A 288,358-nucleotide genomic window follows, 5' to 3' on the forward strand; every position below is an offset into this window, starting at 1 on the left:
TAAATATAAATATTATTTTTTTTAAAATTTTTTTTTTCCATAGATACAATAGTATTTATATTTATTGTTTATTTATATTATTATTATTATGCTTTATTTGTATCAATGTATAGTATTAATTTGCTATATCGGTATATATATATATATATATATATATATATATATATATATATATATATATATATATATATATATATATATATATATATATATATATATATATATATATATATATATATATATACACATACTATTATTAATTTATATTTAATATCTCCTTTCTTTTTTAACACTTTTAGTTTTCCTTTTTTACGTGTTTTTGCCTCTCGATTGCTTTGTTCTTTACTTTTTAATATCTCTAATTCTTTGCATGGGAGGCTCTTACACTTGCTCTAGTTTAGGGTCTTTTTATTTTGTCTCTTGTTTTTTATTTCCTAGGGGTAATGTCAATTTTTACTCCTTATTTTTAAGGTTCTTCTTCATTTTCTCTCCCATGGGTACCCCCTTTTAGCTTTTTTACTTTTTTATTTTTATTTTTACTGTCTTCTCCTCTATCCACCTCACTTTCTTCCAACTTTTTTCCCTTATTAACCCCTAGACTGGCTTGATCTGCTCACTTTTTCATTCTTGCATTCTCTCATCCTAATGATGGATCACAGAGTGTGATCCAAAACGTTGATGCTAAAAAAATGAACACAATCAAATCCAAAAGAAAAAGATTAAAAGTCTAATGGATTGTGGAAACCTAATCAAATAGCTTATCTACATTATTTTTCATGTGATGTAGCAATTTAAGATTTCCTTGTATGATTTGCACACCTTTTTCTTCAAAAATTTCTTGCCATTTCTGACAAGCCTTCAAAAATGGATCTAGTTATACAATCTCTTTATCCCTCTTATCAAGTGCTGCATTTAGAGTCTCCTCAAGATTTTTAGGATCCAAAAAACCAACTACTTCATTCAAATAACCTTTTAGAATTTCATTCTTCTTCTAGAAGTTTAACAATTCAGAGTCATCCTATTCTAAGTGCCTAAACACTTCTTTGATTCTTGGGGTGACCATCAATTTAGCAGTATCCATAGTGGGTTTCCAAGCAAGACCTCCTTGATTTGATAATATTTTGGAGTCAAATCCTCAATCCTCAATGTCTACATGTAGAGGAGGAATAACAACATGGGAAAACAAGTCCTAATTTTGATCACTCATAACAAAGAGGCCAATGTTTGTGCATCACCTACGAGTGGCTCAAGTTTCTTGAGAGCTATAATTAATTCTATCATTCCCTTTTCCATAGTACAATAGAACTACCTTTTATGTCTAACCATCACCTCTTTTCTCAACCATCTTGGAGTATCTTTAATCTGAGATTTATCCTTAGATGAAGAAGGAGCTTGTACCACTAGGATTTTTCCCTTATCACTCCTCTCTATAGTCTTCTCCTTTTGTGAGAGATTCACATATGGCATCTCTATGTCTGTTGAGTCCATAGTCTTCATGTCTATATCTTAGGAAGTCTATTGAGGTTCCTCATATATTTTTCCCTCCTTTGATACTTCATCAATGGGTCCTTGTTGTGGCTCTTTTATCTATTTAGCTTGCACCTATTCTTCATTACTCGGAGGGGGAGGAGTAACTAAACCTTTATCCAAGCAAGATAAACCTTGACTTGGTGATGGTGGAGCACTTAAAGGTCCTTGTGGCTTAGGCAAAAATTGACTCCAATTCTCTTGTGGAGGTTGATTTATTAGAGTATCCCTTATTTTGTCACCTACCAACTGAGTGCCTATAGGCATGAAATCAAAACTAGACATCTTAAAGACATCACCCCCTTAATCCTCTTGCTCATCAACCCATTGTTGTAACTTATCCTCTAAAGTCATAACCTGAATAGGTTGTGTAGGATGGATGGTGGTGTTATAGTAGAGCTTCTTCTCCATTCTACCTCTATAGCCCTATCAAGATGATTCTTTTGGCTCAAGGGAAGGTTATCCTCTCTGTATTCATCATCATATTCTTCTTCCTCCAGAATAACTTCTAGGACATATGGAAAAAGAATAACCTTTCTTATCACCTTTTTTCTCCTTTTCGTTTTAACTAGAGTTTTCATCTTTCCTTTCTTGGGAGCCAATGGAGAGGCTTCTTGCTCTTGTATGTAATGTCCCCACTTTAACATATAAATTAAATAATTAATAAATATTATATATTAATATTAATACTAAAATAATAATATTTTACAAATAATGTTATATTATAATCATGTAATAATATCATATTATATAATATTCTAATGGTAATATGAAAATACAAATTAAATAATAATCTAACGCAAAAATAACGATATTATCATTATGATATATTCTAATATAATATAGCAACGTACTATATTAATAAAGTATTATAATCTAGTAATATAGTTGATATATCATTAAATTAATATATATTATATTATAAATATTTTGTGATATTATTATAAATAAATAATTTATATTTTGTGATATTAATATAAATATTATTATAATATAATTATTCTATTGAAGTTTCATGTCCCCATATTTATAAGATTGATGATAATATAATAGTGCGAATAAAATAATAATATAATATTTTAATATATGAATAGTCATTCAAAGTATAAAGGAAATATATTAATTATAATAAATTAATTATTAATAGATTATGAAATATGATAGCTCTTAATATGATTAAAGGAAGAATGTAAATTATGATACAACAATTATCTATATTGATACCAATTGATATCATGCAGACGACAATTTTGGAATTGTCAACGGATACAACTAAATCATTATAAAGTTACTAATTAAGAGTTACATGATCAATATAGATCATTGAAATAGAGAGAGAGTTGACTAAGTATTTATTAATCACTACCATTGTTAATGATGACAAATGATATTGAAAGGAGTTGTGTCTCTTTTGACATGACATATCATCTTCAGCATAAGATATAAGATGCCAATCTCATCTTTCATTAGAGGAATCATCCAATAATTGTCTGGTGAGATATCACCCTCAGCATACTCAACAAGTTGAATAATTGCCTGGAGCATTTGCATGGGATTAAGGATATCGTATGAATCTAAGGATTGTTATTGACTTTGTATTCGACAAGGAAAATATTTATCAAGATACTTAGAATCTGAGACAGAAAGGAAAATCATAGATAAATGATGGACCTCCACTTTGGGTTCATTACTAATGGTATTAGAGCAGGTTTTCCTGCCAACTTGTTAGGTTTTTGCTAGCAATTGAGAAGTGCAGCTTGATTGTCTGGAATCAAAGGAATATTTGGTTAATATTTATTTCTGAATTGATCTTGAACGGTCTCTAATATTTCTATATTTATTTTGGGTTTGAGGGTTACAACAAGTTGTGTTGCACACTTAAAAGCATAACAAGATCATACAGATAATGATTAACGGAGGTGAGATTCTGAAGTTGAACTCGAGTATTGACGTCATGGAGAACTGCAGGAATTATATTTATAAGTCAAAGATCATATTGATTTATTATTAAAGTGTTGTCTATATTTGTGGCCACAAGCTTCAAATATTTAAGGAAACTATTATAAGTTTTCTCGATTGGCTTTCGGACTGTGAATGTCTATTGGGCATATTACTAAGGATGTGAAATTTTAAAATTTATGAATGACTATACACTACAGATTAATGAACCAAACTCTCAATTGTCTCTATTTAGAAATTATAGACAAGTAATCCCAGACTTATATATATCTTGGTTCAGTTGGACGGTGTATGTTAAACAAATGAAGCTTTGCATACCTGAACCAATATATGAAGCTCTTGCATGGAGTTATATTCTTTGAAATTGGAGTTGGCATATGCAAAAGAAGATGATCTTCACAAGGCACTCAAAAAATAAAAGAGAATATTGTGGAAGGTTTGTTGGTGATTATGTGTGACAATAGAAGACACCCTTGTTGCTGTAGCGGGCATCTTTCTATATTTGATGTTTTCAATATAGTTATTCGAAATCAATTGCCAACATTGTGTGAGAAATATATTAAAATTTAATTTAAAACTCACAACCCTAACTCAAAAAACTTTACTCAAAAATTGAAAAATGCTCGGCACATGAAGGTGCTCCGTGCCAGTTTCGCTCAACACTTGATGTTGCCGAGTGACAGGTTGCTTGGCACTTGAGGGTGCCAAGTGATAGGCAACAGGTGCCGAGTGAGCTTGAAACACAAAGGAAAATGTAGTAGATGCCAAGTTAGCTCGGCACTCAAAGAAGACAATGGATGTCGAGTAAGGTTGGCTCCAACTAATAAAATTTATAACTTAGAAACAATCTAACGTGAATTCTTTCACGATTAAAACTAGAGAGCCGAGCTTTAACCTTTCAACCAAGTTTCTCAAATGCAATGAATAGAAGAGGAAGATAGATTCAAGTATGCCTGCTTGCTTTCTATTCAATCTTTCATTAAACTATTACAAAATCTGGGAGCATTCGACTTCAACCAAAAAACCCTAAAATAACCCTAAACTAATAATACTTCAAACTTCAATAAGCTTTTAAACCTGCAACTCTAATGGCTGCATACAATGGTGCCTGGAGCAATCACTACTTCAATAGGACAAATCCAAACAAAAACAAACTTACTGAGTGAGCAAGGGAAACATGTGCAACTACAGGTGCAAACTTCTTTGCTTCTTCCTTCTCTACTCAGCTCTGCAACTTCTCTCTGATCTGTTTGATCTGCTTGAACTCTCTAAATGAATGAATAAACATTCTTTTTTTTCATATCTTTCCCTCTCAACATTCAAATTTCAAAACTTACCTACCAAAAATAAATGCCTATCGACCATGATGCCCGCGGGAAGCAAACTGACAGGGTAGATGGGCGTGGGGCTCGAGGACAACCTGTAGGCATTTGACGTTTAAATTTCCAACACTCCCCCTTTGTCCTGAGCCAAACTAATAAAGATCATAGCTGATCCAAATCAACTACACCAAGACATTCTCTTAGGTGTACAAAAGATCCAATGCCTAATGGCTTGGTGAAAATATCTGCTAGCTATTGCTTTGACTTGCAGAATTCCATCTTGATATCCCTATTCTCCACCAACTCTCTGACGAAGTGATATCTGATTTCAATATGCTTGCTTCTCCCATGGAAGACTGGATTCTTAGACAATGCAATAGATGAGATGTTGTCACAATAAATTGTGGTTCCATCCTCTTGTCTTTCATTCAAATTTGTCAAGATCCTCATTAGCCAAATAGCCTGACATGCTGCTGCATTTGCTGCTATGTATTTAGCCTCTACTATAGATTGAGCAACAATAGGTTGCTTCTTGGATGCTCATGAAATTGCACCTGATCCCATATGAAACATATATCTGAAAGTGCTCTTCCTATCATCTAAACTTCTAGCCCAATCACTATCTGTATACCCCACCAACATGAAATCATTTACTGTAGTATACAAAATTCTAAATCCCTTGTTACCTGTCACATACCTTAGGATCCTCTTTCCCGCTTGCCAATGGGAATCCTTTGGTGTTTCCATAAATCTAGAAATCAGACTTACTGCATGTATTAGGTCAGGCCGAGTTGTAGTCAAATACATTAGACTTCCAAGCATACTCTTGTATAATGTTGGATCTACTCTTTTGGCAGAGTCTTTCTTGCTCAACTTTAGACCTACTACTATTGGTGTGGGGGCTACCTTACTATTCTACATTTTAAATCTCTCCAAGATCTATTCTGCATACTTTTCTTGAGAGATGAAGATGCCATCATGCATTTGTTTTACTTCTATGCCTAGAAAGTATTTTAAGAGACCTAGGTCTGTCATTTCAAATTCACTTTTCATGGCCTCTTTAAACTCACCAATTAGAGCCTTGTCATTTCTAGTAAAAATCAAGTCATCTACATACAAGACAACAATCAATACATTACCATATGTTGCCTTGATGTAAAGAGTGGGCTCACCATTGCTTTTGCTAAAGCCATTGCTCATCAAATATGAGTCAATCCTATTGTACCATGCCTGTGGAGCTTGTTTGAGCCCATAAAGAGCTCTCTTCAGTCTATATACTTTATTCTCTTCACTTGCAACTTCATAACCAGGTGGCTGCTCCACATACACTTCTTCTTTCAATACACCATTAAGGAAGGCATACTTCACATCCATTTGAAATACCTTCCACTTGTGCTAGGCTGCAATTGCTGTGATAGCATGCATGGTTTCCATTCTTGCAACAGGGGCATATGTCTCATCATAGTCTCTTCCATACTATTGTTTGTAGCCCTTGACTACTAGCCTTGCCTTATGCCTATCAATCTTGCCTTCAGCATTGCATTTGGTCTTATAGACCCATTTCACTCCAATCACATGCTTCTTTGGAGAAAATTTAGTTAGCTCCCATGTCTCATTTCTTTTTATAGCATCTATTTCCTCATCCATGGCCTTACACCATTTCTTCTCCTTGATTGCTTCTTCAAAATATATTGGATCACTATGAGAAAATAATGCAAAATTAACACTCTCATCATAATCTTCATACCTTTCATCTTGGTATAACTCCCTAAGACTCTTGGTCTTTCTTGGTAACAAGGAGGAGAGTGTGGGATTAGAATCTTCACTGCTGCTGCTTTGTCGACCAGCTCGATCTTCACTGGTACTCGACACTGACACTCGATCATGCCTAGAGGAGCTCGGCAATGTCTGAATCTGCTTGCCTTTTCCTCTATTTTCTCCTTCTTCTTACTGTTCATCAACATCTTCTTCATTCATAATTGGCACTTTACTAGAAGTGCTTAGTGACTCATCAATTGAACCATACCAAGACTGATTTTGAAGAAATTTCACATCTCTTGAAAGAGTCATCTTGTTGTTCAATGGGTCATACAATCTATATGCCTTTGATTCTAGGTTGTACCCTATGAAAATGCATTTCACACCTTTGTCATCAAATTTTTTCCTTTTCTCTTTAGGCACATGTGCATATGCAACACATCCAAACATCCTTAGGTGTTCAACTGTCCATCTTCCTCGTGACCATGCTTTCATTGGAATTCTATCACGGGCTACCTTTGTAGGACACCTATTAATTAGGTAAACTATTGTTGCCACAACCTCTCCCCAAAATTTAGTTGGGAGGATTTTTTCCTTCATCATGCTCCTTGCCATTTCAACAATGGTCTTGTTCTTTCTTTCAGCCACTCCATTCTACTATGGTGTATAGCTGGCTGTGAGCTCTTTCTTTATGCCATGTTTCCTGCAAAAGTTTACAAAAGAATTGGAGGTATACTCCCCTCCTCTATTTGATCTTAGGACCTTGATATAATTTCCACATTCTCTTTCAGCTTGGGCTTTAAATTCTATAAATTTATCAAATGCTTTAGATTTATTCTTTAAGAAATACACCCATGTCCTACGACTGAAATCATCAATGAATGCCATGAAATAAGTACTCCCCCAAATGGAAGTAATTTGCATAGGATCGACTAGGTCAGTATGCACTAACTCTAATAGATATCTAGCCCTCCTAGAATTTCCTCACACTTGTCACAAGAATCTCCTACACGTGGCAAACCATCTGCCATTCTTTTATTTGATAACAAATTTAAACCAGCATAGCCAAGATGACCATACTTGAGATGCCACAACCGTGAAGGGTCTTCAATCACACTCCTTAGAGATGATTGTGTGTGAGGTGCAACACAAACTTGAGATGAGAAACATGTCTCTATCCTCAAGGGAAACATTCTATTCTTTGTCATTTGAACTGCTGCAAGTAAGTTCTTGCTCCCATCCTTTTCTTGAATGACACAGCTGTCATTTTTCATCAACACTTTGTATCCATTTTGAATGAGCTAACCAATGCTCATCAAATTGTGCTTCATACTAGGGGCAAAATACACATTTTGTATTTCCTTCTTCTCACCTTTCTTGGTGTAGACCATAATAGATCCTTTGCCCACAATTGGTAGGGTTCCATTATTACCCATCTTAATTTCTGATTTGAAACTCTTGTCAATGAATGAAAACAAGGTTTCATTTCCATTCATGTGGTTGCTACATCCACTGTTGAGGTACCAAACTTTAGGGCTTCCTTCTTCACCAACATTACACATGATGAAGGTAGTAGCATTGGGTCCACTTCCTATGTTCACATCAGCCACATTTGCTTGTCCTGACTGATCATTTTGCTTCTTCCAACATTCATTTGCATAATGCCCATATTTATGATAGTAGTAGCATTCTACATTACTCTTATTTGAGTTGTAGTTTTTCTTACCTCCTTTTGAGGTATTTTGAGAGCTACTTGCTCCATCTGCTCTTCTTGAGCTTTTTGCTGCAGCATTCCTTTATCCTCCATTACCTCGGCCTTTGCCTCTGGAGTTCTTGCCTAAGCCATTTCTTCCTCTCCCCCTTCCTCTTGGATTTGATTGAGCCTTGAATGATTGCTCTTGAGAAGATAAGGAAGTAGATCTATTGATCCTATGCTCATGGATTTGAATAGAACCCATCAACTCATTCATTGTCAAAACAGTGAGGTCTTTTGCCTCTTCTATGGTCATGACCAAATTGTCATATTTATGAGGTAAACTCCTCAATATTTTTTCCACTATCCTCTACTCTTGATAGTCTTCTCCATTTGACTTCAATTGGTTAATCACATTGGAGGTTCTTGAACTGAAGTTAGCAACTGATTCATTTTCCTTCATTTGAAGGTTCTCAAATTCCCTCATATTTTGTAGCTTTACTGTATGGACTTTATCAGTCCCCTTGAAGTTCATCTCAAGGATATCCCATGCTTCCTTTGCATAATTTTCTGCTGCAACCTTTGGGAATATTGTCTCTGCCATTGCTGCTTCAATAAGACTTAATGCCTTAGCATCCTTCCTCCTTGACTCCTTCAAATGAGTCTTCTGTGCATTTGTGAGGATAACATACTGAGTTGGATCAGTCACATCATTGAATCCATTGACCACAAACTCTCACAAATCATTTACAACCATAATGGTTTTAATCTTCTTTGCCCATGTATCATAATTTTGTCCATTGAAGAGTGGTGGTTGCTGCCATATCTTTCCTGCATCTCCTGCCATGTCAAATATCCCAAGAAAAAAAAATGTCCTAACTCACTATGGATGTGGAGCCTCAAAGCTCTAATACCATGTGAGAAATATATTAAAATTTAATTTAATACTGACAACCCTAACTCAAAAAACTTTACTCGGCACTTGAAAAATGCTAGGCACATGAAGGTGTCGAGTGCCAGTTTTGCTTGGCACTTGATGGTGCTGAGTGACAGGTTGCTCGGCACTTGAGGGTGCTAAGTGACAAGCAATAGGTGCCGAGTGAGCTTGGCACACAAAGAAAAATGTAGCAGATGACAAGTTAGCTCGACACTCAAAGAAGACAATGGATGCCGAGTAAGGTCGGCTCCAACTAATAAAATTTATAACTTAGAAACAATCTAACGTGAATGCTTTCATGATTAAAACCAAAGAGCCAAGCTTTAACCTTTCAACCAAGTTTCTCAAATCCAATGAATAGAAGAGGAAGATAGATTCAAGTATGCCTACTTGCTTTCTATTCAATCTTTCATTAAACTATTACAAAATCTGGGAGCATTCGGCTTCAACCAAAAAACCCTAAAATAACCCTAAACTGATAATACTTCAAAATTCAATAAGTTTTTAAACCTACAACTCTAATGGCTACATACAATGGTGCCTGGAGCAATCACTGCTTCGACAGGACAAATCCAAACAACAACAAACTTACTAAGTGATAAGGGAAACACATGCAACTACAGGCACAAACTTCTTTCCTTCTTCCTTCTCTACTTAGCTCTGCAACTTCTCTCTAATCTGCTTGATCTGCTTGAACTCTCTAAATGAATGAATAAACATTCCTTTTTGTCATATCTTTCCCTCTCAACGTTCAAATTTCAAAACTTACCTACCAAAAATAAATGCCTGTTGACCATGATGGCTGCGGGAAGCAAATTGACAAGGTAGATGGGTGTGGGGATCGAGGACAACCTGTAGGCATTTGACATTTAAATTTCCAACACATTGTTCCAATAAGTCATGGATAGGCTAGGGCACCACTCCTGTGCCTACACGATTCAAAGACAATGCAAATTAATTCAATAAGTGCCAACAAGAAATTCTCAGTGAGCCACTTACCGAAGCAAAAATTAGGGATCTTGTGGAGAGATATAGCCATGGAAACTGTGATTGTCAAATAAACCTTGTTCAAAAGATATCATCGTGCTCCTATCCCTATCAAGTGTTCTTCCAAGTTGTCTCTTGGATTTTTTCAAGTCAGGTGTAATGTTTACGAGGCACGCAAATATTGTAGCAGCATACCCACAAATATGCTAAATAAGGAGAATCACAATTGATAAGGAAGCATGATTTTTAACGTCGATGAGACTAAATCATTTACCATGAATATCAATTAATATGAAAGAAATGGATAAATTGAAAGAAGAAATTTGGAATCTGAATATGTTATTAGTTACAAGGGAGACTATCATAAAGCGTCAACATTTTCAAATGTTTTTGGCATCAAGACTCACACTAAATTCATTGGTTTGCATCAGATCAGAGCCATTGGCCTCACGTGGAGTACAGACCGTAGTATGATGGGGGGTAGAAGCAATAAGCCAAGATTTATTTATATATTTTAATGAGTAAGCAGCTTGTATAGAAGTTCTAGAATTTATAAAGCACAATGTTTCTAAGGTGGCATGAACACCAAAGTTTACATCGACAATTAAGGATGTGGAACGAAGACCAAAGGAGTGTCTTAAATAATATTTGTACCATCTATTACATAAAACCTGGAACAAGATAATGATGAAGTGCTAAGCACTTTTGGAAAAAGAAAAGCAACCCTAAACCTAAATACATTTTGCTAAAGTCGAGGAGATAAGTTAAGATGACATTTAATGATTCAAAATATCGCCACATGGATAAGGAACTATCAATGAACAAAAGTTAAAGCACGAAGAACATCATCCAATCGTTATGATACTCCTAGTGGCATCAAAGATGGAAAAAGGTAAGTGAGGTATGTGATTTTTTTTAAAGGTAATATGTTTCAATAAATAAGGAAGCTAACTTCCTAAGATATTTATTATGTCATTTCCTTACACATTATTGATAACTTTATATTTATAAAAGACATATTAGAAAAGTTATAAGATATTTGTTATGTAAATATTCTAATATAGAATTTTAAATGATATTTTATTATTAAATTGAACATAGATACAAATGATTTTATATTTATTTTGAATATATTTGAGACATTATAAAAATAATAAATTATAAATATGTTGATTTAAAGAAAACATAGTAATTAGAATACATTTCAGAGGGTCTATCTCTTGTCCAAATTACATAATCTTAGATAGGGAGTTGGTGGGGGGAAAGGCGGAGTAATTTTGAGCACTTGTCAGATACGCTTGGAGATTGTTTCATGCACCCTCTGCACCATCATTCTACCATCAAGATGATCGTAACAAGGAGAGAGAAAGTTGTTTGTGTACTATAAGAAGAAATCTTTCCAATGAACTAAGTAAATTTTATACTCATCTTCTCATCCACATTATGATATCGTAAGGTAGGGAGTTGGTGGAGGGAGAGGCGGAGTAATTTTGAGCACTTGTCAGATACGCTTGGAGCTTGTTTCACGTGCCCTCTGCACCGTAAATCTACCATCTTATGATGATCATAATAAGGAAAGGGAGAAAGATTCCTTCCTAAGGATTATGTAAATAGGAAAAGGGAACCCTACCACTTTCCTATGGAGTCTGCAATCAGGAGAAAACACCCTATTGTAGTGCTAGTTAAGGGAAAGATAGTAATGGTTCCTTTTCACAAGAATCTTTCTAGCCAAACAAGCAATCCACTAAGTAGACCACCTCGTGTGGATGCCTAACACCCACCACCGGGGCCAAGGGGGCCAAAGTTTTGCTCTTGGGCTTAGTATGGAATTGTCTTGGATTAACTAATTATTATTCAAATTTCTTTGAAGTTTATATATATTTATATGCATGTACTGATGCTTATTTTGTGGTTGCAGGATTCATAAGCCTAATGATGAAGTATAGTCATTGCGCATTGTTGATTTTAAAATCTAATCAAGGTTATGTCTGATGTGTCTACATCGTGTATGCTTCATGTCTTCAACTGTCTGCATCGTGTCTACTTTGTGTTTTCATTCATTAAAGATGTATGTATTATAAACTTTTTGGGCCTTTCATAAGCAAATATGTTTTGTATCTATGGCAAAGCTTGTGTATAAAAGATTTTGCTTGAGGGCAAGCAAATTCGAGAGGGGAGAACTGTAATGTCCCCACTTTAACATATGAATTAAATAATTAATAAATATTATATATTAATATTAATATTAAAATAATAATATTTTACAAATAATGTTATATTATAACCATGTAATAATATCATATTATATCATATTCTAATGGTAATATGAAAATACAAATTAAATAATAATCTAATGCAAAAATAATGATATTATCATTATGATATATTCTAATATAATATAGCAACGTACTATATTAATAAAGTATTATAATCTAGTAATATAGTTGATATATCATTAAATTAATATATATTATATTATAAATATTTTGTGATATTATTATAAATAAATAATTTATATTTTGTGATATTAATATAAATATTATTATAATATAATTATTCTATTGAAGTTTCATGTCCCCATATTTATAAGATTGATGATAATACAATAGTGCGAATAAAATAATAATATAACATTTTAATATATGAATAGTCATTCAAAGTATAAAAGAAATATATTAATTATAATAAATTTATTATTAATATATTATGAAATATTATAGCTCTTAATATGATTAAAGGAAGAATGTAAATTATGATACAACAACTATCTATATTGATACTAATTGATATCATGCAGACGACAATTCTAGAACTATCAGCGGATACAACTAAATCATTATAAAGTTACTAATTAAGAGTTACATGATCAATATAGATCATCGAAATAGAGAGAGAGTTGACTAAGTATTTATTAATCACTTCCATTATTAATGATGACAAATGATATTGAAAGGAGTTGTGTCTCTTTTGACATGTCATATCATCTTCAGCATAAGATATAAGATGCCAATCTCATCTTTCATTAGAGGAATCAATTTTTAGCATCCAATTATTGTCTGGTGAGATATCACCCTCAGCATACTCAACAAGTTGAATAATTGCCTAGAGCATTTGCATGGGATTAAGGATATTGTATGAATCTAAGGATTGTTATTGACTTTGTATTTGACAAGGAAAATATTTATCAAGATACTTAGAATCTAAGATAGAAAGGAAAATCGTAGATAAATGATGGACCTCCACTTTGGGTTCATTACATTGTATATTTAGAGATAATTCATGTGCTTCTATTTTACCTCCTCGCCCTTGCTTTGGCTTTGGTAGTGGCACTAGTGGATTATCTTGAGTTTGGATGATTTCTACATTTTTTTGTCCCTTCTACATTCTCTCTCCCTTGGCTCCTACTTTAGTTGCCTCTTATTTAGGCTAAACTTGTTAAGGGGAAGTTCTTTTCCTTTTGTTTTTACCCTTCTATACCTTGAAGTATCCAACTTCTCTATCAAGCTGATCAACTACTTTTGACCTTAGTGGAGACTGAGTTGTGAATGTTGGCATTGTCACCTTGGCTCCTCTACCTTTCATTGGACAAGTTGTGGCTTGGAAAACTATAATTTGTGGAATTGGATCTAGCTTGAATGGTCTCTTGATCCATTCCTTAATCAACTAGATGGCATGCCTTTCCCTATGATTGATATCCTCATATTCTTCTCTATCAATCTCTTATTCATGATAGCTTGATTAGATATCTTATCTCTATTATACAAGGGATCTAAAACCTCTTCAGTGTCTTATTGCACAATCTTTAATGAGACCTTCATTTTCAAGGCACTACTTGCCAAATAGAGATTCATCCTAAAACAATCCCTTATTTAAATTTTGTAGTCATCCACTACATTCATCCAATGATCCTCTATGGCATCATTATGTTGGAATTTTTTTCTTACCAAGTATTGAACTCTAGCAATGTTATCAAAATAGGGACAAGGAGAGTTATAATCCTCCAAGGGATACTAAACCCACTCATACTTAAAAGTCACAATATCTTACTTTTTTTTAACACTAAATGGACCTATAGTGATGGGTCATACCCAGGTCTTCTTATGTTACTTCTTTTCCCTCTCATACGTAGATAATATTTGTCATGCAATCTCTAGAAATATGAGTCTATCATACAAATATTGAGGGAGATTCTTTGGATTCATAGTCATGCCTACTACCCTTAAATAGGTGAATGTCTTGAATTGGATGTAATAGGCATCTATTTCTATAATCTTTGCAGCTACCTCTTCTAACAAACTTTTTGCATAATCTCCCTCAATGAATTGGATGATTGCAAAAATGAAGGCATCATTCACTATTATGTATTCCTTTCTATGATCTAAAAGCCTTTTCTTCATCAATTGGGGGTATACCACATATAGCCATGCATTAGCATCTTGCAAGTTGCCCCTTTTGAACAACCCCAAATAACCTATTGCTATTGTAGCTAGTAGGTACACCAAATAAGATGTCATATAGAACCTTTGGTTGTTTTTGACCGGCCTATCATGTCCCCTTTTCAAATAATTAAAAAATAATAATCTTTGCTAAGGCAGGCAGGCCCAAGAAAGTGAAGTTTCGGAAAAAGGGGGTTAATCTTTGGAAACCGTTGGACTAATAAATGAAAATTATTATTAAAATATGTTTCATTAACCTCTCTTGGACATGAGTTACAGTTATGCCCTCTTTTAAGGGGTTTGGAGGCATTTTGGGCTGAGGGGAGAACTTGATTTTTGCTCATTCTTTGTTATTCTTCAGAGGCTACCAAACCTGTGGAGAAGGAGACCCAAGAACGGGAGTTTGCAGGTTTCCAGGGAGACCCAAGAATAGGAGTTTGTAGGTTTCTAGGAAGGCTAAGGATGGGAGTTTGAATCCATTCCATGTGCATGCTCATACAGAGTTTGCCTTTGTGCTGAACAGTGTAGATTTGTGGGTTTTTGGGTGTGTTTTTTGCATGAGTTTGGTGTTTTCAGTTGAGCATTTCATATCAGTTTTGGTTGCTTCTGTATTTCAGACTTTAAGCTGTTAAAATAGAGCTGAATATATGTATTGAGACGTGATTAAACTTTTGAGATAGTTTATTAGTGTTGTGTGGTGTTTCCAGGCATTTTTGTGTTAATTTCGGGAGCCCGATGAGCATAGTTTTTGTCTTACATTTGAGAATTGTTGTGTAAAGGTTATATGGATCTGGAAATGTCATTTTGTAGGATGGTATGCTGCTGAAATTTCTGTAAAAATGTCCACTTTTAGATTTATTAATAATTGGTGAAGCTGTGAAGCTTTTAGCCCAATTTCTGGCATACCTGATTTGGGGTTTCTTGAGAAATTTGGAGGATCTTTGTGATATCAGTTGTTTGATTTTGAAAATTTGATTAAAGGCATGAAATACCATATCAAATCAGAAAAGGGGACATTTCAGTGGTATCAGAGCCATGATCTTGCTAGCCTGAGGGTTTGTAGAAGTTTGCAGGTCAGTTTTGACAACTACCCAGATCTTGCATTTCAGTTTTGAGAACTACCCAAATCTTGCATGTCATAATTTATGATTGCATGTTGCTTCTAATCAGCTGCATGTCAAAATTTATGGTTGAATTCTATTTCTAATCATTTTCATGTTAGTTCTTGGTGAATTTGGTGGTTGTAGAAGCTTGCATTTCAGTTTTGACAAGTACCCAGATCTTGCATGTCAATTTTGACAACTACCCAGATCTTGCATGTCATAATTTGGTGGTTGCATGTTGCTTCTAATCAATTGCATGTCCAAATATATGGTTTCATGCTACTTCTAATCATTTGCATGTTAGTTCTTGGTGAATTTGGTGGTTGTAGAAGTTTGCATGTCAGTTTTGACAACTACCCAGATCTTGCATGTCAGTTTTGACAACTACCCAGATCTTACATGTCAGTTTTGACAACTACCCAGATCTTGCATGTCATAATTTGGTGGTTGCATGTTGCTTCTAATCAGTTGCATGTCCAAATCTATGGTTGCATGCTACTTCTAATCATTTGCATGTTAGTTCTTGGTGTTTGAAGAAGTTATATCCTAGTGGGGTTACACTCTACTTTATCCATAATGGACAGGTATAGTACAGAGTCTCAGAGGGAACGATCTTGGACAATTGATAGCTAGAGTCAAAATAGTAGAAAGGATGGTTATTTAGACATTCGAGATAAACTTATGAAAATAAGCCATGACATGTCTAAATAGTTGGTTGAGCACCACCGTATAATGAATGACATGTTATCTGACCCAGCTAAGGTGGATAAGTTGACTGGATTTCTATTTGGCAGATTTTCTCACAGGACAGATGACACAATTCCCAAGAACTTGCATGAGGAGTTTGAGAAACTAGCTGATAGCCAGGTAGAGGTCTCAGATTCTACTCTGCCACAGGAGGTGGTGGGAAAGGATATTACACAGATTGATAGTAACGGTCAACTTGATACTCAAATTGAGACAATTGTTTACAGGTTGTCAAAGGGTGATGCCACAGGTATTCAGGATGGTATAGTTACAACAGGCAGTGACTATAGTGTAGTGGGTTCAGATGATGATTATGAGGATGTTGTTGTGCAGGATGGTGAGATACTTGGTAGAGATGAGCAAACATTGAGCATTCATGACTTTGCTGAGAAAGAGTACTAGGCACAGTTAGATGCTTCATCACATGAGGTTGAGGCAAGTAGTACTTCACATGATTTATCCCGCCAGCTGAAGGTGAGTGAAGATAGTATTTTGACTTCATTATCTCATCATGATAGGTATGTGGAGTTAGTTGGTATTGGTCATATTACTCAAGTGAGGATTTTGCTTGAGTTACCAGGTGATTCTAGTTTACAGATATGGACTCAAGATTGTTATATTAGCATTTGGGATTCAGTTGACAGGAGATCTTTAACACTTTTTGGTAGCAGTGTTTGTTTGGGTGCTATCATGGATTTGATTAGCAAATTGCACAGCGTTGTCTTTTCTTGTGCTAGCAGCTTGTCTAATGTTGGTATTAGTTTTTATACACCGATGTTGGGCTTTGTTCATATATCTAGTCGACCATACTTGCTAGAATGTGTTGATGATATTTCATATTTGGTAGTGTGTATAGATGAGTCCCAGGATCATATTGGCATTGATGACATCCAAGAGGATGCAGTGGGCAATTTTGAAGACTTAGTTTCCTTGGGTATAGAGGAGTTGGACAACAATGCTAATGTTTTTGATACTCCGTATGTTGATATGAGTTTTAGATTTGATTCACAGGATATGGATGGTAATACTCTAGAGACTAGTAACTTTGAGGATACTCCTTTAGACAGTGCATCAGAGGAGGTTTGTAGGAGATAGTCAAGCTAGTGCCATCATGTGTCTAATCAGTTCAGAGTTAGTGACCAAGACATTGCTATCACTTGCCAGCATTTCGATGATGCTCGTCAGTTGTTAGCAGTTTATGGATGGGGTTCTCCTACTAGTGATGAGCAGGGAGGTAGTTATCTTTCCTTGATAGAGTTCCACTCTTTATGGGAGGCTATCCAAATTTTGAGATAGGATTATATGTAGTTGGTAGCCAACAGAGATTATCTTATGAAGTGGGGCAGTATAGCATATGATGCATTGTTGGCCAAGGAAGATGAGGTGAGTGAGCTTACTGAGCAGCTTGTGGTGACTTCTGAGATTCTTGAGAGTACACAGTTGGCTTTCAAGGAGTCACAATTTCATTTGGCTAAGGTAACCATGGAGTTAGAGTGACTATAGTCTTCACCTGATTCTATACAGTCACAAGCAGTGGTGTTTGGTGATCCGAGGATGTCATTGGCCGAGATTGTTAGAGACAGTGGAGATGGGGATGCATCCATTCTTGATACTTACATTGGAATATCAGGTTCATTCCCACTAGAGTTAGGTTCAGTTGAGTTGGGTGTTGTAGCAAATTGTTGTATGCCTGACATGGTGGTGGCCTCTAGTATTGATGGCACAGAGACTAGAGATTTATCAAAGATCATGTGTGATGTTGGTGAGTCGGCAGTTGGCATGGTTCCTACTAGTAACACTACTCCCTTGGTGATATCTTCAAAGGTAGTAGTTAGTTCCAACATGGTTAATGATCAATTGCAGTTAGTTTCATTTGGATTACAGTCTGAGCCACTGACTGAGATTGGTGCATTCTATCGGCATTACACTGTGAGGTATGCTCATCAATTTACCTTTGATGACCATGTTGATGAGATAATGATACAGAGATGTACTTTGGTTCCTAGTGCTTATCATCAGTTATGGGACAATTTGATGCCTCAAGATGAGAGTTGTGATGGGCATGACATGGCAATAGGTTCTACAGTTGACATCTCGATAATACATGACTTAGAGCAGGAGTTTCAGAGTGATGCTTCAACAGGTGTTGTTATTGATTCTACTCCTTTGGCTATGACATCTCCTGACTTAGCTGGTGATCAGTCACAGTGGGTTGTATCACTTGTTCATGGTGAGTTGTTGACTAAGGTTGGTTTTTTTTATCAATATTATATTGCAAGGTATGTACATCAGTTAGCATTTGATCCTTGTGTTGAGGAGTTGATGGCAGGAAGATTTGGTTTGGGTTCCAATTCTTGCTATTTATCTTGTGATGGCTTTTCACCATCAGGGGTGCATGGTAGTTATGGTTATGAGATAGTGGCCAGTGATTTGCAAAGTTGTGTTGACTGTAGGAGTTGTACAGTGTGTGGATTCTCCATACTTGGTACAGTTTCATTCGAGAGCATTCACCATTGTTGCAGAGTTGGATTGTGCATTCCGTATAGGCCAGTGGGATACGTTGATGGTATTTACTGTGTTGGTAGTTTGATTTGTCCACTTTGCTTGGGTTTTGATGTTCTAAGAGTTTGTGCCTCATGGGTTTTTGATTGTGGTAATGGTGATTTCGGAGTTTGGTTGAGCTATAATTGTCAGTTTGATTATGGATTCCTCTTGGTCATATTGCAGAGGATATTGCAGGAGCCTGTGTTAATTGGTAGTAGTATAGTTCATGACTACATTTGGGATCCAGGTGGATTGATTGGTTTATTGTTCAACCATTTCTTGAGGAAAAGCAATTTTTGGGAGGGGAGGACTTGTCATGTCCCCTTTTCAAATAATTAAAAAATTAATAATCTTTGCTAAGGCAGGCAGGCCCAAGAAAGTGAAGTTTCGAAAAAAGGGGGTTAATCTTTGGAAACCGTTGGACTAATAAATGAAAATTATTATTAAAATATGTTTCATTAACCTCTCTTGGACATGAGTTACAGTTATGCCCTCTTTTAAGGGGTTTGGAGGCATTTTGGGCTGAGGGGAGAACTTGATTTTTGCTCATTCTTTGTTATTCTTCAGAGGCTGCCAAACCTGTGGAGAAGGAGACCCAAGAACGGGAGTTTGCAGGTTTCCAGGGAGACCCAAGAATGGGAGTTTGCAGGTTTCCAGGAAGGCTAAGGATAGGAGTTTGAAGCCATTCCATGTGCATGCTCATACAGAGTTTTCCTTTTTGCTGAACAGTGTAGATTTGTGGGTTTTTGGGTGTGTTTTTTGCATGAGTTTGGTGTTTTCAGTTGAGCATTTCATATCAGTTTTGGTTGCTGCTGTATTTCAGACTTTAAGCTGTTAAAATAGAGCTGAATATATGTATTGGGACGTGATTAAACTTCTGAGATATTTTATTAATGTTGTGTGGTGTTTCCGGGCATTTTTGTGTTAATTTCGGGAGCTCGATGAGCATAATTTTTGTCCTACATTTGAGAACTATTGTGTAAAGGTTATACAGATCTGGAAATGTCATTTTGTAGGCTGTTATGCTGCTGAAATTTCTGTAAAAATGTCCACTTTCAGATTTATTAATAATTGGTGAAGCTGTGAAGCTTTTGGCACAATTTTTGGCATACCCGATTTGGGGTTTCTTGAGAAATTTGGAGGATCTTTGTGATATCAGTTGTTTGATTTTGAAAATCTTATTAGACGCATGAAATACCATATCAAATCAGAAAAGGGGACATTTCACGGCCCTAGTTGTTCATCTAAATTCTCAATTCAAATTAAAGCCCAGTCAATTGGCATCTTCATTGTTTTGATGGTTTTAATGAAGTGTACCTGTTAGAAATATTATGATAGGCTAAGCTACTGAGAGGGGAGGGGTGAATTTATAACTTCTAAAACTTTTATCACTAGGTCTTTGATTAGTAATTAATTCTTTATGTGAATTTTGATCTAATTGCATGCATGAGAAATTGAAAAACAATGAAAGCATACACATTACTTTAACACAAGATTTGGTGATCCAGAAACCTTTCAAATAGAAAGTAAAACTAGGGTGGGGATGATACCCACAAATTTTAGTTCTTCAGTATAAATTTGGCCTATTAAGGCTTACAATGATCACTTCTGATGATCTTCTCTATTAGGAGTAATAAGGACTGCTATGTCCACCTTGTAAAAGGAATTACAAATATATAATGAAGTATGCCCTTGGTAAAGAGATTTACATAAGACTACTAGGTCTACCTTGTTGGGATGAAACATTAGCTAATCTCTAATCTACAACTTGGTTTGCTAAATGAGATTCCTCTTAATGTACAAATCACCTTGTTGTGGTGGATGAATATTTGTTGCTCCTTATATTATTGTAGCCTTTATAATTTGCTCTTATGCTCTTCTTTTTTTATTACATTACTTCCTTTTGATTATTTGAATGTGATACAATAAATTACACACACACACACACACACACACACACACACACACACACACACACACACACACACACACACACACACACACACACACACACACACACACACACACACACACACACATATATCAATCCAACTACATAATTACAAAGTTATCCACAATACAAGTTTACATAAATATTACAAAGTCAGCCAAAGTGTAGAAATTTGAGCTCTAAAGACTGAGTTGGTGAGGTTCTGATATTCAACATCCACTGTCAATGCTTGGCATCCATTGTCAATGCTTAGCATTGTCATGCACTTAGTAAACATAGAAGCTCAGTCCATACTAATCACTTCCAAGTAGTGTTGAACTCGGTCTACACTGGTGACTCAATGAATACTGTGAAACTCAACATATAAACTAAATCACTTGATTCACACTACATAGCTCAATAAACACTATCACCTTGAGCTCAGTATAAAATAAGTCTCTTGGTTAACACTGAGTAGCTCAATCAATACTAGACTCACATCACATCAACTGCAAACTCGATAAGTACTACATAACTTAGTTTGCATTGGTAAATTTGACATACACTAAAATGCTTAGTTTATATTGTTGTTCATCAATTTTGTAGTAACTACTTGGTTCAAATTGAAATCTATCCATAGGACTTGGTGGCAACTAAAATTCTTGGTTAACACTATTAACTATATAATGTGCTCCATATGAACTCACAATCTGAATAAGTGCATGTCACTAATAATAAACATGACTAGAATGTCAACAATCTCCCACTTTGGCATTAGTGACAAAAACACTTATCAGTCAAAACTAAATTATCCATCACCTTATATCTCTGACTTGGTAGAGTATACTATTTTTGAGATTTTTCAAAAAAAAATTTGTAAATAGTACATTTCTATACATGTTAATGCTTCCTCCATAATATAATATATAGTATACTATACATACAATATACATTTTCTTTACAGTTTTCTTACAATCTTCTCCTCCTATTGTTTTATACATCTTTCTTCCCTATTTTCTTTAAAGCTTCTCCTTATAACTTCTATATTTTCTCCCCTTTTATAGCTTCTTATATCTTCTCCCACTTTTTGACATTAATGCCAAAGATTTATATTGTATGTATTTACATAGTAATGCCAAAATGAAACAATAAGTCTGAATGTACCTTTAGTATGAGTGCCAAGGTCTTGTCCCAATTCTCTTGCAAGACTTGCATGTGTGCAATGCTACCTACACTTCTGCTAATAGTTCAATCATACATATGGTCTGCAATAAAGAAATTATTATCATGGATGAGGGTTTTTTAATATGCAATATGCTTCTATAGTGCATTCATGTTAGGGAGAATCATATTCTGGATATCTATCAAAGTTGATCTAATTCTAGCTTCTTCTCTGAGCAATTCTACCTCTATATCTATCAAAAATCTAATCCTATTGAAATGGGTAGAGCTTGAACTCAGGTCAAGCTATAATTGTTGAGCACTCACCTTAAGGTCTTCATCAATCATAGACAATTTGTCTTTTATTTTGTTTATAAAACTTGAAATATCACATAATTTACCAAAAATCAAAGTTACATTAGTACAAGAAGTTTCATTAGAACTCAAAATAGTAGATAACTCTACTTGGTAAATGGCAGCAATAAGTTCTAAAACCTTATTCTTAAACTTTTTCTCTACTCTCTATAATAATTCATCTTGTCCATTTAGATCTTCATTGTATTTGTGGATTGCCTCTTCTAATTGATATAAAACTAGTTGAGAAGAATCAACCTCTACACCTAGAGCCTCTACCAAAATATTCTTGGCATCCTCAATGATTTCAAATTCTTTGTTTCTTTCCACTCTTAGCCTCTACTTCTTGGATTTGTTTTGGAGTAATTCTCCAAAGTTTTGCATTTAATTAGGATTGAGCCTTGAAATATCCCAATTAGGAATCACAATTTCCTCATCAAGATCTACATCCTCCTCCTTTTCTTTACACTTACCCAAAAAAATTGTGCTCATTTGAGGCTTGGTCTCAACTTTTCTTACACTTATTGCTTGTGAACTTGAAATGTAAACAATAGTTGAAATAGTAGGGCTTGCTGCAAAAATTGATACTACAACCATTGTAGAAATACTATTATAAATACCTATTGAATTATCCAAAATTGATGTATTGAAAACTATTGAAGAGGGAAGAGTTTGCAACTAAGTAGATGAAGTACTCGAAACTTCAGTCAATGATGTGCTAAACTAGACTAGTGCAAAGATTGATTGAATGCTTGTGCTTGCAGTGCTAGACACAATCAATCATGTTACTTTATGCTTGATATTGTCAATGTTTTTCTTGGAGAGTGAGGAAGTTAGGCCATAACTATTGTAGCAATCTTGACTAGTTAGGTTTCCTCAAAATCCTATGTACCTTCCTTGGTAGCCTCTTGCTCTTGTTCCTCTTCATCATCAACATTATCAAAATGTGTCACTTCTTCATCATCTTTCTCTTCATCCTTTTCTTGATCATCTTCATCATCTTTGTCACTTATACTAACTAGAAAATCACTAAGTTTGTGAAGAATATAGATATTTTTCCATGTGTTTGTTGCATTCTTCACATCATGCTCTATTTATTTCAACAAAATAAGACAAGTATTGAATCTTAAAGTTAATTTTTTTTTATTTTTCTTTAAAGATTCTTTCAATTTCTTGTCATTTAGATTTGGCATAAGTTGCCTCAAGGTTTTCTCATGAATATCCTTTACAGTTTGCATTGTATATTCCCATCTTGGCTTGATTTTGTTCATTAATGCATCTAGAATTTGTTGAGTGAGCTGGTTAGGTGAGTATTTCCATTTGCCCATTTTAGATATTAGAATATCATCAATCTTCTTTTTCTCATCAAATGTTTTGGTCTTATATTTTAATGCCTTAAAATTTTTTATCACAAAATCTTATTCCAATTCCTTCATCCTCTCTTCAAATGTGGTGGAGACCTCTTTAAAATTATGTCTCCCCCTTCTTTGTTAGCTTTCTTTCTAGAGGATCTCCTAGTGAATATTGCAGTGAATGTCTTGGTAGGATTAGTAATGATTACCTTGCCCTTTTTCTTCAATGGTTCCTCTTCCTCTAAGTCTTCATCTTTTGATTCATCATCTTCACCTTTGCCCTTAGTTAACAAGAGAGTAAAACTTTTTTTTAACTTGGCAATCCTTTTCTTGCCTTTGCTAACTACTTGAGGAAGCTTGATCTCCAATTCTATTCAGGCCTTAGCCTCATCACATGTGACAAAATATGTAGCCTTGGGGTCAACTGGTTCATTTATTAATGCCTCAATTATATCTTTTGTTTCATCATTCTTTACCTCATATCCTAGAGGTTTCACCCATGCAATTCTACACCTAATTGCCTAAATGCACACCTTATCATTATCCACCATACAATATACATCATCCTTATAGTACTCAACTAGTTTCTTAAGGATCTAATATTTGTTATTCATTTTCTCCTTGAATGCATCAAAATAATTGTCCATAATACTATTGTACTTTTCTCCCATCTCAACAATTATTCATTTATCTGATAGAGTAATTGCAAATCTTTCCTCCAAACAATAATACCTTTTGATGAAAAGAATTTCTAAACATAAAAGAATAAACATGTCAAAATTGATCCAAACTTACATGGGTTGTTTTTTGATGTCTTGATGCTCTCCATGTTCTTTTTGAATTGATTCAACAATAGCTTGGCAAGGTCAAGGGACAAGTTATTCTTAACTACCTTATATGCCAGGTCTACGACTTCACACAACACATTATTCAACCTACTCAAACTATAGATCTTGTGTGTAATGACATGAATACTAAACTACAATTCCATATCAGTGACATTGGTAATGTTCATTCCCCTACCATCCCACTCAACTAGGGTTTTCTTTTCTAGTTTGACCCAACCTAGGGTTTTTCTCATTTTAGCTTTAGCCAACATTAGGAGACCAACGATCCTATGGATCATCTTCTTTGTTATGAGAATTGGTTTCTCCAACCACAACTGTCCATTGTGCACATGACTAAGGATACCTAATCCATTTCACTTGGAAATGACAAGGCATGTGAGGAATATGGGTTAAACCTTTAGCCTCGAGGTGTTGATGCTCAAGTTTTAAAATGCCATCAACACATAACTCCTTTAAACATTCATTCATTTCTAGAGTACCAATATCCTAAATTGCACATTTAAAATGAGAAAAGATATCATTAATCAATAGTAGCTTGGAAGGGATTTGTGACTATGCTCCACTTGGATCTAGGGTTTCAACGACTGTAGAAGTGAGCTTAAAATCTAGTGCCTTCCATTCTATACCATGAACCAACATGTCTGATCCTCATTTTTCTTTTTTGCTAGTAGTTACCATCTTCACTCAATAGGGTTTGAGAGAACTTGAAAACTTTGATAACAATTTTCTCAAATCACTTGAATGCTCTTGAAGATCACACTGCACAATTTGCTCTCAAAAATTCATTGTAAAAATGACTTTGATTCATTCCTTTTATCAAATTTTTCCATAAATGCCTAGTATGAAAGTTAGATCAAATTGACAGATTTTCATACACTTTGGTTGCATTGATTACTTGGTAGAGTCTTCCATCATTTGATAGTTATATAAAACTTAGTTACTCTCAACCTTGCTCAGTAGAGTCTTTGGCCCGACCTCACTTGATAAGGAAGGTAACTTGGTAGTAACTGGTACCCTTTTACTCAGTTCCCTTTCACATCTTAAATGTTGATATGGATCTTTTGTCTTGACAATTGGAACTTATTTAGATGTCTTCTTTGGTAGCCTAGTTCTAGTTCTCCTCTAATAAATCAAGTGGAAATAGTGGAGTCACCCAATTCTTGAGTGACTTGGTCATAATTACTTGGACTTGTATTCTTAGTAGACTTTGGAACCCATTGTTGTCTCATTTATTTTTTGATGTTATCAACTTTTGCCTTCTTTTCATCTTCTATTCTTCCAGTATTCATATAGTTCTTGGCAAGATGACCAAGTTCTATATAGATAAAAGATCTTTTGGTAGTATCTCTTTTCCTCATGTGATGTTTTACACAATTCATTCCAATGTGTCCAAATTCTCCATAGTAATGACATTTGCACCAAGTGTTATAGTCCCAACCATTTATAGCTTGCACAATTTGTTCTGTTGGATTCAATATCTTGGTTTTACATTCTAATGACTTGTGCCCAAGCTTCTTACATTTGTGGCATTTACCTTCAAATTTTGGTTTCTCTTTGCATTCATTTTCTCTATGACCATGCTAACTACAATTGTAGAATTTTCCATTGAATTTTTCTTTTCTATTGCTCCAACATTTGTTTGAAGTATGACCTATCTTACCATAGTGACTACAAGTAGGTTTTTGGTCCCTTTGAGCTCCTTGCTTGGATGATTCTCCTTCTTTTGTATATCCAATTCCTACTTTTCCATTTTGTTTGAAGTGACTCTTCATTCAATTGATTCATGTCTATTTGAGATTTCAACATTCTTTCATTGGTTTGCCTTTCAATGTTTTAGATCATTCTATAATCTTTCATTCTCTAATCTTAGGTTCATGATTTCTTAATTTGCATTGGTGAGTTGATCAATGAAGTCTTCTTACTGAAGGGATAGGTGTCAAATCTCATTGTTCTTTCCTTCTATCTCTTCTTTTATCTTGTTTTTCTCTTACATGACTTCACACAATCTCACTAACTAAATTTCTTGTTCTCTTCTTAGTTTTCTTACTTCTTCTTGAAGAGTATTATCTTTTCTAGTAGTTCTTTGATTGCTTCATTAGCTTCATCTGAATTACTTGGATAGATGTCTTCAATTATTTCTTCAATGTAGAGTGAATCATTCATTTGGATTACAAGATCTTTTCTTCTTTTCAGGGATTGAGAGAGTTGCTCTTTTGCTTTCTTGAGTTTTCCAAAGGCCAATTCCAAATCTAGCTTCTCATTATCAATAGCCTTGTCAAGTTTGAATACCTCCATTGTCTTTGATCTTTGCTTAAGCTATTAAATTTTTTACTCATAACCACAATGATTTGATAGCAATTGTTGGAAATATTATGACAAACTAATTTTTTGATATGGGAGGGGTGAATCAATAACTTCTAAAAATTTTAGGACTAGGTCCCTAATTAGCAATTAATTCTTTATGTGAATTCTGATCTAATTGCATGCATGAGAAATTGAAAAACAATGAAAGCATACAAAACACTTTAACACAAGATTTGGTGACCCAGAAACCTTCCAAATAGAAAGTAAAACTAGGGTAGGCATGATACCCACAAACTTTAGTATTGTAGTATAAATTTGACCAGTTAAGGCTTATAATGATCACTTCTGATGATCTACCCTGTTAGGTTTACCTTCTTAAAAGATTTGACTATTCCACCTATTAGGATGAAATGGTAGTTGATCTTTGATCTACAACTTGCTTTACTGAATGAGATTCCTCTGAATGTATAAATCACCTTACTATGATAGATGAATCTTTGTTGCTCCTTATATTACTATAGCCTTTTTAATTCACTCTTCTACTCTTATTTTTTGATTAAATTATTCCCTTTTGATTATTTGAATGTGATACAATACATTACATATATCAATCCAACTACATAATTATAAAGTTGGCCACAATACAAGTTTACACAAATATTACAAAGTCAGCCAAAGTGTAGAAACTCAAGCTTTGAAGACTAACTTGTTGAGGTTCTAATACTCGACATCCACTATCAATGCTTGGCATCATCATGTACTAGGTAGACATAGAAGCTCAATCCATACTAATCACTTCCAAGTAGTCTTGAACTTAGTCTGCACTAGTGACTTAGCAAATGCTGTGAAACTTGGCATATAAACTGAATCACTTGATTCATACTGCATAGCTCGATAAACACTATCACCTCGAGCTTGGTATAAACTGAGTCTCTTGGTTAACACTGAGCAGCTCGATCAATACTAGACTCACATCACATCAACTATGAGCTCGATAATCACTGTACAACTTGGTTTGCATTGGTAAACTTGGCATATACTTAAATGCTTGGTTTACACTGCTATTCATCAATTCTATAGTAATTACTTGGTTTAAACTAAAATATATCCATAGGACTTGGTAGCAATTGTAGGACTCAGTAGCAACTAAAATGCTTGGTTAACATTGTTAATTGTACAATGTGCTTGATATGAAATCACATTCTGAATAAGTGTATGTCACTAATAACAAACATGACTAGAATGTCAATAGTACCATCCATATATTCAAGTGTCCTATTGCTAGTAATCCCATCAATCTATTCAAGAGCACTATAGAATATCTGATATCATCTTTCATATAGCCCCTTGTCATATCTACTTTGCCTAATTTTCATCCAAGATGAGCCTTATCAATGAGATACAAGGATTGAATGATTTCTGGTGCTTTCTCTCCATGCTCTCTATACTACCTTTTTGCTTGATGATATGTCAATCTTATATACTAATCCTCCCTTAGAAGATGGAATACTTTCTCGATGTTCTTAGGCCTTAGATCTAGGAGATCTCTCCAATTATGCTTTTTATAAATCTTTCCTCTAAAACATAGTTTTTCACCAATGCCATAATCAACTTGGAAAACTATACTAAAATTGGGTGTGATGTTACGTTTACTAGTCCTGATCTGATAAGTGTAGGTACCATAGGGGGCCTTTAATTTTAGTACATTTATGTGTTAGTTGAATTAGATGAAGTGATGTAGTGCACATTACCAAGTGTGAAGGTGCAGAATTCATTTAAAAAGAGGGAAGAGAGAATAAGAGAAGGGAGGGGGTCTCAAGCTTTTGTAGGCCCAAGATAGAGTACACCTTTGGAATTATGCACCTATGCATGTGTGCAGGTGCCACATCCAAAGGGAAGTGCTCCTACATTAGCACCCTTAATGCACTAGCATACCTTGAAATGTATGATATGTGTTGTAGGTGCACCAGTGCACAAATTTAGATCAAAAATTCTTTTCTCTCAAAATTTCTAGTTTTTGGCAAATTGGTTTTTCGGCAAAGAGCCAAACTAAGCAAAAACACTAGGTAAAACCCAAAAAAAAGAGTCAGACCCTAAACTAGGGATTTGGAAAGCTAAAAAAATTTACTAGGGGGTCCCTATTTCTAAGAGAAATGAGGCATGCATTGTGACCACAACAAATAGCCCTTAAAAAACTAAAGATATGACAGAGGCATTTCTTCATCAACAAACATTCCTCTAATATGTGTCAAACACCAACTGAATCCTAAATACTCCAAGCATATTTTGAGTCACTTTGTAGTCAAAAGCTTAGAATCTCAAAATCTCCAAGTTCAATGTGTGTTCAATGTATCCATTTTCTTCCACATCTCAAAATACAATCTATCAAAAGCCTCTAACTTGGAAACAATCTTCCACCCTTCTAGTCCATTTATTGTGAATCCTCAAAAAAGCTTCTTATGAATCTCTTGTCTGACTAGATGAGAGAATCAGTCTTGAGGGCTCTTAATGGGTTATCACTTTTTATTTGAAGTACTGGGTAATCTTTTGAATATTTGCTTCATGTAGCTCACATGTTTCCATTTAAGTCTTCAATGAAGCAATTGTGTTGATGTTGAATAACCTATTTGGAGTGCATATCCCTATAGTTAGATTACCTTTCTCAGAATTTGTACAATCTTTCATTCTTAACACCATTTTTCCTTTTTTATTTTCTTTTTTACCCTGACCATGCTTAGATTGTGTGGCCAAGACATTGGTGTCATTTCTCATATTCAATCTTTAATGAATATACCCTGCATTCCTCTTTCAAGAACTTTATAGAAACTCTCACGCCAAACAATGATATTAGAAATTCCTTTGAGAAGACCCTTTTGTTTGAACTGATAGAGTTTGGACTATCCCTTGCTTCCATTGACCTTGGTTTGAAAACATAAGATAATCAATCTTTAAATTTGAAAAGTGTTGAAAACTTGTTGATCTGCAATTTTGAATTCAAGATTGAAAGTCTTCTATTACTACAGGTAACATTCATTCCTTAGTTGGTATAAGAAAAAAAATCATATAAATATTTTGACAAAGAAATACCTACTCCCTAAAAGTCAAAACCAAGAATGGTTTAATGAGATATGTCAAGATAAAATCTTAAGTGCACCTAACCCTCAGACTGATGCAACTTTAAAAGTAAACACACAATTGAAAGCAAACACACATACAAAAATAAACACACTTTTAGAAATAAACACACTTGCAGAAAGGAAATTTTTTTCTTTTTTTTTTGGACCTCAAAGTAATGTTTTAGGAATTTCCCATTGACTGGCAACAAAATAAATTCCCCTTGTAAGGAAATCACCCTAAAAGTATTTTCTCCCAAAATTTCCACAATCTGATAAGGACCAATCCACAAGCATTAAAACTTAGTGTGGTTGCCTAGCTTTTCTTTTTCCTTGTCCCAGAGAAGAACAAGGTCGGATATTTTGAAAGATTTTATCATTACCCTCTTATTGAACCACCTCTTAACTACAACTTGATGTTTTTCCATATGCTCCAAAGTAACTATCCATTTCTCATCCATCTCCAAGAGATTCATCAGTATGGTTTGAGCCCTATCAACATCTTTAGTGTACCCACTCATGAATTTTAAAATAGGAATCATTAGGTTAAGTGGGAATACTAGCTCTTGTCCATAGATGATCAAATATGGAGATGTTCACAAAGAATTATAGACCCTGACTTGGTCTATCCATAGTGCATATTTGAGTTGAGAATGCCAACCTTTAGGATTTTCTTTCAACAAATGTCTTATTACCATGATCAAGTTCTTATTTGTAGATTTGGCCATACCATTTCCTTATGGATAATAATTTGAAGAAAACTTGATTATAACCTAATTTTCTAGTGCCTATTGGTTAAGGAAAATTGTTGCAAAAGCTGATTCATTATTGCACATTAGAAAGAATGGCATCCCAAATCTACTAACAATGTATTCTTCCAAAGAAGTCTATAACCACCTTTGTCGTGCAATGTCTTAAAGTTTTAGCCTCTGTCTAGCATGTACAATAATTGGTAGCTATAAGAACAAAAGTGTGTCTAGTTGATGATGGTGAGTTTATAGGACCAATGAAATCCAATCCCCACTTTGTAAAGGAGCATACCTCGAATACTAGTTGTAATGGCATTGCAGGATGTCTTTCTTTGTTAGCACTAGTCTGACAAATGTGGCAAGTATGCACATGTTCAAAAGTATCCTTAAAGATCATGTGCTAGAAATAACCTAATCTTAAAATCATATGGGTCATAGCCTTTTCCAAACCATGTCGTATACCATATTTATCATAAAATTGTTCCAAAACTTCTTTACTTCTTCGTGCCTCAGACACTTTAAGTAAATTCCTTCACTATTCCTTTTGTATAATTTTCTATCATGTAGCATGTAGGATTTGCACTTCATTTTGAGTCCCCTACATTCTAAACTATTCATCCAATCAAGGTATTGATTTTGAAAAAGATAGTAAAAAATATCCTGGTACGAGACATATGTTATTATACCTTGGTCAATATGAACTTGAGATACTACAATCTTCTTTTGATCTTCCACCTTTTCTTCACCATCAAATCAAAATTTCTTTTCATCCTTGATCTAATTATCCACTATCATTTTTGATAATCCTTGGCCTCTTACCAACTTCATGGGTTGAATCTCTAAATCAAATTCTTGAAGGATTGCCATCCATTTTTCTTGCCTTTTAACTAACTCATTTTGCATTAGTAATGTCTTGACCATAGGATCTGGCACAATCACATATACCTTACTCCTTAATATATAATGGTAGAACTTCTTTACTACTTTGATCAAAGAAAAGGATTATTTATCGAGGTTACAATAATTTAGCTTGGAATTTTTTAGAGGGAAAATCATAAAAGTAATGGGTCTTTCATCTTCCTTTTCCTTCTTCATCATAAGAATCCTAGCACATGAATATTCTGTAGCAAAAGAGCATATTTTGAAAGGTAGCCCATAATCTAGTCTCACTAGTACTGAGACCATGGAAATGGTTACTTTGATATCCTCAAATGATTTCTTACATTTTAGAACCCATTATTTTTGCTTCCTTTTTGAGTAAATCATTAAGGGGGAGAACTATCTCTACAAATCCACTTATGAACTTTCACACAAAATTTATCTTCCCAAAGAAAGACTTAAGTTCCTTTCAACTATGAGGAAATGAAAACTTCAAAATAGATTCAATTTTATCAAGATTAATGGATATTCTAGCTTCAGAGATGATCTGGACAAGGAGCTTTCCTTTAGTAACCCAAATGAACAATTCTTGGAATTGAATGATATGCCATATTTATGACATCTATTAAATACCTATCTTAGATCAGCAATGTGAGTGCTTTGATCCTTTGGAAAGACAATTAAGTCATCCATGCAAATGAATATACACTTATTTATTAACCCCTTAAAATCTTCATCCATGGCACACTAAAATGTAGCCCCTTCATTAATCAGCCCAAAAGACATTCTTTTGTAAGAAAAAGTTCCCCATTCGGTTATGAAGGTCATATTTAGTCTATCCTCTTTATCAACCATTACTTAGTTATATCTTGAATATCCATCCAAGAAAGACCTCATCTTGGAACCATAGAAAATTTGTAAAACTTCATCTAGTGAGGGCAAAGGGTAGTTATCCTTTTGAGATGCAAGGTTTAGGTTACAAAAATCCACACAAAGACAAATTTCTCTAGTCTTTTTCTGCACAAGAACCAAGTTAGCCACCCATGTAGAATGGTGAATGAGAAATATGATCTTGGCATCAAGAAAATTCTTAACTTCCTTCATTATCAATGGTTCAATAATAGGATTAATAGGTCTTTTCCTTTGATGGAAGGGTTCGACATCTAGTTTTAACAAAATGTCATGAGTAATGATTTGAGGATCATATGCTTTGAGCTCTTCATAGCTCCAAGCAATGACATCCTTGTATTTTGTAAGAAATTTGAGCATTTATTCTATTTCCCAAGCATTGCACACCTTTTTGACCCTTACCTTTTAGGATCTTCATTGATACCCAAATTATATGAATTTCATTCCTCAATCCCTTTTTTTTATACCATTCTTTTGTTAAGTGTTGATTCATCACTATCAAAAATGCACTCCAACTCCACCATCTCCTTAGGGATAGTGTTGGTTTTCAAATTGAGAATCTCATCTTCATCTTTAATTTCATCATCCTTAGGTTTTTGATCTGGAGTGTCATCAATCTCTTACCCTTTGAAATGGCCATTGCACATTATAAATTTGAGTATATGTTGATCATCTTAAAAAACTTGGAACTTCATAATATTGTCTAGGATAGATAGGGAAGCAACCAATTCTACTTAAAATAATTTCAATTTTGTTCTCTCAACTAGTTGCAATGCGCTATCTGAAATGGTGAGGGCATCTGCTACCATGTTTTTCCTCCTTGGAATGTGCTTTATGTTCAAAGCTTCAAAATCATCCATTAGATCCCATAATCTTTTTCTATAAGCAAGAAACCTCCTATCATTGTAAGAGTATATTGATTTCACTTGTCTTATAGCCAACTGAGAATCTCCCCTGATTATGAGAGCTATGATTCCTTTCTCTGGTGTGAAAAGAAGTCCTTGGATCAATGCTTTGTACTATGCAACATTATTAGTACATCTAAACTGTAATCCATATGTTGCATAGAAAGACCTACCTTTTGGGTTGATTAACTCAATACATGCACCAGCTCCTAATTTCCATTTGAAACTATTGAATCAAAGTATCCAAATCAGATCTTCTTTGGGCTTCCTAGATTATAGTTGTTTGTCCTTAGCTTTTCCTTTACTTGGGCCTAAAAGGATTGTTTCTTGGAGATCCATTATAGTCTTTTGTAGGATGGGCTTGATGATTTTCCATTGTTACTCCTCAATACAAGAAGTAAATGTTTGTCTTGTTTGTCCTACATTTCCCCAATTAGTTTTGTAATTTCATCCATTTTGGGTTTAGGATGAGTGACTACTGAAGTCTTTCCTTGTTCTTTTATGTAAAATCTCCAAAAGACAAACCTCCACCATTTAGATCTTCAATTCCCTCTTCAACTTTTTCCATAGATTCAGATATGTGCATAGAACTTTGATTTTCTATGGGTTCATCCTTTGGAATTCTACCACTCTTTATTTCCATTATCTGTGTTAATACTTTAGCAACTACTTCTTGGCAATGTGAACATTCAAACTCTAAATGACTAACTTTAATCAATTTGCAAAATTATGGGAGAAGAAAAATACTAGGGTTAGCTTTTTCTCCTAAACATTATAAATTGGTGACCATATTGTCTATAAATTGTGTTATGGTCTCTTGCTTTGGGATTCAAATTATGGATCTTCCATCTTGATCATCTAATATTTTAGTTGAATTTGTATCAAAAGCCATCACTTTGTAAGAGCCCAAATCATATTGTAAGAATGCAACCTAATTTGGTGCATTATATTCTATAATCATTGTTTTTAACTTTGGCTCCACATCTATCTGAGTATGATTATTCAACCCTTTCCATGGTAACCATAATTGAGTAAAATCAATAGAAAACCATCCTCTTAGGCATTTTTTCCATTCTCTACTTAGTAGCAACCTGTATGTCTTAGGAATCTCAACCACATGTATGTCAATGATGTCTTGAATTCAAGGATCAACTGTTAATTGTATTTGAACATCTTTCAACACACCAATGAATTTTACTTCCATTTTATCTAATTGTATCATTATTTGATTAGAAGGTTGAGGAGTGACTCCCAAACTTTGTGCTATCAATAGTGGCATAACATTACAAGAAGCTCCTAAATCAATTAGGCAATGATGAAGATTCTTCCCATATATCTTGATGCTAAGCAAAAATGGGAGCACCTCAACCATGTCTTTAAACATAGTTTGTTGGCATTGACTTATTGAGATATTGTCTTTTGAGGAATAATACTTGTATTATGGGGTGCCTTTGTATGATTCAAAGTTTTCATCGGTGCTTCTCGTTGATGAGGAAAATTTTGTAGCATGTCAAACATGGACATTTTGGCCTTTGATTTTTTCAAATCTTCCACTAAACTATACTTTTTAGTAGACCAGGCAAGATTTGTCAAGATTGTAGGTACATTTCCCTGATTTTGATTTTGTTTTCCTCCATACGGGGGTTTTATTGGTACCAAATTGTTACTTGCTCTTAGATCAGGAGGATTCAATTATAATATTGGAGGAATCCCATCTATCATAGGTCTTTTCAACTTCATAGATTTTAAGTATTCTGATTGTCATTTCAAAAAGCAAGCATCTCTTCTAGTTGTGTATCTAGTTCTTGGCTAAATGGAAAAAGAGATTTCTTCATTGGCTAGTTGTTCCATTTCTATGTTCTATGCAGAATCATAGATTCTAGTAGCATAGCATTAAATTACACAAGAGGCACATTATCATTTGCTTGTGAATTTTAATTCATTTCTCGATTTCCATTGTAATATGAACCATCATTGTTAGGTGCATTTTGACCATCACCATATTGATTGATGTCCATGTACTAAGCATTATTATTATTATTATCTATAGGAATGCTTTCATTGTTTGGAGGAGTGTTCCATTATTGGTTCTATCTTTGGAAACCATTGTTCCAATTAGGAGGATTGAAATTGTTTCCTCCATTATTGTTTCCTGCATTATTGTTCCCACTAAAATTCTCATTGTAGTTCTAACCATAATTTTTGTTTTTGTAAGGACCAACATTATTTCTCTAAAATTTGTTATTCTATCCTTGAGAAAACCTCAAGCAAGTCAACTCATTATTCATTTTAGATATGGTCTCTTCATTTCACCAAACTTAGAGGCAAAATTGTTGTCTACTTCAGTGGAAATTATTGCCTTTTTCTCAAAGAAAGTAGCTTTTGGAGGTTCATATCCTAGATATGTTATAGCTAGGGCTTATGGAGTAGGTGCCTACCATAATAGAACTAGATTCATTAGTATGAATTGGATAGGTATCATGGCCGGTGCTTCAATAGGATATGTTGGCATCAGTCCTCGTCCATTAGGATTCGCCTACTTTGTAAAGGAAATTGCTTCCAAGAAGACTTTTCCCAATGTATCAATATTTATTGTAGGAAGTCTTATTAGGAAAATAGTAGTAAGATGGTCCATAGCATTCAGATAAATTTAAATTGTGGCTTCAATTGGTATAGTGTATGGTGTTTCCAGCTTGCGGTATGCCATATGAAAGTGATGGTTGAAGTGTGAAACCATCTCGGTTGGGTCCCTTTTGATTGATATGAATTGATGATGTATCACAGTTGGGTTGATGAAAGTTCTGAATTTCTCCAAGAACAATTTTTTGAAAGTATCTCAATCTCCAACACATTCAGGTGGAAAATTAACATAACAATTAAAGGCAACTTCTCACAAAGAGTAGGGGAATAAGCAAAGAACCACATTCTCATTAGCAATCTTCTTTTGGCTACAATTTTCCTTGAATATCTTGATGTGATCTTTGTAGTTCTCATCTCTCCATAGATGAAAGTTAGGCAAAACTGGATTCTTAGGAAAGTCATTGAGTACACCTATCAAGTTGATTGGTAAGTCTATAGGATTTGCAAAAAGGGACATTGTAGGATTTGCTAGAATAATGGGTGGTTGTTGTGGAGGTGGAACTGAGGAAGATGATGAAATGTTGAATGGAAGTGGTAAAATTTGAGGGAATCCTTTGTCACTACGAAGCTTGCAAAAGTGGGTAAGTTTGAGGAATTCGTGTGCACTAGGTGAAGATCTTAAAGCTCGCTAAAATGGAGATGATGGATCAAGATCTTCGAGTTTGTGTTAATTCTAGAAAAAGTGCACCTCTATAGAAGCACACTTTCACAAAAAAAAGGCATACCTTGGAACCTTGTGCACCTTGTACACCTTGGAACATTGCACACCTTAGAACAATGACAGTTTAGAAAATTTTCTAAACTTGCAAAAAAATGTAGAATTTTTAAATTGCATGTTGTTTACTTTTATTCTAAATGGTTGAGGCCCTCCTTCTAGCACCACACTTCTGTTGAGCTATCATTTTGCACAATGCTTAATGGAAGGAATCCTTTTGAACTCCTCTCTTGAAAAGTTAATCTAGGATCAACTCTAAGGTTCTGGGTGATCTTGCAACCTACTAGAATCTGCTTAGTAGAAAATAAATGCGACTGTTCACGAGGAGACCTTTGTTGGTTCTGACCAATTTTCAATAAGATGTTGAATCTACTTTCTATCTCAACAAAAGTAACCACACAAAAATAATTATATTTTGCTATTTTTTTGTTTATAATGAATGTAATTTCAACTATGCAATTATATAAATTCCTAAATTAACCAAGTGTTTTGTGAGGCCTCACCTGATCTGTCATAATAGATGACATATTTGAATTATGATACTTCTAATTTGATATTTTGATATACTTTCAAGACTGTAGGGTTATGTTATTTTAATATCTACATTTTGATGTTCTTCACTTATATCTACACATTAAGAATTAAATGATATAATTAATGATTTTGTTCATGTTCTAACCTTTTTCAATCTGCTTGGATAGAAGCTGAATTTGTAAAATACTTGTAATGTAATGTTTAAGTCAGGGTATGTTACTTGCATTTTGATATTCAAAATTTGGATATTTTGACATTATTCAAGACTTAGAAGGATAGTGGCTTATTTTATCTATTGATTTTGATATTTACAGTAGTGTTTTGCATCTATGATATGTACTATGAACCTGATATTGTGAATCGAATGACCGAACACATATGGATGCAACTTTATGATAGGATATAATTAGATTATGTTGTGATGTGAAATGTTAATTTGATTATGATGATTATGATTTAATGCGATATGCAGATAGATATTAATTTGATTATGATGATTTATGATATGTGGATTTTGATATTTTAACATTTTGAATGATTTATTTTAAATGATTAGGAAAGGAAATTTAATTGAAATATGTTAATATTGATTACGTAACATTTGAAATTATATGCATATATATTTTACATGACCTCCTTGGACTACTGATGCTCAAGTTTAATGTGCTAGAAGTGGAACCATGAAAATTTTGGGGGAAACAAGATCCAAACCTTTGTGAATACAATATAACCAAGGTGAATCTTTGGAAGATTCAGAAAAAGCCTTGTTGTGATGTATTTTATTTCGTAAATGTAAGTTTTCTTTTATGTGGAAATTTTTAATCATAAAGATGCATTAGGAACATGTTGTGGTGACATGGAATGAGCTTTTATGTGTCACTCGACACTTGTGGATTTTGTGTGTAATGACATGTCATTTAGGATTTTGGTCATGGTGGAATTTTACCCTAAAACTAATTACCTTCTTAATGAGTAAGTAAACCACCCACTTGACAAGGGGTAGGATGGGTCATAATAAATTCGAATTTAGACTTGACTAGGGTTTTGAGGGGTCATTAGGTGGTCCCAATGTGTTTTTTATGTGAAAATGAGCTACCCATATGATAGTATAACATGTTAGGGACCTAATTTTGACCATGATAGTGACTAGATAGCCCAGGGGACCCCTTTACCCATGCATTCTTCCACCAATTCGAAAATGGAGTTGTCAAATGTGTTCTTTCCCATGTTTCCACTAAGTCAAATATAGAAAACTTAGAGGGAGACAAGTTTGTAAGAAGAAGTGGCTAGGTGTTTTTGCTAAAATAGCTAGAGGGAAGGCCTTATTAGAAAGTCTTGGACAAACTAGTGAGGTGTTCACCCACTCTCTAAGTTTAGAGATAGTTAGGGTTTTGGAGAAAGACTAAGGGAGCTCTATAACAACTATTATTGCCTTTAGCTTGGACCAAGGTTGGTGTTCAAACCATAACCATGTTCTTTCTTTTAGCAGTGCATAATGAATTTGCAAGCATCGAGTAATTGTTATGGGATCATGCATTGTATAGTGAATCTTGGTATTGTAGATTTTGGTATTGTGTTGTGATGGTGTGAATGTGTATTGTGTTCATGTAATTTTCTTGGCTTTCTTTCTTGATCTTTTTGTTTTAATTTGAATTTCAAGTATTGTTATGGGTGTGAGGGCTTCACTCATGTTTTTGGGAAGGGAAGAGATATCTAGGGTGAAGGGCTTAGTTGGACTTGAAATGTGTATGGGCTCCATTGTATGCCATATTCATTCATATCTTTCTTTGGGGGTGATGAGGGGAAGATGGTGTAGAAAGGATGTTAATGGAGTATGGGCTTCAAGGAAGCTACAACTATTGGTAGTATGTTTGGAGGATGCTTGTGGAAGCCTTGAAAGGGTATGGAATTTTCTTGAATTGTGAAAAGCATCGAAAGGGCATGAAAAATTATTTATTTTAGGTATGGTATGATATGGGAAGTCTTCTTTTTGAAAGCACACCTTCACCCTATATTCAAGGTTCCAATGGTGAATCAATGTGCAAGCCATAGGAAGGATTGTTTTGTGTTAAGTGATATGTTTCATGCATTGACAAGTGTTGTGTGTGTGTGTGTGTATATCCCATTTAAACTTATTTCCACTACTTAGTGTGTGGCTTCATAGAAGCCTAGTATGGGAGGTGAGCCACCATGGTTCCAAGTTTTGTGTTGTGCTACAGGTTTTGAAAAGATGATTCCTATGAAGAGATTAGGGTTCATTCTTGGTAATGTTGGAAGCCAAGTGTGTGGAGGTACAAATCTTTCATGTAATCATAAATGTGTTAGGATGTGTCTGCGCATATCAGCATCTATGTCGATTAGCAGCTGCACCAATTGGGTTAGACTTGAAGGAGGCAAGGGAAGATTCCCCACTCTAGGGACATCATAGGCTAGCAAAATTGATGCTCTACGTGTTTATGCTATAGGAGGACATAGTGGTGTTTAGGTTGAGGGAGCACTATCCTCTGACCATGGTGATATAGGAGAGACTAACAGACATGAGCTGGGGACACGTGCAACTATGTAGGCTAGAGCATGTTCATGAGTGGCGAGATCTAAGGGCACACTCAGTGCAGCTATCGACTCTCATAGAGTGATAGCACATGTCGATAGGGAGCTTCCATCTACCGACAGGGGAGGCTACAGTCACACTCTTGGACATGTGGCAGATCCTACGAGTATCGATTAGAGGCACATATCTAGAGTATGTACTAGAGGGCTCAGATCTATTCCTCAGGGAGTGCTTCGGTTGATGGCGATAGCAGTTACCCATCCAATGATCGTGGTTGTCATAGAGCGGTGCACTAGAGCAGAGACTACTGAGGCTGGCAATATACCTAGCTTCACTGATATGGCAGATGCTACTAGATCACGTAGGACATAGGTGGCCGATCGGGTGGGCACGAGTGTTGAGCACTCTGCTACAAGAGGAGGGAGTAGTCTACTACTGGGGATAGACTATCCTAGCTGAGCTATATCACAATCTGCACATGTGTGCATACCGGACCTAGCACATGCTAGGACCAGGACTGGCATTACTAATGGACTGGTCATGGGAGCATATCAGAGTCACACGGCTGATCACTTAGCGAGAGACCAAGCAACCTAGGGAGCCATATGCCTGTAGATATCGACCTCCTATCCAGTATATGTCAATGGAGTCCATGGAATTCTGGCACCGGTGCATTGATGAGATCATCATGTTTGAGTGGACTCCCTATGATGGGGTAGAGCAGTGGGGAAAGACACTGGCAGTAAGGGGTGAGGATGACACGAAGGATCAAATGTACCTCCCATACACTCAAACAGACTGCTAGATCATTGCCCAATCTATGCATGTGATCATGCGCTATATGCCTTCTCGAGTGTGATGATAGTTTGCTAGGGGACAGGATATAGTTCCAGACATATTCTTATATCCTATGGTGTCACAAGAGTATGGTTGGCTATGGGAACACGGGACCACTGTACAATTAGCCTGAGCTTCTTGGATGGGGATGGCAATAGTGCCATGGGTGCATGGTTAGGATAGGGGAGACATAGGTATGACACCAGCGTATGCACAGTGGTGGGCAACCCACCAGTAGGTTAGGCTTACAGTGCTAGGGGCACCTCCACCGACAGAGTAGGCACAAGGAGAAGGGGATGGAGCGGGGGATGGGGGTAGGTAGCTATGATGCCACCACTAGCATAGGAAGCACAAGAGGGACCACACGGGCCTAGAGTTCGAGCGAGGAGAGGGTCAGGGCCAGCACCAGCACAAGGGCCACCACAAATAACACCCCAAGTATAAGCACAGGCACAGGCACAAGCACCATAGCAGGCACCTCCATAGGCACCACCATAGGGATAGGTATAGGGAGAGGGCCCAAACATGGTTAGGGCCGAGAGGTACAACCTGTGGATAGAGGTAGCCCAACTACAGGGGGTAGCACAGGTGCAGCAGGCACAAGCAGACAGCTTAGAGCAGGCCAGGGGGGCCATATAGGCAGAGTTGTAGGTGTAGAGGGCTAGGGGGGACTATGCACAGGAGGCCTTAGCGGCCCTACAAGCATGGGTGGATGCAAGGGAGTTTGCAGGGGTGGGTATCCATATAGGGGCAGGCGATCGAGCAGAGGCAGAGAGGCTTTGAGCAGAGGTAGCCGCCTTATAGGTTGAGTAGGCCATCCATTAGGCGCAGCTGGATGGATACCGTAGGTAGTGCGACATAGCCATACAGATGGTACAGCCTACGAGAGCCATCTCAATGATGCAAGAGGCTCTCATAGCTAGTCGAGCAGAGACATGGGCCATACGAGAGGCAACCTACTATAGGTCACTTTATAGGGAGGCCATGCCTACTAAGCGACGACAGTCAAATTTTGAGAGGGGAGCTAGCTCATGGATCTCAAGTGACAATGCTAGATCAGAGCAGTTCGTAGGATAGCAAAGACCTCTTTGAGGGGGGATATAGGGGGGGTTGGGCCCTCGCAGCCAGTGGCTTGATTGTATATAGTGAGCAATTTTTGACAGATATTTGCAGATGTAGCAATTTTTTGATGATGCATTTGTACTACATGATTCAATATGATGTGTATATGGACTATACAGACACTATTTTTGAGATCTATACATGACATGAGTTGATGATTCTATATGTGTATGAATGTATATGATACATATGATGTGGATATTAACGCTTGTGATGTAGGATATGATGTTATGTGATGTTTCCTATGATGTATACATATGTACATGATGTCTAACATGTGTGTGATGCAGATTAGTGGGTGATTATGAGATGTATGCATTGTTTTATTTTACATGGATGCACTATATATGTGAGATGTGATCATGATGTATATGCCCCTAGATGTGATGACTAAAATGAATGTATGCAACTAATGAAATGAACTAATGAAATCTAATAAAATGAACTAAAAATTCCTAATGACCACTAAATGAGATGAATCAAATGAACACTAATGCAATGGAAAATGAATGAATGCAATAATGGGAAGTTAATGCAACCTAATGGAAATGAACTAATAAATGAATATCTATCAAAATTATCACTCATAGAAACCCAGTACCGTAGCATAGGAGGGGGGAAATAAATAGAACTTTGTCTCAAGCATGACTCGAATGAAACCCTATACTATATGCATCCTAACTACATCATTATCAAAAAATATGTTGTGCGCTCTAATAGTTTTTGAATTAGCGAGCTCGTATTTAGGCGAGAAACTGGTTGGGGAGAACCTGGCAGGAGGTACAGACCTTGGAGGAACTATGGGGGGACCTGGGAAGAATGCTAGATCAAGTTTCATGGCTGTTGGGGATGATGGTAAGTCTGGACATGTTTCAGACACTTTTTGTGGGGTCTGTGACCTACCCTTGGATTTTGCCTTTACTTCTCATGTGTTAGGTCAGGACAAAGAGGAAAAGAAAGTTTATGTGGAATCTAATAAAGTTAATTACTCTGTTGGAGAGAAGCTACTCAGAACAGAAGACCTAGTCTTCACTTTTTGGCAGGAAACCAACTAGCAAATCTTCATTCCCGCCGGTGACTTCTAAGACTAGTTGGGAGAAAGGTGAGTTCCAAGTCTTTATCCCTAACCCCTTAGTGGATTTCTCTATTTCCTCCATGGATTTCACGCTGGTGGGAAAATTTCTAGGGGCAAGACCAGATCTAGATTCTCTAAGGAAAATGGTTAAGAGGAAATGGGCTATTCGCAGGGAGGTGGACATAGCTCCCATGCTGAATGGTTTCTTTCTGTTTATTTTTATCTATAAGGAAGATATGAATCTGGTTCATTGTGGAGGTCCCTGGTCTTTTGAAAAATGTTCTCTTACAATAAAAAAATGGGAACCTAATATGGTTTTATCAGATTCCTTTTTCCTTTCTACCCCGATTTGGGCCAGACTTCCTAGACTCCCTCTTGAATTCTGGCATGAGGACATTTTTAAGCCAGTTCTTTTGGTGAATTGGTGGCTCTAGATAATGCTACTATGACCAGATCCAAACTCCAGAGCGCTAGACTATATGTGAAGGTGGCAGATCTGAATCATCTCCCTGAAAAGGTGGATTTAATCTCTAAGCTTGGTAAGAAAACCCAAGTAATCATTTTTGAAGATCTTCTTAATGCTTGTTATGCTTGTAAGAAACAGGGTCACTTGGTTAAAAACTGCCCCTCCAAGAGTAAAATCCACTTGAGTAGTGAGAAGGAAGTGAAAAAGACTAAGGTTCAGCAAAAGAAGGTTTGGAAACCTAAAGACATTCATCTTAAAGAGAAGAAAGAAAATGAGAACTCAAAAGCTCCACCAACAGTTGTGGATATTGTCTCTAAGCTTCTTCTCAAGGATGGGGCTAGGCTCATCCCTGAGACAAAGAACATAAACTTTGAAAAAGAAGTGAATGGCTTACAATTGGATCCCATCTTGCCTGAACAAGGTATAGATGACCTGCCGAATTTATCAAAGAAAATTGTTCTTTATCAAAAGATGGAGGACAAATGCGGTGATCTTGATGAGATGATAGAGCTTGAGGAAGGAGAATTCTTGGCTGAATATAGAGCTCATAGTGAGGATGATGAAACTCAACCCAGGGACATGCAGGTTTTTGCCCCTTTATTTTCCCAAGACACCCTTATTAAGGACCTTCCTGTCCTAGAAGCTATCAAAGAAGATGGAGTAATCTCAAAGCTTAAACCAAATTCAAGGAAAAGGGCTTAAAAAAGAATAACATAAAGGGGGTCGAGACTCGAAGCAGTAAATTAGAATTGCATACTAAAGTGAATCCCAAAGCTTTGACCCCGGTAAAACCTGGAAAAAAAATTGACCAACAGTCCAAGGTGAAACTAGATGTTGAGTCTTCGAATGGATGTGGAAGGAAATCTTTTAAGAAAACCAAGGAGTTAGAAAGCTTGCAAAATATTGCTGATGGTTGTCAAGCAACTATTCTGGATTATACCCCTAAAATATGGAAATGAAAATTATTACCTGGAATATTAGGGGACTGAATAGTTACCATAAACTAGATGTTGTTAGGAATTTTGTTAGAGAACAAAAACCTGATTTTCTTCTACTATAGGAAACTAATATGAATAAAGAGAAAGTAGAGCAGATAAAAGCTTTTTAAAATTACTCTATAAATGCTAGTAGTTCAGAAGGTGCTTTAGGGGGAACCATAATGCTATGGAAAAAAAATTGCTTTGCTGGGACTATTTTGAGGGCTAGTAAATACTTTATGATTGCTAAAATTACTAGTGTTGATCAAAAAGAGGACTGGTATATTGTGAATATATATGCGCCCAACATGAAAAGCCAAAGGAAGAAGGTTTGGGACTCTATATCCAATTTTAAAAGTATGGATTACTTTGGAAGGTGGATAATCATGGGAGACTTCAATGTCCCTCTTTATGACCATGAAAAAATGGGAGGTAATGCTACCCAACTCGAAGGAAGAATGGACCTTAGGGAGTTTATAAACAAAGAGAGCCTAATGGATATGGATCTTCAAGGCATTCAGTCTAATTGGATTAATAAGAGAGTGGCAATGATTGTATTCAGGCAAGGCTTGACCGTGCTCTTATCTCTCCTGATTGGACAAAAGATTTCATCTACAAGTTGGAAGCCCACCAGAAAATTGATTCTGATCATTTCCCTCTTATTTTCACTACTAATAAGCTTAGTCCTAAGATGAATTTTCCTTTTAGATTTGAGAAATGTGGATGCAACACCCTCAGTTTGAAAGAAAAATGGAAGAATGGTGGAACATCAAAATTGATGGTACTGCTCTCTTCAAAGTGACTTCTAAACTTAAATATGTCAAAAAGAAAGCCAAAATTTGGAACAAAAATTGCTTTGGAAACATTTTTTAGGATAAATTTGTATTGAAAGAAGATATCCAAATAATCTAGGATACAATTTAGAAGGAGGAATATTCCCCAGACCTTCTTTTAGAAGAAAATGAAAAGCTGACTCAATACCATGACATCATTACTAAAGAAGAGATATACTAGAGGCAAAGATCATGATTGATATGGCTGACTAAAGGAGATAAAAATACCCAAAAAAAATTATCTATCCACTCTGAAGCATAGAGCCAAATCTCACATTTCACATCTTATTAAGGGAGATTTGAAGATTGAGGAGGATAAGGACATCATGGATGAAATGGTGACATTTTTCTTTGGTCTTATGATAGTTGACCCCAACATCAATATGGAACACCAGGCTGAATTCCTTAGAGTGATCCCCACTCTGGTTTCAAAGGATTAGAACAAATTGTTAAGCTCAATTCCTAAGAATGATGAAATTTTCAAAGCTGTTTGTTCTCTAGGAGGAGAAAAAGCCCCTGGTCCTGATGGCTTTCCCATGTTTTTCTTTCAAAAACTTTGGAAACTTGTTGGTAAAGATGTTTGTGATGTGGTAAAGAAATTTTTTGGGGCAAAACAATTGCTGAAGGAAGTCAATTCCACCTTCTTGTGCCTAATTCCTAAGAAAATTGGAGCTGATTCGCCTGATCAGTTTAGGCCGATCAACCTTTGTAATTCTTTCCATAAAATTATCTCCAAAGTGCTTACTTATAGATTACTTCTGGTGACCCCTTTGATCATTGTTGACCAACAAAATGGCTTCACTCCAGGTAGACAAATCCTCAATTCTGTTATTTTTGCTCATGAGAATATTCATTCCTTATCTTGTTCTAACAATCAAGGTTTTGTAATGAAAGTGGACGTTGTTAAGGCTTATGATAGAGTTGATTGGTCTTTTCTCTCAAACATTTTGTTTACCTTTGGCTTTGACAACAAGGTTGTTGGACTAATACATCAGTTGATCTCTACTTCTTTTATTGTTGTCCTGGTTAATGGTAGCTCTTCTCATTTTTTTAATCCCTCTTAGGGATTGAGACAAGGGGACCCTTTATCCCCCATCCTCTTTGTTATTATGGCTAATTGTTTGGGGAGGTACATTGGGGATCTGGTGCATAAAGGAGTTATTAAGGGATTGCAACCCTCTTCCCATCTTCTTATATGTTCTAATGGCCAATTTGTTAATGATACCATCTTTATGGAGAAATTTGAAGTCAAGGAAGCCAGAAATTTGAAGCAAGCAATTAATCTTTATTCTTCTGCCTCAGGCCAACTGGTTAACTGGAATAAAAGTGTTGTGTTTTTTCTCAATACCCCTATTCTTAGACAACATAAAATTGCCAAAATCCTTGGTTGTTCTATAGGGTCTTTCCCTTCTTCCTATCTGGGTCTTTCTTTAGGCTTGAAGGCTCCAGATTCTTTTTGGGAAGACCTTATTAATAAATTTAGCAAGAAGTTGGCTGGTTGGAAAGGGAACCTTTTAAGCCGGGCTGGTAAATTAATTCTTCTTAAAACTTCTCTCCAAAGTATACCAACTTATGCTTTAAGTCTTTTTAAAATCCCCACTAAATTTGTCGAGGCTATTGACAAAATTCAAAGGAATTTTTTATGGACTGGTGTAGAGGAAAAAAAGAGAATGCCTTTAATTTCTTGGGACCAAGTTTGTAAACTGGTTAGGAAAGGTGGACTGGGCATCCGAAAAATCAAAAGCATGAATAAAGCTCTTCTAGCTAAACAAGGATGACATGTTTTTCATGAAAACAAAGAGTGGAGTACCATATGGAAACACAAGTACCTTCTTAATTCTGTTTATCTTCCTAATTTATTCTCTTCTTCTGATGTTTCTCATCCTTCCTCCATTTGGGGAGATGTGCAGGGAACAAAAAAAATTCTTGGAGAAGGGTGCTCTTGGAAAATTGGTAATGGGATTAGGGTGAGATTTTAGGAAGATGTATGGCTTAAGGATCACCCCCTGATTGAAGATGTTCAAGATATGATACAAGTTGACTTATGCAAGCAGAGATATGGCACTCTTGTTAGTCATTACTGGCAGAATGACTCTTGGGTGAACTTGAAGGACATTGATCAATGCTTCAATCACATCCAATTATCTCTCAATGCTGTTTCTCTCCATCCTTCTTTTGAGGATGAGATTATTTTGTATGTTGATCCTAGTGGGAAATTCAAAGTTTCTTCATTCTTTGTTTCTAAGGAGAAGGAAAATCTTCCCTTTTGGTCTCAGGCTTGGACTAAGGGTCTCATTCCTAAAATTAACATATTCTTTTGGGTCCTGCTTCAAAATAAAATTCTAACCCTTGATAACTTGCAAAAAAGAGGTATAAATTTGGTGAATAGGTGTATTTTATGCAAGAATGGATTTGAAGATAGATACCACCTATTTTTGAACTACTCTTATACCTAGCAAGTCTGGACTGAGATCCTTATGTATTGGAATTTGACTTGGGTTCATCAAAACAATGTGGAATCTTCTTTTAAAAGCTGGCAATGCCCTTCTAAGAATTCTGATGGTCAATTCCTATGGAAAACTACTTTTCCTCATCTCTGGTGGGGTATTTGGAAAGAAAGAAATAATAGAATTTTTAGAAATAGAGAGGTTCCTGGATGGGTGCTTGGTCAGAATATTATTAGAGCTTTTAAGGAGAATTTCATATCTCTGAAGAACCCTGATAAAACCTTTCTTGTTGATAATCCAATGCATTCCGAAAATCCTAAACTTCAAACTGATAACCCAAGATTGACCATCACTTGGAGTTCCCCGCCTTATGGTTGGATTAAAGGAAACTTTGATGGTGTTGCTAAGGGAAACCCAGGAAGTGCGGGTTGTGGAGGTGTGTTGAGAGATCATAGGGGAAATGTTAAAGATGCTATAGCAATCCCCATAGGCAGGACTAATAGTCACATTGCTGAAGCAACGGCTGCCCTTTATACTATGAAAATTGCCATGGATTTGGGATGTCCGAATTTATGGCTGGAAGGTGACTCTCTAAATATTGTGAATATCCTAAATAATAAAAGTTCTATCTCATGGTTGATAGAGGCCACAATCAAGGAGATCAAATACCTTATTCAAAAATTTGAAAAAGCTGTCATATCACATACCTTTCGGGAGGCCAATGGTGTTGCTGATTGGATTGCCAACTATGCTATCCTAACGGGGCAAAAGGTGAGGTGGACTGATGAATTAACTAACCAAGTTGATCTCAAAGCAATTATTCATTATGAAGCCATCCATGTGCAAGTGGGAAATATTTGTAAAGATTAGAAAGTTAATGATTTCATGGAGTGAGCATATTATTGCCAAATTTTCTTCCCCAAGGAAGTACTCTCAAATGAATGCGATGTGGTTTTCACACGTATCTCTGAAAAAGGGAGTCTCTTTTGATGGGACAAAAAATAGTTTTCATTTTAACCCTTTCACTCTCTGTGTCTGGTTACTCTAGTTTGAGTGCGTTCTCAATTCTCTACAGATTGGGGGCAAACTGCGCAAGCAGGAACCAAAAAACTGTGATGCCTAGAAGGCTCGTGAGGATGCATGGAAAATTCTACAGAAAGGAAATGTGACTTGTTATCTGGAGCAACTCAATGGTTTTAAGCCACACATCACTACAACTTTCTTTAAGAACTGGTCCAATGACAAACTCACTCTCCATGGTGTTATTGTGAAACTTACAGAGGATTTTATTGCAGAGATCATGGGGTTCTCCACGGTGGGCATAAAATTTACCAAGCAAACCAGTATTTCAAATGCAGCCTACAAAAAGTTTTAAAAAATGAAAGACGAGGAGAAGCAACTGGAAAAGAGTGGTGATTTCTTCAATGTGCATCAGATAAAGGAGATCTGGAGGGATGTTCTTTGTTGTATCCATGATTTCATACTTGACAGAAGAAGTAAAAGAGTTCATAAATGTCACTTTGTTTTTTTAAATCACTTCAGACACAAAGATAGAATATCTTTCCCCTTCTTTTTGCGATTTTCTTTAATTCATAGTTTAGAAGCTCATAAGAAGGAGTCTAGACCCATTTTACATGAAGGGCTAATTCTTCTTATTGAGAGGTATTATAAAAATAAACACATTGCCTCTACTCTCTCTAAGGACAAGAAGAAGGACTCCATTAAGAGTAAGAAGGGTGACTCTGTTAAAGGTAAAGATAAAACCCTAAATTTGAAACCCTCGACTTCTCAAAAACATGAGGATGACGAGTCTGAGACCGAGAAATTGAAAAGCCGTGAGAATATTAACCCTGAGGTTGAGGAAGATACTGACGTCAGGGATTTAAGCTCTAATTTGGATGGGTACCCAAAGACTGAAGGTAATAATGAAAAAGGGAAAGAGGAAGCCAATAGTGAAGGTAATTCTTAACAGAGTAAATTTGTTAATGAGGGTAACCAAGCTATATCTAGTGGGGGTGATAAAGAGGAAGATAACACTGTTGAGAATCCTATTGAAAAGAGTAAGGAGGACCATACGGCTAAGACTGCTTCTCCTGTCAAGGGGATAGAGGAAGAAAAAAGGAAGGACTCTGCTCACATAGAGGACTCTGTCGGGGTTCAAAAGGAGGATCAAATGGAAATGGAGGAAAACAATGACAATGTTCGTTCCCCCCCACACGTGACTGCTAAAGATAATAGCGACTCAATGTAGAGGGATACCATACTCACCTTCTTGCATTCTGCAAAGGATAAAGCTAACACCATGCTCAAAGTAGATTTCTAGATCTACAATGAAATGATGGGTTCGAAGAAAAAGGTGGAAATTCTCCAACATAACCTGGATACTATTAGCCTCAAACTTAGCCAACTGGAAGAGCAGATGGGAGACATCCCTGATAAACTTAACAACTATGAGTAGAACCTTAGAATGCTAATCAAGGAGAGTGGCACTAAGATGGAACAGGTCACCTCGAGTATATGTGTGGCCACTGCAAGCTTGGGCAAAAGGGATAATGAAGATATCACTTCAGCTGAGGGTCTGAGCAAAAGAACAAGGTAGAGCTCAAGGAAGAGTGCAATGAAAGTTGTTGCTGCTTCAACTACTGACACCTATTCAAGAGACTGCAGCAATTGGTAAGGAAGTTACTAAAATGATCTTGGAGCTGCAATAGTAGCTTTGGGTTAGGTTCCCTAGTTTAGTTTCTGTCTGGTCTGGTTGTTTGTTGGGGTCTCTGGTCTTGGTTTTTGGTTTTTTTCATTTTGACAATTTGTGGTTCCAGTAAAACCTAGGTTAGTTTTTTCTTAGACTTTTCTAGTGGTTTTAGGTCCCTGTAGAACCTGATTTTGTTACTGTTCTATAGTTTGTTGTAGGTTTTACCTAGTTGGGCTATAATGCTTTATTTTTTTTCTTTTTGTTAAAGGGTTTCAGGGTCCCTTTAAAACCTACTTTTACTGTAATCTAAAACTACATGATATCAAGAGATTCTGTTGTGTTTATATGGAGAGCACACCTTAAGTTAATTTTGCAAATGAGTTTATGCATTGTATGCTATAGAAGCATAGATGATGACTCGTTTGCATGGACTAGACATACAAAACCATAGAGACTTGAGGACGATAGGTGTAGTTCACATATTTATGATGGATCAAATGTCATATATGCAACAGAGAGGTCTAGGCACACCCAAAGTCTTTTAGGGATCTTTGGTGGGATGTGTGCTAACCCGTTGCCCCCATTATGCAATGCATTAACATAACTTGAAACTAACACATATGAAATAAAGCCTCAAAAATAGATCATACCACAAAAATATGTGTAGTCAATGACAATCATTCCAGTACAACCAAAATATGGAAGATCAAGGTGCACCATAAAAGGCTTCCACTAACACACAAAGAATAAAATCAACCAAAAAGAGACCTCATGACCAAGGAGTCATTCAGTCCACAGTTCCTACCAAGAACCTTAGGTCTAGAAGTGAATGTCGCAATGTCGCCTATAAGAAGGATTCATCCTATAAAAGTGTATCAAGTTGAAATGTCAATGATCATAAAATCGTGCATTTTTGGCAACAGCTGTGAAGTGAACAAGTTTCTTGAATCATTAAGTCGCAAATGGTGATTTTGTGTAAGTCCAAGTGTGGTCACTATTGTGAAAAAGCTTAGTATGATGGGAATGACAATCACTCGATGAAAAAATGCCTCATGGACTAGAGGTCTTTCAAAAGATGGAAGTGAAGTGAAGCCTTGTAGACAAGAGGTCTTTTATTGGATGCATGAAATGCAAAAGGCTATATAAGACTTTGCATAAGGGAAATGGAATGGTGGAATGGAGTGGAACGAAATGAGCTTTATAGACAATGATCGAACCATACTTTTTTCAAGAACATTTTTATGCTTTTTTGGGCTTTTTTCAGGAACATTTTATGAATTTTTTTGGATTTTTTGAATTTCTGATTTTTTTGGATTTTTGCAAGACTATAAACACTGTATAGGAACTACAAAGGCTCAAGCATAGAACCGCTTGAGATGCTGAATATTTACAGGCTCAGGGAGCAAATCTCCCTCTGGACTAGCAATCTGATAAGCCCCAGAACCATATTTGGATGTAATAATGAATGGACCTAGCCAATTTGCCTCAAATTTTCCTTTCTTTTGATAGTTCTGGAGGTTCTTCATATTATGCTACAAAACTAAGTCACCCACTTCAAATTCTCGTGGCTTGACTTTCTTATGATACTGAAGCTGAAGGTGATTTTGATACACGCAGAGGTGGTTTAGGGCATTTAGTCATCTCTCATCAAGGAGTGCCAGCTCTTGCAAGTGAGCAACTCGATAATCTTCTTCAAATATCAAATTCTTGAGAGAGATTTTAAGGGAAGGGAGCTCAATTTTGATGGGCAAGATGACTTCAGAACCATAAACAAGGGAAAATGGGGTGGCTCTTGTGGGGGTGCGGATGGAGGTATGATAGGCCCAAAGGGTGGGAGCAATTTGGATGTGCTAATCACAACCAGCTGCATCAACAGTTTTCTTTAGGATTTTCAAGATGGTTTTATTGGTAGCTTCAGCTTGGCCATTGCCTTGGGGGTAGTATCTAGTCGAAAAATGCTGGGTGATTTCAAATTTCCTACACAATGTAGCAACCTCTTGATTTTTGAAACGGGTTCCATTATTAGTCATGAATATCTTTAGGTATACCAAAATGACAAATAATGTAGTTCAAGATGAACTTCAAAATCTGTTTTCCAGTGATGTAGGTTAATGGAATAGCCTTGACCCACTTTGTGAAGTACTCAGTGGTGGCAATAATGTACTTGTGGCCATTTGAAGAATTTGGGTATACTTGACCAACAAGATCGAATCTTAGTGGGAAAAGGGCCATGGGGTGATGGTGGGCTAAAGGTCTTAAGCGGGAGCATGTATCAAATCACCATGATGTTGACATGGAACACATCTTTTCACAAACTGATATGCATCTACTTCCATAGTGGGCCAATAGTAACCTATCCTAAGAAGCTTTTTTGCTAACATAAGGCCGCTAGAGTGGGCACCACAAATCCCTTGGTGAACTTCTTCTAATGTTGTTCGAGCTTCATCTGAACTAAGACATTGGAGGAGGGTTCCATCAAAGTGTTTCCAAAAAAGTGTGTCACCTAGGATGGTATAGTGGGCGGTTCGGCAGACGAAGGTTTTGCTTTGGTTTGGGGTGAGGGCTATGGGAATGGTTTTGTGATGTAAATAGGCAAAGATGTCAGCATACCATGGAGACTCAGGATCAACAATCTCACACACCAACTCTGAATCAGTTTTCTCATAAGCATGAGTAAAAAGATTCTCCACAAGAAACTCACATTTAGGACTATATTCTAGCATGGCAATCATAGAGGCAATAGTAGCCATGGCATCTGTTGCTTTATTATTAGCCCTTGGAATCTACTGAAAAACAATCTCTATAAAATGCTGCTTAAGATCCTCAACTATTCTAAAGTAGGGAAACAATTTATCATCCTTGGTGTGGTATTCATCTATGACTTGTTTAATGACCAATTCTGAGTCTCCAAAGACAAGAAGGTTTTTGATATTCTATCTGATAACTTGACATAGTCCTATGACTAAACCTTCATACTCATCTATATTGTTTATGCAAGGGAATGAGATTTTATAAGACTTTGGAATGAGGTCCCCTTGTGGTGTCACAAACAAAATTCCTACCCCTGATCCCTTTTGTGTAAAGGATCCATCAAAAAATAATTTCCATGGTGTAGTAGGGGCTAAGGTCATAATTGTGTCATTTGAAAAATTAGCTAGAATGGGATGGTCCCCTTGAATAGGAGCTTCAACAAGCTGATCTACAATTACTTGTCCTTTAATGGCCTTGCGATCCTTATAAACAATGCCAAACTCACTTAAAATTAAGACCCATTTTGCTGCTCGACCAGTGAGGGCAACTTTTTATAACAAATATTTGAGTGGATCTATCTTGGCAATGAGATATGTAGTATGATTAAGCATATAATGACGTAGTTTTTGCATACAAAAGACTACAGCCAAACATGCTCTCTCAATAGCAGTGTAGTTTAACTCATAGCCAACTAGTGTTCGACTGAGGTAATATATGGTTTGCTCATTCCCCTTATCATCTAATTGTGCCAAAAGTGCTCCTAAGGCAACTGAAGTAGCTGAAATGTATAGAATCAATGGTCATCCTACAACTAGAGGTACTAAAATTGGAGGATTAGCCAAAAATGTCTTAATTTGTTCAAATGCTTTTTGGCATAGGCAATCCCATTGAAACTTGTTTCCCTTGTGAAGCAAATGCTGAAGTGGATGGACTTTATCTACTAGTTGTGACACAAATCTCCTAATAGATTGTAACTTTCCTTGAAAACTACAGAGTTGTTTCAATGTGGTAGGTGGAGGCATATCCATGATGGCCTTCACTTTTGCTAGATCTACCTCAATACCTCTTCTTGACACAATGTAGCCTAACAGTTTTCCTAATTTGACCCCAAATACACACTTCTTAGGATTAAGGTGCACTTTATATTTCTCCAACCTATCAAAAATAGTGGTGAGGACATCAATGTGGGATTCTCTTGTCTTAGATTTTCCTAGAATATCATCAACATAGTCCTCCATTATGACATGTAGAAGATCATGGAATATGGTAGTCATTGCACGTTGATAAGTGGCGTCAGCATTTTTCAAGCCAAAAGGCATGACTTGATAACAAAAGGTTCCCCATGGGGTGGTGAGTGCCATTTTATGTTGATCCTCTTCTGCAATTCTAATTTGGTTATAACTAGAAAACCCATCCATCAAAGACAACATTTCATGTCCACCAGTCAAATCCACTATGATGTCTATGTTAGGAATTGGAAAATCATCCTTAGTACATGTGAGGTTTAAATCTCAAAAATTTGAACAAACACGGATGCCCCCAGATGCTTTCCCTATAGGAACAATGTTGGAGACCCACCTAGGATAGTCAATAGGACAGATGAAATTTTCCTCTAACATTTTCTACAACTCTGCTTTGACTAGAAGTGCTACCTTAGGGTGCATTTTGTGTAACTTTTTCTTCACTAGTTTAATCTTGAGATCAATTGTCAAATGATGTACAACCAAATCTGTTTCTAAGCCAAGCATGTCTTTGTATGTCCATGCAAAATTGATTTTCCCTTTTTCAAGAATTCAGTCATGGCTTTTTGTTCCTCAAGACTTAAGTTAGCAGCAATGTAGGTGATTCTTGGATTATCCTCTATTCCTAAGTTGACTGGAATTGTGTCCTCATTCAAAATAGGTGACTTTTCTAGTGGCGAAGATCTAAATGGAAAGTCAAGCTCTCCCTCTTTTGGTGCCTCTAAGAGGTTTTCACTAGAAGATGTGTCCTTTATTTTATCTTTTTCTTCATCCAAAAGTGCCCTAGAAGAGTTTTCACTAGAGGATGTTTCTTTTATTTTTCCATTTTTATTTTATTTTTCACTTTTGCGACTAAGAGAGTTGACTTGGCTACCAAAGTAGGATTCCTCATTGTATTGGATCTCATTTTTGTAATCTCAAAGACTCTTAAGGCCAAAGAGTGCCATCACTACTTCATCAGACTTACAGATATTGAGAGCTGGTGGTGTATCTTGAAGGTCCCAATCTATTATGTCAAGATTGGTGAGAGGTAGGTTAATGGACGAAAGGTCATCTATGGTAATGGCATGGACATAGCTATCTAGGTCATCTTCAATGTATTGAAAAGGTAATTCAAAGAATTCCACCTCTTCAGCCTCAAAATTAGGTTCAACCATACAATAGTTGTCAGCAAAGGATACCTTAGGTTTAATGGAGCCTAATCCACATCCTTTAGGATAGCTATTAGCTTCTAAGGGTTGTCTAATTCCATCTTCTTTTGGTCCAAGGTCGGTACCATGATATCCCATATTTTCAATAATGAGAGGTGCCTTAACATATTTATCCTTAGGAAACTCCACACATTCATCTTTTCCATCATAATATAGCCAATCTAGGATATTATCTTCCATGTGCTCATCACTAAGTGAACCCCAATGCTCAAATGTTGTCTTGCTAACTTGCATGGTTTCTTTATTAGTAGAAGGTGATAATTGAGAAGATTTTCCAAAGGAATAAGGGGAGAGTGGTAGTTGTCCAACACACTAGGCATTTTCAAACTTATACTCTCCCATTCCTAAATCAGCAAAAGTAACCTTTGTCCCTGTGGTGTTAATTTTAGTATCTTCAACCTTCTCTTTTCCCTTGCAAGCATTTGAATCCTCATTAGCTAATTCTGGTACTATTGTGGAAGGTGGTTCTACTATAGTGAGAGATTTAGGTACAACTTTGGCAAACTCACTTATTGGACAAAAATTCATTGGTGCATCTTCCAATCTTTTACAAAATTCAAAAGGAGTGGAATCCCCTGGGATTGTGATCTCTCTTCCTTGGTGGGGGAATTTCAAGCATTGATGATAGGTAAATGGGACTGCCTTTAGTGTATGTATCCATGGTCTACCAAGCAAGATGTTATATGGAAAATCCAAGTCTAAGACATGGCATTCAGTATTTATGATGGCTGGTCCAACTTTTAGAGGCAACATGATGACTCCTTTTGATTCTCTTTCCCTTTCATCATATGCTTTTATTATGATCCTCTTATTGACATCTAGGAGGTCTTCTGGAAGTCCCAAGAAATGAATCATTTTCAATGTACAAAGGTTCAAACTAGATCCATTGTCTATAAGGACTCTTTTAATCTTATGTCGTTGTATAAGGACTTCAATGTGGAGCGACAAATTATGGTGGGGATCAGGACCTTGTAAATATTTATCTATGAAGACAAGATATTGTTGAGCGGTAAGGTTTCCAATCATAGTGGTGAATTGGGAAGCATTAATATTTTTAGGAACATGAGACTCTAAAAGAGCCTTCTCTAAGATCTCTTTATGGATGGGTGATGTGGTTAGAAGCTCAAGAATAGATATTTGTGCAGGATTCTTACCTAGCTGGGACAACACATCATAGCAAGAAGTAGGCCTTTGTGAGATGGATGGCACAATAGCTGCATGTGGCATTGGGGGATTAGTGTTATTGGGAGTGGCAGCTTGCAAAGTGAGTCTTCCTTGTCGAGTGGTGGCATCACAATCAGCCACTTGTAAGACAAGGGTATTCACATGAGCATCTAGTTCTTCAATGTGACCACACAAGGAGTCAAACCATGATATGTGGTTAGTAGAATAATCATAAGGTAATGCATTTGATGTGGATGCTTGATTCACATTGTTGGTATTATTATTATCATTTTTGTGATCAGGAAATGGTTTTTGAAATATCTTCAATTTAGCATTTTTAGAGGTTGGACCTCCCTCTACTTTAATTTCCCCATCATCAACAAGATTTTGGATAAAAACTTTGAGCTTGATGCACTTGTTGGTGTCATGTCCTTTGATACGGTGGTATTTACAATATTTGTTTTCCCTATACCACTTTGACTTTGGTTGATTTTCATCAAAAGGACATGTGTTAGGAAATACCATCAAGTTGTGATCCACTAATTTTTGAAAGATGGCCTCCAAAGGCTCACGAAAGTTAGTGAACTTTCTATTTCGGTCATAGTCATGATTGTAGTTGTTGTTGCGTGGAAAGAATTGTGTTTGATTTCTAGATTGTTGATTGCTTTGATTATCATGATTTGAATTGTTGTTGTTTCGATTGCGGTAGTTGTTGTTGTTCCCTCCTTGAAGGTTTTTGACATCAGTAACACCATCATGTGTAACACCCTTATTCTTGGACCAGAATTTGGGTTTTCTATTGTTGTTTGACTCATTGTTGGAGGATGATGAATTATAATGTTTAATGGTACCTTTTTCCAAAAGTCCATTTTCAATATTCTTGCCCTTTTTGACTAAAGTGGAAAAGTCTTCGGGGCTAGCCATTTTCATGTGGAAGGACATTTTGGGTATCAAGTTCTTGATAAATATATCCACAAGATGGGAATCTTCAATTTTATATGGCATACGATTAGCAAGATGTCTCCACCTTTGTAGGAAGTTGGCAAAAGTTTCTCCATTTTGTTGTTTTGTGTTGCATAGGTCACTCAATGAGGCATGATGTTCAATGTTGTAAGAGTATTGTGCTATAAACTTGCTTGTCAAATCATTGAAAGAAGTAAAGGAGCCCTTAGGTAAATTCATTAACCACTCAAGTGCGAGGCCTCCAAGACTTCATGCAAAGAGCATCTTAAGATAGTCATCATTGTAGGCTACTTCTTGGTACAAAATGGAAAATTCCTTAAGATGGGTGACGAGGCATGTCTCTCCCGTATACTTGTCAAATTTAGGTATTTCAAAATCGGTAGGAAAAATGGCACCATATTAATGGATTTATCAAATGGAAAAGGACAAATTTCCTCAAAAGAGACATCCTTCACCCCTTTGTTGTTCATGTTAAGGACCAAATTTTGCATTTATTGGATTTTTTGAGCCAAATCTTGATTAGGTTACACTTGTGATTGTTGGGAGTTCACAAATCCACCTCCTAAATTGTAGGGAGTCCCAAATGTAGTGTGAGGTGGTGGAGGCACTCCACTTTGGCCAATGTATTGATATGCAGTTGTTGAAATTGGCACGGATGTCTTTACCATAGTGGTTGGCACTTGTAAATAAGAGGAGTGCATTAGTTGTGTCAGAATTGCCATTGGTTGAGTAGGAACTTGTCCAATGCCTAAGCATCCCACAATTGAAGTTGTCAAGGTAGATTGCAGAATACTAGCATGTGTGGTAACATTGGGCATGGCACTAATGATTTGTTGAATATGTTCTACACTCAATTGAAATGTAGGTTGTGTTGAAGTGCTATATGTAGGCATAGCACTAGTTATCACCATGGTTTCTTTCCCTTTGCTAGAAGTCAAAGCTGCATTTGAAGTGGGCAACACAGGTGCACCACCTTTTGTAATCTGTCTAAAGAAAGTGTTCTCATCAAAGCTTGGGGGAACATTAACATCATATTTGACCAAATTTACGAAGATCTCAATTTTTTTTGCCCTAATGGATTTTTCCATCATTTCCACATTGTAGGGGTCTGCAAGGAATGTTCTGACATCACTAGGTACATCATTAGGGTCAATAGGATCTTCATCTTGGTATATTTCTTCGTCATTATCCCCCAAAGTTTTGTTATGGAAGGGATCTTTTGGTTCTCATGTGGATGTTGAGTTAGGCATACCAAGGTTCAAACTAGAGAGAATTGTGTTCCCTAATGAAGTTGTGAGTGGAGGAAAAGGATTCTCCATCTCTGATTGCCTCAATGATTCCCACAAACGTGACATGGGATTAAACATGAACCTTCCTGATCGTGTGTGTACCATACAAGAGTGACCAAGTCAACGGGTGGAGGATTATGGATCAAAAAGAAAATGAGGATAAGAGCTATTAACCTTATGTGATTAAAGGGTCAACTACCCAAGTTTGAACAAAAGACCTTAGTTTAGAAAACAAAGATTGATTAGAGGATAGTAGTATCTTTCTCCTACCAAAGATAGCCAAGTGATCTTGTAGGCAAGATAGGACACCAAATTGATTTCTTACTATTTGGAGATAGACTTGTGATCCCAAATAAGTAAGTGTGATTAGGATAAATGTTTGCTTATAGATGAAAGGTCTAGTGTTGTAATGTCAAAAGATGTTTTAAGGTTTAAGCTCTCTAGAAGAAAATTTGAAAGTGGAAGACTAGGATTTTGGAAAGATGGAGGTAGATATGAAAAGATGAGAGTGTTGTGGTCGCTAATGCAGCTAACTCAATCCTCATTCACTAGAAATAAAAACCTTGGGTTCACTCCTGGGAAAATAGACCAGTTTTGAAGTTTTCCATTGTATTCAATTCTATCATAACGGTCTTGTGTAGCTTCTTCTTTTTGAATGTCTTTGATAGCATATCAGAATTGTTTGTCACCGTATGCTAGGTTCTTCCTTTCCTTGTAGACAGGTGATTTGGACAACTTCACTTTCTTATGTTTGACTTGGTTGACTTTATTGGTCATGGTAGGAATAAAACAAGACCCAAATTTCAAGTACCAAAAAACTTTGTAATAAGATGCGACTAGACTCAACCAATTTCAAAATGCAAACTATCAAAAGTAACCATGAATCAAGAAGACCTCACTTAACCTATCTCACTCAATAAACGGTTACCTCACAATTTCACTCATTTTAGAACTTGTTTGATGTTTTGGCTTTGGTTTTGAATGTTTTAACAAGCACGCTGAACACGCCAACAACCCTAATAAGGCTATCTCTAGTATGAACAAGGCTTATCTAAAGGGTGTCCTCAATATACACAAGGTACGTGAGGCCCAACTCTATAGATGAAAGGAAATAATACCACACAATCGGAGGGAGATGGTAACCCAAATCTCCTCCTTCACTTCCCAAAGGTATAAAGTTCTTTGGAGCTTAGCTAAGAGTGACAATATTCCACTTCCAAGAGAGGTGTCTTTTGATTCACCTCCCAATTCTTATACTCTGCCAGAACACTGGAGTTGAGGTCATCCCAAGGGGTGATGAAATCCCCAAGCAGGCCTCCTAAAAAAAGAAAAACAAAACTACTTATTTCTTGTGCACCCAAGATCACCCGAAGGCGCGAGGGGAGAGAATACATAAGTGGTCTTGGGGTTTAAAACACACCTATTCTTTCCCAATGAAGCTTTATTTTTTCTATCTATGTGAAGACACTCGTGATTAAAACATGCAATATTCTTTCCAACTTGAAATAGCGCCAACATAAATAAAAACGTAGATTCGTCAACAAAAAAGTAAAGCAAGTGCGTGAAAGTAAAATGCTAAAAATAAAAATGCAAGAAATAATGTCAATTTACCTTTGGGCATTCAAGAGTGTATGACTTCATTTTAAGCACCAAACCCAAATGTGATCTAGCCTAGGCATACATGTCCATTTTAAGCACCAATTCCAAATATTGTCTAGCTTAAGCATACATGTCCATTATCATTTAAATCATTCAAGATGGTGTGAATTCTTTTTAAGCACCAAGTCCAAATGTGTTTTCTACCCTAAACATTCATGTCCATCTTTAAGCACCAAAGTCCAAATATTTGCTACTCTACACATTCATGTCCATTTTAAGCACCAAGTCCAAATGTTTGCTACTCTACACATTCATGTCCATTTTAAGTACCAAGTCCAAATGTGGGTTAATCTAAACATTCATGCATTCAAATGAAAGTGTTTAATCCATACAAGTTCATTAGCCCTTAAGGTTTAAGTGATAAAAATCACTACAAATCTTCTTTAGTGATAAAAATCACCATTGGTTTTGCTTTTTAGGTTTTTAAGGTTAATTATCTACATCAAAACCTTCAGTAAAAACCTACAAGTGAATTAGTTAGCAAAAATTATTGTTAAAATTTGCACAATTTTGTTAAAATGCGAAGATGCCAAAATACAGGCACAGATCCTAAAATGCACAGACGACAAAAAACACAGATACCAAACTATGCACACGCTAAAACTTGAAGATGACAGAAGACCCTTAGAAGCAAACTAAATAATTTTAGATGTAGACAATAATTTGAAAATTAAAGATGCCAAAACTCGAAGATGAAAAACAAAGTCTTGCACACAATACAAATGACAGAATTATCTTCACGAACGACAAACTAACTTCACAGACAACAAAACTAACCTCAAAGACAACAAAACTAGTCTCGTAGACAACATAACTAAAGTCATAGACGACAGATTAAAATTTGGAGATAGCGGAGGACACTTCAGATATGACAGATCAAAAATGTAGATGACAGAATGGCTTAAGGGGAAATGCAAGTATTGTTTCAAACTACTGTAGAGATGCTAAAGAGCACAAACACTGGTCTGTGAAGACGCTAGTCTACGCAGATGACAAGTGCAGATGACACTACGTCCTAGGGAGATGGCAATGTGATGTTTTACGACTAAACCAAAGTTGTTTGCAAATTTTTGAAATGAAACCAGGGACATGGGTCCCACTGGGTGTCCCAAAATGTATTGCATAAAAATGTAATAAATGAAATAAACACTAAGCAACTAATGCATATTCCTACATGATTATGCAAACCTCAAAATATGAAAGATAAACATGTAACTAAGCAACATGAAATAAAAAAAAGCATAAAAGCATTCAAAATATCACTATACAAACCTCATGAAATCATCAAGTGTAGATGATTTCATTGTTGTGGGATGTGGTTGGTCACAAATCTAGCAGCATAACAATGGGGTAGATAGTGCTTGTTGGAAATGAGGAGAGAGCTCTCCTTTTATAGGAAAAGAGATGCAATGGATGGCTGAGATTGAATGCAAGATGAAGGGTTAGGATCTCTTAGGATTGATGAGGTGTCAATGAGGTGGAGGCCAAGTAGACTCCAAGTGGATTAGGTTTTTGACCATTCAAAAGGGGCAATATGCTCACACATGTGTGAGCAACCTTTGATGTGACATGTCTATGACAGGTGTAAGAGGGTTGGAGGCTCAAGGTTTCTCACACATGTGTGAGACACTTTTGAAAGTGACATGTCTATGATAGGTGTAAGAGGTTTGGAGGCTCAAAGTTTGTCACACATGTGTGAGACACCTTGGTTCGCATGTGAAGGGGGACAAAGTTGTAAGTGTGTAAGAGTCACATGTCACATGTGACTAGGATTTGCTAATCCTTTGATTAGGATTGTGCAAATGATTTGTGATGTGATTAGATGAGGAACTAGGATTAATTAGTGGATAAGTGGATTGACCTAGGTTAGAAAGATGGGTTGGGTTAGGGAAGTGAGGTTAGGTGAGGGTTAAAGTTAGGAGCCATGTGCTCAAATAGGATTAAATTTAATATTTAATTCCAAGTGGGATTAGGAAAGGAATTAATTAAGTAAACGAAGTACTTAATTAAAGTGAATGGGTTAGCATTTGAATAAACCTTGGTTTATTTAAATCAAGGAAGGGCAAATATAATTAAATAAATGTAAATTTATTTAATTAAAGGTAAGCAAATTAAATAAATAATAAATATTTATTTAATTGGTCAAGACATGTGATTTGGACAATTTTAGGTGTCTACGATTGCATCAAAATAATGGCTAGGAATACATATTAAATTCCTAAATTTATAAGAAATCATCTCCTCAATTTGTGTTGAGAGTGAGAGATCTCTTTATGAAAACATATGCTTCTAAACTATTAAAAACAAATCTATTTATGTACAAACTAACTCCCCAATTGGTGCTAAGTAGGACTCCACCATTTTTTATATCATTTAATGGGTGCATGAGCCTTTACATGTCTTATAATAAAGAAAGCATGAGAAAATAAGAAGAAGAAAGCCATTAGATAATGTAGGAGTCTCTAGAAATGCCAAGAATAGAAGCTCAACCTTTTTTGAATGTTTGTTAGAGTTAATTTGTTGTTAGAATGTATTTTTGGTGCATGGAAAGCTCTAAATTTGGAGCTTGTAGTTAATTGTTAGTGCACCTCTAACTTCTTCAAAAAAGTTCAGCGCACCTTTGGAGAAGTGCACCTTGGAAGACAAGTTCAACAAATGCAAAATTTTACCAAGTGTCAAAACTAAAGTTATAACTTCTGAGTTTTTTTCCCCTTCATACGAAAACTATGTCTGGATATTTGTTCTTGAATTTCTCTATAATTTTTTTTACCTAAGTTGCATCTAAAAAATCTAAAGCATCATATTTATCCTTTACTTTTTGTTGATAGTTGTCCACCTCTGTGTGATTCTATGCAAAATCTCCCAATTTCACATCCAATTCTAGGAATGCCTCTTTGGTCTTAAATGTCTATCTGATATCCTCATTAGTGGAAGCTTATTTAAAAGTCTTTCAAAATTGTTCAACAATTTCTTTCACAATCATAAGTTTATCCCTTGAATCATCTTCAAAAATGTCCAAGCAAGCATTGATGTAATGTCTCTTTGCTTCCAAAATTTTGTCTTGGGCTTGATCCTTGAACTTATGAATATCCACATGTAATGTTTCCATTACTTTATTACCATCCACAATCTTCTCTATCTAATCATCTATCTTATGTAACTCATCTATAGTATATACATCCATCAACATCTAATACTTGTAACCCTTTATTGATTGTAATGCTTGTAAGTCTTTACCTTATGTATGTACTTCATCCATTAACCCAAAATTTTGGTTCAATATAGACACTAGCTTATCTACATTATTTTGCATGTGATGTAGCAGTTTAAGATTTCCTTGTATGATTTGCACACATTTTTCTTCAAAACTTTCCTGCCTTTGCTGACAAGCCTTCAAAAATGGATATAATTGTATTGTCTCCTCATCCCTCTTATCAAGTGCCACATTTAGAGTCTCCTTAATATTTTTAGGATCCAACAAACCAACTACTTCATTCAAATAACCTCTTAGGATTTCATTCTGCATCTGAAGGTTTAACAATTCAAACTCATCCTATTCTAAGTGCCTAAACACTTCTTTGATTTTTGTGGTGACCATCAATTTGGCAGCATCCATAGTGGGTTTTCCAAGAAAGACCTCCTTAATTTGATAATCTTTCAGAGTCAAATCCTCAATGTTTACATGTAGAGGAGGAATAGAAAAATGGGTGAAAAAGTCCTAATTTTTATCACCCATAGCAAAGGCCAATGTTTTTGCATCACCTATAGGGGGCTCAAATTTCTTGAGACCTTTAATTAATTCTATCATTCCCTCTTACTCTATACAATACAACTTCCTTTTATGTCTAACCATCACCTCTTTTCTCAACCATCTTGGAGTATCTTCCATCAGAGATCTATCCCTATATGAAGAAGGATCTTGTATCACTAGGCTTTTTGCCTTACCACTCCTCTTGAGAGTCTTCTCCTTTCATGAGAGATCCACATTAGGCATCTCTATGTATGTTAAGTCCATGGTCCTCACCTCTATATCTTGGGAAGTTTATTGAGGTTCTTCATATATTTTTCCTTCCTCTGATACTTCATCAATGGGTCTTTGTTGCGGCTCTTCTATCTATTCAACTTGCACCTATTCTTCATTACCTACACAGAGACGAGTAACTGAACCTTTATCCAAGCAAGATAAATTTGGACTTAGTGATGGTGGAGCACTTAAAAGTTCTTGTGGATGAGGTGGAAATTTACTCCAATCCTCTTGTGGAGGTTATTTTTTAGGGTATCCCTTATTTTTTCACCTACCAACTCAATACTTCTAGGCATGAAATCAAAATTTGACATTTTAAAAACATTACCCCTTGATCCTATTTCTCATAACTCATCCACCGATGTAGTAACCTAAATAGGCTGTGTAGGAATGGATGGTGGTGTCATAAGAGAGGTTCTTCTTCATTCTACATCAGTAGTCCTAGCAAGATGAATCATTTGACTTAAGGGAGGGTTATCCTCTTTATCTTCATCATCCTATTCTTCCTCCTCCAAAATAACTTCTAGGACTAATGGAAAAGGTATTTCTTATCACCTTTTGTCTCCTTGTCCTTTTAATTGGAGTTTTCATCTATCTTTTCTTGGGATCCAATGGATAGGCTTCTTCCTCTTGTATAGGTGGATATACTTCCTATGCTTTTGTTTCAACTCCTTTCCCCTTCTTTGGTAGTGGCACTAGTAGATTATCCTGAGTCTGGATGACTTCTACATTTTTTGCCCTTTCTACATTCTCTCCCCCTTGGCTAGTAGGTGCTTGATTTACCTCTTCTTCAAGCTCATCTTGTTGAGGAGAAGTAATTATCCTTTTGTTTTTACCCTTCTGTGCCCTGAAGTATCCAACTTCTCTATCAAGTTGATTCACTATTTCTGGCCATACTAGAGATTGAGTTTTAAATGTTGACACTGTAACCATAGCTCTTCTACCTTTCATTGGATGAGCTATGGCATAGAAAACTATAGTTTGTTGAATTTGATCCATCTTGAATGGTCTCTTGATCTATTACTTAGTTAACTAGACATGCCTTGTCGTATGATTGATATCTGCATTTTCTTCTCTATCAATCTCTACATTCATGATAGGCTAATTATATATCTTATCTTTGTTGCACAAGGGATGTAAAACCTCTTTAGTTTCTTTTTTGCACAATCTTTAATTGGACCATCGTTTTAAAGGCACTACCTATCAAATAGAGAGTCGTCCTACAATAATCCCTTATTCAGATTTCATAGTCATTTGTTGCATTCATCCAATGATTCTCTATGGCATCTTCATGTTGGAATATTTTTTCTACCAAGTACTAAACTTTTCCAATGTTATCAAAATAGGGATGAGGTGAGTTATAATCCTCTAAGGGATACTGATCCTACTCAAACTCAAAAATCATGATATCCTACTTTTTTTTAACACGAAATGGACCTATAGTGATGGGCCATACCCAAGTCTTATGTTTCTTCATTACCCTCTCATATGCAAATCAAAGTTGTCATGCAATCTCTAGCAATATGAGTCTATCACATGGATATCGAGGGAGCTTCTTTGGATTCACAACCATGCTTGCTACCCTTAAATAGGTGAATGTCTTGAATTGGATGTAATAGGTGCTTATTTATGTTATCTTTACAATTGCCTCTTCTAACATCCTTTTTGCATAATCTCCCTCAATGAACTAGATGATTGCAAAGATGAAGGCATCATTCACTATTTCATATTCCTTTTTGTGATTTGAAATCTTTTTCCTCACCAATCTGGGGCATACCACATAAGGTCATGCATTAGTATCTTGCAAGTTGCCCCTTTTGAACAACCTCAAATAATTTTTTTCTCTTGAAACTAATAGGTGCACTAAATAAGATGTCATATAGAAAATTTGGTTATTTTTCACCGCCACTAGTTGTTCATCTAAATTCTCACTGAGAATTAAGGCCCAGTCATTTAGCATCTTCACTATTTTGATGCTTTCAATGAATTGTATCATCCATGTATTCAAATTTCCTACTATTGGTAATCCCATGACTCTACTCAAGAGCACTATAGAATGTCCAACATCATCTTATATAGCCCCTCATCATATCTACTTTTCTTTCTTTTCATCCAAGAGGAGTCTTATCAATGAGATACGAGGATTGAATGATTTCTGATGCTTCCTCTGCATGATCTCTACACTACCTTTCTATTTGATGATATATGTCAGTCTTATATACTGATCTATCCTTAGAAGATGGAATACTTTCTCAATGTTCTTAGGCCTCAGATCTAGGATGATCTCACTAGTTATGGTTTTTACAACTCTTTCCTGTGAAACATAGTTTCTTGCCAATGTCATAATCAACTCAAAAGATTGTACTAAAATTGGGTGTGATGCTAAATTTACTAGTCCTAATCTAGTAACTACAAATACCATAGGGGGCCTTTCATTTGGCTTGTTACATAGCACCATGAATGTGTTCTAGTCAATATGGCCTAGCTTAGTATTTTGAATCTCTGAATATGCATCCTAGAAGCGTGACTTTGTTGGAGCACCTTGAAATTTGAAGACGACTAGTTTTGGAGCCATCTTTGCAGAAACAAAGGACAAGGAGGAAGCATTTAATCAGCCAAAAATAAGATATAGTAGCCTAGAATGTTGAAAAAATTAATCAAAATAAACCCTAGTTACAACAGAAACAAACTTGAAATGTAAAATCTTATTAAAACACCTAAAAAACCTAATCTACACCTTGAATGAACAAAAATTTTCAAAATTTGGCACACCTTGTGCACCTTGAAGGTGTGCTAGGTGCACCTTATCCATAAACAAGTCTTAAGCACTAAGGGTGCACACATAGTGCACCTTGTAGGTTGTGCTATGTGCACATCCTAACCATGCTTACTTGAAAATTTAGTGTATGAAATGTGGGCATGTCCACACCTTGGATATGTGCACACATGCACACCTTTTCCTTTAGGTGAAGTTTGCTTAGGTTTGAAAGTTTTTATTAAGTTTTGTTAAGTTAATGTAAACAAAAAAGTGCACACCTTTTCAAGGTTATTTTTAATGCATTTATGTGTTGGTTATAGGAGATGAAGCAATGTGGCTCACCTTACCAAGTGCAAAGGTGTACAATTCATTTAAGTGGAAGGAATAATGAATAAGAGAAGGGAGGGGGTCCCAGGCTTTCATAGGCTTAGGATAGAGCACACCTTTCGAGGTGCACACCTATGCATGTGTATAGGTGTGTACTTCCAAAGGCAAGTGCTCCCACATTAGCGCACTAGTGCACCTTGAAAGGTGTGCTATGTGTGCTAGGTGTGCTAGTGCACACCTTTAGATCATAAATTCATTCTCTCAAAATTTCCAATTTTTGGTAATGGGTTTTTTTGCAAAGAGCCAGACTAAGCAAAAACACTAGGTAGAACCATAAAAAGACTCAGAGCCCATACTAGGGATTTGGAAAGCTAAAAAAATATACTAGGGGGTCCGTCCCCATTGGGGTATGCATTGTGAAATCACAAAAAAAGGCTCTAGATACAAGAAAATATTTTCTACTACAGATGGGAAGGAATTTATATTCAAGAAACACCAAGGAAAAAGATTGATTTGGGTCACTATACTACTACATCTAAAAATAATAGGAAATTAGCTGGTAATGTTTCTACTAAAGGATCATCAAATAGTATTCAAAGAGAAAGAAGAAAAGATTTTAGATCTTTACATCCGTAGTATAACCAATCAATAATGTAAAAATCTACTTTTGAAGGATATTATTTTAATTTAAATGGTTATGGCCATGTAGGTTTTTATGTGAAGAAGAGATGAGATGTTTTTATAAATGTCTTTTAATTTTTATAATCATGGTCATAGGATTGATAATTGTAGATTGCCTTGTATAATATCAACAAAGTCAGATAAGGGAAATGTATTTTTAAAAAATCAAAATAAAAGATGCTTTAAATATAATAGTCTTGAACATGTAGCATTTTTTGTAGGAATTTTTTTTTTTTGGAAATGACAAGAATAAGGAATATCTTTTAATTTGGAGAAGAAAGTGTAATCAAACTAGTGACAAAAATGAATCCTTGAAAATGCACTAAGATGTTTAAGTCCTAAAGAGAAGCCTAGCTTTAGGGGAATCTCTTATGGTAACATTTTTCTCCACTAAGAATAAGGAGTATTGGTGTTGCAAGGAAAAGGTATTTGATCACAAGGCTATGTGGTAATTTCTAGTTTTATTATATTTTATTATATACATATTCATCATGTTTGTTACTCTATTAATAAAAGATCAATTGTTAATATTATAAGTAGACTTGTTCTCTTGTAATAAAAAAAAAAAAAGGAATGGGATCTTGGCATATCTCATGTTGATATACCTTTTACAACAATTTATTTTTGGTAAGAAGAGATAAATAATAAGTTTCATGTCATAGTAAAAAAGGAGGTTGTTTATTTTGTGAAAATTTTAGGCTTCATCCTCACTCATCTATAAATGGTTGATATGAGGTTGTTTTGTCTTACTTTTATCTAAGGTATAGTTCTTTGAAATACTTATTTAGAGATATTTGTTAAGAGCCTTGCAAATGAACATTGGTGTATCGAATGACATAGAGGACTTGTAAAAGGCTAATTATTGGTCGTATAGTTGAAAAATTGGTTTGATAACTATCCTAAAAAAGATTTATTGAGATTCATGATGAAATTATTGAAGAAGTAAATATGAGGTAAAACATAGTTCAAATTTTCTAGAATTAGTAGTTAGTAAAAAAATTGTATGGTTGCATAAGAGCTTGTATGATCCTATAAAATGGTGAGTTAATAGATGTTTATGATATATACAAATGTTCAATCTTCCATAAAAATTGGTTTTAAGGTTTAGGGGGTCAAAAACATTAGTTTCTAAAAAAATGTATTGTTTCTATCACTACTGTGAAGGTTGCAAAAATATTTTGATTTCATCACCAAGAATAAGTGTACATTGGGAACATACATATTTTATCAAAGTATTGAACAAAAACTTTGATTATATAATGTTTTTTAGTTCATTGTCTCTCATGAAGGTTCTAACTTGAACATTTCCTCTTATTTATGTTAAAGGAAGTCACAATCATCAAGTGCACAAAATATTCTTCTTAACAAAAATCAATTATTTACTTGATTTGGTTCAAAGATTGGTTGATGCTTAAGTATTAAAGATGATTTCATTTACCAAAGTTTTTATTGAGAGATATTGACATCACTTTCTGATATGAAGATGGTCTAATGGTTTATTGATGTCATGGATTAACATTCCAGAGTATATATCATTATTAAATGTTTGAATTGATTCAATTATGGTGATGTACTCTCTAAGGTTATGGATAGGATATAAACAACATGGAGGAATGCAAGTTGATTGTGATGACACTATTGGATAAAATTGTTCAATTGTGTGTTGTATTTGATGTTACACAAATGTCATATCAGTTATCAAATAGAGTCTACCAAGCTCAGTTGGTCAGCAAAGCGAGTTAAAGAGTTTACCGAGCATTTCTAGAAGCTACATTGTGAAAATAGTTGCTACCGAGCTCACTTAGGCATTGAAGGCTTCTGTGACAAAAATTAATTTCTATCAAGCTTACAAGGTCAGTGAAGGAAAGTTAGTTTCTATTGAGCTCACAAGGTCAGTGAAGGAAAGTTAGTGTCTACCAAATTCACTTGATCTCCAAAGAATTTTGCAAAGTTCACAGTGTTTACTGAGCTTCAATTGGTTCACACTGGAAATCATTTCTAGAGTAGTGTTTACCGAGTAGGGTCGACCAATGAAGGATTTTATTATTTTTGAAAATAAAGTTTAATTGTTTCATGTAATGTTTGTAGCCAACTGATGTAATGATTATTGATAATTGTAACTTGTAAGTGAGCTGACTGGATAATTTGCATGGTATAAATCAAAGATCAAGTTGTGAATTCTAAATGTATGGATGAGTGAATGAGCATGCAAGTGAGTTAATTGTGTGAAGAGGAAAGTGTGAGTGAATTTTGAAGAAGGATCAAATATCCTTGAGGAGCAGCAAATTTGTATTCGATCAGAGAGGATCTGGTGAAGTAGAACAAAGATCTATTTCAACAAAGATCAGTTGCATCTCATTCAAGTCACTCATTGTTAACTTTTTCACAATTGTAGCAGTAATTTCTAAATCTCTCAACAGAGTTGGTTTAACAGCCTTTTTGTAAATCCTCTAACAAGGTGGACAATTCTACTAAATTCTTCTAAAGTCCTCTAGCAAGGCCACTCCTGGCAGGGTGATTAAATCATCTAACAAGGTCACAAGTAATAGTGTGTTTTGTAAAATTTAATAGGTTTGGCTCCTAATAGGGCTCACTTTAGAAGAGTGATAATCAATAGCTAGTTACTTGGTGGTTTTTCCCATATTGGGTTTACACGTTAAATGTGGTGTCTCTTGTGTTGATGTTATTTCTTATGCATGCATGTTAAATCTTGGTGAATGCTTAGAGATCAGTAATAAGTTAATATACATCTACCGATTTATAACATTTTTCTGTGTGGCTACTAAGTGACAAAAGTAACTAGTTTTATAAGACATCTAAGGGATCTATGGATTTATTTTTGCAATAACTAATTCACCCCCCGTCTTAGTTACTCCATCTACATTTCCAACAATTGGTATCAGAAATTTTGGTGCTTACAGGAAGAATTTCAAGGATCTAAGCTGAAGATCAAGATGTCTTACAAGAGGGAAATTCCAAGGCTCAAGAGGGATAACTTTTTAGTATGGCAAGGTCTCATGACAGTCCATCTAGCTTCCATTGGAGACATAGGATTACAATATCTTGATGAAGTATATATAACTCCTTCTAGTACACTGTCAGTCAATGACATTGCTGAGAAGAAAACTCATAACACCATAATGATAAACATTACATCTACCCTAAGCTATGAAGAATTTGATGATGTGAAAGACCGCAAGACTACCTTTGAAATTTGGAACAAGCTAAAAGATATCTATGGAGGTGATGATAATGTGAGAAGAGCCAAAGAAGAAAGTCTAAGAGGACAATTTAATTAGATGAGGATGAGAGTAGATGAAAGCATTGTCAAATATGTTGAAAGAGTCAAAATAGTAGTCAGTGCAATCAAAGCTTCTAGAGGAGACATTGAGGAGGAAATAGTTGTAAGTAAAGTTCTTAGAACATTACTTTTCATTTATGCAATTAAAGTTTTTGCAATTCAAGAAAGAAGATGTGAAGCAAAATCATAAGATAAATTTAGAGGCCATAGTAGGAAGATTGACTGTATTTGAGCTAGATAACTATGACAACTATGTTCCAGCTTCCAAGAACATTAAATCTACATTTGAAGCCAAGCTTTCACTCAAGGAAAAAGGCAAGAAGATAAAGGATTCTTAGTTAAAAAGTGAAGAAGAATCAAAATAGAGTTTTGATAGTGATCTTGAGGTGGTTGAAGCTCTACTTGCAAGGAAATATTCTAGAGACAAAGAGAAATATAAAGATAAGGTTCCTCTAATCTATTTTTCATGTGAAAAAATTGGTCATATCGATGTTAGGTGCCCAAACAAGAAAAACAAGGATGAGAAGAAAGGTCACAAGTGCAATAGGAAGAAAGACTTAAAATTATTCAAGGACAAAGGTAAGAAAACATGTTTCATGGCTAAGAATTTTAATGATTCTAATGATGGTGAAGATGAAATTGTTTACATTGTTGTGAAAGATGAATTTGATAATGATGAGAAAATGGCACTGATGTCTCATGTGAGCAAAAATGATACATGGATCATAGATAGTGGTTGTCCTCATCATATGACTGGTGATAAAACAAAGTTTGAACATTTTGAAGACTATGATGGTGGTAGTGTGAGGTTTGGTAATAATGAAACTTGTTGTATAAAAGGAAGAGGAAGAATCTCACTAACCAAATAGCTTGTATGTGATAATGCATATTGGGTTGAAGGACTAAATCAAAATCTATTGAGTGTGGCATAGCTAATCAATATTGGATTCAAATTGGAATTCACGCATGGAAAAGCAAGACTATTGGATGACAAAGGAAAGTTGATTGGATCTAGCATACAAACCAAAGGTAACTTGTTCTATCTTGAACTTGTGTTCATGCTTTATTGCTCTAGTTGAAAAAAGTTGGTTGTGGCATAGAAGGTTGTGTGATGTAAATTTTGATAACCTGGTGAAAATAAGAAAATTTAGAAAAGTAAGAGGCATTCCTAGCATAAAGAAACTTGATGTTGGCCTATGCAAGAATTGTCAGATTGGTAAGATGGGAAAAACTAGCTTTAAAAGTAAGAACTATCAATTTGAAGAAGTATTGGAAATTGTGCATACTGATTTGTGTGGACCTATTGGAATTGAGAGCTATATTGGAGAAAAGTTCTTCATTCTTTTTGTTGATGATTACTCAATAATGATGACTATCATGTATTTGAGAGAGAAATTAGAAATATTTGAAAAGTTCAAGTGGTATTCGGCCAGAGTAGATAAGGAAACAGGCAAAAGACTGAAAGGCTTGAGGTTAGATAGATGTGGTGAATTCATCTCCCATGAATTCAATAACTTTTGCATTGAAAGAGGGATCAAAAGATAGGTATCAACCCCTAGAACTCCTGAGAAAAATGGAATAGCTAAAATAAGGAATAGATCTATCATGGACTATGCAAGAACCTTAATGATTGAAAAGAACATTGGTATCAAATATTGGAAGGAAGCTATTAGCACTGCAGTTCATACCTTAAACTAAGTACAACTGAAGTAGGACTCATTCAAAACCCCCTATGAGTTATGGTATGGCTATAAACCCAATGTAAGTTACCTAAAAGTATTTGGAAGCAAATGTTATATTTTGAAAGAATCTAAAAAAGGTAACTTTGATGTGAAGGGTGATGAAGGCATATTTTTGGGATATTCTTGCAAGAGTAAGGCATATAGATGTTTGATTTGTCTACTCACAAAGTCATAGAAAATGCACATGTGAAAGTTGATGAGTTTGTAGAAAGGACTGAAGAAGAAAGCAAAAAGGAAGTAGAAGATTACATGAGATTTATTTTCATTAAACTTGATACAGTGCCAAATACATCTATCAATCAAGAAACTTCTACTCCTAAGTCTTCAGTAACTGAGTTGTAGGAAGTTCAAGCTAAGCTGCAAAAACTTGAGTCACATTTTGATGCTACTGAGCCAATGCCTACTGAGTCTAAAGGACCCAAGTCTAAACAACCAAAATCTAAAGTTGAAGTACAAGAGGATGACATTAAAATTCATTCAAAAGGCAAGGAACCTATATTAGCCAAGTATGTTAGGAGACATCATGCACTAGATCAGATCATTGGAGACAAATCTGAAGGTACTATGACAAGAAGTAAGATAAAAGGTACTTGTTTACTTGCTGATTTTGAACCTAGAAATGTCAAATATGCATTAAAAAATGAAAGTTAGATTGAGGCTATGAATGAAGAGATAAAGCAGATAGAGAAGAACAAAACATGGACTCTTGTACCCTAGCTTAAAGATAATAATATGATTGGAACTAAGTTGGCATTCAAAAATAAGTTGAATGAAGATGGTAAGGTATTAAGAAACAAAGCTAGACTGGTATGTAAAGGATACTCTGAAGAAAAAGTCATAGATTATGGAGAGACTTTTGCTCCTGTTGTAAGATTGGAAGGTGTTAGGACCTTACTAGCATATGTTGTATACAAAGGATTTAAGGTTTATCAGATGGATGTCAAGTCAATATTTCTCAATGGTCTACTAGATAAAGAAGTCTACATTGAGTAGCTAGAAGGTTTTGTTGATCAAGATAAGAAGGACATGGTCTGCAAATTACACAAAGCATTATATGGTCTAAAACAAGCCCCTAGAGCATGGTATGAAAGATTGCATTACTATCTTATTCAGATTGGTTTTTAAAGAACTAATGATAATAGTAGCTTGTACATCAAGGAATGACCAGATAAGAAGATTATTTTGGCAAAAATATTTGTGGATGGCACTTTGTTTATAGGAAATGATTATCTATGCAAAAAAATTTCAGAGAAAATGAACAAGGAATTTGAGATGTCAATCTTTAGTGAGATAAAATTCTTTGTTGGTCTTCAAATTCAGTAGAGTAAGAATGGTATCTACATCACTCAGTCTAAATACATCAAGGAAATACTCAAAAAATTTGGAATGGAAGATTGTAAACTAGTTGGGACTCCTATGTGTACTGGATTGAAACTTACCAAGGATGATGAATCAAAGGAGGTAGATCAGACATTATATAGATCAATGATTGGAAAGTTGTAGTATGTAGTTCATACAAGGCCAAATATTGCTCTTGCAATTGGTATTGAAGCAAGATTTTCAACAAAACTAAGAGAAAATCACATGATGGCAATCAAAAGGATCATGAGATACTTGAAAAGCACTAAAAATTATAGATTCTGGTACAAATTTAGAGGTAATCTAAATTTGAAAGTGTTTACTGATGCAGATTGGGTAGGAAACACTGAAGATAGAAAAAGTACAAGTGGAGGAGTATTCTTTCTTGGAAAGAGGTTGGTTTCTTGGACAATAAAAATGCAAAATTGTACATCTCAATCTATAGTTGAAGCAGAGTATGTTGCAACAGCAATAAACTAGATTCTAATATTGTTTGGTTCAAACAGTTATTGGAAGGCATGAAGGAGGAAATCAAAGAACTTGTGGTTATGTTTTGTGACAATAAAAGTGAAATCAACATATCTAAAAACCTAGTGATGCATTCAAAAACCAAGCACATTGCAATAAAGTACCACTTTGTCAGAGAATTGGTGCAGGATAAGGAGATAAGATTGGAATATGTCCATACAAAGGAACAAATTGCTGACATATTCACCAAGCCACTATCTAAGGATGCATTATTGTATCTAAGAGGTAAGTTAAGGGTCATTCACCTTTCCGAATTTCACTAAAATGAAGTTTTAGTGATGCATCAACAGTTACCAAGTTGAAGATCTTTCATTTGATGCAGCATAATCATGAGAACATTGCATATGAATCAGTACATAAGGTACATTGCTATTCATTTGGTTTGTTTTGTCTTTGGCATGTGTTGTCAAAGAGGAAGAGTATACTATCATATCTTTCTAAAATTTGAATTTGATTGTGGAGAGTCTATTGTTTAATAAGAAGCTATGTAATTCCTTCATAAAGGGAGATTACCATATTTGAGAAGTTTGTGGCATAAAATCTAAGAGGGAGAAATGTTCTATCAGAAAAAAGACTTATTTTCAAATTTCATTTGCTATGACATGTTGTGTTTCCATCAATGTCAAATAAAGAGATTGTTGGATATAATTGTTCAATTATGTGTTGTCTTTGATGTTACAAAAATGTCATATCAGTTATTAGATAGAATTTATATAGCTTAGTTGGTCAACAGAGTGATTTACAATGTCTATCGAGTGTTTCTGGAAGTTACACAATGGAAATAGTTACTACCAAGCTCACTCGGGCATTGAAGGCCTCTGAAATAGAAATTAGTTTCTATTGAGCTTACAAGGTCAGTGAAGGAAAATTAGTTCCTACCAAGCTCACAAGGTCAGCAAAGGAAAGTTAGTGTCTACCTAGTTCACTCGATCTCCAAAGAATTTTGCAGAGTTCACAATGTTTACCAAGCTTCAAATGGTTAACACTAGAAATCATTTTAGGAGCAGTGTTTACCAAGTAGGATTGGCCAATGAAGGATTTTATTGTTTTGAAAAATAAAGTTTAATTGTTTCATGTAATGTTTGTAGTCAACTAATGTAATGATTATTGATAATTGTAACTTGTAAATGAGTCGACTAGATAATTTATATGGTATAAATAAAAGGTCAAGTTGTGAATTCTAAATGTATGGATGAATGAATGAGCATGCAAGTGAGTTAATTGTGTGAAGAGGAAAGTGTGAGTGAATTTTGAAGAAGGATCATATATCCTTGAGGAGTAGCAAAGTTGTATTCGATCAGAGAGGATCTAGTGAAGTAGAATAGAGATCTATATTGGCAAAGATTAGTTGCATCTCATTTAGGTCACTCATTGTTACTTTTTCACAATTGTAGCAGTGATTTCTAAATCTCCAAACAGAGTTGGTTTAATAACCTTTTTGTAAATCCTCTAACAAGGTGGACAATTCTATTGAATTGTTCTAAAGTCCTCTAGTAAGGCCACTCCTAGTAGGGTGATTAAATCCTCTAACAAGGTCACACCTAACAGTGTGTTTTGTAACATTTAACAGGGTTGGATCCTAACAAGACTCACTTTAGAAGAGTGAAAATTAGTAGCTAGTTACTTGGTGGTTTTTCCCATATTGGGTTTCTACATTAAATCTGGTGTCTCTTGTGTTGATGTTATTTATTTTATGAATACACGTTAAATCTTGGTGAATGCTTAGAGATTAGTAATAAGTTAACATACATCTACCAAGTTACAACATTTTTCTATGTGGCTACCAAGTGATAGTAGTAGCTAGTTTTATAAGACATCTAAGGGATCTGTGGATTTAATTTTGTGGTAACCGATTCACCCCCCTCTCCCCCTCTCAGCTACTCCATCTATATTTCCAACAAACACAAAAATGAAAATTGGTATATCTATCATACAAAAGGGAAATGTATCATATTGTTTGTTATTTATTCACTTAAAGGTGAGCATTTTTAATTTTTAAGCTTCTAGTTCTTAGATAAGTGAGAATGGTTGGGGGGGGGGAGGGGAACAATTATGTTCCATTATCGTATAGTCCCTTCAAACAATTCATTCACTATTTTCTTATAATTGTATGATAGTAATATAAATTAGTCATTACCAACCATTTACTTAGTTGTTACCAAGTTGCAGCAAAATGAAAATAACATGAAAATTGACTTGCAACATAACAACATTCACACAATTAACACCAAGATTTTTAACATGGAAACCTTGTATAGGGGAAAAATGTCTGGGATTGACAACCCAAAATTTTCACTCTTCTAAAGTGATCTTGACCTTGATCCAACCTTGTTACAGGTTAAAAACACATTATTAATGTGACCTTTGTAAAGGATTTTAACAAAAAGATCATCTAGACTTTATCACTCCTTGATCCTATCTAAGGAGTAACTTTTCCTAAAAGAACTTACAAGCTTTACTAATTGATGTTACCATATAAGATTTCATAGACTTGTTAGGTCCACTCAATCTATGAGATTCTTTTCTATAATGATTAGAAAATAATAGTGTAAAATTACTTGTTTAGGTATAACACTACCTTGCTTATTCAGATCTTATTTCTTCTCTCTTTTTCTAATCTATCATTGGTTGATTCACTCCTTCAATTCTACTTTGATCTTTTCTTCTTCCTCTTTGTTTGATTCACTTGTCTCTTCAATCTTCTTTCAACTTCAATAACTTCTCATTCACATCAATCTTATTACCATTCAATAAGATTCCAACTAGAAACCAAAAATTGTCTTGAACATTTCCTTAAATAGTCATCTATGTGCTTCTACATTCTTCCATTTATTGCTTCTTAATCATAATCAGCAATCCTAGGTTCATTGAAATTAACCACGTATAAAATAGAAGTTTGTGCTCCTCCTTATCCTTCTTCAATGTCCATGATCATATCTTTATTAAATTTTGCAGTCATTTATCTTGTAACACACTTTGACTTGTGCCTTTGAACATCTTGAACATTCCATTTTCCATCAAAAGTTGGCCTCAAATTTTATCTTTACTCTTTTTGTTCTTCTAATTGTTACATGGTAAACATAACATTTCACTCGAGTAATACAACACTCAATCAATACTAGAGTTTCTTGAGCAATACTAAACTTTCAAACCTAACTTTTCCAACTACTAGGTAAAAATTGTAGTCACTTGGTGAATATTGTCTTCCTTCTTTAACCTTGTCACTCAGTTAAGCTTGTGTAGCTCAATATATTACAATATTCCATGATTGTAAAAAAATCAAACCAACATTACATCATCACTACCCAACTCATATAAGTGTCCATTGAATACCATACTTATCAACTCTATCTTCAACATACTTTCTTCAAATTCTCTTCATCAATCTAATGATATGGAACTCTATTGAATTAACATAATGTCTAGCCAAATAAGACTTGACATAAATGAGAACATAAAAATTGATATGACTCTTTTACATATATTCATAGCATTACTAGTCATATTATCATTTGGAGCTAACAATATCCTACTTTGGCATTGATGAAGAAGATAATCAAGAGTATACATTGTCAACAATACAATTTGGAATTTTTGTGCCTTCATTAGTAGTTTCTCTAAAACTCAATTTATATCTTCAACAACATCAATTTTCTTCAACATTTCTCCCCCTTAGGATATGATATTTTTCTATTTAATCCCACTAGTACATTTTGGCAAATATGTGACTATGTGACTAAAAAATTTAGTCACACCACTAAAATTTTAAGTCATATGACTAAAAATGATCACATTCTACCTTTTCTTTGTAATTTATAGCTATAGGTAACTAAATAAGTGACTAACTTGGTCACTAGATAAAATTACAAGATCAACCTAATAAAAGTGACTAAATAAGGTACTAAATAAATGACTAAATAAGTGATTAAAAACTTAGTCACTAATCATTAGTCACCTAAACAAAAATTACTAAATAGAATACTAAATAAATGACTAAATAGTTAGTCACTAATGATTAGTTACCCAAACAAAAATAAATAGATAAAAATTAGACCTTAACATCAGAGGATTCTTGCTCCTCAAAATAATTCTTTCCTTTCGTGGAAGACATGGTCATATTTTGCACTAATTTATCTTCCCTAAAATGATCCCATCCTTCTAGCATTAAACAAACATTCTCAACATCCTATAGTCAAAAAAATGGGGCTATATAATGTAGATTAAAATCCCATGTTTATAAAAATAAGAATTTAATTAAATCATGTTATATTTCTTCACCTCATCAACTTCCATGTAGAATAATATAGTGCATATAATGTAATTGAATCTTTGATTAAACTCTCAATAGATCTATTATGAGTACATATAAAAAGGCCATATCACTTCAAAAGATTATTCATATTTCTCCAAGCTCCAAAAGCCCAATCCATTTTTAGACCCAAAAATTATCTACTAAAAGAGCTATTATTGTTCTTTGTGCTAGTGGGTATGCTAAGTGTTTTCTAATTTGTAATTATTAACACACTCTTACTTGGCTAGAGTTATTTATGGGTTTTATCAACTAAAAGTGTATGTAATATCCCCTTTTATGAAAATATGAGACTACAATTATGTTCCTCTAGATTGTAGGTTCCTAATTTATTTATTTTGAATTTCTATTTCAATCAGTATATTATGAAGTTAAAGACCAATTTACTTACTCTTATGTCTTGTTTTGACCTTTGACTAATTTCTATATTTAATTGGTATGATGTTCCTTTTTCCCTCCTTAATATTTTATGATAATTTAACTTGATAATTCCCCTTAATCTCTTAGTTGTTGTCTTAATATACAATGTATAATATTTTTATTTACTTTGATATATAATATTCTATGAACGTGCACGTATACTTTATCTCCTATTATCTTCAATATAAATTACATATTAATTTCTATTTTTATGAAGATAATCATTTTAATTTTAATATCTTGAATATTATTACTAAAAAATTATTGACCAAATAAGAATGTTATTATTATCTTGAATAAAACACACAACATAAAAATTAGATTGAACAATGAATTATTAGATGGTATTAATATAGTAAATAGATTTTGAACATATATTCATTTATAAAAAATAGGTTATGCTTCTTCTTTTTGAAGTATATTTATTTAAAATTCTTTTAAGCAATACACTATGTATTCTAGTTAAGGACTTTGTGAAAATTTGAATGAATTGTCATTATTATAAAACAATTATTAAGATATAATTATAATTTCCTCTTAAAATCAAAACTATTTTAATTTCATCTTAAAATCAAAATGATTATTACTAATCTTAAATTAAAACTAAAGAAATGCTCCTATTTTCATTTAGCTAGGCAACATTTTTATTTAGGCAGTAATTAAAATTAGAAGAAGGTGGGAGGAAAAATTGTAATGAATAAAAAAAGATATTTCACAACAAACTTTCAGATCCATTCAGTTGGGTTTCACATTGGTATAATTTATTTTGGTCTAGGTTCTACACATCACAAGAAACCTCATGGACTAGCAACAATTTGAATCCATACAACCTACAAAGAAAAATTGATGAATTTTCCCTCCTAAAATCTTGCTATGAGAGATACCAAAAAATGGTGACTATATATACTTTATCCGCTTGGATGGGACACTGAATCAACAACAAAGAGAAAGAGTGATATGGGAGTTTAGTGAAAATCCTCATATTTTGGTAGGTTTGTATTCTTTACTACAATTCATGGTACAAAAAGATTGAATTGGGTGCGTATATAATATATATTGTTTATATTTATTTTTCATGTGATGTTAATTTCCTTGAAGGTGGTGTGGGAATAAATCTTACTACAACTTCTAATGTTTTTCCTTTGGTATGCTCTCTCCCTTAACCAATTAATCAATCTTTGCCTCCCTGGTCGATTGGATTAGAGATTTTAACCCTATCAAAAACTCTTGCCAACTCTCTTTTGTAATACCTAGTTGTTGCATTATTGTTTCTAGTTAAGATATATCATATACAATGTAGGTTGTAGATTTTTGGTTGTCCACCAAATACCCAATTAAATATTAGCCACATGTATGAAGTATCTGAGATCACAATGAATTGTAGAAAATATAATTTCTCATTTATATTCATATTGTTGATTGCATAGGAAAATATTATGTTGATTTTTCTTAGAGGGTAGTCACCAAATAGTTATCTAAGTTTGAGATCAAATATTAGCCAATTCCATGAAGTAACTAAGATTAAAACCTGCCAAAATTTTGAAGTGGGCAATCCCCAAATAGTTCTATAAGTCCAATATAAAATATTAGCAAGCCTATGAAGTAACCAAGTTCAAAATATATTAGAAAGCAATCTTGCTACTGCTAGGAATTTATATCAAAAGTGTTAGTGATCAAAATTGCCCTATTAATATTTATGAGACAACTTGAATGTCTCAAGGTTTGTTTAATAAAATTATGGCCCAACTTCATTATTCAACATGACAATACCTCAATTTTTATAAGCACATAGGAAAACATTATTTTATCAATCAAACATATTGTATTTGCATAGAAATATGGATACAACTTCATCATTATAAAAAACCACTACTGAGTAATCTCAATAATTAACAAGACTTGAAACATGAAAAAATTACTTAAAATCAATAACCTTACTTTAGTTGTCATTTTCTTTTGCTACCATATCCTTTAAGGCTTTATCCTAAATATGGAAAATCCTTTCTTAAAAATGATAAGAGCAATATTCAAAATTTAATACCATTTGTAAGATTTTATACTTAGGTTTCAAGAGAGATTAATGTATTTAACATTCTAGTGCCAAAATTTATAGTCCTTCCACCTAACTCATATTGTCTCTCTGACTCAAATCTTTTATCTCACTTGAGAACCATTGTCATACTAAATATCACTAGATTTTCCATCTTTTACATATGTGCTCAACTGTGATACCTTATACTTGAATGAAAATAACAAAGTAGAAATAAATAGCATTTTCCATTTAGACAAAGGCACCCAAAGACTAGAGTTGTTTGTGCAAAAAATAATAGTAAAATTTTGAGTTGGGGGTTCTATTTCTAGTCACTCCATATTATTGAACTTGCAAATAATTCTTCAATGGTATGACCACTAACATCAGATTACAATGGTGAACTCTCTTATAGAACAAACATACAAGTAAGCCCATCAAGAAAATCACCATTTTTTGCAAAACTTTTATTAGTCATTAAGCCATCTCTATCCAGATGCTTCTTTAGTCAAAATCTTCTCAAATTGGCATCAACACCAAAATTTAGGGGGACCAATAGTGAGCACAACCAATAATCATCAATATTCCCTTTCGCCCATCCAATATCCATAGTGGCCATCATATTGCCTTCCCTTTCATTGGTGGCTACCTACAATGTTGCCCCCTTTGAATCTATACAATCATCCAAAGGCTTCTTATTTTCCTCCCACATGCATCACTACTTGGAATAGCTTTGTGGTAGAGCACCATGCTCTTTCATTGTGTCATCATGCCTTCTCTCTTCTTCCTATGTAATTTCTTCTATCTGGCACTGCACTATGTAGAATGTCTCTATGGTAGAGACACCATACCCTTTTGCTATGTCATCATATGACCTTATCTCTTCTTCCTATAAAATTTCTTCTATCATCTCTAGTCCTTATTCACACTCCTACATTTTTTACCTACCCTTTTAAAGACATGAAAAGGCTCACCATGCTTATTAAATACGTGGCCAACCCTATTATGCTTGCACCTTCCCTCATGAATAAGATTCCTAGTTTTTTTATGCAATCCCCTCTCTCCCCCCTTTGTCCTTTATAGCCTTTTACTTTTAAAATAAAATAAAATTCTACATTCACCACCTACAACCATTTTAAGAGGACCTGATGTAGATTTCATAGTCAAATATACATGTCTATGTATTTTATGAATTTTGTATCAAGCCATATCCATAATAGGAGTATTAAAACATGGTTGGGTCCTTACATATCTCTATCCATACAAGTTTGGTAAAATATGAACAACAACTTGCCTCAAATTCATAATCCAATCAAAATGTAAAAAAACTAGTGTTGAAATGTTAAAAGATAGAAAATCTGTAGTTAGCCAAAATTTTCAAAATAAGAAAAGTAAAAGGAACAGATTGAAATAATAAAAATGAATTGTGTTAAATTTAGTGAGTGTGTTCTAGTGAAGAACAACTACCAAGAGATGTGTACATAAAACTAATAGAAAGCTTACAAATAAAATTATATATTTTTTCTTCAAGTGTTTGTGCCAAAGTCTTTATATTTATTAAGTTTTCCCCCATAAGAAGTTATTTCTTATTAGTATTTCTTATTCCTAAATTGTGAATATTACCAAAGTAATTATTTGATTAATTCCATTTTCTAATGTTTTACTTTTCTCATAATAATACTAAAAAATTACACTGATAATGTTTTGATTTATAGTCAAATGTTTTGTTGATTATAAATCACAAGTATTGCAACATACCATAAATATGGATTTAACTATCTTCCAACATGTAGCCTTATAGTAAATTTGGATAACCAAGATTAACCAGGTAATATTATGCAAACACTACCTGCTCCATTAATATTTCCATGGTAAACTAACATTAAATTAAAATCATTAAAAGTTTCAATGATATCCAACATAGAACTACTCTTTGAACTACCATAGACTATATAAAGTTACACCCTAGTTCAGATAACAACCAAAGCATTGCAAAAATGCCTCCTTGTTAGCCCAAACATCAAAAAACAACCAATACCTAGTAATAAACTAGATGTCAAATGTGAAAAGAGGGAATATTGCAATGAAATTCCCTAATTCTATCCATCCATTCTCTATCATCTATTTCCCACTTATATTTATGTCCAACTGTGGAACCAAAGCATGAACATGATCATCCATAGTAGATTGGTGTATACAGATGACACTTCAAAGTACAAATTATGTTAAGAGTTAATAGCATGAGGGACCTTGTTGTAAATGTCATAAATATATCCAAAAATATGGCCCACCAAGATTATGGTATCATTCAAGTTTCATAAATCCATTAGGCTACCACACTGCAGGAGATTTTTTTCATAGGGCTTTTATCATGGGCTGAAAGTCTGGTGGAAAGAAAATTGATTTGTTCTTGCTGAATCAATATGACCTTCCTCAACTCCTAAGGTCCTTTTACTAATAAAATCCTCTGAATCAATTTTGGGGCCAAGTGTTTAAACTAATTTGTATGCTTGGAATATAGTATTGTCCCTAAAATCCATCCTTAAGAATTGAATATTATTTTAGATGCTTGGAATATGGTATTATCTTTTTAAAATCTGCTCATGGTATACCATCATCATCATTGAGATCACTATATATTGGAGTAACAAAATTTTTGGTAGACTTAGTATACAAAGGTGATAATTTCATTAGCGGACAAACAATGAACATTGGAAATATCAATACACCATCATTGCTAATTTTGCAACAATATCAAAATTATGGAGCAGGGACATCATCTTTGTCAGTCTCATAACCCTCCATGACTCCCAACATGGAGCTTTCATACGTAGATAACACTCCAAATCTATATACAGAGATTAACGACAACATCGAATCTACTCCCTAACTGTATTACATAGATCAATATATTACCATAGATCATTTTTTGTATCAAGGTGCAAGATTTTGTAAGTTCCATCATGATTGTAACAATTAGTTATCAAATCTCAATTTATTGGCTCTGTCATTACATACTTGTCTATTTTTTTCTTTTAGTGTATGCCTTATATATATATATAAAGTATTTAAAGATTATTTTATAAATAAAAACCAAACTAGTGTATATAATAAGTGTTGAGCATGCCAACTATCTAGTAGTGTCATTAACTAATTTAAGGAGAAAGTTTAGTTTCTTCCTATGTACATCACTATTCATACCTACAGATGATATAAAAAATATGGAAAAATTCATGGGTAGATGCAATAGCCAAAGAAGGTATCACAATAATTCATCATCTATGCATATCATCTATATAACCACAATGAGCACATAGAAGATACAATAATTACTAACTCCATATCCATGTTTAGATTTTGCTAATGTCTTCTAATTACATAGATCTAAAACTAGATGTATTCTTTCTTCTGTCACGTTGTTTTTATGAGGTTATCCTTGAATAGTAATCTTTGCAAGGGTATCTATGCTAATTCATGAATATGAGATACATATGCTCATCAATAAACTACCAAGATACATGTGACCAAGTTGTATTTTGCTAGGAAAATTTCTTTATTGAATTGCATCACTAATCTAAATTAGGAATTTAGGTTATGATACCTAGTTTAGAACCTGTGGTATTGTGACTAAACTGAAAGCAATTAAAATGCAACACTAGATATTCTACAAACCAAAAATTGATCCATTCATTTTGAAAAATAGAGTTTATACAAGTTTGATGGATCCCAAGGGTCACCATTATCCATTAGATATGGAAAAAAAAAGTCTACAAGCTAATTAATTACAAAATAAACTCTAATAACTATAAAAACTATAAAAATCTATATTAAAATTTACATCTACTTGTAGAAGTCATAACTTTCTACTCATAGCTTGAAATCATGAACCATCAAAATTTCTAGAAAGATCTTCTAGAGTTCTACATTTATTATTACAATTCTTAAGCCTAGAAATGCCCTGGAGGCCTCTTAAAATGAAAAATACTAAAGCATAGAAAATACTAAAAAAATGGATTCAGCATTTTCCTATTTTTTCTTGTGCCAACACCCTCTACATCTTCATGGACTATGTTTTGATCAATGACCTTAATTTAATCATCATTAAGTGAAACCTTGGAGTAGAGATACTTCCAAGCTGATATATTTATCTTCTCATCTTGAGCTTTATGGGGATACAAAAAGGCACCTATCATATATTTTGAAAAAACAAATTGATTGCAATATCAACATCTCTTATGTATGGCCTTTGGTGAAATGGCGGGGCTTCTTGCCTGTAGGGCTGACAATCAAGCTTCAAGTCCCCACAGGGCCATTCTCTACTGTGGATCTTAATTGAGAATGTTTTTCCATTGACCCTTGGTGAAATAGTGGGGCTTCTTGCCTTTAGTGCTTATAGCCAAGGGTTAATAAATTTTAAGGTGGTTAGCTTCAAAAAGAAGCCCTCTAATAACCCCGCGTTGCATGAGGGGCTCTTGTTGCTTATCTATGAGCATTTTAAGGCTCAAACTATAAGCAAGGATCACCCTTAGACTGAGAATGTGACCTCTGGTAGCTCTAGCTACTCTTCATACTTGGATGACATTTAGAGCTTTAGCTCTGAGGATGGCATGATTTCATCCATTGATAAAAAAGCCACCCATCAGGTCAAGAACTTGCCTTCCTCCATCACCCCCAACAAAAAAAGTCCTAGGGATCATGGGTAGAAAGATGTGAAGGATGAAAGCAATGAGGAGGAGGATGTGGAGATGAAAGAGGAGGAAATGGAGATGTAGGAGAAAATTAAGGAGGATTGAGGAGGGAAGAAATGCAAGAGGGAGGGTCTAGAGGATGAGATTATACAACAAGATCAGGACATGTCTTCATTGCCTCTTTCACCTATCCATATTCATGCACAACCTGAGGAACAAAATTTGGATTCTGAGACTGAGGGTGGGAAGGTGTAGGTAAATAACAGGAGGAAATCTTAGAAAAACTTTAAAGTCAAGACCTCAAAAATGGGCATTTTTAGAGAGGCCATGATCCCATAGGTCCTTGTGGATAACCAAGAAGAGATGAGGCTTGAAGAACTCATTGACCTAGCTATTATGGCTATTTTGGACAAAGCTAGGGAAACCAAGCTAAATCTCTTGAACAATGCCCGCAATAGCATGATTGATAACTTTAGATTAACCAAGTGGTTTTTCCATGAGCTAGAGGAGGTCAAAGAGTAGGTAGGTCATATGGAGAATAACAGGAATGGAGCAGGCTCTAATAAAAGAGATGACAATGGTAAGAGGCTTAGTCTAGCAGAGAGAAGGATCAACACCCTAGAAATCTACAATAATAATCTCTCGAATCGGATGATTTTGATGCTAAGCTCCATTAATAGCAACATCATATCCTTAATAGGTTGGATCAAAGATAGAATAATGAAGGATGATGAGGATGGCAAAGACAAGGAAGAAGCAAAAATGGGGGTCAACATCGCAAAGGACAACATCAACAATGGTTAGGACTAGGAGGATCAAAGGGCACTCTAGCAAGAGGTGGAGGAGAACAAGATGGCCTATGAGGTAGCTCAGGTCATGCAAGACCTAGAGAGAAAGAACAAGGACTAATCCTTTGCCTATTCTTTTGTCTCTTTCTATGAATTTTTTTGGCTTTTTCTAAGGGCTTTTGCACTGGTCATTTCATGTTGTTTATGTTCTTGGCCTTTTCTTTGGTTTTTGTCTGTTGGTTGGGCCTTGTGCTTATTTTCAGCCTTTGAATTGGAACCTTTTTTGGCTAGGCTTTTCATGCTTATTATTATCCTTGTTAATGTTTTAACTATTTCATTTCAGGGTCCCTATAAAACCTATTTATTTAATCAAAAACATCTGTTATGTATGCTACAAATTTTCTAATAAAGGAAAAATTGCATTGCTTGAAATATGACATTTTGATACTTTTCCCACCCTTATCACATTATTTTGAAAAATTAGTTATGATTCACTTAGTCTTTAGCATTTTTATCTTATAAAATAAGGTGAGGTCTTTGTATACCACACAATAGGGATGGATGTGGATCTAATACTCTCTTCAAAACAAGTAAAAACTTTATGGAAAAACATTATTTTGTAGAAATGCAAAATAATTCAATTGAATGGTCTCCCTCTCTTCATAACAATTAATTTTTTTATGAAAAAACATTATTTTGTAGAAATGCAAAATAATTTAGTTGAATGGTCTCCCTTACATATATGTCGATCTCAGATTGGTTTTGACAAGTGAGTGTTAGTACACAAAAGACATTTTCTTAGTTCATGCCAAACTACTGATAATGTCAAGCACAACATATAAATGTTAGACTATATTGAGTTACAATGAGTGTCGAGTCACTCATGTGCCAGGTCACTCAAGTGTTGAGTAGATAGACCGTGTCAAGTGATTCAAGTGCCAAGTAAATAGTAGATGTTAAGTAGTTTAATTGTCAGGTTAGAACAATGTATGTTGAGCATCAGAGACTTCATATGTCAAATGACACAAATTGGACATATTTGTTTGTTATGGCACAAACAACTATGTAAACCATTTTTTCGCTGACCTAAGGATATATTTCAATCTTTTAGAGATAAGGATGAATCTATATGCAGATTCCCTATGCAATTACATGTAGCCAATCAGAAAAAGGGAAGGTTTAACAAGCAAACTGAATGAATCTCAGTTGTAGATTCATACCTAACCCTAAGCCACCTAAGTCTTCTTAAGGAGGATGAAGCCCTAAATTTTTAAGGATGTTGAGAGCATTGCAAGGAGGTGAATGATCAAATTGGAGAATCAAACAAGAATTTTTGTAGAACATTCAAGGTGACTTAGTAGTAAGAGTGAATTGCATAATCAGTTAAGCGAATAACAAAGGATAGAGGATACAAAAGTGATATATCAGATCATGAAGGATCAATCAGAGATTGGATAGAGGTGATCTATTATTAGGAAAGCAAGTACCAACCACAGGACCTATGCTGAGATATTTTGATAGGTTATTTCAATTAAATCTCTTAATAGAGTAGTCTTAACAAGTTGTATGAAATCCTTTAACAGGGTGCTTAATTAATTGTAAGTTGAAGTCCTCTAAAAAGGCACACTTCTAATAGGGTGTTGAAATCCTCTGACAAGGTGGGACTTAATAGTCTTTGTAAGTATTTAATAGGGCATGCCTTTTAGAGGAGAAATCATGATTCATGGTCAAACCATTGTAACCTTAATTGGATACGCTTTATTGTTGTAGTAGTGAAGATTTGTGGGTGTCATTCCCACCCTAGTTTTACCTTCTCACTTGGAGGGTTTTTGGGTAATCATATCTGGTGTTAAGTGTGTGTGTGTTTGGTTACATGTTCATATTATTGATGCATATGCCTTATGTGTTATTTTAGTATATTAATGCATGTGATGTATAAATGATGAAAGTTTTATGGGTCCAAGTTTAAGCTTCTAATTTAGCCCCCTCTCAGAAGTTTACTCCTTTCCCACTTGTAATTCCAACAACTAGTATCAGAGCCTTGTTCTCTAAAAGAAAAGCTTTGCAGCTTAGAGGAAAGATCTTGAAATGGAAGTCTACAAATTGAGAAAGACTATTGAGAACTAGGAGATTGAAATACTACATCAATTGAATGAAGCTAGAGATGCTTTAAAGAATTTGTTGAAGAGAAGGAAAGAGATTTCTATTGTAGAGAATGACACACTATAAAAAGAGTAGACACCACCAAGCTATTTATAAATGGTAACTCTATTGAATTTGATACAAAAATTGTAGATCTAATGGAAAATAATAGAATTCAAGTTGAGGAAATCAGAAATCTCAAGTTGGAGCAAGAATCACAAGCTATACTACTATGTGAGGTGAGTGAACAAAAGAAGAGTGTCATGGAAGACAAAGCCATAATTGAAGAAGACAAAAAAAAAATTGGCAAATAGATTGGAAGAAAAGTCAACAGAGTTAACTAAGATCTCCAACATGCAATTGGATACTCTAAGTCAAATGATAAATGTCAACTATGAATTGAATGTCAAAGACATTGAGATAACCATATTGAAGTTATAGCATGAACAATTGCAAAATGATCTAAAAAGAGAAAAGGAATTTGCTAAAAGTTTCAACAAGCTAAATGAAGCCATCAAATACTTTGAGGAATTGCTAAGATCCCCTAGATGTAACAAAGATACATCAAGATTGGGCTACACAAGCACTAAAGAAGGAGAATCATCCAAAGTTGTTGAAGAAAGGAACAACAGAGGTAAGAAATCCAAACCTACTTGTCATAGTTGTGGAAAGAAAAGAAATACTACTAATGTGTGCAGGAGAAACAATACAAATTAGAATGTCAAGCCTAAGAACATGGTTCATTGTTATAAGTGCAACAAACAAGGTCATCAAGCACATGAATGTAGAACTAGGACCAAGCATAAACAAAGATTTGAAGTATATTGCTACAATTGTCAAAAGTATGGACATAGAGCCTTTGATCACACCTCATCAAATTGAACAATCAAGAGGTATATGGGATTGATATTTAAAGTGTTATATCATACATTAGTTCCAAAAGAAGTTAGTACAGAAAGGACTACATTAGCATGAACGAAGATGCAAGATATTGTTGAAAATTCAAGATTAAATCTCTAAGTTTTTATGTTGTGTCCAAGCATGGAAAGTTTTCAAAGGATGCCAAGTGGAATGCTAGTTGATGCCGAGTTCCTAGGCTAGCTAGTTGATGCCAACTCTATAGAGCTGCCAAGTGATGGTAATATTAATGGATGTTGAATGATTCTAAAATCAAGTTGATGCTGAATTTATAGATGTACAAGCACTACGCATTAGATGCAAGGGTTTTGAAGGTATATAGTCATTTTTCACTCATTTTTCATTATTCTGAATTCTAGCAAGAGCAAATAAAGTAGAAGGTGATTCAAAAACTTGTTCAAAGCATTTGTAAAGATTTTAGCAACAATCTCACTCTAGCATATAGATTTTACAAGGTATTTATCAGAAGCCAAGCTACATAGTTTTTATTTTACACAAACCCTAGTTTGATGCATCTAGTTCAAGGAATGTAGAAGGGAAAGAGGTTTTAAATGTTCAACTTGTAAGTAACAAGGTGAAACAACCTATATTCAAGGCCATCCCTAACATAGCATAGAAACAAGATCCCTCTAGCACACTTTTAATGATGCTACCTAATGTTATTATGGTTTAGGATATAAGGAAATGTTACAATTGTAAAATTGGTAGCATTGGAGACCTAGAAATAAAAGAATTTTATGATAGATTGTGTGATAATGGCATTCTGAAAGAAGAATATAAAATTTTTGAGAGAAAGGGTTTGACCCGAGCCTTAGATTTTCGTACTATTTTCAAGATTGAATGGATTAGAATTATCTTAAGTTGAATACATGATGGATCCTTATGGCTGGAAGGAGGACCAATTAAGATATCAAAGAGGATAATTCATAGGGTTAGTAGCTACCCAACGCTAGATCAGCCCAAGACTATGAGGAGCAATTCCAAGGAAGAGATAGAGAGGAACACATGAGCAAAATGGAACGAAAGAGGGATGACAATTGATACTATCACTAATCCACTAATGGACTTTATTTTTAGGGTAATCTCACACAAATTCTATCAATCTAGTAGATTGTTTAGTGTACCCTATATTACAGTGGATGTTGGCTATAAAATTGTAAACAAAGATCATACTTATGATCTGGCTAAGCTACAATTACAACAATTGATGGAGAACCTAGGAGCTATAAGGAAAACCAAAAGTGCACAATGCAAATTTGATTCAATACTTATCTATATATTCTTCTATGTACAAAATTCATTCCCCTCTTTTGGATTAGTTGGATGGAAGACCAAAAGGTCAATAGGTGCATACTAACAAATTTATTGTACAAATGGGAGAAAATTTTGAGACATTGATGACTAGCTACTTTGAGGACTTTAAGAAGTCAATAAAGCAAAGAATGAGGATACTTGTTTCACTAGTTGAGCTATCTATAATGATAAATGTTTTCTAGTTGATGTTGACTACACTTTTATATAGGCTGTTAGATGGTTAAGGCCACTTGGATATGAGATCAATGTTGATGAAGCATTAGCAGCAATCACAACACTCCTAGCAGAGGAAGTTGATAAGATTGTGAAAATCTTTGAAAATTATGACATGAAATCAAAGATTAAAATGGAGTTAAAAACTACCTCCACACTCAAGAAGAAAGATAAATTGGTAAAGAAGCTAAAGACTAAATTCATTGAAGATGTAGATGAGAAAGAAGAGGAAGAGATGAAGAGGATGAAGAAGAAGACAAAGAACAAACATAAGGACCTCTTGCATTGACCCAAGGCATGGAAGAGGACAGGGAAGAAGAAGAAATAGAAAGTGTTGAGGAAGAAGAAGTTGAGAAGCACCGACACAAGTCGAGCCAAAGACATGGAAGGCTAAGGCACAACCTATGGCTAAGGAGAAGAAATCAAACCTAGCCCAACCAAGCCTACTACTCCTACCACTAGAGTAAGCACACGTGCAAACACACAGAAGGCCAAGGAGAAGACTAAGGCTATAGATCAAGGAGGCCAAGTGTAAAAGAAACAGAGAAGAAAATATGTTGAATAGCCTTATTTAGAAGAAGACAAGACTAAATCAAATGATTTAAGTCAATTCAAAGTGATAATTCACAAACCACTTTCTAATATTTAAAATTTGTGTAAAAATGTCAAAGATAATGTAGATCTGTCTAGATTTAAGCATATTGATTTTGAGAAACTAGAGAAAGAAGAAAAAAAGTTAGTAGAAGAATCCCTATATGTAATAATGTCTAAATTTAAGACTACACCATTAGAATTTGCTAACTCAATACCCAAGAAATTATATGATTTGGTTGAGCAAAAATGGGATTATTGTTTAAATTTGGAAAAACAAATAAGGGAAACTAGTTTGGCCCAATTAATGCCAGAACTAACAAAAGGGTGTATTGCTAAGGTTACTAAGAAATATGGAGTTAGGTTTACACCTAAGTATAGATCCTTCAGCATACTTCAAAACAATATTGAAGATGTAGTCAAGAAATCCACCCAAATATGGAAAATTATATATGGATTGACCACTGTAAAACAAGGAGAAACTGACCCTTTTAAGGGTAAAGATGATGATAAAAATGAAGATGACAAAGAAGATGATGACAAATAGGAAGATGATAAGGAAGATGAGAATAAAGATAATACACTTGAGGAAGAAACACAAAAGCAAGATGATAACACAACTACAGCTAAACAACAGTAAGATGAACAGAATGTGCAGGACACAGAAGTGCTAAGTGTTAGTCCCCCACATGACAAAGTTAAGTCAACTAAAACTATTATTGTCAAGGATGTTCCTAATGCTTCAACTCAATACATCAATCCACTAACTGTAGATGACTTGTAGAAAATATTGGACCAATCTACACTACATGTTAAGTCATGTGATAATCTAGTTTTGGTTAGTATAGATGAGCTCCAAAAGGTAGTAGTTGATATCACAAGGGACAAGGTGAATCCAGAAGAACTACCTTCTACCATCCCTTCAGTTACTTAAGTGCAACCTTTGATTCAAACTATAGTACTGATGCAAGGCACTCCTTGTTAATACCATAAACTCATAACAAAAACAAAACAAACAAAAAACAACAAATGTGAGAACAAAATATGGACTTCTTATTTGTGTCACAAATATAGAATTACAAAATTCATAAGTACAATATGCTAACCCACATGGGCACCTTCAGTCCAATAATTTGCAAGATAGGCTATGAACTATCACCTAGAGTTGTCCTAGACAATGTTTAGGCCTTTCTTAAACAAGTAGTTGTATAACACCTAGGAAGGTTCTAGATGCTCAAACTTAATACCTAGGGCTGGAAAACCCTAACAATACACATATAGTTTGCCAAATACATCTTTGACAAATTATTTTATAAATTTCGATAGCCCAACTTCCAAAGGCCATAAGTCACAAGCTGTTGCTCCAATTGGCTATTATAACCACTTTTGAAAAATACCAGCTCTTGATCTACAAGCTTGGAACAATGCTAGCACCCTTCCATTGAGTTTTCGAGCCTCATCCAGACACTCTAAGGTCTCCAAAGGTGAGCCTGAAGATTTTTTAACAAATTTTTCCACCAAAAATCTGCAATAACTTCTTTGATACTTATACTTGACCAATGAGATTATTTTTATGGTAGGCTTACAACTTTAAATTGAACCTTCCTGTAGAAAATGAGAACATTTTGAGTTCATATGAAAAACTTACTAAAAATAGCAAGTTCCCATAAATAGTAACCACCCTATCTACTAGTCCTTATTAAAATAGAAAAGACTAAAATATAAATATTTTTGGGTGATGCAAGATTGCTCTTACACCCAAGATGGACACCTGAGGTAATTTAAGAAGTGACCCCGTCATGTCTCAGGTTTTTAGAGGAAAACCAAGATGGTTAACATCCTCCTTTGCTAACCATGATGAATCCTCAACTAGTCTCCCTTTCCATTTGACTAGATATTCCTCATAAGTTCTATTTTTGGTACTTTTTCCAACACAACTGTCTAGTATCTCCTCAATCTCCTTTGTAGCCAAACTAGCTACTAGAATGCTCCATTGTGCTTCTGCAACTTCATCTCCATCACCTCCTTCATAATACCCTGTCAAATCTCAAATATTAAATACTAATGAAATATTCAATTTAGTAGAAAACTCCACTTCATACACATTTCTAGAATCATGCCTCTTCACTATCTTACACAGTCCAAACTTCTTCATCTTCAACTTATTATGTATACCCACTAGAAAATGTTCCTTTCTCAAATGAACCATGACTTCATCTCTAACTTAAAATTCCTTATATCTCATTTTCACATTTTCCTTAGCCTTATACTATGTATTCATCATTATGATGTTCTTCCTCACCTTCTCATGGACGTTCTTCAAATGTTCTGATTCAGCACTATTTATTTGTCCTTTATCCAACTACCTCAATTCAGAAGTATTTCTAGGGCTACTCCCATATACAATCTAAAATGGTGATTTACTAGTACTCCTATTGACATAATAATTATTATATGCAAATTCTACCTTTGGTAAAATCATATCCCATCTTTTGGTTTATCTCTAATCAAGCATCTTAGCAAATTTCTCAAACTATGATTCATAGTTTCTGTCTATCCATTAGTCTATGGATGATGTGATGAACTAAACTTCAAATATGTCTTCAACATTTTCCATAATGTACACCAAAAATACCCAAAAAAATTGGTATTTTGATCTAAAACTATACTCCTTAGTAAACCATGGAATCTCACCACTTATCTGAAAAACAACTACGCTACATGAATAACATCAATAATCTTCTTGCAAGGAATAAAATGTGCCATCTTTGAAAACCTGTCAACCACCACAAAAATAGAATCATGTCCACACTATGTCCTTAGTAATCCAAGAACAAAATCAATGCTAATATCCTCCCATGGCTTCTCTGGTATAGGTAATGGCTGATACAACCCTATATTTTGCTTCACTCCTTTCACCATCTAACATACTCTACAACTTTGTATAAATTTTATCACATCTTGCTACAACTATGGCGAGTAATAATTTTTAGCAACCAAAGTTATGCTTTTATCTCTACCAAAATGTTCGGCCAATCCTCCACTATGCTTCTCCTTGATGAGATTCTCTCTTTTTGAAATTTTGGGAATGCACAACTAGCTTCCTTTGAACAACATATTATCCTAGATCATGAAATCCAACCACTTTGTCCTATCAAGTGTAACAGATTCTGTACAAGCCTTCCATGCTTCACCAAAATTAGGATCACCTAGATACAAAGTACTGAGTTCCTTAAACCCAACCACCTCTATCTATATTTCTATTAAAAAATTTGTCTTCTACTAAGAGCATTTGCAACTTTGTTAGACTTACCACTCCTATGTTTCAAAACAAATGTATAACTCTAACAAATTTCAACCACTTTAAATGCCTTCGGTTCAATTTTCCTTGACTATCTAAATATTGCAAAGCTTGATGATCAGTATAAAAGGGAACTCCTTAGGAAGAAGATAGTGTCTCCACTTCTTCAATGCTTGAACTATAGCATAAAATTCTTGATCATAAATTGAATATTTTCTTTTTGCATCATTCAACTTTTCATTGAAATAAGTAATAAGTCTACCTTCTTGGCTCAAAATAGCTCCTATTGTAGTACCACTAGCATCATAGTCTACTTGAAACACCTTGTTCAAATTAGGAATTGCTAAAATAGGTTGCTCAATAACTTTCTATTTCAGTAGATTAAAGCTCTTATCTGCTCTTGTAGTCCACTTAAACTCTTTCCTATCCCCTCTCATTATTTCAGTCAAGGGTCCACAAATACTGCTAAAACTTCTTATGAACTTTCTATAAAATGTAGCTAGTCCATGAAAAGATCTTATCTCTATTGCACTCCTTAAAGTAGGCCATTCAACGATAGCCTTCACTTTCTCTAGGTCTATTTTTAGACCTTCTCCCAAGACTACAAATCCTAGGTACACCAACACTTTCTTTACAAAATTGCACTTCTTCAAGTTTATCAGCAACTTTTCTTCACTCAATTTATCAAACACCTTGTGAATATGAATCAAATGCTCCTCTAATGTCTTACTAAAGATTAATATATCATCTAGGTAAACAATGACAAACTTACTCAGAACTCCTTCAGTACCCCATTCATGATCCTTGTGAAAGTTCTTGATGCATTGGTTAGCCCAAAAGGCATAACTAACCACTCGTATAGTCCTTCCCTTATCTTGAAAGTAGTCTGCCTCTTCTTGTTTATCTCCCCCTTTTTGATGCTTATGTCAAATGGGCCATACACATATAGTGTGTTTGTCCAAAAATGATTTATGGACCTCCATTATAATTTTAAGAGCTACATCCATATTGTCACATGCAATATCTAGTGACTTGAGTTGAATGGCAAGCTCGACAGAAAGGTGTACTAGGCCATCTAGAGTAGAAAGATTGGGGTCTTTCTTTAGCAATTTTTTTGCATAGCCTAGTTCCTTGTGTAGTATCTCCATATGAGGGGTGAGATATGCCTATATACTTGTCAATTTGGCTATTATGCTGGCCTCTTTTGTTGTTAATGCAATTAATTGACTTTGTGTTTGAATCAATGTACGAAAATGCTTCTCACTCTAGGTCGGGTTTTGAGGTAACCTTGTACTTGATATATTGAGATTTCTATCCAGGCTTAGAATATGATGTCTAGTCTCTTGGGTGAAGAGTTTAGGGTCACACAATTTGGTGTACAATGAAAATATGTTCTCAAGTACCTTCGTCACATCCTCAACCTTTTTTGCTAATGCAATTTGAGTTAGTGCTATTTCACCAAATATCTTCTCATTGACCTTGGTCTGGAATTTCTTTTCTAACCACTCTAAAAGTTTAGCACTTGTATCAATGTCTTCATTGTTGACTTTTTCCACTATGTCTAATAGTTTCTCTAGTAGTGCCTTGGTCTCTTCAAGAGTAGGTAGGCTAAATGCATCTAAAAACATGTCTTGAAGCACTTGATTCTGACTGTGTTCTGTCCTAAGAATCTTCTTGATGCTTTTTCTTCTCTAAAGATTGTTGCAAAATGCTTATTTGATCTAATGTCATTGTATCATAATCAAATTTGGGAATAATAATCTCTTCATCAAGAGTGATATCTTCATAGTGAATTACCTTTTTAGCTTTTGAAGAGCTTGATCCTGGCACAAATATTTGCAATGGTATAGCTTCCGTGCTCAGCTTCTAAAATTTTTTTATAGAAGTGCCAGATGTAGAGTTACCAATGCCTAGATGGCTTCCTACTCCTTTACCTTAGGTGTTTGCTCACCTTCTTCAGATTGCCTCTTGTCTAATACAATGACATGAACAATACCTGGTCGATGTGCTTTAGGTACAAAAAAATCTGTCTATCTTGTTTGGTCTTTCTCTTTTGCTTGCTTCTTCTCAAGAGTAACAACTTTCATAAGAATATCAACCTGTGTAGGTCTGTCTACTTGATGTAGAATCATCCTAGGTGTAAGAGAAATCTTGCATCACCCAAAAATATTTGTATTTTAGTCATTTCTATGTTAATAAGGACTAGTAGACAAGGTGGTTACTATTTATGAGAACTTGCTTATTTTAGTAAATTTTTCATATGAGCTCAAAATGTTCTCATTTTCTATGGGAAGATTCATTTTAAATTTATAAGCCTACCATGAAAAATCTCATTGCTCAAGCATAAGTATTGGAGAAGTTATTGCAGATTTTTGGTGGAAAAATTTGCTGAAAAATCTTTAGGCTCACCGTTGGAGGCCGTAGAATTCCTGGATGAGGCCCAAAAACTTGGTGAAAGGGTGTTAGCATGGTTCTAAGCCTATAGATCAGGAGTTTCCATTCTAAAAACTTAAAAGTGGTTATAATAGCCAATCAGAGCAATGGTTTGTGACTTATGGCCTTCAGAAGTTGGGCTATCAAAATTTATAAAATAATTTGTCAAAGATGTATTTGGCCAACTCTATGTGTATTGTTAGGGTCTATCGTCCCTAGGCATTAAGCTTGAGCATCTAAAACCTTCTTGGGCAGCATACAACTGCCTATTTAAGAAAGGCTTGAACATTGTCTAGGATAGCTCTAGGTGATAGTTCACATCCTATCTTGTAAATTATTGTACTGAAGGTGCCCATGTGGGTTAGCATATTGTACTTATAAATTTTGTAATTCTGCATTTGTGACATAAATAAGAAGTCCATATTTTGTTCTCACATTTTTTGTTGTTTCTTTATTTTTGCTATGAGTTTATGGTATTAACGAGGAGTGCCCTACATTAATTAGTATTAGAGAAAGAGTTCTTGAGTGCATGGATAGATCATTGACTGTGAGGTAGTTCACACCAGGATCGTCGTTTGGGCTGAGCATGTAGATAGATCACCAATTGTGAGGCAATTTTCACTAGGGTTTTAGCAAAAGTGTGAAGATGCCTCCATGAAGAGAGTGTGGCAAAGACCTACAGGTGTTACACCCAAGGGTTTTTTAGCCCTCCAAAGATAGATACAAGCTTTGGAAGAACAAATGTGTAGAGGAATGAATCTTCCCATAAGAGATGAAAGCAAGGATGAGGATGAAGTAGAAGAAAATGCTGAAAAAGAGGTAGTTCTAAATCCATAGGGAGAGAGGTTTTTTAGGGCCATCTACAAGATTGGAAAAAAATCTAAGTTTGAGGTTCCCACATTTTTAGAAAATCTTAACCCAGAGGACCTAATCAATTGGATCAATAAACTAGACGAGAACTTTGAGTATGAAGATATTGAAGATCCTGATAGGGTCAAGTTTGCAAAGGCAAAACTAAAGGGACATGTGAAGATCTAGTGGCAGGAGGTTCAGTTGGAGCAAAATAGAAAGGGAAAGGACAAAATCACTAGATGGGATCAGATGAAAGATAAACTGAAGTGACAATTCATTCTTGTGGATTATGAGCTTGATCTATTGAAGAGAATGCAAGGGTTGAAGCAAGCAGAAAAATTTGTTCAAGAGTATAACAAAGACGTCTACTAAGTTCTCATTAGAACTAGCCATGTAGAAGATGATAAGGCAAAAATTTCCCATAATCTTAATGGGTTAAGGCCAAGAATTCAAGATGAGCTAAGTCTGATTCAAATGAGTAGTATTGAGGAGGCATACCAATTTTCCCTAAGAGTTGAAGAGAAACTGAGCAAGAAGTTTGACAATAAGAAGAATGGAAGAGGTCATGGTGGAAGATCTGGTGAACAATCTTATGGTGGTCATAATGACGATCAAAAGAATAAGGATAAGGTTGGAAGTAGTAGTTAGAACTAGAGGGGAAATAATTTCAATTATTTTCATGATTAGAACAATAAAGATCAAAAAGGAAGAGGCACAGGGCAAGGATTTGGAAGAGGAGGCTTTTGTGGAAAATGTTTGCACTATAGAGAAGAAGGGCATAGAGCATTTGAATGTACCCAGTGCCAAGGAAGAAAAAATCAAAGAACAAAAGGTCAGGCAAGAGTTGCACGTGTTGATGAAGATGCTAGATCTTCACATTCTAAAGATGCTAAGAGAGGATAAGTCCTAGTTAACCAAAGAGTCTTATTGAGTGATGAGAATGAACCTAAACAAAGAAGGAGCTTGTTTTGCACAAGGTACAGATGTGAAGATAAGTGTTGTGATGTGATCATTGATGGTGGAAGTACTAACAATATCATGTCAGAAACAATGGTCACCAAGTTGAAGTTGAAGAGAAAGAAAGATCCATGGCCATACCTTATTGCTTGGGTGCAAGATGACCAAAAGGTCATGGTCAATGAGTAGTGCTCAATGAAGTTCAAGATTGGAAGCTACCAAGATGAGGTACCATGTGATATCATACCTATGGACATATGCCATATGTTGTTGGGTAGGTCATGTTAGTTTGGCAGGCATGTTGTACATGATGGGTGAGCAGATACCTACACTCTAACTAAGGATGGAGTAAAGCATAAGCTGAAGCCATTGAAAGATAAAGAAGAAAAGGTATTTAGTGCTACTAGAATATGATTTATTGATGAAAAAAAGTTTCTTAAAGGTATGAAGCATGAGCATATGTGTTTTTCTATAATTCTTAAAGATGGTAAAGAAGAAGTAGAGGAGGTACTTGTAGAGGTTGCAAATATGTTGAGAGTGTTTTCTAATATAGTATTAGATAATGTACCTAAAGGATTTACTCCAGTGAGGAAGATTAGTCACCTGATGGATTTGGTTCCAAGAGCCAATTTTCCAAATAAGGCAATGCACAAAATGACACTAGCAAAAAGTGAAGATTTGAACAAGCAAGTTCATGAGGTTTTACAGAAGGGGTTCATTTGAGTGAGTTTGAGTCCATGTATTGTACTAGTAGTATTAGCAACAAAGATGAATGGAGGATGAAGGATGTACACAAATTCTTGTGCTATCAACAAGATCACAATAAAGTATAGAATTCCATTTCCAAGGATGGATGATGTTATTGACTATTTGAGTAGAGCTCAGTATTTCACAAAGATAGATCTAAAGAGTGGATACCATCAGATTCATATCAGAGAAGGTGATGAGTGGAAGATAGATAAAAAGGGGTAGATAACAATTTTGAGGTATATAGTTGTATAGCCCATTTGACATAAGTGTCAAAAAGGGGGAGATAAATAAGAAGGGGCAGCATATCCTATGGGGGAGACAAATCAAAAGGAAGAGACAACAAAAAGGGAGAGAGAATAAAGAAAGGGAGAGAAATACAATACAAAGATAGAAACATAGCAGAACAAATATCAGCTAAGGGAGAGCATGAAAGAGTATAAGTGCATTGAAGTCAAAGAGTATCAGTTAGTAGAGACAAATCTACTCAAAATGAAGAACAAATTTTGGATATAGAATAGACATATTAACTCAAGGGGAGTTATACAATTTTGAGGTATATAGGTTATTGCAAAATTTTGAAATTTTGAAGTTTTGTATATAAGTTGAGTCATGATATGTTATAGTCAAGAAGATTAGATTGATTATGTATATTTAGGTGTTTTTTACGCTCATGTCAAAGGAGGAGATTGTTGATCTCAGATTGGTTTTGACAAGTGAGTGTCAATACACTTAAGACATATACTTAGTTCATGCCGAACTAGTGATACATGCCAAGCACAACATATAAATGATAGATCATTTCAAATTGCAATGAGTTTTGAGCCACTCATGTGTTGAGTCACTCATGTGCTGAGTCACTCAAGTACTAAGAAAATAGACCATTTCAAGTGATTCAAGTGCCGAGTAAATAGTATATGTCAAACAGTTCAAGGGTCAAGTCAAAATAGTGTATGTTGAGCAGACTTCATATGCCAAGTGATATGGCACAAACAACTATGTAAACCATTTTTTAGCTAACCTAAGGATAAATTTTGATCTTTTAGAGATAAGGAAGAATCTATGTGTGAATTTCCTATGCAATTACATGTAGCCAATCAAAAAATGGGAAGGTTTAAGTGGAAAAATAGATGAAGCTCAACTGTAGATTCATACCTAACCCTAAGCTACCTAAGTCTTCTTAAGGAGGATAAAGCCCTAAATTTTTAACAATGTTGAGAGCATTGCAAAGGGGTGAATGATCAAATTAGAGGAGCAAACAAGATAGTTTGCAGAACATTCAAGGTGACTTAGTAGTAAGAATGAATTGTAGAATTAGTTAAGTGAAGAACAAAGCATAAAGGATATAGCATTGACACATCAGATCATGAAGGATCAATCTAATATTGGATAGAGGTGATCTATTATTAGGCAAGCAAGTACCAACCATGAGATCTATGCTAAAACATTTTGATAGGTGATTTCAGTTAAATCTCTTAATAGAGTAGTCTCAATAGGCTATATAAAATCCTTTAATAAAGTGCTTACTTAATTGTAAGTTGAAGTCCTCTAAAAAGGCACACTTCTAACAAGGTGTTGAAATCCTCTAACAAGGTGGGACTTAACAGTCTTTGTAAGACTTAATAGGGCAGGCCTTTCAAAGGGCGGATCATGATTCATGGTCAAACCATTGTAACCTTAATTTGATACACTTTATTACTATAGTAGTGAAGATTTATTGGTGCCATCCCCACCCTAGTTTTACCTTCTCACTTGGAGGGTTTCTGGGTAATCATATCTAGTGTTAAGTGTCTGTGTTTGATTACATGTTCATATGATTGATGCATATGCTTTATAAGTTATTTTAGAATATTAATGCATGTGATGTATGAATGGTGAAAGTTTTATGGGTCCAAGTTCGAACTCATGATTCACCCTCCTCTTAGAAGTTTACTCATTTTCCACTTGTAATTCCAACACTATCAATATCACTTGAATGAAAAATAAATAATAGTATACCAATATTCCTCTTAAAGAAGGCTTTTGGAAACTTTACAATATTGACATTTGCATGAGCTAGTTTCAATTGGATTCTCTACAATGGAGGATAGTATAATGATGTCAATGGATTCTTTTGCATTTTGAGATATAAAATGGATTACAATATAAACTAGTTGTCCAATGTCTATATAATGGTTAAAAAATCCAAATTTTGTTTAGTGTTGTTGAGATTAATTCACTAGCTAATCAACTCTAATAGATGTTGCTTTGAATTACAATTTGTTCTTTTAACATTATCGATCTTTCAAATCATGACATTTATTGAAATTTTTGTATGCTTTTTCATGTGACCAATTTTGACATATGAATAGGTGATGCATGATTTGAAAGAAGGTGGGTTGATTAGAGGTGTTTGTGGGAGCCAAATTAGTGGAGCTTACAAAGGGTGAGACTAGTATGGTATTCTTCATACACTTGGATTTTAAAATTTGGGTTCCAAATAGTTTTTATTTTTCTTAATCTCAATACATGTTACTAACTAAAAACTACCCTTTTTGTAATTTGAAAATATAAAATTTTGATTATGTGTTTCTATAAATTTTTGAATGTCAGGTTTTCAAGATATATAGGAAAAAATCCAATAGTAAAAATGGAATGTAATTATAAGTTTTTTTTTAAAAAGATAGAAGGTATAAATATTTGACGATATATCACATATAAAATGTTTTGAGAAAAATTAATAATACATATCAAAAATTTCCATCAAAATGTGGAACATCACTGTATACTTGTAGATCCCTCTCCATCCTACAAATCCTACAAATCCCAAGAATATGGAGTTCATGGAAGCAACAAAAGTGCTAACTTGAATTTTAATCACCAATTTTCCCACAATAGCCTAATAAAAGCCTTGAGAACCCTTTTAATTATTTTTCATGGTCTCTTTAAAAGAGTCTAAAGTTTACATTTGTGCAATTGTAATAATTTTTTAAACAATAATAAATTATTGTAGATTGACCTGTATAGATATAAATTCAAACAAAGCTAAATTTTTCTCCATTGTTTCAACTTTGAACTTTGTTCTTCAAGATACTTTACTATTTAAGGTCATACAATGACTTGTTGATTTTTATACAATTGAAAGAATAATCATCGCTTGTTGATTTGATCATCTTTTATTGATAGTTCATATCTTCTACCACTTGAGAAAGTGATTCCTTTTTCATCTAATATTTAACTACATGTAGGTGACATAAAACAAGCCCATATAGGGATTTCACTTTTAATATATTTATAAAAATCGTAATGAATAGGCAAATGCACCCTAGTCCTAGGCATCAAATTAAAACCTCTTTCACCTCCACTTTGGGTCTACCATTGTCAAATAAAGGCTCCTATGTTAATATTAATCTTGATGTAGTTGTGGTAATCCAAATGGATAAGTTATCAACTTTCTGTAGTTTACTTCTAGGTTCAGTAACCCAGGAAATATAAAATTATTGATATAAACAACAATGAATCTGATTAGAAGGCTCCCCTACTTGGTATTAGAAACTTTTGAAGCAATTATCTCAAATTTTCAACTACTCTAAATTACACTAGTGATCCCCTAAATAGATTTAATGAGTGCAATAGATAAAACCCATAAACTAAATATAGAACTTGAGCCATATATAGTTAGATATGGACATTTATGACTTTGATAGTTGTCTCCATCATTGAATCTAATTTGGATCTTATTTTTCAATGAATCTTCTTGGCTTCAAGTCTAATTGACTCCTTTGGTCATTACCAAACCCTATTTTCCATATTTCTTCCAACTTTAAAATTAGGACCTTTTACAAGATCAAAATTGCCTTCTTTTGCGAACATGGTTTCTAAGTCCTAAAATGCTGGAACTTGCTACTTTCTTTTCAAGGTCTCGTAGGGAATTTCCCAAGGATTATAAATCTTAGTTTTGACCTAGAAGGATCCATCAAAACAATTCCAAACTTCCTTTCACTACAAATTCCCAAATTGGTTGTATGCTTCCTAGTAGCCCTTTTGTGTAATTAGCCCTCCTATCATGGTTTTTGACCATTATTTTGCAAATTTTCTTAACAACCTACCAAAAAAATCACCTTTCTTGAGACCCATTTAGAATTAGCAAAGGATTTTGGTGGTTTGGAACTTTAACTTTGTCTGTACAACACACAACCTAATAATGAGGGTTTCTAAGGCTTTTAATGCTTTTCTTGTCTGAATGCACTAAATGGACTTTCAAATTTCTTTAACTAATTGATGGAATTCCTATTTTTTTGTAAAGGCCTCCATTATTTCTCTCTCATATTCAAAATAAATCATATCAAAATCTTCCTTCCTATGCATTTACTAGGCTTATTTTACCATTCATTTCTAGTCAGATTCACTACCAATCCGCCTAGGGCTTGCTAGTAAAATTCACAAAATGAATATTTCCAACTCTAGCCTTTTGCATTATAAAATAAAAGGAGTCTACTTCTATTCCCCAAGGTTTCATTAATTTTCAACTATAGGAACAAGAGATAGACAACATTTTTGTGAAGTTTTCCCAGTATGACAAGAAACTGGCAACACTTAAATAACTGGAAGAAACTATTTACAAAAATCAATGAAATTTAATCAAGACCTATACAAAAAAAAATCTAACAAAAAAACATAACTTTTATTTACAAAGAAATTTCACATTCAATCACAGGTCACATGAATAACAAGTATACCTAGCACGATTGCAGTCAAAAACTCGATTTTGCATTTAAATTTTAATAAAAACCTTGCTTCCAACCTATACAACTACCTTGGAAAAGCCTTATACATGTTTTAATTCTCACTACCAACTTTGGAAGGGTGGATATATCAGTTATTTGAAACCACAACACTTATTTTCTTAAGTTGCAACATTGCAACTTTTCAATTTTAGCAAAGTTGACATTTTCATGACAACTTTTAGTTTCCTTGCCACATATAGATGTAAAATGCATGTTTAAGATGTCTCCAGTCATATTCCACCTATCTCTATGTTTTTTGTCATGTTTTGTCTATTTCAACACCTTTGACCACCAAATGTTGCTAAAAAAGTTGTCAACTTTGAAAATGTTGTAAAAGTTATGATGTTGCAACATTGAGCAATTTCAGGCAAACAATTGCATTTTTGTAAGAGGAGGCCAAAATTAGTTATTCCTGCCCTATCAAGGGTTGTGATGAGTCCTCAAAGAATAATTAAGCTCATTCCAAGGCATGTGCATGGTTGGGAGTTAGTTTTATTTATTGATTGAATGAGTAATTGAGTTTTCTTTATGATTGAGATCGTATGTAATGCCTTTCATTCACATGATTAGGGATTTAAATTGCAATTACATTGTACATAGTAGTTAGAATTTTCTATTCCCTAGGCATATACATAGTTTGATTGAATTTTGTTAAGTTTTGATTTCATTTTCTTTAATTTGTTTAGCCACTACCAATTTTTTGCCATAACTAGATAGTCTCCTACATAATAAGGTCTAACTTACATTGCCACTGTTGAAATTGTCTAAAACTTGAGGTAATAAAAGTAGGCCTCTAGTACTATATGCCAAAAAATATTGGATTTCAAAAGATGTGGTTTGTTATTTTTATTAGTAAGACCTAGGTGGGACAAACATGTATCTGGCCAACTTAAAAAGGTAAAAAATTATTAGATGTGCAGGGGAAATGAGATCAACTCCTAATTCCTTTTGGAGCTAAAATTAGACTGTTTGAAGGTGCTTGCATAATAATTAGAGGTTTTTGCCAATACAGTGAAGGAAGTTTTAAAACCAATACTTGTTGATAGCCACAAAAGTCTATGAAACCCTTATGACATGAATTTACTTCCTTTTGGTTTTGAATCACCCAATTCCATTGAGTACTGGCAGAGGGAGTGGTGTGAAGAGCATGCAATTAGAGATGTGAATGAGATTAGTTTTGAGCCAGATGTTATCAGACTTGATGAAGGACTTAGATCAAATTTTGATAACATCACTTTATTCCAAACTTTGACCTCAATCCTTCATCAAGTTTGACAACATCCTCAAACTTGATCTTACATCTCTGATTGCATGCTCTTCACACCACTCTCTATGACATCATCAAACATTAAACTAACACCTTTTGACCCCAAATAACAATCTAAATCTTTTCCTAGAGACCCTAATGTCTTCTTCAATGACATCTCTCATATTTTATGGCTTTCACAATGCCCAATACCTTCTATTATTGATAATACTTTATCATCATATATGAATGTCTCCCTTTCACAAATACTCCTACAAACCCTTCACTGATTTATCCTCTTTACCATGGGATCCCCACTACTTCAACCCTAAGAGACTCCATATCATATCAAAAAGCTAACCCCTCGATACACCCAGTCAATCCAATATTGACTTCTTTTGAAGTTACATAACATCAAATTACTATTCAACTATGACAATTATACACTTACTCTCTGAGATAGTTGCCCAACTAATATAAACAAATTGTCTACTTGTCTTCCAACTAGTTGGATACCTTGTATAAGTTGTAACTCTAATTGGAGTGGAGAGTCACTATGTATCTATAGTTTGTGGGAAGTAGAACTGCAATAGTGAAATATGTGAATACATTCCTAATTAATGATAGAAGGAACTTGGTGAGAGTTACATGTCAGATTTGGATACCATGAGTAGCCAATAGACATGCAGTCACCCATCCCAAAACTTTGACACCATTTTTGCACCTCTTGGTAACCTCACTTGAGTTACTATCAACAAAAATGTGTATCACCTACTTAATAGTATTCTAAAAAAGGGATTGTGTTACTCTAAAAGAGGAGTAATATAGAAGGATATGATTTCCAAAAGGCATAAGAAAGTATTTTCACTATTTATTGAAAACAAATTGGCATGTGTCAGTTTCTATTTAGTAGTCTTGGACACCATGTTAATAATAGTTATCATGAAATTGTTTCCTTCCTATTCCTAAAGCTTTCTACATGGAAAAAGTGGACAAGAATGTGTGGTATGATGATACCCAAGAGATGATTTATAATCAAAATATGTGATTGGTATTCCTGGAATGCAGGGTCAAAACAATACAGTGTGCAAGTTACAACTCTGACTGAATAGGAGAGTCACTGTGTGATCTATGGTTGGCAGAAGAGTTTATGTAGAACTATAATATTGAAATATATAAATTTTTTCCTAAGAGTAGTAAAATTTTTGGTGAGAGTTACAGTTCAAAGTTGGATTAGTTTTGCATGGGGGAACTAGTGGACTTAGTAACCCATCCCAATACTTTGATGCCATTTTTTACAGCTCTTAAGAGACTTAACTTACTATAAGCAAAATTGTGAATGATCTACTTCATAGTTAGTTTTCTAAATAAAGGATTGTGTTACTCTAAAAAGGGATTCATTCTAATTCATATATATACTCATTCATACAAGTATGAATCCCTTTTTAGAGTGACTCTATATAAATAAGGGATTGTGTTACTCTAAGGGATTGTATATATCCCTACTATACATATAAATAACTTATTCAAAATCATTAACAACACTGGATGATGCAATTTCTTATGCAAGAAATATTGGATATAGTCCATATATGGGCTTGTATAATAGTATATCTATCTATATATGGTGCATGTAACACACCTAGGATTATCATATCCACATCTGGTCTCTAATATGCACATAAGTGTATCTGTGTGGGGGAGGGGATGTATTTGGAAACTCTAGTTAATATTGTTTCAGTCTCTATATCTATTAAAACTATAGTTTTAAAAAAAATATTGACAACCCACTCTAGAATTTATTATAGTGTTATATGCATCATCAATTCATGGTAGTGTGATTGTATTGGGAGATAGTAGAATGGAGCATCCATTTGTCATTTTTCCCAAGCAGAAGAATCATGAACCCAGATTTCCTCCTCGACCACGACCAAGCAAAATTCAGGATCATGGGTCTACTTCAACAGCTGGTCCACATTAGCCTATTAATAATTCATTGGGACATATAGATAAAATCTTTCATGGGCATGTTGCTAATATGGGATCTGACTACCAATCTACAAGGGCAATGGATGAATCATTTGTTTTATTTCCATCTGCATCTGCTTCTATGTATAGATATGAATATTCTCCTGAAGGAGGTGGTGTTCATCCTCCAAGTTCTATTGGAAGTTCTAGCAGTGCACTTCACACAAATAATGCTAGTTTTAATTCATGCATAATAGTTCTCAATCCGATCTTTGAGATCGTATCTTCTATAACATAGGTAAATGTCCATGCTTATTGTCTTAGAGCAAGAATTAACATTCATCATAAAAATAAGGATTAAGTTATTGTTTTGAATTAAGATTAGAATTTTGCGTAAAACAATGGTATTCAATTTCCAATAGCAGATAGAACATAATGCCCTCCATCAGCAATGTGGTCATTCTATAGTAGAAGAATTTTGATTTGTTAGTTTTTATATGATACATGAATCATTTCAAAAGCCAGTAGTTCTCTCTAAAATAATGATTAGAGGTTGAATCAGAATTACAAAGGAAAACATTTAGAGGAGTATTATTAACAAGTCAACTGATCTAGACATGTTGATTTCCTTACAAGTTGATCTTGGCTAGTTCCATTTCCATCCTAACCAATCTTCAGCTTCCCATTAGACTGGTAGTTATAGGAAGCCCCTTCTAATCCATTTCCAATGACATCTGCTAGAGGAATGAAGTAATCCATTGAAATCCTAGGAACATTAAAAGCCACATCATTAATCGTCCATGTTTCTTCCATTCGGGTTTTGGTGTGGTTCATTGCAATCTCTCCAAATTTGAAGAGGACAATGATAGACCGACCTAAGTGAGAAATCATGATACCATCCACTACTTTTGTAGATGAAGAACTTAAAATTATGCTTCTGGATTAAGAAATCTATATTGGAATACCAAGAATAACTTTCACATCTAAATTACAAGGACAAAAAGATTACCATAACTCAACACTATAGAATCATTAGTAGTATGATTGTCTACATAATTGTAATATAATATATTGTAAATAAACCTCTATATGTCTATGCAATGAGAATCTCAAATTGCAGGTTGTGTTGCAAACTGGTTTACAAGAAAGCTAATAGGTTAGAGTTGAATTTACCTTGCTATAAACTAAATTCTAAAGGAGGTGGATAGAGTGGATCAAAGACAAACACGAATGCAACGATAAACATTCAAATCAATAAGAAAAATAGAAAGACATCAAGTTGTGCTATAGTACTTAATACATAAATAAAATCTATTACAAGTCCTTAGAATGCTACAACATTCTATCCACTCATGATTCACAATGAGAAACCCAAAATGGGCTCTACTGATCACAAGTCCAATCCATTATATTTATAAGAAAATGCATATTTAATGCTATAGGAAAGAGTTGGCAATACATTTAATGATGGACCATGAGGCTAGTGTATTGGCCAGTGCTTGGACGGCTGAGGACTACTAATGACAACTGCATGTCTGTTGCTTTTGGCTATTTGTTTGTGGTTTTGGATGGTGGGTAGGTGGGAGAAATTACTCCACCATCACTCCCCTTTAATTTCTTCAACTAATGCTACTACATTTATATTGTTTTTCCTTGTCATAATTACTTCAAGTTTTACGGCTTACACCTAACCAATGCAAATGGTTTATAGTTGACCAAAAAATTTACATTTGAATGGTTTTAGATTACCACTAACTCACATGATGTGGAAAACTATCATTACTTTGGCTTTTCTCCTTCTTGACCTACATCAAATTGATTATTGAGTCCATATAAAAATAAATCCATATATCGAGATACATGGTAACCAATCATTGTACTCACTAGTTCTATAGGAATCCTTTTCAGATACATGGTTCAGCAATACATTTAGTCAAACTCTAGGGTGTTAGATACAATTGATAATGCACCCCTTACAATAGATCATTAACAAGCATTCACTAATTCAATCTTCAACACTTGGCTGGGGAATATCAATGCAACCAATTTCCATTAAATAACCACTATCAATAACATCATATCTTTCACAATTAAATAGACAAATTCTCACTTCCAATCCCAAAATTTTTATCCAATCAACACACATACCTTTGAATCATGACAATCAACTCACCACCAATCCAACCTACTTGCACTTATTGCAACCATAGAAAACTTCAATAATTATTCTATAACATCAAACACATAGTTCAAACACAAAGACATAATAAAAATTTCCATGATCAATATCTTCCATGCCATGTGTATGCATTCTCTAGCACTCCTGCTTGCACAAAGATGTTCCACACGCTTCTAATCTATGAATGACAATGTCACACGACACTAACTCAAACACACTTCAACTTTGACTTCCTTCTTTTCATGACTTCTTTGTTTCTCATAGCAGTCTCTTGATTTGTTCTTCACTTTATTCTTGCAAAAGATAACTTCAAATGCCATTGCCTATTGGGCTACAATGACACAACACTCTTCACCAATTCTAAACTTGTCAACCTCTCCACAATCTCTAGGATCATCTCCCATTAGCTCTGATACCACTCAAAAGGAGGTGGATAGAGTGGATCAAAGACAAACACAAATGCAATGATAAACATTCAAATCAATAAGCAAAACATAAAGACATCAAGTTGTGCCACAACACTTAATACATAAATAAAATATATTACAAGTCCTTAGAATGCTACAACATTATATCCACTCATAATCCACAATGAGAAACCCAAAAGGGGCTCTGCTGATCATAGGCCCAATCCATTATATTGATAAGAAAATGCATATTTAATGTTGTAGGAAAGAGTTGGGAATATATTTAATGCTGGACAGTGAGGCTAGTGTAATGGCCAGTGCTTGGACAACTGGGGACTACTAATGATGGCTACATGTCTACTGCTTTGGGCTGTTTGTTTGTGGTTGTGGACGGTGGGTAGGTGGGAGAAATTACTCCACCAACAAATTTAGATTGACCAAGGACACACAACTTCATTTATTTTCAAAACTTTATTATTAGATTATGATTTTTAAAAGTCTAACAAAATGGATATATGAAGAAAACACTAGGATTTGATGGATTATGTTTTGGGAGAGGATCATCTTTATGCTTTTGGATTACGAAATCTACAATGGAAAACCAAGATTAACTTTAGATCTAAATTCAAGTCCAAATAGATTACCATAACTAGACACTACAAAATCATTAGCAATACATCTATTTATGCAATAGTAATATAATCTACTATTATATAAACCTCTACATGTCTAAGTAGTGGGAATGTCAAATTACAGGCTAGCTTGCAAACTAGTTTACAAGCAAGCTGACAAGCTCAAAATTTTTTTACCTTGCTGAAAAATAAATTAAGATTGACCAAGCACACACAACATCATTCACTTCCAAATGTATGTTATTAGCATATGATCTTTAAAAGCCTAACAAAGAATGGATATATAAAGAAAAAAATTAGGATCTGATTGATTTTGTTTTTGGATAATGGAAGAGCGGTCATGTTTGAGCTAAGTATCATGAAGACTCATACCAGTCAACACTATAATTTTAATTCAATTCTTAGCTAATGTTGGGAATACAACAATGCAAAATTTTATGTTTAAAGGAATACAAATCCTATTGTGAGCCCTAGTTTTTAGAATGTTTAGAAACCATGATTCATATTCTAAGAAAAAAAAAATCAAATCACATACCTCTTTTTGCATGAGATATTAGGAAAAGAACTCCCTTGAATGGATTGTGATTCAAACTTCTATTCAATCTTCCAATTGTGACACATGCATGGTTTATTGGCAAAGATATCAATTACACTCTTTATTATTTTTCCTACACCTACACTATCCTATCTCCTCAAGTATAGTGAATTTCCCCTCCCACAAAAAGATAATTCTTGTGGACAACTGTAAACTTACAGGTTTGATTTTGAAGAATACTCTAGATATGAAGGAGCCTCATAGAAATGCTTTGTTTATACAGGGATGGATTCCTTTAGATAGGCATGTTATAAGCCAAATCAAAGGGTGCTTATTCAAACCATTTTACCTATTTTAGAATTGTGGTCTATATTTGCATAGGCTATTGTAAAAATTGTTGGTATTGAATTGCCACAAGGTTGTTGGCCAGAGCTCATCAAAGCTCTATTTCTTAACATGGGTAGCCCACAAATAGAATTGCCTTTTCATCTCAAGCAGGCTATTTTTTAAACTCTAGGTTATGTTTGTGAGTAGGTTGCTACAAATGTTCTTGTTGAGGATCAAGTGAATTCTATCCTTACAGCTACTCTGTAGGGAATGAATTCATCTGATGTTAATAGTGATGTTAGGTATGTTGTAGTTACTACAAAATTGTCCAATAGTTTGTAATTTTCTTAGAAAAATATTGATAATGAAGTAGATGGGAATTATATAATGGAGGTAATATGTGAAGTAACTTTTTCTCATGAATGGAGCATTTAACAAGTACATTTTAATGCTTAGTGCAAATATCTTAAACAAATTATGATAAGCTATCTTCATATATGCAACATATATTTTCTATTATAGTAAAGGTTGTTAGAACAGATGAAGAACCTATTTCTCTCCAAGCAATTGAGTTTTGGAGTTCCATCTATGATGAGAAAATTGATATCACAAATAATATGGAGGGAATTTAAGTGGAGATTCTAATTGATATCACAAATATGACAAGGATCAAGATAAAGGGGCTTGGAACATGTCCATGGCTGGAGGAACTTGTTTGAGACTTGTTGCAAAAACTTTTGAATATTATATTGCTCCACTTGTTATATCATTTATAGAAGAGATAATATCTAAGCTAGATTGGAGATGATGAGGTAGAGACCTATGCATTTGGGTCAATTTGGGAAGGTTTGTCATCTGATACATTGGCTCCTCTTGTGAATGTTGCTCAACATTATTTTGTCTACCATGAACAATGAAAATAGACATATAAAGGACCCTTGGTAGAATATTTAAATTTCTACATGGTAAATTTCCTTGCACATACTTGAAGTTGCTGAATTTCAAAAATTAAATGAATTTTTTAGGCCCTATTGGTCATGGGTCATTAACCAAATAGCTAATAGGCACTTGGAAACCTACTAAGGCCCTCCTATCATTGATTTTTGGGATAAATACATCTAGACCACTAACATTGGACAACAGTCAACAAATTTAAGTTATAAATATAGTCCATTATTCACAACATTTGAATTAGCTCTTTGAGGGATGTCACTTCTTTTATGAATGTATGACACTCACAAATATTATGTATGGCACAAGAATGGATTTCTAACAATCTTGACGAAGCCTTTAACTTTAGTTGGCAATCATTTATTGTGAGACAAGTATGGTCTTTTTTCCTATCTCCTTGTTCTTGGCATTTAGAGATTTATTTTTCTTTCGATTGTTGATGAATTTTTTCTGGCATCAAGATTAGATTATTTAGTTCAGCACTATCTAGCTTATGGACCTGGCCCATAGTGCTATTTATTCTATTATTTTAAATGTGCACCTGATACTTATGTTTGAATACAGAATTGAAAGAAAAGGTAGTTATAAATAGTTAGTAGGATAGTTTTGGGTGTAGTGGAGATTTTCTTAGCTTGCCATAGCCCATATGAATATGTATGGAAAGGGAAAGTGCAGGGGATTAAGGTAGGAATATGAGTCTCTCCTCAAAGCTATGAATATGGATACTAGTAGAAAGATGTTTGGAGTCTGCTAAAATAATATGTAATTTTTCTAAATTAATGAAATATTATCTATTATTAAGAAACAATATTCAATTATCAATCTATTATTAGGCAAAAGAAAAAGTTAAATTGTCAATAATTTTCAATTTTAGGAGTAAAAGATCTAAGAATTACATTATCAAGAATACTTTGTCATTAATATTCAATTTTAGGAGTAAAAAGTCTGACAGTTAATTGGCCAAGAATACTTTTATGATTTATTTGCATATCATTGGATTGATTACATGGAAAACTTTATCACAACCCTCCACTGCCCTCCACTACTAAATCAAAACTTTCCTCTTTCTTAGGTATCAATCCCCCAAAATCATAGAGAAAAGGGACTTAAAGAAATAAGTGGTTATAGTCAACCACTCCCACAGATGAGACATTTACTTGTTGTTCCCTAATAATAACATAAAAAATTATTACCAAGTCTTTAGTGAACTTGGCCTTGTGGACATCTCTACCATTTGACTATCAGTCCTCAAATAATATTCCTAATACTATAGAGAAAATGGATGTCAATATGATTCAATTGTCACCATTCAAGTGGATTATGAGTGATATCAGTAGGAAGTTGTATATTGTTGAAGAGAATACTCAAAAAATCATGTGGAAGACCTAGTTCTATCAAAAGCTACCTAATATAAGAAATCTATGTATTCTCATTCTCATTAGTGGATGATAGATTTAAGTTCTACCTTTTGTATGACTAGAGAATAGGTATCAAAATAAGGTTCAAATAAAGGGCTTTATATATTTTACCAATGCAAGGAAATAGCACATTCCACAAAAATGGTTCAAAGCAGGTAAAATGTTGCAGACTAATTCTAGAAACTAGGATAGAAAATTGAGTTTATTATTAAGACTAAGATATATTATAGCAGTGGTAAATTATTTTTTTGTTGAAATTGTGTCTAAAAAGAATATGTGAAGTGTACTGTCAATTGATTATATATTGATAGGTGTACTATAGCAGCCTAAATTGGGTTTTGAAATTTCAGAGAAATCTAATGATTTCATCTTGTTTGACAAAGATATGTTACATTAATAAAGGTCTACATAGTGATATGGGTAAATATGAACATTTTTTACTTCAATTACAATAGACGGAGTTAATAAACTATGGTATTTTCTTTGTTTTCCATCCAAAATTTTACCCCTAAGATTAGAGGGAAGTTTCCTAACCTATAGTTACATTAAGGCTCACTTACTAATGAATTTGATGTCAAGAATAAGAATCCTATGTAGTATTTAGCAGTGTAACAAATTTACCAAAATACCTATTAATCAGTATATCAAATCCTTTCCATAGTATCTTGACATAATTATAATTTTCTAGTTGTCTCAATAGAATAGTTTTTTAAAAATATGCCCTACTATAGTTGGATATGCTTACAAAATTGTACTGTTCTAGGGAGAAACATTGTAGGCAGTATATGGGAAGTGTGTGTGAAATATGGTCTTCCTACTATAAGTATTGAAATACTCAAAATCCTAGATGATGAGCAACATAATTTCAATGTTAAAATCCTTGAAGATTATCAATTGATGGTTGTTTAGTTTATAAGAAATTTATTAAGACAATAATTTATATTTAAACTTATATTCAAATGTTCAATCATAATAATGTTGGCACATGTGTTAGTGAATAAAAATGTTGGCTTCATACAATTGTTACTATTTTCTTGATACAATTGTCTATGAATCACATGAACATATGTTGATCCTATTATATATTGCAAATCTTCTATCCTTTTGGAAGTTCAACTTGCAAATTTTCAACACCAAGTTGAACATTTCCATCCTATTTATACAACCTCCTGGAGAAAGATTTCACAAGTCCACAACTCATCTCATATAATTTTAATTATGCAATAGATATTGATCCTATGATAATTATTATAGTAACTCAATGTTGTTCAAGTTCAACTATGGTTATCTTGATGGCTTGTAATAGGATGATGAATAAAACTACTAAGTATCCCTCTAATAATACAGACCAAGCTTACTGTGAACTTTGGAATTACAATCTTAGTGGATCATTCACATTTGATTTTGATAATGATGTAAATACTATCCTAAATTGATTTTTTTTGAATCTTGATACACGATGATCTCTCTTTAGCTATTGATCTTGATTGAAATTTATACCTATAAATTGATCTTATCTTACATATTAACGATGTTCCTTGTTATGTTCATGCTTAGGGAAAAAATCAATAAATTTGATTGCCTTTTCTAAAATTATCCTATAATCTCTCTGATGTAGGAGCAACCTAGGTGTAAGAGCAATCTTGCATCACCCAAAAAATACTTTTATTTTCATCCTTTTTCTATTTTAATAAGGACTAGTAGATAGAGGGGTTACTATTTCTAGGAACTTACTATCTTTAGTAAGTTTTTCATATGAGCTCAAAATGTCCTAATTTCAGAGGTGGATATTCATCTTGGATATATCATCCTACCAGTTGAGGCTTAGTGACATATCATGTGTATTCATGGACTTATTGCAGATTTTTGGTTTGCAATTTTGGTAAATAAACTTTAGGCTCATCGGTGGAGGTCTTAGAGTGCCTGGATGAGGTTGAAAAACACAAAGAATCGATGCTTGCACCAATCCAAGCCTATAGATTAGAAGTTGGGGTTTTCAAAAAATGGTTATAATAGCCAATCAGAGTAACGATTCGAAAGTTATGGTCTTCCAAACCTGGGCTAACCAAAATGTCAAAAATAAATGTTAAAAATGTATTTGGCCAACTTTATTTGTATTTTTAGTGTCTATCATCCCTAGGTATTAAGTTTGAATGTCTAGAACCTTCTCAGGTGGCATAAAATTTCCTATTTAAGAAATGCTTGAACATTATCTAGGACAACTCTGGGTGATAGCTCACAACTTAGTCTTGTAGAATATAATGAAAGCACCCATGTGGGTTGGCATATTGTAATCATGAATTCTATAATTCCACATTTGTGATGATAATAAGAAGTTCATATTTTGTTCTCACATTTGTTATTGTTTCTTTGTTTATGTTATGTGTTTATGGTATTAAGGAGAGCACCCTTCAACAAGTAGTATCAAAGCTAGAGTTCTTGAGTTTGTCAAGAGATCGCCGACTATAAGGTAGCTCACACTAGGACCATGGTTTGGGCTGGGTGTGTAGATAGATTTTTGATTGTGAGGTAGTTTTTATTAGGGTTTTAGTGGAAGTGCAAAAATTTCTCCATGAAGAGAGCATGGTGGAAGAGTCACCTGAGGATTTTAGAACCCTCTAGAGGCAAATGTAAGCAATGCAAGAATAGATGCATAGAGGAATGAATCTTGCCATAGGAGATGATGAAAGCAAGGATGAAAGAGAAGAAAAAGGAAATGTAGACCTAGACACAGTAGAGGAAGTTCTTAACCTAGAAGAGGCAAAGCTTTTTAGAGCCATTTCTAATATCAAAAAAAAATCTAAGTTTGATGTTCCCACATTTTTGAGAAATTTCAACCTAGAGGAATTGGTTGACTAGATCAATAAATTGGAAGAGTACTTTGAATATGAAGATATTGAAGATCTATATAGGGTTAAGTTTGCAAAGGCCAAACTAAAAGGTCATGCAAAGATCTAGTGGCAAGAAGTGTAACTGATCAAAATAAAAGAGGAAAAAGAAAAATTACTAGATGGGGTTAGATGGTAGATAAAATGATGGGATATTTCATTCCTGAAGATTATGAGCTTGATCTATTAAATAAAATGCAAGGGTTGAAGCAAGTAGGAAAATCTATTCAAGAGTATATCGAAGAGTTCTACTGAGATCTCATTAGAACTGACTGTGTAGAAGATGATAAGGAGAAAGTCACCCATTATCTAAGTGGGTTAAGGTGAAGTATTTAGGATGAGATGAGTCTTGTTTGAGTGACCAATATTGAGGAGGCATTCTAGTTTTCCCTTAGAGTTAACAAGAAACTAAGAAAAAATTTTGATAACAAGAATAGTGGAAGAGATTGTAGTTAAAGATCTAGCAAACAATCTTATGGAGTTTGTAATGATGATCTGAAGAATAAGGATGAGGTTTGAAGTAGCAATCAAAACCATAGGGGAACAATTCCAATTGTTTCCATGATCAGAACAATATAGAGATTAGAGAGAAAGAGGTAGAGGACAAGGATCTGGAAGAGGAAGCTTTTGTGGGAAATGTTTTCACTATGGAGAAGAAGTGCATAAACCATTTGAATGTTCCTAGTGCGAAGGAAGGATAGATCAAAGAATAGAAGGCCAAGCTAGAGTTGGACATGTTAATGAAGATGTTAGATCATCACATTCTAAAGATGTAGAAATAGGAGAATTCCTAGTTAACAAAAGAGTCCTACAGGGTGATGAGAATGAACCTGATCAAAGAAGGAGCTTGGTTTGCACAAGGTGTAGATGTGAAGATAAGTATTATAATGTGACCATTGATGATGAAATTACTAACAATATAGTGTTAGAAATGATGGTCACAAATTTCAATCTAAAGAGGTAGAAACACCCACATCCATAGTGTATTGCTTGGGTGCAAAATGACCACAAGGTCATGGTCAATGAATGAACAATGCTTAGTGAAGTTAAAGATTGCAAGCTACCATGTTGAGGTACTTTTTGATATCATACATATGGACATATGTCATATATTATTGGATAGGCCATGGTAGTTTGACAAGCATGTTGTACATGATGGGCGAGCAAATACCTACACTCTGACCAAGGATGAAGTGAAGCATAAGTTGAAGCCATTGACGAAGAAAGAAGAAAAGGTATGTAGTGCTATTAGAATGTGTTTTATTGATGAAAAAGAGTTTATCAAAGGTATGAAGTATAAGCATATGTGTTTTTCTATAATACCAAAAGATAATAAAGAAGAAGTACTAGAGGAGGTACTCATAGAAGTTATAGATATGTTGGGAGAGTTTTTTGATATTGTGTTAGATAATGTACCTAATGGATTTTCCCCAATGAATAAGATCAGTCACCAAATCCATTTGATTCCAGGGGTCAGTTTGCTAAACAAGGCAACACATAGAATGACACCAATAGAAAGTGAAGAGTTGAATAGACAAGTTCATGAGTTATTACAAACATGATTAATTTGAGAGAGTCTTGGTCCATGTGTTGTACCAATAGTATTAGCACCAAATAAGAATGGAGAATGGAGGACATGCACATATTCTCATGCTATTAATAAGATCACAATCAAGTACAAAATTATGTTGCCAAGGATGGATGCTATTATGGACTATTTGAGTGGGGTTGAGTATTTCAAAAAGATAGATCTGAAGAGTGGATACCATCAAATTCACATCAGATAAGGTGATGAGTGGAATATTGCTTTCAAGACAAGGGAAGGACTGTATGAGTGGTTAGTCATGCCCTTTGGGCTAACCAATGCATCAAGTACTTTCATGTGGCTCATGAATAAGGTATTGAAGCAGTTTCTAGGTAAGTTTATCATTATTTACCTAGATGATATTTTGATCTTAAGTAAGACATTGGAGGAGCATTTAATGCATATTTGGAAGGTGTTTGATAAGTTGAAGGGAGAAAAGTTGTTGATAAACTTGAAGAAGTGTAGTTTTGTTAAGAAGGAATTGGTGTACCTAGGGTTTGTAGTCTCAACAGAAGGTCTAAAAATGGGCCCAAAGAAAGTGAAGGCTATTCTTGAATGGCCCACTCCAAGGAGTGCTACGAAGGTAAGATCTTTTCATGGACTTGCTATTTTATACAAAAAGTTCATAAGAGGTTTTAGCAATATTTGTGGTCCCTTAAATGAAATAATGATAGGGGATAGGAAATAATTTAAGTAGATTATAGGAGTAGATAAGAGTTTTAATTTATTGAAACAAAAAGTTACAAAGCATCCTATTTTAGCACTTCTAGATTTTAACAAGGTGTTTCAAGTAGACTGTGATGCTAGTGGTACTGCAATAGGAGTTGTTTTGAACTAAGAAGGTAGAACTATTGCTTACTTTAGTGAGAAAGTGAATGATGCAAAAAGAAAATATTATGTTTATGATTAGGAATTTTATGCTATAGTTTAATAATTGAAGAAGTGGAGACACTATCTGCTTCCTAAGGAGTTTTTTTTGTATATTGATCGTCAAGCTTTTCAATATGTGAATAGTCAAGAAAAATTAAATCAAATTCATTTGAAGTGGGTTGAGTTTTTTCAAAGTTATACATTTATTTTGAAACACATGAATGGGAAATCTAACAGAGTAGATGCTCTTAATAGAAGACAAATTTTGCTAGCAGAAATGTAGATTGAGGTGGTTGGGTTCAAGGAACTAAGTAACTTATATCCAAAGGATCTTGATTTTGGTGAAGCATGGAAGGCTTGTATAGAACTTATCACTCTTGATAGGATAAATAAAGTGGTTGGATTTCATAATCCAAGATGGTATGGTGTTCAAAGGAAGTCAGTTGTGCATTCCAAGATGTTCAATGAGAGAGAATCTTATCAAGGAGAAGCATACTGGAGGATTGGCTAGACACTTTAGTAGAGATATTACCATTGCTTTGATTGCTAAGTTGTAGAAAGATGTGAAGAAGTTTATACAAAGTTGTAGAGTATGTCAGATGGCAAAAGGAGTGAAGAAGAATATAGGGTTGTATCAGCCATTACCTATACTAGAGAAGCCATGGGAGGATCTTAGGATGGATTTTTTTCTTGGATTATTGAGGACTCAATGAGGGCATGATTCTATTTTTGTGGTGATTGATAGGTTTTCAAAGATGACACATTTCATTCCTTGCAAGAAGACTACTAATGTTCTTCATGTGGCAGAGTTATTTTTTCAAGAAGTGACTACATGGTTTGCCAAAGAGTATAGTTTCATATTGAGATACCAAATTTCTTGGGTATTTCAAGTGTACATTATGGAAGAAATTGAAGATAGAGTTGAAATTAAAGTCATCACATCATTGATAAACTGATGGATAGACAAAAGTTGTGAACCATAGTTTGGGAAATTTGTTGAGATGTTCGGTTGGAGACAAGCCTCATGGGATCTGATTTTACCATAGATAGAATTTGCATATGATAATTTTGTCAACAGGAGTACTAGTAAATCACCATTCTAGATTATATATGGGAGTAGTCCCATAAATGCTTCTAAATTGCAAAGTTGATAAAGGAGAGATAAGTAGTGTTGAAGTAGAAGAATTTGTTGAACATTTGAAGAACATCCGTGAGGAGGTTAGAAAGCACATTATAAAGATGAATACATAGTACAAGGCTAAAGAAGATGTGAAAATGAGGTAAGAGGAATTTTAGATTGGTGATGAAGTCATGGTTCATTTGCGAAAAGAGTGATTTCTAGTGGGTACATATAATAAGTTAAAGATGAAGAAGTTTGTACCATGCAAGATAGTGAAAAGGTATGATTCTAGTAATACCTATGAAGTGGAGTTGCCTACTGAATTGAATATTTCATTAGTATTTAACATTTCATATTTGATAGCATATTATGAAGGAGGTGATGGAGATGAAGTTGTAAAAGTACAATGGAGTATTCCAGTAGCTAGTTTGGCTACAAAAGATATTAAGGAGATACTAGACAGTCCTATTAGCAATAGTACAAGGAACAAAACTCATGAAGAATACCTAGTCAAATGGAAAGGGAGGCCAGTAAAGGATTCATCATGGCTAGCAATAGAGGATGTTAACCATATTGGTTTTCCTCTAAATATGTAAGATGTGATGGGGTCACTTCTCAAATTACCCTAAGCGTCTGATGTAGGAACATCTTGGGTGTAAGAGAAATCTTGCATCACCCAAAAAATATAAATATTTTTTGCCTTTTATAATTTAATAAGGAATATTAGACAAGGGGTTACTATTTCTAAGAACTTACTATCTTTAGTAAGTTTTTCATACAAGCTCAAAATGTCCTAAATTCAAAGGTGGATAATCTTAGATATATTAGCCTGTCGATTGAGGCTTAGTGTCATATCAAGCATATTCATGGATTTATTGCATATTTTTGGTTTAAAACTTTGGTAAATAAACTTTAGGCTCATTGTTGGAGGCCTTAGAGTGCCTAGATGAGGTCCAAAAACTCAATGGATGGGCACTTTCACCAATCCAAGCCTATAGATTAGGAGTTAAGGTTTCCAAAAATGGTTATAATAGCTAATCAAAACAATGGTTTGAGAGTTATGGTCGTTAAAAGTTGGGCCAACAAAAACATCCAAAATAAATATCAAAAATATGTTGTTAGGGTCTGTCATCCCTAGGTATTAAGTTTGAATACCTAGAACCTTCTTGGGTGGCATAAAAATTCCTATTTAAGAAATGCTCAAACATTGTCTAGGACAACTCTAGATGATAGTTCATGGCATAGTCTTGCATATTACTATAATGAAGGCGCCCATGTCAGTTGGTATATTGTAATTGTGAATTTCATAATTCTACATTTGTGGCAATAATAAGTCCATTTTTTTTCTCACATTTGTTATTGTTTCTTTGTTTATGTTATGTGTTTATGGCATTAAGGGAAGCACCCTTCATCACTCTATTTAAATTTGAACTAAAAGATATCTTTTAAAATAACTCAATTGCAAATTGAGAGAGTATTTTAGTGGAACACAAAAGTGGCATTATTGTTTTATAAGTTTGCACACAATAAATGGATAGATGTATTTGAAATTCAAACTATTAAAACTTGATTTCATAAAAGAAGTTAAACCCTAAACATTTCAACAATCATATATATTTGACCTCTAAATTGTAACTATAGTATGATCAATTTCTAATGTCTAAAGCAAGTGCTGATTTAGGCAACATGAAAAGGATGCCTATCTTAGAAATGACAATTATGAAATAATGTCCTCTACTTCATAATTCCCATGCCTACAGGATAACAACATGCTATGTATCACATTGACAATGACTTTGTTATGCTTGGTGAGAAGATTCTTGGTTAGTTTAATCAATGGGGTAACTAATTGCCTCATTATTTATTCTACAACCATTCCCACAACACATATGTAGGCTATTACTAATCCTAACATTACTATCCATGCATCAATATTATGATTTCCTTAAATTTAGATATTACCCTTGGACATCACTAACTCAGCAAGATATGGGGAATTCTTCAACCCATGTTGTTGTGTGGATTTAATATTTATAAGTGGAATCTCAACTAGTGCATATAATCAAACTAGTATAGGGGGGCACCTAGGTGGGCTCATGGAATACCTAGGGCTCCTAGGGTGTTTTGTCTTGTAATGGTACTAGCCACACCACTAGATGAATAATAGGGCTAGTCTAGTCCTAAGGTGAAGTTGTTCAAGGTAAGTTGCTCATAGTTGCTCATAGTTTCTCAATGAGGTCAAATGGAGACTATTTTTTGTGCAAAAAGGATAGGATGGCCAAAATGAGGATTTAAGGTCCTTTTTACTTTTATTTCATCCATTTAATTCTTTTGGAAAATTTTAGTAGCCATTGGATCAAATTTGAAGGTCAAACTCTAAAAGATGTAAAAGTTGCTCAAAAGTTGTCGATGTTGTCATTGACAACATTGACAACTTTTTGTTGCTTTCAAGAAAATTTGTACTTAGATTTTTGTAACTATCTAAAATAGTTAGGGAGAGACCTAAGATGTGTTTATAAGGTCATCCTTGACCTTTTTGTAGAGTAGGAAGTTGGGAACAATTTTGGGTGTACGAACTGAACAACAACACTTCATAGTAAAAGTTTTATGCTTTTGAGATTTTTGGCATTTTATTGGATTAGATTTGGATCTTTTGTGATTGGAAATGTTAGAGTAGTTTGATTTGGGATTCTATATAATTTTAGTTTTTGATTTCATAAGGTTTTAGGTACTTGAATGAATTATTTTGTTTCTTTACTATTTGGTGTCCTGAAGCAAGTGTCTGAGTAAAATGGAGACATAACTCCCTTTCATGCCATAGGATCTATAAAACCTCTTAGGATTTTGGATATGACTCATTGCACATGTTTTATAGCAAAGGAGGGCCCTTAGAAAGCAAAGAAAACATTTCTATGGTGATGCCCTAGATGAGTTAGAGATGTATGCCTAAGGATCACAGTCAAGTGCAGAAGTGTTAGAGTGATTGAATGTTCATGATACTTCAATCAAAGCTTGGAAAGTGTTAGGAGGATGTGTAATGAAGCTCCAATCTCAATGGGAGGAATTGGTGGAAGTTCTATTGTGGGAAAAACATATTTTCTTGCAGAAAACCTATTAAACCTTGAAAACCCTTTATTTTAGGCATATTTTGTGGCCATACTGTGTGGACAAGTTAGGAACCCTAGACCACCAAAATATTTAAGTTCTCTAAAAAAAGCATCTAGATCATTGGTTTATTTGACCCCTTGTTAAGGACTTTTGTAAGATTTTTGGGGTTTTCTACATTAGGAGGGCTAATTTCTTGTAGCCCTATTTCAAGCAATTGAATGTGTTCTTGAAGGATTTTTGGGACTCGATTAGGATTTCAAGCAAGGTTGGACTAGTTCATTTCCCCCTAATTTTTTACCTAAATTTTTTACCAATGTAAATATTGGCCTATGAATGCTTTTTTTGGCCCAATTTGGTTGAAATTTTGACCAAATTAGGGTTTCCCCATTTGGTCAAAATTTCTACTAAATCAGGTTTAATAATATAGGAAGCAAAAAACAAAGAAAATTGGGTTTTACTTTTTGCGTGTTCATGTTTGTTCACTGAGCTCTCTAGAACCATTGTCTCTCATCCCAACTAGTGTAGATTGGCTCACTGCTTAATTTCAAATTGAGCATCTTAAAGGTAATGTGTTCAAGACTCCACTTAGTGGTGTCTTCATGACAAACAACTACCATTATTGCACTATTTCCTACAACACTCTTCAAAGAAATTCTGAACTTTCTTGTGTGTTTTATTTGGTGGTAAAAAAGTAAACAAGGTATGCATACCCTAGGGTGTGGCAAGCTACAATTCTTGAAGTGGGTTTTCTTTCAAAGTGAATTGAAGCAATAGAATACTATTGCAATCCTAATGCAATGATCTTGGAAACATTGGATAGAAAAACATTGACATTATTTGTTCCAAGTTTAGAGGTAGTGCAATCAATCATGGACTCTAGTGAGGTTATACTCGAATGAAGGAGCTAAGAAATCTTGTGAGATACACCATTAACCATTAAAAAATTCTAGGTTCTTTTCTTGAAATTTCTCTCTATCAGACTAGTCTAAAAAGACCTAATTTTATTTCCTCTTATGTTGAAACTTATATTGTAATAATAAAATTAGTGGATAGTTCTCCTCTCAAGATGAATGCATATTTTTTTCTTTTGGATAGAGCCACAATCTTTTTGTGTAAAACTCATTACCTTCCTGTGCACCCAATGCCAAATTTAATCTATTGCTTCTCTATCCAACAATATTGAGTTGCACTTTTTAGATACATCTTAGATCTTGTTCTTTGCAATATAGGAATTAAGGGGTTAATATGGCATAATCTAGAGCTTAGCCTTGAGATGATGCCATTAGTAGTTTTTTTAATATTGATCATGTTTTTTTTTTTAAATTCTTTTATAACATCTATGTTGCCTTCAAAAATTCATCTATCAAATCAATATTTTGCATGGATTGGAGCTATCTCTCAAGCTTGAAAAAATCAAACAATACTTCTATAAGCCTACCATCTCTTCTCTTAAACTCTTAGGTAGCAATATCATAGAAAGAAAATCAATATTTCAAAATGGATTCCTTTCATTTTCATTAGTCTCCCCACAACTTGGTTAGAGCTCTTAACCTTGGAATGTTGGGAGTAAACTATTATGTTTTTTCCTTATGATGACATTTTTCTTGTTGATTATGTTTGTTTAAAGAGATGTTGTGTTTTATTCTCTATTGGAAATATATATGACACACTAAGTTACTGAGAAGGGAGGGGTGAATGAGTAACCAATAAATATTAATCCTTAATTACCAAATAATCCTTCATTTGTTATTATGATCTAATTGCATGCATGAATAATTGAAAACATTTAAAACATTCATAACACTTTAACACACAATTTCGTGACCCAAAAACCTTCCAAATAGAATGTAAAACTAGGGTGGGGATGATACCCACAAGCTTTAGTACTGTAGAATAAAGTTGTCCTATTAAGGCTTATAATGATTACTTTTGATTATCTGCCCTGTTAGGAGCAATAAGGATTGCTAGGTCCACCTTGCAAAAGGATTTACAAACATATAATGAAGTATGCACTCATTAAAGAGATTTACAAAAGACTATTAAGTCTACCTTGTGAAAGGATTGAACTGATCCACCTATTAGGATGAAATAGTGGTTGATCTCTAATCTCCAACTTGGATTGTTGAATAAGATTTATTTGAGTGTAACGATCACCTTGCTATGATAGATAAATCTTTGTTGCTCCTTATACTATTGTAGTCTTGTATTTCATACTTCTACTCTTCTCTGCTTGTTATCTTACTTCCATTTTTATATATTGGATTTGATACAATACATTACATGTATACCAATCCAATTCACAAATCAACAAAGTCAGCTACAATACAAGTTTACAAAAAATACACAAAGTTAGCCCAACTATAGGAACTCAAGTTTTGAAGACTAGCTCAATGAGGTTCTGATACTCAACATCCATAGTCAATGCTCGGCATCATCATTCACTTGGTAGATGTAGAAGCTCAATGCATATTGTTCACTTCCAAGTAGTTTGAACTTAACTGGTGACTTAGTGAATATTGTGAAACTCAACATATAAAATGAGTCACTTGAATCATATAGCATAGCTCAGTAAATGCTATCACTACAAACTCAGTATAAACTGAATCACTTGGTTAACACTGAGTAGCTTGGTCAACACTGGATTCATATCACTATAACTATGAACTCAATAAGCACTACACAATTCAGTTTGCATAGAGGAACTCAGTAAAGCTTATGAAGCTTGGTTTACACTATTGATGATCATGATAGAAACTACTCGACACAAATTGAATACTATCCCTTTGACTCAGTAACAATTGTAGAACTCAGTAGAGTTTGAAATGCTTAGTTAACTCTTTTAATTGTACAAGTTAGATGAAAGCTATGAAACAAGTAGCTGGGAAATTAAAATTAGAATTATCTCAACTTGCAGAGTTAGAAGCTTTTGCACAATTCCCTTCTGATCTTGATAAAGCTACGCAAGATCAATTGGCAAGAGGCCAATGATTACGCGAGTTGCTCAAGCAATCTCAATCAGATCCTTTGACAGTGGAAGAACAAATAGCTATGATTTATACCGGAACGAATGGATATCTAGATGTATTAGAGATCGTACAAGTTAAAAAATTTATTCTTATGCTGCGTGAGTATTTAGTAAAAAAGAAACCCCAATTTGGAGAAATTATACGTTCTACTAGGACATTCATGCAACAAGCAGAAGATCTCTTAAAAGAAGCTATTCAAGAAAATCTCCAACTTTTTATTATGCTCGAAATAGTATAAAAGAGCTAAATAATCATTTTCCAACATTTAACAAAGCATAACGACAAATTATTACGTCCAATAGGATTTGAACCTATACCTAAGGTATAGAAGACCTCTGTCCTATGCATTAGACAATGGACGCTTTATTTTCATTATTCCTTTACTTTATCGATTGAGAATAAAAAAGTATGATTTTTTCTCTATTCACAACGAGATTCAAGAACAAAAGAGAAAGAATAGGTAGGTAACATGGGCATGAAAAATGAAATAAGAATAAGAAATATGAATGAGCGGGTAGCGGGAATCGAACCCGCATCGTTAGCTTGGAAGGCTAGGGGTTATAGTCGATGTTGATTAACGCCTCTAATTCAGAACTGAACATGAAAATTTCATTTCATTCGGCTCCTCCATGAGAGAGAGATAGAAAGGGAGGTCTGATAGAAAAAAAACACTTTTTCACATAATACATAAATTATTTATGCTTTGCTCCATAACATCTATGTTAGTTGTATTTGTAGTTCTTTCCTCTTAACTTCAGGTAGAAGTTAACAATCTGAATAAGTGTGTGTCACTAATAAAAAACATGATCAAAATGTCAATAATTTCCCCATTTGGCATTAGTAATAAAAACACTTATCAGTAAAAACTAAATTCAAAGAGTTCAAGAACACCTTTTATTCATCACCTTGTGTCTCCAACTCGATAGAGTACACTATTTTTGAGAATTTTCAAAATTGGTTTTGTAAGAGATGTATCTCTGAGTATCTGTACATATATAATGCTCCCCTATACATATATACAATATTCTTTACATCTTTTCACATCTGATATATACATTTTCTCCCCCTTTATGTATACTTCCTCTTTATAATATACATCTTCTTTACAATATACAATATTCTCCCCCTTTTTGACATTAATGTCAAAGATGTATGCTATGTATTATATAGTAATACCAAAATGTGATGATAAATCTACATATACATTTAAAATTAGCACCATTATCTTGTCCCAATTTTCTTGCAACACCTTGCATGTGTGCAATGCAATTTAAACTTCTACTAAAAGTTCTATCATGTGATCTACAATTGAGAAGTTGTTATCATGGATGACTCATCTATTTTTGCATGTGCAATATATTTTTGCAATGCATCTATATTTGGGAGAATCATACCCTATATGTTAATTAGTGTAGCTCTTATTTTGGGTTCTTCTCTTAGTGATTCTACCTACATATCAGTTAAGAATATGATTTGTGTACTGGGTAGAGCTATAACTCGGGTCAAGTTGTAAATGTTCTGCACTTGCCTATAGATCCTCATCAATATTTGATAGTTTTTTTTAAAATTTCTTTGGGGAGGATTGAAATATCACAAAGTTTACCAAATAGTAAAAATACATTATTGAAAGAGGTCTCCAATGAGCCTAGAATAGTAGATAATTCTACTTGATGAATAGAAATCTGCTAAGCTATTAGTTCCAAAACTTTGTTCTCAAATTTCTTCTCCACTCTTTGCAACAATTTCTCCTATCCATTCAAATCTTCATTGAATTTATGGATTGCCTCTACTAACTGAATCAAAATTGGTTGAGAAGTGTCAACCTCTATGTTTATTGCCTTTGCTAGGTTATTCTTTGCATCTTCTATTATTTGAAATTCTTTATTTCTTTCTTCTCTAAGTCTCTATTACTTAGCTTTCTTCTGAAGAAGTTCTCCAAATATATGCATTTGATTAGGGTTAAGATTTGAGATGTCCCAATTTGGAATAACAATCTCTTCATCAAGATCAATTTCTTCTTCTTTCTTGCCTTTACTCAAAAATTATGTACTCAGTTGAGGCTTGGTTTCAATTGTCCTTGCACTTATTATTTGCATGCTAGGAATGGAAACAATAGTAGAAATAGTAGGACTTTCTGAAAAAGTAGATACTACACTTATTGATGGAATACCTTATGTAATAGAAACTAATGAGGAGGGAAGTACTGACTACTCAATAGATGAAGTGCTTGTCAATTTTGTCAATGAAGTACTAAGTTGAACAGGTGTAAAAATTGATTGAGTACTTGGACTTACAATGTTTGTCACAATCAATTCTGTAGTAGTTTTCTTTGGGTTTGATGTTTTTAGTGCTTCACTTAGAGAATGAGGAAGTGAGGCTATGATCACTACTACAATTCTCATTGGGTCAATCTCCTCAATGTTATGATCTTTGGGTAGATCTTCCTTGGTAGCTTCCTATCCCTATTCCTCTTCCTCATCATCTAGATTGTCATAATGTGTAACTTCTTCACTATCAATTTCCTCATCTTTTTCATGTTCATAATCATCCTTGTCACTAACATTGACAATAAAATCACTTGCCTTGTAAATAACATAAATGTTCTTCCATGTGTTGGTGGTATTCCTTACCACATGTTCAATGGAATTCAACAATATAAGATAAGTGTTGAATCTCAAGTTAAGTTTTTCTTCATTCTTCTTTAGAGATTCTTTTACCTTCTTTTCATTCAAACTCGGCATGAGTTGCCTCAAGGTTTACTGATATATGTCTTTAGTAGTTTTCATGGTATTCTCCCATCTTGGCTTGATCTTCTCCATTACATCACTTAGAATCTGTTGAGCAAGATGGTCTGGGGAATACTTCCACTTACCCATTTTAGACATTATCATGTCTTCTATTTGCTTCTACTCCTCTATAGTCCTATTCTCATAACTTAGTGATTTAAAGTTTGTTATGCCTTCTTCTAACTCTATTTTCTTCAACCTTTCTTCAAAGGTCCTTTTAAAGATTACATCTCCTCCTTCTTTGACAAGTTTCTTCCTGGATGTCCTCCTTGTGAACACCGTAGTAGATGGTTTGGTAGGCTTGGTTATAATAAGCTTACTTTTCTTCTTTAATGGATCTTCTTCCTCTAATTTCTCTTCATCTTTTTCTTCATCATCCTTTATATAATCTCCTTTTCCTTTAGTGAATAGAAGAGTGGTATTGGTTTTTAATTTTGCAATTCTCTTCTTCTCTTTGTTGATTGCCTGAGGGAGTTTAATTTCAAGTTCAATTCTTTCCTTTGCCTCATCATAGGTGCCAAATTATGTAGCTTTTGGTTCAATAGGCTCATTAATTAGTTCTTTAATAATGTCCTTTGTTTCATCTTTGTTTACCTCATAGCCTAGAGGTTTGACCCATACAATTCTCAATCTAACTACTTGTATATACATTGTCACTATCAACCATGAAACAAATATCATCTTTGTAAACATCAGCAAGTTTCTTGGGGATCCTAAATATTTTATTCATTTTATCTTTGAATGCATCAAAGTCATTGCCCATAATACTCATATAGTTTTCTCCTATTTCAGCTATATATTCATTAATTTGATAAAGAATAGGCACATCCTTCCTCCATATGATTGTACCTTTAGATGGGAAGAACTTTTGAACATAGAAAGATAAACAAGTTAAGAGTGAATCAAACTTACAAGGATTGTTCTTTGAATTTTTTATACTCTCCATATTCTTGTTGAATTGGTTTAGCATCAACTCGACAAAGTCAAGTGATAGGTTATTCTTGACCACTTTGTATACAAGATTCACTGCTTCGCATGACACACTGTTGAGTTTGCTTGAGCTATATAGTTTGTGTGCAATGATATGTATCTTTAACTTTAGTTTTATATCTATAACATAGCTTATTTTTATTCCCCTTCCATCCCACTCAACAAGGGTTTTCTTTTCAAGCTCAACCCAACTTAGGGTTTTCGTCATTTTAGCTTTTGCCAACATAGGAAGACTAGTGATCCTATGGATCATCTTCTTGGTTACCAAAATAGGTTGTTCTAACCATAACTAACCATTATGCACATGACTGAGAATGAATCTTATCAATTTGATCTAAAAATCTTGTGGCATATTTGGAATGTGAGTTAAACCATTCACTTCAAGGTGTTGATGCTCAAGTTTTTTAACACACCATCTACATGCAGCTTCTCCAAGGTTTCATCCATTTCCAATTTTCCAATATCTTGAATAGCACAATAAAAATGTGAATGAATGTCATTGATTAACATTACCCTTGGTGGAATTTGCAATTGATCTCTACTTGGATTTAGGGTTTCTACAATGGTAGGACTTAGCTTAAAGTAAAGCCCTCCCATTCAATGCCTTGAACCAACATATTAGATCCTTTCATTGATTTTTTACTGGTGGATTCCATATTGCTTGGTATGGTTTAAGAGAACATAAAAAACTTCAATAGTAATTTTCTCAAATTGCTTGAATGCTCATAAATCACTTTGGACAAATAGCTCTTGAAAATTCAAAGTGAGAAATGAATTCAACTTCATATTTTTATCAAATTTTTTCTTTCGATCGCCATAAATGCCTAGTACAATTGTTTGCTCAAATGACAGATTAGCCTCCACTTTGCTTGCATTGAATGCTTAGAAGAGTCATCCATGACTCAGTCACCATACAAAACTTAGTCACTTCTGGCCTTGCTTAGGAGAGTCTTGTGACCCGATCTCACTTGGTAAGGATTGTAACCTAACCTTACTCGGTAATGAATGACACCTTCTTGATTGCTTGATGATCCCTTTGTATCTTTAATGCTGATATGGATCTTTCATTTTGCTAACTAGAACTAATGCGAGATGTCTTCTTCAGAGTCCTAGTTCCAATACTCCTTATGAGATCAAGTGGAATTGCTGGAGTCACCCAATTCTTGAGTGACATGCTCATTATTGCTTGGATTTGCATTCTTAGAAGATTTTGGAATCTATTTCTATCTCATCTACTTTCTGATGTTATTAGCCTTAGCTTTCTTTCCATCTTCAATTCTTCTAGTATTCATATAGTTCTTGGCAAATGACCTAGTTCCATACAAATAAAACATCTTCTAGTGGTGTCCCTTATCCTCATGTGATGTTTTACACAATTCATTCCAATCTATCCAAATTCTCCATAGTAATGACATCTGCACCAAGTGTTATAGTCCCAACCAAATATAGCTTTTACAATCTATTCTACTAGGTTCTATCTTAGTTTTTCATTTTGAGGATTTGTTCCCATGCTTCTAGCATTTGTGACATTTGCCTTCAAATTTAGGTTTCTCTTTACATTCATTAGTTCTATGACCATGCTGATTGCAATTGTAGTATTTTCCATTGAATTTAGCTTTCTCATTTCTCCAACATTTGTTTGATGTATGTCCAATCTTACCATAGTGACTGCAAGTAGGTCTTTGGCTCTTTTGAGCTCCTTGGTTGGATGATTCACCTTCTTCTGTATATCCAATTCCTGCTTTTCATTTTTCTCTATAATGATTTTTTTCATTCAACTGATTCATGTCTTCTTGAGATTTCATAATCCTTTCATTGGTTTTCTTTTTAGTGTTTAGATCATTCTACAATCTTTCATTCTTTGATCTTAGATTCATGATTTCTTCATTTGCATTGGTGAGCTGATTAATGAAGTCGGCTTGCTGAAGGAGATAGATGTTGAATTTCATAGTTTTTTCCTTCTATCTCTTCTTTTATCTTATTTTTCTCTTCCATGACTTCACATAATCTTACTGATTGAATTTCTTTCTCTTTTATTAGCTTTATTACTTCTTCTTGAAGTGTACCATTCTTTTCCAATAGTTCTTTGATTGCCTCATTAGCTTCACCTAAATTACTTGAATGAATGTCTTCAATTATTTCTTCAATCTAGAGTTGGTCATTCATCTATACTACAAGATCTTTTCTTCTTTTCAACAATTAAGAGAGTTGCTCCTTTGCTTTCTTGAGTTGTCTAATAGCTAGTTCCAAATCTAGCTTCTCATTATTGTCAATATCCTTGTCAAGTTTGAATACCTCCATAGCCTTCGATCTTTGCTCAAGCTGTTAAACTTTTCTCAAAGAACCACAAAGCTCTAATACTAATTGTTGGAAATATATATAATAGGCTAAGTTACTGAGAAGGGAGAGGTGAATTAGTAACCAATAAACTTAATCCTTAATTACCATTTAATCCTTCATGTGTATTTTTATCTAATTACATGCATGAATAACTGTAAGCATTTAAAACATTCATAACACTTTGACACACAATTTGGTGACCTAGAAATCTTCCAAATAGAAAGTAAAACTAGGATGGGGATGATACCCACAAGGTGTAGTATTATAGTATAAATTTGACTTGTTAAGGCTTACAATGATCACTTCTTATGATCTACTCTATTAGGAGAAATAAGGACCACTAGGTCAACCTTGCAAAAGGATTTACAAACATACAATGAAGTATGCACTCAGTAAAGAGATTTACAAAAGACTATTAAGTCTACTTTGTGAAAGGATTTAATTGATCCACCTATTAGGATGAAATAGTGGCTAATCACTAATTTGTAACTTGGTTTGTTGAATGAGATTCCTTTGAGTGTAATGATCACCTTGTTGTGATAGATAAATCTTTTCTACTCCTTATACTATTGTAGCCTTGTATTTCACACTTCTACTCTTCTCTTCTTGTTATCTTACTTCCATTTTTATATGTTGGATTAATACAATATATTAAATATATACCAATCCAATTTAAAAATAAAAAAAGCTAGCTACAATACAAGTTTACACAAAATACACAAAGTTGGCCCAACTGTAAGAACTCAAGTTCTGAAGACTAGCTCAATGAGGTTCTGATACTACACATCCATAGTCAATGTTGGGCATCATCATGCACTCAGTAGACATAGAAGCTCGATCCATACTAATCACTTCCAAGTAGTTTGAACTTAGTTTGCACTAGTGACTCAATGAATATTGTGAAACTTGGCATATAAATTGAGTCACTTGAAGCATACTACATAGCTCAATAAATACTATCACTATGAGCTTAGTATATGAGCTCAGTATAAACTGAGTCACTTATTAAAACTAAGTGGCTCGATCAACACTAGATTTGCATCACTATAACTGCAAACTCAATAAGCACTACACAACTTAGTTTGCACTAAGGAACTCAGTAAACCTTATGAGGCTTGATTTACACTATTAATCATCATCATGGTAGAAAATGCTCGGTGCAAACTGAATACTATCCCTTTGAGTTAGTTGCAACTATAGAACTTGATAGAGTCTAAAATGCTTGGCTAACTCTGTTAACTATATAATATGCTTAGTATATACTTAGAATCTGAATAAGTGTGTGTCACTAATAAAAAATGTGACTAAAATGTTAACATTCTCTTAGTTTTGTACTTCAAAACAACCTACAAAAATTTATCATTAGGAGACATATGGGAAAGTTGATGTTTATTTGTTTCATTTTCTTAATAATTTGAAGCAACAGAAGGGTGTATAGGCATGCAAGTGGCTACATCTAGGTTAGATTCACTTTGATATTTGAAGCCAACAAACTATTATTGGTCTTATGATTGCAAAAGTATCAATACATTTGTGAGGTCGATAACATTTTGATATTGTATTAGTTATAATATGGGATAGTGCTTGGTGCTCCTTGCAGTCATTGGTGTTAAACAAGTTTAGATGAGTTGGTGGTCATTGAATCAATAAAGAAATTGATTTTGGAGGGGTTTCTCTCCCCATAACAAAACCAAGTAAGTTTTCATAATTTTCTACTCACCACAAAAATCATGTTATGTATTTTTATGTCCTTGCTACATTTTAGGTGAATATGCATGCTCTGATACTTTAAATATCTTTATATTTGAAATTTTTTTGGTTAAATTTTTCTAAGGTCTTGGTCTCAAACATTTAAAGTTAATGTTTCTAATCATAATTTATATTGTGAAGAAAAGTGAAATATTACCCTTGGTATGGTCACTCAATTAACTTGTAAAAATCTGCTTTGCATTGTCAAGTAAAAGGACTCCGTCATGTGAATTGTAAAAAGATGTGCAAAGTGTTAGATATTATTTATTCCCTTTGATTAATCCCCTCTCTTAGAGTGAATCCACTCCCAACATTGATTTGTGATGTTGATTTCATGCAAAGACTTCCTCCTTGTGCCAAAGAATAAAAAATTGTAGATAGCTTTTGTTCAACAATCTTGTGCAACTAGCCACTAGTGAGTGGGTGGACATGACACTTAGCTGTAAAAGGAGTCCAATGTGTTGCTATACAAAACACTATTTTTATTGCTTGTCTCAAAATATTTACATGTACCATTTTTATAGAGTACTTAATAATATAGAAATTCATAAAAAAATATAAACATGGAAAATAAAGACAAAATATGAAACAACCTATAGCCGGTGCTAGAAATTGTTATATCTTTCAAAAAAATTATATTCATTATGACATAAAAAGTAAATGTATTCTATATCAAGATAAAATTTTAAGGATATTTAATATAGCCAATGGTCTCCAATATGCATCAATGTGAACTCTTTCAAAAGGTTCCATAGGCTAGTGTTGGCAATCTCATTTAGTCAAAAGAATAAAGATAAAAGATGACTATTGTTGATGAGGGGAGGTCACTCCTTGACATCACACTTAATCTTGTTGATGTATCAGGGAAGCCAAATGACAAAGACCCACCTTTTTTACATATTGGAGTTGCTCTTGTCACTTAACCAACTTATTTTCCTTTATGCTTTCCAATTGTATTCATGGTGATACTGCCTTTTTATTTTAGCTTTACAAACACTACATGTGTAACTAAGAAAAATTGCCATCTATCCACCTACTTATTTTTGAAAATAATTGTATGTGAATTATATTAATAAATTAAGCACACCATTTATCATTTTAAAAAACTCACATTAAAAGGAAATATAATCTATTTTAGAACTTTTGAAATAAAAGACAAATTTGTTTATCAAAATTTAGACTAAAAACAATCTTAAGCACCATAGTTAGTTCATTTTATAACGAGCAATAAGTAGAATGTTATTTCTAATGGAATCCAAATTACTTGAGTATGACTTACAAACTCTAGTGAAATATTTTTATCATCCACCCCTTGTTGATAAGTTAATATTATTTTAAAAATCCATCAATGGTAGACTCTCCATCCTAATCATAAGCTTGATAGAACTCTAACTTGCCACCTTGGATTTCTCAAAAGGCTCTATTTTATTTGGATTACAACACTAAAAATAACAAGAAAATGATCAAATATGGAGGCCAAAAATGAACAATCATCAAGAAATAGACTAATCAAAAGTTGTACAAAAACCATGTCAACAATGTCGATGAAGATAAAAGTGCTAAGTCTAGAATAATAGAAGAGAAACTCCTAATATCCACCAGACTCTCTTCATCCTCTATTACAATTTCCTTCAATTTATTCTTCAATTTAATGCATGCCTCTACTTTTCTCTAAATTGAAACAGGACTGATTCTTCTTCCTTTATCTCACTCTTCTCTTCAACTACATGTCTATTTCTGATATTACTAAAGTTTAGAAAGTTACCAACAATTACTTCTTTCTTTCCCCATCCCCATCTCCCCTTTTTCCTCTAACTTATCCTTTTTCTTCATGTATAATACTCTTCTCAGAAAAACAAATGTTACTCTTATGAAATTTTTGCCTCAAGCTTGCTTCTACCTTGGCCTTCCTACTTGTAATGTCAAGAAAGAAAGAGACAATGATCAAAAATGTAAATGCAAAAAAATATCACACAATTGGTCTCAAAAGATAAAGTTATCAAGAAAGAGAGAGTTTTGGGATGAATGGAATCCCTTGCTAGTCAAGGAACAAAATGCCTTTAGTGGAATCCCATGTATTCTAATCCATAATATGTATGAAGTTGCATTCTATTAGTACTCTATGCTTCAGATTTGGCCAACCCTCCATTGAAATGCTGAGACTATCAGGCACTTTACTCTCTATAGAACTATACTAATTCCAACCTCAACTTGATATAATCCTTGAGATTATTGGGTGCCTTACCTTTTGTAGAACTAAACAAATTCCAACTCCAATTTGATATAATCCCTAACTTGTAGAGTCACTTTCCAAAAGAGCATCTTTGATTATAGGGATTATATGGATTATATGCTTAGGGATTATATGTATATTGGGGACAATCATTAGGATCCTAATGATCCTAATATATATTTATGACTGATTTTTATTTAGTCATTGAGCATGCTTTATATATTAGTAGAATTTTTTTAATATAACTGATTATTGTGAGTTTATTTTAGTGTTTACCACTTTGTTCGGGTAGGAATTTTTAGTAGCTACTATTGTTTTGGATGGGCTCTTACTTAGTGATTCCTTTTTGTTCTTGAAGCTAATAAACAATTGATCATCGCGAGGGATCAACTAGTGAACTAATGTGTGACAAGGAATGATTGCATCAAGCACGAGTAAGAAGTTCCATTTTTCATTGATTTTACTTTCATGCCTTTTTTGTTTATTGTATTTTGAGTTGCCTTAGGTACCTTTTCTATTTATGTTTGCATTTCTCATATCTTTTGTAGGTTGATTGAGTTTCCATTGCAAATGTTTGACAAGTTTTAGTTTCCATTGCAAACATTTGATAGGTTTCAAGTTTCCATTGTAGATAATTGTAAGGTTTTGAGTTGCCATCACTAAGTGGTAGAAATCTCCAACTTTTCTTATCACATAATGAATTTGGCAAGGGTTTCATCAAATCAATAAGTACTTTTTATTTCAAAGTGTGTATTTGGTAAGGGTTTCATCAAAATGATATTATGTCATTTATGATTGGTTGTCTTGTTAATAATTGCACAAAATCCAACTAGGTGTAACGTATGAAGTCTTTGTCATATCACTATCCACTCACTTCAAAGATATTCAAGTTATGCATTGTTGGGTGTTCTTTCATTGGTAGTACTATAGTCATGATTAGTTATATATTCTCTATATAGATAAATACATTTTGGTAGTTATATAATGTTCTTTCATCAGTAGTAATATAAATGCATTCAGTTATATATATATTTTTTGGTGCATATTAGGACATGTGGCATCTGTTGTCCAGGTGTTGTTAAAGACATGCTTTTCTAGTTGCCTAGAATAGAGTATTAACTCTTCCAATTAATATTAAATCCAATATACAATCTACTTTATTATTAATTTTTTTTTTGGTAAGTCTATTACTTTCATTTTGTTGCTGATTGCTAGGAATTACGAATCTTTTTCACAGGGCAACATCGATAGACCACCATGCACAGGCAGGGATGCACCATCTCACACACCTTCTTTAGTGAAGGTAAACCTTGATTATTGTATTTTTTCAAATTATATAGAAGAAAATGTTGTATTATTATTTTCTTTTCTTTATGGCTTTAGAGTTATTTTGATGGAATTTTAGTGATATTGAATTTTGTAGATATACACATTAGTTACACGAATTTTTTCTTTAAAAGAAATATGTGCAAATATAAACATTACGTACTACAACATGTCAAATACTTTCATTTCATTGTTGATTGCTAAGAATTACTAATCTTTTTCATAGGGTGATGCAGATAGACCACCACATCACATAGGCAAGGATGCACCATCTCACACACCTTCTTTAGTGGAGGTAAACCTTAATTATTGTAATTTTTCAAATTATATATAAACAAATATCATATTATTATGTTCTTTTCGTTATGGCTTCGGAGTTATTTTGATGGAATTTTACTGATATTGAATTTTGCAAATATACACATTAGCTACACCAAATTTTTCTTTGAAAACCATATGTGCAAATATAAACATTAACTACAACATGTAAAATACTTTCATTTCACTGTTGATTTCTAAGAATTACTAATATTTTTCATAGGAAAACATGGGTAGACCACCATGCACAGGCGGGGATGCACCATCTCACACACCTTCAGTGGAGGTAAACCCTAATTATTGTAATTGTTCACATTATATAGAAACAAATTTCGTGTTATTATGTTCTTTTCTTTATGGCTTTGGAGTTATTTTGATGGAATTTTACTGATATTGATGTCACAAATGTTAGGAAAAAGCTAGAATGATAGTAGATTAAAAGAAATCCAAAATATGGGCATCATTTCTACATGGCATTTCCCTTAGAGCTGATCCTATATTCATGGCCCAACAACTCAAACAAAGATACAGTGATGAAATTGTTAACATTATCATCGAGTGTGACACAAGCAAGGAGAAAGAGGCATTGAAAAAAATTGGGCCATAGGATCGAATCTTTGAAAGTAAGCAATAATTAATCTTAAAAAATAATAGAACTTCAATATATGTTTATATTTTATAGTATCTTATGGATCATGATCTATGTGACAACTATGACACTATATTGTGAACACGATGAGGGTTGTAGCACACAACCTTCATGTAAGTAACACTTTGTTTGTTTGTTTTCATCAACATTATAACACTTAACTTTTATTTTTGGATGTTCTAGATAGTATCCCTTTGATCTTTATCTATTGAAAATGTATTTTTCTTATAATATTGTACATTCTTTAGCTCATGGTGAAGTGTGGATGCCTCCTTTGGTCGATGGTCTGATATTGTCAAGTGCATTGTCAGCAATAAGGAGCATGCAAACATCCTCATCTATGCCCACTACAACTAGCAAGACCTTGTTTTGCTATATTTGTAATGTGCTAATCATGCATTTTTTTTTGTTGGGTGGATTTTGTACTCATGTACCATGGCATCCTAGTCATGGGATGGGATAGAATTTGTCAAAATTTTGACCAATTTTTGAAATTTTTCTTCCAAGAATTGGTCAACATTTTGACCAATTCTTGAAAGTTTTCTACCAAGAATTGGTCAAAATTTCAACCAATTATTGGTAAATTTCAACAAATCCTTGGTCAAAATTTTGACCAAAAATGACAAATTATGGTCAATAGAAACAAAAAATTTGACAAATGTATTTGTTGAAATTTTGAACAACTTGTAATTTTGTCAAAATTTCAATGAGAAACATTGTGACAAACTACTTGGTCAAAATTTTGAACAAAATTCATCGACAATTGGCTCCAAATTTACTAGTGTTGTGGCTGTGGGCTTTGAAGGGGATCCACATGCCTCCTTAGATGACCATTCATCCATTTAGGGAAACAAATGAATATTTGGGTTTGTTTGTGATGTTGGAGAGTTATTATTCTTATATTTTTGTGCACTATTTGAAAAGCCTAGGACCTTCTTGTTAGGATCCTAAAGAGAATGGGGTAACTAGTAACCCTATTAGGTCTAGAGAAAGACCTAAGGTATCCCTAGAAGTAGCTAGGGTGGGAGCAAGAGTGGTTATCACATCAAAGCAAGTTAAAGACTTGGGAAGAAGGTGTATGTCTACAACTATTGGAGAGCTAGTGGACAAGTCAAGCATGGTCACTAATGCAAAGCTATCTAAGGAAGTTGATGAGTAGAAGGTGAAGAATAGATTCCTTGAAGTACCCTTGGAAGAGATGAAGACAAAGTTGGATAAAGTTGTTTATGCAACTAAAAAGAAGGAAGAAGAAGATAATGAGAAGGGTAAGGAGATAGTAGAAGAAGATGTCTACCCTATCTTGAATGAGAAACCTTTATTGAAAGCTATAAAAACCCTAGGTGGAAAAGCTTTGGAATATGTGTCACTATTCAATTGAAAGATGGATATAAATGCAGTGGTGGATTGGTTGGATGGTATGGAGAACCATTATAAGTGTGAAGGGGTGTCAAAGGTACAAAAGGATCAAAGTGGCTAAGTCAAGACTTAGAGGGTCAGCCTAAACTTGGTGGAAATATGTCCAAGATGAGAGGATTAGCATGGGCAAGAAGCCTATAGCCAACTGGAATGCAATGGTTACCAGGTTAAAAGAGAACTTCCTACCAGAGGACTTGGAAATCTAGCTTCATAAGAGAAGACAAGGATTGAAACAAAGAGACTTGAATGTGACCTCTTATATAGAGGAATTTTAGAGGCTATGCCTTAGATCAAAGAAACAAGAGGAAGAGCCAATAAAGGTGGCTAGGTATTTGGGTGGTTTGAAGTGGAATATTCAAGATGATCTTAGTTTATGGACACCTACTATTGTTCAAAGGTTCCATCAAATAGCCCTAAAGGTGGAGGAAAAGAATAAAAAGAAAGGGGATTCCAACTTCAAGGAAAGAGGCAAGGGTGAAAATTAGAAAGGACAAAGAGGAGGTTACCAAGGTAGAGGAAATGATCAAAGGAAACTATTGATCAATAACTAAGATTGACAAATGAGTGTCAACACACTTAACCATCTTCACTATACATGCTGAGTACACAATGGAAGCTGAGCTAGAATTTCTTTATGTTCCGAGTCACAGATTGTACCAAGAAAACTACAGTTGCTACCGAGCATAACACATTATAGTATATGTCGAGCAAAGTAGGAATTCAACATGTGCTAAGTGACTTAGGATCCAACAAGAGCTAAGCAAACTAGAAGTCAAATAGGTTTCGAGCAATGCAAAAAACTAATAGGTGCTGAGTAACATAGAAACTACAATAAATGTTGAGCAATCCAAAATAGATGGTTTCGAGCATCAGTATTACTTCATGTGTCGAGCAATGCAGGATCAACATAAAAGTTTGTGCAATCTCAAGCCAAGATGAAAAATGGTTATGCATGACTCATTAACAGGATGAAAGGATAAGATCAAATCTTCACAATCACCTATGTGGTCCTCATACAACCAATTAGAAAATTGGAAATTGCATGCAACCAATACATGAATTTCAAGGGTTTGATTAGGAAGATTTTATCCAAGGATGCATAATGAACCACTAATCTTTATAAGGGAGTCTTGATGCCATTGAATGAGGAAGTGAGAAGTACGAAAAGAAGAAGGAAAAGTAGAGCCTATTATTGCAGAACATTGGTGTCAAAGATTTAGTGGAAAGGACAGAATTTGCACATCCAGTTGATCAGAATAGAACAAAGAACACAATCAACAGATCAGATCTAGCAGAGATCAGTTAATAGTAAGAGCAGAACAAGTACCTGAGATCAACATCAGAGATTGCATTAGATCAGGTGTATTATTCTAATACTCTCTCACAATTGTATTAGGAACTTGGAAATCCCATGGACTTGGGTAGGTTTAACAACTTTATGTAAATCCTTTAATAGGGTGGCATTCTAAGTTGAATGTTCTTAAGTCCTCTAACAAGGCACACTCCTAATAGGGTGTAAAAATCCTTTAACTAAGTCACATTTAATAGTGTGTTGTAGCCTTTAATAGGGAAAATCATCAGAAGTGGTTGAAATCAATTGCTGTAGTAATTTTGTGGGAATCATCCCCACCCCAATTTTACCTTCTTATTTCTGGAGGGTTTCTGGGTCACCAAAATCTCAAGTGTTATGTGGTGATGCATGTTTGTTTCTCATGATTGTTTAATGTTTATATGCATGCATGTTAATTTCAGTTATATGCTATTAAGGGTTTAAAAGTGGTTCAAAGGCCAGTACTTCTAATTCACCCCCACACCCCCCCCCCTCCCCCCCCCCCCCACCCTCTAAGAAGCATTCTTTGCATTAAGAAATTCCAACAATTGGTATCAGAGCCAAGTTCTCTCAAGAAGAAGCCTAACATCTTGGAGGAAAATATCTGAAGATGGAAGTTTTCAAACTTGGAAAGATCATTGAGAACCAAGTGATAGATGTGCATCTTGCTTTGCAAAAAGTAGAGGAAGCTAGAGAGGAATTAAGAAAATCCTTTAAAAAGAAGGAAGGAAATAGCTATAGCCAAAAATGATATTTAGTATAAGGAGATTGACACCACACAAGTATTTGCCAAAGGAGATTCCAAAGAATTTGATGTAGCAATAGTAGAACTGATGGAGAAAAATAGAACTCAAGCAGAAGAGATAAGAACTCTTAAGATAGAGCATGAATCACAAGCCATGATGCTATATGAAATCATTGAACAAAAGAAAAGAGCAGTTGAGGATAGAGTCATGATGGAAGATGACAAAAAAAATCTTGCAAACAGACTTGAAGAAAAATATACTGAACTAACAAGGATCTCAAGCATGCAGATGGATACACTTGCCCAACTAATGAATCTTCATCATGAACTCAATGTGAAAGATATTGAGATCTCTACTTTGAGGATACAGAATGAACAACTATAGAATGAAATGAATAGAGAAAAAGAAACAACAGATAATCTCAACAAGTCAAGTGAAGCTATCAAGTACTTTGAACAGTTGCTAAAATCCCCAAGATCATGATACATCAGGACTTAGATACATCAGCATTGAAGTTGGGGAATCATCAAAGAATGCTGAGCAAAGAAGTGAAAAAGGTAAGGATTCTAAACCCACTTTTCATTACTATAATAAAAAGGGGCATACTACTAATGTTTGTAGGAGTAGAAGGATCAATAAGACAAACACACCCAAAAGCAAGGGTTACTATCACAAGTGCAACATGCAAGGACATATGACACAAGATTGCAAGTCTAAAGTCACAAGGACACAAAGATTTGATGGACATTGCCACAATTTCAAAAAGTATGGACATAGAGCCTTTGAATGTATATCAAAGCCTATGTGGGCACCAAATTAGCATGTAAGGAGGGACAACTATATACACCATTACAATTGGGATTATAATACAAGAAAAAGTTGTCACTATTGTCAAGAGTATGGACATATACCTCAGAACTGCATAAGAACACACTTCAAGGGGAACTATAAAAGATGGTTGAACCAAACTACTTGCTTTAGTTGCTTGAAAATTGGACATGTTAGCAGGAATTGTCCAAGGCCAAGGCACCAAAGATTGAAGTAAATAAGGGCAAAGAAAAGGTTGATGTAGAACACATCATAACAGACATGAAGAAGACATGGCAAAAAAAGGATGGACCAAGTACATCCAATGCAAGGGTCACTTCACCCATGAGGTCAAGTGATTATATATCTCATCCAACTAATCACAAGATGAGCCTATGGGACTGATACATATAAGGAGGTATCATACATTAGCCCTAAACCATGATGAAGCACTGCAAAGTATAAATTTGCATGAGATAAGATGCTAAGACAAAACTTGAATGATGATGATGTTGAGTTGTCTTTGGTTGCCAAGTAAAACTGCAATGGTGGCTGAGCTATTAACAAAGTTAGTAGATGTCGAGTGGATTTCGAGTTGAAAAACCTTTGGAAGTTGAGTGACAGGTGAAGGTACAAAAATGCATTAAATGCAAGGTTTTTGAGCCACTTAAAAGTAAAAATTGATTCATTTTGAGTCATTCAAATGAAGAGTAATTACTAGGAGCGCAACTAAGCAATTTTCAAGAAATCAACCAGCAGTTTGCAGCAATTCAGCATTTACCCAAGTGATTTAAGCCTTTAAATAGGTATTTCCTTTAAGTGTTGAGTTGTACAGTTTGAGAAATTTATTTTAAAATTGTAAAACCCTAGTTTAGTTTAAAATGGTGTCTAGTTCAAAATCAACCCAAAGGAAGGAGAGCCATGAAATTCAACTTGTCAGCATCGAGGTTAAGCAACCTGAATTCAGGCCAATCCCAGAAGTTGCTTATAAAAATGATCCCCCTGGTGCCTTATCTACCATCCCTAAAAAAGATTTTGTGGTTCACGATGTGTAAAAGTGTTATAACTGCAAGATAGGAGCCATAGGAGAATTGGAAATCTTTAATTCCTTTGACAAACTCTATGATAATGGTATATTGAAAGATGAGTTTTCTATCATAGAGAAAAAGGGTTTAGCCAAAGCCCTAGTTTTTCCAATCGTATTCAAAACTGAGTGGATATGCATAATACTTAGCAAAATCCATGATGGAGCATTTTGGTTAGAGCAAGGACCAATCAAGATTACCAAGAAAATGGTTCATAGGGTCACAAGTTTTTCAACCCTAGATCAACCAAAACATTGAGAAGTGAAAAAAAGGAAATAATTGAGAAGAACATAGGAGAAAAGTGGAATAATAGAGGCATGACCATTGACAACATAACTAATCCACTTCTAGACTTTGTTGTAAGGATCATATAACATAAGTTTTATCAATCTAGCGGGTTGAATACTGTACCCTGCATAGCAGTGGATGTGGCATGTAAGCTTGTAAAGAAAGACCACACCTATGACCTTGCAGAGCTCATGTTGTAGTAGATTAATGAAAATCTTGGAGCTATTAGAAAGTCCAAGGGAGCACAATGTAAATTTGGGTCAGTGCTAGTTTGTATGTTCTTCTATGTGATGAAGGAATTCCCTTCATTTGGAAAAGTCAATTGGAGTCAGAACAAAACAATTGTTGATCAAATAAATGATTTTATTTCACAAATAGGAGATAGCTTTGATGATCAAATGTCTATCTATTTTGATGATTTCAAGAATGTAATGAAGAAAAGAATGAGGATACTAGTTTCACTGGTAGAAAAGCATGTAAATGATATATGCTTTCTTGTTGATATTGACTATACTTATATTCAAGCAATCCTTCCTAGAGCAAGATGGCTTACACCATTGGGATATGAGCTTGATGTTGATCAAGCTTCTGTAGCCATCACAACATTACTTGTAGAGGAAATGGACAAATCTACCAAGGCATTTGGAATGTATGACACTGTCAAATCAAGAGTTGTTATAGAACTAAAGATAGCCATAGCAGTGAAGAAGAAGGACAAGCTAGTGAAGAAGATAAAGAAGAAATTTGGTGTTGAAGAAACAAGGGTAGCAGGAGAAGCAGAGGAGATTAGTGAAGAGGAGCCAGAACAAGGGCCACTTGAATTGTCACAAGGCCAAGGTGAAGACAAAGATGAGAGTGTCGAGGAAGGAGTCAAGGAAGCACCCATCAAAGGCAAAGCTATCAAAAGGAAGGCAATGAAACCTCCTGCTTCTCAACCTACACCAAAGAAATCTGCCATGTCAACACCTAAGAAGCCAACAACCAGAGCTACAACAAGGGCCTCCACACAAAAAGACAAAGAGGAAGCTACAAAGAAGAAGAAAACAATCAAGAAGGCACAGGAAGAGCCAAGGAAAAGGAAAAGATATGTGGCTCAACCTGATACTAATGAAGAAGATTAGTCTAAAAAAGTCATCCTCATAAGTCTTCAGTTGATACATTATGTGAAAAGATTAGGAATGGAGACTTGAGTGAAATGAAAAAGATTGATTTCAATAAGTTCACCAAAGAGGAACAAAAAAAAAATAGAAGAATCATTCTATGCATTAATGGCACAGTTCAAGTATACACCTCTTGAATTTGATGGGCAATTACCAAAGGAATTGTCTAAAATTGTCGAAGATAGATGGCATTTCTATTTGAAAATGGAGAAGGAGATGAGAGAATCAACCTTAGCAAGCATACTACCTGATTTATATTCATGAAGGACCTATTGATCTAGCAACAGATCTTGCAATCCAACACAAGTCATTGGATATTGCATTGAATAACTAGGATGCAGCTCTCAAAATTCTCCTTGAGGTAAATAAAACATTTTTGGCCAAGCATGGTATTCCCAATTAGGACCCTTTGACATCAGTGTCAAAAAGGGGGAGATAAATAATGAGGGAGATAATACTCTAAGGGGGAGATATATTGAAGGAGGAGAAATGCATATAGCAAGAAAGATAAGGAGATAACAGGATAAAAAGGCAAGAACATGTCAGAAACAGAGAACATCAGGCACAATGGCACAAGATATCAGAATTCATGACATAATAAGGCATAATCAACTCAGGGGGAGTCATAAGGTATATTTTTGTTCACAATATCTTCTTGGAATTTTGTAAGTGAAGAAAGGACACACAAGGATTGGATCATGAATGATCAATAAGTATTTTTGACACTCATGTCAAAGGGGGAGATTGTTGATCGATAAGTAAGATTGACAAATGAGTGTCAACACACTTAACCATCTTAACTATACATGTCGAGTACACAATGGAAGTTGAGCTAGAATTTCTTTATGTGTCAACTCATAGATTATGCCGAGCAAAGTACAGTTGCTGCCGAGCACAACACATTATAGTATGTGCCGAGCAAAGTAGGAATTCAACATGTGCCAAGTGACTTAGGATCCAACAAGAACTGAGAAAAGCATAAGTCAAATAGGTGTCGAGCAATGCAAAAAACTAATAGGTGCCAAGTAACGTAGAAACTACAGTAGATACCAAGCAATCCAAAATAGATGGTGCCAAGCATCAGGATTAGTTAATGTGCCAAGCAATGCAGGATTAGCATAAAATTTTGTGCAATCACAAGCCAAGATGAAAAACGGTTCTGCATGACTCATTGACAGGATGAAAGGATAAGATCAAATCTTCACAATCACCTATGTGGTCCTTATGCAACCAATCAGAAAATTGGAAACTGCATGCAGCCAATACGTGAATTCCAAGGGTTTGAGCGAGAACATTTTATCCAAGGATGCATAATGAACCACTAATCTTTATAAGGGAGTCTTGATGCTATTAAACGAGGAAGTAAGAAGTGCAAAAAGAAGAAGGAAAAGTAGAGCCTGTTATTGCAAAACATTGGTGTCAAAGATTTAGTGGAAAGGATAGCATTTACACATCTAGTTGATCAAAATAGAACAAGGAACACAATCAGCAGATCAGATCTAGTAGAGATCAGTTAATAGTAAGAGTAGAACAAGTACCTGAGATCAGCATCAGAGATTGCATTAGATCAGGTGTATTATTCTAATACTCTCTCACAATTGTATTAGGAACTTGGAAATCCCATGGACTTCGGTAGGTTTAACAACCTTATGTAAATCCTTTAATAGATTTGCATTCTAAGTTGAATGTTATTAAGTCCTCTAACAAGGCACACTCCTAACAAGGTGTAGAAATCCTTTAACGGGATCACATTTAACAGTGTGTTGTAGCTTTTAATAGGGCAGGCCTTTAACAGGGCAAACCATCAGAAGTGGTTGAAATCAATTGCTACAGTAGTTTTGTGGGTATCATCCCCACCCCAGTTTTACCTTCTTATTCTTAGAGGGTTTATGGGTCACCAAAATCTCAAGTTTTATGTGGTGATGCATGTTTGTTTCTCATGTTTGTTTAATGTTTATATGCATGCATGTTAATTTTAGTTAAATTCTATTAAGGGTTTAAAAGTGGTTCAAAGGCCAGTACTTCTGATTCACCCCCCTCCCAAGAAGCATTCTTCCCATTAAGACATTCCAATAGAAACAATTTGACAAAGCAAGCCACTAAAAGAAATCCTAGGGGAGGCTATGGCAGAGGAAGAGGCAACCAATGAGGTACAAATAGTGGTAGAGGATTAGGAAGGAGTAACTCATACTTTGCTAGTATGAAATTTTATAATTATGGTCAACTTGGCCATCCTACATATAGATGCCTTGAAAATCTCTCTTCTTCAAATCATGAAAAGAGAGTGGCATATGCACAAAAAGATAACTCTAGCTAGAAGGAGAATGAGGTGGATCACATAGCGTCTGAGAAAGGTGAGAACCTCATATTTAGGAGAGTACTAATCAAATAGCTTTCTCCTAATGAACCTAAGCATAGGAGAACTCTATTTAGGATTAGATGCAATATCCTTGGAAATTTTTGTAAGGTTGTGGTGGACATAGGTTCTACTATTAACATAATATCAAAGGAGGCATAGGAGAAGCTTAAGCTAGCTAAAGTACCACATATGAATCCATACAAGCTAACTTGGCTCAACAAAGGTCAAAGCATATTGGTGAATGAGAAGAATTTGGTGGAGTTCTCTATAACAGAGGGTACAAGGACAGATTATTGTGTGATATTTTTCCCATGGATGTTTTCCATCTACTGTTAGGTAGACCCTGGTAGTATGACAAAGAGACAATCTATCATGGCAAGGCAAGCTCAATATCCTTCAAGAAAGGAGGCAAAAAATTTAAAATCCAACATTTTTTAGAAGGAGAAGAGCCATAGTATAAGGTTCCTAGTGTGTCATTATGTAGTGGGTAGGAGTTTGTTAAGGATCTTAAAGATGAAGAGAGCCAAGGCTATGCAGTGGTGTTGAATTCCAAGGGAGAAGACAAGATAGTCAAGGATCCTTTACCTAAAGAGATTCAAGCATTGCTTGAGAAGTACAAGGATATTGTGAGTGATGGCACTCCTGAGATTCATTAGCCATAAAATAGACTTTGTTCCTGGTGCATCCTTACAAAAACAAAGAAACATAAAAGCTCACTCCAAACCAAAATATAGAAGTGACAAGACAAGTGCAAGAAATGATGGACCAAGGTCTAATCAACAAGAGCATAAGGCCATGTGCAGTCCTTGTTGTAATAGTATCCAAAAAGGGAGGAAAATAGAGACTATGTATGGACTCAAGGACCATAATTAGGATCACAATTAGGTATGGGCCTCCTGTACCTAGGATTGAGGATCTCATGGACTGTCTTGGAGGAGCAATGTACTTCACAAAATTGGATTTGAGGAATGGATACCACCAAATCAGGATTAAGAAGAGGGAGATGAGTGGAAAATAACATTTAAGATAGCAAATGGGCTTTATGAATTGTGATGCCATTTGGTCTCTCAAATGCTCCTAGTGCATTTGTGAGGCTCATGGAAGAAATGCTCAAAGAGTTCACAGGAAGATTTTTGGTTGTCTATCTAGATGATAAAATCATCTTTAGCAAGACAAAGGAAGAGTACATCAAGCATGTGGAGGCAATATTGCAAAGACTTCATGAGAAGAAGCTTGCTATAAATCTTGAGAAGTTTGACTTTTTCAACTAGGAACTTGTGTATCTAGGTTTTGTGGTGTCTAAGGGATCTTTGAAGATGGATCAAGAGAAGGTTTCTTATATCCTCAACTAGCCACCACCTACTACATCTACTGAGGTAAGAAGTTTTCATGGTCTAGCTCAATTCTATAGGAAATTCATTAGGAATTTTAGTGGTATATGTGCACCTTTTCTAGATAAAGTAAAGGGTGGGGTGAAGTCTAAGTTCAAGTGGACTTTAGAAGTAGAGAAATCATTTGACATGTTGAAAAAATACGTAGCTACCCAACCTATTTTGCAATTCCCTAGTTTTGAGAAACTTTTCACCATAGAATGTGATGCAAGTGGCCTAGCAGTAGGGGGGGTTTTGAGTCAAGAAGGTATGCCAGTAGCTTTCTTTACTAAAAAAATTAATGAGGCCAAAAAGAGATATTCAACCTATGACCTAGAACTCTATGCCTTACTTTCAGTCTCTTAATAACAATAGGGGGAGTGTTGAGTCAAGAAGGTAGGCCAGTGGCTTTCTTTAGTGAAAAATTTAGTGAGGCCAAAAATAGATATTCATCCTATGACCTAGAACTCTATGCCTTAGTTCAGTCTTAGAAAGTGGAGACACCACCTCTTACCCAAAAAAATTGTTGCATTTATAGATAATCAAGTTCTCAACTATATTAACACCCAAGAAAAGTTTAGTAATAAGCATTTGAAGTGGATGGAGTACTTACAAGCTTTCACCTTCAGAATCAAGCATAAGAAAGGGTAGATGAATAAAGTGGCAAATGCATTGACTAGTAGGTTGTTAATAGTTCAAGACATATAGTTGCATAGAATTGGGATAAAGAGATTTAAGAGTCTCTATAAGGAGGATGAAGATTTTTTAAGGCATACAAGGTATTTTTAACTTTGAGAATCACTTTCATAGCAAGTTCTCTATGTTTACATTACAGAATGGATTGCTCTTTGAGGCTAATCATTTATGTGTACCAAGAGGTTCAATAAGGGAGAACCTAATATATGAGAAGCACAATGGAAGTCTAAGTGGGTACTTTGGTGTCATTAAAACCTTAAAACTAGTTGAAATATTCTACTCTTGGCCTAAACTAGTAAGAGATGTGACTAAGTATGAGGAATAATGCATGGTATGTATGAAAGATAAGGGTGGCATGAGTAATGTAGGTCTTTGTCAACCCTTACCAGTCCCAAATAGGCCATGGGAGTGTGTGAGCATGAACTTCATAGTAGGACTGCTCAAGAAAAAGTAGGGTTATGATAGTGTCTATGTAGTTGTTGATAGGCTCAACAAAATGGGGCACTTTATTCCATGTAAGACCACTAATGATACAAACCACAATGCACATTTCTTCTTTAAATAGGTGATGGTTCATGGCTTTCCATTGAGCATAGTTTTAGATAGTGATATAAAATTCATGAGTCACTTTTGGAAGACATTGTGGAGTACACTTGGTACAAACTTATCATTTGGATCAGCCTACCATCCCCAAATAGATGGTCAAACTAAGGTGGTTAACATGGTTCTAGGTAACCTCTTGAGGTGCCTAACTGAGTATAAGAAAACTTGGGATGTCATCATTCTCAAAGTAGAATATGCTTACAATGATAGTAGGAATAGGACCATGGAAGAAAGTCCCTCTAAAATTGTCTATGGCATGCATTCAAGGGGTGTGTGTGAGTTTAGGAATCTTGGAGGAATGGAGCATAGAAGTGGACATGCTAAATATTTTAACCAAACTATGAAAGAAATCCAAGAACAAGTCAAGAAGACTATCCAAGATAAATACACTAAAGGCCAAGGTGGATGAAAGAAGGAAAGACATCCAATTTTTTTATGGTGACTATGTTGTGGTGCATTTAAACAAATCTAGATTAGAAAAGGTATTCCAACCAAAATGCAAATGAAAAGAATGGGACCTTGCAAAATCCTAGACAAATATGGAGCCAATGCCTATAAAATTGATTTTCCATCAGATCGGGCATCTCTCTAATCTTTAATGTGTAGAGTTTGGTTGAATTCAAGGGTACAATACCTCATAGAAATCATGGGGTCAGTACTAATCTAGAGCCTGTAGTAGTGCCTTCTTCACACAAGTGTGAAGCTGAAAAAGTATTGGATTCAAGAGTGAAGAAGGCCACCAAAAATTTAGTGTACATGGAGCACCACATTAAGTGGAAGAGCAAGCTTGATTTAGAGGCAACTTGGGTTGTTGAGGTAGAGTTCAATAGGGTTGGCATCCTCAAAGACCTATTGTCTACCAGAGTGACATAGTTTTCTTTTGTGGGGTAGTAAGGTGCAGGGGCACCTAGGTGGGCTCATGGAAGACCTAGGGATCCTAGGGTATTTTTTCTTATAGTGCTTCTAGCCATATTGCTAGGTGAATAATAGGGTTCACCCAATTCCTGGGCCACATCCACCAAATAGCAAGTCTAATATTATTATGATCTAGTGATTACAACCTTATTACAATCCATAATCCCTTTCAACTCAATACCACCACAAGAACCAATTTTGCATCACAACAATAAAATAATCCCTAACCCTAAGCCCTTTTATACAAGTAATTTTATGTCACTTTAGGGTTACAACATGTTGATCATATGTTGGCCATATGTTAGCCACAACGTCAGCCACGCCCTAAAGAATTTATGAAGTATATATATTACTTCCTTCATCAACCATCAGAAACTAACAATTGGATTGAGTTTAAAGTTTAAACTCCAAAAGATGTAAAAGTTGCTCAAAAGCTGTCAATGTTACCATTGACAACATTGACAACTTTTTGTTGGTTTCAAAAAACTTTATGGTTAGAGTCTTGTAACTATCTAAACAAGTTAGGGAGAGACTTGAGATTTTTTTATAAGTTCATCCTTTACCTTATTTTAGGGTTAGAAGTCGGGAACAATTTTGGGTGTATATACTGAACAACAAGTTCATAGTGAGAGTTTTATGCTATTGAGGTTTTTGGCATTTTAATGGATTATATTTTGATATTTTGTGCTTGGAAGTGTTAGAGTAGTTTTATTTGGATTCTATATAGTTTTATTTTTTGATTTCATAATGTTTTAGGTGCTTGAATAAATTATTTTGTTTCTTCATTGTTTGGTGTCCTGAAGCAAGTGCCTGAGCAAGATGGAGTCATAACTCCCTTTCCCATCGTAGGATCTATATGGCCTCTTAGTATTTGGTAGTTGGATCCTTGTACATATTATATAGAAAAGGAGGGACCTTGGAAAGAAAAGAAAAACTTTTTACGGTGAGCTAGAGATGCATCTCAAGGGATCACAATCAAGTACAAAGGTGTTAGAATGATTGAATGTTCAACCTGTTAAACCTTGAAAACCTTTATTTTTAAGCATATTTTGTGGCCGTACTGTATGATAGGTTGGGAACCCTAGAAAACCAAAAAAATTATGTTCTCTAAAAAGGGTGTCTAGATCATTGGTTTTTTGACCCCTCGTTAAGGACTTTTGCAAGATATTTGGGGTTTTCTACATTAGGAGGGCTAATTGCTTGTAGTCCCATTTCAAGCAATTGAGTGTGTTTTTGCAAGATTTTTGGGACTTTATTATGGTTTCAAGCAAGGTTGTGGTTGTGGACTTTGAAGGGGATCCATATGCTTCCTTAGATGATCATTCATCCATGTGGGGAGGCAAATGAGTATTTGGGATTGGTTGTGATGTTGTAGAGTTATTGTTCTTACATTGGTGTGCACTAGTTGAAAATCCTAGGACCCCCTTGTTAGGATCCTAAAGAGAATAGGGTAACTAGTAACCCTATTAGGTATAGAGAAAGACCTAAGGTATCCCTAGAAGTAGCTAGGGTGGGAGCAAGATTGGTTGTCACATTAAAAACAAATGCCATTTGATTTTTCTCTCCTTCTACACCATGTTTTGGACCTTATTCCATAGTATGAGAGTCTAGAGAAGACAAAGATACAAAGGCCTATTCATATCCTTGTACCCACAACTTGTGGTGGAATTGTATCTCATGTATAGCCTCTCTATAAAGCCTTGAAATTTTGATGATCACTCAATATCAACATTTTTTAACTTTTTTTCTCCCTTGAATACATTATTCTAGCATTATTCACTTGCATAGCCATAATATAATACAACATTAAGTTTAGAATTTTTATATTATCCTATAGTTTTTGAAGAATTTAGGGAGACTACAATAGCTATTTTCTATTATCATTCAACTATACATTAACTTATATCTAATAGTAAAATTGACTCCTCATGGGTGCAAGGTACCCCCCACTCTTAGATTTCATATTGAGAAACCATGAGAATCTCTAACTCCTTTATAGTGGTTAAAATATTGCACACTTTTGGCTGAAATAGACAACATCTTGGTAACTATATTAATGGAACCCAAGTCCACTCCTACAAATTGTTGCATTGATTGAATAATAGATACCTAAGTTGCAGTTACTTTACTTAGGAATAGATTAACTAATCAAAGAGGGTGGCTCAATAATAGGTCATCTTTCACCTTTTAGTTTTGAATATTCTAATATTTTTAAGGATCCCAATTCCAAGAATATAGATGATTATAGATGGTTTTGTATTTTTGTTCTTGTTTAGGACTTGAGATTCTATGATAATATGATTACGTGATATCTATTCATTCACCAATACCATTTTATTTTGACATTCATTGCTAATAGTAACTATAACTTTTCCTCTTTAGTATTTCATGTCATAACTATAGATGTTGTTGTTGTCGTCATGTTATTTTGTTGATCATAATGTTACACATGGATGCTTTTATGTTTTGAAATAAGACTACAATTTATGAATGTATTTTCATGCTAGAACATTAATAGTAACGTTGAGTTTCTTTTCCCTCATGTTCTAATCTAATAATGTAATTGAAATATGCATGAGTGGTAGTCATTTTTAATAGATAGGGTAAAGACCCTTCAATGCTCAGCCCCTTTGATTAACACCATGCATTTCCATTTTTCAAGTCCCTAGAAGATACAAAGACAAGTCTTGATAGGTCAAATACTACACAATCCCTTATTCCACTAGGCAATGATGACTCCTTGCTCTTTCCTTAGATTTTACTTCTTTCATGTGTATTTCAATCACATTGTTTTTCCTTTTTAGTTTTCATCTCAAACACTTGACTAAAAAATGAAAACTATGGTAACTAAGATATACCAAATGAAAGATCCCATGGTGTCTTGATCTGATAGCTAAATCAAATTTTTATCAAACAATTCTTTGCATAAATAAGTAGAACAATCGAGGAATCTTTTTAGTTGAATTTTTTCCCCGATACCCAAATAGATAGCTTTTATGAATTGATGGAGATTCATAGCACCCTGATATAAGAAGGAATTTTTTATCATTTGTGCATTTTTAATCATTTGTTTGATTGACTAGCTATGCATTATTTTGAAATAAAATCAATAGCCTAGATAGATGGATGCTAAAAAAATTGGACATCTTTACGGTCTCATTAACATAAAATCCAACAATTTCACTTTGATTATTTCTAGAATCTATAGAGAAGAAACCTACTTTATATATTGATAGTAAGAACCTACTTTATATATTAATATTGACATCTTGATGCATTAATGAAAATTTGTAGGTGTCTGCCTATTGGGTGCCTAATACAATCTAAGAGTAGTTTTTTTCATAACTTATCTTCCCTAGTTGAGAATAGAATAGAAATTTGAAATATAGAATCATGAACTAAACAAATCATACAATTATGAACTTCCAAATCTTGTTAACATCAAACTTTGAACTTAGTAACCCTTTAGGCCAACAAAAACAATTTGTAAGGTTAGAAACTAGCCTAAATTTTCCATAAAATGTTAGGTAGATGGGAGCTTGCAATTAGTTCTCAATTTGTAATTTCTAAGTTGAGCAAGACCATTCTTCTTGACCCCACTTCTTGTAGTATTCTCTAATGTATCTAATGTAGAAACACATCCCTTCATAATGCCAGTGGTATTCTCCTGACGAGTGATTATAAGTATGAGAAACTTCTATTATGGGCATTTCTTGGCCATCTTCACACCAATGTGGCCTATACCCACCAACCCTATTAATCCATAACTCTTGCCAAACTCTATCATATCAAACTACTTCATTAGACTATAGGTTGTAACTCCAACACATAACAGTGGTGCAACTTGTTCAAGGGGTAGATTTTTAGGGATATGAACCACAAACCTAGACCATCTCAGAAGTTTTTTGTTTTACACAACAATATAACAAACCACTCCTACTAAACTAATAATGATCTAGGTTATATCAAGGTAATAATATATTACGAATTCACTCAAATAGTAGGGGTCTATTTCTTAAGATGACTAAGTAATAATAATAAAAATTAAGAAAAAAAAAGTACATAGTAGAGGATGATTATCCAATCACATACTGATTTTTAGACAATTACCTAATAGTTGCAATATAGATCTCATAGAAAATGAGTCAATCTAAATAATTGTATTATGAAAAATAGATTTTGTAATATAAAAAGAGGTATCAGTTTCAGTTTCAAGTAGGGATAACTTTAAGAAACCCCCTCCCCAAAAAATATATAAATTCATGGCAAATCCAACATTACTTGAATCGGGGAAAAAAATAATTTATGTTGGTGAATTTTTTTTATGTCAAAAAGTTTAATGTTAGATGCAAATTTTCTTTGACCATTACAAATTTCATAAATTGAGGTGATTTTGTCCCTTTTAATACAAAGGGTATATATTACATAGATGGTGATTGTACATGAACAATTTGCATATTCATGAGAGTTTAATGCATAGCATAGATTAAATGACAATGAAGCAAACTAAACCCAATAAATTATTGTCAAAAATGGAAACTCTACGAATGTCTCATGTTTCCCTAACTACAAAGCTAGAAATATCTTAGACCAACATATCAATGATAGTTCTAGAATGGGAGTATGCTTAAAATGAAGATTTGCAAGAATGTATGCAAGATCTATGACTAATTGCTGATTATATGGTGTAACAACTCTAGAGTGCTATTAAATGAGTATGCAATGAGCTAAACATGTGTTAAAATGATACTAAATAACATGAAAAGAAAGCTAAAATGCTATTCAAAATGACATGAACTTGCTCTAATGACAATGCTGAGATGATAAGTCAAAATGTGCCTATAGTGCAAATGCCTAAAACTTGGGTCCTTACCTCTTGAATTTCCCTACTATTTATAGGATTTTGGAAGGGGTTGGGGTAAGAATCAGGATTTTACCTTTGTCTAGTGGATGGAGGTGAAATTGAAAATATCTTATAAGGGACCAAGGGGAAGAGTCCAACAGACTTAGATTTGAGGATAAATGAGGATTTTTCCAATTCTTTTAAATGTAAAAGGGAGATTTTCACTTTTGTGATGATATATGACTTTATTGATTTAATAAATGTTCTATTTATTTTCAAAAGTTTGTCTTTTTCCTTCTTCCTTTTTGAATTTCATTTTATGATTTTGAATTATTTTTCTCATCTTTTTGAAGTTGATTTAGGTCTTATTGATTTAATAGATGATTAATGACCTGACGTGATCCTTGATTTGAAACTTTTTTGTGTTCCTCTAATTTAATCCCTAATTTGCATCCTTTGATCAAAATTGTGTTGTTTATGTCTTTACCAATTTTTGGGTGTCTATAAATACCCCTCTTTGAGCTAATATGTGAAGCATATTAGTTCAAAGACTATCTTGATTCTCTGATTTTAGGTCAAATTCTGATGATTGAATGTCTAATTGATAATGTTTTTGATGTTTTGAAGTTGATATGATGTCTAACCGTCAATACTTGATGTCTACTTATCATTGATTATGTTGATTGATGTTGTGATGTTTTTTGCTTGGATACCCTAGCTTTGTTTGATTTGATGTTTGAAATTTTGGTTGGGGTAGAACATTTTTTATTTTTCAAAAAAATTTGATGCCTCGATTTGATATGGATATAATTGCCCACTTAGAAATTAAATTGGAAAAAATGAATGTGCAAAATATATATAGGTTCCAATTTTATTTCTGAAATGTTGATAGTTAACAAATGAAGATGATCAAGTTCATTTAAAACAATACCCAATTCATGAAAGTGAGCAAAAAGTTCTAATATTGGTTAAATAGAGCAAAAAGGTGATATAAATTCCCCTAAGGAATGTTAAATAGGTCAAAAGACCTTTTTTACCCTCATCAATTTTACACTCCCCATTTGCATTTGGCAATTTGGAACTCTGAGCTAGCGAGGATGGTGGTCCCTTTACAAGAGCACAAATTCAAGAGGGGTCACAGGTATGAGCATCCAATTGACTATAGTGCCCCAGAAAGTCGTTGAGATCCTCCTTTTTGAAGATTTTTGAATTTTTACCTAATTTTTTAAATGTTGAACAAATTTCTATTGTAAATGTGGTAGTTTAGATATTTTATTGAATTTGCCTATTCTTTTAGCACATTTAAAATCTTATAGCACATTTGAACTATAGGTTAATGCATATGCAAGATGAATTAGCCCATATGAAACCTACTTTAGGAGACAAATAGCACATACATTAACACAATAGCACATATGTGTGTTTCAATAGTGCATTCAAATGATTAGACACAATTGAGGGATCTTGTAGTGCTTAGGAAGGATATTTTAATGTTGTCTAGTTTGATAGTGCTTATGCAATTTGAAATAGTGCATACAAATGTTGAAATAGTGCTTTCCCATTCCATAGCACATCTGCAATAAGTAATAGCACTTTTGAGTGGTGTGATAGCACATATGCTTCTTTATCACATATGTTTGATCAAATAGCATATACAACTCCAAAAATTGTGCAAATGAATTCTAAAGTGCATCTACTTGCTAAAATGGTGCTAATGGGGTCTTGAAGAAAAAAAATAGATTATGGAACCTTGATTTAATATAAGATAATGCAAAGGGCTAGATTATAGATCTATCCAGGTAGTGGTTTATCACAATAACCAAATAATAGTAATTACGTGGTCATAAAGTGATGTCTTAGGATCAATCTAATAATAGATAGATAAAGGATGATGCCCTAGCTCAAGATACCAAGGAGGGAAACAAACATATCTAGCTTAGAATACAGAGTAGGACAAATAATAGGTCTAGGGAAGGACCATTAACTAACTTACCTAGATTTTTGATAGTAGATTTATATATGATGATCACTTGGGATGAAAACTAACATTGTCATTTGATTGTTTGATAAATAAGTATGTGGGAAAAAGCTCATGGTGTAGGGATTGTATCCATGGCCCTTAGAGTCTTTACACAGATTGTCAATCAAGGAGTTGTAGGTGATTAATAGATGGTTTCAATTATTTTCTATAGATGCCCTAGTTCCAATTGAACAAAGGGCTATTAACAATTGTGGCTAAGTGATGGAACTTAGACCACAACACCTTCCACATGTCCATAGGCGAGATGACCGTGACTCTAGAGGATGTGTATTGATTATTATAGATTCTAACTATAGGAGATCTAGTGTACTATGATTAGACTATAGATGGGACTGCATTTGGATATTAGTTTGGAGATGACAGCATTGGTGATGATAGTGTATCATGGTTCCAAATGTTGTAGTATGAGCTATTGTCAGTGGTGTTGGCTAGATTGATAGGAGGATTTTTTGGCTAGATAGATGAGGGTGGAGATGTTCAGTTGGATGGGGTTGTTTGATACAAGACATGATCAATCAGTCATGAATATTTTCATGGGGTAGCTACATATTGGCCCACTTACATCATGATTTGCATTAGGTTGTATATTTTGGGGCTTCCTTATTGTCAACAAGGGTGATATTGTTATAGTTATGGACATGGAAGCATCTACCGATCACTTGTCCAATATGTGTGTGACAACATCCACACGAGATGCCATATATATACACCTATTTGGATGTGATTATGTAGCCTCATCTGGGTAAGATAAAGTATTGGCAATAGATATTGGATGACATTGATGAGGTCATATGGAGACCATATAGGTTTACTAAGCCATGGACTGAGGATGATGATGAGATGATATATTTCTTTGGCCTAAGATATTTGTTTGGTCATATTCCTAGAGTGATAGAAAGATTTTGTTTCAAGTGCATTGTGAGATAGTTTGGGCAGTAGTAGAGCATGCCATAAGGATCAATGCATTATGCTTGAGTTCAGGTAGAGAGGGTAGTATGGGGGCTGACCTTGGAGTATGAGGCTTTCCTTGAGGCCTTTCTTCAGATGATAGATACTCCAAATCCATGGGCATTAAGAGATGGAGAGGCAAATGTAGGGATGGAGGGAGACTATGCATGATGGTTTCATGAGCATCAATTTCCGAGATACACGAATCTAGTAGAGCCTATTCTTGGCATTGATGAGAAATCGAGTGGAGGAGAGGATGGGGATGAGGATGGTGGTCGAGGGAGAGGTAGAGGAAGGCATGGAGCTAGAGGGAGAGTTAGAGGTGCACTTAGAGCATGGGGGAGATATGGAGGTCAAGGCCAAGTAGTAGTGGTATTACCATAGAGGGTTATTGAATGAAGTCCAATACAAAGGCTAGTAGATGTGGTTGTAGGGAGGTTTGGAGGGATTTGTGACCATAGTGGGGTAAGGTTAGAGGAGCTATGGGAAGTGGTGCAGGATCTAGTCAGCAAGATAGTGGTGGTGGACAGGGTAGGATAGACCATGTTAGGGCTAGGTTATCTAATAATGTGTAGTTTATTTAGTGATAGAGGTTGTGGGTATAGGTTCCTATTAGAGTTCTATAGGGCTCATAGCAATAGGTACCACTAGATGTGCAGCCAGTACCAAAGAGGCCAGAGGAATCCATAGATATAGAGGCTTAGATGAGTGTCATGGAGGATTGGATGGGTGAGTTAATGAGTATACTACAAGCTTTTATAGTTTCAATGAAATTGAGGCCACCACCACCACCGTCACCAAGGATAGATGGGGCTATGGCCAGTCAAATGGCCATAGTTGTACATATCATAGCAACAAAAGATACAACCAAGTAGACTCCATGAGAGATAGGAGTGCCCCCAGCAAGCAGGGACCTTTGGATCAGCCACATATGGATGATGTAGGTGATGAGACACAGGGATGATTGTATATCATTTATCATTGCAGTACTTATTATATTTTTTTTATTGATTTGGACAATTGGATAGGCATGTTGATGTACTTGGTGACCTTTTGACATTTAGGTAGATATACTTTATGATCTTCTTATGTTCGTGTGATGTGATCATTTGGATTTTTATGTTGATGTAGTCCATCTTGTATTCATGTTGATGTGATATTTTGATACATTATTTGATCTTTTGATTTATGAGATATTTGAGCTTTCTGATGTTGAGACTTGTGCACTAGTTATATCATGGACTTATGTATGCATTGTTGAAAATAGATTGAAAAGATCATTATTGAGAGAGATTATTGAAAGAGGGAGATTGTTGAAGAAGACTGTGTGTTTCAATCATTTTTTTGTCATTGATGTCAAACTTGCTATTTACTGGTAAGACAACTACTTATAAGATTCAAGTCCTATCACTCACTTATTTGATTGATGAAGAGGATTTGATCAAAAGATGTAACAATAGTACATAGAGGAAAAATTTAGTTATGATTATGGAATGAAGTACAAGGATCAATTGAGACAATGATGGCATGATTTATTGATAATCCACTTAAGGTTATAAAGGCTAGTTATGCTAAGAAAGATTAGAAGAACAAGTTACACAAAATTTGTCTGCCAAGCTTGACCAAGTAGATAGTAGGTGCCAAGAAAATTCAGAACAAGTCAAAGAGAAAATTAGTTGGAGCCAAGTAAAAGTTCATTCTAGTGTATGCTGAGTAAATTTTAGTTGATGTCGAGCACTAATAAACTTTAGTTCATGCCAAGTAATTTCACAGTGGATGTCGAGCAATGCAATATTTGTCAAACATCAGAAGCTTGATAACGTTGAGCTGCTGCATTATTTCAAAGATCGTGGATTCGATGAATCTAAGCTGACAAGTTTATTTTCTTGGATTGTGTGAACCAAGTGAAGATAAGGTTGATGAGCTAGTGGCATAGAATTCAAGGTAAACTATTTTTAGGAAAATTCAAAGTGGATTCTAGAAGTTTCTAGAAGAGATATGAGATATGGGGTAGATACATTGTATCTATCCTACCTAATCCATCTGAACCCTAAATTGGACAATGGAAAATGACCAGCAAATTTTTTTAATTTCCTAATTATAGGGATGGTTGGTCATGAAGCAAGGTTTTCATATGCGAGAAACTAAGGGAGACAAGGAGTCATGGGTTTTGCTTCATCTAAAAACCTAAGAGAAGAATCTATAATGGCATGTTAAACAAGAGAGCTTAAGGAGATGAATACTACTTGAAGGATGAACAAGCTATTAGAGCTACAAAGTATGAAGGCTAAGTAGAAGTGAAGACTGAATAGAGATCTATAATCTACAAGAGAAGTTGTAAGTTGTATCAAATCAAAGTCCTACTATAATATTACTCTCTAACAATTGTATCAATCTAGGGTAAATCCTTTATATTAAGGTTGACCTAATAGTCATTTGTAAATCTTTTGACCAGGTGACATTCAAAGTGAATGGTTTAAAGTCCTCTAACAATGCTCACTCCTAACAAGATGATTGAAATCCTTTAGCTGGGTCACATGTAACAGTGTGTACTGTAACTGTTAATAGGGTTGGTCTTTCACAAGGCATCACTTCAGAAGAGTGAAAAGAGTAGCATGTTACTAGTGGTTTTTCCCAAATTGGGTTTTCACATAGATCATTATGTCAAGTGTGCTAATGAATCTATTATGTTTCATGCTTTACATTTTTGCAAGTTGATTTGATAGTAATCTAAAAGTTTTAAGTGATTGCATAATCTTATGGATGCATGCATGTGTATAAATGTTTTATGGGTTCACTAAAGTTGTGAAAAGTTTTATTTATACATTTGGACCTTGGATAATTGATCCACCCCCCCGCCCTTGTTACACTAAAGTATTCAAAAAATTGATATTAGAGTTTTGTTGCTTGAGAGAACTAGTTTTAAGGTACTAGAACCACAAAAATCAAGATGTCTAAAAGAGAAGTACCCAAGCTCAATAGAGATAAATTTCCTACATGGCAAAGCTTGATGAAGGTACAGCTTGGAGGACTTGGAGATCATGCATAATCTACCATTTCTATGGAGGATATTGGTGCTTCTAGTGCCCCAACTTCTGAAGATATGAGGAAGAAGAAAGAACACAACTAGACAATGTTGGAGATTGGCTCTGCCCTAAGTTATGCCAAATTTGATGATATCAAAGGTCTTGATAGTGCAAAGGAAATGTGGGATGCCCTAACCACTATCTATGGAGGAGATGAAAATGTTCTAAGAGCCAAAGCCAAAAGTCTTAGAGGTAAGTTTGATAATATGAGAATGGAAGAAGGTGAGAATATTGCTCAATATATGTTGAATGGATTAAAAAAGTTGTCAATGCAATAAAAGGAGCTACTAGTAATATGGATGATGATATTGTTTTAAGAAAAGTTTTGAGAACACTGCAACCTATATATGCTATTAGAGTTTCTACAATTCAAGAACTAAGATGTATTCCAAGGAATAAGCTGTCACTTGAAGGTCTAGTAGGTAGACTCACTGCTTTTGAGCTATCTAACTTTGATAATTACAAACTTAGAAAGATTGAATCTACTTTCAAGGCTAAGGTGTCATTAAAGGAACCTGATGAAAAGAAGATGTATGTATCTAGTGATAGTGATACAGATGAGGAGGATGTTGAATATCTTGAAGCACCACTAGCAAGAAGATTCTATAAAGGTAAAGAAAAATTCAAAGGCAAGTTACCCTGATCATCATTTGTTTCAATTGTAATGAGGTTGGTCATATTGTTACTAGATGCCCAGAGAAGAAGAACTATAGAGGTGGTGACAAATACAAAAGTTGAAGAGATGAAGACATCAAGGACTAAAAACACAAAGGTAAAAAAGTTTTGCTACATTGTTGAAGAGGAAACAAATGATGATTCTGATGAATATGATGATGAGGTGGTGTATGTTAGAGTGAAGGATGAATTTGATGAAGATGAGGCAATTGCACTTATGACTTGTGTGAACAAGAATGATACATGGATCATTAATAGTGGATGTTCACATCATATGATTGGAGAAAAAAGTAAGTTTATTACTCTAATTTGTTATGATGGAAATAGTGTGAGATTTGGTAATGATGCACCATGTTTGATAAAAGAAAAAGGTTCTATCAAACTCACAAAAAAGATTTTGTGTGACAATGCTTACTATGTTGAAGGACTTAACTATAATTTGTTGAGTGTGTCACAACTAAATAATTTGGGATGTAAGGTTGAGTTTAAAAATAAGATTGCTAAGATATATGACACAAATGGGAAACTGATTGGAAAGGTTGATCAAACTAGAAGTAATCTATTCTATCTTGACATAGAGGATGCTACTTGTCTTATTGTAAAATTTGATAATGTATGGCTATGGCACAAAAGGTTATGTCATGTTAACTTTGATAACTTGGTTAGTATCAATAACATAAAGAAAGTTAGAGGTTTTCCTAAGTTGAAGAAGCCTGATAATGTAACATGCAAACAATGCCAGTTAGAAAAAATGACAAAGTCAATTTTTAAGAGTAAATATTATACCTCTAAAGGAATACTAGAGATTGTTCATACTGACTTGTGTGGACCAACTGATATGAAAAGCTACAAAGGAGATAAGTACATAATGTTATTTGTTGATGACTATTATAGGATAATGATAGTTATGTTTTTGAAACAGAAATCTAATGCTTTTCAAATGTTTAAGTGGTACTTAGCAAGAGCTGAAAAGAAAATAAGTAAAACTCCAAAGTGTTTGAAATCAAATAGAGGAGGAGAATTCACATTAAATGAATTTGAGATGTTCTATAATGATAGATGAATCAAAAGATAGATATCTACCCCTAAAACACCTCCATAGAATGGAATAATTGAAAGTAGAAATAGATCTATAATAGACTATGCTAACACTCATGATGGAGAAGAATGTTGCTTTGAAATACTGGAGAGAAATTGTAAGTACAATTGTCTATACCTTGAATTGTGTGTAAATCAAGAAAGGTACTCATTCAACACCTTTGTACTATGGTATGGATACTCACCCAATATAAAATACTTTAAGGTATTTGGAAGTAAATGTTACATTCTTAAAGATGTCAGGAATGGCAAGCTTGATGCAAAAAATGAAGAAGGTATATTCTAAGATACTCCACAAGAAGTAAATCTTATAAGTGTTTAATTACTAACACTAACAAAATTGTGGAAAGTACAAATATGAACTTTGATGAATATACAAAAGTTTATGAGGCTGAACCTATGAAAGAGCTAGAAGAATACAAATCATTTGTATACTATTATGACAGAATGTCTACTGAAGAAGATGTTGCAAATCAAGTTACAAGTCAATAGCAAGTTTCAGTGACTATCAAGTCACACACCATGAATGTTGAGTTGCATTTAGGAACTGAGCTACATTTAGATGCCAAGTTATAGAATGAAGTAAATGCACATTCTAATTATGAGATTAGTGAACATGAAAGAGATGTTGAGATACCTGATAAAGATATATACACAGTGACTCAAAAGTTGAAAGACAAAATAAAGAAATTAGAGCTAAGCCAAGATTGTCCAAATATGTTAAAAGACATCATCCTACTGCTCAAATCATTGGAGATAAAGATGCTAGACCAATGACAAGAAATATATTAAGAAGTGATGCATGTTTCTTGAGCATGAAGGAATTCAAATTAGTAAGAGATGCATTAGAAGATGATGACTTAAGTAAAGCCATGGAAGAAGAGATTGAACAAATAGAGAAGAATAAAACATGGAGTCTAGTTCCTATACTAGAAGACAAAAATGTGATTGGTACCAAATGGGTATTTAAGAACAAGCTAGATAAAAATGGTGAAGTCACAAGGAACAAAGAAAGATTAGTTTGTAAGGGATATGCACAAGAAGAAGGAATTGACTATGGAGAGACATTTGCCCCCATTGCTAGATTAGAAGGAGTAAGAATTCTACTTGATTATTCTGCATATAAAGGTTTCAAAGTTTATCAAATGGATGTTAAGTCTACATTTCTAAATGGTATATTAGAGCAAGAAGATTACATAGAATAGCCATAAGGTTTTGTTGATGTTAATAATAAGAACATGGTATGTAGACTACACAAGGCTCTATATGGTTTGAAACAAGTACCAAGAGCATGGTATGAGAGACTTCATAATTATCTTGTGAAGATTGGATTTGAAAGGACTAATGATAACAACAATTTGTATATGAAGACAGATAAAGGAAAAGGTATTTTTTTATTTGAAATATTTTTTGATGATATCATATTTGGAGGTCAAGATGCTTTATGTAAGGATTTTGCAAATTAGACGAAGCAAGAATTGTAGATGTCTATATTTGGAGAGATCAATTTTTTTTGTGGGTTTCCAAGTATATCAGATCAAATATGGTATATACATCACTTAGTCAAATTATGCCAAGGAAATATTGAAAACCATTTGGATTGGAGGATTCCAAACTAGTAAGTACACTTATGGTGATAGAGAACAAGTTGTCAAATAATGATGATTCAGCTAAGGTGAATCAGTTTAAATGTCTATGATTGACAAATTACAATATGTAATATACAACAAACCTAACATTGCATTATCTATAGGGATAGTTGCAAGATTCTTTGCTAATCCCAGGGAGAATCACTTAATGTCTGTGAAGAGAATAATGAGATATCTAAAAGGAATAGAAGAGTTTGGTCTATGTAGACAAGAAAAATTTTAAAAATTGAATTAAGAATCTACACTAATCTTGATTGGGCCAGAAATATTGATGATAGAAAGAACACCAGTGGAGGAGCATTTTTCTTAGGCAAGCAACTAGTTACATGGACTAGCAAGAAACAAAATTGTACTTCACAATCTATTTTTGAAGTTGAATATGTTGATGCTATTGTAAATTGTACAAGTATTGCATGGATCAAATAGCTACTCAAAGGTATGAAGGAAGAAATTACAGAATTAGTGATATTTTATTGTGATAATACTAGTGCTATCAATATATCAAAGAGTCCAGTGATGCACACAAAGACAAAGCACATTGCAATCAAGTATCATTACTTGAGAGAGTTAGTTCAAGATAAAGAGGTGAAGATGAAATATGTCAACACAAGAGAACAAATTGCTAATATCTTCACAAAACTATTACCTAAGGATGCTCATGAGTATCTAAGAGGTAGATTAGAGGTGACACCCCTATCAAAGGCTATCTAAGAAACAAGAGGATTGCCTTGCATCAAACAAGTTGATGTCCATATGTTACACATTGGTGTAGAGGATCTTACTTTAGGAGCTACCTAAAGTAATCAAAGAGCTAAAATTTTAAATTAGTCACAAACAAGGTGACAGAGGGAGAAATTGAAAGAACCTGAAAAAGTCTATATCTGCATGTTAAGATGACAAGTCTTTGGCATATGTCTTTGGCATTGTTGTCAAAGAGGGAGATATTCCTATATCAACAATATGATTACTGATCAAGAGGGAAATATCAAGAGATTTTTGTCAAAGAGATGAAGAGTGTTATTGATCTCAGGAGCTAATTGATGATATTGTTAATCAGAAGAGAGCACAAGTATGATGAGGAACATAGAGAAGAATATAAGAAAGAGGGAGAAATCCTAATCTACCTAGTCAGAGGGAGATATAGTAAGAGGGAGTTATAAGAAATAATTGTGTAACCTAATCAGAAGATGGAAGCTACTAATAGAGGGAAATATTTCAATACAACTTATCTTTTTGGCATTGTCTTACTTTTTTTAACCTAGTCAGTTTGGTTGAACAAAGGTGTTTACCATTTGGTTGATTTGGCCAATCAGTTTGGTTTGCCATCAATGCCAAAGAGGGAGATTGTTGAAAATATCATTGTTGAGAGATTATTGAAAGAGGGAGATTGTTGAAGATGACTATGTGTTTCAATCATTATTTTGTCATTGATGTTAAACTTTTTATTTGCTAGTAAGACAACTACTTATAAAATTCAAATACTATCACTTATTAGATTGATGAAGAGGATTTGATCAAAAAATGTAACAATAGCACCTAGAGGAAAGGTCAAGTTATGATTATGTAATGAAGTACAAGGATCAATTGAGACAATGATGACATGATGTATTGATAATCTACTTAAGGTTACAAAGGTTGGTTACTCTAAGAAAGATTAAAAGAACAAGTTACACAAAGTTTGTCTACTAAGCTTGACCAAGTGGATAGTAGGTGCCAGCAAAGTCAGTACAAGCTGAGAAAAAAATTAGTTGGAGCTAAGTAAAAGTTCATTCTAGTTTATGCCAAGCAGAATATTGGATGTCGAGTAAAGTTTAGTTGATGTTAACACCAGTAAACTTTAGTTCATGTCGAGTAATTTTATAGTGGATGCCGAGAAATGCAATATGTATTGAGCATCAAAAGATTGATAATGTCATGCTACTGCATTATTTAAAAGATCATAGATTCAATGAATCTAAGCTAACAAGTTTGTTTTCTTGGATTGTGTGAATCGGGTGGAAGATAAGGTTGATGAGCTAGTGGTATAGAATTCAAAGTAAACCATTTTAAATTGAATTCAAAGTATATTTTACGAGAAGTTTCTAGAAGAGATATGAGATATATGGGGTAGATACATTGTATACTACCTAATTCATCTAAACTCTAAATTAGATGATAGAAAATGAGCAACAAAATATCTTAATTTCTTATTTATAGGGATGGTTTTTCATGAAGCAAGGTTCTCATGTGAGACAACCTAAGGGAGACAAGGATTCAAGGGTTTTGCTTCATCTAGTATCCTAAGAGATGAGTCTACAACGACGTGTTAAGCAAGAAGGGTTAAGGAGATGAATGCTTGAAGGGTGAACAAGCTATCAGAGCTGCCAAGTATGAAGGCCAAGTAGAATTGAGGACTAAATAGAGATTTTTAATCTGCGAGAAAAGTTGTAAGTTTTATCATATCAAAGCCTTACTATTACTCTCTAACAATTGTATCAATCTAGGGTAAATCCTTTGGATTAAGATTGACCTAATAGTCATTTGTAAATCCTTTAATCAGGTGACATTCTAAGTGAATGGTCTAAAGTCCTCTAACAAGGCTCACTCCTAATAGGGTGAATGAAATATTTTAATTAGGTCACATTTAACAATGTGCATTGTAACTTTTAATAGGGTTGGCCTTTCATAGGGCATCACTTCAAAAGAGTGAAAAGAGTAGCATGTTACTAGTGGTTTTTTCCAAATTGGATTTTCATGTAAATCATTATGTCAACTGTGTTGATGAATTTGTTACGTTTCATGCTTTACATTTTTGTAAGTTGATTTGCTAGTAACCTATAAGTTTTAAGTGATTGCATAATCTTATGGATGCATGCATATGTATAAATATTTTATGGGTTCACTAAAGCTATGAAAAGTTTTATTTATACATCTAGGCCTTGGATAACTGATTCCCTCCCCCAGTTATACTAATGTATTCCAATATGCATGTGATGGTGTAATTTGATTGATAGGATAGTAGTAGATATTGATGGATTTTTGGATGACTAATATAGTATATAGAATGGCATGATATGTGGATAGTGAATGAAGTAATTAAATGGAATGCATGAGTGAAATGTGTTAATGAAATGTGCAAAGGATATGTTAAGTAATGAGATGCATGAATGAAATAAAATGCATATGAATGTAATGAAATAGATGTAAATGAAATGAAATGAGATGTAATGTGATTAAATGAAATGTAGTAAAATAAAAGTTGATGTAAATTGATGTAATGAACTAAAATGAAATGAAATGTGATGAAATGCAATATGATGTAATGAAGTGGAATGAAATGAAATGTGTAAATGAATGGAAATTTCAAAAAATGTATTGGAAGTGTGATGTGAGAAAATGGAAAATGAAATGAAATGGTAATGTAGTGAAATGTAATAGAATGTAATGGAACGAACTATGATAAAATAGAATGTAATGAGATGAAATGAAAATGTTTTAAATATAATGAAATGTAATAAGATGAAATGATAATGTAATAAAAATGTGATAAAATGATAAAATGCAATGGAATGAACTATGATAAAATGAAATGTAATGACATGAAATGACAATGTAATGAAATGTAATGGAAGGTGTAAAGGAGAGGCGAAAATGAGATGATAATAATGAGGTAGAAAAAGAAGAAGGAAAATGAGGCAAATGAAAGTGAAAAATGGAAGGAAATGAATGTGCTTGAAAAGATGTGAAGGGATGGGATTCAATCTTGGAGATGTGAAAGTCATGTAAGAAGAGGTGACCTAAAAAATGCATGAAATAAGGTTAATGGTGTAATGGATAGTGACCAAAATTATTTAAGATTCGAAAGTCACGCAATGCAAGAGGATGTGAAAAGAGGGGAAATTAGTGACCATGATTTTTTGAGATTCAAAAGCCACATTATGCAATAGGTAGAATAGATGATATACGAGAATGAAGAGTGATGTAAGGTGATAGTGTTGTGGTGAGACAAAGTCCATGATAGTTGAGTATTAACCATACATGAGTATGTTGGTTTGTGTCTTATTTTTTAATAGCCTTACTCAAATTGTTTGTCCATTTTGTTGATCATTGCTATTTAGACTTGTGTGTGTGTTATCCTAATTTATGTGCCAATCATGTGTTTTTAAGGTACCTAAGATGAAAATGCAAACTAAGTGAATGCAGCTAAACTGTTACTATTTATAAAGAGATGCAAATTAACTATCATCATAGAGAATTTAATAAAAAGTGACCTAGTACAACCACCACTAGCTCAATTATAGTGATATGAATACTGTATCACACCAAGAATTACAACTAGAAATAATGTACATGAAAGATAGGGAAACCATTAAAAATAGAAACTATAGCCATAGTAAATGAAAAGAAGCATGCAAACAGTCATATGTCAGATAAAGAACCTCACCTAAGATATCATACAAAATTGGTTGAGGTACACATGGCCTTCCAAATGAGAGGAGGCACTTACAAGTGGACACCAATGATGCAAAAAATCAAAAGATCACTGGAGCGATAGTGAAAAATCAAAGGCAAATAAAATATCATGACTTCATCATGGTACCTCTAGTCAAGTACATCATCAAATTACTATAAGTTCTTAATAGTAGAAAAACCATTATTTGTAGACCAACAATGCTAACTGTTGTGTGCAATAGTGTCAAGTTTGTCCAATTCTTTCTAGATGCAATTATTGTAGGAGTCAAATAACAAAGTGTGGGATGTGTCAGTGGTGATTTAGTAGTAGATTTTGGCTGGCAAAAGATATGTCTCAGTGTGGAACTAGGTGTTTGAGTGTTAGAGTTGAGGGGCAGGAGTACCTGGTATTGTTGTGGTGGGATGCAGAGAGTGGATGCATGGTAAGGCTAGTAAAGAATGAGTCTAAGAGAGTGATGACCATAAATAGGTAGATAGCATGGAGATGGAACAAAGCAAGATGAAAAGTATAATGTGGTCATTGGGTTATTGAGAGGTTTGAGGAAGTGTATAAGTGAAAGTATATCAAGCTCACCAAATCAGTTGCAATAGAAGGGTGATGCTAGCCAAGGAAGGTGGATTAGGCAAGGGCGAAGGGTGAAGCATAATCTAAAGACCTCTAGGGAACTGGTGTATTAGTCTAAACTTCAAGCATTAGTTTAGGAGTAGGGTGAATCAAGTCATGCAAGATGGGTGCCAACACAACTTGAAGATGTGAGGGTTAGGGTAGAAGAAATGCCCTTGTCAACATTAATGATGTTGTCAAGGACTGTAGTGCAACAAGTGTTGTAGGTGGTCTTGGATGATGAACTAATGATGTAAGAAGAGAATAGTCTACCTAAAGTGATGAAGAGTGTGTCAAAGGTAGCAATGGAGGTAGGGGAGATGAACTCTCCCAAAAAGTCAACAGGAAAAGCTTGGAGAGAGGTGGAAGATGTTTGTGTGGGTGAGGTGATGAATGGAGCACATTGGTTGATTAGTCTCCAAATTCTAAGACAAGGTTTAATGGAAGGAGAAGCAAGTGGTGTGAATATAGAGAAGCCATGACTAGAGTTGAAAGGTGGAGATCAATCATCAAGTAAAGTGGAGAAATTATGGAGAATGTTGGCAGAAAAAAGAGTCTGGGCAAAAAATGCAAAACAAGAAGTCTTATTTTTGTTGGGGTTGATGGAGAAGGTGCAAGAAGATGGAGTGAAAACAAAGGCAAGATGACTCCAAGTGATGGTGAATATGGAGTGGGCACAAGTGCAATCATTAGAAGTGGAACTGCATGTGGAGCAATCATGAGAAGAGGGAAATAATATGAGGATGTGGGTAGAGCAGTTGCAAGCTCATAGGTTGCAAGAATCCTAAAGATGGTGCAAGTGGGTTTGGAAAGGTTACTGCATTCACAGTCTGAGTCATTTAGGGAGGCAATTGCAAAGTCAAACACCCTATCATTGAAGCTACAAGAATGGTTAGCATTGAGTGAGTCAAAGGTGAGATAGTTCCAGTAGTGGTTGGGTGAGACAAAAGTAGACACAGAGCATTGACGAATGATGACTAATCAAATGTAGTAGGAGCAAGATGTGGCCCAATGAGAACTTTATATGGGACTTTATCTATCAAGTGTTCCCTAATGAGAATTGATGAGAGACACAATTTGTGAATAGGGAATTTACACAACTATTGAATGCACAATTACATGGTGGTAGGTTTTTGATTCCCATGGATGTGGCTTGGGTACGCAGAGGATTGACACTAGGGGCTTCTTTGTCAGGAGTTGGGTCTAGAGAAATGTCATTGATTGGACACCTTGTCCTACCAACACCCCAGGGAGGCCAGAATAAATTATCCACTAGATGCTATTTGAATGTAATGTTGTCATTGCCATCGTAATGGAATAAAAGTTGTGTTTGTTTTTGTGGCAAGCAAAAGGACAATTGGTGTTGATTTAATGTGTCAGATAAACATTGTCATTTTTTTTTAATATTTTTGGAATGTATTTGGATGTTTTTAGCATTTTAAGAAATATGTGGGTGTTTTTGGAATTTCTAATAGATATTTTAATGTTTTTGGGATTTTTGATAGATATCTGAATGTCTTTGGGATTTTGGAAAATATTTGGAAAGGTGTCAATCTCTGTAAAAGTGCGAACAATATGATTTGTAGAGGAAGAAAGACCTTTACTTGTATGGGAACTCAAATTTTGGTGTGGGCTTTCAATAAAAGATGACTACAAACCTATGTAATAGTTGAAGAGCTATAGTGTTTAAGGTGGAAAAAGCAGGAAGTGTTAAACCACAAATTGTAAGGCATCTACATTAATAGCCTTTACAAACAAGCTTAAGAACAAAGTTGGGATTTTTCTCTAGGTGTGTGCTGAGATAGATGCTCACAAGGCCTATAAAGAGGTGTTGGTGACTACAGAGACCTTGAAAAAGGTTTTTGGGGGTTTGATAAGGACATTTGGGTTTGAAAAAGGTTCTTGGGGCCTAAAAAGGCACTTGTGGGCCTAAGAAGTCACCTTGTGAGCTTGAAAAGGCCAAAATAGGGCCTTGAAAAAGGCATTTGTGCCTAAGAAGTTACTTCAAGATCTAAAAAGGTGCTTGATGGGCTTGAAAAGGCACTTGAGGGGCCTGAAAAAGGTGCTTGAGGGGCCTGAAAAGGCGCATTAGGGGCCTAAAAAAGGCATTTGTGCCTAAAGAGGTGCTTCAGGGGCCTAAGAAGGAAAAATGAGGCCTTGAAAAAGGTGTTCAAGCCTAAAAAGGCACTTCAAAGGCCAAAAATGGAAAGGAGATCATTGCGATCTCTCAAACATACACTTACTTATTATGTGTCCCCTATTAAGTGATGAGGAAAGAGTCTAACGGATGTTTGGGCCTTTCAAGATAACATTGATATATTTGTAGAAGGGGTCTAGATCAATCGTGGCCACTACAACATAAATAAAACTAATAAAGCATTAATAATTTTTGTTCTTGGCTGGAGGAAAGAAGAGAGATGCTACCGAAGCCTCTTTCACTATTCACATTGTGTCAAATTTTCCAAAACCCAGCAAGATGTTTCAAGACATAACTACACTGCTTCTCAATTCCTTTGTAGTGCCCCTTATTATGTTGTTAGAGGTAATAGAGGCATTAAACATGTCATAAAATATTTAAATATCTTCCAATATAGTGGGCCTCACCATTGATTTCATATAAAATCGGTCAAGGTACGCAAACTTGTCCTGAAGGAGCAAAAATTATAGATGGACACCAGTTTGACATGAAATCAATGGATTATCGATTTGAAAAATATGATAATAATTTATGGATAGTTAAATAGCCTATTTCGGTTGAGGTTGCTCGTGTTTGATTGGAATTTTGTGTAAGGAAACTTGGCAACAAAGAATATAACTGTTTCCACATAACCCATAATAGATCTGAAATAAACACGGAATTAAAAATCCACATGCAAGAGAATAGACAACATACCCACAAAATGTGACACAAGATATACCCTGGGAAACCCTCATTGAGGGAAAAACCCAGCCTCCAAAAGCATCCATCATCATGTATTATTTAGCAAAAATACCATTGCCATACAACCATGGAAGCCTTCATGGCCATAGCCACAACCGAGAAAACTATGTGAACAAGCATGAATCCACACATCCCATGCCATGCTTTCAACCTTCACAAATGCTCCCTTGGCTAACCTGTCAAGCCTTGTCCCGCTCGACTCTTGCCTTTTGTCTTCTCCTTGTCACTCTCTCTCTCTCACCAACAACTACCCTTATGGCTACTTATATAGTAGCAAGTCCCACAAAACCACTAAGTGGTATTACATAAACCATGTGCTAAAACCATGTGTTACCTATCCCACTGACCCCACATTTAAGATTGGGCATTTAATTCTTTTCCCCCAATATTAAATAATTACATGAAATATTTTCACAATGTTACAATACAACTCATCAAGAATATTCCATGGGAATCTTTACATGTTGCACGTCCATCTAGGCACAACATTACATAACAAAATAAAATATAACAATATTATGCAATGTGTGCAACACCCATTATCTCAACATTTTGGGCTGTTGTTAATTTTTTTAGATTTTTTAGCTATTTTTGGCAATTATTACCCTCTTTTGAACATTTTTGGTAATTTTGTACAAATTTTGAATATTTTTGGCAAGTTTTTTTTTAATTTTTTAAATTGAGAATTTTTAACAATATTTGAATATTTTTTTTATAGTTTTTGATAATTTTTAAATGTTTTTGATAATTTTTCATAATTTTTGAATGTTTTTTATAATTTTTGACAATTTTTTGATGTTTTTGATAATTTTTGACAAATTTTTAATGTTTTTTATTATTTTTGACATATTTAAATGTTTTTGATAGTTTTTGACAATTTTCAAACTGGTGGGAGTGAAACCAGGATGTGAGTGAAATTTTTTGGACTGTGGAGATAACCAAGACCATGTGGAGGCACCTAAAGAGTCAAGGAGACCAAAGTGGGCCCAGAAGGGCTAAGAGTGGTCTCAAGGAGCTCTATTGGAGATGATGGAGGCAAAGGAATCTTTGGGACATCAAATGGGTTGAACGAAAGCTTAAAATGGATATTGGGAATTATTGGCCATGGCGGAGAGCTAAGATGTGCACTGATTTTCTTGGAATTCATGTTTGTGGTATCTGAATACATAATCCACCTCCATGTTTCTTCTGATTTGTTTTTCTTCTCTTTTTTTTGTCTATCTTGAATGTTATGAACTATGTCTAATGCTAAGAAATGACTAAACTATAACTTGCAAGTGTTTCTCAATTGGGAATGTGTGAAATTAACTCAGCTATGCTAGGTAAGCCACAAACAAGAAAAATTTCTATCAAAGAGAGGTTCTTAACTCTTGCCTTGATTGTCTTTCTCCATTGAAAGACATGTTTTGTTTAGGGAAGTCTAAAGGTGCTATCTGTCACTCCTTTTCAAACTAAAGGTGGTATTTCTCATCTCTTTTGTACCATTTTTTAAAGGTTTTTTTTTTATGTTTTTTATTTTTTTAGTATTTTTGGTGATGAGGTGTTTCCTCAAGGCTTTAAACATAAAACCTTTTAAGATGAATGTTGTTGATGGGATTTGCTAGCTCTTCTCCATCACAATCTAAAATTTTGTAAGTGCCAGTCCCAAAAGATCTTGTGATAATGTAGGGACCAATCCAATTGGCCTCCTATTTTCCTTTCTTTTCCCTGATAGCTTGATTCTTGGGGTTTTCTTGGAGGACTAGGTCGCCAATCTGAAAAACATGGGGTTTTACATTTTTTATTGTAATGTCTTAACAATCTATTCTAATACACTTTAACATGTTTATGTGTTGCATGCTGATGTTCTTCTAATAATGCTAGCTACTCTAGATGGACCACTTTGTAGTCCTCATCTAATAGGATGTCACAAAGAGTAACTCTCAAGGATGGGATCTCAAACTCTAAAGGAAGAATAGCTTCATAACCATAAACCATGGAGAATAGTGTTGCACCTATAGGCATCTAAACACTCATCATTTAGGCCCAAAGGCCAGGGTTCAACTGTAAATACCAATCTCTACCAATATTGTTGATAGTTCATTTGAAAATGTTAATAATGGTCTTGTTGTTGGCCTCTACTTGGCCATTGCCTTGGGGATAATAAATTGATGAGGAATGTTGTATAATGTGAAATTTCTCACATAATTTGTCAATTATTTGATTCTTAAAATACAAGGTGTTATCTATGAGAATGGCATGAGGTATGCCAAACTAAAAAATGATATGGTTTAGAATGAAGGAAGAGATTTATTTTCCTATAGAGTCAGTGGCTAGTGTCACTTCAACCCACTTGGTGAATTATTCTATTGTGGTGATAATCCATTTATGTCTATTAGAGGAAGTTGGGTGGATGGATCCATTCAAATCAAAGCCCCACTAATAAAAAGGCCATGTGTGGCCCAAGGGTTGAGCTTTTAAGCTAGTGCATGAACAAGGTTACTATGGATTTGACACTTTTTGCAAGTCTTAACATTGTAAATAGAATCTTTTTCCATGGTTGCCCAAAAATAACCCATCCTAAGAATTTTCTTTGCTAGTGTAAACCCACTAGAGTGTGACCCATAGATGCCTGCATGGACTTCTTGCAGAGCAACTTTTGACTCATCCTTTTCAAGACATCTAAACAATGTATCGTCAAGACCCTTCCTTATAGTGTATCAACCACCAAAGTGTAGCATGAGGTCTGTCAGATGAAGTTACATCTTTGGTTGCATGAGAGATTGGAAGGATTGGTGTTATCATAGAGGTAGGTGATGATAGAGTTATACTAGAGGGAAATGAGGGTGTCTGAATGGAAAATAACAAGGGAATTAGGTTGAGTATATGCAAGTTGAACCAATTCTTCTACTAAGAACTCATACCACTCATGTTACTTTGGTAACTAAAGCAAGGAGGCTAGGGTGGCCATGGCATCTGCTACTCTATTCTTATCTCTAGGAATTTGTTCAAAAGTGATATGAACAAAATATGCCTTAAGTGTGTCAACCATATGTTTGTAAGGCAATAACTTTTTATCCTTGGTTTGATATGTGTAGGTGACTTGATTGATGATGAATTGGGAATCTCCATAAACTTCTAGCACTATTAGTTTCCATTTTAAAGCTAGTTTGAGGCCTAAGACCAAGGCTTCAGATTCTACCATGTTGTTGGTGTAGGGGAAAAGTAGTTTGTAGGATTTGGGGATGGTAACACCCAAAGGTGTAATGAACAAAATATCAGTGCCTAAACCATGGTGTGTGTAAGAACCATCAAAATAGAACTCCCAAGTTACTGACTCTATTTGAAGAATATGCATATCTAGAAAATCAACTAAGATAGGATTAGAGCTCTCTATAGGTGCATCTTCCAATTGATTAGAAATGACCTGTCCTTTTTTTTGGTTTCCTATCAACATACTCAATATCAAACTCACTTAAGATCATCACCCACTTGGCTAATCTACCTATTAGTGATGTCTTGCTAAGAAGGTACTTAAAGGGATCAATCTTGGAGATGAGCTTAACCTTATGTGTCAAAAGATAATGGCGTAGCTTTTGGGAAACAAAAGCTATGGCTAAACAAGCCTTTTCAATAAAGGTGTAATTAAGCTCATAGTTGACCAGGGTGTGATTGATGTAATAAATAGCCCTTTCTTTTTCCTGGTCATTTTCTTGTGTCAAGAGGGCTCCAATTGATTTATCTATTAGGTAAATATATAGAAAAAATGGTTTGTGTGATACTAGAGGTACCAACACAGGTGGATTCATCAAGTAGTTTTTGAGTAAGTCAAAGGTCATTTCACACTAATCATTTCATTTTAAAATTATTTCTTTGTAGATTAAGTGGGTGAAAGGCATACACTTTTTTGCTAATTGGGAAATGAAATAATAGACTGATTGAAGTCTTCCTTGAAGAGATTGTAACTGACTTAGGTTCTTCAAAAGTTGAATGTTGACTATAGCCTGTACCTTTTCAGGATCAATAGAATATCCCTTTGGCTAAGACAATGTATCCTAGAAACTTACTAGATTTGACACCAAAAGCACATTTTTTAGGGTTTAGCCTAACTTTAAATGCTTTTAGGTAGGTAAATATCTATAATCTTATCCAGGATGGGGAGATCATCTTCTAAGGTGTGATATTTGGTAAGGATATCATCAACATAATCTTCCATAAAAATATATGGCATGTCACGAAAGATAGTGGTCATGGCCCACTGATAGGTGGCTCCTGCATTCTTTAGCTCAAAGGCATTACATTCCAACAAAATGTACCCCATACACAAATAAAGGTTTTTTTCGCTTGGTCTTTTGGTGCTATACTAATCTGATTATACCCCAAAAATCCATCCATGAGTGAAAGCATGGAGTGACCCACTGTCAAATCCACAATTATGTCAATGTTAGGAAAGGGGAAATCATCTTTAGGACATGCTTTGTTTACATCTTGAAAATCAATGCAGATGCATATGCTACCATCTTTCTTTGATATAGGCACAATGTTTGATATCCATGGCACGTACATTAAGGGTCAGATGAAGTTGGTGTTGATCACTAGCAGAGCTATGTGGGGAAGCATTTTCCTAAGCTTTTGCTTAACTGGCTTGACCTCTAGAGAAATGTTGAGGTGGTGGAGGATTGAAATTGGGTCCAACCTGACATTTCTGCATAGGACCATGTAAAGTTTATTTGCCTCTCTTTGAAAAATCAAATGAATGTGTTTCTTTCTTTTTTGTTTAAAGACTATGCCAGATAGATGATCCTTATTTCCTGCTCTATGCCAATATTGACTTTTTTTGTTAGTTCAATTAAGATAAATGATCTTTCCTCTGAGTGTTTAGGTAAGGTATCAATCATCTCATTTGTGGGTGCCATAGTTGGGTTTTCACCTTTGGATGCATCATTCCTATTGTTTTCTCAAGATCAACTATAGCCAGTTAGTAGTCATTAAGGCTATGAAATGCTCAACCTATTCTAGTATGACTAAAATGATTGATATTAGACCTGGCTATGTGCATTTCTTCTATTCTTTGTGGACAAGATGGTTCAACAACATTAGGGTAGATGAAGACATCATTGTCAATGTCAAAATTAGGAATATGGTGGGGGTCAGTTGTATTGTAACTAATGAGTTTAGGATGGACTAGGGAGAGTGTTCATAATATGGATAGAATTCAATAGGGTTTAAAGACATGACCTCGTGTGATGGGTCATATGATGTACTAGTTAAGTCTATGACATGCACTTTCGCTAAAGTATTAGGAAAAGTAGAGCTTACGAGTGGTTCATAGTAGTCATCTTTGACTTCTACTAGATGAAGTCAAGAAATAGAGTTTGGAACTAAAATCCATCAATAGGTTCATCATCTTCATATGATGTGATGTGATGTGTCTATTCTATATTAGCCTCTAAGTTATTCTGATGTGTGATGGTTCTTGGCAAAGTAAAGTCTTGATTGGAGGCTGATCCTTGTGCAATAAAACCATTAGATGTGAGAATGTACACAACATTACATTCTTTTTTATGAATGGACTCTTTAGATAGTGATTTGAATTCCCACTTAGTGAAATCATCATCATCTTCATTATTAGAGGTGCCCATGAGTGGTTCTCTTGTGTGACATGAACCTGGTAGGGATAAATTTACATTTATAATGTCAACTACTTTTTGGTTACTACCATCTCTTTCTTTAGGAACCCATACCAAGGTGGAAGAGGAGGAATCAGTGTGTTTGAGATGAGACTCAAGAGTGATATGTCTATCATCTTTTTCATTGTACCCCACCCCTATTTTGGATCTGTTAGACTTGAACTATGCCACTAGGGGTTCAACGATGCCTTTCCCTTTCCCTCAGGTACCATCTCCTATGTATCTCATCTTTTTCATTAAATCAAAACCTTTTCCATATAGGTGAAGTGAGATGTCAACATTTTTTCACCAACTTCTTCTATAGAGCTTGGAGGTACACCACTTTTTTTTCATGAAATGTGCATGATAAAGTCTATTGGTGGATGATGGTTTGTCATGAGATCTTGGAGAAAGGGGGGATCAAATAAGGAGACCAAGTACTCACCTACCCCTTTGCATTATAGTTTGCACTTTTGATCAAACTCCTTCATTAACTTATCCATTTCTTCATAATGTGATTGTTTGGGGTTCTTTGATGATGACAGTGAAGGAGGGGAACTTAAACAACCAACTTTCTCTTTACCCATACTCAATATAGATAAGTGGTTTCCATTTAGGCTGGTAGAACATGAAGTGTCTATTGATGTGGACCTATTGATGTCATCTGTTAGGGTGCCAATTTCTTCCCTATTATGAGGAACAAGGGAGTTAGAATATTGGACAAGATTTTGATCCCTAGGTATAGTCACCTCGTGACCCATGTATGGAAATTTGAGACATTGATGGTAAGTGGAGGGAACAACTTGGATGTTGTGAATCCAAGGTCTCTCTAATAGGATATTATAAGTTAATTTGAAGTCCAAAACTTGACAAACAGTTTCTTTTACTACCAGACCTACCCTGATGGGTAGAATAACCATGCCCTCGGAGGATATTTCCTCATCATCATAAGCCTTAATGGTAATTTTCTTTTTGGGATCGACAACACCCTCAGTATACCCTAGGGCTTTTACCAAATTTAGTGTGCAAATGTTTAATATCTTTAAACTTTATTTCTATGTATGAACACTTCAATGTGCAATGGGGAGTTTTGGGGATGAATGGATGACATGTCATCTTGAGCAGAATAGGACACATATTGAGGGGCAATAAGGTTGCTGACCATGTTTTGAAATCTACTAACATCTAGGTCATTTGGCACTAAGGCTTTGGTGAGGATTTCTTTAAGCTCAAGGGAAATTTGTAACAATTCAAAAATAGAAATATGGGTAGGAGTCTTGAGTAGCTGGTTGACCAGGTTATATTTGGACAAGGAGGAACTCATTGTTGCATGATCCAAATTCATTATAACCCTGGTAAAATGACTTTAGAGGGTTGGCCTCATGTAACAATATTTGATGGTTGTTTCTTGTTTCTATCCTTAATTATGATGACATTTATGGTGTCATTGAATATGGAGATCATGTTGATGGTGCTATTGTAGTGATGAGCATAACTAACCTTATCATGAGGAGGTGCATTTTGATTAGCTCTAGAGGATTCATACTTTTCATAGCTCATGAAAGTGTTCCTAAAGGCCATGTGCTCTACGTTATTGTTAAGATTGTTTACTTCAATAGTTCTATCATTGATTAATTTTTGTATGGCCCCCTTAAGGGTGAAACAATTATTTTTTAAGTGCCCCCTATTTCGGTGGTAGGCATAAATATGTTTGTCATTCCACCACTTTGGTTTAACTTGCAGTTCATAGGGTTTGGCCTCAGGGAGTACAATGAGTTCATCAACCAAGAGGGTTTGTAAAGCACTCTCATAAGACACCCCAATAGGTGTATACTCCTTGGCAATGTTAGAAGACTAATATCTTCTCAGAGGAGAAGCTTGATTATAAGTGAAGTGTTGATTAGATGTTGAGGGAGTTGTGTTACATCAGTAAAATGGATGAGCATTATCTTGTCGAGCTATGTTTGGATTGGTGTTATTAACAATGGGATACTATTAATTTGGATGGGGTTGAGTTCGAGGTTTAACATGGTTAGCTTCAACCACCCCATCATTGACAATTTTTTAAAAAAAAATTCTCCACCATGACTTTTGTTTATCAATGGACCAATCAAAGAAATTGTGATCTTGTGCAGAGTTGTTTGAGAAACCTTTACCATTTTTTGATAACTTGATGATATCATCATTTATTAGGGTCTCTTCTACTCTAATGGCATTCTCTAAGGTACTCTTAAAGTCTTCAGGCCCTTGGAGTCGGAGCTAGTAATTCATAGGTTTTGAGAGACTATTGATGAAGATATCAATCTTCTCCTTGTCTAGTATGTCTCTATGATACTTGGCAAATGTGTGTCTCCATTGTTGTAGGAAGACCTTGAATGATTCTCTAGGAAGTTGTTTTGTGTTACACAAATCAATCATCCTCACTTTCCTTTCGATATTATAGGAATACTGGGATATGAAAATGGAAGCCAATTGATCAAAGGTCTTAATGTTAGAGGGTAGCTTGGAGAACCACTCCATGGTTTGTCCTTTGAGGCTTCGAGGAAATAGACACATTAGGTAAGTTGTGTTGTTAACAAACTCCATACTTAGAGTATAAAATTATCTAATATGATCTTGGGGATCCAACATACCAAAATATTTATCATAATTTTGTAGTTGGACATTTTGAGGGAAATGTGTGAATGTAATGATTATCAAATGGAAGAGGAAACACCTTTTCAAGACTAAACTCTACATGTTATATTTTTCCTCACTTCATTCTTTCCATTTCCAATTGTAGATCTTGTAGTTTTTGTGTGACAATATCTAAGGGTCCATTTGGTTCCTAGAAGATGACAGGAATTGGCTTTTTCAAAATTTGGATTTGAAAATTTTTGCATTTGTTTCAAAATTGGCAAAATAGAATTAGCATACTAAACTTCCAATTTTGCCTCAAAACCAAGTTTTCCAACTTCCTACTAGCAAGTAGGAATTGAAAATCAAAACCTGGTTATGTTTTTAAAGGTTTAAAAAAAATAGATAGGACTACTTTTTGAAATGTGCCTTCAACTCCAAGCTTATGCATAAAAATGTATCTTTACACGCATCTTCTAAGTGAAACAAATGGCTCAAGTAAAATCCCAAAAATTGGAATGAAGATTAGCAAAACCTTGATTTTGCTAAACTAAGGTTTGTAGAAATCCTAGTCTTTTAAATTCCACAAATCAAACAGACCCTAAAGTTGACTCTTCTTCATCTCATTTACAGTTTGTTACATCAAAATTAGATGGTAGTTTTGCACCTTGTTGTGCTAGTGCTAGTATATAACATTCTTTGTGTTTTTCAAGTATCTTGTCCATGATATCAACAAGCTTAGGATTTTGCTAAAAGTCTTCAATTTTAGTTTCAATGCTCTTTTCATCTCATGTGTTGGATGAACCCATTTTGATGAAAGGTTCTAAATTTTGGTTGAATAGGAGTGACTCATGGGTAACGATATTTGATAAACAATCTGTTAGTGTAATAGGTTCAATAAGATCTTAAGATTTCATGCATTTGATGGTTCTATTGGCTATTCTGGCACTCACCCATATAGAAGATCATTTTGGTTTTATGGCTATACTAGTTTTATGTAGTGACATGAAATGTGAACAGGATTCTTCTAACTCTTACACATTTTCACAAATGAGGGTTTCTAATGACCATTGTTTATTTGGAGTAACAAGCTAAGTTTGACGAGGTATTCAACAATGTTGATAGGGTAGGTTCACTTTCAAGAAGTCGAGTAGGGAACTGGTGTGTGTCTCTAGATGTTTTTGGCTTGATATGCAAGTAAAGCAATAATGACTGTTAAATTAAGAATCTTTGAAGGGAACTTATAACTTTTCTTGTTTTAAAAGTAATTACAATCAATTTCAGGATCTCCCAATCTTGGAAAATATCAATGACCAAAAAAGGTATCCAAATCCGTTGTTTTGTTTGCAAGTGTTGTGTATGTAGATAGCCTCTATTTTAGGTTTCTTCTCAGATGCACTACAAGATTGCTCAAATGTGCTATTCCATTGATTATATGCACTATTTAAATGTTCAAATGCACTATTTTATCAGTCATATGCATTATTTTAGGGTGTGAATGTGTTGGTTGTTATGCCAAGGAAATGTGTTATTTAAATTTATAGATGCATTGTTATATAGTCAGATGCACTATAATAGAGTTCAAATGTGTCATGGAATGGGCCAAATGTATTGTTTTAAGTAGTAAATACACTATTTCAAGGTCTTTCAATAGCATTCTTATTTTGAACTTGGTTTTTGTACCAATTTGTAGTGGCATCTTTTTGGGAGGACTATGAGCTGAATTGGATTTTATTATTAAGTTTTAAAACACATCCTAGGACAGTAATAGTACAAATCACAATAAAATATAAAATTGCACGCACCTAGAGAATGGAAGAAAAGGGCTTCCTAACAAGGTTGTTTAGAGCTGGTGACTAGTGGGCTTTAGTTTTTAACCAATAATGTTTGGATTTACCTCTCCTATGATAGAGAGATTTCCACCAACATTAAGGAGGTTTGGCACAATCCCTTATGAGACTATTAGAGGAAGTCTATATTCCAAACATGAGTGGCTTGCATTCGATTGAGAATGCAAGATTGGGAGGCATTCCCTCTCACCAGCCCTACTAAGGTAACTTAGGAGGTAGCCTTTCTATGGCTGAGTAATCCTACCTAATAGAAAGTAGAAAAATAGAAATCAAAAATACGTTTGGAAATTTGATCACTCTAGGACAGTGAGAGCATATCCCTACTATCCTAACCACCCAAACATAACATGCATAATTGTTCAATTACAAGCCCTTATAGTATACAAAACAAGGGGCTCCTAGTTAAGCTATGTGTGGGTTCTTTCCTAGTTCAATTGTAATTGATTTTTATAGAAGGTCAGGCATTCTAATCACCTCAAGAGAGTTGAGAGAATAGGCCTACTCTTGTTTAGGTCAGTGAGATCAAATGTTTCTATTAAACTAGGTTTTGAACTTAGAAATGTCGCACTTTGAATTGAAAAAGGCCAAGGTCCACTTACCTAATTTGATGCTAGCAAAGACTAGGCACATTTCTAAGGGTCTTCATTCTTGTCACATGTTTCCAGTAGCCTGGCAATTCCTGTTAGCTTGGAAGAGACCTATAAACAACCAATACTCAAATCTAGAAGTTAGATTTAGCAATTTATGACTCTTATTAGATGCACTACAAAATTTAGCATTTGCATTATAGAATGTATCATATGTGCCATTTAAACTAGTACACGTGCTACAAAAAATGGAAAATGCACTATAGAAAACTTTAAATATGTTATAGAAAACTTTAAATACACTACAAAAATGTTTAAATACGTTATAGAAAGCTTTAAATTCATTATAAAATGTTTCAAATACACTACAAAAAGCTTTAGATGTGTTAAAAGATTTCTTAGAAGGTCAAAATAGAGTTCAAAAGCATTTTAGCATCAGAAAATTATAGATCTGACCTTGATACATTCAAGAAAGTCTTCGAGAGTTTAATGTTGTTGTTGTGAAGCTTCTAGAATGTTGTAGAACCTGTAAGCAATCAGATCTACACAAGAAACCAACAAAAAATGTAGATCTACAATAAAATAAAAGATTAGAAAGAAAGATTGAAGAACAAAGAGGCTTCAAGTTCAAGCTCCACGGTGGGTGCCAATTTGCATATGAATGATTCGCGTATTCATGAGACTTTAATGTAGAGTGCAAATAAAATGACAACGAACCAAACTAAATCCAAGAAATCATTGTCAAAAATGGAAACTCTACAAATGTCTCATGTTTCCCTAACTTCAAGTTCTATGAAAGCTCTCAGACTAGCAAGATCTATGACTAAATGCCAATTATATGTTGTAACAACTCTAAAATGCTATTAAATGAGCTAAAAATGTGTTAAAATGATACCAAATAACATAAAAAGAAAGCTAAAATGCTATTCAAAATGACATGAACTTGCTATAATAACAATGCTAAGATGATAACTCAAAATGTGCCTATGGTTCAGATGCCTAAAACTTGGGTTTTTAGCTCTTGAATTTCCCTCCTATTTATAGGATTTTAGAAGGGGTTGGGGTAAGAATTAGGATTTCACCCTTGACTGGTGGATGCAGGTGAAATTGAAAATATCTTATAAGGGATCAGGGGAAGAGTCCAACAAACTTAGTTTTGAGGATAACTGAGCATTTTTCCAATTCTTTTAAATGTAAAAGGGGAATTTTCACTTTTGTGAGGATAAATGACTTTATTGATTTAATAAATGTTCTTTTTCCTTCTCCCTTTTTGAATTTCATTTTATGATTTTAAATTTTTTTTCTCCTCTTTTTGAAGTTGATTTAGGTCTTATTGATTTGATAGATGATTAATGACCTGATGTGATCCTTGATTTGAAAGTTTGTTGTGTTCCTTTGATTTAATCCCTAATTTGTGTCATTTGATCAAAATTGTATTATTTATGTCTTTGCCAATTTTTGGGTGTGTACAGTGATTTTCCCATTCATTGGAAATATATATATTGTATTAGGTGATTTTTCCAATTTGTTGGAAAATATATATATTGCATTAAGCAATTTTTCTCATTTATTGGAAAGAATATATATTTGATTAGGCAATTTTTCCTTTCTATTGAAAAATTATATAATGCATTGGTGATTGTGGCTAGATGACATGTATGTAGAATTTCCTAATGTATTTATGGCATGGTGGAATCTATTTGAAAAAACATTCTTTAAATTGAAGACATCCTGCTCAATGGTTGCCATTATGAGAAAAGTAGTTGGTTGCCAAAAATGGGACTGCCTATAGAAGAGTGATTGTTGAATGAAAATCCAAGCCCTATTGTCAACCAAGATTTTTCTATGGAGGAGGATGAGGAACAAAGTGATCTTTCTATTAGGCTTATTGTAGATTCACAAGTTTTCTCTGCTAATACTAGGATGCCATCAAAGAGCTCGAAAAGGAGATGGAAAATGCAAACCTCTAAGGGATGTTTGTTGAAATGGGTCTCAACCCTACTAATTTTGAAGATCAAATTGCAGATGTAGTGGAACAACAAATCTAGAACTTTAGCACTTCTAGGATGTTTTGAAGGATAAAAGAAGTGTTACATGAAGAATCGTCGATTTATTTTTTAAAACATATTATTGAAACTGTATAATTTTGAAATGTAATGGTTTGAAGCTTTGTCGATTACCTTTTTGAGGGAAACCACAACCATTATTGGTATACTATAGCATGTGTGTGTGTGTGTGTGTGTGTGTGTGTGTGTGTGTGTGTGTGTGTGTTTGAAGATGAAATGTAAAGTAGATGCAAAGTAAAACCCTTTTTGTTGAAATTTGACATTTCAGTGGGCATGGTGTTTTTTTGGGACTTTAGTTATTTTACAGTAATCATAAATTTACTTTCTAAATTTGTGTAAATCATAATTTCACTTTCTAGTAAGTATTTACTAGTTAGTAGTAGTAGGGTAAAAGCACATATCTGTGTCACCATTTGTGATACCAAAACCTATTTTGGTCAAATCTCATTTCTCTATCAAAACTCAATTTTTTTCAAAAACTAAAAATACCCTTTTATAGATCTCAGATTCAATATCATCATTATATAAATTTTCGAGTGTTTTGATTAGTTATAATATGTCATAATCTCAAAGTATTATAAGTCGATATTTCAACATTTCACAAGATGCTCCCTCAAAAAAGGAAAAAAAATAGTAAATCATATCAAAAAAATTTAAAAATTATATTTAACTCTAGAGGAGAGAATCCTCTTCACGAATATGTAATTTTTTTTCAAGAAGGTATAGATTTGATAGGAAAGTTTTGACGGGAGGAAAAAACTGTTGGATTCTGATAAGGTCGAACTTGAGTACTTATAACAAACAAAATATACATCAAAAATAATTATTTCTTTTTTTGTGCACTAGCTATACATGTCATCTATAAGATATTTTCAAATCATAACAAAAAAAGATGATTTGCATATACTTGTTTGATGGGAACTACACCCTATATTTTTTACAATTGAAAAAGGGACTTCAAAATAAAATAAAATGAATCAATTCCTACTCAAAAAAATTATAAAAATTATAGGCATAAAATTCATCCAATTCTACATATTTCATCAATTTACATCATCTTCATATTTTGAACACAAATACCATTTTTTTTGTCACTAATGTTGAACTATCACATTCTGATATCACATTTCTTTATAAAAGGTGATACAGGTTTTGTGCTTTTACCCAGTACACAATACATACTACACATGCTACATGTGACCAAGAATTTATGTAAATAGTTAAAAAATATTGGGAAATGTTTCTAATATTATTTCATATCTCCAAAATATGTGTGTAACAAGTAACATCCATTTATAGACTATCATCCATCAGATGATAATATATCAATGGTTGAAGGTTTCTTTTGGGCCAAATGTCTGGAATGAAGCCTCAACCTTGTTCAAGTCTCCGAAATGGTGACACATTTCCTTCTAGCCTGTGCCACTTGTAGTGGATAGTACATACATGTCTTTGTCACTATTAGTGGCATTACCTCTTTCATTGGCTTCATAGGCATAACAACATTTTTGGCACAAACTTGCATTTAATGTAAAGTAGATGCAAAGTAAAACCCTTTTTGTTCACATTTGATATTTCAATGGGCATGGTGTTTTTTTGGGGCTTAGTTATTTTATAGTAATCATAAATTTACTTTCTAAATTTATGTGAATCATAATTCCACTTTCTAGTAAGTACTTACTAGTTAGTAGTAGTACACAGTACATACTGCACATGTCACATGTGACCAAGAATTGATGTAAATAGTAAAAAAATTTGGGAAATGTTTCTAATATCATTTCATATCTCCAAAATATGTGTGTAATAAGTAACATCCATTTATAGACTATCATCCATCAGATGATAATATATCAATGGTTGAAGGTTTATTTCAGGTCAAATGTCTAGAATGAAGCCTTGACCTTGTTCAACTCTCCAGAATGGTAACAAATTTCCTTCCAGCCTATACCACTTGCAGTGGATAGTACATACATGTCTTTGTCGCTATTAGTGGCATTACCTCTTTCATCAACTTCACACGCATAATAAGGTTTTTGGCACAAACTTGCATTTATGTTGAAGATTTGTGAAGATTTAATAATTTAAAGCAAATGAACTGGAAGTTAGAGAGAGCAATATGTAGGGAGTCAAGACCATTTCTCAGCCACTTGGCTTATTTATAGGCAATTGAGTTGCTTCTTTTTCCATTGCTCATCTCATTTTTGGTAGTTAATAGTCTACTAATAGGTATATACTTTTAGTGCTCATTCAATTCTAGTCTGATTTACTTAGTGGTAGTTTGGTAGAGTGGTAGACCTTGCTCTATAGTCAAGATAGCCACTCCAATTGGTTTGACATGCAAATTAGAAGAGGAATAGAAGGCCTTTTTAGGTAAAGTCCTTGATGAAAACCTCTTGTCAATTGGTAATGAGGTTGTTCTTGTTATAGCTACTGCTATGAAATTAATTATTCATGCTGTGAAAATGGTTCTAGGGCATCAATTTTTGGAAAATGAGAATAAGTATCATGTCAACACTGATATTATGTCCCATTTTCTAGCCTTTCTACTTGACCTCAAAGAAGCAAAGGTTGACATTTTGTTGCTCCTGAGGAAGACTTTTAAAGTAGAATACTTGGGCGATGACATTGATATCATTGCTCATTCAGAATTAGGGGTTGGGATCCCTTGAGCGGGTGAAATCCATAAGCTTTTGGAACTTGGAAAGAATGTGGCCCTACAACCATTTCTGTTGGGCTTGATTGTTGGGCAGTTGAAGCACCATAAGAAATGGGCAAGAATTGGCTTGGATTTTCTCCAAAAATGGTATAACCTGGACGAAGTGGCATAGGACAACCCGTGGCTAGAAGAATTCACTATAGAAGTTGAGAAAACCAACTTCATAATTCACCAAGAACACTTGCATGCAAAATAACTTGTTGCTAGAAAGAAACCAAAGAGGAAAAATAAAATCTTGGAAATCTCAGCGGAGTGAGAGAAAATTGTATTCCAAGATGTAAAAAATAATAATTACAAGAGTTCAACCTTAAAGGTGAATGAAACCCTAAAAAGGAAATAAAACTATGTTGTGCATTATAATTAATATAAAATATTAATTATATGCACCTAAGAGATAGCTTAAGAGTAATAGACAACTTAATTAATTAAATCAAAGTGATCTAATCAATGAGTGTAAACAAATACTTACGATAACATTCATAACTTTAGTCTGATCTTGTGCTTTCTGCAATGACTAGTACAGTAGTACTAGGGTTTTCCCCTAAAGTCTAGTTTCACTTTCCATTTTGTTTTATCAAATTACAATATTGTACATGCCTCTAGAGTCTCTAGACTCTACTTCAGATTGTAATTTTCAAGTGACAATGAATATCATTGAAATTTCTAAAGCTCCATAACAAATTTTATTTCATTGTTATGCTTACTTACGCAATATTTTTTCATTTTCCAATTTTTCTATTAAATTGTTAACAAACAAAATATAACATTTAACATTGAATTAAAATTAACTTATTGAGGTTTCACATTTAACAATCAGTTTAGTCAATACTTACTTTTACAATCAGATTTAACAATAAATTTAAAGTATCATTGAAAAACTATTTCATTTTTAAAATTTGAAATATTCTAACATATTTAATAATATGTTACTAATATTATAAAGTTAAAAGATCATGCCACAATGACCAATGGATTAACAAAGATCAATGACTTTAGATGATTTTTGGGCCAAATTTGGCAACAAATGACTAGCTTTTCCAAAATCTCTGGAATGAAGACACGTGGAAAACATGATCAAGTGTGAAATCACTATCCACATAGTAGCACCATTTGATCAAGTTAGATCAATGACCACAGATGCTTTTCAAGAAAATGTGGTGCATGCTCAACTAGTTTTATAAATGCAACCAGAAAAAAGACACGTGTCATCTCTAGTCTATAATAACTAATAAATATGCTATAAAAAAATACTCAACTATTCATATTGTAATCACTATTTAATTAAAACTTTAAGTATGTTATTTGAATTAGAATAATTTAACTATACTATATTAGGTCCTTAAACATAATTATATTTTAAGCATCTTCAAAAGCATAAAATAAGATAAATATTTTTATTTTATTTTTATCGATAAAGTTTCATATATATATATATATATATATATCATAAAATAGAGTAATTATATATTAGCTATCGAAGAGCATCGAACCATAGTTAACAAAAACTTATACATCCAAAAAACCAATCTTTCAGCTACCTATTGAAACTTCATACCACTACAACAATCATAATTAAAAACATTCTAACCCACCTACCCTTGGCCTGAATCCACTACAATATCAAAAAACCAAAGCCTTACAAACATAACTATCACCTATTAACAAAAAAACTTTTTCCCCCAATGACTACCCTATAGAACCCATTTCACACTTATCTTCCATCAGTGTCTACCCCTAATTTTTAAAGGTAGCTCTCTCACCTTGTGGACTATGCCGCCAACATAGGAAGTTGACCCATTCACTCTCCAACTTATCCTCACCACCTTCCACCCAATTCAGCTCCACCCACAACTTCTCCCAAGCTTCCTTTGCTACCTTATATAGAGACAAGTTATCTGCCTTTTCCTTCCATCTTAGGAAGGGAATGTAGCCATAGCGCCTTCCCTCATCTTCATCTTCAAAGAACTTTGTAAAATCTGACCCAATACCTAGCACTGACCACTCTAAGATAGAATCAAGGCCACCCAACATGTCTTCTTCAAACAGTGATCTTGCTACATAGCCCACTTCCTCCGTTGTATTATTCAACTCCAACCCCCACGCTGCTACTATCGCGATCACATCTACTTTCTATTATATATGTTTGTTCATTTAATTTCATTTATATTTTGAACATGTAAACAACATTGTAAATTACTATTAATTACTTCAATTTGATACTCATGTAATGTAGAATAGGCACCATAAGTTATCAACAAAACATATTTTTCTTACAATAGACAATAGTACACTAATATAAAAAAAAATTCAATTTTAATTAATTCAATTTTTAAAAAATTATTGTTGCTTTTTATATTTGATAGAAAATTGATATAAATATAAAATTATTCACATATTTGTAAAGAAAAATAATTTTAAAACTATGTAACAAATTCTTTTTATTTTTGTTAATTAGATGGTGTTTTAAATATCTATTCCAAGTAATTATATATAAATCTTAGTATTTATAGTGTTATTATTTGTGACAATTAAAATTCTCCTATTTTTCTAGGCCAAATGCTAAATTTTATGTATGAACATTAATAATTATAATTTCAACCTTATAGAAAAATATCAATTCTATCAACCATACCCATGAAAAAAATATTTCTATCATATGAGACTCTTTAAAAATAAATAAATATAAAATTTTATTTTATTATCTACAATTTAAAAAAATTATGTATCCACAAATAAATATATTCTAATTTTGAAAATTAAAATTATTTTCTTTGCCTTCTTCTTTTACATGAGCTTCATTTATGTATGGATTGTCATTATCAATAGTTAAACTATGTATATATATTTAAGCTATGAGTATGTGGCAACTTGATTTTTATTTATTAGGGTTGATAGATAATTTACATTATACTTCCAATGTAGGATTTGATCATATATTTCTTATTATTAGAATTTGTAAGCTATTATAAAAAATTTCAAAGATTTAGCAATTAAAAATATATAAAAATATTAATTATTGCTATATAAAATCTAAAAGTTCTTAGTAGAAATATTCTTCTTTCACATTCATATAAACAAATACTCCTATTGGCTAATCGTTAAGAGTACATAAATGCACAATTGTTGTTATAATTTAATATGTTAACACAAGTTTTAATATAATTAAGGGGATGCCACCATTACCATTAGATGAGCAAGGATCAATAGCTCGAGATGTATTTCTGGCCAATTCGGGCAGCGCTCAACTCGTTTTCCCAAATCACTCCAAAGAGAAGACACGTGGCATACACATAATACCAGTGACTATTCAATAATCATTTTCACATGGACGGTGGATATCATATTGACATGCAAGACAAGGAATCAAGTCGACCACCATTTAGTCAACTTAGACCAATGACTCCAAATGAATTTCGAGTCATTTTCGAAAATAGTCAACTTGTATTAACATATTCCCTAGGAAAAGGACATGTGGCATACTTGATGTAACATCTATTACAGCATCTGCATCCTTTACAGTGATACACACCATTTAATCAATAAAGATTGAATGGCCCTAGCCATATTTTAGGTCAATTTCAACTAGAGTAGTCAATCTTGTAGAAAGAAGACATGTGCCATACAAGAATCAAGTTATAAAGAAGACAACGTAGCATTGACATAGACTATGGTACAGTAACTAGACATGTAAAGATTGATGACTACCATTGTTGGAGCATCAAAGATTGATGGCTTGAGATTTGTTTCAAGCCAAATTTGGTTACCTTCAATTTTGTTTCAAAATTCCCCCCAAAAAGAAGTCTTCACAAAGAAGCCTTTATAAATTAGCGATAACCATTAGAGTTAATCCTAAGTTATACTATAATGGTCATACCTTTATGGTTTCATGAATAATTATGATAGTAGTTGTCTACTATACAATGTACGTTAGAATTAATATCAAACACATGCTCAAGTAATTTTCTTTTGTGCATACTATAAAATTTAATTTTCATTTTTCAAACTTGGATGTTTGTTGTCTGCACAAATTACCAATCCAAGGACCAAGATTCAGTAAAAGCATTGAAGTTGCAAGCATCAAACACCTAGTCTTCTTTGACAACTCACAATGTCACAGAAAATAGTTATCAATTATAGTTTCAACTTTTCAAGTAAGAACTAAGATCTTGATTCCTAAACAAATTTTTTACTGATATTCTAGAGTATTGGCTGTAAAATTGAGGGTTTAATTTCCAATTTATCATGCATTCTAAGCCTAAATTATTTACTTTTTAGTGGTTATTTAACTTGAAAAGTAAAAAATTATAAATACAGTTTAGGGTTTAAATGTTATTCATGTCCATAAATTGTAATTTTTGTTTGTGTATAGTACTATAAATTTTTCAATGATGATGAAAACATACAAAATGAGTGGCATTTGTAGTGGAATTACAACCTAAAAGAAAATACTGGGGAACCAGAAACTAGTTTTTGACATGCACAAACTTGTTAAAATGCCATGTTTTATTGATGAATTCCATGATATTTTGGATCTTGTTATCTATGGAAGGAGTATTAAGGCAATCAGATATGATAAGTGGAATGATGCACAAAAAGAATCAAAATATATTAAATTGAACACCATGATATGGACCATTGTAAACAAAGTTGCAACATGGACTAGTGGAATTGCCTGCTTGGGGTTCCCTCAAGTATTCCCTTGTCTAGAATTCATAATAGTTTGTGCTGAAAACTATGATGAAAATAGAAAGGCAATTGTGAATCAAAACACATAGGAGGTAATTTTTTCTATCACACAAAGTGAATTTGGTAGACTATTGGACTCAGGGTTTGAAGAACAAAACCCAACCCACATTAACTTGGAAAAATTGGCAGAAACATATGACAAGTTGGGTTCAGATAAAAAGCATTATTATATCAAAGGGTTAGTAGACACATTATATCTACCTCATAATCATAAACCTCCTTACAAATTGGTTGTTTTTTTGCAGTGGGCTCAGGATATTATATCTCAGCTATCAATATGTTTAGGTTTGGAAAGTAATGAGAAAGTGGGTGCCATCATTTTGGAAATGATTTTCAATATTCATTATCTAAAACAAACTGTAAGATATAATTATATTGGCACATTGTACGTCACATGAATGAACAATTGTTAATGATTAAAAGTGGGGCAGACCCACTGTCATAGAAGACATTTAGATACATGACCTAATTGTGTTATCTTATGTTGTCAAAGCATCATCAAATTTTTCAAACAAACAAGCTTTAGCTTAATTTTGGTAAACCAATATTTGAATGGACAACTATGCTCAGTATTAGGAATAAGGTGTCTTATTATTTTTTTTGTAAATGAATTTTTTGCAAATAATGTAATTAAGTGTGAGTGTACGTGTCTAGTTGGCATGTTGATGTGTCACTCCACTTGCATGTGTAGGCATCTTGAACTATGACATATTCCTATGAGAGCTATCTTTGGAATATTTAATTGTATGTAAGGATATCATGACTAAAATATTTATGACGGATTCCTATGACACGTAAGAGTTGTCTTTGGAAGATTTAATTATGTGTAAGAAAATCATAACCAAAATAGTTATGACAAATTCCTATGACACATAAGAGCTATCTTTGGAAGGTGACCTAAGCTCATTATATAAGCACTTTGAGGGTCATAGATAGTTGTGTGAGAGGAGTGTGTGGGCATTGTATTGTTGATTGTTACTAGATAAGTCTTCCATGTTTTGAAAGAGCTTACACTGCAAGTGTGTTGTAACCTTTCAGTTGAAGATAATATATTGTGTAGGTTTTGAAGGGGTGGGGTTGTTTTACCAAAAGATTTTACCCCTTTGGCATATCTTTGTGTCTATGTGTTATTATTTCTCTATCTATTTTTTGTATTCATGGTTGATTGCAATAATGTTGTTCTATTGCAAGTGAATCTATAATTGTAAGGATTTTAAAAGAATTTGCACAATAGTTTCCTTAAGAGATTAGTGTAAGAAGTTGTTTCCGCACCTGAGTTTCCTTACAATTAGGATGGGTGATCCCCAAGGGAACTACAACCACTCTGTAGACTTTTTTTGGCACTACTTTATCATAAAATTATAGGGACTTCAATGCTTATATTTCCTATTTCTTGTAAATGATTAGTTCAACTGGGAAGTCAAATTCAGTTCAACTGGTACTTTATGGAAAAGTGTACTATATTAAGATTTTATAGTTCAATTGTAGAACCCTACAAACTTCATTTACATGTGATAGAGAGGATATTTTCATTGGAATATTTATGGTAGATGGAAAGAACAAATGTATTGTTTCATGGTCAGCAAAATAAAACCATTTTTCCTTCCTTTCCTATCGGATGTAGAGGGTTCGTATTTGAGAGGATAACATTCAATGTGGTACAAGAATTGTTTGCAGTTTTTAAATTTGATGTTGCCAAGCACTGGCAGTATGACCCACTAAACATAATTGGCACAAAGCTTGTATATAATGGGAACTCCACAAGAGAATGTCAACATGAGAGTGTGTCATTGATTGAAAGATTTAAAAATATGGACTCATAGGAAGAGGTCAAAATAGAGATGGAAAAATGCTTCAGTGAAAAAAAAAATTGAATAAATGTGTTAGCACAAAATTAAAGAATTGCACAGATAGAAAGAAAAAGTGCAACTCATAACATCCTACAATTTCTACCAAAAAATGGAACATCCAAGTAAAAAACATCTTCTAGATTGCATAAATCATGATTATACAGCTGCAAAGTGGTGTCAATCAAAAAAAAATGCATTTTGGGAGATGAGGAAGAATCTTAGTGAACCAAACACCTTTGTAGATTTTGAAGACTTGGAAGGATGAAACATTTAGCAAATTATGGGATAATGAGCATCTAGATGCAGCAATAGCACAATGTGATGTAGCTAATGAAGGCAATGAGTATGAGGTTTGTAAGGATCCTTCATCCATAGCCACAGGCACTACCAGTGGTTCCACTAAATCCACTTCTCCAAGTAGTAGTACATTTGATTCAACAACAATTGGACAATATGTTGTACTTAATCAATAGAGAAGAAGGGAAAAATATGGCATAGGGGAAAGTATGATAGAAAAATGGGTTATCTAGGTGATGATGGGCTGGGCATAATAGGTAAAGGAAATTGGCATCCACTCTGAGTATCAGATGTGGTCATAAACCAAACATTGGAGATGAGTCAAATGGTTCATAAGGTTCAAACAAGGTGAACCCAAGTTTTTCATCCCAAGTGGATATATAACCCCCAAAGTTGTTTTCTCTACAAAAGGTGTGATGCGACTGAAATTTGACAAGATTGTTGCCCCTAGAGTTGAAGGTCACTATGCAAAGAAGAAAAATATTTTAGGTACATATACTAATACAATGCCAATATCAACTCCCTTAGCACAAAACCTTTAGAACAGTCCAAAAACTCCACTTGTTAGTACAAGTGTGGCAAGATTAGGAAGGGGTGATGCCATTGGTATTAGTAATCCTCAAAATGTAATTATTACAACCTTGAGCATTGGTGGAGACAAGTATAATGTTGCAAGTTATCTTTCTCCTTTCAAGTATCAAATTGTATCAACAAGCCCAAATTTTGAACTCAATAATTTTGTATCAAATTTTTAATAAAACACAAAGATTAATAGAAAAAATAATAAGGCATTCAAGAAGGATGTACTTGAGGTGGTTTGATCTCAAGAACTTGCATCGAGTAGGATATTTCCAACACATAACACCAATAAAGAAATGATGGAGTTATGATTGTTTGTCCTCCACAACTAGATCATAATCCACTAGAGAGAGATAAATTCATTAGATTTTCATGTTAGCAAACTATATATGGATTTCTCTAAAGTACAAAATGTGGACAAATTTAGTGTAACAAAAAAGACCAACAATGTGGTCTACAGTTCACTATTCAAGGTGGAGAGAGAGAAAAAAGGCCTGGAGAAGGCAATTGAAAAGTTAAAAGAAGACCTAAAAAATGCAAAAGGCAAAGGAGAAATTAGTAGATAGCGGGTGCAAAGAAATTGAGAAAATAATTATAGGTGCTTCCTCTCAAGGACCAAGTGCACAACCTCAAACAAAAAATATGGAGGCAGAAATGAAAATACTAAAGGAAAAATTGGGAGAAAGCAATAAAAAGATATATGATGTAAATGTGGAGAGAGAACTAGAACTCTAGATGTTGAAGGAACAATTGATATAGAGAAATAAGAAACTTAGTGATACTTTGAACCATGTTAATATGGAAGCTAGTGAAAAACTCAAAGAACTCGGGGACAAATTACAAGAAACAAATTTAAAAACTTGATGATGAAAGAGAATCTGTAGTAGATATTTTCAAAAATTTGGAGTCTAGTGGATATACAATTAGTAACATAAATAAGAAAGTGGACGATGAGAAGGAAAAAGAAAAACAATGGGAAGAGAAAACAGAGGAAATAAAGAAACAAATTGAAAATCAATTATCACAAATGGTGCAAGAGGTATAGAAGGCTAATAAAACAATAAAAACCTTGGAGAATAACTTCTCCAAGTCAAATGAAGAATAAAAAATTTATTAAAGCTAATTAAAGATAAAATGTGGGGTGAGATTATGGAAAATATTGATAGGTCGTGTCATTGGCTTGAATTGCACCAATATTTTTGAGCTATTTGTTGGAATATCAAAAAGTATATTGAGAAGGACAATGACCTTTTTAATCTTGAGAAAACTGCAAGATAGATTATACACATAATCAACACACACAGTGATAGGTATTTTGCTAGCCAGGGAGTTTATGACCACATTAGTGCATCAATAAAGACATCAGCTGTCATTCAAAAATGCTAAAGTATAAGGGAAGGAGAGGAATATTTGAACTTTATTAGGAGAAAACTCACCAAGATGGATGAAAAAGAACAATTAATGATAAGTCTTGGTTTGCCTATTCCTTGCTCTAGTAATTCATCTATTGAAATCTAATTGAAAAGATCATTGTTAAGAGAGATTGTTAAGAGGGAGATTGTTGAAGAATACTATGTGCTTCAATCATTATTTTGGTAAGACAACTACTTATAAGATTCAAGTATTATCACTTAGTTGATTGATGAAGAGGATCCAATCAATAAGAGGTAACAATAGCACCTTGAGGAAAGGTTGAGTTATGATTATGTAATGAAGTACAAGGATCAGTTCAGATAGTGATGACATGATGTATTGGCAATCTACTTTAAGGTTGCAAAATGTTAACTATGCTTAGAAAGTTTAGAAGAACAAGTTAAACAAAGTTTATCTACCAAGTTTGACTGAGTGGATAGTAGGTGCCAAGAAAACTTAGTGTAAGCCAAGCAGAAAGTCAGTTGGAGCCAAGTGAAACAAAACTCTAGTAGATGTCGAGCAAAACAATTGATGCCAAGTGAACTTTAGTTGATGTCAAGCATCAGTAAACTTTAGTTGATGCCGAGTGATTTTATAGTTGATGCTAAGAAATGTAGTATGTGGTGAGCATCAGAAGATTGATAATGTCAAGCTGTTGCATTATGTTAAAGATTGAAGATTCATTAAATCTCATAAGCTAACAAGTTTGTTTTCTTGAGACTTGTAAACCAAGAGGAAGGTAAGGTTGATGATCTGGTGGCATAGAATTTGATGTAAACCATTTTTAGGTGAATTCTAATGGATTCTAGTAGAATTTTCTAGAAAAGACAAGATATGGGGTAGATACATTGTATCCTTTAACAGTAACAGATTTCCACAATCCATTTGTAAAGTACTGAGTTTTCTGGATTAGCTATCACATTGTATCCTACCTAATCCATCCAAAACTCTAATTTGGACGATGGAAAATAAGTAGAAAAATATCCTAATTTCATTGTATCCTACCTAATCCATCCAAAACTCTAATTTGGACAATGGAAAATAAGTAGGAAAATATCCTAATTTCCTATTTATGGGAATGTTTGGTTATGAAGCAAAAGTTGTTGTTGTCATGTGTGAGAACCTAAGGAGGAGAAGGAATGAAGGGCTTTTCTTCATCAAGTGACCCAAGAGAAGAGTCTTCTATGGCATGTTAAGTAAGAAGGCTTAAGGAGATGAATGCTTGAAGGGTGAAAAATTTGTTAGAGCTACAAAGTATGAAGGCCAAGTAGAATCTAGGGCTGAACAGAGATATGTAATCTACAAGAGAAGTTGTAAGTTGTATTAGATCAAAGCTCTACTATTACTCTCTAACAATTGTATCAGTCTAGGGTAAATCTTTTGGATTAAGGTTGACCTAATAGTCATTTAAAAATCCTTTAACGTGGTGGCATTCCAAGTGAATTTCCTAAAGCCCTCTAACAAGGCTCACTTCTAATAGGGTGATTGAAATCCCTTAATTGGGTCACATTTAATAGTGTGCATTATAACCTTTAACAAGGTTGGCCTTTCATAGGGCATCACTTTAGAAGAGTGAAAAAGAGTATCATGTTACTGGTGGTTTTTCCCAAATTGAATTTTCAAATAAATCCTTGTGTCAAGTGTGCTAATGAATGTGTTGTGTTCCATGCTTTACAAGTTGATTTGACAATAATATACAAGTTTTAGTAATTAACTAATGGATGCATGCATGGGTATGAATTTTTTATGGGTTCACTAAGTTGTGAAAAGTTTTATTTATGCATTTGGACCTTGGATAATTGATTCACCCCACCTCTCAGTTATTCTAAAGTATTCCAACAATTGGTATCAGAGCCATCTACTTAAGAGGACTAGTTTCAAGATACTAGAAGCACAAAGATCGAGATGTCTAAAAGAGAAGTGCCCAAGCTCAATAGAAATAAATTTCCTGCATGGAAAAGTTTGATGACGCTATACCTTAGAGGACTTGGACATCATGCACAATCTACCATTATAGTGGAACATGTTGATCCAGTTGGAGCCCTAACTACTAAAGATATGAAGAAGAAGAAAGAGCACAATTAGGCAATGTTGGAGATTGCCTCTATTCTAAGAAATGTCAAATTTGATGACATCAAAGGCTATCACACTGCAAAAAAAAAATGTGGGATGCCCTACACACCATCTATGGAGGAGACAAAAAATTTAAAAGAGCCAAATTTGAGAGCCTCAGAGGTAAGTTTGATGATATGAGAATGGAAGAAGGTGAAAATATTGCTCAACATGTTGCTAGGATAAAAGAAGTTGTTAGTGCAATAAGAGGAGATACCGGTCATATAGATGATGATACTATGTTAAGTAAAGTCTTGAGAACATTATTGGCTATTTATGCTATTAGAGTTTCTGCAATTCAAGAGTTGGGATGTATTCCAAGAAATGATCTAACCCTTGAAGGTTTGGTAGATAGACTCACTACTTTTGAGCTATCTAACTTTGATAATTACAAACCTAAGAGTCTTGAATCTACATTCAAAGCCAAGTTGTTATTGAATGACTCTAACAAGGTGAAGTAGAAGAAGTGAAAGATAAAATATGTATCAAGTGATAGTGATATAGATGAGGAAGATGTTGAACAATTGGAAACACTACTGGCAAGAAGATTTCATAGAGGTAAAGGCAAGTTCAAAGGTAAGTTACCCATCATTTTTTTTAATTGTAATGAGGTTGGTCATATTGTTGTAAGATGTACATAGAAGAAGAACTACAGAGATGGCAACAATTATAAAAACAAAAGAGAAGATAATAGCAAAGATTACAAAGCCAAAGGAAAGAAGTCATGATACATTACTGAAGAGCAGAATAGGGATGATTTTGATGATCATGATGATGAAATGGTGTATGTTGCAATGAAGGACAAATCTGATGAAGATAAGGCAACTGCACTTGTGACTTGTGTGAATAAAAATGATAGATGGATCATTGATAGTAGATGCTCACATCACATGACTGGAGATAGAAGTAAGTTCATTGCATTAACTTGTTATGATGGAAATAGTGTAAGATTTGGTAATGATACACCATATTTGATAAGAGGAAAAGGTTCTATCAAACTTATAGATAAGATTTTGTGTGACAATGTGTACTATGTTGAAGGACTAAATTCTTGCTAAGTGTGACACAATTGAATAATCTCGGATGCAAGGTTGAATTTGGAAACAAGACTACTAAGATATATGACACAAATGGGAAACTGATTGGAAAAGGTGATCAAACTAGAAAAAATCTATTCTATCTTGATATAGAGGATGCTACTTGTTTTATTGCAAAATTTGATGATTTATGGCTTTGGCACAAGAGATTATGTCATGTTTACTTTGTTAACTTGGTTACTATCAATAACATGAAGAAAGTTAGAGGTTTTCATAAGTTGAAGAAACTTGATAATGTAGTGTGCAAACAATGTCATCTACGCAAAATGAAAAAGTCAAGCTTTAAGAGTAAAGCTTATACCTCTAAAGAAATACTAGAGATTGTTCATACTAACTTGTGTGGACCAATTGAAGTGTAAAGCTACAGAGGAGATAAGTACATAATTCTATTTGATGATGATTATTCTAAGATGATGACAATTATGTTTTTGAAACAAAAATCTGATGCTTTCCAAATGTTTAAGTGGTATTTGGCAAGAGTTGAGAAAGAAATAGGTAAAAGTCTAAAATGCTTGAGATCAGATAGAGGAGGAAAATTCACATCAAATGAGTTTGAGATGTTTTGTAATGATAGAGGAATCAAAAGATAGACATCCGCTCCTAGGACCCCTACACAAAATGGGATTGCTGAAAGGAGAAATAGGTCTATAATAGACTATGCTAGAACACTTATGATGGAGAAGAATGTTGCTCTAAAATACTAGAGAGAAGCTATTAGTATTGTTGTATATACCTTGAACCATGTGCAAATCAAGAAAGGTACACATTCAACACCCAATGTAAAATACTTTAAGGTATTTGGAAGTAAATGTTATAAAAGATGTTAAGAATGGAAGGCTTGATGATAAAAGTGAAGAAGGCATATTCTTTGGATATTGCACAAGAAGTAAAGTTCACAAATGTTTAAATACTAACACTAACAAAATTGTGGAAAGTACAAATGTGAATTTTGATGAATTTACAGAAGTACATGAGGCTGAACGTATGAAAGACCCGAAAGAATAAAAATCATTTGTATACTTTTATGAAGGAATGTATGTTGAAGGAGATGCTACAAATCAAGTTAGAAATCAATAGCAAGTAGCAGTAACCACTGAGTCACATCCTATAAATGTCAAGTTACATTTAGGAACCAAGCTATATTTAGATACCAAGTTACAGAATGAAGAAGATGTACATTTTAGCTCTGAGATTAGAACACATGAAAGAGATGTTGATATATCTAATAGAGATGCACATAGTGATTCTAAAGCTGAAAGACAAAATGAAGAAACAAGAGTTGAGCCAAGATTGTCTAAATATGTCAAAAGACATCATCCTACTGATCAAATTATTGGAGATAAAAATGCTAAGCCAATGAGAAGAAACAAATTGAGATGTGAATCATGTTTGCTAAGTATGAATGAGCCCAAAATAGTAAGAGATGCATTAGAAGATGTGGACTAGTATAAAGCCATGGAAGAAGAGATTGAATAGATAGAGAAGAATAAAACATGGAGTCTGGTTCCTAAACTAGAAAAAAAGAATGTGACAGGCACCAAGTGGCGAAGTCACAAGAAACAAAGAAAGATTATTTTGTAGGGGATATGCACAAGAAGAAGGAAATGACTATTGGGAGACATTTTCTCCTATTGAAAGAATGGAAGAAGTAAGAACTCCACTTACTTGTGCTACGTACAAAGGTTTCAAAGTTTATCAAATGGATGTTAAATCTACATTTTTTAATGGCATACTAGAAGAGGAATTTACATAGAATAGTTAGAAGGTTTTGTTGATGATAACAATAAGAACATGGTATGTAGACTACACAAAGCCCTATATGAATTGAAGCAACCACCAAGAGCATGGTATGAGAGACTTCATACTTATCTTGTGAAGATTGGATTTGAAAGGACTAATTATAACAACAATCTGTAATAAAAATAGAAAAAGGCAATTGTATTTTGATATCTAAAATATTTGTTGATGATATCATATTTGGAGGACAAGATTCTTTATGTAAGGATTTTGCAAACCAGATGAAACAAGAATTTGAAATGTCCATATTTGGAGAAATCAAATTTTTGTTGAGACTGCAATTATATTAGATGAAGTATGGTACATACATCACTTAGTCAAAGTATGTCAAATAAATATCAATGACTTTTGGATTAGAAGATTCCAAACCTTAAGTACACCTATGGTGATAGGACACAAGTTGTCAAAGAATGATGATTAAAACTAAGGTAAATCAAACATTATACGGATTTATGATTGGAAAATTACAATATGTAGTACATAGTAGACCTGATATTGCATTATTTGTAGGGATAGTTGCAATATTCTTTGCTAATCCTAGGGAGAATCACTTAATGGCTATGAAGAGGATAATGAGATATCTAAAAAGAATAGAAGAGTTTGGTCTATCCTACAAGAAGAATGAAAAGTTTGAATTGAGAGCCTAAAAGGATGTTGATTGGACTAGAAACATTGATGACAAAAAGAGCTTAGTAGAGGAGCATTATTATTAGGCAAAAGACTACTTACATGGACAAGTGAGAATTAGAGTTGTACTTCACAATCTACTGCTGAAGTAAGAATATGTTGCTACTGTTGTAAAGTGTACAAACATTATATAGATCAAATAGCTACTCAAAGGGATGAGGGAAGAAATCATAGAACCAGTGATACTTTATTGTGATAATACAAGTGCTATCAATATATCAAAGAATCCAGTGATGCACACAAAGAAAAAGCACATTGCAATCAAGTATCATTACTTGAGAGAGTTAGTTCAGGAAAAAGAAGTGAAGATGGAATATGTTAACTCAGAGGAGCAAATTTTTGATATCTTCACAAAACCATTACCTAAAGATGCTCATGAGTATCTAAGAGGTAAACTAGGGGTGATACCCCTATCAAAGACTATTTAAGAAACAAAATTGGTGCCCTGCATCAAACAAGTTTATATTTATATAATACACATTGATATAGAGGATCTTCCTTTAGGAGCTACCTAAAGTAATCATAGAGCTGAAATGTTCAAATTAGTCACAAGCAAGGTGACAGAGGGAGAAACTAAGGAGACTACAAAAGCTTATATCTGCATATTTTAAGATGATAAATTTTTGGTATATGTCTTTGGCATTGTTTTCAAAGAGGGAGAGATTTACTAATCAAGAGCTACCAAAACAAAGAGGGAGAAAGCACATTAAATTGATCATTATCAAAAGAAGAGATTTGCTAAGAGAAAGTACATCAAAGAATGAAAGTGTAATCACAAAGGGAGATATTCCTTATTAATGCAAGAGATTATTGTTAGAGAAGCTAAACATGACTGATATTAGAGGGAGAAATCCTAATCTACCTAGTAAGAGGGAGATACAAGAAGGAACTCAAAGGGAGTTATATGAGAGAGTTTTTTAACCTAATTAGAAGATGGAAGTTGTTGATAGACGGAGAAATTTCAATACAAGTTTTCTTTTTGGTACTGCCTTACTATTTTAACCTAGTCAAATTGAAAAAGATGTTCACCATTTTATTGACTTGGTTGATCAATTTGGTTTTCCATCAATGCCAAAGAGGGAGATTGTTGAAATCTAATTGAAAAGATCATTGTTAAGAGAGATTGTTAAGAAGGAGATTGTTGAAGAAGACTATGTGTTTCAATCATTATTTTGTCACTAATGTCAAACTTGCTATTTGCTGGTAAGACAACTGTTTATAAGAATCAAGTATTATCACTTAGTTGATTGGTGAAGAGGATCTAATCAATACGAGGTAACAATAGCACCTAGATGAAAGGTTGAGCTATGATTATGTAATAAAGTACAAGGATCAGTTAAGATAGTGATGACATGATGTATTGGTGATCTACCTAAGGTTACAAAATGTTGGCTACACTTAGAAAGTTTAGAAGAACAATTTAAACAAAGTTTGTCTACCAAGCTTGACCAAGTGGACAATAGGTGCTAAGCAAAGTTAGTGCAAGCTGAGCAAAAAGTCAGCTGGACCTGAGTGAAAAAAAACTCTAGTGGATGCTAAGAAAAATAGTTGATGCCAAGTGAATTTTAGTTGATGCCAAGCATTAGTAAACTTTAGCTAATGCCAAGTGATTTTATAGTTGATGTCAAGCAACACAGTATGTGCAAAGCATCAAAAGATTGATAATGTCAAGCTGTTACATTATGTTAAAAATCAAAGATTCATTGAATCTAAGCTGACAAGTTTGTTTTCTTGAAACTTGTGAACCAGGAGGAAGATAAGGTTGATGAGTTGGTGGCATAAAATTTGATATAAACCATTTTTAGAAAATTCTAATAGATTCTTGGAGTAGTTTCTAGAAAAGACAAGATATGGGGTAGATACATTGTATCTTACCTAATCTATCCAAAACCCTAACTTGGATGATGGAAAATGAGTGGGAAAATATCCTAATTTTCTATTTATAGGAATGTCTAGTCATGAAGAAAAATTTGTTGTTGTCATGTGCGAGAACCTAAGGAGGAGAAGGAATTAAGGGTTTTTCTTCATCAAGTGACCCAAGAGAAGAGTCTTCCATGGCATGTTAAGCAAGAAGGCTTAAGGAGATGAATGCTCGAAGGGTGAACAAGTTGTTAGAGCTTAAAAGTATGAAGACCAAGTAGAATTTAGGACTGAATAGAGATCTATAATCTACAGGAGAAGTTGTAAGTTGTATCAAATCAAAGCTCTACTATTACTCTCTAACAATTGTATCAATCTAGGGTAAATCCTTTGGATTAAGGTTGACCTAATAGTCATTTGAAAATCTTTTGTCTAGGTGGCATTCCAAGTGAATCGCCTAAAGTCCTCTAACAAGGCTCACTTCTAATAAGGTGATTGAAATCCCTTAACTAGGTCACATTTAACAGTGTGCATTATAACCTTTAACAAGGTTGACCTTTCACAGGGCATCACTTTTGAAGAGTGAAAAGCAGTAGCATATTACTAGTGGTTTTTCCCAAATTGGTTTTCCATATAAATCCTTGTTCAAGTGTGCTAATGAATGTTGTGTTTCATGCTTTACATTTTTGCAAGTTAATTTGATAGTAACATACAAGTTTTAGTAATTAACTAATGAATGCATGCATGGGTATGAATTTTTTATGTGTTCATTAAATTATGAAAAGTTTTATTTATGCATCTGGACCTTGGATAACTAATTCACCCCCCTACCCTCTCAATTATTCTAAAGTATTCCAACATCATCAACAACATTCATTGGCAACAAAGCTTCTCAAAAAGAGTTAGAGGCCAAAATGATGCATGAAGTAGTCAAGTTTCCTCAAGATTCAACTCTTTAAGGCATTTTGAATTGCATCAAACCAATGGAAAATCTGAATACACTATTGGATGTAGCATTGCTTTCAAGTAAATCTTCCAAATATGGAAGTCTGACAAAGTTAAAGGTCATCTACTATAACATAACAAATGTTAAAACACCAAACAAAGCAGACTTCAACATCTTAAAAAAGCTGACTAAATCTTCAGGCATATCATAAGATGTCAATCAAGCATCAGAGTATGTATAATGTGACACTTGGAAAGTGATTGTAATCATCTTTGTAGTATTTACTTCATTTTAATTTATAATTGTTTAATATGATTTTAAATTTTGAACTTTATTTCTTGAATAGGATAAATGTAGCAAAATTAAAATGTTATTTTGCTTACTAGGCAAAGGCCTATCATATGCAATTGCATAAAATGTAACCAATACTAAATTTGATGCTAGTCTAAGAGTCTAAGACTCTTCCCATGAGGCAAAATGACCTAAAGTTGTTGTTGCTCCCTTATTTCTATATTTGTATAGAAGGGAATTCAGGGTCATTTGCTAAATATTATAGTTGTAAATTTAGTATTCATAACTCATGATTATGAAATTGGGCATTCAAATTTAACTTTTGCAAATTGAAATCATTGAATTATATCATTTTATTTTCTATATTTTTACAAAAATCAAGGATTGTCATTGTACCATAACAACGTACCATATGAGCATAATAATGCAAATAAAAAATAATAGTAATGGTAAAATTTGAATGAATCTTGATTCATGAATCATGGCATCATCTAACTTAAAATATACTTGTTTGTTTGACACTAGTCATTTTAAAAATTATGTAAATTGTTATGCATGATAGATGAATCATGATTAGATTCTGATAATAATTCAAAATTGACACATCATACCATAACTATTAAACTTTCCACATCATCTCATCATTTGATTCTTCTAATTCCTCAACATCAAGTTCAAACAGTCCATCATGCTCCATGTTTTCTCTAATAGGAATTCCTCTGTCATCCTCATAGTGATCCTCAACTTCAACATCAATGCTACCACTACTAGTAGTAGCACCACTACCTAAGTTACTGACCTCATTGTTTGAAACATTGGCCAAACCTCTTCTTTGGCATTTCTTCATCCACAATTTCAGTGCCCTTTCATAAGGAAAAGTATTGATTTCATATCTAGATGTATACTGGCTCAAAAAAATTTCCAAATTCTTGTCTAGTTTATTTCTTCCCTTTGATTTTAGGAACCCCAAAGCACTGAAAACTATCTCATCCTCCATAGACCCCAATATCATGGTCAAACATATTTCAACAAGCTTGAAAAATTATAATATTGAATCTCATAACACTTTTCTCTAAGCTAGATTTGTCTAAAGTTTGGTTGTTGATCCTTCTTCTCTAGGGTTCCACACTAGATCATATTGTTCCATCATTGTATAGGTAAAATGATGGGACTACTCTCTCAAATGAGACATCTAAAGCTTCATTTACATTCACCCCATTGATTTCTTTGCTTTTGCAAAATTGATCTATCAAAACCATCAGCTTATCTCAAAAATATTTAGCACTTCTTAAACTCCAGTAATGGGGAAACACAACACACATTGATTCAAGCAATTCATGTTGAGGCAATCTTTCTCTAATTTATGAGGAAATATTATAAGAAATATCCTTCATAGGATTCATTATAGACTCAACAATATGTTCAAACACTTCCTTTGTAACAGTTTATTTTTGTTGTGCGGGTTTCCTTCCTTTTCTCGTGCACGTAGGCCTTCCATAGTAGTGCATTGGTATCTCAACACCCCATATTAATTTAGCACATAATTCTCCCTTTATATCAATCTTTAAAAAGTTATCAAGATTATCCAAATCTATGATTCTCACCCACCTTGAAATTTTTTCATCCATAGAAAATGAATCTGAATTTTTATAGATATTATCAAGGGCCACACATGTCATTTATGTATTGTATTATATTCCATAATATACATATATCTTTGTTAGATATTCTTTACTATATTTTTCATTTCCTCTAGCATGGGGAGAATGGTTGCTAACATTAATAGTGTCTCTACATTACTTAACCTTTTAAGAAGATCATATTTCTATTGACCGCCCTGATTGTCATGAGTTGATTCCATTGTACCAAGAAATGATGGATATTTTAAAAATAACTCGATGAGCTAGTCCATCCAAAGAGATCCATCTAGTATCATTATCCTTAAGAAGATTTCTCCCATTAGTTGGGCCCTTAGTAAACTATTGAAATTCATTGAAACATTTTGGACTTCAACAAAAGTTCCTATAAATCTCTTTGATTAAACTTCAACTCTGTATATTTGTGGAGAGTTGTTGACCATTCTAAAAGCTAGATTCATTTTGTGGGACATGTAGTGAATGTCAACAACATAAGGTACAATAAATTCTTTTAACTTTGTGACAAGACCATTCTTGTGGCCTTGCATTACTAAAGCTACATCCACTCCAACACACACCAACTTTTGGAAAATTGTTATTTCATCTATACCTCCATGCTCAATTAGGGAACTCATTACTAGTTCAAATATGTTTTCTACCATTGAATTATCCTTCATTTTAACAACTGTTAATAGATTGGGTTGGTGGAAAAGATTGTGTATAGTATAACATGCATGCATACCCAAGAAGTATTGTCTATTTTTGTCACCTCATCTAAAGATAATGCAATGGCTTATGATAGAAATGGTACCCTTGAAATATTTGAATAATTACTATCCAATAAGGTAACAAAGTAGAAAAATCAACCAACAAGAACCTCTTGGATGTTACCAAACATCTACTAGAGAAAAATCCCCAAGAGGGGCACAATAATTTCAAATTTTCCCTTTTGACAAATTGTATTCGAACTAAGGCCTCCCTAGAAACTTCTCTATTCTATTTGGTCAATGACTAGAATCTAATGTTCCCCATGAAACTGCATATTTTAGTCCTATAATTTATGCATAATTTTGATGAGAGTGACAACATTGTTGAAGTTTTCCTCCTTAATCTTGTCTTCATTGAAGAATAGAGGAACAAAACCCTCGAGCACTTCACAAAACACCAAGCAATGGTTTAACAAGAGAGCCCTATATAAGGCCTTTCAGATTTTAGACCTAGTTCTTCTTTGGGGCAAGGCCCATGAGAAGAAAGGAAAGGACAGTAAGTTCCAATAGCTCTAGCTTGGGCTCTATCTTGGGCCTTATCAGATTGGGGAGATTTGTTGAGCTAATACCTATTGTCTCAATTCACTAACTCGAGAACATGTCCTACCTTGCAATGGACAATTTCTCAAGTATTACTTCAAAAAGTAAGATGAGATAAGGGTTTCCATTCCATTTTTGTTGTACCACATGTATAATTTCTTATAAATATTGATCTACTGCACCTATAGGTTCACCCTATAAATTCCTTTTTACTTCTTTTCCTTTTTCTTCATCATCCCTTGTTAATAATTTATAAAAGGAAAAGTATAATTAATGCACCATTTTAATTACCATGATCGATAGGTTAATTAAGATATCTGAAGGGATTAATTGTCACTTTTTTCAATAATCACAATTGTTCTCAACAAGCCAAAAAAATCATTTCAGTCACCACCCCATCTACAACTAAACATTTCACAAGTCTACAAGTGTCTTTTTTGATTGGGCTATTCTCTGGTTTGTGTTTGAATTAGGGTGAGTCCTAGTGTGAGACATTTTTGCATTCTAGTATCCTAGTTTGGTGTTTCTTTTCCCTTTTCTTCTTCTTTCCATTTATAGTGCTTGTTCCCTCTAATTTTCATACAATTTGCCCTTTCCTCTTTCTTTTTGGGTCATTTTGTTTTCTCTATCACTTCTAGACATTGTTTTCATAGTCTGAGCTGGTCAGTTTTTTGTTTCTTTCTTTCTTTCAATCATTTTTCAAAGGCCAGAGATTTTTCAGCTCTACCCTCTTAATGTCCAAAATAATCCAATGTTCTTTTGAAAAAATGGACTTAGTACTCTATTTTTTGGCCACTAGTTGATCATTCAAACTCATGGTGCAAAGTATATTCCACCGTAAGGAAGGTAGGTCTAGCTCTATTATTTCCTTTTGGGTTGTTTGGCTTGGTGGTATAGTTTCACTTCTTGTTGGTTTCTTGGGTGTTTTCCCTACTGAAGGAGTGGAATGACCATCTTGATGGCCTCTAGTATCCCCTCTTATCCTGGATTTGTGTGAGGTAGGCTCTCACCAATCGAGTTGGTATGTTTGGCTTAGGCAAGGATGTTGCAAGCATGCATTCAAGAGTGTTTTAGTTGGTGGTTTTAGCTCTCAAAGATAGAAAGTGTAGGATATGTCATTAATGTTACAAGCACACGTACAACCTTGGTCTTAGTAAGGTGAGTGGCAACTTGTAAATATTGTGTTGGCAGTTCCATTATATTTTTGGGTGACTGTAAGTGATAGTTTTTTTCCTTTGACCATCTACCAAGATGCAATATCCCTCCTCGAGTTGAGTGTCTTGTGTCAGTTGTTAGGATAAACCACAGATAGAAATAAAAAACTACATGCAAATATAACCAATAACAAAAAATAATAAATCACACAGAAATGAACACAAGGCACCAAGATTTAACGTGGTTCACCCAATCCCTAGGCTACGTCCACCAAACAAAAAGTTGGATCTTATTACAATCTAGTGATTACAACTTGATTACAATCCATAATCCCTTACAGCTCAATACCGCCGCAAGAACCAATTTCGCATCACAACATAATGAAAAATACCCAACCCTAAACCCTTTTATACAAGTATTAAACTGCTTTAAGGTTATAACATGCCGGCCATAATTAGCCATAACTTTAGTGGCAAATCTATGAATGGCAAATAGTACCAAAATGATTAGCGAATAGTACCCAAAAAAAAAATTGCCACTAATTATGAAGTATCTACAGTACTTTTCAGATCAGTCACCACAATCTAACATCAGTAACAAAAAGTTGGTTGGTATTTTGAATTTAAATGGTTCTCACATCTAAAAGTACTCAACATTTATTGATCTCGTGTCATGCAAGCAAATTTTGAATAGTGGTCTTGTCAATCACACAAGGACAACTCAGCATCATAAGCCACATCACTAGAAATTAGTTTGGGCAACAAACTATTGGTTTCCTATAAAGAGCAAGTAGCTAATATTTTGCTAAGTTTAAGACTATCTATTTTGCACTCACAAGTTTTGAAATTGCAAGTTCTTGAGATTTGAGGATTTATCCCCTATAACTAGTGAGAAATTGTTGTCATGCTTCCAAGATATGGCTTTTGGATACCATTCTTTTGTCTTTTATCAAAGATTGCTTCACTTTTTTAGGTTTTCAGTTCAATCTTGTGTTCCTTCCCACATTGCATATTTGTCCTTTAGAAAGAGTGGGAGGGTGCAAGATAGTGAGAAGCCTAAAATATTAAGTATTGTAAAGAAATAAAGCATTTTGAAAAGGATCATGATATTAACATATGTTCAATCTCTGCAAGTGCTAATGGGTATTGGCTTTGGAGGACCAACAAAATTCTTTGGGTATCATAGCAAGACAAGAACTGGTGCAAATTCCAAAAGATGGTTTTTTCATTGTAAAATAGGCATCTCTGAGAAAATATGCAAAGACGATTCCCCAAGGGTTCTAGACTGGCCAGGTCTCAAGATCTAAACACCTAGTTGCAAATTCTAGAAGGCCTAGTTGCCAACATAGGAGATGGTGCTTCCAAGAAAGGAAGGCTTTGGAAGCAACAAGTGAGAAAATGGAAGGATGATTGCATGATTGATACTCCAAGACATTAAATCTAAAATCTTCATCTTCCTAGCTCAATGAGACCTCCCCATCTTTGTTTGATGCAACTTGCATTGTGACATGGTAGGATACATGACAAAGACCCTACTACAAGCAAGATTTTTAGCATTGAGGGATCCTTTTGGTATAATTTAGTACTTGCTCAAGAGTTTCACTTGCTTTCAAAAGCACCACAACTCTATGAAGTACAGATCTAAGTATGTTATTCCTTCTTCCCTATGCCCTAGTTGAGTGAGTGTACATTACATGGTAGCAACATTCAATGTTCTGCACCTAGAAATCTTGGAACTCTAGACCTTCCAACATGCAGGTGGATGTATTTGGATTCCTTTTGAGCCCAAATCATTTGTTGTCATTGTTGGCTAATAGACATGTTAATGATGTGGTGAGCAGATAAAGAATTTATTTTTGTCAAATGTGTATTTCCCTACATATCCAATGCATTATAGATTGTCAAAGAAGTAGAGTGCTCATATCAATCAATGAGTGCCTCAACAAGATAACTGGTGGAGATCTGATAGAAAAGCATGTGAAGATCATCATTCAAATCATATTTTCCTTAGGAAATCCCCTCTTCCTGTTTCCCCACTTCTTTCCACCCCCTTTTCATGGCATTTCAAGTGTGGTTTTGCTATTTTGTAGATGTTCTTAGATTTTTCTAATAAAGATGGTAGGTGAGTTAGATAGTAGGGTAGCAAGTTGGTTTCTCACCCAAATTGTAGATATTCACCTATAAATAAAAATAATGATGATTTTTCTAGGGTCAATAAAGTTCATGATTTTAGTGTCCATTTAATTATAACATCATTTTTATAAATGAAAGCAATACTATCTTTTCTAGAGTATATGTTGTTTCATATAGTGCATTCTGGTATTTATATGTCATATTTTGAGTAAAAGAATCTTGGAGTGCTTGCTATGGGATTCAATAATCTTTGAAAGTAGTGAGATTTTTCTATTTTGTTTTTATTATCTTCCTTGGCTTGGATAAAACTAAATGATTTTCTTTACTTTAGTTATATTTTATTTGCAGCACTTGTGTATGTTCAATTGATTGATCAAACATGTATCTAAGTTATCCTACCATTCAAGCATTTATTGTTGATAATAATAGTGCAAAATTAGACTATAAGTAGATTAAATCTCTAAACAAATAGGCCCTCTTATTTATGTATTTTTCTTTCCTTGTACCCCCTCACTTCTATCCTAAGATATTTGCTCAACCCAATTCAAGTAATCCATTTATGTTGAAGGTTGGGTGTTTGAGCTGACTGAATATTTATGTAAGGTGATCAATAATTGATTAGCTTCTTGCAAGAATGAAGTATATTGATTTTTGAATTCAACTATAAATATGATAATTATATTCCAAAGATTTAAATGACCAATGTCTTCACTCATTCAAGCAACAAAGTCAATGACAATGAAGACTATTATGTACAACTTTATGATACAATATTTATCCAAAATATCAATTACTCCTAAGCTCTACTAAAGATAATTTTTATTTGCAATTCTATGTTAGCCAAAAAGGAATTTAACTTCTTAAGTAGGAAGTCTGAGTAGCCAAAGATGAGGAAACACATGTGTATTTCACACCATCCCTATTTATTGAACACAAAATATGAAAAATACCCAATGTAAAAGAAAGCATTGACAAAATAATTCAATAATTCCTATATTGATCATAAAGGACAAATCAACATTTTAATTATTATCTCTTTGCCTCAAGTTAAAATAAACAAAAGGGCCTTTTATTAATCATTAAAATGTAATATTTGATTTTACATTACAAGTCCTATCTTTTACTCCTTATTCCTCCTTAGAAATTTGCATCTTTCTTATAATGCTTCTCCTTATTGAATAAGTCTTGTTATATTTTTTTATTCAAATAATAGACTTATTATTTATATATTCTCACACTTATAAGAGAAACAATGTCTCTAATGAAATATCACAACCTTTTATAATGAAAAACAATGTGTCTAATGAATGATCACAACCTTTTATAATGATAATTAAACTTGATTTTATTTACACATTTTTGATATAATCGCATCATCCACTAATGTGATTAATTTTGATTATTATCATTGTGTAATTTAGAACCATGCTACCACATTAAACATAATTGCATGATTAAAGCTTTAAATTAGTTTATTGATGCTTATGTGGACTTATTCAAAAATTGATATGGGTTTGCACGTAGTTGCAGAATAGACTAGAATCTATGAACACTTGTGTAGCTTTGCACTCTCCACTCTAAATATATTATCTACTAGAGAAAAAGAAAATTGATAATTAACCCTGCTTAAAGTTTGGAGCATCACATTCTATTCAAAAGAAAATTCTTGAATATGAGGTGCTCTAAATTGGACGCCGAATTTACCAACCTATTTTTACCATAGTTTTGATAGTATTTCTCAAAATATGGTCCACCATTTTGTAAATATATTGTTTCAATATGCTCCATCATTAAAGGAAACATGGACCCATAAATATTTTCAAGACTATTCCTCTTTATTTTTGTCTGTCATTTTTGAGCATTTTTGCATTGGATTTGAAGTGGGTGCAATGCAGTGATGTTTCTCTTAACTCCAAGTAGGCTGAAATGCAATGTATAATGAATGCCTCCTAAGTTATGATCTAGTATGGAGCATGAAAAATTTGACCACAACCAATGTCTTCCAAGTTCTCTCCTACATAGGAAGAGAGTGGTGATACCTCTACCCCAGTTGTGTATAAAGGAATTGAATGTCTGACAAAGCTGTGAGCAGTAGTAATCGAACATGTATGTAGAAGAACAACAAGAAGTCTTAAAGTTTTAGGTGTGTCAATTACATGCCCATTTGCATTTTTATAGGTGTAAAAATCTTCTTCCCATAGGATCTCAAAGAGAGACATTGACAAAGCATAAGAAAAGTACCAAATATAAATTCATCCAACTTTATTGCCATTATAAGTATACAACTCACATTTTCTCTATCAAATGATATATATTATCCTTTTCAAGCTCTTTTGTAATTGTATCCTTTTTTTCTTATTTCTGGTTTGACAAATGTTGCCACCTTCCATGACAGTGAAGTAACTATTTCAAGTCAACTTTTAGAATCTTTCTCTTCATCTCCAAATGCCTCTTATCCTTTTAGCACCTATGCAACAATTGCTCTAAAATGCCCATTTGCTACTGATCTCATTGCATCCCTATGTTGCTCAACTATCATGTCCTTGCTCTTATATTTATGTTGTTTATTACTACCTACTCCACTATTTGTCTGATATCTACTTCAAGTTACATTGCATGACTTTCTCGCTAATATAACCAATACCTTCATATTAAAGGCTTGTAGCTGAATTTGAAATTAAGAATATGCAAGAAAATATTATTGAATGAACATTGAATAGAAAAAGAAGGCCTAGGCATGTTGAGTAGACAACATATACAACTATCTTTGACATCAGTGATATTTTGTGACTAATTCCATCTTCATCCAATAGAAAACCTCAATATGAAAGTCTAGATTAGTAGAAAAGGGTAAATAGAGTGCTATTTAAATAGAGGCCCTCATTTATAAAATCAAAGCTCTATCACCAAATTTTCCTACTGTTAAATGATAAAGACCTGGTCTATGGGAGCTTGGGACTGGAGAGTTTCTACTTTCCACTCTTTTAGGTGATATTGGTTGAATATTCTAGTGTGGTGATAATTGTTACTCTGTTGGAAATATGCAAAACAAACCTTGTCAATAGAAGGATCATTTGATGTAGGAGGTGTTTGATCATTAGAAATGGAAGAATTAGAAGAAATAGGTGTAGAAGGTGTAGACAAAAGGCCACAAGATATATATCTATAGGCATGCTTAGCTTAGAAATCTTCAACATTTATGACCTTGATAGGATTGAAAGAGATAATTAGGATGCATAGGTATAATAGGAATAGAAGGCCAAAAGAAATTAAGGGTAGAGCAATGTATAGGCCAAGAAGAATGTTGAAGACTATAATTTTTGTCTTAATATCACCATCATAAGGAAATTTTATGTATTGATGAATAGGAGAAGTAATGGATTGCAAGGAAGTCAACCAAGGTAAACCAAGCTTCACTTGGAATTGATTAGATGTAAGAATGACAACAAAGGTACTGATACAAGAAACCATTACAAGTTTGAATCCAAGTATCATTTGAATCATAGAAAACATGATGTATTTGTTTAGTAAACAAATATTCCTAAATGATAACATTAATCATGGAAGTAGGATCAACAAGATAACCATTAGAAGGATACTTAGTAGTCCAAGCAGCAATATAAAGAGGACCATCAAAAGTCTTGAAAATATCATTCATTAAATGAAATTGTAAGATCTCTAGCACACTTAAGATTAGTTTTTGGTTTAGGTTGATCATGAGATTTAAATGGAACTTTATTTTTAGGTAGATGTGGAGATTGAGGTACACTTTCCACGATGTTAAGAGTATGATCATTCTCTTCACATAAGGAATCATAAGCAACATTCAGATCAGGAGAATAATAAGGTTGAACAATTGTATTAGTAGTGTGTTGAGGTAAAGGATTGGTATGGATTTGAAGGTTTTTCTTAGGAGGTGCCACAATTTTTATTCTATTGTCATGACTATCAATACATAAAGCATTAGAATTAATCAAGTCTTGAATCTTATGTTTTAGAGTATAACACACCTTAGTATCATGGTCAAGTTGACAATCATATTGACAAAAGGCTTTTCGATCAAAGTGCAGACTTGATGTTGTACATGGGAGAAGTGGTTTAATAAGAGGGAGTGTAATAATATTAGCACTAACCAACCTTCACATAATGGAATGTAAAGACTAAGAAAGAGGAGTAAACTTATTATTCATCTGAAACATAGAGGAAGAAGCAATGACACCTTTGGATATGGAAGTCACCTGATTATTTACTATATTCGTGGCTTTGTTGATCTTAACATAGTTGTTAGGTTTCTGGAATTTGTTGTGACTAGGTGCATCATCACTCTTATCAATAGGTATAGGAGCCATTGGAGTGGTGCTCTCAAACTAACTCACTTGTAATTGACAATGATGAAGTGATGCATAAAGTTGTGAAATAGAAGTAAACTCAGTAAGAAATTTTTTATCTCTAATGTCTCTTTGTGAATTTGAAATAAAAAAAATGTTGAATATTAATAATAGGTAGAGGATAAGAAATCTGTGCATGCAAATGATTAAATCTACCAATAAAATTAGTCACTTATTTCTTAGGACCTTGTTTACAATGCATCAAATTAGTCAAAAACACTTGAGGACCAATATTATTCTAAAATTGTTGGATGAAATAATTAGCAAGTTTATGGAAGGAGTCAATAGAATAAGGTGCAAAGAGCAATACCATTGTAGAGCTTTGTCATGAAAGGCGGGGGCAAACAACTTAGCTAAAATACAATGATCATGAGCATGATACCTACATAGAACTTAGAAAGGTTTAAGATGAGTCACAGGGTCACCCTTATCATTATAAGTAAGAAGGCAAGACATATTAGCTCATTGAGGAGTGATGGTACGAATAATGTCAAAAGACAAAGGACTACCCATATCACATGTGGGAACATTAAACTTGGATTGACTAAGGGAAGAAATAGTTTGAGCAAGGCTAATGATAGTGGAATCATTAGAGGAAATAGGTGGCAATGACACATTCAATACACTAGGAAGAGTGTGCATGTTGGCTAGAATAGAAGGTACTATACTAGGAACCACAGTAGGAGGATTAGGATAAGTGTAAGGAACACTATTCTTTGAAGGATGTGAGGTAGGAAATGAAGCAAGTGGAACAATCATGGGTAGGGAAGAAATAGGAAGACTACTACTAGGAATATTAGATGGTTGAATAGAAGTGGTCACAATCGGAGAAACATAAGTATGAATGCAAGAGATGGGTACAAAAATAAGCAAGGTAGGTTCAACAGTAGTGATAGGTAGAGTCATTCCTATTTTGGATGTGGCTTGAGCCAAAGGCATAACATGAGAATGGACAAGGTGAGTAGGACCACACAAAATATTAACACCATGTTCATGATTATGAATCACTTTCTTAAGAGCATCAAAAGTAGAAATAGTATCAGTATTGTGATTCTCTTGAAGAAGTCAATCATGCATTATATCAATCTCAATAGCAAGCTAATGAACTTGTTTAGTAGGAACCTTTAAAGCCTTATCTTCATCATCAAATGAATGAAAAGATTCATGCTCCATAGACGGATTGGGATCATGAGAAATCATAGGATCACTAAGGTTCCTGAAGAGAGGGAGAGAGGATTCTAGATCAAAGTGAGCCATGAATCTATGAGTTCTCCTAACAAGAATACTATATGTAGGGCTTAAGGTAATAAAAGCTCATACACTTAAGCAAGGTAGGAAGACACAAAAGGAATCTAACTTTAAAAGTACAAACTAAATCAAAAAACATACAATGTAACCTTATCATGCAAAGATACACACAACAAAATGCAAGAATATAACTCAAAAATCAAAAGAGGAAATGTCAAAAGTTGAGTTCACCAAAGATGTTAAGGGTGAAACATGAATCAAGAAAAGAAAACCTAAGTTCATCACATTACACAACTCAAAGAGGGAGTCAAGGAAATAGATCATGTTAATCCCAATTCTGAAATGACTAGGTCTAGAAAGATTAGTGCTAGCCAAGCAATATAGGAGCACTAATATGAGCTAGAGTCTAGTGAGAAGAATAAGAAAAAAGGTGCAAAATTCCTTGAAAAATCCTAGTTGAAATGAAAGCTAGGAAATGAAATTAAGGGACAAGATATAATAAGTAGATATGCTAAAATAACAAAGGCAATTAGAAGACTCACCTTTGGATTTAATTTCCTACTTGATGAGTTGGTCAAAATAAACAAGTTGTGTTGGAATTAGACCCTGAAACTACCAAATCCAAAAATCCAAAAATTATTGGGCGATCTAGCAAGGTCAACTTTTACATGATATCAACTTTCTCCTAAAGGAGGGGAGCAATGGGTCCCTACTCAACTATGTCCAATCCCAATTCTAGTTTCGTGGTTCTGAAAAATGACAAAAAGGGTATCTGAATCTATGACCTATTTTCCATTACAAGATCTAAGACATGCAATAAAAAGGGTTTTTTCTTATAGATAAGGGGTTTGCCTCAATCAAACCTCAGTTTAGGAATTAATCTTGAACTAAAATAATTTAGTGGTGGACATGTCAAGTAAATGTATGAATTCACCTTACAATAGCTAGATCTTTTGAATCGGATGTAATGAGATCTCTTTACCAATTGGATTGGATCAACAATATGGATGAATGGATGTAGAAGATGCAAAAAAGGACCTTGAATAGATTGAGGGAGATCTTGAAAATAAACTCCTTCAATTTCTTGAATGCTTGAATTCTTGATCTTTAATGGACAAATTTTCTTGAAGAAGGCTTGAAGACTTGAATTCTTGAGAAGATGAATACTTGAGTGCTATTGCACATGAATTCTTGTACTATATGAGATGGGAAATGAAGCAAATGGATGAGTTTATAAATGGGTCATAATTAAATTTCTCCAATGGGTTGAACAATACTGTACATTGACTCCAAGGATCAATCAAGGCAAAGGACCTGAGGGGAGGTCCTAAAATAAGGCACATGTAGGGATGCATAGCATCCCTGATTGGGAAAGGTTGCACTATGTCCCTTTCATCCATGGCACAAAATCCTCACGATATTGCTCCAGGTCCAAAAAAAGGTCTCAGATCCCAAAAATTAGGTATAGATTTTGATATGACCTTTATGGCATGGAAAGAGATTCTGAGTGATTGGATGAGGAAAAGGGAGGAACTAGGTAGTTAGATTCTACCTCAATCTTTACACCATGAAAATAGAAGCATTAAAGAGGATCAGTTAAGTCTTACCCTAATTCCACCTAGGAGAAATGAGAGTAAAGGGGAAGAAAGAAGGAGAGATGCAAGGATATGATGATCTCACAATAAATAGATGTTAAACCATTGTTAAATTGAAGTGCTTTTAATTTAGGATGGTACAATAATAAAGGATCATTTCTGGTGAGTTGGGTTGTTTCTCTCGATGAGGATGGTTTTTCTTAGGATAAAGATTTGTATTTCATTTTTCTCTAAGTTCTTATTTTAATGATAGCATTTCTAAACTTAAGAAGGTATCAAAGTGGGTCTAAGAAATTTGATCTAGAGCTAGAAGCATCAAGTTACTTGTCTTACTTGATTCTTGTTCAGTCATTCTTTTCTTGTTGTGTGAAAGTGGTGAATGGTTTGAATGTTAAAGATAGATTAGGTGGCTCTTCAAATTTCTCTTTGGAATCCTAGAGTTCTAATTGCACTTGAAGAGAATGACTTTCTAGACTATGTTAATTCTAATATTCTAGAGCCATCTAATAGACTTGAAAGAGCTCAATGGATAAAGAATAACATCATAGCTATTATGATCGATTCAATTAAGGATCATTGATTCCCATTAAACCCTAGACCTTAAACCCTAAACCCTAAATCGCAATCCTTAGATAGTAAATCCTAAAACAAAAAACCTGAATTGGAAATCCTCTACCTTAATTATAAACTATAAACCCTAAACCCTTAACCTTATACCCTAAATCCTAAAAGCTAAAGTGTAAAATATAAACCCTAAACCCTAAACTTGTAACCTTAAACCCTAAACCATAAATAATAAACCTTAAACTTCTTATTCTAAACCTTAAATCATAAACCATAATCCTTAAACCATTAACCCTAAATTGTAAACCCTAAACCCTAAATCATAATCCCTAAACCCTAAACCCTAAACTTTAAACCCTTAAACCCTAATCCTTAACCCCTAAACCCTAAACCTTAAACTCTAATTCTTAAACCCTAAGGGCTTGTTTGGTTGCTAAAATATAATAGGAATAGGAATGGAGAATTATAATTCATTTTGTGTTCTTTTTTTGGTTCATAGAATGGGAATGAAGAATAGGAATAAGTATTCAAATTTTAGCCCCAAAATAAAGATATATCCATTCCCAAAAATACCTATTATTGGAATGGAGAATGGGAACATGTCACTATTGGCTTGAAATCTTTAGGTTCTGCTAGGTGCCAACGATGCACAACTGAGTTCATCACACATATGTAATAGTGATTTACTTTCCACTGATGATGTGAACATATCCATCGAAGGTTGGGAGCATATAATTGTTCAACACTATGTAAACTGTAGTGCCCTCTTCCACTATTAAATCTCACTCAAGACTAGATAATGATTTCAACATAGAAAAGGAAGGTTGAGCAATGACTAAGAGGAGCATGACAACCAAATCAAACAAATTATAAGGGGAAGAAGACATGTTATTGGTGGCATTATAAGCATCCATTGCAATAAAATTCTTGAAGAACAAGATGAAGAAGGTGTGAGTTTGAAGCTACTCCAATGGCTTCCTTTTGTAGGTTGAAGAGGTAGACAAAGAATGAAGTCATAATCTATTCACACACAATGCTTGTGGGAATCATTCATGTAATGATGTCTAGACAACATAAATGTGATAGTGATTGGTGATAGTGTTGGTGATGGTGACAATGATACAATAGTGGCATGTGAGCATTACCATTAATAAGCCACTAGAGAAGCATATTTGAAAATTAAAAGAAATCACAAATTAAATTTTAGGGGAACCAAATAAGATTGAGATTGCTACTTTCCATTCTCATTCCTCTTTCTCTTTCTCATTCCAATTTCCTAAAACTTAAAACCTATACCTTAAACAGTGAATTAAAAAATCTAAAACATAAACCCTACACTCTATTCCCTAATCCATTAATCATATACCCTAAACCCTAAACCATAAGCCTATAACCATAAACCCTAACTTGGTAACCCTATACCCTAAACCCTAAATGCCAAAGCATGAACCCTAAACCCTAATGTGTAACACAAAATTCTACCTTAAACCCTAAACCGTGAACCTTATATTCTAAATCCTAAACCATGTTCCTTAAAACCTGAACCTTAAACCCTAAACCCTAATCCTATAACCCTAAATCCTAATCCTTAAACCTCTAACTTAAACTTGAATTTTTAAACCCTAAACCCTAAACCTTAAACCCTAATTCATAAACACTATCCCCTAAACTATGAACCCTAAACCCTAATCCTTAAATGCTAAAACCTAAAACCTAAACCCTAAATATGTAACACTAAACTATTAAGTTGTAACACTAAACCCTTAACCTTAAACTACAAATGGTAATCCTAAAACCCTAAACCCTAGACAATAAATAATAATCCCTAAACCCCTAAACTTGTAACCCTAAACACTAACCCTATAACCTTATACCCTTAACCCTAAAGTGTAATCCTAAATTTTAAATCATAAACCTTAAACCCTAAACTAATAACCCTAAACCCTAAACAACAAACCTAAACTGTAAACCATAAACCCTAATCCCTAAACCCAAAACCATTAATACTAAACTCTATACACTAATGTTATAACTGTAAATCTTCAACCCTGAAACCTAATCTACAATACTTTAACCCTAATTCTTTACCCTAGACCCTAAAAGTTAAAGTGTAAACCCTAAATTGTAACCCTAAAACTTGTAACCTTAAATTTGAAATCCTATAATGTAATCCCTAAAGCCTTTACCCTAAAACCTAAAGTTGTAAACCCAAACTCTAAACCATAAACCATAAACCTAAAACATGTTATTCTAAACCTTACATCATAAACCCTAAACAATAAAACATAAACCATAAATCCTAAACCCTAAATCCTAGTCCCTCAACACTAAACCCTAAATCCTAAACTATAAAAGCTAAACCCTAAACCCTAAATAGTGAGTTGTAAACTCTAAAACACATATCCTACACCTTATTCCCTAATTCATTAATCCTATATCCTAAACCCTAAGCCTATAACCCTGAACCCTAACTCAGTAACCCTATACCCTAAATCCTAAATGCTTTGCATAAACCCAAAAACCTAATCCCTAAAGCATAACCCTAAATTCTATACACTAAACCCTAAAGCCCTTACCCTAAACTCTAATTCCTAAACCCTAAATTTGTAATTTCGAACTTTAAACCACAAACCATAAACATTAGACCTATTATTCTAATCCTTAAATGATAAATCATAAACCCTAATGCTTGACCCCTAAACCCTAAACCTAAACTGTAAATCCTAAACACTTATCCTATAACCCTAAATCCTAATCCCTAAACCTATAACTTAAATCTTAATCTTTAAACCTTAAACTGTGAACCATAAACCCTAAATATATAACTCTAAACTCTTAAGTTGTAACCCTAAAACCCTAAACCCCAAAAACCTTAAATTCTAAATGGTAATCGTTAAACCCTAAACCCCTAAACCTATAATCCTAAACCTTAAACCCTAACCCTATAATACTATAAACTAAACCCTAAATACAAAAGCATAAACCCTAAACCCTAAAGTGTAACCCTAAATTTTAAAGCCTAAAACCTAAACTCTAAACTCACCTTATATCCTAATAAATAAAACTAAATTATAAACCATAAACTCTAATCCCTAAACCCTAAACACTAATGATATAATCCTAAATCTTAAACCCTAAAACCTAATCCTTAAACTCTAAACTCTAATTCTTTAACCCTAAACCGTAAACCCAAACTAAAAACTCTAAACCTTAAACCCTATACTCTAAACCCTAAATCTCCTTAAACCCTAAGTGCCAATCCTTAAACTGTGAACCTTAAAACATAAAATCTAAATACTTAATCATCTAACCTAAACTATAAATTATAAACTCTACACCTTAAACCCTATACCCTATTCGATAAACCCTATACCATAAATGCTAAATCCTAAAACCTAAAACCCTATACGATAAACCGTAAAGTCTTTACCATAATAATCCTATACCCCAAACCCAAAACTTGTAACCCCAAACTCTAAACCATAAAACTTAAATCGTAAACCATAAAAAATAAACCCCAATCCTTGAAGTGTAAACCCTAAACCTAAACCATAATCTTATAAACCTAAATCCTAATCCCTAAACATGTAACTCTAAACCCTAAACCCTAAACACTAATCCTTAAAACTTAAACCCTCAACCCTAAACCCAAATTCTTAAACCTTAAATCATAAAGTCTAGAACATAAATCCTAAACTTTAAACCCTAAAACTTAAACCTTAAACCCTAAACCCTATACAGTAATCCTTAAATAGTAAACCCTAAGACATAAAATCTAAATCATAAATCCTATACCTTAAAATGTAAACCGTAAACCTTAAACCCTACCCTATACCCTAAACTATAAAAGCTAAATTATAAACCCTAAGGGCCTATTTGGTGAGCGGAATAGGAATACAAGAATAGGAATAACTATTTCGGGTTTGCTATTCCAGGAATACAAAAATGGAATATGTATTCCTATTCTTTGTTTGGTTCACCCAGAATTTGATAGGGAATATGTATAACCTATGTTTGGTTGTGCAAAAGCGGATTAGGAATAAGGTTATTTTTTATTGTTATTTAATATTTTTTCCATTATACATTTGAATGAGTTAGACTACTTTTACTTGATTTTATTTTATTTTTTATGTTTTTCAATTTTTACAATGTAAGTCACAAAGATCACATATACTCTCCAACATGAGAACCTTATGGCCTTATCATTTGCGAAATGGCTATCCAGCCGATGGAATGTTTGGTTAATGTCATTTTAAAATTATTTTAAAATTATCATAACACTTCTATTGTAATTTTAAATAATAACAAATGGTAGATTTGGTTGGCTGCATAATAAATGTTGCCTATCATTTGTGCATAACCTATAATATAATAAATATAAATAAGCTAATAAATAAATTGTTGAAATGATTTTTTGAAAGATTGTTAGTCGTCATAATATTTGTAAGTAAGATTCAAACTTCATTAACGCATTATAGTTATTCTTCTATTAATAAAATTATTTTAAAAACACTATTTTTCCATCATGAAACTTTTTTCTTCCTTATGAAAAATAAAATCCTCCATTAAATAATTTTAAATAAAAAATCATTCTTTCCAATGTAACAAATTCTTAATCAAAACTCAACTCTCCAAAATCAATTGAAATAGTAATGAAACTAATATAATTTATTCATCATTTTAATAAAATTAGTCACCAAAATACGATTAGAAACAAGTTCCAAACAATAAAATAGTCAAATTGTTATTAAATATGTCCACCATTTCTATTCAAAATCATAAAATAAATTACAATAGTTGCTTGGGCTTTTAACTTCATTTACGCATATGGTCCCAAAAGACTACTACCATTGAAACAATTATAATTCCCAACGCGCCTCCCAACATGCCTCGAAGAAACATGTTTTCACTCTCTCAGATCTTGCACAACTTGCACTCAGTACTTTCATGTGCTACAGATTTGGATATGACAGATGTTGGGGGGCCCTAATTGACCCATTGTAAGAAATTACAACCACCAACCCCCTGCAATACAAATTCTAAATTAATAGCCTCTAAAACAATTAATTGGTTCAAAAATGTAAGTCCATACAACAAAAATTAGTAATAACCTTTCTTGAATTTGGACAAGAATAAAATTTACATTCTGGGTTATCCTTAGTATGCAAAGTCTTCACTACTACTCCTGCGCCACACTCGCACATTGATAAATTTAAATCCATCAAACTTGTATAAAATACAAACAAATAAAAATAAATTAAACATTCAATTAGCAATATTATAATAAGGATAGTGAGAATAAATGGTTGAAACATTCAATTAGTCATGACCCAACATATAAGACCTCAAATCAAGAGAGTCGAACAAAAAAACCATTTTTTTTAGCTAAACATCAATGATAGCAATAGACCTCAAAGGAGCACCACTTTGTTGGCAAATGAGAAATGGCAGTTTGTTCAACTAATTTCTCTCTTTCTCCTGTAGCTGCATGAGGAATGAAACTATCCCATAAAGCTAACATGAATTAATACTTGACAAAAGAGATGACTACAATTTTGGAACTTTGTTTGTATTCAAAAGAAATATTGTACATAAGAAAACATACAAATGGCACTGATCAAGAATGTTGATATTATAGTGAGTTGATAGCAGCATGAAACCTAAGACCAACAGCATGCATTCAAGCTATGACCTCCAATAACTCTAACCAAAATTCAAATTAAAGAAAATAAGAGAAAATTATCATGTAAAGAAAAAGCCTCAAGATATAATTTCTCAACTAGGGAGACTAAATAACTAGGAATAAATATGTAGTAACAACATATGATGCTATTCAAACCTTGTCTTAGAACTAATGACAATGATTACATACCAAATATTGTTGCGATCATGCATGTTATAATTCATAAACTATAGAGACAATATTTTAAACAGAAAATTTATTTCAAAACCATAAGCGAAACACACAAACAGGATGCAAAAAGTTGTCATGTTGCATTTTAAATGATATGCCAGTCATAATTAATAAACTGTAGAGGCAATTTTTTAAAAAAAAATTTTATTTCAAAACTAGAACCACAGTGCAAAACAGGATGTAAAATGGTGTCACGATGCAATTTTAAATGAACAAATAAGCTATCATTTATTTATGCTATGGTATGTTTAGTTTTCTCATAGTGCTGGATGTATTGCAAGCAATCAAAAGACGGGTTACTTGGCTACCTGCTAAGGCCTTTTCCCTCATTGCTGTAACAGTGCAGATAATTGTTTGGTGGACCAGTGTAAGTAAGAAAGAAGTCGTTGCGAATGAGTCAGTTGTCCTTCATCAGTTTGTCCCTAGTGGGAAAGTTGTTGTGTGTGTTTTTATTGGTTATTTGCTCCCTGGAATGGCTTCTCCAAGTGTGACAACGTTTCTAGTGTTAGGATTGAGTATATGCATCCAAATCACTTCTGAACTACTCATTTTTCATAAGCATCATAATGTTATCCCCAAAGAATTGGACATCATTTTGCAACAACAAGCCAACATATGAGGACTCAACAGTGAATTATAAATTAGAAACTAATCTACAACGAAGACATAAATTATGGTGGTGAGATATGATTATTTCCATAGCTATAAAAGTCATAAATTTTTGATTGAGAATGAGGGATTTTTGCCTCCTAATATGAATGACAATAGATTCAATCCGGACCTACATTACTACACATGACTTGAATGGGCTTATGAGATCAAATCACAAAGATAATCCAGCACTTCCGCAAGTGAAGGAATTTGCAGTGAGGTAACTATCTAAGGTGGTAGATAAACAATCTAGATATCTAATATTTACAGCTATAGTTTTTACTATCTGATTGTAACAATTGGTTATCTATTCACATAAAAACTATAACTATATAATTATCTATTCTAGATTGTTACAATTGTAACTATCTCAGGTGACAGGTAAACAATCTAGATATTTAATATTTACAGCTACACTATTTTATGTTATAATTAAAAAAATTCATAAGTAAATTTAAATAGTTAAATACAAACAACAATAATACTAAGAATCTTTTTCTATTATAATTATAGTTTTGGATCTAATTGCATCAATCATTTTTAAAATCTATAAATCATAGTCATTTTAATTCAGCACCGAGGAAATTTTAGATTTGGTTTGCATGAAAATTCTAAAGTTATAGTGTCATCAAGGATATTCACAATCAATAGCTTGTCAATTTATCTGATTACTTGTCCACTCTAGACTTCATTTGAAGTGGATTTAGACATTAACCGAAAAAAAAATTGCCAAGATTTAAAAGAAAAACTAATAGCATGCAAAATTTGATCTTGAGAAACATATTATTTTAGTGGGATTTAAATGGCTTTGGATCTTTGTGTCACCCAATTCCAAACCCAAACTTTGGTTCCAGATGAAATCAAAAGGTTGTGTAAGCAGAAATGATTGGAAGAGGCATTGCATATTTTGCAAAGTATGAACTACCATAATGTGGAAATATGGTGAGATATGATTATTTCCATAGATATGATTATAAATTATAAGTAAAATGTGTAACAAAATTATAGATAAAAGTCACTGTTCATAGCTATAAAAGTCGCACATCATACATATTCTAAGTAGGGACAATTTAATGGCATGAGGTTTGATAAAATTAAGAGGCAAATAATAATTGTTAAAGTGGATTAATCAATGAAGTTTTAACAACTATTAATTAAATGGAGAGACGCTTTTTTATGTTTGAAAAGTCACACCTATAATATAATGGTTAGAAAATGAAAATAAGTTCTAGGAATCTGACACGTATGGCTGATAAATATTACCACAGTGCTCAACAAAATGTGAACACTCATGTAGAGTTACATGCTAAATAGTTCTAAAGAAAACTGAAGATAATATAAAATACTAATTTCCTCATCCCTAAGAATATTACAATCCTCCAAATTTATATCTAATATAAGCTTCCCTCGCTATGTCATCCATCTGTAAGAACCAAATAGCTCTTGTTGGTTCTTGCATAAAATGATCAGATGTGATAGTCATAGTCTCTTGACTGATTTCAGTGATGGCTTTCAAGGCAGCAAACAAATCTGCAGCTTCTTTTTTAGTATCCTCTTTATCAAATTTGATGGTGTGCGACTATTTGATTCCCTCCCGTATCTCATGGATGCTTTCAGATATAACATCCAAAGAAGCGGCCATGCTTGCCTTCCTCCTCTTTGGCCTCCTTGTCATTGGTGTTGAAGGAATGCTTCTAGCGGATGTAGTTGGCTAATTTGATTGAATGAAATCTTCATCCAAATCAGCAGCATCTTTCACAGGCATATTCAAATCATCATCATCATCTAGATCAACAACACATCATAAAGGTTACCATCTTCAACATCTTGTGGTGTTCCAGCTACACTTCCTTCCGTTATGTCATTTCCCACTATGATAGCTAGATCATTAAAATAGTTGAATGGCTACCTCCTATACACTCTTGCAGTTCTGAATTCTTTTCTCTATACATGTTGCCAAAATTAAATAATTAGATATTTTTTATGACATTAGTATTGAAAAAACTTTGAAGAGGACATTACTTTCAAAAGTTCATCACACATGCTATCCTTAGCATCCACACATTGAGTTACCTCATTCCAAGCAAAGCCACTAGTATTTCATAACTCCTTCATTATTCTATACCTCGTCTTCCATGTTTTCAACTTATTTTTGAAATTATCCTTTCCAAGGTTCAATTTCAGCTCTTGATTGAATCTCCTCTCGATAGCACTCCATGCTTCTCTGCGAAAACCTCCTTCACCTTTCCTTCCTAGATTGACTTGCTCAAGGAGCAAATCCAACAATTTTCTCTCCATTTCTTTAGTCCATACAATTTTTGGATTTCTAGATGAAGTTGGAGTAGAAACAGGTGTAGCAGCAATAGGGGTGGTAGTGGGGGGCATATTAACCTCCTCGTGTATGCTCATCAAATGATTTGTGAATGACATATTGCTGCAATTGGCAACTGTTATATTGCTAGAAAACATCCATAAAATAAAAGTGCACATTATATATTGTCAACAACAACTAAAAATATATATCACCAAATATCAACTATACTCTGACATAACCCCTGAACAAACCTATTTATTCATTCACATGGACTAATTATTTGGTACAAGTAAAATGTTTTTCTGATAACAATTGTGTGGAAATTTATCAGAGTTTGAGAATGAGTCAAAGACTACTATTGCAGAGACTAAATAACATGAGGCTTTCAGATGTGTTGGGACTTTTATTAAATCAGCAGCCACAATGCCCCTAGCTCTACATATACAACACTGTGGACAGGGTAATTCTTGCAGAATCTGTGGAAGCATTTATTGAAAAGCAAAAGAAAGCAGGGCACAAAGTGAGGGCTTGCAATTTTGAACTATCACCCCATGCTATAAATAATCTAATAAACTTAGCTGATTTTATTCCATAGTGTCTATTTAAAGGACTGCCCTTGATTTTCAATATTATTTTTCCATAATGACATCTTTCGTAATCTTATACATGATCCGTGTTTTCTTGAAAATATTGTGCTTTTATTTTTCTCTATTGGTCTATTTTGACTTGCAACATTAATCTACTATTTAGTCTTTTTCTTGAAGGATAACATTCCTTTTCTTTTTGTGTTATATTTCATATTTCATTTACCATGCAAAACCAAGGTAACAAAAAAGTATGTATAAATTTGTTTTGATCTATATGGCTTGGCCATGTTGTGCAATCACAATAAGTTTTTGAGTAGGATCTGATTTCTGTGGCCATATACAATTTTGCTTCAATAAAGCATCTTGTATGGTATTCGACTATTAATTAAATAGAGCCTTAGCTCAGAATATTCACCACTCTCTATTCATATATAGGTGTTTCACAAGCAAATGCTGCATACTATATGGTTGTTTAAAATTTGATGATTCTGAACATGTATTGTTGCTTTAGATTACTTAGCAATGTTGTCCCTTTATATCTTTAGTATCTCTACAGGAGACAAAAGGAGAAATAGTTATTTTTAGAACAGATTGAGAATATTCATGAAAGGGGTTCACATTTTTCAGTCTCAATCTCTGTAGGTTGAGGTAACATAATACAAAAAAGTGTATTGTAAAATCCACCATAGAAATAGACCAGCTAAGAACATAACTTCTTCGGCATTTGCAGTTTTACATACATGTAAATCCACTATGGCTCAATGATCAAATTATATCATAGTATAAGTAGGCAGAGAATTAGTCTGATAGTTTGAAGCTCTATGTAGTAGGATAGTTTTTCTTCTCCAACCAATCAAATAAATATTTTGCAGATCAAATTTGAAATTCCAGACAAGAGAATACAGGTATACAAATTTGGAAAGCAAAATTAGACAAGAGAATAGATGTATCCAAATTTGGAGGTCCTATGAATGTGGAGAGCAAAACATGGTAGTCAAGAAATGTGCATAAATCCTATGAATGGACCAAGTTCAAAGCATATAATAATGCAATCAAATCATGTGCTACCATTAAACCCAAATCAGTATATATAAATAAAACAAAGAATTTATATAGTACATGGGATGGAAATATAGTAGCAAACTTTATCACCTACGTATATCTTATTTGAGTATAGTGTCAAAATTCCAAGCCTTGAGATAAACTATTGGTTTAGTCGAGAACAACCAATCATTCAAACATCTCCCCTTCAATGGTCTCGTGTAAAACTAGCATCGAACATATTCTAAACTAGCATCTCTACTTAAGATCTCAGTTATAGTGAGAAATCAGTTTCAATGGAGTTTGTGTTGGCGAGCTCTACATCTGATATGGGGTAAGCTATCAAACCCATTCATTTAAGTTTCATTGCTATAGCTTTCTGATTTATTCATTTAAGATTGAATATAAACTAATTGTGTTGTTGTTGATAATGTATGAAGGTATGTGGATGGCAATATGATAGTGGAAGGAGAAAATGATTGTAAGTGTGGGGCAAACTGCTCCTGTGACGATTGCACCTGCAAATGATCTCATGAATACATTCTCTGATACTTTAGTATACATAGGCTGCATGCAGTTGTGCAAGATAAAGCATAAAATATATATAGATGCAACTCAAATGCAAACCTTTGGTTAAGAAATAAAAGCAGATGAGAGGTGCATGTATGCAATTTCCCTCTCATAAAAAGGGCGATTGCACTACTAACAAACAAAATCAAGTGTTCAAAATAGAGCCTGAAGCATTGTTAAATTGAACAAATAGGTGAAAAATTCAAATGATTGATTTTTACTTGTACAATTGTTAACATAGCCTGAAGCATTGAGATTTTTTTTGAAATAATGTTTTGAAAAAACTATACAAAGAAAATCTTATTAGAAAACTTCAAGTATCTAACTATTCAAAATTCTACAGTATCAAAAATCTGCAGTATCTAGCTATTCAAAATTGAAATAGAATGTATCAATGCAAGTAAAATGATCAACTAATGTTGAGATCTATAGTCCTCCCACATCTTTTCTGCTAGTTCATTTCAAAAATTTCGCCAATCATCTCTATCTTGTTGAGTCATCCCAAAAGTCTCAAGAATTGGGACATTTATCCCTCCACGATCAACTTCCTCTTCAATTTCCACTTCGTGTGGAACACCGTCCTCGATCGTAATGAAATTGTGTAGTATGCAACATGCTAACATGATCTTTGTTTGTGTCGTGATACTATAAGATGTCACATGCCTCAAGATAGGAAAACATTGCTTCAAAATACCAAATGTGCACTCAATCACATTCTTAAGAGAGGAGTGTTGGTGGTTAAATAGCTCATGGGCATTGTTGGTCGAGTTTGCTCTAGAAAGCTCTTTTAGGTGGTATCATGTACACCGATAAGGGGCGAGAAATCCAAGAACATTTGGATAGCCAGCATCAACTAAATAGAATTTTCCTATACAAAAAAACAATAAATATTATGATTGAAATAACATAAACACTATGGTTTACAATAATGACTAAATAATCATTAGAAATATGATCAAATATACCAGGGGGGACTATTAGTGAATCTGCTTTTAATAGAGCTGAAGCAAGAACACGACTATCTGCAGCTGAACCTTCCCAACCAGCAAGAACATATTGAAACTTGTACTCAAAGGAACAAACACCCATTACATTTTGTGACAGGTTGCCTTTTCTATCGCGGTATTTTGCTTGGTTGTCCACATCAATGGTAACTGGTATATGGGTCCCATCAATTGCTCCAACACAATCCTAGAACATTAAAAATATTATAGTCAAATATGTGACAATATACTCAAGCAAGAAAGTACATGAATCCAAGAGATTTACCTTGAAGTACGGATCAAAACGGTCCTTCCCAAGAATTTTTGGACGGGTATTTATGGAAGGGGGCAAAAAGTAATTGCCATGGAGCAATATGATTCCCTTCAAGACCTTGTGTAAGTGGCAACTCACAGTCTCTCCTGAGTGACCAAAGTTATGGCCAACCTTATGATTCCTTAAATTGTGGCCAAGGATATGTAGGAACATGACTAGTTGTTCTTCCAATTTCATGTTTATCGTATCTTTAATGGTCCCTCTCTCCCTTAAAATATTGACAAGTTTGAAAAAAGCTCCTCTACTCATGCATATTTGGTCATGGCAATCTGTGTCATTAGAATATATAATATGTTTAAAGAAAGGACAAGCAGGTCTTCTTCGCTTGCGTCGTTGTCTTCTAGCATCATCATAAGATGCTACTATGAGTATTGCTTGGGCTGCAAGCAAAACAACAAGTACATGCAAGAGCATGATCTTCCTAACAATGCTTCCATAAACTCTTTTATCAACAATAGGATCCATCAAATGCCCTATAAACACATATATAGATTTAATTTAGATTTCAATATTAATAAAGATGAGGAGAAGGGGCAAAAAAGACATTCTCTCCATATCCTCAAAATTATCAGAGGTTAAGGGATGTCCCCAATTTTATAAAATGCTCAAAGAAACCATGATGAACAAACTAGTGCCAAGTTGGTAGTGCCAAATTCAAATGTTCTATAACATTTACTAGTACTCTTCACACAACAATCTCACCAATTAAATGCTTCTCTCTATTTTAGCATAAATTTCTATGTAACACATACGTTGACATGCTAGTGAAACAAATAGCCAAAAAAAACATTATTTAAATAGTCTTAATATCACATTGGTGCTAAGTACTTGAAGAATACGTGCAAGTGCAGCCTGGAACTTTTCAGTTGGTAGGTTGACAAGTTGTGGGAAAATGGGTAAGACCTGGAAAGGAAACAAACCAATGATATGAATATTCCCACTTTGAAGTACTAAAACAATAAAAAGAAAATTCCATTAAAACAGATTGATAATCCACACTATAATTGAGCCTATACATCAGTTTCTGTGGCTGGGAATAATACCCAGGTATATAAATAACAATAGCAAAAGGTAGGTATTCCAAAAGCAGTGCATACATTTATAATTTATTAATGCCTACCATAAAATTTATTCACCTCCATGTTTAATCATAGACCTTATGGATTTTCAAGATATGCATGGTGCCGATGAAGAACAATATGCTTTGCTTTTATCGTTAATAAGACTATTGAAATCATGACCGCAACCAAACAAATTGTTAATAAGACTTAAACTGAAACTTGTTTTAAATGATGCATCATTGTCTTTTACCTAATAATAGATCACAAAACACCATTTAAAGCATACTTTGATGTAAAAAACTCCAACGTTGGCAAAGTAGGAAGAGTGAAAATGGAAAAGTTGGTCAATCCTCCTTGGCTCACTAGTTTTCGTGGTCATTTACAATCAGGAATGCAATCAACACCACACATGTCTAAGTAGTACTTTTGATCACAATGTTAGGAGGCAAACATATGTTTATGCAGCAAATTGCATATTAAAGTGCAATTAAAGACATTTGCAAATACTCCTTGTAGCATCACCTTCATTATCTTAAAGACCAAACTATATTAAACAATATATTCACATCATCTGCTGATTCCAAGAAACAAAGAAATTATAGAGCACTGAAATAGACAATCCATTATATTCCACAAAATGATTGTTTGCATTCTCAAGCTGTTTTTGCAGCCTCCTACAAATTCAACTAATTAAGGCATCACAGTCCAAGAATAAGATACAATATAATTCAGTTCTAATTCTTTCGGTTTTACTTGAAAATAACAATTGAAAACATATATAAAATCAAAGTTTTACACAACCAAGAACACAATATATAACAAGATAGCAAATCAGCAGATATGATAAAATCTTCAGTACCAAAAAAAAGGAAAAACAAAACAGATAAGATACAAAATAGCCATCTTCTTATGACGTCGTCCATCTCCGTCTTATGGTGAATAGCCACAGCTATGTTTATGTTTCTGTTTACCCAAATCAACAATTATGGAGCATCTGAATGAAGCAGAGGAGAAGATGAGGTAAGTTTGCTCTATTTCAGCTGGTTTTTTTTCTTGCGATTCTCTATTTATACTAGGTGGCCTTGAGATATGTAGATAGGATTTGGCTGGACAGACTATATGTAGAAACCCACATTTTATTCCAGATTTCCCGTTTCATTGTTCACAATGTGTGGTGATTTGTGAGAGATCAACAATTTTATGCTTAATATGCACATGTACATTCAAACCATATCCTTTCCTTGCCATTTTCGCAGATCATATAGCTAATGGACTAAAAATTGTTTTGCTCTTTCAGAATTGGGAGCTTAGGATGGTTTTCTGATTATTTTCTAGAACTGAAAAGCTAATGAGGGAATTTGTGCTTTTCTGATACACTAGTTACTAGTTTAGATTCTATGTCAATCTCAATTTCATTAAGAAACTAGGAAGACATATCTTAAGGGTTTATATATGTAGTTGGTAGGGGGCGATGGTCAATGACTGGAGGAGTCTATGAAATATAGTAAGAGCATTTACTACACCACCTGACTACAAATTTGGATCCAACTAGTGCTTTGTCAAAAGTTTGAAACTCAAATAGTTGCAAATCTGAACAATATGCAGTAGGAAAATTGTGAAGTATCCCTATTCGTAAGGGCATTAAGTACTCCCAGGAAGGTTGTTAGTCAGGATGATAGGTAAGACAGTATCTTAGATTTCTAAATTGAGGGTTCAGATTTGTTAGTTTTTCTTCGATGATATGCAAGAAAAGTAGTGGGAAGATGCGTGTCAGTCCAGAAGTTTGTTGATGTCTCAGCTTAATGTTGACACTGTAGATGGCAATAGAAATGGACTCTTGAGAGGTATCTCAAGCTTAGAGGTATCAATCATGTCAAGCTAGTTTAGGTTATTTGTTGAAAGTCTAGATGGCAAATTGGATTAAACCAATATGAGGTTTCAAGTTTTGATACCCGACATAAATTTTGAATAACTGGATCAAATTTAGTGAGGGGATTCTTCTATTTTTTTAAATGCTAACCTTCGCAACAATTTCCTCCTCTAAGGACTATTATCAAAAACTAAGTAATGTGATGGCATCCCTGCATTTCAGAAAGTGGTCACCGAGTATTTTTAGTCAAATATGATGCAATAGACTTTTTAAAGTGCTACTTCCAAATTTCATTGGCAGTGACAAAATGCAGCACATAGACATTAAAATTGTGTGGATTAAAATATGAACCTGATGAACTCTGCTACTGGTACTAGACCTTTATCTGTACGAGATGCTGGCTAGCGAGATCTACTAGATATGTTGCTGGTTAGCATTTAAAAAAATTGTTGAGGAGGAAATTGGCCACACACTCTATTTCTTCATCACTATTTTAATCGATATATGTTATATAAGATTGTATCAACAACCCAATTGGCCAAACACTGCACTTCTTCATTAATTTTTTGCCAGAAAAAGTAAAGGAAAAATGGGTGCCAAAATTCATCCAAAAGGGCCACAGCTTTTAGAAAATGTTGTGATTGAAGAGAGATTCTGCAATGAGTCTATGACAGCATTAGTTGTATGGAAGACATCTTTGGTGTTCAACTGCAATGGTTTTAATTTGTTTGATTCAACCGGGAACCTTGCCTTCAGAGTTGACAATTATGACTCTGGATATAAGAACGAGGTGGTTCTCATGGATGCTGTAGGAAATTCCATGCTCACAATGAGAAGAAAGGTATATCAACTCTACTTGTTCTAATAACTAGTATAGATGTCTTGACTATTGTTGTTTCTGAATTCAGTTAGATTGCATTAATATTTTTGTGTTCCATTTATTTTAGATCACAATTCTTTGATCTATCATTTAAAATGTTGATGCATCAGAATGTAATCTAAATATTCAAAATGTTGATGCATTATAGAATGTAATCTAAATATTCAAAAAAACTGTGATAGATCATAGAGTGTTGTAGAAAATCTTTATACAAAGAACTCTTACACAATCTGATTAAGAGCAATTATTAAATATTCAAAAAAATTGTGATAGATCATAGAGTGTTGTAGAAAATGTTGATACAAAGATTCAAAACAATTATTCACATTCAAAATGATTATTTCTTACATAATGTAATCTAAAACATTGATGTAAGAAATAATTTCAAACATGTAGATCATAGAATATGATTCAAAATTTTGATAGATATACATCTAAACCCAATCTAATATAAACACAACAATGAACAGTATTACAGAATGTAAAATATTAAAATTGATACCCATTAATCTTTTCAATTGATAGCCATTAATCTTTTCAAGAGATCTATATATAAATTGAATTATTGTTATATCTTTCAACTTCAAAACTCATCCAAGGCTTGACCCTAACATCTTTTTTTCTGTGACAACAGAAAATTAGCATGTACAATGAATGGCATGCTTTCTTTAAAGACAAATCAAATGGTCAAAAGCCATCATTTGTAGTCAGGAGGATTTTTCTTCTTCCAAACAAGACTTTGGCACAGATATATGTGGGTTCAGTATCATAGAAGAAGTATGCCTTTACCTTTCACTCCGCCGCCCCCCACCCTCCCCCCCCCCCCATTAATAGAGCTTCGGCCTATGCGGAGGACTAAACGTAGGGTGAGCCTAATTATCATGTCCACACTAAGTAGACAAATCGCACATGAAAAGCATAATTCTGGAAGCCGTGCCTGGCACACAAGCCCCAACCAGCCACGCAGCCATGCTGAGAGCAGTGACTGTGCAACGTGCAGCTCTTGCACTCATCTGCACCGCCCAGGGATCCCTCTATAATTCTTCCAAAAAAGAGATAAGAGCAGGGATTCGTTACTAAGTAAAATACTAATTCAATTTCAAAAAGCAATGGATCAAAAAAAGAAGATAATCGCAAGCAGGAAATTACACCACGGCAGTAAGGTCTACGAACTATATTTTCAAAATGACACTCAAAATCAGTAACAAATGCCTTTGATGGGGTTAAGAAACTCCTGCAGCCACTCCTAACGGGCATTAACCGACTTCTAGAAAAGTGGGGTCATCCACTGAGGCCGCCAGATGATATCCCATCCCCATCCAAGAAATTGGAGGCTCAAACCATGACAAGTAAAATTGACTGCATACATTCCTGGCCAACTCTGGGTGCTCCGAAGGCATATAGAATCAAGCATAAAAGTGTGAATTATAAATTGCTTTTAACTCAAAACACAGAGCATTCGTAAGAAAGACAAGAAAATGATATGATGACCAGTTTGAACCTTTTAAACTACTTCTCTGCCTTGGATTCAGACATTCTCCTAATCATGACACAAAGTAATCCATCAAACTTTCATTTCGACCCTCTCAGAATAATTTATGTCACTGTAAGAAGGCTCCTTGCTCTAAATAAATTGTTGATATTTCCTGTTCAAACCACTAATGGCAGATGGTGGTTAAAAAGAAATACTCAACGCTATGCTCAATCAAATAAAGAGTCAGAAATCTTTGCTAGAGAAATATGTGAAGACCTTCAAACCTGTCTTAAACAAGCTTTTGATCAAAAAGGAGGCATGATTCAATTTTATACAAAAAATTATCCTGCGGAGTTGATTCATGCTCGAGCACCTAGGGCAACACCTCTTATCTCTTTTGACATATGTCAACACCAAGCTTACAATCACATGGGTAAGTGGAAGGGGAAGAAGCAGCGTACTCCACAGTGGTGTGGTGTTAGTGTAGCTTAGGAGGAAGATGATCTGGGGCCAAAGCAACATATGATTGGGGAAAATGGATGTGAGAAGAGTAGAGAGGGTAAGCCCATGTCTTGCGACGAGATTGGGAATAGAGCCTCTTGCAAATGTCATATGCAACTTCAAATGATGACTTCATCTATCATTTCATACATTGTAAGTTCTGAAGGAAATAATCATATGATGAGTGTTGCAAGTAGTAAGGAAAAGCAAAGAACTAATATGAAAAAACTAACACTGAATCAGCATGGCCATCTGATAAAAAAACATAGCTCATGTAGTTAAAACAATTCAACACATCTGCAGGTTTTATGCTTTAAAAAAAATTGTGATGCAACATTGCTTACTATGAACGTAGTTGTGTGGCCCTAAGCTTCCTCTGCACTAGCTGTGAAAATGGCTGTGGACGAAAAAAAACCAAAAACCCTCTTTCGCAACAAAGCAACATCTGAGCGCCAAAAAGAATAGGGCTTCACGGACATGGGACACAGACCTAATATTTCATATTTTTCAGCTCATAAAAATGTGGGATTGGAATACGTATTCCAATTCCACCTCTTTGGGTGGAATTGCAATACCTTTTTTTTGGTACAAAATGGCATACGTATTCCACTCATATGCCTATTTTGTATTCCTACATGACACACCCAAATGGGGAATTTGATGTTTTTTGGAATAGACAAATGCCTATTCCACTCCAATTTCGCTCACCAAATGGGCCCTAAACCTATACACCTAAACCCTAAACCCTAACCCTATGGCTCTATACACTAAACTCAAACTGCTAAATGGTAAACCCTAAACCCTAAGTGTAACCCTAAATTCTATAACCTAAACTATGAACTTAACACCATAAACCCAAGACCCTAAACTCTAAACCCTAATCCTATAACCCTAAATCCTAATCCCTAATCCCTAAACCCTAAAACCTCAACCTTAAACTCAAAATCCTAAATCCTAATATTTTAAACCCAAAATCCTAAACCCTAAACCCTAAACCTAAACTATCAACCCTAATTCTTATATCATAAACCATAAACTATAAACCTTAAACCTTAAACCCTAAACCTTAAATCCCAATCCTTAAAACCTAAACCCTAAAACATAAAATAAATCCTAAATCCAATACCCTAAACTATAAATTGTAAACTCTAAAACATAAACCCTATACCTTAAACCTAATCTATCAATTCTATACCCTGAACCTTAAACCTATAGACCTACCTAGAACTCTAAATTATAACCTTGTAACCCTATTCCCTAAACCTAAAATGCTAAAGCTTAAAGCTTAAACCCTAAACCATTAATTCTAAACCCTAAACACTAAACCTGTAAACCTAAATCTAAACCCTAACCAAGTAACCCTAAACCCTAAAGTGTAAGCATAAATTCAAAACCCTAAACCATAATATCTAAAACCTAAACCCTAAACTTGTAAGCCTAAAGCCTAAACAACAATAATAAATTGTAAACCATAAAAAACTTTACCCTAAACCATAAATATTGAACCCTAAACCCTAATCATATAACCCTAAACCCTATTCTTAATCCCTATACCTTGAACCTTGATTGTTAAACCCTAATCCCTAATCCTTAAATCGTAAACCCTAAAACATAAAACCTAAATCATAAATCCTATACCCTAAACTATAAACAATAAACCCTAAATCCTAAACTATAAAAGATAAAGTGTAAACCCTAAACCCTCTACAGTAATCCCTAAAGCCTTTACCTACCCTAAAGTTGTAACCCAAAACTCAACCATAAAAAATAAACTGTTAGTTTAAACCTTAAATCATAAACCCTAAATAATAAACCCCAATCCTTGAACCTTAAACCCTAAACCCTAACCCATAATCCTATAAACTTGAATCCTAATCCTTAAACCTATAACACTAAACCCTAAACCTTAAACCCTAATTCTTAAACCCTAAACCCTAAACTCTAAATCTTAGATAATAAAATTCTAAACCCTAAACCTTAAACACTAAAGCCTAATCCTTAAAACCTAAAACCTAAATCATAAATCCAATATGCGAAATTGTAAACTGTAAACTCTAAAACATTAACCCTATATCCTAAATCCTAATCTATTAATCCTATACCCTAGATCCTAAACTCTAATCCTATAGACCTAAACCCTAAACCCTAATCACTAAATTGTAACCTTGTAACCCTATACACTAAATCTAAAATACTAAAGCATAAACCCTAAACCCTAAAGTGTAAAACTTTGAAATCCTAAACCCTAAACCTTAAACCATTTTGTAAACTGTAAACCCTAAACTCTAAACCCTAATCCTTAAACCCTAAAACACAAAACCTAAATTGTAAACCCTATACCCTTAACTATAAATCATAAATTGTTAACCATAAACCCTAAACCTTTATACCCTAAACTCTAAAAGAAAAATTGTAAACCCTAAACCCTAAACTTCTAACCCTAAACCATAAACCCTAAAGTTTATACCCTAAATGCTAAATACTAATATTGAAACCTTAAACCCTAAACCCTAAACATTAAACTATTGACCAATTCGATGATATGTAACCTTAGAATGGCTTGTTATAAGATTGTAGCTCATTCTGAGTGAATGGTGGACCTATTCAGTGATCTCAAACCTCATAATGACTTGCTATGAAATTATGGTCAGTTCTAATTGAATGATTGATCATTTCAACAATCTATAATGAAGTCACAGAAAAATGGTTCTCGATGTAGAGATAGGAACATTTCATTCCACTATTGGAATTTCCTAAGCTTTGGATATGTTGTTGGGAAATGAAATATGCCCACAATATATGTTTAGATTTAAGAACCAAGTTTTCTATCGAAAGTTATAATAGTTTCTATGAGATTCTAGTTGGTTATGAGTGTAGAGTTGACTGATATGGTGATTTGTAACTCTAAAATGATTTATTATAAGATTTGAGTGAATTTTGAGTGAAGGATTGATTTGTTTGCTGATCTATAACCTGAAAGTTTGACTTATTTGGATACTTTTGACCTCAGAATAACTTGTAATAACATTTTAGTTGATTAAAGTGAAGGGTTGATCGATTCGGTGATCTACAACCTCAAAATAACTTGCTAGGAAATTTTGTTTAGCTCTAATTGAACAATTGATCAGTTCAATGATTTATAATGGAGTCATAGGAAAATGGGTCTCAATGTAGACACCATAAATTTTGATTCCATCATTGGATTTTCCTATGTTTTAAATATGTTGTTGGTGAGTGACCAAAATTGACTGTCAGATTTAAGAACCAAGTTTTTATTCAAAACTTACAAGTCTTCATGTACACTTTCTATTTAAAAATGATAGAGTTTAAGAATGTGTTTTCTTTCTAACCTTAGAATAAACTATTATTAGATTTAGTTGGTTATAATTGTAGAGTTGACTTATTTGATAATTTGAAACTCTAGAATGACTTGTTATGAGATTTGAGTAAATTATGAGTAAAGAGTTGAGTTGTTCAGTGATTTGTAATCCCAGAATGGTTTGTTATGAGATCATAGCTAATTCTAATTGAATACTTGACCAATTTGGTGATCTAGAGTTTCAAAATGACTTGTGATGAGATTGTAGCCAATTCATAGACAAAGTTTGACCAATTTGATTTCTTTTGATCTCAGAATGGCTTGTAATAACATTTTAGTTAATTCAGGGTGAAGGATTGATCGATTTGGTAATCTACAACCATAGAATGAATTGCTATGAAATTCTAGTTACCTCTGATTGAATGGTTGACCAGTTCACCAATTTGTAATGAAGTCATAGAAAAATGGGTCCCGGTGTAGAGACTATAACTTTTGATTCCATCATTGGATTTTCTTCAGTTTTAGCTATGTTGTTGGTGGGAAAAGGTGCCTAAAAGTGATAGTATTATTTAAGAACCATGTTATGAGTCTCTATGTATAACTCTATAAAAAAATGATAAATTTTAAAATCATGTTTTGTTTCTAACCTTAGATTGGCTTGTTATGAGATTCTAGTTGGTTTGGGTGTAGAGTTAACTGATTCAATGATTTGTAACTCTAGAATAACTTGTTATGAAATTTTTGAAATTGGGAGTGAAGGGCTGAGTTGTTCAGTGATTTGTAACCTCAAAATGGTTTTTTATGAGGTCACACCTAATTCTAATTGACCGCTTGACCGATTTGGTGATTTGCAACTTTAAAATAGATTTTGATGAGATTGTAATTGATTCATAGTAAAACTTTGGCAGATTTAGATACTTCTAACCTCTGAATGGCTCGTAATAATATTTCTCCACATTTAGAGTGTTAAGGGTTGACCGATTTGATGATGTGTAATCTCAGAATGGCTTGTTATGAGATTGTAGCTCATTTTGATAGAAGGGTTATCCAATTTAGTAATCTAAAACCTTAGAATGACTTGTTATGAAATTTTGTTAGGCTCTGATTGAATGGTTGATCAATTCACCGATCTATAATGAAGTCACAATTTTAAAAATATGTATCGGTGTAGAGACCGTAACTTTTGATTTCACCATTAGATTTTCTTAAGTATTAGATATGTTGTTGGTGGGAAAATGTGCCCAAAATTGATGTTAACATTTAAGAACCAAGTTTTGATTCAAATGTTATGAGTCTCTATATACAAATCTATACAAAAATGGCAAAGTTTAAGATCATGTTTTGTTTATAAACTTAGAATGACCTATTATGAGATTCTAGTTGGTTATGAGTGTAGAGTTGACTGATTCAGGAATTTATAACTCTAGAATGTCTTGTTATGAAATTTGTGCAAATTGTGATTGAATGATTGAGTTATTCAGTGATTTGTAGCCTCAAAATGGATTATTATCTGATTGATCAATTTGGTGATCTATAGCTTTAAATTGACTTGTGATGAGATTGTAGCTAATTCATAGTAAAAGTTTGGTGATCTACAGCTTTAAAATGACTTGTGATGACATTGTAGCCAATTCATAGTAAAAATTTCACTAATTTGGATACTTCTAACATTTGAATGGCTTGTAATAACATTTTTTCACATTTAGAGAGTGTGGAGGGTTTACCGATTCGATGAGATGTAACCTCATAATAGCTTGTTATGAGATCGTAGCTCATTTTGAGGGAAGGGTTGATTGATTCGATGATCTACAACCTTAGAATGACTTGCTATGAAATTTTTCTTGTCTCTTATTGAATAGTTGATCAGTTCAATGATCTAATGGAGTCACACAAAAATGGGTCTTGGTGTAGAGACCATAACTTTTGATTCCACCTTTTGATTTTCATAATTTTTGGATATGTTGTTGGGGGGCAAAATATGCCCAAAATTGATGGTCTAATTTAAGGACCAAGTTTTGATTCAAAATTTATGAGTCTTCATGTACAAGGCTATAAAAAAATGGTAAAGTTTAAGATCATATTTTCTTTCTAACCTTAGAATGCCCTATTACAAGATTCTAGTTGGTTATGAGTGTTAAGTTAACTAATTAAGTAATTTGTATCTTTAGAATGACTTGTTATGAGATTTGAGAAAATTGTGAGTGAAGGGTTGACTTGTTTGCTGATCTATAACCTTAGAATGGTTATTTATGAGAGTGAACCTAATTCTAATTGAAGGCTTCTCCAATTTGACGATTCATAGTTATAAAATGACTTGTGATGAGATTGTAGCCAGTTCATACTAAAAGTTTGATCGATTTGGATACTTCTAACCTTAGAATGCCTTATAATAACATTTTTGTGTATTCAAAGTGAAACATTGACTAATTCATTTATGTAACCTCATAATGACTTGTTATGGGATTGTAGATCATTCTGAGCAAAGGGTTGACCAATTTAGTGATCTAGAATGACTTGTTCTAAGATTTGAGTGAATTGTAAGTGAGGGGTTAAGATGTTCGGTAATCTGTAACCTCAAAATGGTTTGTTATACCTAATTTTGATTGAATTCTTGACTAATTCGGTGGTCTGCATCAAAATAACTTGCGATGAGATTGTAGTTGATTCATAATCAAAGTTTGAGCAATTTGGATAAAACCTCAAAAATAGCTTTTAATAACATTTTGTTGCATTCAGAGTGAAGGGTTGACTGATTCGATGATACATAACATCAAAATGGTTTTATATGGGATTGTAACCCATTCTTAGCAAAGGGTTAACCAATTCAGTGATCTAAGCTTAGAATGACTTGCTATAAAATTTTGGTTAGCTTTGATTGAACAGTTTATTAGTCCAATGATTTTTAATGAAGTCACAAAAAAATGGGTCTTGGTATGGAGACCATAACTTTTGATTCCACTATTTGATTTTTTTAGGTTTTAGATATGTTGTTGGGAGGAGAAATGTGCCCGAATCTAATGGTTAGATTTAAGAAGCAACTTCTAATTCATATGTTCTGAGTCTTCGTGTACAAGTCTATAGAAAAATGGAAGAGTTTAAGATTGTGTTTTCTTTCTAACATTAAAATTACCTCTTATAAATGTAGAGTTAAACTGATTTGGTGATCTGTAACTATATAAAAAAATTTATGAGATTTGAGCAAATGTGAGTGAAGGGTTGAGTTGTTCAACAATTTGTAACCTTATAATTGTTTATTATGAGATCGTACCTTTTTCTAATTAAATGCTTGACGAGTTCAGTGATTTATAGCTTCAAAATGAATTGTGATGAGATTGTAGCCAATTCATAGTCAAATTTTGACTAAGTCAAATACTTCTTACCTCATAATGGCTTTTAATAACATTTTTGTACATTTGAAGTGAAGGGTTGACTAATTCGATGATATGTAACCTCAGAATGGGTTGTTATGAGATTATAGCTCATTGTGACCAAACGATTAACCAATTCATTGATCTGCAACGTCATAATGACTTGTTATGAAAATTTTGTCAGCTTTGGTTAAATAGTTAATTAGTTCAGTAATCTACAATATAGTCATAGAAAAATGGGTCTAAGTGAAGAAATCATAACTTTTGATTCCACTATTGGATTTTCCTAAGTTTCAGATATGTGGTTGGGGGAAAAATGTACCCAAATTTGACGGTCGTATTTAAGAACTGAGTTCTGATACAAAAGTTATGAGTCTTCATGTACAACTCTAAAAAATGTGGTTGGGTTTAAGATCATGGTTTCTTACTAACTTTAGAATGCCATGTTATGAGATTGTTGTTGGTTATGAGTGTAGAGTTAACTGATTCAATGATTTGTAACTCTAGAATGACTTGTTATGAGATATGAGTGAATTATGAGTGGAGGGCTTAATTATTCGATGATTTATAATCTCAAAATGGTTTCTTATGAGATCATACCTAATTTTGATTGAATGCTTGACCGATTTGGTAATTTGTACCTCTAAAATCACTTATGATGAGATTGTAGCTATTTCGTACTTAATGTTTAACCAATTTGGATACTTCTAACCCTAGAATGACTTGAAATAACATTTATGCATATTTGGAAGGAAGGATTGGCTGATTCCATGATCTATAATCTTGAATGACTTTTTATGATATTGTAGCACATTTTGAGAAAAGGGTTGACTAATTTGGTGATTTGCAACCTCAGAATGACTTGCTATGAAATTTTGGTTAGTTTTGATTGAATAGTTGATTAGTTCAACTATTTATAATGGAGTCACAAAAAAATGGGTCTTAGTGTAGAGATCATAACTTTTTATTCTAACATTGGATTTTCTTAAGTTTTGGATGTTATGTTGGGGGACAATATTTGCCCAAATTAGATAGTTAGATTTAAGAACCAAGTTTTGATTCAAAAGGTATGGGTCTCCATGTACAAGTCTATGCAAAAATGATAGATTTTAAGATCTTTTTTTGTTACTAACCTTACAATGGCCTATTATGATATTCTAATTGGTCATGCATGTAAAGTTGACTGATTCAATGATTTGTAGCTTTAGAATGATTTGTTATGAGATTTAAGTGAATTGTGAGTGAATGGTTGAGTTGTTCACTAATCTATAACATTCAAATTGTTTGTTATGATATTGTACCTAATTCTGATTAAACATTTGACTAGTTCAGTGATATGTAGTTTCAAAATGACTTGTGATGAGATTATAATTGATTGATAGTCAAAGTTTGGATAATTTGGTACTTTTAGCCTCTAAATGGCTTGTAATAACATTTTTGTGCATTTGGACTGAAGGGTTAATCGATTCGATGATCTGGAACCTCAAAATTTATTGTGATGAGACTGTAGCCGATTCATAGTCAAAGTTTAATCAATTTGGATACTTCTAACCTTAGAATGGGTTATAATAACATTTTAGTTGATTTGGAGTGAAGGGTTTGATTTGATGATATGTAACCTTAGAATGGCTTTTTATGAGATTGTAGCTCATTTTGAGCAAAGGGTTGAATGGTTAAGTGATCTGAAACCTCAGAATGACTTGCTATGAAATTTTGGTCAACTTTGATTCAATGATTTATCAATTCAATGATCTATAATAGAGTAATAGAAAAATGGGTCTCAGTGTAGAAAGCATAACATTTGATTCCACTATTGGATTTTCCTAAGTTTTGGATATATTGTTTAGGGGTAAAATGTGTCCAAATCTAACAGTTAGATTTAAGAACCAAGGCCCAATACAAAAGTTATGAGTCTCCATGTACAAATCTATACAAAAATGACAAAATTTAAATTTGTGTTTTCTTTCTAACATTAGAATGTCCTATTATGAGATTCTAGTTGGTTACGAGATCATGATTTGTAATTCTTTGATGACTTATTATGAGATTTGAGTGATTTTTGAGTGAAGGGTTAAGTTGTTTGGTGATCTGTGATCTCAGAATGGTTTGTTATCAAATTGTACCTAATCTAGATTGAATGTTTGACCAGTAAAATAATCTACAACTTCAAAATGACTTGTGATGAGATTGTAGACAATTCATAGTGAAAGTTTGATCAATTTAGATACTTCTAACCTTAGATTGTCTTGAAATAACATTTTAGTTGATTCAGAGTGAATGGTTGATTGATTCGATGATATGTAAATATTGAATGGATTTTTATGAGATTGTATCTCATTTTGAGGGAAGGGTAACCTCATAATAACTTGTTATAAATTTTGGTTGGCTCTAATTGATCTATTAAGTGATCTATAATGGAATCATAGAAAATTGAGTCTCAATGTGACCATAACTTTTGATTCCACTATTGGATTTTCCTAACTTTTGGATATGTTATTAGGGGGAAAAATGTTCCCAAATTCAAATGTCAAATTAAAAAGAAAAGTTTTGATTCAAAACTTATGAGTCTCTGTGTTAAGTCTATACAAAAATGGTAGAGTTTAGGATCGTGTTTTCTTTCTAACCTTAGAATGGCCTGTTATGAGATTATAGTTGGTTATGAGTGTAGAGTTGATAAATTCAATGATTTGTAACTCTAGAATGACTTGAAATGAGATTTCAGTGAGTTGTGAGTGAAGAGTTGAGTTGTTCAGTGATCTGTAACCTCAGAATGGTTTATTATGAGATTGCACCTAATTTTGATTGAATGCTTGATCTGTTTGGTAATTTGCAACTTCAAAATGACTTCTGATGATATTGTAGTCAATTCATAGTCAATGTTTAACTGATTTGGATACTTCTAACCTTAGAATGGCTTGTAATATATTATATTTTAGTTGATTTGGAGTGATGTTTTGACCAATTCAATGATATGTAACCTCAAAATGGCTTATTATAAGATTTTTGCTCATTCTAGGTGAAGGGTTGACTTGATTTAGTGATCTGCAACCTCAAAATGACTTGCTCTAAAATTTTGGTTAGCACTAATTGAATATTTGATCAGTTCAGTGATCAATAATAGAGTCACTGAAAAATGTATCGTGGTGTGGAGACCATAACTTTTGATTCCACCTTTGGATTTTTCCAAGTTTTGGATATTTTTTAGGGAAGGGAAATGTACCCACATATGACAGTCAGATTTAAGAATCAAGTTCTGATTCAAATGTTATGAGTCTCCATGTACAAGTCTACACAAAAATGGCTTGGAGACTTCTAACCTCATAATGACTTGTTATGAATGTATATTTGATTGATTTGGTAATTTTTAACTCTAGAATAACTTGTTATGAGATATGAGAAAATTGTTACTAAAGGGTTGAGCTATTTGGTGATCTACCTTAGAATGGTTTGTTATGAGATTAGATGCAATTCTAATTAAATGCTTAATCAATTTGGCGATCTACAACTTTAAAATATCTTGTGATGAGATTGTAACTAACTCATAGTCAAAGTTTGAAAATTTTGGATACTTCTATGTGTACAAGTCTTTACAAAAATGGTTGAGTTAATTAAGATTATATTTTCTTTCTAACTAATGACCTATTATGAGATTGTGATTTGTAACTCTAGAACAATTTGTTATGAGATTTGAGCAAATTGTGAATGAAGGGTTGAGTTGTTCGGTGATTTGTAACCTCAGACTGGATTGCTATAAAATTGTACCTAATTCTAATTTAATGCTTGATCGGTACGATGATTTACAGCTTCAAAAAGACTTGTGATGAGATTGTCATTGATTCATAGCCAAAGTTTGACCAATTTGGATTCTTCTAACGTCAGAATGGCTTGTAATAACATTTCTACGTATTCATAATGGAGTGTTGATAGATTCCATGATATGTAACCTAAAAAATGACTTGTTATGAGTTGTAGCTCATTCTGAGAAAAGCGTTGACCGATTCTATGATATATAACCTAAACATAGCTTGTTATGAGTTGTAGCTCATTTTGAGCAAAGGGTTGACCAATTTTCTAATCTCTAATGTTAGAATGACTTGTTATGAAATTTTGGTCAGCTTTGATTGAATAGTTGATAAGTTCATTGATCTATAATGGAGTCACAAAAAAATAGGTCTTAGTGTAGAGACCATATCTTTTGATTTCACTAATGAATTTTTGAAGTTTTAGATATGTTGTTGAGGTGTGAAATGTGCCCAAATCCGATGGTCAAATTTATAATAACATTTCTATGTATTCATAATGGAGTGTTGATAGATTCCATGATATGTAACCTAAAAAATGACTTGTTATGAGTTGTAGCTCATTTTGAGCAAAGGGTTGACCAATTTGCTGATCTCTAATGTTAGAATGACTTGTTATGAAATTTTGGTCAGCTTTGATTGAATAGTTGATGAGTTCATCGATCTATAATGGAGTCACAAAAAAATAGGTCTCAGTGTAGAGACCATATCTTTTGATTCCACTAATGAATTTTTTGAAGTTTTAGATATGTTATTGAGGTGTGAAATGTGCCCAAATCCGATGGTCAAATTTAAGAACCAAGTTCTTATTCAAAACTTATGAGTCTTCATGTACAACTTTATACAAAAATGGTAGAGTTTAAGATCAAGTTTTGTTTCTAACCTTAAAATGATATGTTATGAGATTCTAGTTGGTTATGAGATTGTACTAAATTCAGCCCAAATGCTTCATTAGTTTGGTGATCTACAACTTCAAAGTGACTTGCTACAAGATTCTTGCTGATTCATAGTCAATGTTTGATCAATTTGGAAACTTCTAACCTCAGAATGGCTTGTAATAACATTTTAGTTGATTTAAAGTTAGAGGTTGACTGATACAATGATATATAACCTTAGAATGCCTTGTTATAAGATTTAAGCTTATTCTGATTGAAGGGTTGACCAATTCATTAATCCACAACCTCAGAATCACTTGTTACTCAATTTTGGTTCACTATGATTAAATAGTTTGATAGTTCAATGATCTATAATGGAGTCATAGAAAAATGGATTTCGGTGTAGAGAACTAACTTTTGATTCTATCGTTGGATTTTGTAAGTTTCTTATATGTTGTTGGAGGTCAAAACGTGCCAAAATCCAATGGATTTAAGAACCAATTTCACATTGAAAATTTATGAGTCTCCATGTACGAGTCTATACAAAAATGGTAGAGTTTAAGATCATATTTTCTTTCTAACCTTAGAATGACTTATTATGAGATTCTAGTTGGCTATGAGTGTATAGATGATTGATTCATTGATTTGAAACTCTAATGAATTGTTATGAGATTTGAGCAAATTGTGAGTGAAGAGTTTATTTGTTTGGTGCTCTATAACCTTAGAATGGTTTGTTATGAGATCGTACCTAATCTTACTTGAACGCTTGATTGATTCGGTGATCTATAGCTGTAAAATGACTTTTGATGAGATTTTAGTTGATTCATAATCAAAGTTTTCCAGATTTGAATAATTCTAACCTCTAAATGGCTTGTAATAAAAATGTTGCCCATTCAGAGTGAATAGTTGATTCATTGATATGTAACCTTAGAATGGCTTCTTATCATATTGTATCTCATTCTGAGTGAAGGGTTGATTGATTTGGTGATCTAAAACCTTAGGATGAGTTGATATGAAATTTTGGTAGGCTTTAATTGAATAGTTGATCAGTTAAGCAATCTATAATGGAGTCACAGAAAAATGGGTCTCGGTGTAGTGATCATAACTTTTCATTCCACTTTTGGATTTTCCTAAGTTTCAAATTTGTTGTTGGGGGGCAAAATGTGCCCAAATCCATCAGTCAAATATAAAAGTCAAATTCTAATTCAAAAGTTATGAGTCTCTATAAGTCTCTATGACTATATAAAAATAACTAAGTTTAAGATAGTGTTTTATTTGTGACATTAGAATGGCCTATTATGATATTCTAGCTAGTTATGAGTGTAGAGTTGACTAATTCTATGATTTTTAACTCTAGAATGACTTGTTATGAAATTTGAATGAATTGTGAGTGAAGGGTTAATTTTTTCAATGATCTGTACCTCAAAATGGTTTTTATAAGATCATACCTAATTGTGATTAAATGCTTGATTGGTTTGATGATCTACAGTTTCAAAGTAATTTGTGATGAGACTGTAGCTGATTCATAGTCAAAGATTAGCTAATTAGGATATTTCTAACCTTGAAATGACTTGTAATAACATTTTGGTTGATTCAAAGTAAAGGGTTAACGATATATAACCTAATTATTAAGAGATTATAGATTTGAGCAAAGAGTTGACCAATTTGGTGATCTACAACCTCAGAATGAGTTGCAATAAATTTTTGGTTCAAAATGATTTTAAATGAGATTGTAGATGATTCATTGTCAAAGCTTGAATGATTTGAATACTTCTAACTGCAGGATAGCTTGTAATAACATTTTAGTTGATTCGGAGTTAAGGGTTGACCATTTCAATGATATGTAACATCAAAATGGTTTGTTATGAGATTGTAGCTCATTCTAAGTGAAGGGTTGACTAATTTAGTGATCTGCAACCTCAGAAGGAATTGCTATAGAATTTTGGTCAAATCTGATTGGATAGTTGATTAGTTGAGGGATCTAAACTAGAGTCATAGTAAAATGGGTCTTGTTAGAAAGACCATAACTTTTGATTCCAATGATAGATTTTCCTAAGTTTTGAATATGTTATCAAGGTGCAAAATTTCCCTGAATCTAACAGTAAAATTAAAGAACCAAGTTCTAATTGAAAGTTGTGAGTCTCCTTATACAAGTCTATACCAAAATGGTAGAGTTTAAGATTCTAGTTAGTTATGAGTTTAAGTTGGCTAATTCGATGATTTGTAACTCTATAATGATTTGTTATGAAATTTGAGTGGATTATGAGTGAAGGGTTGAGATGTTTGGTGATCTGTAACCTAAGAATGGTTTATTGTGAGATCATACCTAATTTTGATTGAACATTTGTCCAATTTAGTCATTTGCAACTTCAAAATGTCTTGTAATGAGATTGTAGCCCATTCATAGTCAAAGTTTCACTAATTTGGATACTTCTAACCTTAGAATGGCTTGTTATAATATTTTAGTTGATTCAAGCTAAAGCATTGACCGAATCGATTATATGTAACCTCAAAATAGCTTTTTATCAGATTGTGGCTCATTCTAAGTGAAGGGTTGACTGATTTGTTGATCTACAATCTTAGAATGAACCTATAAAATTTTGGTCAGCTCTAATTGAATGGTTTAGTTCAACGATCTATAATAGAGTCATAGAAAAATAGTTTTCAATATAGAGACCATAACTATTAATTCCACTATTGGAATTTCCTAAGTTTTCAATATGTTGTTTAGGGGTGAAATGTGCCCAAATTTGATAGTCAGATATAAGAACCAAATTATGATTCTAGTTATGAGATATAAGAACTTGTTATGAGATTCTAGTTGGTTATGAGATTAGGATTTGTAACTCTAGAATGACTTGTTTTGAGTTTTGTGTGAACTGCCAGTGAAGGGTTGAGTTGTTCAGTGATTTGTAACCATAGAATGGTCATGAGATTGTACCTAATTCCAATTGAATGCTTGGTAAGTTTGGTAATCTGCAGTTTCAAAATGACTTGTGATGAGATAGATTGTTACCAATTCATAATCAAAGTTTGACCGATTTGGATACTTCCAACATTAGAATGGCTTGTAATAGCATTTTTGCACATTCAGAGTGAAGAGCTGACCAATTCAATGATATGTAATCTTAGAATATGTTGTTGGGTGGTGAAATGTGCCCAAAGGTTAGATTTAGGGACTAGTTTCTGATTCAAAGTTATGAGTCTTCATGTACAAGTCTATACAAAAATGATAGAGTTTAGGATTGTATTTTCTTTCTAACCTTAGAATGGCCTATTATGAGATTCTAGTTGGTTATGAGTGTAGAGTGATTTGTAACTCTAGAATGACTTGTAATGAGATTTGAGTGAGTTGTGAGTGAAGGGTTGAATTGTTCAGTGATCTATACCCTTGTAATGGTCTATTATGAGATCGTATCTAATTTTGATTAAATCATTTGTAGCTTCAAAATGACTTATGATGAGATTGTAGCCAATTCATAATCAAATTTTGACTAATTTGGATAGTTCTAATCCTAGAATGACTTGTAATAATATTTTAGTTGATTTAAAGTGAAGGGTTGATCGATTTGATTATATGTAACTTCAAGTTTCCTTGTTATAAGATTGTAGCTCATTTTGAGTGAACAGTTGATCAATTCAGTGATCTACAACCTTAGAATGACTTAGTATGAAATTTTGGTTGGCTTTAATTGAATGGTTGATTAGTTCAAGACTATAGTGGAGTCATAGAAAAATGGGTCTTGGTCTAGAGACCATAACCTTTGATTTCACCATTGAATTCAAGAACCAAGTTTTGATTCAAAAGTTATGTGTCTTCATGTATAATTCTATACAAAAATAGTAGATTTGTAGTTGTTTGGTTATCTATAACATCATAATTGAGATCTTACCTAATTCTGATTGAATGCTTGACTAGTTTGGTGATCTATAGCTTCAAAATGACTTGTGATAAGATTGTAGCTGATTCATAGTCAAAGTTTAACATATTAGAATAATTTTAACCTTGGAATGGCTTGTAATAACATTTTAGTTCATTTAGAGTGAAGGGTTGATGATTGTAACCTCAAAATGACTTGTTAAGAGATTATAGCTCTGAGCAAAGAGTTGATCAATTCAATGAGATGCAACCTCAGAATGAGTTGTTATGAATTTTTGGTTTGATCAATTTGGATACTTATAACCTCAGAGTGACTTGTAATAACATTTTAGTTGATTCAAAGGGATTGAATCATTTGATAATACGTAACCTTAGAATGACTTGTTATGATATTGTAGCTCATTCTGAGCTTAAGTTGATTGATTTGGTGATTTACAACATTACAATGAGTTGCTATGAAATTTGTGTCATCTCTGATTGAACTGTTGATCAATTCAATGATCTATAATGGAGTAATAGAAAAATGGTTCTTGGTAAGAGACAATAACTTTTTATTCCACCTTTGGATTTTTTAAAGTTTCAAATATGTTGTTGGGTGGCAAAATGTGCCCAAATATGACAGTCAAATTTAAGAACCAAGTTTTAATTCAAAAGTTATGAGTCTCTGTCAACAAGTCTATACCAAAATGAAAAAGTTTAGGATCATCTTTTCTTTTTAGTTATGAGATTTTAGTTGGTTATGAGTGTAGAGTTGATTGAATTTGTGATTTGTAACTCTAGATTGACTTGTTATGAAATTTGAGTGAATTATGAGTGAAAGGATGAGTTATTTGGTGATCTTTAACCTCATAATTGTTTTTTATGAGATCGTACCTAATTCTAATTGAACACTTGACCATTTTGGTGATCTGAAACTTCAAAATAACTTGACTAATTTAGTGATATGTAACCTCAAACTACCTTTTTATGAGATTGTAGATTATTATGAGTGAAGGGTTTACCAAATCAGTGATTTGAAACCTTAGAATGACTTTCTATGAAATTTTGGTTGGCTCTAATTGAATTTTCAATAAGTTCAATAATCTATAATAGAGTCACAAAAAAATGCCTCTCAGTGTAGAGACCAAAAGTTTTGATACGTGGCTGGATTTTCCTAAGTTTTAGATATGTTTTTAGCGGCAAAATATGCCCAAAAATATGTTGGTTAGATTTAAGAACCAAGTTCTAATATAGAAGTTATGAGTCTTCGTGTGCAAGTCTATACAAAAATGACATAGTTTAAGATCATGTTTTCTTTCTAACCTTAAAATGGTCTGTTATGAGATTCTAGTTGGTTATTAGTGTAGAGTTGACTAATATAATGATTTGTAACTCTAGAATGACTTGTTATGAGATTTGAGTGAATTTTGAGTGAAGGGTTGAGTTGTTCAATGATCTGTAACCTCAGAATGGTTTGTTATAAAATTGTACCTAATAATGATTGACCAATTAACAGATTTAATGATCTGTAAGCTTTAAAATGACTTGTGATGAGATTGTATCCCATTTGTAGTCAAAGTTTGACTGATTTGGATACTTTTAACTTTAGAATGACTAGTAATATCATTTTAGTTGATTTAGAATAAAGGGTTGACTGGTTTGATCATATGTAATCTTAGAATGGCTTGTTATGAGATTTAACTCATTCTGAGTAAAGCGTTGACTAATTTAGTGATCTACCACCTTAGAATGACCTACTATAAAATTTTGGTTGGCTTTGATATAAGAATTTAGTGATCTATAATTGAGTCACCAAAAATTACATCTTAGTGTAGAGACCATAACTTTTGATTCACCATTGGATTTTTCTAAGCTTTAGATATTTTGTTGGGAGACAATTTTTTTCCAAATCCAATGGTTAGATTTATGAAATAAGTTCATATTCAAAAGTTAAGAGTCTATATGTACAAGTCTATACAAAAATGATATAGTTTAAGACCATGTTTTCTTTTTAACCTTAGAAGTTCTTATGAAACTCTAATTGGTTATGAGTGTAGAGTTGGCTAATTCAGTCATTTGTAACTCTAGAATGACTTATGATAGGATTTAAGTGAATTTTGAGTTAAGGGTTGAGTTGTTTGGTGATCTATATAACCACATAATGGTTTCTTATGAGATCATACCTAATTCTAATTGAATGCTTGATCGATTTAGTGATTTCTAGCTTCAAAATGACTTGTGATTGGATTATAGCCAATTCATAGTCAAAGTTTCACTAATTTAAACACTTCTAACCTTAGAATGGCTTGTAATAACATTTTTGCATATTCAGATTGAAGGGTTGATTATTTTGATGATATGTATTAGAATGGCTTGTTATGAGATTGTAGCTCATTATGGGCAAAGGGTTGAATGAATTAGTGATGTGCAACCTCAAAATGAATTGCTATAAATATTTTAGTTGGCTCTGATTGAATGGTCAATAAGTTTAGTGATCTATAATGGAGTCACAAAAAAATGGGTCTCAGTGTAGAGACCAAAATTTTTGATGCCACTATTAGATTTTCCAAGTTTTAGATATGTTGGTGGGGTGAAAATGTGCCCAAATATGATGGTTAGATTTAAGAACTACAATATGATTTGAAAGTTATGAATCTACGTGTATTTTGTACAAAAATTGAAGAGTTTAAGAAAGTGATTTATTTTTAATCTTAGGACTAGCCTTTTATGAGATTCTAGTTGGTAATGAGTGTAGAGTTCACTCATTCTGTGATTTCTAATGCTAGAATGACTTTTTATGAGATTCCAATGAATTATGAGTTGATTTGTTTGGTTATATGTAACATTAGAATAGTTTGATGAGATTGTACCTAATTTCAAGTGAATGCTTGACCGGTTCAATGATCTTTAGCTTCAAAATGACTTGTGAAGAGATTGTAGCAGATTCATTATCAAAGATTGACCAATTTGGATACTTCTAACCTTAGAATGGTTTGTAATAACATTTTTGAGCATTCAAAGTGAAGGGTTGCCCGATTTGATGATATGTACCCTCAAAATAGCTTGGTATGAGATTGTAGCTCATTTTGAACAAAGTTGACCAAATCGATGATCTGCAACCTTAGAATAACTTGATTCCATAGTTGGGTTTTCCTAAGTTTTGAAAATGTTATTGGGCAGAAAAATATGCCCAAAGGTTAGATTTAAGAACCAAATTCTACTTCAAAAGTTATTAGTCTCCATGTTGAAGTCTACATAAAAGTGGCAGCGTTTAAGATCATGTTATGTTTCTAACCTTAGAATGGCCTAGTATGAGATTCTAGTTAGTTATGACTATAGAGTTGACTAATTTAGTGATTTGTAACTCTATAATGACTTGTTATGAGATTTGAGCAAATTGTGAGAGAAGAGTTGATTTGTTTGGTGATCTATAACCTTAGAATGGTTTATTATGAGATCGTACCTAATTCTTATTGAATGCTTGACTAGTTCAGTGATTTGCAGCTTCAAAATAATTTGTGATGAGATGTAGCTGATTCATAGTGAAACTTTGACCAATTTGGATACTTCTAACCTCTTAATGGCTTGTAATAATATTTTTGTGCATTGAGAGTGAACAATTGATCGATGATTCGATGATATGTTACCTCATAATGGATTGTTATGAGATTATAGCTCATTCTAAGTGAAGGGTTCACCAATTTGGTCATCTACAATGTTAGAATGATTTTCTATGAAATTCCTCTAGTTGAACGATTGATCAGTTCATTGATTTATAATGGAGTCACAAAAAATGGGTCTCAATGTATATATAGACCATAACTTTTGATTCCACCATTGGATTTTCCCAAGTTCTAAATATGTTGTTGGGTGATAGAATATGCCCAAATATGATAGTCAAATTTAAGAAACAAGTTATGAGTCTTCGTGTACAAATCTATACAAAAATGGCAAAGTTTAAGATCATGTTTTCTTTCTAACCTTAGAATCGCCCATTATGAGATTCTAGTTATTTATGAGTGTAGAGTTGACTGATACGATGATTTGTAACTCTAGAATGAATTGTTATGATATTTGAGCAAATTGTGAGTGAAGGGTTAAGTTGTTCGATGATCTGTAACCTTAGAAAGGTTTATTACAAGATTGTTACTAATTTCGATTAAACACTTGACTAGTTTGATGATTTGTAGTTTCAAAATGATGTGTGATGAGATTGTAGCTGATTCATAGTTAAAGTTTGACCAATTTCTATATTTCTAATCTCAAAATGGCTTGTAATAATATTTAATTTGATTCAAAGTGAAGAGTTGATTGATTCAATGATATATTCAAAGTGGCTTGTTACGAGATTGTAGCTCATTCTAAGTGAAGGGTTGACCAATTCAATGACCTACAACATCAAAATGACTTGCTAGCAAAATTTTGGTTAGCTCTAATCATGGTTGATAAGTTCAGTGATTTATAATGGAGACAAAAACTTGGGTCTCGATGTAGTGACCTGGAGAAAAATGTATCCAAATCTAATGGTCAAATCAAGAGCCAATTCTAATTCAAAATTTATGATTCTCTCTGCACAAGTCTATTAAAAAATGGGAGAGTTTAAGATCATGTTTCTGTTCTAACCTTAGAATGGCTTGGTATTAGATTCTAGCTAGTTATGAGTGTAGAGTTGAATGATTTGGTGATTTGTAACTCTAGAATGACTTGTTATGAGATTTGAGAAAATTTTGAGTTAAGGGTTGTGTTGTTTGATGATTTGTAGCTTCAAAATGACCTATGATAAAATTGTACCTGATTCATAATCAAAGTTTGATCGATTTGATGCGACTAACCATAAAATATCTTGTAATAACATTTACGTGAATTAAGAATGAGGGCTTGACCAATTTGATGATATGTAACCTCAGAATGGCTTGATATAAGATTGTAGTTCATTCTCGGCAAATGGTGGACAAATTTGGTGATCTACAACCTCATAAGGACTTGCCATGAAATTTTGGTCAGTTCTAATTGAACAATTGATCAATTTAGAGATCTATAATGGAGTCACAAAAAATAGGTCTTGGGGTAGAGACCATAAATTTTGATTCTATTGTTGCATTTTCTTAAATTTTAGATATGTTGTTGGGCAGTGAAATGTGCCCAAATTTAATAGTTAGATTTAAGGACCAAGTTTTGATTCAAAAATTATGTCTTTTTGTACAAGTCTTTAAAAAAATAACAGAGTTTAAGATTTTGTTTTCTATCTAACATTAGAATGGCCTATTATGGAAATTCTAGTTGGTTATGAATGTAGAGTTGACTGATTTGTAACTCTAGAATGACTTTTCATGATATTTGAGTGAATTGTGAGTATAGAGTTGAGTTGTTTAGTGATCTACAATCTTATAGTGGTTTTTTATTAGATCATAGATAATTTTGAGTGAACACTTGATTGTTTCAATGATCTCTAGCTTCAAAATGACTTGTGATGAGATTGTAGCATATTCATAGTCAAATTTTTATTGATTTGGATACTTCTAACCTTAGAATGTCTTGCAATATAATATTTATGTGCATTCAGAGTGAGGGGTTGACCAATTCAATGATATGTAACCTCAGAATGGCTTTTTATGAGTTTGTAGCTCGTTCTGAGTGAAGGGTTGACCGATTTGATGATCTGCAACTTCTAACTAACTTGCTATGAAATTTTAGTTGGCTCTAATTGAATATTTGGTCAGTTTATTAATCTATAAGGGAGTCACAAAAAATGAGTCTCAATGTATAGACCATAACTTTTGATTTCACTATTGGATTTTCCTCAGTTTTAGATATGTTGTTGGGGAGTGAAATGTGCCCAAATCCAACTATCAAATTGAAGAACATATTTTGATTCAAAAGTTATGAGTCTTTGTGTTCAAGTATATACAAAAAATGACAAAGTTTAAGATTGTGTTTTCTTTCTAACCTTAGAATGGCATGTTATGAGATTCTAGATGGTTATGACTTTAGAGTTGATTGGTTTGGTGATTTGTAACTCTAAAAAGACTTGTTATGATATTTGAAACAAAATTAGGCCAGCTCTGATTGAATAGTTTATCAGTATATCGATCTATAATGGAGCCACAAAAAATGGGTCTTGATGTAGAGACCATAACTTTCTATTCCACAGTTGAAATTTTTTAAGTTTTGAATATGTTGTTGGGGGGTGAAATGTACCCAAATCTGATTGTCAAATTTGAGAACCAAGTTTTGGTTCAAAAGTTGAGTCTCTATGCTGAAGTATATAAAAAATGATAGAGTTTAAGATTGTGTTTTCTTTCTAACCTTAGATTGTCTTGTAATAACATTTTTGTGCATTAGGAGTGAACGGTTGTCTAATTAGATGATATGTAACCCTATCAGTACATTGATCTACAATGGAGCCATAGAAAATGGGCCTCAATGTAGAGACCATAAAATTATATTCCACTGTTAGATTTTTTTAAGTTTCAAATATGTTGTTGGGGGGCAAAATGTACCCAAATTAGACTATCAGATTTGAGAACCAAGTTTTGGTTGAAAATTTATGAGTCTCTGTGCTAAATTTTATATAAAAATGATATAGTTTAAGATTGTATTTTCTTTCTAACCGTATAATGTCCTATAATAACATTTCTAGGTATTAGGAATGAACAGTTGACCACTTTGATGATATGTAACCTCATATTGGCTTGTTATGATATTCTAGTTGGTTATGAGTGTAGAGTTGGCTGATTCAGTGATTTGTAACTCTATAATGACTTGTTACGAGATTTGAGCAAATTGTGAGTGAAGGGTTGAGTTGTTTTGTGATTTGTAACCTTAGAATGGTTTCCTATGAGATTGTATCTAATTCTAATTGAATGATTGACTGATTCGGTGATTCTATGTACAAGTTGACTGATTCAGTGATTTGTAACTCTAGAATGACTTGTTATGATATTTGAGCTAACTGTAAGTGAAGGGTTGACTTGTTTGGTGATCTATAATGTCAAAATAGTTTATTACGAGATTTTACATAATTCATAATGGTTTGTAACTCAGAATGGCTTGTTATGAGATTGAAGCTCATTTTGAGGGAAGGGTTGACCATTTCGATGATTTGTAACCTTTGAATGGCTTTCTATGAAAATTTGGTCATCTCTAATTAAATGATTGATCAGTTCACTAATCTATAATAGAGTCAGAGAAAATGGGTCTTGATGTAGAGACCACAACTTTTGATTTCATCGTTGGCTTTTCCTAAGTTTTGGAAATGTTGTTGGGGGAAAAATGAACCCAAAATCAACATTTAGATTTATGAACCAAGTTTCAATAAAAAAAATTTGAGTCTCTGTGCACAAGTCTATATAGAATGGAAAAGTTCAAGACCGCGTTTTCTTTCTATCCTTAGAATGGCCTATTATGGGATTCTAGTTGGTTATGACTGTAGACTTGACTGATTTGGTGATTTGTAACTCTAGAATAACTTGTTATGAGATTTGAGTTAATTATGAGTGAAGGGTTGACTTGTAGGGTGATCTGTAACCTTGGGTTGTTATAAGATTGTATCTAATTTTGATTAAATGGTTGACTAATTCAGTGATCTCCAACTTTAGAATGACTTGTGGTGAGATTGTAAACTCTAAAACATAAATCCTATAGTCAAAACCCAAAACCCTAATCTATTAATCCTATACTATAAACCTATAGACCTAAACCCTAAACCCTAAATCCTGAACACTAAACTATAATCTTGTAACCCTATACCCTAAACCTAAAATGCTGAAATGTAAACCCTAAACCCTAAAGTGTAACCATAAATTCTAAGTCCTCAACCTTAAAAGCTAAACCTAAACTCGTAACTCGTAGCCCTAAAGCCTAAACAACAACCCTAAATCATAAACTATAAATGCTTTACTCTAAATCCTAAACCCTAAACTATATTCATATAACCTTAAACCCCAAATCCTAATCCATAATTCTTAAACACTAAACCTTACTTGTAAACCTAAACCCTAAACCCTAACCATGTATCCTAAACCCTAACTATGAAAGCATAAACCCTAAATCCTAAAGTGTAACTCCAGATTCTAAACCCTAAATCCTAAAGCTAAAAGCTAAACCCTAAAATTGTAACCCACAACCTAGACAACAACAATAAATTGTAAACCATAAACACTTTGTTCTAAACCCTAAACCCTAAACACTAAACTCTAAACCCTAATCCTTAAAAACTAAATCGTAAAACATAAACCCTATACCTTAAACCCCAATCTACTAATCCTAAACCCTAAACTTGTAGACCTAAACCCTAAACACTAAATCATAACCTTGTAACCCTATACCCTAAACCTAAAATGCTATAATGTTAACCTTAAACCCTAAAGTGTAACCCTAAAGTTTATATCATAAACACTAAATACTAAACTTGAAAACTTGAACTAATCCTAAACATTAAACTATAATCCTTAAACCCTAAACTGTAATCATTAAACCACAAATCATTAATTCTAAGCCTTAAACCCTAAACCCTAAACACTAAAAACTATAAAATCCTAGACCCTAATTCTTAAACCCTAAACCCTAAACTCTAAACCTTAAACCCAAAACCTAAACCTTAAACCCATACCCTTAAACCTAAAATCTAAAACTCAAATCATAAATCCTATATAGTATACTCTAAACCCTTAAACTTAACCCTTATCCCTAATGTGTAAACCCTAAACTCTAAACCTCAACCTTAAACCATAAAACCTAAACTACAAATCCTAAACCCTAAATCTTTCCTTGTAACCCTAAACCCTAAACCCTAAATACTAAAGTGTAAACCCTAAACCATAAATATTAAACCCTAAACCCTAAATGTTAAATCTTAATCCTTAAACCCTAAACCCTAAAACTTAAACCCTAAACCTTAATTCATAAACCCTAGATCCTAAATCCTAAACCCTAAAACCTAAAATGTAAATCCAATAAAATGAACTATAAATTCTAAACTCTAAAACACAAACCTTCTACCATAAACCCTATTCCATTAATCCTATACCTAAACTGTAAACTCTAAACATGTAGACCTAACCCTTAAACCATAAACCTTAACTTAAACCCTAAACTATAAACACTAAACCCTAAACACTCAACCTAAAACACTAAACCTTAATCCTTAAACTATAAACCCTAAAAGATAAAACCTAAATCGTAAATCCTATACATTGAACAGTAAATCATAAACCCTAAACCCTCAACCCTCAACCTTAAACCATAAACCCTAAAAAATAACACCTAAATTGTAAATCCTATATCATGAATTAAAATCATAAACCCTAAACTATAATCCTAAACCCTAAACTTGTAACCTTAAACACTAAACCCTATACTATAATCTCTAAATTGATTTCCTTCAATCCTAAAGTTGTAACCCCAAACTCTAAACCATAAAAAATGAACCTTAAACCTGCTATTCTATACCTTTAATCATAAACCACAGTCATTGAACCTAAACCTTAAACCCTAATCCTATAACCCTAAATCTCAATTCCTAAACTTGTAACCCTAAACCCAAAACCCTAAATTCTAAACCTTAAACAACCCTAAAGCCTAAAGCCTAAAACCAAATATCTTAATTTGTTAGTCCTATACCATAATCCCTAAACCCTAAAGGCTAAAGCTAAAAAATGTAACCCTAATCCCTAAACCTTAAACCCTTAACTTGTCAACCTAAACTCTAAATCCCTTAACCATAATCCTTAAACCCTAAACCCTAAACCTGTAAACCTAAACCCTAAAATCCTAAACCTTTAAACCTTAAATCCTAAAACTCCAAAATCCTAAAACCATAAATCCTAAACCCTAAACCTTATACCCTATACCTTGTACCCTATCCATAAACCATAAATCCTAAATACTAAACACTAAACCCTAAACCCTAAACCCTAAACCCTAAACCCTAATCCTTAAACCTTAAACCCTGAAACATAAAACCTAATTCATAAATCCTATACCCTAAACTTTAAATCATAAACCCTAAACCCTAAACTATAAACCTTAAATACTAAACCTTAACCTTTAAATGCTAAACCCTAAAACCTAAATCACAAATCTTATAAATCTTATACTCTAAACCCTAATTTGTTAATCTTATACCCTAAACCCTAAACATGTAGACCTAAACCCTAAACCCTAACACTAAATGCTAACCCTATAACCCTACACCCTAAACCCAAAACGCTAAATTGTAAACCCTAAAGCATAAAACGTAACCCTAAATTCTATACCCTAAACCATAAACACTAAACTTGACACCTTAAACCCTAAACCCTAAACCCTAAATTGAAAACCCAAAACCCAAAATCCTAATCTCTAAACCTATAACCCTAAAACCTAAATTGTTAAATCTAAATCCTAAAACCTAATCCTTAAATCCTAAACCATAAACCATAAACCCTAAATGCTAAACCCTTCTTGAAACCTAAACCCTATAACCTAAATAAAAAAATCCAATGACCTAAACTATCAATTGTAAACACTAAAATTTAAACCCTTTATGCTAAACCCTAAACATATAGACCTAAACCCTAAACCTGAATCCTTAAACCCTAAAACCTAAAAACCCAAATTGTAAATCCTTTACCCTAAAAAGTAAATTGTAAACTCTAAAACTTAAACCCTACACTCTATTCCCTAATCCATTAGTCTTATACCCTAAACCCTAAACCCTAAACTCTAAAGTTGTAAACCTAAACCCTAAACCCTAAACCTTCAACCATATACCCTAAATCCTAACTACAAAAGTGTAAACCATAAACCCTAAAGTGTAACCCTAATTCTAAAATGTAAACCCTAAACCCTAAAAGCTAAAAGCAAAAAGCTAAAGCATAACCCTAAATTTTAAATTGTAAACCCTAAATTCTCAAACCTAAACCCTAAACTCATAACTTGAACCCTAAATAGCAACCCTAAATCATAAACCATAAACCCCTTACCTTAAACCCTAAACCTTAAACCCTAATCCTTAAACCCTAAACCTTAAACCTTAAAACTTAAACCCTAAACCCTAAACTGTAAACCTTCCTTAAACTGTACCCTAAAACATAAAACCTAAATTATAATCTTATACTCTAAACTATAAACTGTAAATTGTAAACCTTAAACCTTATATTGTAAACCATTAAAGCTAAAGTGTAAAACCTAAACCCTAAATTATAACCCTAAAATACCTAAATCCAAAACTTGTAACCTTAAACCCTAAACCCTATACTGTAATCGCTAAAGCTTTTACCCCAAACCCTAAAGTTGTAACCCCATACTCTAAACCATAAACTATAAACCTTCAACTTCTTATTCTAAGCCTTAAATCATAAACCCTAATCCTTGAACCATAAACCATAAACCTAGAACCCTAATCCTATAACCCTAAATCCTAAGCCAAACCTAGACCCTAGCTCTACCTTAAATCCTAATTCTTAAACCCCAAACTTGGGCCCGTTTGGTTGCTGGAATACAATAGGAATAGGAATAGGAATGAAAAATTAGAATTCATTTTGTATTCTTCATTTGGTTCATAGAATGGGAATGGAGAATAGGAATACATTTTCCTATTTTAGCCCCAAAATGAGGATATTTCCATTCCCAAAAATACCTATTATTAGAATGGAGAATATGAATATGTTAGTGTTATCTTGAAATTTTTGAGTGCTAAGTCTCCCATGGTGTACTTCCAGGTGCCAATGGTGCACAACTAAGTCCATGACACATATCTAATAGTGATTCAATTTCCATTGATGATCTGTACATATCCATCAAAGGTTGGGAGCAAATTGTTCAATGCTACGTAAACTACAACACCTTGTTTTGCTGTTAAATCTTGCTAAAGACATAAAACCCTAATCCTTAAAACCTAAACCCTAAAACATGAAACCTAAATGATAAATCCAATACCCTAAACTATAACTTATAAAATCTAAAACATAAACCTTATACCTTAAACCCTAATTGGTTAATTGGTTAATCCTATACTTGTAACCTCAAACCCTAAACCCTAAATTGTAATCCTTAAAGCCTTTACCCTAAAGCCTAAAGTTGTAAACCCAAACTCTAAACCATAAACACTAAAGCACTAAAGCCCTAAACACTAAAGCATAACCTTGTAACCCAATACCCTAAACCTAAAATGCTAAAGCTTAAAGCTTAAACCCTAAACCATAATCTGTACACCCTAAACTATTAATTCTAAAACCTAAACCCCAACCCTATAACTGTATACCCTAAACCCTAACTATAATAGTGTAAACCCTAAACCCTAAAAGCTAAAACTAAACTTGTAACACTATAGCTTAAATAACAATAATAAATTGTAAACCATACACACTTTACCTTAAAACCCTAAACCATTAATACTAAATGCTAAACCCTAATCCTTAATCCTTAAACCCAAAAACTTAAACCTTAAACCCTAAACCCTAATTCTTAATCCCTACACCCTAAACTCTAATTCGTAATCCCTAAACTATAAATCGTAAACCCTAATCCTTAAACCGTAAACCCTAAAACATAAAACCTAAATCATAAATCCTATACCATGAACTATAAATTCTAAACCCTAAAAGCTAAAGTGTAAACCCTAAACCATGAAGCATAATCCTAAACCATAAACCCTAAACTTGTAACCTCAAACCCTTAAAACCTATACTATAATCTTTAAAGCCTTTACCCTAAAGCCTAAAGTTGTAAACCCAAACTCTAAACCATAAATCATAAACCTTAAACTTGTTATTCTAAACATTAAACGATAAACCCTAAACCTTAAACTATAAAGCCTAAACCCCAAACCCTAAAACTTAAATCCAAATTATTAAACACTAAACCTTAGACCCTAAACCTAAAACACTAAACTCTAAACCTTAAACCCTAAATCCTAAAACTTAAAATCTAAATCGTAAATCCTATACCCTAAATAGTGAATTGTAAACTTTAAAACATAAACCCTACACCCTATTCCCTAATTTGTTAATCTTATACCTAAACCCTAATCCTTAAGCCTATAACCTTGAACCCTAACTCGGTAACCCTATGCCCTAAACCATAAACCCTAAAGTGGAACCCAAAATTCTATACCCTAAAATTAACTTAAAACCTTAAACCTTAAACCCTAAACCCAAACCCTATACGTTAAACCCTAAGCTCTAATCCTTAAACCCTAATCTATAATCCTAAACCTTAATTCTTAAACCCTAAACCATAAACTCTAAACTCTAAACCTTAACTCCTAAAACCTAAATTGTAAACCTAAATATTAAAACCATTTACCCTAAAACATAAAACCTAAACTATAAATACTATACCCTAAATTGTAAATCATAAACCCAAAACCCTATACCCTAATCCCTAAGGGCCCGTTTGGTTGATGGAATAGGAATAGAAAAATTGGAATACAATTTTTATTTTTTGTTCGGTTCATCACTTGGAATCGGGAATAGGAATATATGTATTCTCATTTTGCCTCTAAAATGAGCTTATACCCATTCCAAAAAATAGTTGTTATTGGAATAGCCATTCCTATTCCCAATATTACATGCCTATTCTCCATTCCTATGCCCATGGCCAAACAGGCCCTAATAGCTGAAGTGTTATCCCAAAAGCATAACCCTAAACTCTATACACCAAACCATAAATCCAAACCCTATATTGTAAACCCTAAAGCCCTTACCCTAAACTCTAAACCCTTAACCCTAAATTTGTAATTCTGAACTCTAAAACACAAACCATACATTAAACCTATTATTCTAATCCTTAAATCATAAATCATAAACACTAATACTTGAACACTAAACCCTAATCCTATAACTCAAAACTATAATCCCCAAACCTCTAACTCAAACCCTAAATATATAACCCTAAACTCTTAAATCTTAAACTATACCCTAAACCTTGAACTTGTAACCTTGAATCCTAAACTCTATACTATAATCCTAATCCTTAAACCCTTAACCCTAAAATTTAAACCCTAACTCGTAAACCCTAATCCTTAAACCCTTAACCTTAAAATTTAAACCCTAAACACTAATCTTATAACCATAAATCATAATCCCTAAACCTGTAACCCTAAACCCTAAACTCTCAACTTGTAACCCTAAACCCTAAACCCAATACCCTAAACCCTATACTATAATCCTTAAACCCTAAACCATAAATCATATACCCTAAACTGTAAATCATAAATGCTAATTCATAAACCACAATTCTTAAATCTAATACCCTAAACCCCTAACCCTAAACCCTCAACCCTAATTCTTAAACCATAAACCTATAATCCTAACCCTATATTATCAATCCTAAACCCTAAACCATTAATCTTGTACCCTAAATACTAAACATGTAACCCTAAACCTTGGCCATGTAACCCTATACCCTAAAACCTAAAGTGTAACCCTAAAATTTAAACCCTAAACCCTAAAACCTAAACCCTAAACTTACAGTAACCCTAAACCTTTAACCCTAAATTATCAACCCTAAAACCTTTACCATAAACTATAAACCATGAACCCCAATCCCTAAAACCTAATTTGTAACTCAATACCCTATATCCTAATAGTAAATCCTATACAATATACCATAAACCCTAAACACTAAATCGTAAATACTAAACACTAAACCCTAAACCCTAATCCTATAATCATAAATCACAATCCCTAAACCTGTAATACTAAACCCTAAACTTTAAACATGTAACCCTAATTAATAAACCCTCAACTTCTAACCCTAAACCTAAAACCATAAACCCTACACCCTTATCCCAAATCCTTAAATCATAAACCCTAAACTGTAAATCTTAAACCCTAAACCCTAATCCTTAAACTCTAAACCTTAAACCCTATACCCTATACCCTAAACTTTAAATTGTAAACCCAAATCCTTAAACCCTAAACCCTAAACCTTAAACCCTAATCCTATAACCCTTAAACCCTAAACCTAAACCCTAAATCCTAAACCTTAAACCCTAATCCTTAAACACTAAAGTATAAACAATAAATCATATACCATAAATTATATATCATAAACCCTAAATTAAAAATGTTAAATACTCCAAAACCCTAAATCATAAACCCTAAACCCTAAACCTATAAACCTAAACCCTAAATGCTAAATGCTAACCATATAACCCTACCCTAAACCCTAAATGCTAAATCTTAAACCCTAACCCTAAATTCTATACCCCAAACCTTAAACTATAAAACCTAAACCCTAAACTTGTAACCTTAAACCTTGTGGACTTTAAACCCTAATTTGTAAATCTTATACTCTAAAATGTAAACCCTAATTCCTAAACCACAAACCTATAACCCTAACCCTATTTTGTCAACCCTAAACCCTAAATAATAAATCTTATACCCTAAACCATTAATCCTATACTCTAAACCCTTACCCTTTAACCCTATACCCCAAACCCTAAACCCTAAACCATTAATCCTATATGCTAAACTGTTAATCCTATACCCTAAAACCTTACCTTATAATCCTATACTCAAAACCCTAAATATTGAAGTATAAATCCTAAACCCTAAATCATAAAACCTATAGCCTTTTCCCTCAACCCTAAACTGTAAATTGTAAACTATGAACCCAAATTCCTAAACCATCAATTTATAACCAGATACCCTTTACCCTATACCATAAATAATAATTCCTATACTATATATATACCATAAACCCTAAACACTAAATCATAAATACTAAACACTATACCCTAAATCATAATCCCCAAGCCTATAATACTAAACCCTAAACCCTAAACCCTCAACTTGTAATCCCAAACCCTAAACCTTAAACCCTAATCCTTAAACTATAAACCCTAAAATGTAAGCCTTAAACCCTAAACCATAATCCTTAAAGCCCAAGCTCTAAATTCATTATCCTAAACTTTATCATAGACCCTAAATCATAAACCCCAATCCTTAAACCCTAAACCCTAAACCTTTAACCTTAAACCCTAATCCTATAACCCTAAACCCTATAAACCCCAAGTGCTAAATCATAAGGCCTAAACCCTAAAGCGTCACCCTAATTTCTATACCCTAAATCTTAAACCTTTAACCATAAACCCTAAACACTAATTCTTAAACCCTAAACTATAAAATATAAACCTTAAACCCTACGCTTTAAACTCTAAACCCTAAACAATAAATCCTATATAAACCCTAAATTAAAAATGCCAAGCCCTAAACTATTAATAGTAGAATGTAAACCCTAAACTATTAATCCATTATTAAACCCCAAACCCTAAACCCTAATCTTGTAACCTTATACCCTAAACCCTAAAGCATAACCCTAAACCCTAAACTTGTAACCCTAAACCTTAAATCCTAAAACCAAAATTGTAAACACTAAACCTATAACCCTTAACCTTGAACCCTAATTCCTAAACCTATCAACCTAACCATGTACCCTATAACCTAAAACCTAAATAGTAAATCTTATACCCTAAATGCTAAATCCTAAACCTTAAACCGTAAATACTATACCCTAAACCCTATTAATCCTTAAACCCTAAACCATAAAACGTAAAATCTAAACCATAAATCCTATACCTTAAACTATAAACCATATACCATAAGTTGTAAATGCTAAACCCTAAACCCTAAACTATTAATCATATAGCCTAAACCCTAAACCTTGAACCCTAACCCTATAACACTATACCATAAACCCTAAATGCAAAAGTATAAACCCTAAACTCTAATGTATAACCCTAAATTCTATATGCTAAACCCTAAACCCTAAACTGTAAACTTGTAATCTCAAAACTTAAACCGTAAATTATAAACCCTAAACCCTTTACCTTATGCCCTAAACTTGTAAACCAAAATTCTAAATTATAAATCATAAACCCCAATCCTTCAACCGTAAAACTTGAACCCTAATCCTATAACCCTAAATCTCAATCCCTAAACCTATAACCTTTAAACCTTAACTTGTAACCCTAAACCATAAACATAAACCCTAAACCCTAATCCTTAATCTATAAACCTTAAACCCTAGACCTTAAATCGTAAACCCTAATCCTTAAACCCTAAACCCTAAACTATAAACCCTATACCCTAAATTGTAAATTGTTAACCCCAATCCTTAAATCCTATACCTAAATTGTAAACCCTAAACTTGTAATCCTTAACCCTTAGCCCTAATTTCTAAACCCGAAACCTATAACCCTTACCCTATAAACCCTAAACTCTAAATAGTAAATCATATACCCTAAATTGTAAATAGTTAATATTAAACCCTAAATTATAATCCTATAGTCCTAAATCCTAATCCCTCAACATGTAACCCTAAACCATAAACATGTAACCCTAAAACCTAAACTATAAACCCTCGACTTATAACCCTAAAGCGTAAACCTTAAACCCTAAATGCTAATCCTTATACTCTAAACCCTAAACCTTGTAACATATAACTCTACACCCTAAACCCTAAACCTTAAACACATAACTCTAAACCCTAAACCCTCAACTTGTAACCTTGAACCCTAAACCTTAAACCCTAAACCATAATCCTTAAACCCTAAACCTTAAACCTTTAAATCCTTAAACCCTAAACCCACTTAATCATAATCCTCAAACCTGTAACCATAAACCCTAACCCCTAATTATGCAAATGTAAACCCTAAACCATCAACTTTTAACCCTAAATTGTAAGTACTAAACCCTAAACCCTAATCCCTAATCCTATAACTCTAAATCCTAATCCCTAAACCTATAGCCCAAAATGCTAATCCTCACTATTCACAAGGCAAACAAGGTCAGTTTCAGAAGTAGCTATCACAGCGAAAAATATGTTTACCAGTAGGGTTTAAGGTTTTTAATGTCTAGGGTTTAGGGTTAATTATTACGGTTTAGGTGTGATGTCCCCAATTTTAGAATAGGTTTTAATAGGAAATAAGGATTAATTACCAATATTAGATTATTAAAATAATATAATAATAATTATTATATATTTTAAAATACAAATATTATTTATAATAAATATGATAAATAATATTAAATATCTTTAATATATACTCTAATTAAGTTTAAATATAAATTATAATATATATTTTATACATAATAACATATCATTATAGACATATACATATTGTAATAATAATAACATAATATATATAGAAATATATATCAAATATTATTATATTTTACTATACAATAATAAATATTAATATATTAAGCATATAGATTATGAGTTATTTAATTAAAGTATTATATTGTATTAATAAATAATAATAATATTATAATATACAAACTAAATGAAAAGACATGTCTCTTCTCATCATATTATGTATGTAAGAGAAGTATTAAACACAAGAAGAAAAACATGAAATAGATTTTATGAAGTCTATAATATAAATTAAAGGAAAATGAGTAGTGTCCCCAAAGGGGACATTACAAATGGTATCAGAGCATTGCATCCTTCCATCCTGAAGGATTGAATATGTAGAAATGAAATATATTCATAAAACAACATTGACTTAGGAATAGAGATTTCTAACAAATAATATTATTTTAGGCTAGAAAAAGTATCAAAGTATGAAATTAATATTTATGAGATTCTAAATTAAGGCTGGGTGGAATAAATTAAGAAATTCTTTATTTGGTAAAGAAATACTAATATTGGCAACCAGATGTAATAGTTTGAAGATAGTAGTATTGTTGTTGATGTATGTACATATTTATTCTGCATAATTTGCTGGGTCTGAGTCACTACTTGTTTCAAAAGTATTCCCAAATAAATTATTATTACCAAACCATATTGCATAAACATTAATTTTGAGCCCATCCTATAGCAGTGAGTTTGCCCTTGAATATATTTGCATAAACTAAAGATTTAAGTTTTAATTTACCATGTTGATGATTCACATAAATTGATGGAGAAGTGACTATTAATGTTGTGAATTGAAAGTAAATTGGCACAATTTCTATAAAAAAACAGAGCTTGAAATACCCAAATGATAGATATGCATGTAGGGATAGGCAGGTATATGAATCATTCAATAGAGTGCCTCAATTTGCCATGCTAAATGCCAAAATATGCAAATGTTTGAGCTCTTCAAAGACCTTCTACAAATTTTGCCATGAATATACATATGAAAGAAGAAATCATAGATGCAGAGGGAATAATGTGTTTGAGGAAATGATTGGTGTAGTCTGAGGGTCATATCATTTTGCCCAGAGGCATCCAAGATCCTCATAAGATTATGAGATGTGAAAGCCTCCATGAGTGGGCCCAAAGCCTTCAAGAGAGTAATTCTAGTTAGCACACAATTACATATGAATTGGTATTGATCGTAACAAGTATCAAATGTAGATCCCATTGCCCCCTATAAGATTGATCCCATTGTTCTTGTGATAATTATTAATAGTTGAAGAAAAGCCAGCTATTACAAATACAACTATTTCATGTAAAATGTGCAAAGGGTAGGCCATTTCATGATGCCATGTAAAGTACACAATGAATTTGTTACAGTAGATCTATAATTGTTAGATAAACATTTAAAATATAGAAGCTTAGATAAGGTAAAGGAACTATTTTGTTTCCTCTGTAATATACAACATAATCATTACACAATCTGCCTAGATAGGTGTATGAAATGTAGAGGTGCAGAACCAGACCAACATCTTCTATGCCTATAACAAAATGGGAGCTATTCAAACAATGAAGTGGCATCCATTAAAGTACCAAGGGTTTAGTATTTTTATCGGATAATTTTGTTCTTCATCTAGAATCATTGGAACTAGGCCATTGCAATTGATCATGACCCATTTCTATGAGAGATGGACCTAATTCATAGATCACACTCCTTGTCACCATTTTAGAATGAGAAATGGGCAAGATATAAGAAGCATCACACAAAGAAGGAAATGCAGTTGGTAAAGTTGTTAATGATAAAGAATACACACATAACCATTAGTTGTTTGATGAACCATCTAATACAAATCCTAGGATACCATAATGCGAATAGAAAAGGTATCAAACTATCTGAGAAATTGGTTGAAATAGAGCCTAAGATGCTTGATTGATGAACATGGATATATGTTTTGGGCTAGTTACATATTATTAATAACAAGTAAAGCATTGATCGAGCTTATTATAAACATTAGGCATCAACAATAGGATAAGGAACATATCCCAAGGCACTCCACATCCATTCATACATATGGGTTGAAGAAGTCAAAAGTAAGTTGGAGGTAAGTATTTTATATATAAACCCCTATGTGGATATGATATTTAAGAAAATATAGATTGCAAATTAGTTAAAATTGATTATTGATAAAAATAGATTCCTAAATATGGGTTCCTCACTATTTGCATATGAATTTCTTAATCATAGTTAAAAAATTGATAAGGAAATAATATGTTTGAGGGGCATATATTGAAATATGAAAATAGAAGATCAAATACATATTATATATTCAAAATATACATTTAATCTATAATGTATTTGAAGGATCTTATATTGAATTGTAATAAGTAAAGATGTATGGATAATACTATTAGTAATTCATGGTTGAATTCATAAGAACTATTATGTTATCCATGGAGTTGGATAGGGAGTGTGCACAGGGGGAGGAGTAAATCGGTCGCGTTGGGGCATTGGAATCCCAATATGGATAAAGATTTGAAGGAGCCACAAGCTAAGCATGGGCAACCTTGAGAAGCAGTAAATCTACCATCCACATCAAAATTAAACATGTTCTTAAAGGGTAGGGAGTGTGGATAGGGGGAGGAGTAAATCAATCGCATTGGGGCAAGAGAATCCCAATATGGATCAAGATCTGAGGGAGCCCCAAGCTGAGTGTGTCCAAACTTGAGTAGTAGTAAATCTACCATCCACAATGGAATTAAACATCTACCTACTGGGTAGGGAGTGCACACAAGGGGGAGGAGTAAATCAGGCGCATTGGGGAAAAAAGATCCCAATATGCATAAAGATTTGAGGGAGCCCCAAGCTAAGGGTGTCCAAACTTGAGCAGCGGTAAATTTGCCATCCACTAGGGAATTAGACATCCTATTATAGTATTAAAAGACATATATTTGAGAACTTTTTCTTTTGAGACACAGGAAAGGAGCACGACATTCATGAACAAAGGCGTAAAACATTTCCTTATCTTTTCTTATTTCAAAATGTAAGATTCTAATAGGTATACTATGTGTCTACATTGTGTCTTCATGCATTCATGTCTACTTCGTGCTTGCATTGTGTCTTCATGCATTAATGTGTCTACTTTGTGTCTTCATTCATAAACCATAATATACTTTGCAAGTATTTTTAACACATGCACAGAAAAAAATGAATTTGAGCTATAAATTGCTTGAGGACAAGTGAACTCGAGAGTGGAGGACTGTGATGTCCCCAATTTCAGAATAGGTTTTAATAGGAAATAAGGATTACTTACCAATATTTAGATTATTAAAATAATATAATTATTATTTTTATCTATTTTAAAATAAAAATATTATTTATAATAAATACATAAATAATGTTAAATATCTTTAATATATACTATTGGATATATTTAAATCTAAAAAATATATAATAATATTAAGGTTAAATATAAATTATAATATATATTATATATTTAATAACATATCATTATAGACATATTATCAAAATAATAACATAATATATATAGAAATATATATCAAATATTATTATATTTTACTATACAATAATAAATATTAATATATTAAGCATATAGGTTATGGGTTATCTAATTAAAGTATAATATTATATTAATACATATTTGAAACTTTAACAAATCCAACCATGGAAAAGAACGTTATGGTCTCTACACTAAGACCCATTTTCTGTGGCTCCATTATAGATTGATGTACTGATAAACCATTCGATCAGAGGCAACCTAAATTTGCTAAAATATCATAACATGTCATTTTAGAGTTATAAAACACCCAATTAGTTAACTCTATAGTCATAACTGACTAGAATCTCATAACGAGCCATTCTAAGGTTAGAAAGAAAACACAATCTTAAACTCCACCATTTTTTGTATAGACTTGTACATTGAGACTCATAACTTTTGAATCAAAACTTGGTTCTTAAATTTAACAATGGAATTTGGGCACATTTCACCTCCTAACAACATATCCAAAACATAGGAAAATCCAATTGTGGAATAAAAAGTTACGGTCTCTACACCAAGACTTATTTTTCTATGACTCCATTATAGATCAATGAACTGATCAACAGTTAAATCAAAGCCAACCAAAATTTCATAGCAAGTCATACCAAATTAGTCAACCCTTCACTCATAATGATCTGTAATCTCATAACAACCATTTTGAGGTTACATATCATCGGATAAGTGAATCCTTCACTCCAAATGTGCAAAAATGTTATTACAAACCATTATGAGGTTAGAAGTATCTAAATTGGTGAAACTTTGATAGTGAATTGGTTGCAATCTCATGACAAGTCATTTTGAAATTACAAATCACCGAACCGTTCAAGCATTAAATAAGAAATAGCTACAATCTCATAGAAAACCATTTTGAGGTAAAAGATCACTAAACAACTCAACCCTACACTCACAATTTTCTCAAATCTCAAACAAGTCATTATAGAGTTACAAATTATAAAATTAGTCAACTCTATAGTCATAGCCAACTAGAATCTCATAACAGACCATTATAAGGTTAGAAAAAAAATGTGATCTTAAATGTTACCATTTTTGTGTAGACTTCTATATAGAGACTACTAACTTTTGAATTAGAACTTCATTTTTAAAACTTTACCTTTGGGCACAATTCACCACCCAACAAATTAATTGAACTGGTCAAGCATTCATTCAAAATAAAGTACAACCTCATAGCAAAGCACTTTGAGATTACAGATCACCAAACAACACAACCCTTCACTCATAATTTGCTCAAATCTCATAATAATTCATCTTAGAATTAAAAATCATCAAATGAGTCAACTCTACACTCATAATAGGCCATTTTAAAGTTAGTAAGAAGTCATGATGTTAAACTCTACCACTTTTGTATAAACTACACAGAGATTGATAACTCTTGAATTAGAAAATGGTTCTTAAATTTGACCATTGGATTTGGGCACATTTTTCCCCCCAACAACATATCCAAAACTTAGAAAAATCCAATGGTAGTATCAAAATTTTTGGTCTCTACATCGAGATCCCTTTTTTATTTCTCTATTATAGAATCACTAAACTTATTGACCGTTCAATCAAAGCCGACCAAAATTTCATAGCAAGTCATTGTAAGGTTGTAAATCATTAATCTAGTCAACTCTTTGCTCATAATGAGCTACTATCTAATAACAAGTCATTCTAAGGTTAGAAGTATCCAAATCCATCAAACTTTGACTATGAATTGGCTACAATCTCATGATAAGTCATTTTGAAGCTATAGATAATCGAACTGGTTAACCATTCAATCAAAATTAGGTACGATCTCATAACAAACCATTTTGAGGTTACAGATCACTAAAAAACTCAATCCTTTACTCAAAATTCACTCAAATCTCATAAAAAGTCATTCTAGAGTTACAAATCACTGAATCAGTCAACTCTACACTCATAACCAACTAGAATCTCATAACAGGCCATTCCAACGTTAGAAAGAAAACACAATCTTTAAATCTGCCATTTTTTGCATAGACTCATAACTATTGTATCAAACTTTGGTTCATAAATTTGACTGTTGGACTTGGGCACATTTGTCCCCCAACAACCTATCCGAAACTTAGGAAAAACTAATGGTGCTATCAAAACTTTTGGTCCCTAGAACTAGAGGCATTTTTTTGTGATTCCATTATAGATTGATGAACTTATTTATAATTCAATCAACGCCAACCAAAATTTCATAGCAAGTCATTCTAAAGTTGCAGATCATCGATTTGGTCAACCCATCGCTTATAATGAGCTAGAATCTCATAAAAATCCATTATTAGGTTACATATCATCAAATTGATCAACCCTTCACCCTGAATCGACTAAAATATTATTACAAGCCATTCTAATGTTAAAAGTATCCAAATCGGTTAAACTTTGACTATGAATCAAATACAATTGCATCACAAGTCATTTTGAAGTGATAGATCACCAAACCAATCAAGTGTTCAATCAAAATTAGGTAGGATTTCATAACAAAAAATTATGAGGTTAAAAATCACTGAATAGTTCAACCCTTCACTCATAATTTATTCAAATCTCATAACAAGTCAATCTAGAGTTACAAATCACCAAATTAGTCAATACTACACTCAAAACAACCTTAAATCTTAAAACTAGAAAGAAAACACGATCTTAAACTTTACCATTTTAGTGTAGACTTGTAGATTGAGACTCATAACTTTTGAATTAGAGCTTGGTTCTTAAATCTAACTGTCAAATTTGGGTAGATTTTTCCACCCAACAACATGTTCAAAACTTAGAAAAATCGAAAGGTGGAATCAAAAGTTATGGTCTCTTACCGAGAACCATTTTTCTATTACTCCATTATAGATCATTGAATTGATCAACCATTCAATCGAAGATGACACAAATTTTATAGAAAGTCATTATGAGGTTACAAATCACCATAATTGAGGGATAGAGGAGTGAGTAAGCAGGGGGGGGATGACAATGAGGCACTCTGTTGTATCTACTATCTCCTTAGCCCTCGGGCCCCTATGGGAAGTTTGCTTTCTTTCAATCAATTCGTATAGCTGGCTATTGGGGGGCTAAAGTGCTAGCTGGGTGGCCCCTACTCTCTACAAGCTAGTTCCCTATAGGGCCTACTCTACATTGCTCCTCCCTTCGCTCTACCCTCTCCAGTAAACCTTTCACTTAAAATGAGCTACAATATCATAATAAGTTATTCTGAGGTTACATATCATCAAATTGGTTAACCCTTCACTCTGAATCAACTAAAATTTTATTACAAGTCACTTTGAGGTTAGAAGTATCCAAATTGGTGAAACATTGATAATGAATTGGCTACAATCATCATAAGTCATTTTGAAGTTGCAAATCACCAAACTAGTGAAATATTCTATCAGAATTGGGTACAATCTCATAACAAACCATTCTGAGGTTATAGATCAACAAACAACACAACTTTTGACTCATAATTCTCTAAAATCTCATAATAAGTCATTTTACAGTTAGAAATCACTAAATTAGTGAACTCTACACTCATCAACCTGTTGAATCAAAGGTGGCCAAAATTTTATAGAAAATCATTTTGAGGTGCTAATTATCGAATCAGTCAACCCTTTGCTCATAATGAGCTGCAATATCATAACAAGTTGTTTTGATGTTACATATCATTGAATCAGTCAACCCTTCACTCTAACTCAACTAAAATGTTATTACAAGCCATTCTGAGGCTATAAGTATCCAAATTGATCAAACTTTGACTATGAATCATATACAATCTCATCACAAGTCATTTTGAAGCTGCAAATCACCAAATCGGTCAAGTGTTCAATTAGAATTAGGTACAATATCATAACACAACATTCTAAGGTCACAAGTCACTGAATAACTCAACCCTTCACTCACAATTCACTCATATCTAATAAAAAATCATTTTAGGGTTACAAATCACTAAAACAGTCAACTCTAGACTCGCAGCCAACTAGAATGCCTTTTCAAGGTTAAGAAGAAAACATGATCTTACACTCTACCATTTTCTAAAGACTTGTATGGTCTTGGTTCTTCAATCTGTACATTGGATTTGGGCACATTTCGTCATCCAACAACATATCCAAAACTTAGTAAAGTCCAATGATGGAATCAAAATATATGGTGTATACACTAAGACCCAATTTTTTGTGACTTCATTATAGATCATTGAACTAATCAATTGTTAAATCAGAGTTGACCAAAATTTTATATCAAGTCATTCTGAGGTTGCATAACACCAAATTAGTCAACCCTTCACTTAGAATGAGCTACAATATCATAACAAATCATTCTAAGGTTACATATCATCGAATAGGTCAACCCTTCACTCTGAATCAACTACAATGTATTTACAAGATACTCTAAGGCTAGATGTAATGCCCCACCAAGGGATCCAAAGAATTAACCTAGAATTTTCACTAAGTTTAGAAATATTTTTATTATTTTTTTGAAAGTAAACATCACATATAACTTATGCACAATAACAGAAGCAATAGCATTGTCCATTTGAAAGTAAACATAACATAAATAACAGATTACATTCTTTAAGATCCCTTAACATTGAATTACATACATGAATTCATCTAGTACAACATCCATATGAAATAAAAATGATAAATCCAATGTACAAATGTCCTTTCTGAATTACATTCCAGAATGCACAATCATCCATTGTATATGTCACAGGGTATGATAGGCACAAAGAATATACATATGTAGAATAAGGTACATCATCCTATTCTAATCCATGATACATCAAAGTAGAGATAATCACATGATACAACATCATAGAGAACATATACATCCATCATAAAGATCAAACATAATAAACTAAGTGCACGGTTCCTCCCAACTGTTAATAGCATCATTAGACCATCATGGATCCTAGCCATCCCTCCGTGCATAACATTCCAAATCACCGAAGAGATCATCGGTACTAACATAGTAGGAATGCCACTCCTAATAAATACAACATCAAATGTAGAAAGTAATCTAACATGCAAATAAACGCATAAGATAACATCATCTAACATATGCTAATCATCAATGGAAAAGGATACATATCCACCATCATGAAGGATGCATCAGCCACGATGTTTCAATGAATCTCAAAATGATAAGAGTGGAAAATACACTACCACCCGACCGCGTGGAACCTAAGTGGTCCACTCCCACCATGCTAAGGAGATAATCTCAAGTCTCAAACAGGCTATCAAAATCACATAGCACAAATCTCCATAAGTCCAGGAATCCTAAAAGTATACTAACTCAAAGGTTCCAAACACAAAATTTGACATCTCATCTCCAGAGGCACACAATGACATGTAGGAACCTACTATGCAAGCGAGAAAGTGTCATCGCATTTATCACGTACAAGTTACCCTAGTAGTTAGCTAAACTCCATGGGTCCATACTGATTTCATGCAACCACTAGTATCCTCTCATACTGACGAGGCATACTACAGAATGCAAGGTCGCAACCATGCATCTCACTACTCCCATCCTAGCCTGTACAAGCGCTCAAGGCATGGGCGAGAACAAAACACTTATCTTTTTAGGTTCATTCTGTTAGTATTAGGTGTGAATGTTATCACTTATTAATCCAACTTACAATGAGTTACCCTGGCAGCCTCTTAGGGCCTCGGCCCCCATTGCAAGCCACTTCCCGTCACTACATGCAGATATCCTACCCTAATGCTCATGGACTCATAAATCTCAAAATCAAAAAAGATAATTCATAACAAGATCATCAAATATGCATAAAGCATTAAATCTCCATGAGCAACATCCATAGAAAATCATGAACACAAGAGCTCTCTATTGGCAATTGAAGTATCACTGATAATCAAATATCCAATGGTTCTTAATAACCAAAATATATCTCAATCAAACTGATCGAAGACTCCAAAAATGGTTGAGTCAAACATGTCACAACATGACATCATCAAGAATAAATCCACATCTCAGTCCCATCATGGCGACTAGAAAATAATCAAGGATAACTGAACGATGACCAAAAATAATGGTTAGGTCAAGAGTCTCATACACAAGAATCTCAACTATAACAATCAGTAATCACATCCAATACATAGAGCATTTCATCACAAACCATGGTTGGGTTTATAGATCGAGATTAAAACATCATCATGACATCACAATCACATAACCCCCAAGCCTCTGGTAGACGTCCTATATTGGTCAACACTAGTCAACCCAAAACCCAAAACAATAGCATAAAGAATACACAATGTAAACACATGTTTTGGTTTTGCTAAGTTTTCAAATTTGAATTTAAAAGTCTCAATTTACGTTTTTCCAAATTATATCAAGTGGAGAAATTTCACGTTTTTCCTAACCCATGTATGTGTTTGATAGATAAAAGTTTCTCCCCAAAACTATTAGACTCAATTTTCTAATTGATCTAATAATATTTTGTTTATATAACATTGTTTGAAAACTGACACTCTCAATGAATCAAAACTTCGATTATATATTCTAATAACTAATCTTAATTAAACTGAGTTTAATTAAATTAATTATTAATATCTCTTCATAATTGACAAGCTCAATATCAATATTTTAAATCATTAAAAGAGTGATCCATTAATTTAGAACTTTATAATATTCATTTATAATTAATTATATATACATATATACTTATATACATATATATATATATATATACATATATATAAATATACATACATAAATATATATATATATACATACATAAATATATATATATACATACATAAATAAATAAATAAATATATATATATATATATATATAATGATATTGTAACAAAATCGAGATTCATATCCAAATCTCATACGAAATAACGTTGCAAATAAAATTTTATATAATTATAAACCAAACTCAAATTGCAATGCGATTTTAAAATTGCGCGGCCCAATACATCCGCACCGCAAGTACACTGCGGTCTCGCAGGCCTGTGGTGGGTGGGGTATATAATACCCACCCAACATCATATATATATATATATATAATGTGATTTTCAATAACATTTTTTATAAAAACGTTCCTATGCGATATGAAATACTATTAACATGAAACTCTATCGCGATTTGACATTTGATTATTATATAAATAAATATATATATGTATATATATACATATGTATGTATATATATATATATATGGGTATATATATGTATATATATATGTGTGTGTGTGTGTGTGTGTGTGTATATACACACGCAGAGTTTATCACCATCACAGCACATACATATATATATATATATATATATGTATATAATGATATATACATATATGTGTATGCAAATTCAAGAATATACATAGTTTACTTAGAAATTTTAATTTTCCGAATTTTCCTTTTAATCTTTGATCTTCAAATTTATCCAATAAATAATCTAATGGGTTTGGCTATGAATTTAAACTCTAGGCCTGTTTTCTTTCAGATCTATGTATATAAAGATTTCCACATAAATTCAATTGCCCATATTGAGAATGCATACAATAAAAATATGAAATTCTTCAGAAGACATATGGAAGACACGAAGAAGACAGGGAATGCAAGATGCGGAAATAGTATAAGTAAAATCACAAGAATCTACTCGGATTCTGATGCTAATTCGCTCTTCCTCAGAAAACTCGTAGAGCAAGCTCCCTTCTTCAGAATTCTCGAATCCTCCAATGCTCCAATTGCACTCCAAACGCTATGTCTAAGCTTTTAGGGATGCCTGAATATAAAGAGCTCTCGAGAAACCTCTAGAATGCTTCTAGAAACAGCAGGAAGGTGTCACCAACTAAGCATGGGTCTTTTCCAACCTTCAAGATGAGCCTTAGGGTTGTAGACACCATGTGCTGAATTGATGCACAAACTCCCGTGTTGTTGACACATGAGAAATAGAGAAGTGCATTAACTCCCATGCAAGCTTATAACTCCAATCCAATTTTTATATAATTTCTATTTAAATATTTATAACTTTCATTTTAACTTTTATTATTATTATTTATTTATTACTTTATTATTATTTTATAATTATTATTAATTTTAATTTCTAATTTTCTTTTATTTAATTATTTTCTCTCAATTAATTCTCATTTAATTAATTATACTCAAAATATCAAAGATCATGATATTTTATTAATTTTTTGCAAAATAATTAATTTATTAATTAAATCTATTTATTAAGACTTAATTAATAGAAAATTCACCATAGACCTCCAAGATAAAATATGAAAACCCATCATAGAACAAATCATACAAAATCAGTCTAAAGGGTTAAAAATCATGAAATATGTCATCCGACACATTCGGTGGGTACTCACTTCTAATACTTGTCCTAACTCACTAGGACAAATGGTTTAAGGGTTTGGGATTTGGACTTGAGAATTTATCTCCCTTCTCTTATCATTGAGATAGTATAATAAGGTACGCTCATCTTGGTAATTTAGGGAAGTCAATACCCGGTACCTGCAACCTGCAGAAAAACCATGCATGTACATACAATATATAATGCTAAGCTAAACAGACAATGGCAGGAAGTGGTGCATTGTGTAGATCCCGACTAAGCAGGTGACTATGACTCCCTTCCTTAACCACATCAAAAATACCATACAATAAGAAAACACGCACACCATACATATGCAAGTATGGGGTAAGTATCAAAACTTCGATTATATATTCTAATAACTAATCTTAATTAAATTGAGTTTAATTAAATTAATTATTAATATCTCTTCATAATTGACAAGCTCAATATCAATATTTTAAATCATTAAAAGAGTGATCCATTAATTTAGAACTTTATAATATTCATTTATAATTAATTATATTTACATATATACTTATATAGATATATATATATATATATATATATATAATGATATTGCAACAAAATCAAGATTCATATCCAAATCTCATATGAAATAACATTGCAAATAAAACTTTATATAATTTAAAACCAAATTCAAATCACAATGCGATTTTAAAATTGCGTGGCCGAATACATCCACACCGTAGGTACACTACGGATCGCAGGTACACTGCGGTCTCGCAGGCCTGTGGTGGGTGGGGTATATAATACCTGCCCAACATCATATATATATATTTTTTAACGCGATTTTCAATAACATTTTTTTATAAAAATGTTCCTATGCGATATGAAATACTATTAACATGAAACTCTATCGCGATTTGACATTCGATTATTATATAAATAAATATATGTGTGTATATATATATATGGGTATATATATGTATATATATATATATATATATATGTTTGTATATATATATACATGCAGAGTTTATCACCATCACAGGACATACATATATATGTATATAATGATATATACGTATATGTGTATGCAGATTCAAGAATATACACAGTTTACTTAGAAATTCTAATTTTCAAAATTTTCTTTTAAATCTTTGATCTTCAAATTTATCTAATAAATAATCTAATGGGTTTGGCTATGAATTTAAACCCTAGCCTCGTTTTCTTTCAGATCTATGCATATAAAGATTTCCACATAAATTCAATTGCCCATATTGAGAATGCATACAATAAAAATATAAAATTTCTTAGAAGATATATGGAAGACACGAAGAAGACAGGGAATGCAAGATGCAAAAATAGCATAAGTAAAATCACAAGAATCTACCCGAATTTTGATGCTAATTTGCTCTTCCTCAGAAAACCCGCAGAGCAAGCTCCCTTCTTCAGAATTCTTGAATCCTCCAATGCTCCAATTACACTCCAAACGCTATGTCTAAGCTTCTAGGGATGCCTGAATATAAAGAGCTCTCAGGAAACCTCTAGAATGCTTCTAGAAACAGTTGGAAGGTGTCACCAATTAAGCATGGGTCTTTTCCAACCTTCAATATGAGCCTTAGGGTTGTAGACACCATGTGCTTAATTCATGCACAAACCCCCGTGTTGTTGACACATGAGAAATAGAGAAGTGTGTTAACTCTCATGCAAGCTTATAACTCCAATCCACTTTTTATATAATTTCTATTTAAATATTTATAACTTTCATTTTAACTTTAATAACTTTTATTATTATTATTTATTTATTACTTTATTATTATTTTATAATTATTATTAATTTTAATTTCTAATTTTCTTTTATTTAATTCTTTTCTCTCAATTAATTCTCATTTAATTAATTATACTCAAAGTATCAAAGATCATGATATTTTATTAATTTTCTCCAAAATAATTAATTTATTAATTAAATCTATTTATTAAGACTTAATTAATAGAAAATTCACCATAGACCTCCAAGATAAAATATGAATATCCATCATAGAACAAATCATACAAAATCAGTCTAAAGAGTTAAAAATCACGAAATATGTCATCTGACACATTCGGTGGGTACTCACTTCTGATACTTGTCCTAACTCACTAGGAAAAATAGTTTAAGGGTTTGGGATTTGGACTTGAGAATTTATCTCCCTTCTCTTA

General features: G+C 33.6%; 2 pseudogenes; both read left to right on the forward strand.

The window, feature by feature from the left end:
* The first annotated feature begins 40,197 nt into the window (after positions 1-40,197).
* Positions 40,198-231,099, forward strand: LOC149556936 (uncharacterized; annotated as a pseudogene).
* Positions 231,100-238,733: 7,634 nt separating this feature from the next.
* LOC149556937 (protein LURP-one-related 12 pseudogene) lies at positions 238,734-239,796 on the forward strand (annotated as a pseudogene).
* Positions 239,797-288,358: the final 48,562 nt, after the last annotated feature.

Source organism: Cupressus sempervirens, chromosome 5 (assembly GCF_028749045.1).
Source record: "Cupressus sempervirens isolate cs-2001-9-10 chromosome 5, ASM2874904v1, whole genome shotgun sequence".
Lineage (NCBI taxonomy): Eukaryota > Viridiplantae > Streptophyta > Pinopsida > Cupressales > Cupressaceae > Cupressus > Cupressus sempervirens.